The sequence below is a fragment of the Xiphophorus maculatus genome, chromosome 10 (assembly GCF_002775205.1).
Source record: "Xiphophorus maculatus strain JP 163 A chromosome 10, X_maculatus-5.0-male, whole genome shotgun sequence".
NCBI lineage: Eukaryota > Metazoa > Chordata > Actinopteri > Cyprinodontiformes > Poeciliidae > Xiphophorus > Xiphophorus maculatus.
In genome coordinates, this window is record NC_036452.1 from 16,572,383 (window position 1) to 16,792,449 (window position 220,067).

The window sequence follows — 220,067 nt, forward strand, 5'->3', positions numbered from 1 at the left end:
GACTAGGGCAGACTGGGGTGTCCAAAAAAGTTTTCAAAATGGCAGCTACAAGTCCTGTTGGGACCCGTTTTGGAACCTGCTAACCCCACCATGACTGCACATGAAACAGGATTCAAGGAACAATTCATTGTAGCAAATGAGTCAGAGTATTAAGTCTGCTTCCATATGCATCAAAGACATTTAATTATGTGCATATAAGTAGTGTATATTGCTGTATATTAATAGGGGGATTTAGATGTAGTCAGCACAGCTGTCATATCTTATATCTCAGGACAAAGCAGCAGATCACATTGTTTATAGTTGGCAAGCATGCACAATAATTCAGGTTCTGGAGCCATGTTATTGTCCACAATGGCTCATGGACTTTCAAAGTCATGTGCTGGCTCACACAAATGTGGATGAACATCTTGTAGGAGGAATGTCTTTCTCTGTTGGAAGGCCATTCAGAATCCACGTCGCAATCTATCCAAAGTTGTTCAGCTACGAAAGCAAAATAGTAACCCTAAGCCAGGGGTGGGCAACTCCAGGCCTCGAGGGCCGGCCTCCTGCAACTTTTAGATGTATCTCTACTTCAACACACCTGGGTCAAATAATGAGGTCACTAGCAGGACTCTGGAGAACTTGACTGCACTGAGGAGGTGATTCAGCTGTTGGATTCAATGTGTTGGACCAGGGAGACATCTAAGAGTTGCAGGACACCGGCCCTCGAGGACCAGGATTGCCCACCCCTGCCCTAAGCCTAGCTTAGCTCAGTTTTGTTGTTTAGCCATCAAATGTCGGCCCTTACAACCCCCTATGGCACCAGGTCACTTAGAAGAGCACACATCCAAGTAAATTATTGAAATCTTGTGGGAAATTTATTTGCATTCTTGTTTTCTGTTTCTTAAATAAGCTTTGTCAAGCCTTTGAAAAGAAGGTGGACATCTAGCCAGTTACTTTTAAAGAGGCCTACAGAGAGCCACTCAGTTAATTCCCCATAAATCATTTGTTTATTGGTTTTATGACGCATGTTTGGCCCTTCTTTACTTTGTGGTCAGAACAACTGACACCAGAGTTAAATCAATGTACCTGGGAGAAAACCAGAAATAAAGTGTATGTTATATTAACATAGACACTGCTTGAGCAGGAACGCTATCATATGAAGTGTAAAGGCATGTGTTGGTCCAAACTTTTCTGTTGGAGGAATTCTTCACCACAGACAGGGCAACCAAAAGGTTGCCCCCCCATATGTACGTTGATGTGTGAATCTAGATGAGTTTTTCTGGAGAAACTTTTCCCACAGAAGTCACAGCTATAAGGCTTCTCGCCTGTATGGACCACCATGTGTGTATCAAGATATGTTTTACGGTTAAATCTTTTGCCGCAAACTTCACAGCCAAAAGGCCTTTCCTCACTGTGTGTGGTCATGTGACCCCTAAGGTGTGTTCTACGTTTGTAACTTTTACCACAGATCTCACAGCTATGTGGTTTCTCTCCGGTGTGGACCACTTTGTGTGCCTTAAGATTTGTCTGCCGGTTGAACTTTTTACCACAAATATCACAACTAAACGGCTGTTCTCCTCCGTGAACTATCATATGCGTTCGCAAGTTATTCTGATGCCTTGCCGTTTTACCGCAGATAGTACAAACATAGGGCTTCTCCCCTGTGTGGATTCTCATGTGCGTCTTCAGATTGTGCTGATGCTTGAATCCTTTACCACAAACTTCACAAACAAATGGCTGCTCCTCAGAGTGGACTCTCATATGTTTCTTCACGTCGTGCTGGTGCTTAAATCTTTTTCCACAAACATCACAAACAAACGGCTGCTCTCCTGTGTGGACTCTGATGTGAGATTTAAGACTAAACTGATCTCTGAATGTTTTGCCACATTCATCACAGCTGAAGTTTTTCTTTCCTGTGTGGACTTTGGTCTGTGAATTTGGATTAGGCATTGTTTCAGAACCTTTGATATTAGTTCCGCAGGCTCCCTTCCAACCACTTTCTTTCTCTGTCAAAGGTTGCTGCCAGTAGTCATAACCATCATCTTCGCTGACATCAGTCTCAGAGGATTCTGCAGCCTTTCTTTCTGAACCTAATTTGAAATTATTTGGACCAGGCTTCCAGACAAGTTCCAGTTGTCCACAATCTCCGTCAGTTTCGGTTTTGATCCATTTGACGGAGCTGGTGGTCGGACGCTCTGCCTCTCTGGGGTCTAAAGTTTGACTTTCATGAAGCTGTGAGTATTCTGATTCCTCTTCATTATCATCTTCACTCTTCACAACAATATTAAGCGGGAAGTTGATGTACTCAGTCTCTAGCTGCTCTTCTTCCTGACTTATCCAACTTTCCTCAAGTTCTTCCTTTATGAAGGGCCCGTCTGGGTTCTGCTCGTCCAAACTGGGGCTCCAAGGAACCTCTTCTTTATTCAGTGGATGATGGTTGACATCTGAAGATAGCAAACACCAAAACATAAGAATGTTATGAAATTTCAGCATTTAAATTGTACCTGTAGTGCTTTAAGGCAACTCACTAGAAAAGCTTTGAACAGAATGAGAAAATAAAGACAAGAAATGATCATGGTGATTAGTGTTTCAGAGGTGAATTACACAACCAAAACAAGATCTTTATGAACATTTAAAGCAACAAATGCTTAAGATTATTCATGCTATCTATTGCCGGAACTATTGTAAGAGTCTAAATGTTTGTCATGATCAGAAATCCCCTCAGCATTTACAAGTAGTCCAGAATCCTGCAGCTCCTCTTTTAACTGGTACAAGGAATTATGAACACATAAAGCCAGGTTCACTATCTCTCCATTGCTTTCGTGTCCATTTAAAAATTGATTTTAAAATTTTATTCCTCCAAGCCACATCCGATCTATGGCATCTCTATAACATCCACACACCATTAAAAGGACTCGAGGTTAACCAGCCTGTTTTTCCTAAACTAGACATCTGCAACTTGCATCTCCACAGCCACTTGTGGCTCTTTGGCCTCTCCTCTGTGGCTCTAACAAACCAAAAAGGAAATGTTTTTGATGACGGACAATGTAGAAAATTGTCTTTTTATGAGATTTCTCATAAAATCTGCACATAACACCTACAACATAAAAAGCTAGTTACTTTTAAAAGTAACTAGCTTCAAACTATGCTCTTTTTTTCCATTATCCATATTTACAGAAATAGCTCACATTCTAATTTTTTTGTAGTAGAGGATTCATTTTGTTCTAAAATATAAATACATCTTAGTTAAACTTTATTAGTTGTCATAAACATTTTAGGTAGTACATATTAATAAACAAATTTTTTGCTGCGCTCATTTGTAGTGGCAGGGCCAAAAAGGCTCTTTGTGTGAAAAAGATAGTTAACCCCTGTAGTAGAAGTATTGAGAATCAATCGTAAAATGTAGGGATGATCGAGCATTTGTTGTGGCTGATTAGAGAACAGCTTAATGTCCACATATCAGCACTGCTCATTTACAATTGAGTCATTAAAATTCAGTTAAACTTCCACCATTACCAACTCAGCGACTTTCTTGCTATATATAGCGACATTTCATACAATGAAAATGGTATCGGCCAAAATCGGGATCAGCAGGTCAGGCTTTGTAAAAATTGGTAATCAGCGATAGGCCAGAAAACTGCAATCGGTGCACCCCTAATGTGAAGCTAATGCTTGCTGCTGCTAGCTTAAATGCTAAATACGGTAGAAGCTAAGACCCATATAAACATTTACATCAACTCAAATATTACAAACTACTTCCTACAATACAATTTGGTGTATATTGTAGACTATATGCTTCTAAACATAAAATAACTTACCTAACTAACCAAAAGGCTGAAGACAATGCATACAAGGGCATTGCTATACACGTGCTAACACCGTAACTTCCGGTTTCCAAAAAGAAGCTAAAATATACATTGTTCTTTTATGTTGTGGACGCTAGACAGCTACATAACCCATGGTGAAGCATGAACAGTTGTCATTACTGAATTTTATTCAATACACAATTAGTTAAGAGTAAAACTACAAAAGAAAAACACAGCATATCAGGATACTTAAACAACATGTGAAGCTAATGCATGTTACCGCTAGCCTAAATGTTAAGTCTTCTAATACCTCAGATGCATATAAACAATTTAAGTTGCTATGAACTACAACGTCTTGCAGTACAGTTAGTGTACTGTTACACATTAAATAAACAATGTTACTAATTTACAAGCTGTAGTCCGCCAAACGAAAACGTTGCAAATCCATAAAAGCACATCAATATACAGGAAGTGTTAATGCCGTCACTTCCGGCTTCCAAAATTAAACGGGCCATACAACGTTATTGCTTGATAGATAACCCTTCCCAATGATGAATAGCTTCCATTACTGAACTTTATTCAATGCACCATTGGCCAGAGTAAAACTACAAAAGAAAAATACAGCACATCAGGATGCTGAAATGAAGCTGTTCATGTTGCCGCTAGCCTAAATGTTAATTCTGCTCATTTGAGCTACATTTCCATCAGCTCAAATGACCCTAAACAACTTCTTAGAATATAGTTAGGTGTATATTGTAACTACATGCTTCTACATGTTAAACATTTTACAAACTTACAGGCAGCTCTCCGTCGACAGACAAAGGTGGAGACGATCCACAGAACGTCCTTTGCTAAAATGGAAGTGATAACGCCTTGACTTCCGGTTTTCAAAATAAAACCGAACATACAACTTCAACTACATAAAATATTGTATTAATTAAATCATAATGGTTCTTTAGTAGCCAGAACATATGGCATATATTTCTTTTATCCCGTTTATTCCGTTTATTGTTTTATTCTACATTTGCTTGGTGAAAACGTGACTCAATTCAATCAATTTGTTTTTGAATCTGTAATATAAATACATTTGATACTTCAATATTATAGAGACGCGTTCTGAGTTTGTAGATTAACAAGTTTTAGTGCAAAATTTGTGAATCAAGCCGGACACCAACTTCCCAACTGGAAGGTGGAAGGAGGTGGTGGCGTCATGTGGTGAGTGGGTTTTGCAGTAATAGGGACTCGTCCACTTCATCACACAGATTACATCGTTAGAAAAGAGGATGATGTTACATCCTTTTTTGTGGAAATATTGAACAAACATCTCAAGATATTAGTCAGTAACTTAAAGCTTGGACAGCATTGGATCTATCAAATGGACAATAACCTTAACCATACTGAAAATGTAGTTACAAAGAGGCTCAAGGACAACAAAGTCAACGTTTTAAAGTGGGCTCACAACATCCTGATCTCAGTCCTGTAGAAAATCATTAGGTGGAGCTGAGAAGCTAAGAGAGAGAAAGGTTGCCTCCAAAACGTTCAAGAGGAAGGGACTGACATTTCAGCAAACTGTTCTTCACAAGCTTCTCGCAATAAACAAAATATGTGTCTAATTTAATGTCAGTGTGGGGGAGTGTTCCAGGGTTGGGTTATATGTTGTTTTTTTAAACTTTGTATAAAAATACCTGGTTTCATATGGATCCAACTTATGCTCCAGTATGAGATCCTGACAGTCTGCCTAAAATATGTAAACATACCATTAACACAAAGTCTTAATTTCACTCAGAAAAGCAACAATGATTCACAGGAACCTTTCATTTCATTCAAAGCTTAATTATGTTATTTTAACCGTAAAGTCTCCATGAATAGAAAAGTGCACAATGCATGAATGATTACTCAAGAACTGTTATTTTTCCACTTACACACGATACTGAGATCATTTGAAAGCTATTTAATTAGGGGTTTGTTTTTTTTTGTTTGTTTGTTGTTGTTTTTTTGTTAAATGCTGGAAGAAGAAAAATCCAGAACATCGTCCAGAAATGATGCATAGACAAATAATTATCTAGGATAGTGCTGAGTAAAAAATGAATGGCTGATTTGCAGACGGTCTAAAATACATGTTGGATAGTTAAGCTTTATCCCAAACCAGATCACCACAGAGCTTCGCCAAGCTAACAGTAAACTAAAACATTTGACATTCATCCAAGACATGGCGATAATCCAGTTACACTGAAATAACAGCTGAGATCATGCATGATAACAAAAGGAATGACGCGGTTATTGACGCGACAACATAAATTGTTTGCATCTCTATTCCAGTTTGACAGCCTTAAAGCTACTGTAAGCTAACAGCAGAAAGCTCCTGATGAAACAGCTGCGTCTTACCTGCGGATTCGTTTCTGCAAACATCCTGCGGCTGGTGATCTCCCAGCTGTTTCATCCGCACTTTGTTCTCTAACGCCAGACTTTCAATGCTGCTCTTATTAACATAATCCACTTCCTTCATGCTGTCTTTTTTTCCTTACAAAAGGCTCGGCGATTCGGGCCTCCACCGAACCCAGCACCGACGCGATCCAGATACAACATCCGCTCACATTGTTTCGGTCAGACTGAACCTCTGGAAGTTGTGCAGGAGACCGATTTAAACACCAACAGACACGGTTCCATCAAACGTTGTTTTTAATATATGATGGATAATTGTTTAATTGTTCTGTTTTTTTGAACAGGCACCCATCCAGGCAACTTTTTTCTCGTGTCACCATGGCAATCACATTCTTCTCCGTCTCCCAGTCACCGCATTGGCTTATTGCAAACGACACGTCTGCGCCTCCACCATATTATGAGTGGCAAGATACACAACCAATTCAGCGCAAGTTTGATTTGCTCATATCAGCCACTTTAGGTATCTGTCAGTGGTCGTTTCAGGGTTTTTTCCTCCTATAATAATTCTTTCAAAATGGACCTAATACGTTCGTGTATTACGGTCACTGTAAACAGAAAAAAATAATAATAAAAGAGTGCATTCCTGGCAGAAAATGAGGAAATTCTGATATTAATCTCAGAAAATTTCTAGAAAAATCTTGGATATTCCTGAGTTTCAAAAGTAAAAATTTTTTACACTTTTCAAACTCAGAAATGTCCTTATTTTTTCTAGAAAATTTCTGAGATTATTTTCACAATTTGAGTTGTTTTGGCAGAAACGTACTCCTTTTTTGTATCCACAGTGGCCTTAATATGCCGTTATACTCTCTTCTCTTCTCTTTCTCTTCTATACACAGTGCTTATAAAAATATTGACTCCCCCCGGATGCTTCACACATTTTTTGGATCATCAATTACGATCCAAAAAATCTGCCTGACCAACATTTGGTGATCAAAGCGGAAGCCGATTTCTACGAAATAACAACAAAACTCAGTATATAAGTAGCTTTGTATCCAATGCTTCTTTATTCCCAAAAAAAGAAGTATGTAGGAATAAATACTTCTTTATTTATCACATGTTGTGCTAAGGCGGACATTATAAAATGTATTGCTCTTCATTGGAAACCACACGGATCACATACAGAGGGTGAGCTTACAGTCTAATTCCATTATGTTTTGCTGCAAAATCTGGAAAGGATTGTGGATTTTGCCACAAAACTAGTTCATTTTCTTCCCAAAAGTGTCACTTTGTTTCAGTTCACATTGGAAGTACATTTATTATAAGGGAATTTGTAATCACCAACAATTCATAGCCTTTGGCCATAACCACAAACCTTTAATAATAAAGTTTTAGAACCCCTGGTCTAAAATAAAATGACAACTAATGATCTTCCCATGATTCGTGTTGCAGTTTGTCTTACTTTTTCACAAAGACGAGTTAAATATTACTTCTTACCTATTGCACAGAGACTGCGTCCTAATATCACTGTCAAAGTAACTAATATCTGTGTCAAAAATAGAGGAGCACATCCTAATTCCAGAGTCTAATTTCTGTTGAAGACAATGAGTTGACAAATACAAATGTATATTGCAGAAAGTATTTATTTATTTAGTTTTTAACCACTCTGTTATTGTCATGCAACACAAATTGCTTACATGATTAACCAAAGCAGTAATTAGTCAACAGATCCCAAGGCTTAGAGCTGAAGAACATCTCTTCAAACTCAAGCTGACAGTTGAAAATCAAATTCTCCCAAAATATATACAGAAACACATATTCCCCCCAAATTAGTTAGAATTCGAGAAACAACTAATTCATATCAACTCACTTATAGGTGTTTGTAGTGATGCCACTGGTCATTCATCTGTAAAATCCCCATACTACTATACCGGCTAAACATAAAATCCAAACTAATCAACATAACACTTCACTTCTTAAGAGTCTATTAGATACCTTTTCAGTTAATTTTCAATAAACCTTTTGGATTTATTGATCTTAAGATGATGTATATTTGGCCTAATTTCCATTTGGAGCTCAGAATATATAATACCAGAGAAGTCTTACAGACACAGTTACCTAGCTTACAAGTCTACATATTGAATTCACACAAACTCTCGTTAGCCTAGGTGTAATGTCATATGCCGGTCTAAACTTCCCTGTTGGGTGAATTCCTGCCCACAGACGGCACAGCCAAACGGTTTTTCTCCTGTATGAACTATAATGTGTGAATCCAAATGCGTTTTTCTGGTAAATCTTTTACCACAGAAATCGCAGCTATAAGGTTTCTCGCCTGTGTGGACTGCCATGTGCGTTTCAAGGTATGTCTTACGGTTAAATCTTTTGCCACAAACTTCACAGCCAAAAGGCCTTTCCTCAGTGTGGGATGTCATGTGAGTCCTGAGGTGTGTTTTCCGTTTGTAACTTTTACCACAGATCTCGCAGCTGTGCGGTTTTTCTCCGGTGTGGACCGACTCATGCGCCTTAAGGCTTTTCTTACAAGTGAACTTTTTCCCGCAAAGATCACAGTCAAACAGACGCTCTCCTGTGTGAATTATCATGTGCGTCTTTAGGTTGTGCTGAAACCTTGATCTTTTCCCACAAATATCACAAACATAGGGCTTCTCCCCTGTGTGGATTCTCATATGTGTCTTCAGGTTATGCTGGTGCTTGAACCTTTTTCCACAGACTTCGCAGCAAAAAGGCATCTCTCCTGTGTGGACTCTCATGTGTTTCTTCACGTCATGCTGGTGCTTAAATCTTTTACCGCATACGTCACAACCAAACGGCTGCTCTCCTGTGTGCACTCTGATGTGAGATGTAAGGCTGAAATGATCTCGGAAAGTTTTGCCACATATCTCGCAGCTGAAGTTTTTCTTGCCTGTGTGGACTTTGGCCTGTGAATCTGCATTTTTCTTCACTGCGGAGCATTTCTGAATAACTGAACAGTCTGAAGAATTTTTTTCTGTGTTGCGTCTCATGTGTCTCCTTAGAGACTGCTCGTCCAGAAACTGTTTACCGCACTCAGAGCAGCTGAAGGCCTTTTTGGAAGCATTACAGCCTGCATCGCTGTTCATGCCTGCCTCAGCTAACTGGCTTCCCTTCCATCGATTTTCAGTCCCTGCTATAGGTCGATGCCAGTTATTATAACAGTGATTATCCTCATTTTCGCTGGCTTCATTCTCTAGGGAGTCTGCAGCCCTTCTGTGTTTATTTATTTTGAAATTATTTGGATCGGTCTTTGAGATAAGTTCCAGTCGGCCCCAGTCCTCTCCATCAGTTTCTGTTTTAATCCATTTAAATGAGCTGCCGGTTGAAGGTTCTGTCTCTCTGGTGTTGGTTTGGCTCTGATAAAGCTGTGAAGACTCGGGTTCCTCTTCGTCATCTTCATTCTTCACTATTACATTGATTGGGAATTTTGCGTATTCAGCTTCATCTCCTCCAAGCAGCTCGTCTCCTTCCTGACTGATCCAAAGTTCCTCCTCTTCCTCCTTTATGTAGAAAGGGATTGCATCATGTTGTCCCAGGCTGACTTTCCAAGAAATCTCGTTTTTCTTCCCCCAAAGATGCTGATTTTCTGAAAACACAAACCAATCATTACATAACTGTGACTTTACATACTGTATGTTACAGCTGAATATAGTACACAATTTAGATGTAGGGATGCAAACAATGTTTAATGGTTTGTTAGATTAAAATGAGTTCCAATCGATTAACTAGTAACATCCGCTTAGACCAGGGGTGGGCACTCCTGGTCCTCGAGGGCCGGTGTCTTGCAACTTTTAGATGCATCTCTACTTCAACACACCTGAGTCAAATAATGAGGTCGTTAACAGGACTCTGGAGAACTTGACTGCACTTAGGAGGAGATTCAGCTGTTGGATTCAGGTGTGTTGGACCAGGGAGACATCTAAGAGTTGCAGGACACCGGCCCTCGAGGACCAGGAGTGCCCACTCCTGGCTTAGACCTTCTTTTAGTGTTGTGGTTTGGCCCCCGTCCAGAAGATGGCGACGCTAGTCATCCATAAACAGAGCCAGTTGTAAGAGAAACAAATATGACTGAAGCCACATGACTGAACAGGAAAGTGAAACAGTCCAGATGCTGGTGCGGGATTCAAAATGCACTTTATGCACTTCTGTTTAGCAGCATACTTATATTGCAATATAGCAATATAATATAAGTTCAAGCAGTTTCTTCCACTTCGTTGACACTGAGGTCAACGAAGTAAAGTCTGCCATCCTGAATGAAGTGTTCCACATATATTATTCTTTTCATCTTTTGTATTTCTATACAGCAACCACAGAGGTTCCTATGTTGTTACATTTAAATATGTCTATGATTAATAATGTGAGAAAACTAAACATTTTCTTATGAAAAATGAGCCCTGTTATGGAAAGAAAGCCAACCTTGTTGACAGAAGAGAAAACGTAGTTTAAAAAAAACAAAAACATTGCCACTTATCATTTAAATTAATTAGTTAATAATATAAAGTTATTCATTAATTCATCATCCCTAATTTGCATTCCTGTTAAGGCATTTAATGTTTCAATGATGAACTGAATTAAAATATTGGACAAAATGAGAAAATAACAGCTCACACTAATAATGACTATAGGAGTTCATATCATATATAGGAGTTCATATCATATATAGGAGTTCATATCATATATAGGAGTTCATATCATCCTTACATTGCCAATCTCACCTGTTTTGTAATTCATTTCAGAAAGAAGAAAAGAATAATACTGATGTTTTGGTATTAGTTTCAAATTAGGAAAAACAAAACCTGTCAGAGCTAAAGGTTTTATTTCAAGGGCAAAGCATGAATTACTATTATTAAATTCCATCCATCCATCCATCCATCCATCCATCCATCCATCCATTTTCTGTTCACCCTTTGTCCCTAATGGGGTCGGGAGGGTTGCTGGTGCCTATCTCCAGCTACGTTCCAGGCGGGAGGCGGGGTTCACCCTGGACAGGTCGCCAGTCTGTCGCAGGGCATTAAATTAATAATTATTAAATTATTATTATTAATTATTATTATTATTATTATATGCTAAAGAAAATAATACCTAGCTATCAGGGCAAATGTAAGTTTTGGAAAATAAAAGCACCCCTTAAACAAAGAAACTCAGACACTTTTCATCTATAGTCCCTGGATATTTTGAGCAATTTGTCTAAAATAAATTTCATCGACGCCATGGCTCCACTGATTTTAATAAAGAAAAGTCTAGATTTGCTTCAGAACTCAGACAGGCCTTGCAGTTAAAGTGTTTAAAGACTGGACATTCTTTAAACACTTAAAGACGATTTTAAGTATTTCAAGCTGGGTTGCAATTAACAGGTCCTTTCTATGTCCTGCATAAAAAGGACATAGCTTATGCAAGGTTTCATAGCTTATTAATAAGCCCAGTGATTGAGTATTTGTAAAAAAAAAAATTTTAATAATCTGCTAAAACTCACCTTGTGAAGTTAGAGACATTTAACATTCCAGTGGCAAAATATTTAAATAAAGTTTTGTTTAACATTCTGGAGCCACATTTGATTAACACTGCAGCTACAAGCTAATTTGAAAACTTTACCTAGATGACCAGATAAATTTCAAATAAAAAAATAAAGACTAAAGAAGCAAAACAAATGGGCCATGTTGAACACAAACTGCTTCAAGATGATAGTGCGAGGTGAAGACACTCGCTCCTATTACACAATCAGTTTCCTGCTGGAGCAGATGTTGCCTGTTGCAGTGTGCCTGTCTGACCCAGAGGTTACCCAGCTCACAGCATTCCTTGACCTCAAAGCTGAACAAGGGGATCTCCAGCAAGCTCTTAAACTATTTCAATATGTTGCTGGGGAAAAGGGCGTCATGTTTGAGCCTCTTTTCTCTACCGCCATTCATTAAAGGATTGAGGAGGTCCAGAGAAACTCCTGCCATTGACCAATGTTCTGCAGCTTCTCACAAAGGTGGGAGGTTGAGAAAACCTACAAAATGATCCTGCAAACAAAACTTCATTGTAGCTTATTTGGACTCTAGGTTTCACAAACTTGTGTTTTCATCTTTGGATAAAGGCTGAAAACCCAAAGAAGTGGCTCTCAGAGAAAATACGAAGAGAAGCCGTGTCCAATAAAATAAAGGAATAACGATCAAAAAAGTAAAACAGTCGATATACAGTCAAGGTAAAAAGAAAGTAAACCCTCTTTAAATCAACAAGTTTCTGTCTTTAGTTTATATTTTCTCTCAGTCCTACTTCATCCTTGTTTAACAAAACATGATTTGATATAAACTGGTATGGGTTATACCAGGGGCACCGTATAGGGGGGGAAAGTTATGACAATTCTAAGGGCCCCTGATCGACAAGGGGCCCTCCAGGATTTATTTATTTATTTTTTGTTCATAGAAATAAATAAAAGAAATTGGGGCCCTGTCAATTACAAAATTAATCATATTGTGTTTTTTGAAGATTGTTTTTAGCAGTAAAAAAAAATTTATGTTCCCACTCCCAGACCAAAAAACACACATCCATATTTTCCCAGAACCCCCCTGGATCTGCAAGAAATGGTTCGTTCCTGCTTGGAGCTCTTGATGGTGACGTGTTCAGCAGCAGTCAGTGGAAGACAAGAAAGACTGTGGCTGTTACTATGCTGCTAAGAAAAATAATAAAATCAGATTTTCAAAAAAAAAAAAAAAATAGAGAGAGAGCGAGAGAGAGAAAAAGGCAAGAGTGTCAATTTATAACCCAGTTTTTCTCCGAGATAAGTGGGTAGACTGTGTGAGATTATCAACCATTCAGCATAGTTAGCTTAGCTACAGAATACTGTTTGCCTAAATTTCACTAGCATTTAATGAATTAAGGAAAGAAATCACCAACATATTCATATATTGAACATGTCCCTAAACCTTTTACCACTTAACAACAGGTGAGTCAGTCAGCAGCAGCTCTAACCCACGTCCCTCCTGACCCTCCTCTCCTAAAGCTGCAGTATGTAACTTTTATTTTAAAAAATAAATTTCACATATTTGTTAAAACTGTCATTATGTTGTGACAGTATGGTATGAGAGATAATCTGTGAAAAATCTATTTCCTCTGCCTTCTCCCAGTGCTAGAAACAGCTAATGAGAGACAGGAGAGTTTTAGTGCTGTCAATCACAATCTCATGTGGCTGCTCATCCCTATGCTGCAGCTAGCATAGCCTGTTGTGAATGCTCAGTCTAGTTAGCATAGCTACCAATGACAGCAGATAAACAATTTTCCTGTAATTATAAGTTGTTTCTCCACCATTAGCACATTTAGCAGTGAGTGAATGAAGTTGATTGACAGCACTAAGACCCTCCTACTGGTTCTGATGGGTTGTTTTGGCAGGAATGTTGCATTACTTTAGCCAGCAATAGTAGCTCAGGGAGCAGGTGGAGGAGATTGATTGTTTTCACAGATTATCTGTCTCATAAGACATGGTGATAGCTTTAACAAATATGGAGAAAACATTTTTTTTATTAAAGTTCTAGACTGCAGCTTGAAGATGTCTGGATTGCTTCATGTACATTTTGCCTATTACTGTTGCTCGTGGGGAGAGACATTTTAGTAAGCTAAAACTAAACAAAAAAATGTAAGCAACCTACTTGCATACTGTATGTGGACTGTTGCATGTAAAATTCATGAGGAGTAAACATTGTGCTAGTTATCAGCATTGGACCAAAGAAAGCAAGGCAGTTGCAAGCCTTTAAAATTGTGACGCTTTTGATGGGTCAGAAAGACAAAAATTTTAACAGCAGCTGCGCTGTTGCGGGAGGGGCGGAGGGAGGAGGAGGGTCCAATCAAATTTTTTGTCAGGGGTCCCAAGGTTCCTGGCGGCACCCCTGGGTTATACACCAACCTAAACACACTGTGTGTAACAATATTGTCTGGAAATTCTAACGTTAATTTAGATATTCTCATTAGCTCCCCCTGTTGGATTGAATTGTTTATACAGTTGTAGAGCTCTTAGGGCAAAGTAGATTTGAAACATTTGTATTCATATTGAGAGAACTGTAAAGTTCAGCTGATATTTTGTGTTTTTGTAAAGTTTAACTTTAACTTGAGCAATTTAACTTTTTGTAAAGTTAAATTTGAATCACTTTAGAACCTAGAACAGATAATATTTATCTTTCATAATCATATTTCAGAAACTTTTAGGTGGGCCAATTATCAAAACCTTGTTTAATATTCTGCTGTTTTCCCCCCATTCTGAATTCAATCCTTTTCCCAAGAGATGGTGTTATAAACACAGATTGTGGTTGCAAAAATTTTACAATCTGCTACAATTAAACTTTAGTCAATGTGTTTTTAACTGAAATCGGGTCATGTTAAAAGGATGAATCAGTTTGCTATTTAATAATTTGTGCTGAGAGCATGAAACCATTCATTTTATGTTATTTTAGAAATAACATCCCGAAAGTAATTCTTCCCTTATACAGCTTGTCTGCTCTTGGGTGAGTTGATTATCTATTCTATGCAGATGATCAACTTGAGTTTTGGGCATCATGTTTGTGAAATCATATTTCATATTTTAACATTGGTATTTTGTTTTATAAGTCATGCATCATTACATCTGGACATCCAGGACAGCAACTGAAACTGTTTTCCAATAAATAAATAAATAAATAAAATAAAAAAAATGCAATGCCATGACAGTTGATACTGCCAAAACCAAGTCTTGAGTTGATAGCCTAGCACTTTTAAATGCTTCATAATTTAATGGAAAAAGACAAGCAGGCGTTACTTCTAATCAGATAGAAGACTCTGGAGCTCATAAAGTGATTTTCATTAATATTTATTTTATGCTTTCTTTAAAGGTATTTGATTAATTGGCAAATGTTCATTTAAACTCATACAGTTTTGCATTCTTGTTTTACCAGTGCTTTGATCAGTATGAGTATGCTAGTGACTGAAGACTACTTTAACAATACAATTAATAGCTTAGAACTGTGCACTTTTAGTCCTTCAATAGGCAGTTGAAGCCTTAAAGATGTTATTAACCACGTTCATCTATTTTCACGTCAGTTTCGGCTACAATTTACAAACGTTAGATTGCGGCAAAATATCTTATGTCTTCGTAGTTATAATAAATGCAAATCGATTAGGCTGCAAAAACCATTTGGAAGGAAAGAAAATGACTCGATTTCAAATGTACAAAAACACAGATTGGGCTTTTATCTGCTCCAGCACAGGAGGGGAGAGCTACAGCTAGCTAACAGCACTAAATCAGAGCTTCTTCTTACCAGCCGTTTGATTTCTACCAACATCCTGCTGCTGATGGACGCCGTGGTATTTCTTCTGCACTTGGTCCTCTAAAGGCAGACTTTCAGATCTGTTCTGATGAGCACATTCCACTTCCTTCATTGTGTTTTTTTTTGTTCTAACTGGCGTTGAGCTTGTCGAACTGGGCCTCCTCCGAACACAGAACCGAATCGATGCCAACAATACCCGCTCACCATTCAGTCAGATGAAAGCGTCAGATTTACTTTATGGGCCTAATATACATGGTAGCGTTCCTTCAGTCCCTTTAAATAACTTTTTGATAAATATTTCTTAACGGTTCATTTGTTTTAAACAGGCACCTGCACAGACGCCTTTATTCTCCGTCACTATAGTAACCATATTCTTCATGGTTTTCACATACACCGTGAGTTTCCCTTTTCTCAAAATGTTGCCTTATTATGTTAATGCGTAAATGATATACTTATAATCAATGAGTTTCGAAACAAAACGCGCGACCCCTCAATCCTTTCATCTCACTGCAATGACACGTCGTCGTGTCAGCCATATTGGGAGGGGAAACGGTGCCCTGTTTATGCATTGAAACGTAGCACAGAGCGGCATTTAAACAGGGTTAAAAGATTTTTATATATTTAAAACGCATATCTTTAAATATATGAATTTAAAGATAGTGACTCAATTGACTATTAAACAATACTTGTGGATGCATGTTGAGGCAACACCTCAAACACATTCCTTATTTTATGTCACGTAAATATCAAATCAGTCAAAATGGCAGGAAGAGAACTATGGCCTTTAAAAGTCTGGAGGTGCCATATGAATGGTTTCGAATTAAACATAAGCTGTTCAGGAAGGTCAATTTTGGGTCCCAGAGATTAGCCGGTGTCACTGTGAAGCTGGTTAGACGCTGTCATTATCCACAGTGAAATTATTTCATTTCTTCTTATATAGGCTCAGAGACCAAAGCAAGAGGCCATTACTCTAAAAGCAACATTAAAAGCCAGGCTGGAGTTCACTCACCAAATTCAGGGACAAAAGACTTCATGGAAGTGTTTGGTCATAATGACCATTATTACATTTGGATAAAGAAGGCAGAAGCTCATAAATCTGAGAGCACAATTTCAACTGTGAAGTAAGGGGGTGGCAACATCATGTGCGGGTGTTTTGCTGCAGGAGGCTCTGGTACACTTAAAAAGCCTGCATCATGAGGAAATAACATTATGGAGCAAGAAAGTAGATGATATGGAAATATAAAAGCAACATCACAAGAGGCAGTAAGTTACAGCTTGGATACAAATGGCTCTTCCAATAGACAGTGCCCCTAATAACACCACCAAATTAGTTAGAAAGTGGATCAAGGACAACATAGTCAATGTTTTGGAGTGGTCATCACAAAGCACTAATCTCAGCCCATAGAAAGATGAGAGTTGAAAAGGTTCATGTATACAACAAGCCTGATCCCGTTACACTGGTTCTGTCTGGAAAAAACAAGGCAAAATTAAAAGAACTCATTGTGAATTTGAAAACTTCCCATCTTCTTTCCAGCAGAACCTCCCAGCTTGAACGTCTTGATAAACCAGTAAACTGCTCTTTCAGCTGCAATATTACAACAGCAGTTACCTTCATGTGGGCCTGTTTTGATGCAAAACACCTTTTTTCATTGGAGGCAACTATTACTAACATTAAACGACAATCTGAGTGAAACCTGATTATTAGATTAGTTATGATTTCATCTGGGCTATTTTATATCTTCACCTGATGCTGATAATAGAATTGACGGAAATGTTAACTGCTTGTGGTGCGCAAAATTTTTTTTTTTTTTACAGTAAACCTTTACAAATAAAGTAGACTTAATCTGCATCTGATCACTCTGCACAATAAGCTCAAAGCAATATGAATTGTTAGCACAAAATCTGAAACTGCAAAGCTAATAAAATGTTTCACAGTTAAAAACTTTACCCATGATTGTACCAAAGTTACATCTATTCTACCATTATACAGAAAGCACAATTATTTCATTCAAAGAGTATATTAAAAAAAAACTTTTTAAGAAAAACAAAGTTTATTTAAATCAAATACAACTTATTTATATGCTTTAGACATCCATATACTGACATTTTTTCATAAACACCCTTGGTCATATTCTGCTTCTCTGTTTTATATTTAAAAGGTATGTGAAAATAATAACTCATGAATACAAATGCATACAAGTGACTGTTAGGCACAGTCATTTTTACAACTGGATAATCAGTTGGTCATGATCTGCTGAACTATACTAGTGCATAAACTTATTAGTCAGAAACTTAAATCCACCAAAACTTAAAAAAATATGTCTCCTTACTCCAACTTATTTTCAGTCTTACAGTCTTAGAGTCTTTAAATGCTAAATGCATGTTCTTTAACCAAAAATGTTGGTTTTAATTTCTAATTTGATTTATCAAGTAGGCGTGCTGGTGGTCATTTAGCAAAGTATTGCTTCATTGACACGATTAAAGAGCTTTCAGAACCAAATACCTCAAAGTGTTCATTTCATATTGATAGCTGACAATTATTTTTATACTCCAACTCATTCACGCTACCAAAGATGAGTTACAAAATAGTACAAAAATAAAATAAAATAAAAAAAATTGCCTGAAACAGGAGCAAGATTAACAATGAGCATGATTTACTTAGTGTTTCTGAACAGCACCAACCAAGGGTAAATGTAAAGAAAAAAATGCATCCTAGCTCAATTGCTCCATCCTCTTGCACAGTTAGAGTTATAACGCTCATACTTGTAGTAATTAAAGTCAAAATCTCCAAAAAAAAAAAAAAAAAAGGCATACAATAAGATAAGCCACCTCTGTCATGAAGGTGAAGAAATTGGCTTTAGGTTTTACCTCCAGGTTTTTTCTCTAAATGTGCTTTTATCCCAAGTGTAATGTCATGTGTCTGTTTAAACTTCCCTGCTGGGAGAATTCCTGCCCACACACAGCACAGCCAAAAGGTTTTTCTCCTGTGTGAACCGTAATGTGGGAATCTAGGTGCGTTTTCCGGGTGAACCTTTTACCGCAGAAGTCACAGCTGTAAGGCTTCTCGCCGGTGTGGACCGCCATGTGCGTCCCGAGATGCGTTTTACGATTGAATCGCTTACCGCAGACGTCGCAGCCAAAAGGCTTTTCTTCGTTGTGGACGGTCATGTGAGTCCGAAGGTGCGTTTTGCGCTTGTAGCTTTTACCGCAGATATCGCAAGCAAACGGTTTTTCGCCCGTGTGAACCGTCATGTGCGCCCTAAGACTTGTTTTACGGTTGAACTTTTTACCGCAGAGATCACAACCGAAGGGCCGTTCCCCTCTGTGGACTATCATGTGCGTCTTCAGGTTGTTCTGGTGTCTCGCTCTTTTACCACAGATGTCGCACACAAAAGGCTTCTCCCCGGTGTGGATTCTCATGTGTGTCTTCAGATTGTGCTGATGCTTAAATCTTTTACCGCAAACTTCGCAGCTGAACGGCATCTCTCCGGTGTGGATTCTCATATGTATCTTTAGGTTGTGCTCATGCTTGAAGCACTTGGCACAAATTTCGCAGCCAAAGGGCTTTTCCTCAGAGTGGACTCTCATGTGAGATTTCAGGCTGAAATGGTCTCTGAAAGTTTTTCCGCACATATCGCAGCTGAAGTTTTTCTTCCCCGTGTGGACTTTGGTCTTTGAATCTGCATTTTGCTTCACTTCGGAACATTTCAGATTAACCGAACAGTTGGAGCTTTTTTCTATGTTGCGTCTCATGTGTCTCTTCAGAGACTGCCTGTACAGAAACTGTTTACCACACTCTGGGCAGCTGAACGGCTTTTTAACAGTGCTGCATCCATTACCGCTGCCTATTCCTGACTCTGTTTCTCTGCTTCCCTTACAGCCGGAGTCAGTCTCTGACAGAGGTTCCTGCCAATCGTCTTCTTCACTGAATTCAGTCTCAGGGGTGTCTAAACCCTCCGCGCCACTCTTTGGTCTTGGAGCACGTGGTTTCTTAACCAGTTCCAGCCGTCCCCAGTCCTCTCCATCAGTTTCCTTTTTGATCCATTTAAAGCTGCTGGTTGGACGCTCCACCTCTCTGGAGTCAGTTTGGCTTTGATGAAGCTGTGAAGTCTGAGGTTCCTCTTCCTCATCTTCAGTCTTCACAATAACAGTTAATGGGAGTCGGCTGTATTCGTTTTCGTCCAACCCATAATCATACCCCCCCTCTTTACTGATCCAGAGTTCTTCCTCTTCCTCTTTTACGTGAACGGGTTCTGGATTCTGCTGATCCGTACTGGGGCTCCAGGGAACCTTCTCTTTCATCACCTCCAAGGGCCGAACATCTGCTGTAAACACAGAGAAATGCAGTTTAATAAATACACTTGCAGAAATGTGAGTCAAAAGTGCTACGGCTCAGTGACATTGCTCAGCTAATGAAAGAAGTTTTTACTCCAGGGATCGCTTTCAAAGGATTGTTCAGGAACACAGCACAAAAATTAAAAGCTTGGACAAAGCTATGTGCCGGCCTTGACATTAAATTAAAAGAAAATAATAAAATTGAGGCCGTCTTTCCTTCTCTTCATGTACAAAGATAAACCTCTTCATAAATTATTGCTTAAACAGTGAATGTAAAAGAAGTAAAGCTCAACACGTTGTAAAATTAAATGTCAAATTAAAGTCGCCTCTGTGGCACACACAGAACATTCTGGGGATTGTAGCATTAATATTAAAAAGCCTTAGTAATAAATAAGTCATTTAGTAACATTAAAAGCTACTGCAGCGCCACACACAGGAGTGGATGTTCTGCATCTTTTCTTTTCCCTTTGACTAATTTATATTTTTATTTTATAGCTAAAGGTACCATTCTATAATGTTCTGTTCTGTATGCCTCTTCTCTCCACAACAAAATGTCCACATGACTTACATTTGCAAAGTTGGACCTGGATAAACCACAGGACTTCCTAAACAATATCCTCTGCAAAAAGATGTTTAGAGAAAACCACACACAGCTTATCGGCAAAAAAAGCCTCATGTCAAAGTCAACCACAGTCAGACAGTTGAAGTTGTGGAGAAATACTGGGTACTACGACAACAGACTCTTTTGACATGTTAACATTGGAGGCAAGAAAACCCACAAACGTATGCATTTTTATGCAATATAAACATGCCCCCCTTTTGGAAGTCAGTCCATCTTGCACGAGATGAAAAGCTGCGTGTTACAAGCTCTCTGTTTCTTTGGACAACTCTGCAACAATTTAACTTCAACTGCAAGCCTCCTAAACCTTACAGTTTGCTTAAACACTAGTTAACACACTATCTGCTTCTTATTTTTCCTTTAAACTGTTCTACATTTTGTCCTAGAGTTCCCAAACTGAAAACCAAACTCCACAGTTTAGTCCACAGAATCTCATCTTGAGGTCTTTATGAGTTGAATTTGCTAGTTAATGGTGAGACCTGTTTTTTTTTTGTTTTTGTTTTTTTCGGTCTGGGGGATAGAACCCAAAACCATTACACAGCCTCCATCAAAAGTTTCCATGTGTGCAGCCCACATGCTCACCTCTGCTTAACCCACAAATGTTTTTTTTTTCTTGTAAATGTGGCACCATGTCAGGAGAAAAATGTGGGGTTTTGTTGTTTGTTTTTCTACGGTCAGATGCTTTTAAGCAGAAGCCTTGATTTTCTTTCACTGCTTAAATTCCTCAGATGCAAAAGAATTTACATCTAAATTCACAAGTGTGCATACCAGTAATAGTTTTGGTCAACTCCGGGTTTCTATTGGACTTTCTCTGTCTCTCACGTCGTTGAGGAGGAATTTGACCTAATTCTCCTTTAGTTTATTGAGGTTTGCAGACATTGGTTTCTGCACAGCTCACTTTGGTCCCACCATGGCATTTCAATCAGGCTGAGGTCTGAGTGGGCTATTGCACCACACTCAGTTTTGTTTTTATTTTCAGCCATTCTGTTGGAGCTTTGCCTTGACCCAGTTTCATGCGAGATGGATTCACATTTTGACTTCGTAGCCATTGTGCTGCAGATTTTCAGCTGTGTTTGGGATCACTGTCCTCTTGGACTACCCGATTTGGGCCAAGCTTCAGCAAACAATTAGGACCTACTGCTTTACACTGCAGAATGATAGAAACCTAAACCATTTCCAGATTACAAAACAGCAACAACAGCATTTCTACAAAGAGATCCAAACAAAGCCTGTTTTGTTTGGACCTGTGTTTTTATGGTGGTATAAGGAGACTGCAAACAAGTAAAAAAAACTGAGTTAAGAACTGTCCAACACATTACTAAAAACTGTAAGGACAGTGGGGAACATCGTCTTCAAGTAAGAAATGTGGTCTGAAATATATTCTGAATGATTGCGATCACCGAAACGTTTGGTGAGACCAAATAAAAAATAAATAAAAACTCAGGGCTATGTGTAGTAATGAAAATAAGAGTATTTCCACACGCACAATGTGAAGGCAACTCAAGGGTTTGGAACTGAACAGCTGTGTAGTCATAAGAAAACCACAAATCATTGAGGCTGGCTTAAGAAAATGGCTGAAGGAAGAATAAAGATTGGACTCTGGAGCAATGGAAAAAGGCCATGTGGTCTCATTAATTCAGATTTACCCTCTTCCTGGGTGATTGGTGCATCAGGCTAAGAAGACAGGCAGATGAAGCATGCTCCCATCATGCCCAGTGTCCTACTGTACAAGCCTGCGGGGTCAGTGCGATGATTTGCGGTTGCTGGGTGGCACCACCATATTCCAAGATTACAAAGAGAGAATGTATTGCACTAAAGTTGCGAAAGAATAGTTCAGAGAGCATGAGACGATATTTTCACACATGGATCGGCCCCCACACAGTCTGAACCTTAACCCCATTGAAAATCTTTGGGATGTGCTGGAGAAGGATTTGCACAGTGGTCACTCTCTACAAGATCTCTGAATAATTGATGCAGCACTGGATGGAAGTAAATCTTGTGACAGCTTGCAGAAGCGTATGGAAACAATGCCACAGCATTTGCTGTAACCAAAGCTAAAGCCAGTCCAACAAAATATTAGTTTAAGATTTTGAAATCAAGCCTCAATTTATAATGCTAGTCCACAACAAGTTTAAATGTAAACAAATTGCCACATAATTTCAGTTTTAAGATCTGGTTTCATTTTTAATCAGATATTCAGATGACTCAAGTGGAATTGACAGTCTAAAAACATCACTACACACCTCCTGATAATCAGTTAATCAATGCATTTGATTAGCATCACCTGGCTGCTACTTGTGATCAGTGTCCGATCAGTTAGGATAGATTTTGATTTGTCATTTTATTTCTACATTTTGCTTCAAGTGTTTCTAATTAAATGGCACTGTTAGACGACGCGTTCGGTCAACTCTAGATGTATTGTCATTTGTTGAATGTTTATGACGTAACTAGTTAACATTTTAAAACCTCGTTAACCTGGTCAATATAACAGACGAGTTTAGTTTCAAACCGCTGTGTATGCCTTCATGCCTTCATGGCTCCATTTGTTCATTTCAGTCAACACCAGCAGAGCCGAGTGGTTCTCATGAAAATGCTCGGAGCTCCACTTTAACGCATTCATACTCAACAACAGCAAGCTAGCGGCAGAACCTCCTGGTGAAATCAGAGCTGCTTCTTACCAGCTGTTTGGGGTCTACCAACATCCTGCGGCTGGTGGACACCGAGCTGTTTCATCTGCACTTTCTCCTCCAAAGACAGACTTTCAGTGTTCTGATAGACACTATCCACTTCCTTCATGGTGTCCGTTTTCTGCAAAACGAACCGGAGGCTCGTTTCACACGAACCGGGCCGAACACTAACATTTTTGCCCGGCTGGATCCATGGCGCTGTTACAGGAGCTGGAAACATTCTCCGACAGGGCCTCGGATTCTTTCTTTGTGTTGGCGTTTTGTGCCCTCCTCATCCCCCCCAGAGGTTTTAGAGCAGGCATCTCCACAGCCGCCTCATTCTGTGTAACCCTAGTAACCAAAGAGCTCCCCCAGCCGGAGCACAGGTTTGCTTAAAAACAACACGGCAGTGCGTTTGCCATATTGTGAGTGGCATATTTATCCCCTTGAACCAATATAACTCGGCTTAAATCTGGATTTTCCATATAGGAGGACAGAATTTAATGTTAAAGCACACTGTTATGTCTTGCCGCTCTGCAGGAGTCCATTTTAAAAAGCCAGTAAAGGTGATGCAGATTGCGTTTTTTCTGCTCTGCTGCATGTTTCACAAATTGTGCGAGCAAAAGATGTCTGTGTGGGACAGATTCAACCCCCAAATGCCGGGAATTTATGCTATTGAACCAAAACAAAAAACACCATGATTAAACTTAAACACAGTGCTACGTTGCTTAGAAAACTCTCGTGTCATTTATGGTCATGTGACCATAAATGACACGAAGCTGGCTTGTTCTCCAGATCTGCAACTTTCCATCGTAATTTTGGTCCACACACGCCCCTAATGTTCTGGCTTTAATGGAAAATAGGGTTACACTGTGAATCGAGAAGCTCACACTCCGGTAGATTTAAATAGTTATGGACCTTAGATGGATTTTGGTCAGGCATCTGCCCAACCACACACTACCATGTGTCTCACTGCTGCCATCTGCTGAAGTCAGTTGGTTAATAGAATAGAATAGAATTCAACTTTATTGTCATTGCACTGTCACGAGTACAAGCAACGAGATGTAGTTTGCATCTATCCAGAAGTGCTCTACGAGATATAATATTTATTTACAGATGTACAAGACTATGTATGTATGGACTATAAGGGGTTATAGCAAGAGATATAGATATTGTGTATAAATATAAATATGGGAGCTATATGCACAACATTCAGATGTTTTTAAAGTGGAAGCTGAATACGTTATAGTCAGTTATTTCAGGAAGGGTAACTCATTTACACCTTGACACAAGTATAAGTGAGTCAAGTGTAAATTAAGTGTAAATTCCTTACACTTTAAATTCCTTACACAGAGTGAAATATTTAGACCATTTATTTCTTGTAATTGTGATGAGTTTACAGATCATGAAAATCCAAAATTCAGTGTCTCAGAAAATTGCAAAGTAGTTCAATTTTAAAGGTTCATGGTGTCTCACATGAATTACTGAATTAACTCCAAATACCCACTAAGGTTTTCTGATCCAGACTGTGGATTCACCAATCCACAGTGTGGATTAGTGAACTGCACATTCACGGGGAAGACTGCACACTGGACTGGCGTTCAGAAAACAGACACTGAAACCGTCCACAAGGAGGATAAACCTCAAAACGTCATTGCTGAAGAAGCTGGTTATTCACAGAGTGCTATGTCCAAGCATAGAAATAATTAAGCTTTATGGAAAATGGCCTCCATTTAGCGCAAGAAAAATAAACAAGACAAAATATGTTTGACATAAAATAAACTTTAAAAATTGGGGAGTTTATTTAATTCTATTACATATTTTTGTTACATTTTGTCCTTCGGACACTTTACAGAAACAATAAATTGATCACTTTTTTAATGGTAAGTTTTATAGTAAGTGTTTCCAAACTTATTTTCAGTGTGAAATCTCTATTTAAAGTGAATTCTTTTATTATGCATCTTTACACCTTCCGCTCGTGCAAACTTCTTTGAACAAAGATTGCAGCTAAATGGTTTCTCTCCGATGTGAATAACCATGTGTCGTTTTAGTTGATAATTTTCAAGAAATCTTTTTCCACATTCCTTACAAGAAAAGTTTTTGATTGTTTTTTTTGAAACCGGTCTCTTCTTTCCCGCATGGACCAGCATATGTCTTTGAAGGTGAGACTTCCGAGCAAACTTTTTATCACATTTATCACACGACAGGAGTTTCTCTCCAGTGTGAAGTCTATCATGCCAAACCAGACTTTGTTTCCGAGTAAAACTGGCACCACAGTACCCACAGACAAATGGTTTTACGTCAAAGTGGGTTATCATGTGGCCTTTTAGATCACTCTTAAGTCTGAAACATCTGCCACAGTCGCTGCATGCAAATGGTTTTTCTCCAACATGGATTGTCATGTGGTTCTTCAGACCTCCATTTGAGGTAAACTTTCTATGACATAGCTCACACTGAAATGGTTTCGCTCCTGTATGACTTGTCATGTGAATTTTAAGGGTATGCTTATGGCTAAATGTTTTGCCACATTTATCACAGGCAAAGGGTCTTTCTCCTGTGTGGAGTCTCCGGTGAGATTTAAAATGATCTTGAGAGGTAAAGCTTTTACCACAATCTTTACAAACAACTAAGTTTTCACCACTATGGATTCTCATATGACTTTTAAGACTATACGGTTTCTGAAATGTTTTACCACAATCATCACAGGAAAAGGATTCCCTTCCTGGTTCGAGTCCCATCTGTGCATCACCGTTTTGCTTCCCTCTAGAGCGTTTCTTCTCAACCGAACAGCTGGAAGACTTTTCTCCTGAATGACCTGCCATATGTTTCTGGAACATCTGCTTCCTCACAAACTGTTTACCACAGTCAGGGCAGCTGAAGGTTTTCTTGGCAGCTTTACGTCCCACTTTGCTGTTTACACCAGACTGACGTGTTCTGGGTTCCCTCCAATCTTCATCACTGTCTTCATTTTCAGATCCAGAACCTGATATACTGTCATCTTCACCTTCATCACTGACTTCAGTTTCAGAAGAGGCTGAATGCCTGTCTTCAATATTTGGCTGTAAATTAGTATTTGGATCCGGCTCTCTGTCGGGTTCTGTTCCTCCACTGATCTCTCCATCAGATTCTGTTTTCATCTGTTCAGCTGAGCTGCTAGTTGAAGTTTCTGTCTCTCTGCTGTCTTCACTTTTGAAGAGATGAACTTCTGGCAACTGAGGTTTCTCTTCTTCTTCTTTCTTCACCGTAAGCTGCTCTACCTCCTGACTGATCCACTGTTCCTCCTCTTCCTTCCTCACCTGGGAACATGTGAAGTTCTGCTGGTCCAAACTGGAACTGCTCACATCAGGAACTTCTTCTTTAACCACCCAAGATTGCTCCTCTTCTGCAGGACACACATAGACATGTTGGTTAAATCTTACACCAAAGTCTGTTTATTGTGAATAGAACTGTCTAATAGACACTTATTTGAAATGTATTGTGTACTCATAATTGCTGTATTAATAGATGCCAAAATATAAAAGGAAGTATAAGTGCCACTAAAATGATCTATGACTTGGGGAAAAAAAACAATATTTGTCTCCAACAGTTAAGATATTGTGGTTCTAATTTGCTTGGTTCACATTTTGACTTTTGTATAAAATGCTTTTTTAAAATTTTGTCACAAAGGACTATTTTTTGTTGTACCGTTAGCACAAAATTTGCGTTTACTAGGGATACACTACGGTACATGGTAGGGAACATAGAAACGATGGCCTTCAATAGAGCTTTGTAGCCTATCGCCTAAACGCCGTGAGGTTTGTTGATGATATAATGGCTGACATCAAAACAGAGCAAGGAGAAGCTGTGAGTACAAGGAAAGAGATCTTTAAAAATGCAGGTTCAAAAATGACCTAAAATAAAAGTTTTAACACATACAAATATATACATTCCACTCTATTAATAGGTGATTATTTTCATTTCTATTGTGAGCTTTAAATCATAAACTTATATTGTTACGGCCACCCATCAGAATAGATATTGAGATTGAATGTTATGCCATATAGCACATTATAGCACAAACAATAAGGATGTAAACAGTGACATGCATGAATCACCAGAAAAGAACAACTTCAGCACAGAAATGAAAGATTGGGTTTATTCCCAGCATTAAATAAACACCAAAGGATGTAACAGAGGTGGGTAGAGTAGCCAAGTAACAGTAGCACTAGTTCAATATACTTTTACTCAAGCAAAAGTAAAAAGTAGCATTTCAAGAAATAATTCAAGAATGAAACTTTTTAGAAAAGGTTTTGGTGAAAAGGCTACTCAAGTACTGAATAAATGATCAGAAAATCTGGTTTTATGTCTTACTGCTGTTTGCAGAAAGGCATGTTTTTATCAAAAAGAAATGTACTGTGTCAAATCTCCCGAGTCTCTCTGACGTGGAAAATCAGGAAGGAATTCAGAGAGATGTGGCGATAACTTGAAATGTTCCAGCTGGACAATTCCTGGAAACTCCCCTAAACGCAAGCCAAAAGATCTGCGTCAACCAAACAACGGACTGGACTATTTGAGAACTATACATAGGCATGGTTGAGTATGAATACGCCGCGCCCTCTGAGATTTATTTGAATGTTTAAGTGTAAAACGGGAACATGTGAGGCTATGAACCCTCCAAAGTTGGCCAGAATAAAGCAGACAGAAATGGATTTCCGGTGTTATTATTTGTTTTTGTTATTAGCCACTTTTCACTCCACAACACGCTTTTCTTGTGCCAAATCTCAGCTACAAAGTGGGAAAGATATAGTTTGTTCAAACCATCCCGTTTCCAAGAAATAATAATCGTTCGGATAAGTACATTGACTCAGGTTTACGGCTTACTGGTTGTCTCAAATCAAATACCGAGTATGAACAAACTCATCATTAGTTTTTCCTCAGTTTTCACTAACCCGCTTTCTGAAACGAGGCTCTGATAACATCTAGGCGTTTATGTCTATAGTTGGAACTCGGTGCATATTAGGAGCAACTTGATGCTTCCACTGGTTCTAATGATAAGAATTATTTCATAATGACAAGATGAAGTGATTTACCTTCGCTCTTTTTCTTCACAGAGTCATCGAAGCTGGATTGTTCTCCAGATCTGCAGCTTTCCATCGTAATTTTGGTCCACACACGCCCCCGATGTTCTGACTTTAATGGAAAATAGGGTTCCGCTGTGAATCGAGAAGCTCACACTCCGGTAGATTTAGATAGTTATGGACCCTAGATGGATTTAGGTCAGGCGTCTGGACAACCACAAGCTGCCATGTGTCTCACTGCTGCCATCTGCTGGAGTCAGTTGGTTAATGCAACATTCAGACGAGGCTGGATTGAACACGGATGTACAGGAACATCTAAAAAAGCGGAATTTCTTTAAAAAGTTCAATGTTTTAGTCAGTTATTTCAGTAAGAGAAACTCACTTATATAGAGTCCTTACAGAGAGACAAATATTTCAACCATTTGTTTCTTGTAATTGTGATGAGCTTACAGATCACGAAAACCCCACATTTAGTGCTTCAGAAAATTTGAAAATTGCAAAGTAAGTCAATATTAAAATTTCTGGTGTCCCACATGAATTAACTCCAAATAAAACCCACTAAGGTTTTTTGAGCCTCTAAGTGGTCTCTCAGTCTGGATTAGTGAACTACACATTCACGGGGAAGACTGCACACTGGACCGGCGTTCAGAAAACAGACACTGAAACCGTCCACAAGGAGGATAAACCTCAAAACGTCATTGCTGAAGAAGCTGGTTATTCACAGACTGCTATGTCCAAGCATAGAAATAATTAAGCTTTATGGAAAATGGCCTCCATTTAGCGCAAGAAAAATAAACAAGACAAAATATGTTTGACATAAAATAAACTTTAAAAATTGGGGAGTTTATTTAATTCTAATGCACATTTTTGTCACATTTTGTCCTTCAGACACTTTATAGAAACAATAAATTGATCACTTTCTGCATTTATTAAAAAATAGCAAGAATACACACAAGACCAAATTAAACTTAAAGTCTACTACTGTCTGTTTTGGGCAGAAATATGGACCCCTACCGTGAGCCTCTGAAATAATTTTGTTCATCCTCTGGCCTTCCACTCGTGCAAACTTCTTCAGACAAAGGTCACATATAAATGTTTTCTCTCCCGTGTGAATAACCTTTGAATTTTTTTGGATACCGCCTTCTTCACCATTCTTTACAAGCAAAGTTCCCCTTTCCAGTCACCACTTTCTCCTCTTTCGCATGAACCCGCATATGTCTTAGAAGATAATAGTTCCGGGCAAACTTTTTATCACATTTATCACATGACAGAAGATTCTCCCCAGTGTGGAATCTAACATGCCGCAGCATACTTCTTTTGTGAGTAAATTTGGCGCCACAATAAGCACAGCTAAATGGTTTCTCTCCTGTGTGAATCACCACGTGGCTTTTTACATGTGCCTCCTGGAGAAACCTCTTCCCACATTCCTCACAAGAAAAGTTCCCCCTTCCAGTCACCGGTTTTTCCTGTTTCAGATGAACTCGCATATGTCTTTGAAGGTAATACTTCCCGACAAACTTTTTATCACATTTATCACATGACAATAGGTCCTTCCCAGTGTGGAGTCTAACATGCTGGAGAAGGCTTCTTTTGTGAGAAAAACTAGCGCCACAATAACCACAGCCGAACGATTTTACGTCTAAGTGGGTTGTCATGTGGCCTTTTAGATCACTCTTAAGTCTGAAGCATCTGCCACAGTCGCTGCACGCAAATGGTTTTACTCCTTTATGGATGGTCATGTGGGTCTTCAGACCTCCATTTGAGACTAACTTTTTATCACACAATTCACACTGAAATGGTTTCCCTCCTGTGTGGCACATCATGTGATTTTTAAGGGTATACTTATGGCAAAATTTTTTGCCACATTTATCACAGGCAAAGGGTTTTTCTCCAGTGTGCAGTCTCCGGTGAGATTTAAAATTATCCCGGGAGTGAAAGATTTTACCACAATCTTTGCAAACAACTGATTTTGCACCACAATGAGTTCTGATATGACATTTAAGAGCAGCTAGTTTTTTAAAGGTTTTACCACAATTGTCACAAGAAAAGGATTTCCTTCCTGGTTTGAGTCTTGTCTGTGAATCCCCATTCCGCTTCCTTTTAGAATGTTTCTTCTCAACCGAACAGCTGGAAGACTTTTCTCCTGAATGACCTGCCATATGTTTCTGGAACATCTGCTTCCTCACAAACTGTTTACCACAGTCAGGGCAGCTGAAGGCCTTCTTGGCAGCTTTACATCCCACTTTGCTGTTTACACCAGACTGACATGTTCTGGGTTCCCTCCAATCTTCATCACTGTCTTCATTTTCAGATCCAGAACCTGATATATTGTCATCTTCACCCTCATCACTGACTTCAGTCTCAGAAGAAGCTGAATACTTTTCTTCAATGTTTGGCTGTAAATTAGTACTTGGGTCCGGCTCTCTGTCGGGTTCTGTTCCTCCACTGATCTCTCCATCAGATTCTGTTTTCATCTGTTCAGCTGAACTGCTGGTTGGAGTTTCTGTCTGTCTGCTGTCTTCACTTTTGATGAGATGAACTTCTGGCAACTGAGGTTCCTCTTCTTCTTTCTTCACAGTAACCTGCTCTACCTCCTGACTGATCCACTGTTCCTCTTCCTCGTTCTTCACTTGAGAACATGTGAGGTTCTGCTGGTCCAAACTGGAGCTGCTCACATCAGGAACCTCTTCTTTAACCACCCACAGTTGCTGATTTCCTGCAGGAAACACGTGAAATAAATGCATCCTGTATTATACATGCATGAAGGATATAATGAAAACAGCACTGTCAGAGATGCAATAAATGTGTGAACGATCTAATGATCTGACTGTTGATAGCAGCAATCCACACTGTTAGCAGAAACAGAGGGCCCCAAAACCAGCCCCAGAGGCTTGGGTTGGCCCTATATATTGTCACAACCTATTGACAGTTTCAACAAATATGTAAAAGAATATATATGTAAAGTCCATACTGCAGTTTTATATGTCAGGTTTTACTGACATATAACTGCATAGTATATATACATATACTATGCAGTCTAATGGAATAACAAGCTTACACTGTGATCTTTTCAGGAAGCCTAATTCTTTGCGTCCAGTGAGCTTCCATCATTTTATGGTAGCAATTAAAACTCCTGAAGAAGCACAAGTGGGAAAACAGTGCATGGTGGCTGGCTGATATCTGTCAACCTATTAGTGAGCATGGCACATTAAGTTTAAAAAAACATGGATTTTCTCTGCGAATTAAAAAACACAAAACTGTGTAAGAAAAAAAATCCGCACAGAATCAGCTTTTTTTTTTTTTGGTTTGACCAGGAGCAGTAGATTAAAATTAAAGTAAGCCTTGACGTGACTACACAGACAAATCGATCAGAGGTGGAGCGAAGACTGCTCGATACCTGCCTCTCTGGCTGCAGTGCGCGCACCTCACACAGGGCAACGAGACCTGTTCTGCCCCAGTTGACATCTATGCGTTTATGTCTACAGTAGGAACTCAGCTGTCTACAGTTCTTTCCCTTTCTCTTCATTTTTCCACAGGTTCTCATGATAACTATTTCAAAAATTATCAGATTAAGTGTTTTACCTTCACTTTCTTCCTTCGCAGAATCAACAAAGCTGGATTGTTCTCCAAATCTGCAGCTTTCCATCGTAACCGTGGTCCTCTTGCGCTCCTAATGTTCTGGCTTTAAAGGAAAATAAGGTTACACTGTAAATCGAAAAGCTCACACATACGAAATCCGGCAGATTCAAATTGTTATGGACCTCGGATGGATTTTGGTCAGGCATCTGTACAGCCACACACGCAGCCATCTGTCTCACTGCTGCCATCTGCTGGAGCCAGTTGGCTCCTACAACATTCAAATGTTCAAAAAAGAAATAAATCAAACTGAAAATGGAGGGATGGAGGGGTTAATAGGTATCGAATAAAAATAATATATGTTGAAGTTAAATATATTAATCAGTTATTTCAGAAATAACTTTCCACACAAAATGAAATATATCACCCCTTTATTTTTGTATTTGTGATGATTACTTCTTACAGATCAGGAAAACCTCAAATTCAGTGTCAGTCGTAAATGGAAATATATTGTACACTCAAGAAATAAGAAGGTTACAGAGAATTGTGTTGGACCTCTTTAACCAAACAGTAACCAGCACCCGATGCCGTCATTGTTTTCTGGAGGATAATAATGATGTGCTCTGGAAAAACTAAGACAAGTCTTAATGTTCTTTTTTGTTCAGCAGTGGCTTTCAATTTGGTATGGTAATTTCTGCCTGCGACAGACTGGCGACCTGTTCAGGGTGACCCCGCCTCTCGCCTGGAACGTTAGCTGGAGATAGACACCAGCAGCCTTCCCAACCCCACTAGGGACAAGAGTGTTAGAAAATGGATGGATGGATGGTAATTTCTGCCAGTCGCTTTCTGTTGCTGGAGGCATGACCTGTGACTTTAACTGAGTCAAGTGAAGCCTGCAGGTCTTTAGATGTTATTATGGGGTCTTTTGTGACCTCTTGGATGAGTTGTTGTTGCACTCGGGGTAATTTTGGTCAGGCGTCCTGGGAAGGTTCCCCACTGTCCCATGTTTTCACAATTTGTGGATAAAAGCAATCCCTGTGGTTTGATCGAGGTCCCAAAGCTTTAGAATTAGAAAACACTGAAGTGTGACATAAAAGCAAATCAGGAAGGGGGCAGTCAAAACCAAAATATTAACATTAATCCTAATTAAAAGGAAACAAAATCAGGGTTTCCCCCAGAAAACTTGCTAAGCTTGGTGGTCGGGGCAGTCCACCGGTGGTCCATCATGTTTTTGTATTAAAAGATGTTAAGTAGACAGGAAATGTAAAAGTATTTCTGGGTAATTATATGTTACTGGAAAACATTGCCAGTGAAACGCTGTTCAAACCCACAACTAGTCTTAAAAACAACAAATCAAAACATACAATTAAAATGAATGCCAAATTAAGTCAGCAGCTCCATAAGGTTCCCCAGCGCTTCAGGGGCCCCATACATGCTAATATTTTAACACAGACCAGAGATATATAAATGCAACATTTGTTAATGGTTTCAGTATATATAAATTAAAATATTTTAAATTGTTTAACACTTATATGTAAGATTTTAAGGAGTTGGCAAGTTTACTTTGTAAAAGTTCAAAGAACAATATTCATAGTTAAATTGTTTTGTTACCATAGCAACAATCTAATGCTGTGAACTTAATCTTTGAGTTTGTGCTCTGTTTGTTCACAAATCCAAATTAGTAAACTGCGATGATAACTTGATGCTTTTTAGGTTGGCCAATTAAACTACTCCCCCTCTCCCAGATTTCAGTAAATCTAACACAGAAGCTGTTAGAGGTGCTCCTATTTTTAGCAGCAAGAGGGCCGCTATATACCCCCCCCCCCCCCCCCAGTGGAGCTAGTAAAGCATGGCGGGCCGCCAGGCCTATAGTACACTGGGGGAAACCTGAAAATGTAAGCTGCGGTGGCATTGTCGTAGAAAATCTTCCCAAATGAACTGAAATCTCTATTCACTGTGTTTTCTCCGTTTGTGATTCTTCAGATTCTCAGCTCTAGTAAACGTCTTCAAACAAATATTGCATCTAAATTGATCCTTTCCCATGTGAATAACCATATGTCTTTCAACATGACGCTTCTGGACAAACATTCTTCCACATTCTTCACAAGCAAAGCAACCTTTTCCAGACCACACATTCTCCACTTTTGCATGAAATTGCATATGTTTCAGAAGGTCAGACTTTCGAGCAAACTTTTTATCACATTTATCACATGGCAGCAGATTCTCCCCAGTGTGGTGTCTAACATGCAGGCGCAGACTTGCTTTGCGAGTAAATCTGCCACCACAATACCCACAAATGAATGGTTTTAGATCCAAGTGGGTTACTATGTGGCTTTTTAGTTCACCTGCAACTCTGTAGCATTTGCCGCAGTCGCTGCATGCAAATGGTTTTTCTCCCTTATGGATGGTCATGTGAATTTTAAGGGATGTCTTCCGGCTAAACCTTTTATCACACTGATCACAGGCAAATGGTTTTTCTTCACTGTGGCATACCATGTGACTTTGAAGAGCAAACTTCTGTCTAAATGTTTTGCCACATTTATCACAGGCAAATGGTTTTTCTTCACTGTGGCATACCATGTGACTTTTAAGGATATGCTTATGGCTAAACCTATTGCCACATTTATCACAGGCAAAAGGTTTTTCTCCAGTGTGGAGTCTCCAGTGATTTTTTAATTCATCCTGAGAGCGAAAGCTTTTACCACAATCTTTACAAACAACTAATTTTTTACCATGATGGATTCTCATGTGAGATTTAAGAGCAGCTTGCCTCTGAAATATTTTACCACAATCGTCACAAGAGAAGGATTTCCTTTCTGGTTCAAGTCTCGTCTGTGAATCCCCATTCCGCTTCCTTCTAGAGTGATTCTTCTCAACCGAACAGCTGGAAGACTTTTCTCCTGAATGACCTGCCATATGTTTCTGGAACATCTGCTTCCTCACAAACTCTTTACCACAGTCAGGGCAGCTGAAGGTTTTCTTGGCAGCTATATGTCCCACTTTGTTGTTTACACCAGACTGACGTGTTCTGGGTTCCTTCCAATCTTCATCACTGTCTTCATTTTCAGATCCAGAACCTGATATATTTTTATCTTCACTCTCTTCACTGACTTCAGTCTCAGAAGAGGCTGAATGCCTTTCTTCAATATTTGGCTGTAAATTAGTATTTGGACCCGGCTCTCTGTTAGGTTCTGTTCCTCCACTGATCTCTCCATCAGATTCTGTTTTCATCTGTTCAGCTGAGCTGCTGGTTGAAGCTTCTGTCTCTCTGCTGTCTTCACTTTTGAAGAGATGAACTTCTGACAATTGAGGTTTTTCTTCGTCTTCATTCTTCACAGTAAGCTGCTCTTCCTCCTGACTGATCCACTGTTCCTCTTCTTCCTTCTTCACCTGGGAACATGTGAGGTTCTGCTGGTCCAAACTGGAACCGCTCACATCAGGAACCTCTTCTTTAACCACCACCAGCAGCTGCTGCTCTTCTGTAGGAAACACATGAACTGTCACAATAACAAATTTTTGTTATTAAATTGTCCCAGAAGTTATTGCGATAAATGATAATGTTGTTTGAGATCCTTTTCAGGTGACATAATGGTAATGGCATAATAACACAAGACCACATTAATAAACTTTAAATTATCTTGAATATTTAACACTGGAACTGGATGACATGTAAAATACTCAAACAACAAATAGAATGGATTATAAAGTTTTAATTTATCATGTGATTATTTATTGCAACAGGCCTACATGGACATCTTGGCTAAATTTTACACCAAAGACTTTCTATTGTGACTCTGCTTCCCAGATCCACATGATTTGTTGTTCATGAAGAGAGGAATAAACACAACTAAGAAGTTGGTAAAAAAAAAAATAATAATTAGCTCCCATATTATGGAGAAGGAGCAGATTATTTGAGAGTGCTGAAATAGTTGGTTCTCTCCGGGTAACTTTGGCAAATAAGTAGCAAATGTTTACAAATTGTGAGTGATGGTTGTGTGTGATAGTATGATTGATCCACCTATGTCTGAAGATGATGGAGTAACAAACGTTACAAGGTGTGAGCTTCAGGGTGAAATACTGTGTTCCTCTTCGATGTTTCTGCAAGCCTTTAATTTAATTCTTGTAGAAGAGAGAAACTATGTTCAAACATCTCCGAATAATAGAGTAATATTTAAGACATTTAACGCAAATGCTAGGACTTATTATTTTAGACCAATAAACGATATTAATAATGAAAAAAAGGAAGTAGAAATATCTTTCATCCAGTAAACTGTTACAATAGAAAGGGATTTTCCAGGCAGCCTATAATCTTATGTTTTCAGGAAGTCTAATTTTTCTTGTCCTAATATCAGCCAGCTTCCATCCTCTTATATGGGCAATTAAAAATTCTAAACACACACAATGTGTTGGAAAACAGAGGTTGGTGACTGACTTTTATTTGTCAGGCTGAAGTGGTCACTCTGCAGGCAGGGCATGCGTTTCTCGGCGTAACACCACCCGCCTCTCTGGTTGCAGTGCGCGCTCCCGACACAGGGTCAGCAAATTATCACAGGGGAACAGAATTTCACACAAGACCTCTTTCTGTGGTTTTACCATCTCCTGTTCATTTTTAGGCAAGGTTTAAGACTTTTGGCGATGTCTGAGTGTTTGTATCTATAGTTTTAGCTCTCAATATACATCTTTGGCGCAGGATTACCCTAATAAACGTGTTCCTCTTTACCTCGTGCTTCGATCGATTCTAATGATCACAATCATTTCATGATCATCAAATGAAGTGATTTACCTTCACTCTCTTCCTTCACGGAGTCAACGATGCTGCGTTGTTCTCCAGATGAGCAACTTTCCGTCGTAATCTTCATGCTAATGCTCTGGCTTTACTGGAGAACACACCGTGAATCGAAAAGCTTACAATCCGGTAGATTCAAATTGTTCTTCATGTGGATGGCAAGAATACTTAAATTGGGCCTTACCGCCACCCACTGGTGTGGAGTGTGGTTCTTCATGGTAAAATGTACACATAAAAACAAAAAGTTATATGTAATCAAATTCCAATAGTCGATGTTGGTTTCTTTAACAAGCAAATTATGAAAAAGACACGTTCTTCTTTAGTATTACTATTACACTAAAAGTTTTATTTTTTCAAACTCTGTCTTTATAAATCTTTATGACAGTCTAATATAACATGTTCTATGGTTTCTTCCATTCCACATATATTTCATTCCCTGTGTTATGCGTTTATATTTTAAAAATATAGTATTAAATCCTGTATATTCAAGTATTAATCTTATTAACCTTTTATCCTTTGTATTTCTTCTCACAGTTCTCATTTCACCTACTGCCTTTTGGATTTTATAAAATCTTTTTGTTTTCATCCCACCTTATTTCCAATTATTTCATTGGATTTTGTGACACGTTTTCCCTCTGATTTCCTTGTTTTTACTCTGAAGCTGCAGATGGTATTTTGACTTTCCTTCTTTGTGTCTTATCTGCACTTTCATTTCATTTTACTCAAATGTGCTTGTAAACACACACGTGCTCTAAATACATTAATGTTAGATCATTAGTATTTATCTCCTTTCAAAATCTATGATTAATCTATTACTAATAATCTTTCCATAAATTTGGATATACTTGATGTTAGAGCAATTAGTATGTAGTTTTCCGGTTTTGTGTTGTGATTCACGTTATGGACCATAGAAGGATTTTGATCAGGCATCTTCACAGCCACACGCTGCCTTGTGTCTCACTGCTGCCATCTGATGGACATAATAGGATCCTACAACATTCTGATATTAAACGGGACTGGACTGAAAACGGAGATATACATATGTACAGCTAAATCTAAAAAATAAAATAAAAAAATACCTTGACAAAGTTGAATTTTTTTCCTGTCTTTTCAAAAAGTGAAACTTTTATTATCTAGATTCCTAGATTCAGTGAACTACACAATCAAGACTTCTGACTGAACAGATGTTCAGAAAAGCAAACACTGAAACCATCCATAAGAAGGGTAAACCACAAAAAGAGACTGCTAACGAAGCTGTGATTTCTCATGTGTATGACCTCAGTTCTTTTTTTCAATAAATGAGCCTAGAGGCCTAAGATGCTCTACTGTTACTATCAGTGAAAATATCAACTCCTCTGGTATCCACTATCATATCATGGCAGCCAGACGCTTTACTGACCATGGCCTCCATTTAGTACAAGAAATAGAGGTCTTGACACTTTTTTATATGTCAAAAGAAGTTTGACATAAAATAAATGTAAAAAATAAGGCAGTTCATTTACATTTTTTAAAATATTTTGTGCTTCATACACCTTACTGAAAGAATTAATTCATTATTTCTGTACTTGTTAAAAATAGTAGTAGTACATAATATAAATAAAGAAAATAAACTTAAAATCCACATCATGACTCACCTTCAGTGAGTTGCTGAAATAATTTTATCACGGGGCAGAGGCTCCCCATTATTTGCTAATACCAGACACTGCTCTACTTACGATGAAGCAAAGACATCATGTCAAACTCAAAATGTTCAAGCTAATCCTGATCAAAGGGAAGCAAAATAATTTGTACTGCTGTGGCATTTGTACAGAAAGTCTTTCCAAATGAATTCTCTGTATGAAATCTCTGTCTACCGTGAATCCTCAGTTTGTGATTCCTCAGATTTTCCGCCCGTGTAAACAACTTCAAACACAGATCGCAACTAAACGGTTTCTCTCCTGTGTGCATAAGCATGTGACTTTTTAAATACCGCTTCTGGACAAACCTTCTTCCACATTCCTCACAAGCAAAGTTTCCCTTCCCGGTCACCACTTTCTCCTCTTTCTGATGAATCTGCATATGTTTTAAAAGACAACTCTTAAGGACAAACTTTTTATCACATGACAACTGATTCTCCCCAATATGGATTTTAACATGCAGGAGCAAACTTTGTTTCCAAGTAAAACTAGAGCCGCAATCCCCACAGACAAACGGTTTTACATTTGAGTGGGTTATCATGTGGCTTTTTAGAACATCCTTAAGTCTGAAACATCTGCCACAGTCGCTGCATGCAAATGGTTTTTCTTCTTTTATTCGCTATACCGTATATTGAATAAAAAATAGAATATCTTGAAGTTAAATATATTAGTCATTTATTTCAGGAAGGAAACTCAAATATTACAGACATTCGCATATTACATAAAGATGAAAAACACCACACCTTCTTTTTTTGTATTTGTGATGATTATGGCATACAGCTCAGGAAAACCTCAAATTCAGTGTCAGTCGCCAATTAAAATATATTGTACAGTCACATAATAAGAAGGTTACAGAGAATTGTGTTGCACTTCTTTAACCAAATAGTAACCCGTATCAAATGCTCTGGGCGAGAGGCAGGGTTCAGGTCGCCTGGACAGGTCGCCAGTCTGTCACAGGGCAATACAGAGACAGACAGGACCAACAACCACGCACACACACACTCACACCTAGGGAGAATTTAGAGAGACCAATTAACCTGACAGTCATGCTTTTGGACTGTGGGAGGAAGCCGGAGTACCCGGAGAGAACCCACCATGCACAGGGATAACATGCAAACTCCGTGCAGAAAGACCCCGGGAGGGAATCCAACCCAGGACCTTCTTGCTGCAAGGCAACAGTGGTACAATATGTAACTTTTATAAGCTATATATACAGTCCAGATCAAAAGTTTGGACACACCTCCTAATTCAATAGGGTTTTCTTTGTTTTCATGACTATTTATAAGGCAGGAAATCCCACTTATTAACCTGACAGGGCAGGTTGACCTATGAAGTGAAAACCATTTCAGGTGACGACCTCTTGAAGCTCATCAAGAAAATGCAGAGTGTGTGCAAAGCAGTAATCACAGCAAAAGGTTGCTACTTTGAAGAAACTAGAATATTAGGAGTATTTTCAGTTGTTTTACACTTTTTTGTTTAGTGCATATTTCCACATGTGTTATTCGTAGTTTTGATGCCTTCAGTGTGAATCTACAATGTCAATAGTCATGAAAATAAAGGAAACTCATTGAATTAAAAGGTGTGTCCAAACTTTTGGTCTGTACTGTATATATATTTATATATTACATAGTTGTTAGTAAAAGGAAACAAAATGTAAGCTGCTGTGGTATTTTCACAGAACATCTTTTCAAACGAACTGAAATCTCTAATCATTGTGAATTTTCAGTTTGTGTTTCTTCAGATTCTCAGATCTAGTAAACGTCTTCAAACAAATATTGCATCTAAATCGTTTCTTTCCGGTGTGAATAACCATATGTCTTTCAACATGACGCTTCCGGACAAACCGTCTTCCACATTCTTCACAAGCAAAGTTCCCCTTTCCAGACACCACATTTTTCTCTTTTGCATGAAATTGCATATGTTTCAGAAGGTGAAACTTTCGAGCAAACTTTTTATCACATTTATCACATGGCAGCAGATTTTCCCCAGTGTGGTGTCTAACATGCAGGCACAGACTTGCTTTACGAGTAAATCTGACACCACAATACCCACAAATGAATGGTTTTACATCTAAGTGGGTTGTCATGTGGACTTTTAGATCACTCTTAAGTCTGAAGCATCTGCCACAGTCAATACATGCAAATGGTTTTTCTCCCTTATGGATGGTCATGTGAATTTTAAGGTACATCTTCCGGCTAAACTTTAGATCACATTTATCACAGGCAAATGGTTTTTCTTTACTGTGGCAAACCATGTGATTTTGAAGGAGAAGCTTATAGCTAAACCTTTTGCCACATTTATCACAGGCAAAAGGTCTTTCTCCTGTGTGGAGTGTCAGGTGATTTTTAAGTTGAAACTGAGAGCGAAAGCTTTTACCACACTCTTTACAAACAACTAATTTTTTACTACGATGGATTTTCATATGAGATTTAAGAGCAGTTAGTTTCTGAAAGATTTTACCACAATCGTCACAAGAAAAGGATTTCCTTCCCATCTGTGCGTCACTGTTTTGCTTCCCTCTAGAGTGATTCTTCTCAACTGAACAGCTGGAAGACTTTTCTCCTGAATGACCTGCCATATGTTTCTGGAACATCTGCTTCCTCACAAACTGTTTACCACAGTCAGGGCAGCTGAAGGCCTTCTTGGCAGCTTTACGTCCCACTTTGCTGTTTACACCAGACTGACGTGTTCTGGGTTCCCTCCAATCTTCATTTTCAGATCCAGAACCTGATATATTGTCATCTTCACTCTCTTCACTGTCTTCATTTTCAGATCCAGAACCTGATATATTGTCATCTTCACTCTCATCACTGTCTTCATTTTCAGATCCAGAACCTGATATATTGTCATCTTCACTCTCATCACTGTCTTCATTTTCAGATCCAGAACCTGATAGATTTTCCTCTTCCTTCTCATCACTGACTTCAGTCTCAGAAGATGCTGAATGTCTTTCTTCAATATTTGTGAGTAAATTAGGATTTGGATTCGGTTCTCTGTTAGGTTCTGTTCCTCCACTTATCTCTCCATTAGATTCTGTTTTCATCTGTTCAGCTGAGCTGCTAGTCAGAGTTTCTGTCTGTCTGCTGTCTTCACTTTTGATGTGATGAACTTCTGCCAACTGAGGTTTCTCGTCAACTTCATTTTTCTCAGAATGACTGATCCACTGTTCCTCCTCTTCCTTCTTCACCTGGGAACATGTAAGGTTCTGCTGGTCCAAACTGGAACTGCTCATTTCAGGAACCTCTTCTTTAACCACCAGCTGCTGCTCTTCTGTAGGAAACACATGAACATAGGCCTGTCAGGATGACAAATTTTGCTTGACGATAAATTGTCCCGGTAGTTATTGTGATCAATCATAATATTGATGTTTGAGACCATTTTCAGGTGATATAATGGTAATGGCATAATAATGCAAGACCACATTAGTAAACGTTAAACTGGAACTGGACAACATGTTAAATACTCAAACAACAAATAAAATGAATTATGAAGTTTTAATTTATCATGTGATTAATTATTTATTATGGCAACATGTCTACATGGACATATTGGCTATATTTTACACTAAGGACCGTTTATTGTGAGGATTATAAGTGAAGTGTTGTTGAAGAGTGAGCTGTTTCCCATCAGTTTAGCAGCCAAATCCCTTCTCCTGCACACTTTCCCTTTAGAAGGCCTAATGATATCTTTACATACCTTGGAATTCAAATTACACATAAAATTGAAGGTCTTTTTAAGGCAAACTTTTCTGAGCATTGGTCCTTGCTTGGCTTGTCTTTGGTAGCCGGCTTTAACTGCATCATAAATAATGCTCTTCCAGTTTTTTTATATTTATTTCAATGTGTTCCAATCTTCCTTACTAATTCCTTTTTTACCCCTCCAGGGGGTCTTTTGTGGGCTCTAGTGTCCCTTATATGAAAGTAGGCTGACAGGAAAGGGGGGAAGACATGCGGCAAATATAGTCAGGTCCGGGAGTTGAACCCGAGACAGCCGCGTCGAGGACTCAGGGCCTCCAAACATGGGTCACGCTATCCCCTACGCCACGTCCCTAATGCCTTCTTTAAGCAGTTAGATGGTCTTATTTCTAGTGATGGGTCCGGCAACACTGATACGTCGGCGCATGCGTCAAGCCCATAGACCACAGGTGTCAAACTCCAGTCCTCGAGGGCCGCTGTCCTGCGGTTTTTAGATGTGCCACAAGTACAAAACACTGGAATGAAATTGTTTAATTACCTCCTCCTTGTGTAGATCAGTTCTCCAGAGCCTTAATGACCTAATTATTCTATTCAGGTGTGGTGCAGCAGAGGCACATCTAAAAGTTGCAGGACACCGGCCCTTGAGGACTGGAGTTCGACACCCCTGCCATAGACAAAACCCCATGTCGGTGCACGTATTGCTTTCAGCAAATCACGTGACCGATACAGGAACTGTTTCGGTTCCTGTACCGGAACCGAAACAGCGTGCCAAACTGTTTTTATAAGGGAGCAAATCTGTCAATGGGATGCATTTGCCAAAAGAATTCTTGATCTTTTACGGTACAGCGTCAACTATGGAGCAGCCTCAAGGCAAAGGAATTTCAGGAACTACTACTGGGCTTCCAATATTAGAGTGTGTTGTTGCCCAGTAGACAGGCCCACCCCTTCCTCCTACACTGGGCTGACCAATGACCAGCTCTCCATCTAATGGGTCTGGAGAACCCCTAAACTCCTTGAGTCTTACTTTATGTTAGGATTTGATGGGATAATCAGATAAAAGTGCCACACCCTTTTTCAGTTAGTGAAGCATCAGCTGAGTATCCCTGCAGCTGCCTAACTCCAAAAACCGCACCTGTTGACGGCAACTGTCTCTCTAGTTAACAACGAGCACTTGTTCTAGACTAGAATATTTTTAGTAGCTCAACATAAGCTCCAAGAGTATTGTTTGTAACCAACTAAGGAAACTTTTGAAACCTCCAATTTTCTAGAACCACGTAACACAAACATTTACAACCATCAGAAGAACTCTACTCAGAAAATGACTCGGTGAATTTAATTGTCCACAACTCATCTTAGAATTTTAATGCATCTTTATTAAGCAAGCTTTCGGGCAGGTAACAGGTAACAACATTAAGTAACATATCAAATTTAATAATGAATGATTTCAGATTCAAAATAAAACTTAAAATCAAATGTACTCCATCTACTACCTTTTCCTATTCTGAGTTGCTCACCACTGAACGAGGCTTTGGAGAGCAATTCAACTCATGGCCAAAGAGCATGTAGCCTTTCTAAATTGATCAACACCTCAGTGACTCACTTCTCCTTTTCTGTTATAGTTTTCACAACAAGTTTCTAAAGCCTGGTTTAATTGTGGAGCCTGCCTTCCTCATGGATGGTTAGTTACGGAGACAAATTTTGTAAAACGTGTGTCTCTTATGACCCTACTATATTCACCAAATTCAATCTTCCATCATTGCACATACAAAAAATAAAATAGTTAGAACTTCTCTTAAGAACCGAATACAATTCTATCATCATTTTGCCCTACAGGCTTTGTGTCCTCATGCCCCTATTGCAGCAAATCATATTTTTATGCTCCCTTGTGGACAAAACCTTTACAACTTGGTTTAATCTTGGCATACATACCTTTAAGGACTTATTCATTGATAATGTCACTGCCACTTTTGCACATGTTCGTTACTCTAGCAATAGTCAGCCCCGCCCACTCCTCACAACTCCTCTGAGCTGACTACTGACCAGTTCTCTGTCTAACAGGTCCGGAATATCTCTAAGACCTGGGTCTTACCCTACAGGAGGTCTATGAGAGACAATCTGTTTAAACTGGTGGCGAGAGAGGCTCGTCTAGCTCTAACTACCTTCGATCCAGAAGTTACGACCCTCTACAGTTAAGGAACAGTCAACTGAGTAGCCCTCACAGCTGCGTAGTCCCAATAACCACTTCTGTTAACGGTAGCCCTCTCTCTTAAATAACCTGAACTTGGAAACGGCTAGATTAGATTTAGTGAAGTAGATTCAAGTCCCAGGGTCGTTATTTTTACTCTCACTAAAGGAAAGTCCGAAGCCACCACATTACTGGAATCATGTTCACTGGTTTTACTTTATTTGGAGAAACTAAAATAATCAATGACTCAATTAATTTCAATGTCCACCAACCTCTATAAAGTTTTATAAAGATATATTTATTAAGCAAGCTTTAGCAGGGGTAAGTAACATACAGATTAATTATTAAAGATTACCATACTAAATCAAAATAATAAAATCAACATAACCCAAACATATTATCCTAACTTCCTTCCCTGACCTGTGTCGCAGGTTCTGAGATAGATTTTTAGGGAGCAGATTCAACTCACACCCAGTTGGAGATGGATTTTTGGCAACCGAAATGTCTCGAACCTTGGTCAGAGTCTTTGTCCTTTAATGGAAAAATCCCCCTTAGAATAGATGCAAAGCAGAGCGGGTCCAAATCCTTCGAAAACCCAGCTCTTTTATCCCTCCGGGACCTTTGTCTTTTCTCCAAGTCTGTTGCATAGTTAGCGATCGGTGGGTGGGGGCAGGGTCGACGGTCATATCAGGAATCTGGGGCTGTGGCAATCGGGTCTTGTCCTTTCTTGGCGGTGCTGAGTCTTGACTCCCCCGTGGTTCCGAGCTGCGGACCTCTGCTGTCTCTGCTCCTCTGTGTTGTCTCTCTTTCGACGCCGCGGAGCAAGAACCGTTGCTTCCTTATTTCAGCCCTCTTTTATACTTTTCTCCACTGTGAGTGTGTGTGTGTGTGTGCTTGGTCTGCATGACTTCCTGAACATCTGCTGCTTCTCCGGTGGAAAGTACCGGCCCCCATCCTGTTTACTGAGTCCAGCAACAAGTTCCCCAACTTGCGACATTTCCTGTCAGCCGGGCCTCACCCATCCTGCTGACTGTATTGTTCCAACTTCCTTCTTTTCTATAACTCCCCTCTTTATCCGTTAACACTTTCCTACCACATTCAACTTAGTATTAAAATCATTTATATCTACTGTAAATCATTCACATCATCTCAGCTCTGATATACATTAAAAACTAATCACTTCTCTTTCAGATTATAAGTCAGATTATAAGTCATCAATCCATAATTATTTGTTAACATTATTATGGTCATTATTCAGAAATACATTTCAGAATTATTTAGTGGTTACTTATTACACATACACATATTAGAGATTGTACTCAGACATGTTCAACTTAATCATTATAAATCAAAACACAAGATTGCTTTATTTCTTTCAGGCCTTCATGTACCTTTTTCTGCGTGTACCTGGATAGATCTCAAACCCCATACCAGTTTTCTTGACACAACTCATAGATTACTTATTTCCCTCAGGCCTTTATGCTCTGTTTTCTGCGTGTACCTGGAAAGATCTCACAACCCCATGCCAGTTTTCACGACACACAACTATTAGATAGATTTTCTCTTCCATCCCATAATTTTTTTTTTAGATATCTACAAATTTGCAGCTTCTCTCGCAGTAATTTCCCCACGTTTCCCCGTCTTAATTCTTCAAACATACCTCTTCTAATAATCATTTGAGTTTCACTCTATTCACCATTTATTCATCATGTTATTCATTTCTTGATCCGCTTTTCATTATGTCAACTCTTTGTATAATCATCAATAAATCAAAATACAAGAATGCTTATTTTATAATCATTAATAAATCAAAATACAAGAATGCTTATTTTATAATCATTAATAAATCAAAATGCAAGAATACTTATTTTATAATCATTAATAAATCAAAATACAAGAATAATTATTTTATAATCATTAATAAATCAAAATGCAAGATTACTTATGTCTCTCAGGCTTTTATGATCTGTTTTCTGCGTTTACCTGGAAAAATCTCACCCATGAATACCGGTTTTCACAACACAACCCTGATCAGGACATATATCCTAATTTATTGAATAAGACTGTATGGCATTCACATTTAAGTTTTAGCTTTATTTTTAGCACTAAAAAAAACAAAAGGCCTTCTAGTAACTGTGGAAGCGCCCCGCCCGTCTTTCCCCCCGTTCCTCTTCGTCTCCACCAACTTGCAACACAAAGTTACACCCTTGTCTTTGGCGCACGATCACCCTAATAAACTCTTTCCTGTTTGCCTCGTGCTTCGATCGATTCTAAAGATCATATCTATTTCATAGTGATCAAATGAAGTGTTTTACCTTCACTCTCTTCCTTCACAGAGTCAACGAAGCTGCGTTGTTCTCCAGATCTGCAACTTTCCATCGTAATCTTGGTCCTAATGTTGTGGCTGTAATGGAAATATGGGGTTAGAATAGTGATGTGCTGCTCCGACACAGTTTCGAGCCAAATGAAGCAGAAGTATCGTGCAGTGTTTTGATCGCCGTGTCAAAAATGACGTGTCCCTTCCTAAACGAGGGCTCTCTCGTTCTGGTGTATGGAGCTGCTTTTGACGTCATGCACTGCTTCGCAGGAATCCGCCAAAGGGCGGGTCTTTAAAAAAAAAGGGGCGGGTCTTGCAATTATTCTCAAGATTTTAAAATGATACTGAATATACACGCAAACTGTGAGTTTTTGGAAAGGTGGACGTGTTTTTGTATAAATTAGAAATAGCGAGCTACAGTTAGTTAGAGAGAGTCTGAACTTCAGATCCTGAAGTTGAGTGGTTGTGTGCATGGATTCAAGTCCGAGAGAGTACTTGAGATAGTTTAGACAGTTAGGTTGAGTGATTGTGTGTGATTTTGAGTGTATTTGAAAAATTATGTGAGATTCTGAGTTTAGAGTGGTTCTGGATGCTCTACCATTTAAAGCGGGTCTTCTCTAAAGCTGGAGAAGTAGTGAGCCAGAAGAGGAGCAGACTGAAGCCAACAAACAGTGGAAATTCTTCTTGCTTTCTTTATAAATTTTTTAAAATGTTTCTCATAGCCTCTTCTTACATGAATCACTATCATGACATCATAGGATAAAGTTACAAGTTCTCAAATAGTACTAAAATGAAAAGAATACTTCATGGAATAATAATGATATTTACAGTTGAACAAAGCCTCTCCTTTCTAAAACCACGATTAATCAATTATTAATAATTTTTCTATTAAATTACACATACTTGATGTTAAAGCAATTAGCATGTAGTTTTCCGGTTTTGTGTTGTGATTCACAACACATCCATAGAAGATCCATAGGAAGATGTCGTCCATTTCTATGAACCACAGAAAGATTTTGATCAGGCATTTTCACGGGCACAGGCTGTCTTGTGTCTCACTGCTGCCATCTGATGGACTTACTAAGAACCTACAACATTCTGATTTTCTTAACCTTCCTATTATGTTGCGTGTCAAATTGACCCGTTTTAAAGTAAAAAATATATATATTTTCTGTTCTCCACCCACACTGAGTGGACACTCAGCAGAAGTGGGGGAAACATAAATACTCTCTGCATGACTCATTTGTCTTGATTTTAATCAGCGGGTCAATTTGATCCAAAACAATGTATACGTGTCTCAAGTTCATTATAAACATCACCCCTTGAAAAAGAAATTAAAAATGTAATATAAACAAAATCTACAAAAAGTCAATTTCAAGGATATTTATTGTTTTTTGTGTGTAGGTTTTTTCAGTGGACATAAAATTTTTTAATTACATTTATCATCCAAATTAGTAAATTGTCATCATTAATCCTTTATTTGTGAGAAATAAATAAACATCATTGCACAAATATTGATTGAAATGGTTAGTATCGGAGTAAATTATCAGTTACAAAAATGTTTTGGAGGATGTTTTTGGTTTCTGACACAATTGCATGATTAAACACTCCACGGGTCAAACTGACCCCGGAACGTTATTGCTGTACCTCAGAAATGAACATAACAGGAGTTAAAGGGGACTGGACTAAAAATTGAGACACATATATATATATACAGTATATGCACAGCATCTACAAAAAACTTGAAATACCTTGAAGAGGTAGAATATTTTTTGACTGTCATTTCAGAGAGAAACTTTTATTATCTAGATTTCAAGCCTTTATTTCTTGTAACTGTTACATTTATGGCTTACAGATCATGAAAACACAAAACTCGGTGTCTTCGAAAAGTAGAACAACATGTCTATATTGAAAATTTGCTGTGTTACACTCTAATAACTGAATTAACTTGATAACCATCCACAAAGGTTTCCTGGGCATCTAAATGGATTCTCAGTCTGGGTCAGTGAACTACACAATCACAGGGAGGACTGCTGACTGAACAGATGTTCAGAAAAACAAACATTGAAACCATCCACAGGGAGGGCCAACCACAAAAAGTCACTGCTAAAGAAGCTGTTTGTTCAGAGTGCCGTATCCAAGCATATTCACATACAATTGATTGTAAAGAAAATCTGGTTTGAAAATATGCACTGGTAATAGAGATAACTGTAGCCTTGGGAGAATTGTACATAAAATCCATTCAATAACTAATTTGTAAGCCTTGAGTCAGCACATCAAGATCCACTATGGACAAATTCATTGACAGCTTTTCACAGAAGATTGTGTATGAAACAGAATTTGTATCATTGTTACTGTGATTTCTCATGTGTGTATGACCTCAGTTCTTCTTTTCCATAAATGAACCCAGAGGCCTAAGATGCTCAACTGTTACCATCAACAAAAAATATAAACTCTTCTGGCATCCGTCCTTACATCAAGTCGGCCTGACACTTTACTGACCATGACCTCTATTTAGAGCAAAAAAATAAAAAAAAGACAAAAAGACATAAAATAAATGTAAAAATAAGGCAATTTTTTTACATTTTGTGTTGCATACACTTTACTGAAACAATAAATTCATTATTTATGCACTTGTTAAAGATAGAAATAATACACAACATAAATGAACACAATAAAATAAAAATTCACTATATGCTTGGGCAGAAATATCCAGACCCACAGTGAGCTGCCAAAATCATTTTATCACAGGGCAGAGGCCGTTTTCCCCATTATTTGCTAATACCAGACGCTGCTCTACTTACGATGAAGCAAAGACATCATGTCAAACTCAAAATGTTCAAGCTAATCCTGATCAAAGGGAAGCAAAATAATTTGTACTGCTGTGGCATTTGTACAGAAAGTCTTTCCAAATGAATTCTCTGTATGAAATCTCTGTTTACCGTGAATCCTCAGTTTGTGATTCCTCAGATTTTCCGCCCGTGTAAACAACTTCAAACACAGATCGCAACTAAACGGTTTCTCTCCTGTGTGCATAAGCATGTGACTTTTTAAATACCGCTTCTGGACAAACCTTCTTCCACATTCCTCACAAGCAAAGTTTCCCTTCCCGGTCACCACTTTCTCCTCTTTCTGATGAATCTGCATGTGTTTTAGAAGGCGACTCTTAAGGACAAACTTTTTATCACATTGATCACATGACAACTGATTCTCCCCAGTGTGGAGTCTAACATGCAGGAGCAAACTTTGTTTCCGCGTAAAAGTGGCACCACAATACCCACAGACAAAAGGTTTTACATTTGAGTGGGTTATCATGTGGCTTTTTAGAACATCCTTAAGTCTGAAGCATCTGCCACAATCGCTGCACCTAAATGGTTTTTCCCCTTTATGGATTGTCATGTGTGCCGTCAGAGATCCATTTGAGGTAAACTTCTTATCACATACCTCACACTGAAATGGTTTCTCTCCTGTGTGACAAGTCATGTGAACTTGAAGGCCCGGCTTCCGGCTAAACCTTTTACCACATTTATCACAGACAAAGGGTCTTTCACCTGAGTGGGGTCTATGGTGAGTTTTCAAATGACATCGACTGTGAAAGATTTTACCACAATCTTCACAAACAATTGATTTTTCACAGCGATAGATTCTCACATGACATTTAAGAGCACCTAGTTTCTGAAATGTTTTACCACAATCATCACAAGAAAAGGATTTCCTTCCTGGTTCGAGTCCCATCTGTGATTCAACCTTTTTCTTCCCTCTAGAACCTTTCTTCTCAACCGAACAGCTGGAAGACTTTTCTCCTGAATGACCTGCCATATGTTTCTGGAACATCTGCTTCCTCACAAACTGTTTAAAGTGGTCGGTGCAGCTGAAGGTTTTCTTGGCAGCTTTACGTCCCACTTTACTGTTTACACCAGACTGACGTGTTCTGGGTTCCCTCCAATCTTCATCACTGTCTTCATTTTCAGATCCAGAATCTGTTAGATTGTCATCTTTACTTTCATCACTGACTTTAATCTCAAAAGAGGCCGAATGCCTGTCTTCAATATTTGGCAGTAAATTAGGATTTGGACCCAGTTCTCTGTCGGGTTCTGATCCTCCACTGATCTCTCCATCAGATTCTGTTTTCATCTGTTCAGCCGAGCTGCTGGTTGAAGCTTCTGTCTCTCTGCTGTCTTCACTTTTGATGCGATGAACTTCTGACAACTGAGGTTTCTCTTCGTCTTCATTCTTCACAGTAAGCTGCTCTACCTCCTGACTGATCCACTGTTCCTCTTCTTCCTTCTTCACCTGGGAACATGTGAAGTTCTGCTGGTCCAAACTGGAAATGCTGAGATCAGGAACCTCTTCTTTAACCACCCACAGTTGCTGATTTCCTACAGCAAACACATCGACCTCTTGGTTAGATTTCCAACCAGTCTGTTTATTGTGAAAAAACAAAACTATGTTTTATGGTAGAATTGTTGTGTGGGCCTATAGAACATGCAAAAGCATAAAAATATGCTGACAATTTCCTAACCTGGAACCTCCACAAACTATTGGACCAATGAGTAGAAAGATGGACAATTTAACATAGTCAGCTGGCTCATATTTGCAACAACTTGTAATTTAAAACCAGAATAACTTTACTGTGTCCACACAGACACACACAGCATAAGACAAACAACCTTTTCTCCCAGACTGAAGTTTGTTTAAAACCAGTAAAGGGGGTATGAGGTTCTGCTGGTCCAAACTGGAACTGCTCAGATCAGGAACCTCTTCTTTAATCACCAACGGCTGCTGCTCTTCTGCAGGAAACACACAAACATATTGGTTACATGTCACTCCAAGATCTGTGCATTGTGGGGTATTAGAAGTAATGTGTTCAGAGCTTGAAAGTACTTTTTCCAATTTTGATGGAAATTCAGATTGGAATCTGTGACCTCAGGTCTTATATTGTGCAGCTCTAACTTTTTGTCTCTCTCTACCTTCCTAGTTGTCATTTTAGCTGCTCTCTCTTGTCTCTTTACCCATTTGGTTTCCTCTGCTTCATCTCTTCCACCTGATAACCCAGGGCTAACAGGAAAAACATATTTGTATGCATGGAAAGCTATTCAGAAAGAAATTGAGATTAACTACAGATCTGTTCCTTTTAATCTTCTTTTCTATCTGTCATCACAGCTCCATCTCTGGCTCTTGTGTTTTTTTGGTTCCATGGGCTAATCTTTTGTTGTTCTCATCCTTCTCAGTTGCATCTCCCTCCATTGTAACACATTTGTTGAAAAAGGAAGAAAAAAAGTGGTTAAATTACTCACATGACATCTGTCTTTGCTGAGCCAGCATCAGAGATAATTTAAGCTAATTCCATTTCTCCATTTTCTTGCCTTTCTCATTATCAGTGGGTTGCATCATTAATCCTAATGGCGCCTCATTCTCGTCTCTTGCCTCAGTCTCTTTTTTCCCCTTCTCTGCTTAATCTCTTTCCTGAATAATTGTTTAGAATTACATTAGCTAGTTTTTAGAAGATAATTTAAGGAATAGAGGATTGATCCTATCAAAAATTGGCAAAAAAAAACAACCCTAATTGGTTAAGTAATTAATATTAACCCCTCCAACAAAGAACCTCCCAATTTAATGTTTCAGTAGCCTGATTTTTTTAATAGGTAAATGTACATGATGTTCAAACTGTGCCTGTAAAAATCATCACACTGCTAAAGGCAGCTTGAAGCCAAGCACCCACGATATGTCCAAATTTATGCTGCATTCCAGTTACCTGGGAAGTGGGACCTCGGAGCTGGCTTTTACGTCAGACACCAGGTAACCGCAATCTTGTTAAGAAGTCGGAATTTCAACATGGCGACGCCCATAAACGTGTGTTTGCAATAGCTGTTACAAACCCTATTTTAAATTGGTTCCGCTTACAGCTGCAGGCGGTACGTGTAACATTGATTTTAGACGCACTTCTACACGCGTGTCTCGTCAAAATACGCATGTTTCCGCCACAGCTTGCTGTTGTTGATGCGAGGACCGGCCATGTTGAAACGAGAAATCCACCTTACAAATAGTAACTCGGGAGTAGTGGGAGTCGCTCCCAGTTTCTCAGTGCAAAATCCCACCTCGGAGGGCGACTGGGAAGTCAGACTTTCCCAGTTCCGAGTACAACTGGAACGCAGCATCACCCCCGAAGTTTCCTGAAGTGTTCACTAATTCCGCTTCCTGAAACGGAACATCTATGGCCGTTCATGTCTATCGTTGTAGGTCTCAGTAGACATGTTTGGCGCAAGAGCAGCCCAATAGACAGCTACTTCCTGTTTACTTCGCGCTCCCATCGATTGTAATGATCAAAAATGTTTCATAATGATCAGATTTAGTGATTTACCTTCTCTCTCTTCCTTCACAGAGTCAACGTAGCTACGTTGTCTTCCAGACCTGCAGCTTTCCATCGTAATCTTTGTCCTCTCACGCCTCTAATCTTTTTTTGCTGTAATGGAAAATTGTATTAGACTCGAAAGGCTCACACATCCGACATCGACATCCGGTGCGTTCAAAGTGCTCTTCTGCTTTTTTGCTTTTTTTTTTTTTTTCCGGCGGTTGGCAAGAAAACCGAAGGTGTGTATTATCGCCACCTAGTGGTATGAAGTGTGATTAACTATGGTATAATTCTACAAAAAATATATATATATTTCCAAAAGTAATGAGTTGTATTTGTTTACAGTTAAATTTGAGTGTAGCTGAAATTTTACTTATTTTTTTCAGACTATGCTTTTGTAATTTAAGAAGTCCTGCATGTCCAGGTCTTTCTCTAGTCATGAAATTTCTCTTCTTTCTATTTCTTCTCCGTTTTTTTCATCTATTCTTTGGATCCTATAAAACCATCTTCCTTTTCTTTCTCCCTGCCACCTGTTTTTTGACATTCTTTCATACGGTTTTGTTTAATGACACTCTCTCCCTTGGATTTCCTCGTTTTTACTATAAAGGTGGTGAATTGTTTGTATTTCCTTCTTTGCCGTGTTATCCGCCAACACCCACACAAATGTTATCATTAAACCTGATATTTTGTAATCCAAGTAATATATGAAGTATTTCTAATAAAAATATCATGCCTATACAAATGATTGTGTTTCAAACTCAATACAGAACTTGAATCCAAATAAATTGTTTTTAATGATTTTATGTCTTCCACCCACTGCACAGCTAACAAGACTGACAAAATGTCTCCTGTACAGCAGAAACCAGTACCATAAATGTTATTACTGAAACAATAAATTGATCGCTTTCTGCACTTATTCAAAAATTGGAAGAATACGTAATAAAATATAAACTTAAATTCCCTGCATGTTTTGGGTAGAAATATGCAGCAGCAATGTGAAATCACTTTAAGTCACAGGACAAATGAGATCTGCTCCAATATTTTCTGCTAATGCACATGCCCCAAACTACGAAGCAAAGTGATCTTATTACATAGGTAATTATTTTCCACAATAGTTTTACCAGTCGTTTCTTGCTATATGTTAACATGATGCACATTTCATTAACAGAACAGACTGGACTCTGTCACCGTCTGAGTATCTGATTGTCCTACTTATAGTCGTCACATGAGCAAATGCGCATTAAAACGTGCCCTTTATCTTCCAGTGTCCCTCATTTAGCTGGAAGCGTCTTGCTGCATACTCCGACAAGTCAAGGCGAGAAAAATGAGAAATCAAACCCTCTCCAGCGCTTTACCTGTTCCTTTGCAGATGCTTCATAGTAGTGCACTGCAATTGCACTACTTACGTGTCCACATCACAAGGGTGGCCATCTTCAAACCTATGCAAAACATTGCAAGACTTCATCTTCAGTCGTATTGATTATTGCAACAGCGTCTTCACAGGTCTGTCCAACAAATCAATCAAACAGCTGCAGTTGATCCAGAATGCTGCTGCTCGCGTTCTCACTAAAACCAGGAAGATAGAGCACATAACACCAGTTTTAAAGTCCCTCCACTGGCTCCCTGTAGCTCAAAGAATAGACTTTAAAATACTGTTGTTAGTTTATAAATCACTGAACGGCTTAGCACCACAATACATTAAAGATCTGCTGTTGTTGTATCAACCTTCCAGACCTCTCAGGTCGTCCGGTTCTGGTTCTGGTCTGCTCTGCATCCCCAGAACCAGAACCAAACGAGGAGAAGCAGCTTTCAGCATCTATGCACCACAAATTTGGAACAAACTTCCAGAAAACTGTAAAACAGCTGAAACACTGACTTCTTTTAAATCTTGACTAAAAACCCACCTGTTTAGAATTGTATTTGAAACGTAATCAATTACAAATTTATTGATGGAACTTGACTTAATGCTGTGTTTTGATTGTTGATTCTATCTTGAATTGTGTTTCTGTGTTTGTAATGATGTAAAGCACTTTGAAATGCCTTGCAGCTGAAATGTGCTATACAAATAAAATTTGATGGTTGATTGATTGCAAGCTGCATTTGCATGCAATTCCCTCTGCTTTCAATTTCATGCAGCAGAAACTATCTACCAAAAGTCATGGCCATGGAGAAGGGGCTGTAGTCATCAGCCATCTGCAGGCAGCTTCTCTTATTTAGTTCACTATTCAATATATAAGCACAACCCCATCAATTGTATCAAAGTCTTACTTTATTGTTGGTTCTAGAGGTTTCTTTCTATTCTATTAACTTTAAAGATTGACTTCTAAAAGGAAAATCAGAGACTGGTTCTGCAAATTATTATCTTTTAATTATCCTTTGCTTTTCAAGAGAGTCCTTGCCAACAAATACAACTCAAAGTTACACAGTTAAAAGAAAATGACAATGAAAAACAGACATGTTATTGAATGAGTCTTTAGAACTTGAGTTTTAATGATTGTTGAAAAACAATTACCCAATCAAAACCGCTCATGATTCCTCTGAAAAGAACGATCAGCACAAGCCGTACTGATTATCTAATATGAAGAGAAGGTATGTACTGGTTGGACAGAAATGATTAATAGAAGCATGTTTTAGACAATAAGTGAGATTATGGTTTGATATCACCTTAATTCAGCAAGGTAGGAACACTCAAAGAAATAAATCCAATCAATTTCAAAGTTTTCTGTAGCAACATAATGCTCTACTTACTAAGAAGCAAAATAATCTTGTCCAATTCAAAATGAATCCAGATAAAATGGAAACAAAACAATTCAAACTGCTGTGGTGTTCTTGCAGTAAAGCTTTCCAAGCAAATTCTCTGTGTACAATCTCTATTTACTGTGAATTTTCAGATTGTGCATCTTCAGGGATTCCGCTCGCGTAAACAAATTCAAACAAAGATCGCATCCAAATCGTTTCTGTCCTGTGTGTCTGACCATGTGTCTTTTTACATGCGACTTCTGGACAAACCGTCTTCCACATTCTTCACAAGCAAAGTTCCCCCTTCCAGACGCCACATTCTCCTCTTTTGCATGAAATCGCATATGTTTCAGAAGGACACACTTTCGAGCAAACTTTTTATCACATTTATCACACGACAGCAGGTTCTCACCAGTGTGGTGTCTAACATGCAGGAGCAGACTTCCTTTATAAGTAAATCTGACACCACAGTATCCACAGCCAAATGGTTTTACATCCAAGTGGGTTGCCATGTGGCCTTTTAGATCACCCTTAAGTCTGAAGCATCTGCCACATTCAATACATACAAACGGTTTTTCTCCCTTATGGATGGTCATGTGGGTCTTCAGACCTCCATTTGTTGTAAACATTTTATCACATAGCTCACACTGAAATGGTTTCTCTCTCAAGTGGCTTATCATGTGACTATTGAAACTATGCTTCCATTTAAACCTTTTACCACATTTATCACAGGCAAAGGGTTTTTCTTCAGTGTGGCATATCATGTGAATTTTAAGGGTATGTCTTAGTCTAAATGTTTTGCCACATTTATCACAGGCGAAAGGTCTTTCTCCTGTGTGGAGTGTCAGGTGATTTTTAAGTTGAAACTGACAGTGGAAGCTTTTACCACAGTCTTTACAAACAACAGATTTTTTACTACGATGGATTCTCATATGACATTTAAGAGCAGCTTGGTTCTGAAAGATTTTACCACAATCGTCACAAGAAAAGGATTTCCTTTCCATCTGTGCATCACTGTTTTGCTTCCCTCTAGAGTGATTCTTCTCAATCGAACAGCTGGAAGACTTTTCTCCTGAATGACCTGCCATATGTTTCTGGAACATCTGCTTCCTCACAAACTGTTTACCACAGTCAGGGCAGCTGAAGGTTTTCTTGGCAGCTTTACGTCCCACTTTGCTGTTTACACCAGACTGACGTGTTCTGGGTTCCCTCCAATCTTCAGCACTGTCTTCATTTTCAGATGCAGAACCTGATATTCTGTCATCTTCACCTTCATCACTGACTTCAGTCTCAGAAGAGGCTGAATGCCTGTCTTCAATATTTGGCTGTAAATTAGTATTTGGATCCGGCTCTCTGTCTGGTTCTGTTCCTCCACTTATCTCTCCATTAGATTCTGTTTTCATCTGTTCAGCTGAGCTGCTAGTCAGAGTTTCTGTCTGTCTGCTGTCTTCACTTTTGATGTGATGAACTTCTGCCAACTGAGGTTTCTCGTCAACTTCATTTTTCTCAGAATGACTGATCCACTGTTCCTCCTCTTCCTTCTTCACCTGGGAACATGTAAGGTTCTGCTGGTCCAAACTGGAACTGCTCATTTCAGGAACCTCTTCTTTAACCACCAGCTGCTGCTCTTCTGTAGGAAACACATGAACATATGCCTGTCATTTTGCTTGACGATAAATTGTCCCAGTAGTTATTGTGATCAATCATAATATTGATGTTTGAGACCATTTTCAGGTGATATAGTGGTAATGGCATAATAATGCAAGACCACATTAGTAAACTTTAAATTCTATTGAATATTTAACACTGGAACTGGACAACATGTTAAATATTCAAAACAAACAAAACAAACAAATAAGCAAAACAACAGAAACAACAAATAAATGAATTATTGAGTCTCTGTAAACAAAAACGTTTTTGGAAAAAAGGGTCTGGGTGAGACCAGTGCACCAGACTGAAGACTTTTGTCACCCAATTTTTGGTAGAGAGAGAAAAGAGAAAAATGATAAATCATGCAAATGGAAATTACTGATCTTGTTTTAATTTATCATGCGAATAATTTATTTATTGCTTTTTGCAAAAGGCCTACAATATCGTTTAATTAATGGTTACATTTTACACCAAAGACTGCTTATGATGTGGATAAAAAAACTCTTAGCTTGGGATGAAAGTGTTATGAGCTTGACCGGCGGTTGCATATTGTCTTACACTCAACTGTAATTAGTTTTTTCTCTCTACCTTCCTAGTTGTCATTTTAGCTGCTCTCTCTTGTCTCTTTACCCACTTGGTTTCCTCTGCTTCATCACTTCCACCTGACAACCTAGGGCTTACAGGAACAACATATTTGTTAGCATGAGGAGCTATTCAGGAAGAAACTGTACTGTTCTGAGACTAAAGTTAAAGTTGTCACATTTAGTTAAAGACAGTTATTACAGCTCCTTTTAATCTTCTTTTCTATTTGTCATCACAGATCCATCTCTGGCTCTCTTGTCTTTTGGTTCCATGGGTTCATCTTTTGTTGTTCTCACCCTTCTCAGCTGTATTTCTCTCCATGGTAACGAGTTTGTTGAAAAACAAAACAAACAAAAAAAATCTTGAATGGTTAAAGTTACTCACATGACTTCTGTCTTTGCTGAGGTAGAAACAGAGACAATCTAAACTAATTTCATTGGGTTCATTATTTAGACATTTGCATTACTTAAAATCCCAAATTATTTTTTTTCCAGGATATTTAGGTAACGTGCAATGTATTCTACATATCAGCAATATTGTTTAATTGATATATTATCTATGAGTTTTTAGGCAGTAGGTTATCAGTAGAGCTTATCTACTGGCAAATTGTGCAATTTGATTATATAAACCTCGGACTGTTTCTTATTTGTAACCGTCGTTTAAGCACTAGTTAAAAACTTTACACAATGCTTCAACTACTATGGTGTTGATGGAAAAAGCGGGGAAATGCAAACCACGGAACAGAGAACATATTCATCAGACACTGATTGTAAAACATTCGACTAAAACGGGTCTCGATACAGGTGTCAAAACCGTATTAATTTAAATTAACCTGTAAAAGAAAACCCACATTATAAGGGCTGTCGTGGATGAGAAACATGATAAATGTCGGTCATACATCCAGAGCGATGCGCGTTCCTGCGACAGGGAGCGCAATTCTCAGCGTAACACTAGAAAGCCCTACTTTCTCAATGCCGCGTTCAGGTGCCTTCAGTTCCCCTTTTTGTGGATTCACAATGTCCAGTTCATTTTAAAAACTTTTCAAGACTCTTGGCGACCTTTAGGTGTTTGTGTGTATAGTTGTAACTCAGTATACATATTTGCCGCCGTATTACCCCCAACAGCTCTTTCCTGTTTGCCTCGTGCTTTGATCGATTCTAATGCTCATAATTATGTCACAGTGGTCAAATGAAGTCATGTACCTTCACTTTCTTCCTTCACGGAATCAACGAAGCTCCATTGTTCAACTGGTCCGGAGGTTTCCATCTTGGTCCTCTCACGCGCTTAATGTTCTGGCTTTAATAGGAAACAGGGTTGGCCAGTGACCAATACTTTCACTTCCGCCCTTTCGTCCTTGTTGGATTTACTGGCGGTTGGCAACAAACTTTTAGTAGCATTACCGCCACTTACTGGTATGGAGTGTGGTTAGTGATCTATTCTACAAAAAATAAATCAATCAATCCTACCTATACATATAAAAGCCACTATACACACACACACAAATATACATACTGTACTTACACAGTTTGTGCTCCAATTTCCCAAATTTATGCCTTGTACCATATTCCTAATCTTCAGGTAGGCTTTGAACCAACCTGCACCTTGCAGTTTCTCTGGATGTTCTGCACAGACAGGAAACAGGTACAAACTAAAATTTCAGCTGGAATTTTACCTGACTTATAACAATGGCTGAAATCAGGCCACAATTTTCTTAGCCTGACCATTTAGAAACCTCATCTCAGGTTTCTACGTCTATGTTTAACTCAACTCCTAGTTCTTTGAGTTTAATGAGATGCCATGCACACACAAACAAAAAAAAACAAAAAAAAAGTTGGTCGCAACCAAGAACTTCATCAATTCAAGTCTTTATATCTGTGCTTAAATTTCACAGAACAGAGCAAGAGAAATACAGAGGCGATATCAAATTTTATTTTCAAAGTCATCTTTCAGAGTCAATTCTGTAGCTTCTTGCAGGAAACAAGTTAGCATCACAGTAGGATGTCCAGTACTCCACTGCAGCGAGTCTGTACCTCAGATCTTCTGGTGCTCTTTAGACCCACTCCCTGGGTGCTGTGGGGTTCCAGGTACAGGGATGTGGTCAAATGTATCCTGGGTGTATTTGGAGTTAGAGCAGAAGTCTCTTGCTCGCTGGTAGCCACGGTGGACGTTGAGGGATGAAGGGTACACAGGGTGGGTTGCAACCAGTCTCAGAAAGGAACAAACCTTTATTTACCGATCAGAGGTGCTTATAAAAATGTCTACTTTCTCCAATTATGACATAAACAGCTTGAAACCACGGAAAGGCTTTTTACATTAAACACTAAGTCTAACATTAAAAGCGAGTTCATGTACATTGCATAGCTTTTGTGTACTTGTGCAGTTCATTTTTCTAATAAGGCAGAGAGAAAAAAATTATTTCCACTTGCAGATACCCTTTTTTGCAAACAAAAACCTCCATGTTCTGCTAATATATAATTTATTAATTAAAGTCCAACCATCATTCATTCCAGTGACTGAAGGGGTTTTCTAGACGTCTTCCTTTCCACTGATGTTTTTCTATTTATTCTGCTAGATCCAGACAAGGCTTCCACATCATTTAAAGTCTCTAGGACTTTTAGTAGGAAAACACCTATTTGCTTTACTTCTCAATGTTCGCCCTTTAGTGTCATCCTTTAACTATAATGTTGAGTCAAACAAATATTTGTGTATGCAGTCAAAATCATATGTACACCGAATAAAAAGACAGATACATTTTTTTTCCAGTGTCTGAAGTTAAGTCAGGCTGAAATTGAAACTGACCTTTTATTCAGCTCCTTTTCCGCTTTCCAAGAGGAAAGACAAAGGGAACATTAAAAACCCACAGAAAAAAACATGGGAGTCCTACTGATCTGAATGTGAAGAAACTGCTTGGTAATCCATAGATTAAATACACACTAAAGGTCAGGAGTAATTCAGTCAAGATGTAAATTTAATTTAACTCCACTGGAGTCTACAATGAAACAAGTCCAACGGATCCAGACTCAACAGTAAGTCAGTTCAAAGATAAGGTGCACCACAGCAATGGTTCTGATGCTTTCTTGCTAGAAATGTTCAAGAAAAATATTTATAGAATTGTTGAATTTAGGGAGTTTTAGGGCAGCATTACGAAAGCATGAAGAAGAGCAAGGGATTAAAAGAAATATTGTTCCTGTGATCAAGACAAGAGGAATGCTGCAGAAGACGTTTTGGTAGAACAAATCTGCAAGGTACCTACAAATTCACAAATGCAATCACAAATACAGAAGAACCCAGAAAGCTTTGAAGGATCTGTCATTGTTTCTTTGGAAAGCATTTTTATTAGTTGAGTGTTTCATTAATATAACACTGGAAATAAACAATATTGCATTTGGGTGTAAATTTAATTAAGTTTGCTGTTTCACATTTAACAGAAAACCTAAAGCTTAGAGTATTTGTACTGGAAAATAGAGGAAAATCTAATGATCGTTCATCGACTTCAGTTGTGACGTTCATAGAAACCTCACAAAGAAAGGCATCAATGTGTGTTGCAAAAATCACTCTAACATAAATAATTAGAAGTTTGTAAGCAGAAACCTCCTAGCCCATCCCCACCTGTTATTAATCTAACATGTTTGGATGTGAACTCCGTTGGGTAGAGTGAACTGATTATTGACCTGTCTGCGAAAACAAGTGTTCAACTTATACAACACATGGTCAAGTCAAATGAGTAAAATCTATATGCGTCAACACGTATTTCTTGTTGGTTAATAGTCACAGGCCTTTGAGTTGAGATGGTTAAATATTTCTGATCGCAACTGTAGATACATTTTCTTAGAAAATTTAAGATTAAAGGTCTAACTGCTCTCTGTGCAGCAAATTCAGCGCATACAGTCCAGCATTTTTATGACATTAAAAGTTTCCAAGTATATTTTTTGCATACCTATTGAAACACTCTTGGTTAAAATTTAAATCCAGAGTACTGTCAGTTTTAATAAAAGGAAAGGTAAAGAGCCCTGGGCGGTTTTGTTCATCTATTTCAATGCAGAACTCCATCTCACTTGAAATAAATTGATAATGTGATTTTTTTGTTATTAGGTCATATGGCTCAGAATGAGAAACATGACAACGTTCTAATAAAAGCCCAACAACTCACTCTAAACATGCTGGTCAGGAACGTGATGATTTCTCTAATTGGATGCACGTGTGTTTCTTCATGTTTGAGATTCGAACAAATTTTTTGCCACAATTATTGCAGCTATAGGGTTTTTCTCCTTCGTGGGAACTCATGTGTGCTCTAAGATCTGCTGTTGTACCAAATCTTTGACCACAAGCATCACAGCCAAACTGCTTTTCCCCCGGGTGGACACTCATGTGTCGACTGAGAGTTGAGTTCTGGGTAAACCTTTTACCACAAACACTGCAGCCAAACAGCTTCTCTCCTGTGTGGACATTCATATGCCTCCTCAGAGTTGAATTCTGGGTAAATTTTTTACCACAAATATCGCAAGCAAACGGTTTCTCTCCAGTATGGGTGCTCATGTGTGCCAGAAGATTTGCAGATTTAGTAAAGATTTTACCACAAACTTCACAGTCAGTTGGTTTGATGTGAGATTTCATATGCTCCTCAAGATTTTCAGTCGTAGTAAATCTTTGACCACACACTTCACAGTTGTATGGTCTTTCTCCTGTGTGGACATCCATGTGTCTCCTAAGAATAGAGCTTTGAGTAAATTTTTTATCACAAATATGACAGCTAAATGGTTTCTTTCCTGTGTGTAGTGTTCTATGTGCCCGGAGATTTGCTCTTTTGTTAAATCTTTTTCCGCACACATCACAGCTGAATGGTTTATCTCCGGTATGGACACTCACATGTGCTCTAAGATTTGAGGTTGTTGCGAGTCTTTTACCACAAACATAGCAGCTAAGTCGCTTCTCTCCTGTGTGGACAGTCATGTGTGTTTTGAGTGCTGAACTCTGACTAAATTTTTTACCACAAATATCACAGACAAATGGCTTCTCGCCTGTGTGCACTAGCCTGTGCCTCAGGAGATTTGCATTCTGGGTAAATCGTTTCCCACAGTCGTCACAGCCGTATGGTTTCTCCCCTGTATGCACTCGTAAATGTGTTTTGAGATTGAACTTTGAATCAAACTGCTTATTGCACACAGAACAGCTGAAGGTGATTTTCACAGAGTTCCCTCCTGCACCATATTTTCCCCCTGACACTGGTGCACATGGATTATAGTCTCCATCTTCAGTTTCAAGTTCAGAATCAGAAGATTTCTGCCAATACTCATCATCACTGGCTTCAGTTTTAGTAGAGTTGGATGAGTCTAAAGCCTTTTCATCCGTCTTTGGCTGCACATGACCAGGTTGATCTGGATCTGTTGAGGGTTCTGATCCTCCACGGTCCTCTTCATCACGTTCTGGTTTTATCTGTTCGGTTGACCTTCTGGTCGGAAGTTCTGGTTCTCTGCTCTCTTCAGTTTTGACCAAAAGAAGCTCTGAGAACTGAGCTTTTTCTTCTTCATCTTCACTTTTCACAGTAACCACCATAAGAGGGAATTCATTCATATCTGTCTCCAGTTCCTCATTAAGCTGCTTTCCCCCCTGACTGATCCTGAGTTCCTCCGTTTCCTCTTTTATCTGAGCCGGCTCTGAACTGCATTGGTCCAAATTAGTGTTCCAGGAAACCTCTTCTTTGATTACAATTTGCTGCTGATTATCTTCATGTAACACTAAAACAGACAAATAGCAGAGGAAAAAAGATTAGCTGACATCAAACTACCTTAACATTTAACTTTACTATATTTGAACTATTACTGCCAACAGCCTTATTCCAGATTGTGTAAGTCTCCTCCCACAAAATTGTACACACCTTTTCAAAACAGTCATTGGATTGTGTTGGCCTCAGAGCGTTGGGGGGTGGGGGGGCATCATTTCATAGACATAGAGTGTCTTTATTAAAGCACAGATCTAAACTTTTCTTATGTCAGATAATACACACTAGCAAATATTATCTGCAAGTGTGTCTTGCAGAAATTTGCAAGACAAACATCAAGACAATAGAACTGCTGATTTCTGAGGTCATTATATATGAAAATGTATGCGGTATGTCCAGTGGCAAAGGCAAAAGTAGACACAGTAACCATAATAAAATGTTCATTATTCATTATATCACTAAATTTCAAAAGATAAGTATTCCATATATCAAGATCTTTTCTTGTGTTTGTATGGGCGTAGCTACTTTAGCATTGTTGTATGGTTAGTATGGTGTGTGTGTCTGAGTATAACCTGGTATACTCGACTCCTCAATAAGGAGCTGTCACATGGGTTCTTAGATTCGTGAGGCCAATGACTGCTATAACGTTATAATAGTCAAAAAAATCTTAAGTATTTATAGAAAAGATTGTTGTCTGCTTATGAAGTGCTTAATAGATTGTGTTGCAGTTATCAGACCAGGCAATATATAAAGATACATGATGAGGATTAATAAAATTCTGAGCTAAAGAGTAATAAATATATTGTGATGTCGGCAAGGATATGTAGCGTCATTAAAACTACTTAATTCTGTCACTTACTGAGATCTTTGTTGTCTTGTGTTTCCTCCTCCAGTTCTGATGTGGATGCTGCAGGTATGGGAGGCTCCAAGCTGAGCCCTCCAGTTTCATTTGCTTCAACCTTCATCATTTCAGACATCCTTGCTCCACTTGGGATTCTTCTTCTGTTGCTTATAAAAGATATTTCAGAAATTTAGACTTTAGAACATCCAGCATGGATCCACTTCAGCTGCTTTAGGAAGGATGCCTGGAACTGTAAAAACACAATTTACGTTCATGTTGGTTCTTTCCACTCCCAATATGGCCGACGCTTTGACGTACTGGACCAGCGTACAGCTCGCCCAAGCGAGAGTTTAGCTACTTTCATGTTACGTTTTACTTACAAGATCAACTGACTTACATTGAACTAAACTTTTTAATTAAAGTTTTAGTAAAAATGTATCTTAAGTAGAAAGAGGACCATACCGCTAACGGCTAATTAATTTTAGACGTAATTTTGATCAGGCATCGCTTTTTACACACCTTACATGCTTTTCTTGTTCCTCTAAATTCACAAATAGAAAAGTCCCAACGATTGGAAAAACCACTCAGCTCCATCTATTTCCATCAGGCAGCTATGATAATCTGCATCTGTGTGCATTCTTCAGGAAAGAAGGTCACACCGTACTTACCTGCGCTTTCTCGCTTATTCTCTCCGTTCAATCCATCAAATGAAGATTATGGGTTCTTTCGGATTTATTTAGCCTTCATAGTCCTCTGTTAATCAGCTTGTGACCAGGGATCTCCCTGCCATGCCATTAGTTTTATCTTAAACTTCTTATACCGCTCAATAGAAGCAATTCTGTAAAAACATCCAAACCGCCTCCTACGAAAGCACCAGCTTCGTCAGTACTACCATTATTTTGTTCCTCCTTTCTTCTCAACAAAGCACCCGACTAAACGTTCCTACCCCTGAAATTGTATTTCTCAAAACACGCGGAACTAAGAGTGTCCTTCAATATTATTCATAACCCGTCTCTTATTTTGTCATGTTGCAACCTTAAATGTTAATGTGTGTTATTGAGGTTGATTAACAAAGTAGTGCAAGGAAAATCTCATTAGGTATTTCACAAGATCAACTAATTCTATGTTGTAAATAAATGAGGGGAAAATATAAGAAAATCTAAATTTGTGTGTTCTCTATAAGACACATTGTTAGAAAGCATAAAGAATAAAAGATGAGTCCACAATGTCTTTCACACAACTTCCACACAATAAAATAAATAATAATGTGACAAATTGATGTCCATGAAAATCACACAAAAGCTTTACTGGTCAAGACTGAGTGCACAAAGGAGAAATTTAACATATGTGTACAAGGGCTCACAGTACATAGACATAAAGTTTAAATAGATCAAATGTAGGGTAAAAAAAAAGGGTAAAAGAACAATATTTACTTATATATGCAACAATTTTTTTCTTGTTCAGTCTCATCTATCATTCTGAATACTTAAGACTTTGTATTTGTAAAATAAATAAACAATAAGTACTTCATATGTAAAAAAAGACGATACTGAACTTAATATGTATTCTGTGTTTATATTCGATTTTTGGGAGGCGGGGATGGAGTGTAAAATGGATAAATTAACAAATAAAACATTTTTGACAGAAAAATAATAGTTTATGTACCTTAAGTTGTTGCTGTTTTGAATTATGTCTGATTATTTTTGCTTCGCGGTTACTCGTTTTATTTATTTATTTTTATTTTAATGTGTTACGGTTACTCTTGTACAACCTATCGTTGTTGCTTAACATTAGATGTGTCGGTAAGCAGTTTATTAAAACAGCTTAGACCTGGGATTGTTCTGATATCAGCGAGACTCTCAGATAAACATTAACATCGTCTAACAGCAGCAAAATCCTACAGGTGACACTAAGGTTGTTCTCTTGTGAATACATTTTTTTTATTATTCCTTAGTTTTTTGCATTTTGCGATTATTTTAACAACAGATGGTTTGAGGTCCGGATCTACGGAGCCCTCTAGGGGACATGGGGATTTTTTTTTCTTTTGCGTTACCTCGCAAAACTTTTGCGTTACCTCGCAATACTTTTGCGTTACCTCGCAAAACTTTTGCGTTCCCTCGCAAAACTTTTGCGTTCCCTCGCAAAACCTTTTGCGTCACCTCGCAATACGTTTGCGTTCCCTCGCAAAACTTTTGCGTTACCTCGCAATACTGTACTGGTCAGTTATGCAGCATAATTGAATACTGCAAGCCTTTCCTACGGTGGGCGCCGTACTTTATGCTTTAATATAAGGTTATGTGAGGTATTTCCATGAATGTTAGAATCTTTTTGTGAAATATCTGAAGTTTTATATCTTTCTTTAGGATAGAAAGGCACCACAAACCTACGATATAAACAGAAACCTTCCGTAAGTAGGAAAGAAATAAAAATACATCCTAATTTGGACTATTTCTGAGTTATTATCGCGGTTAATAAATCATCTGACAGTTTTGATTGTGTCTCTGTTGTGTTCGTAACCTGAATGGTTTAAAGAGCTGCTTTCAGTGCCGCTCCATCTTAACCTTAACAGACATAAACATGCAGTAAAAAATAAATCGATTTTCAATCAGTGTTTTGCACCAAACAGTTTTTACTGTTAACAAGTTTTTATTATTAAACACACGACAAACTAATGATGGTAAAGGGCCGCACTGGGTTATCTCGGGGAATCTCATCTGTCCGTGTATCAATCAGCTCCAAACCATTTCTTTGTTCTGTCACAATTATCGATTTATTCCATTTTGATGATCAGGTTCCAAACTTTGCAAGGACTGACCGCCCCACTCACCGCTTCCTAATACACACAAAGCCAGTATCCTTCCCATTCATACCTGGTGACGTCACTCCCACGTCGACACACCTAAGTGTCAAAGCCGCTGCTCCTGTCATATCAATAATTACTTATTTCATTCATATGGCTCTTACAGAGCCTCAGTGAAAACGTGTTTATTATTATTAACTGTTTGGTGCAAAACACTGATTGAAAATCGATTTATTTTTTACTGCATGTTTATGTCTGTTAAGGTTAAGATGGAGCGGCACTGAAAGCAGCTCTTTAAACCATTCAGGTTACGAACACAACAGAGACACAATCAAAACTGTCAGATTATTTATTAACCGCGATAATAACTCAGAAATAGTCCAAATTAGGATGTATTTTTATTTCTTTCCTACTTACGGAAGGTTTCTGTTTATATCGTAGGTTTGTGGTGCCTTTCTATCCTAAAGAAAGATATAAAACTTCAGATATTTCACAAAAAGATACTAACATTCATGGAAATACCTCACATAACCTTATATTAAAGCATAAAGTACGGCGCCCACCGTAGGAAAGGCTTGCGGTATTCAATTATGCTGCATAACTGACCAGTACAGTATTGCGAGGTAACGCAAAAGTTTTGCGAGGGAACGCAAACGTTTTGCGAGGTAACGCAAAAGGTTTTGCGAGGGAACGCAAACGTTTTGCGAGGTAACGCAAAAGTATTGCGAGGTAACGCAAAAGTTTTGCGAGGTAACGCAAAAGGTTTTGCGAGGGAACGCAAACGTTTTGCGAGGTAACGCAAAAGTTTTGCGAGGTAACGCAAAAGTATTGCGAGGTAACGCAAAAGAAAAAAAAATCCCCATGTCCCCTAGAGGGCTCCGTACGGATCAATCAGGTAAATGCAAAAAAAACAAACAAACAAAAAAACAACAACAGAAAAACACCGCCTAGCGGTGAAAACGTGTTTCCAGCAGTAGATGTCACGTGTTTCCGGTAGAGCTTTTTCCAGCTGCACGCTCCAGGGTGAAACTCGGAAGATTTTGTTGTCTCTTCTCTGCAGTTGCCGCTGCTTGAAGTCTTTAATGAGCCATAACTGTGTCAAATGGAGGAAGAGGTTAGATGAAGAAACCCAGACGGAGCGTTAACCTTCGTTGGAGCTGCGAAGAGAGACAGAGAGAAAGGTAAACACAATGCGGCCTTCTTTCCCTGCTGCATTCATTGATGAAGCACAAATTGTTTTGTCTGACAGATAATTTAACCCGCTGATGAAATCGCCAGGAGCTTTAAGTGGACACGCAGAGTCACTGACACGAACATGCTTCTCTTCGCGTCGGTATAATTATTAGCAGGATCGTTAATCTACATTGCTACTGCAAAAAACCGAATTTATCTTCGATTTCCAGCGTCACAGACCTGAGAGATGTTCCACCAAACGCCTTTAATAACAACAAGCTGCATCCACGTTCATGTGTGCGCATCTTTGGAAAAGTGGTCAGCAAAATACGCATGCGTACAGTGAAGTAACTCAAGGTCTCTGTCATTGTAGGTGAACCCGTTTGGCACCAAAAGATCAAAAACTGTCACAGAAAGAAAATGTAAATTCTCGCTGATAGGAAATGTTAAAAATAAAATCAAAGAGATGGAGCCAGAACAGTAGTTTCTGCATGAATGTGCGCAAAATTCCACATGAATTCATGCAGTTTTAGAAAATATTTGAATGATGATTTGCCGTCGGTAGCCATGCTAACTAGCCTGAGCATTCATGACAGGCTCTGTTGTGATGAACCAACTGTAGTGTAGCAGAGAGAAAGAGGGAGGATATGAGCAGCACATACACCAGGAGGATTGACAGTGCTGAGAGTCTCCTCCTGGTTCTGATTGATGGCTTCTGACAAAGTAGTATATTTGTTTAGATGATAGTTACACAATAGGGAAAAGGCAGAGGAGCTTGATTTTGTTCACAGATTATCTATCTTATACTGTCATGACATAATGATGATTTTAATAAATGTGTAAAAAAAGATATATTTTTTATAGAAGTTACACAACCCAGCTTTAAAGTCCCGGCTCTAATCGCCATATATCCAAACGTTTTGTAGATCAGTGATTTGAATGATCTTGATATTCATTTCTGTTTTTATTCCAGGTTCTAAAATGTTTTTTGTGAAAAACTAATGCACTGCCTGGTGTTTGTGTGGCTGTAGTTTCACATGGCGCCGCTGAGAAATCAGCAGGAAATACTTCTTGAAACTTAAAGCTACAGTTCATCTCTGAGCTGCAAACAGGCAGGAAGAGGGTTAAAAGAAGCAGCGCACAGGATGTCTGGAAAGACAAAAACATCAAGGAGACGATCCAAGGACGGTTCTTAAGGCTGCAGCGTCCACATCGGAGCCTCAGCAACACAAACCAACAGAGATCTTGGTAAGAGAAGTATTATTGTTTTATCAACTGAATGTCCTTTCCATCTGTTTTATCTGACTAAAGCAAAGTGTTTTGAAGCAGTTCTGAGACGTTAACTTTCTAAGATGGACTGAACTCACCCCGGTAAACGAGGGGAGAGTTTTGGCTTCAGTGGATGTTCTCAGAACCTAAATCTGACGATTGTCTTGAATCATCTGTAAAAGGTTTAATCCTTCAGTAGCCTGTGCTCAGGAAAATTTTATTAAACAGTCTCACACACAGCAGCACTATAACAGCTTATTGTAATATTGTGTACAGTAAAATTGTTACTTTAATTTGGAAAGCATAGTCATAGGAGCAGCCTGTGATCAACTCGCATGAAACGCAGTCCTGCTTGACACCACCTAAAGATGAAAATGCATCAGAGAAGGTACCTTACACCGCAAATTAAACTTGACCAAATTTATATCGGTTTCACACTGATCCAAGAGCAATTACATGCAGTCTGTTGGATAAAGTATTTTGTAATTTTAGCATTTTACAGTCGCATTTAGGTCTTTAAATCTGTCCTAATTTAGCAACAAGCCATTAACATTTTCTTTGTTTAGAAACTGAAGGAAGGTTTGATATTTGAATGTTATCCCTGATTATACATGTATTTCAGGTCTGGTTGGACAAGAAGAGGTTCTGCTGAGCTTCAGCAAGCAGAAACAAGAGACTATGGAACTGAAAGATGAAGAAAAGGAAGTCAAGATCAACCCCACTGCTGAAACTGTGAAAACTGAAGATGACGAAAAGAAACTTGAGTCTTCACTGCTCAATCAAGTCAAAATTGAAGAAGATGTGAAGGCAGAACCTTCAACCAACAGCTCTGCTCAGCAGATAAAAACAGAAACAGGAGATCACAGTGGAGGACTGGATCCAGACAATAACCCTGATCCAAATAATAACTTAAAACTAAATTCAAATGAAAATGATTCACCATCTTCAGAGACTGATGCAAGCAGCAACGATTACTGGCAAAAATCTGCCGGTTCTGGATCCGAAACAGAAAGCAGTGCTTGGAAGCAGACCATTATGCTTGAGCCAGGTGGTAAGAAAAATGTAGCCTGTAAAACTGCTGCAATATCCTTCAGCTGCTCCGAGTGCGGTAAACAGTATCGCCACAAGTGGTCCCTGAAGAAGCACCTGGGGGTCCACTCCGGGGAAAGGCGTTTTCTCTGTAAAAATTGCAGTGAAACTTTTAGCGAATATGTGCAACTGAGGACACATATGAAAATACATGCAGATGAGAAACCTTTCCTCTGTGATATTTGTGGTAAAGGTTTTCGCAGAATGGGCGACCACAAAGCACATCTCAGAGTTCATGCTGAAGAAAAGCCACTTACCTGTAGCACATGTGGAAAAGGATTTTATTATCAGATGAACCTTAACAAACACATGAAGGTCCACAGAGACAAACCTTTCAGCTGTGATCTGTGTGGTAAAACGTTTAATGTTAAATCACGTCTTAGGATGCACATGCAAAACCACACTAAAGACAAACCATTTAGCTGTGGGGATTGTGGGAAAAGTTTTAATTTTAAGTCACTCCTAAAGACTCATATGATCACCCATTCTGTAGAGAAACCTTTTAGTTGTGATGTTTGTGGTAAAAGCTTTCGTGCAGAAGAGCATCGTGAGACACACATGAGAATCCACACTGGAGAGAAACTTTTTGACTGCAGTTCTTGTGGTAAAAAATTTCTCCGCAGCGCAAATCTTAAGACGCACATAAGAATCCACACAGGAGAGAAACCGTTTATTTGTGATTTCTGTGGCAAGAGTTTTAGTTCTCAAGGGAGTCTTGTGAATCATATGGTGGTCCATGCAGCTGAAAAACCTTTTGCTTGTGATGTTTGTGGGAAAACATTTCGCAGACCAGTAGAGCTTAAAATACACACAAGAGTGCATACGGGCGAGAAGCCGTTTGGATGCGATATCTGTGGAAAACAGTTCAGTCAAAGCTCACATGCTAAGATACACATAAGAATGCACACCGGAGAGAAATCATGTGCTTGTCACGTTTGTGGTAAAGCTTTTTGCGAGCGAGGGTCTCTTTCACAGCACATGAGAGTCCACACAGGAGAAAAACGATTTACCTGTAATGTCTGTGACATGCATTTTAACCGTAAGTATAAGCTAACAACTCACATGAAAACACATGTAGAAATTCAGTCTGATGCAGGAAAACTTAACCAAAGTGGCTAGTGATGACAAACTTCAGTTTGTGTCATTTTGTAGCTGCCTGAATGTGGATTTTTTTGTTTTTTAATTTGGCTTCCATTATGTTAAGTTTAAAATTTTAGTAAATTATCATGCCTTCAGGGTATTTTCAATAAATACATTTTTCAGATGGACAAAAACCTACTTCACTTAGTAAGTTTTGCTTCAATGCCTCAAGGCATTGCCTCAATGCTGTTCTCAAATATTGGACACCACATTGGAAAATGTACATCACCTGTACATTTAAAACTAGAACAGCCAAGACTTCCAATAATATTTAATTCTATAGTCTTCTGCATGCTGTTTGAGTAGGAATAATGTTTTTTGGATGCTTTCAACAGTGAAATCAAAGGTGTGTAAGATTAGACCTTTTATGATGTTCAGGTCGGAGACTGAGGCATTTACAGACAGACTGGCAGATGTTCATATTTTCATTGGGAGGAAGTTGGAATTTGAAAATCAGTGGGGAAAATTAGGATTGAGTGCTTTGGAGATAAAGTTGGCAGTGAAAGGCCAAGATGTCTTGGACATGTGAAGAGGTGGGACAGTGGATATATTGCATAAATGATGTGAAAGATGAAAACAGCGAGTATGTAAAGGGTTTCATAAATTATCTTGAAGTCTGAAAAAGTATGAATTTACCCATCATTTTCCAGATCAGGATAAATATGAAAGGAACTGGAGAATGGAAAAATGTTTGAGTTTCCAGGCTTCAACTCTTGTTCGGTTATATTTCATTTCTAAAGTGTGACACTGGGTGATTTAAAATGAATTTGTATCCGTTTTGTTGAAATTGAAATTTAATCTCAGCACTAATCTAACAGTTCACATGAGAATCCACTCTGGAGAGAAACCATTTGTTTGTGAGGAGTGTGGGAAAAGTTTTAGTGCACAAGGAAGTCTGAGTCACCACATGATAGTTCACACTGTGCTTCCTAAAAAACCTTTTAGTTGTGATGTTTGCAGAAAAACATTTCGTAGAACAGCAGAGCTCAATACACAAGAGAGTCCACACAGGGGAAAGGCCATTTGGGTGTGACGTTTGTGGAAAACGGTTTCGCCAAAACTCGACACTTAACATGCACAGGAAAATCCATAAAGGAGAGACATCTTGCATTTGTCATGTTTGTGGTAAAGCGTGTCGGGAGCGAGGTTCTCTTTCAAGACATCTTAGAGTCCATACAGGAGAAAAACCCTTCAGCTGCAGCATGTGCAACAAAAGTTTTAAAGAAAAAGGTAAACTAACGACTCACATGAAAATTCAAGCAGGAAAGCAACCTGACCAGAGAGAAACTATCTAGATTGCTCTGTAACAACAAGGTTTAGATGTTTTGGTTATTAAATTGCCTTGTCAAGCTTGACCATAAAAGATACCAAAAATTGGAGCACTGGATTGCAAGCCCGATAGTGTACATTCTTACTTTTAAGACTAAAAGAGCTCTGTTTCAATCAGAAATTTAAATGTGAAAAACCAGAAAAAAAACATTTTTCCTCAATACAAAAAAATTATTGTAAAAATTTGTGAATGAAAAAAAAACTGGTTTAGAACATGAAAGTCTTTTGAAATAAAGCTGTGTTGTTTTTGCTGGGGGAACTGAAAAAAAAAGTAATCTTGCTCAAAAACTGGTGTCAGCAGAAGATGATAATTTTTTGAGTAAGACAACTTATGTGGACCATACTGTTCCTTAAGCGTGTACTTAAAATAAAAAGCAAATGGATTACAAATTGCTCTAGAAAATTTTTGCGATTCAGTTTCAGCAACATGTGAAATACACTCATTGTGCAGCATTCCCAGTTTATTAACAAAATGTGCAGTTGGGAATCTCACTATTCGGCAACACCTATAAGGTGTCGAATTGGGCTGCATGTTATTTGTTTTAGATTTAAATTGGATTGTTGATTATTCTGAATAAATGAACAGGAATAAACTGAATGCATTTAAAATGCATTTTGTTTCTGAAAACAAGCAACAGCTTTCTGTGAATTTAAAGAGAAATAACTAAAATCAGAGGATCTGCGGCACTTGTTTAAAATAATGCCCAATAAACATGTAGCAGCAAAGCGCAGTTGGTAGCACCCAGAACCATCTTGCAGCAAGATGGTTCTGGGTTTGAATCCCGAGCCGGGGTCTTTCTGCATGGAGTTTGCATGTTCCCCTTGTGCATGTGTGGGTTCTCGCTGGGTACTCCGGCTTCCCCCCACAGTACAAAATTCTACAATTATAATTGGGGACTTAAATCGGTTTTCTTTACCAAGGTCCCATGTCTCCTGTGTGATAAGAAAAGTGCTGGATCACTGTTATGGTTTCATTAAAGGAGTCTGAAAATGTTGCTTATTGGTTCCTCTTGGATTTTCTCATTAAACTTGATGCAAATCTGTTGTATTAAGTATGACATGTAGGTATTACTCAGTACTTTTGCTTTTCACTTAAATTAAATGTCCAATCCAACAACTCTAAAATACTCACGTAGACAAGTTGTGACTAATATCCCACAGTAACAAGGTGATATTTGATAAATGCCAGATGCAAAAGGCAGCTTTTTCATTTCAAGACAGCATAAAGTTTAGTTGAATTTAGCAAAAATAATGGGTGGTGCTTCCCTACACACACTACCATGTTCAATGCATTGCCTTCTCTGGATAACACTGTCTGCAAGCACATTTTGCATGTGGGGCAACCTTCCTAATGATTCTGCAAGAAAAGAGCTTTGTTTTAATTAACGGGGGGGAAAAATGCTACCATTAAATACACGTTTTAATTGAATAAACATTTATTCTTAAAAAGGTTAAATAGAGACCACAAAATTCATCACTGAAGAGTTTTCCCTCCGACACAGAGACGACACGAGAGCAAACACAACACAGACAAACCGTAACTTTTTAAATAAGAATCTCAGTCCACAGAGAATTTACAAAGATTGCATATTTTAAACCAAAAAATTATAAAAATCTCCCAGAAACAGTGCAAATATACCAACACCTGAAAACGAAAAATAAAATAAACCTTCTCTCTTTCCCACAGAACAGAAAACATTTAGGTTTTCCTGTGGTGTCGCTGCCGGTCTGAGAGCAGCAGGAGTAGTATCACGAAGACGGATGCTTTCTGGATGGCTACATTTTGAACGTAAATCTCTAAGCAAGAAAAAGGAGTGAAAACATCACATATCACAAGTTAAAGTGAAGGCAGTGTCAGTGTTTGACTGAGCTCCATGTGAGCAACATTTAAATGTGAATAAGGTCTGCTGATCGAAAACAAAAATCTCATCTTCACTTTTGTTCCTGACTGGTCAAATAATACAATAGGTTAAAAAATAAAATAAAATCTGCTTGAGATAAGAAACAAAACCATTTATTATTCCTGACACTGAAAAACAGGAACAAATCATTGCTGGATGGTTTCACCTGACAAGAATCTGACGTTTCGCACCATTTAGAAAAGGAATCTCCCTTTATCTCACCCTTCTATCCCCTGAAATTGGTAAAACAAATTACAATTTCTTGGTAGGTATTGCGCCAACGATGCACCTGCTTGTATGAATGCAAGTTTCTGCAGGAACATCTGCAGTGACACAGAACCAGTATTTACAGCATCACCAACACAGACAAGAGCAAAGCTGAAGAAATCAAACATCTGGGTGAAGAGAAGTGGCACCAGAGTGAAGAACCAGGACGTGAGGAACTCCTCAGAGTTAGCGACGTTCTTCTCAGGCACATTCACAACAAAATCCCCCTCCGCTCCCCCAAAAAACAGAAAGTCAACTGCAGTGCTCCACGGTTGAGGGTAGAGGGCGCTGTGCTACATGTACTAGTGTGGATACTCGACAACATTCCCTCTCAGAGCTTTCTGAGAAGTCAGGAGCTGCAGCGCCCCCCTCTGGATGAGATTTTAGAGATGTGCTGCTTTGGTGATGTGATTAATTTTTGTTTTCAAAAACACAACAAATAATAAAACTCGTAAAGGTACGACCCAACGGGCCGCCATGACCAGAGATCGAAAACATCCAAAACTATCCTCAGAAACCGAATCCCTGTGAAGAACGGAGACAAACAGGACGAAAGGGGAGGAGGCGTAGCTTCGGCGGGCCGAGGAACGTGCTAGTTCGGTGCGGTTCAGAGAACACGGAGCACCAGCGGACGAAGGTTTAAAACGCATGCACACCTCCGAGCTGAGCAGCCAGGCCCAACCGGCCAGCCTCCGAGGCCTTTTACTGGAGCTTGTGGCGAGCGCTCGACGTCGGGCGAGTTCAGAGCTGGCGCACGACGCTGTCCACGTGGTTGGCGGAGACGGCGGCGTCCTGCTGCAGCCGCTGCCACTGGAAGGTCGTGCTCAGGGGACCCACCTCGTCCTCGTCGTTTTCCTGCTCCTTGGCAAACTCCAGGAACACCTGAGGAACAGGAAGACCAGGAGGGGACACATTGTAAAGGGAGAAAACAGTCATGCTGTGGGATTATTCCACCATTATTGGAACTGGCTCATTGTAATATCAACAGTTAAGTGGTTGAAATTTGGTGTTCCAGAAGAGACAGACCAAGCAGCCTAACATCAAGCTACTGGAATGAATTTCCCAGAGCTCCAACCTGAGCTTTTAAAGTTCTACATGAACTTGGCAGGATTTCTTCTAGGAGTTTATAAAACTTTAAATACACTGGAGGAAAATGTAATCAGAAATGAGTCTCAATGGAAACATGATTCAATATTAAGCTATGAAGCTTAATATTGAATCATGGGTTTTGAATATTGCTGTTCAAAACATGTCTGAGACATTAAGCACGAAGGTCAAACCGTGTTAATTCACTACATCACTGTGTGCCAAATGCATTGTATGTAAACATTAAAGGCTGTTTTCCAAACCTTGAACAAAAAATGCATTTAACTAAACCTTCCTTTGGTGGATTAAGTTGAATTTCTCTCCTTCTACTTCAAACTACAGACTCTAGTCTGTAGTTTGGCTTGACTCCTGAGAGCAGCATAGTGCACAGTAGTCAGCTTCAATTTCATTTGATCCAATTCTTTCAAGAACGGTCAAAAATCAGCCAGAATGATTCCAGCAGCTTGATGAAGGCTACGGAAAACATGTGGAAAGGTAGAACTAGGTAAGAGGTAAATTTCGGTTAGTTTGGATATAATTGAGCCTGTAAGCATCAAGAAAATCAGCATAAAATTCAAACTTGTGATGAATTAATACAACTTGCTCCGTTTCTCCACCTACCTGCTCCAGTGTTGACTGAGAGAAGTTATACTCCTCAAAGTTAAAGGTTTGTTTGGCTGAAAACAAAGAAATGAGAATAAATGGTTTAGTAGTTATGTTCCACATGTTAAAGCATTTTTAATTTTTTTTTTTTTACAAACTCACCGTTCTCTAACTTGGAGAAAGAGTGAGCCAACGACTTGACGTCCTCCATGGGGATCTTATAAACCATCAGAGTGGTGAAGCTGCACAGAGCAACAACATACAGCATATTTATGGAGCTTGCTAAAAGAAAGCAAAAATTCTGAAATCACAAATAAAGTTGGATCAGATATTCTCCGTCTTCACCCAGCAGGAACCTTAAATTGCTTTTTAATTCGGTTGGTTACTAAGAGCTGAATCCTAAAGCACAATGAGGGAGAAAAGACAAAAGCGGTAAAGAGAGCCATTTATCTTTCTAGATTCAGCTGCTAATCCTTTGAGCGCACCTCTCCTGTCGGACGGCGTGAGGAAAGATTCGGAGGATCTCCTTGTGCAGCAGCGCCACCTGCTGGAGTCCCGTCAGCTCCTCTCTCAGTTTCACCTCCAGACTGTAGCCTTGTCCGTATTTTGCCTTCAGGTGCTGGATGGAGCCGATGCATCTGATGGGAGAGAGACGGTTAAAATGCAGGAACTGGCAATCCCATAAAGATCAGATTTGTTTAAAAGAATAAAAAGAAGAAGGAAAAAAAAGATTTCCAAGGAAGGAAGAACCTCAGCTGGCCAGAAACCATGATGGCGACGCGGTCGCACACAGCCTCTGCCTCCTCCATGTAGTGTGTGGTGAGGATGGCTCCTCGCTGATGGTTCCTGAACGCAGCACGCATGGCCCTCCTGCAGAAAGACAAACTGTGAGTTTCACCAGGTTTCCAGAGTCGGTAGCTCTTCCCCGTTACGCCGAGTCTCACCACATCCGCTGCTTCGACTTGGGATCCATTCCTGACGACGGCTCATCCAGCAGGACGATCTGAGGATTCCCGATCATACTCAGAGCAAAGCAAAGCTGGAACCACATATAAACACTCTCAGTGCAAGCAAACAGAAAAGACATTAACCGCATATCTGGGTGTCTGACCATTTAAAGCTGCTCTCACCTTCCGTTTGAGTCCTGCGGAGAGATTCTTGGCCTGTTTGTTTAAATGTTCTTTCAGCTCCAAAGCGTTCGACACTCTGCAGCGGTTATAAAATAGCATTTAATATTAGATTAGTGTGTTTAAAACAACTTCCAAGCTTGAAAATAAAATAAAAATTAAAAAGTTTTTTGTTTTTCTCTGGATTTTGAAAGCTTTGAGAGTTTACGCTGTAAAAACACAAAATCTTACCAAGTATTTTTGGTCTACTATATAATTTGAATATCTTAGTACTCTTGAAATAAGACAAAACTGTCTTATACAAGTAACTTTTCTGCAAGATGTAGGAGCTTGTTTTAAGTCAATAAGTACTGGTTATAGGTGACATAATCCAGCAGTGGAACAAGACATTTTAACTTACAATATGGCAAAAATGTCTTCTTCCACTGGCAAATCTTTAAACTTACAACTAGAGTCGATATTTAAGCTAATGTTAAGAAAGTATTGACTTAAAACAAACAAATACTGCTTCCTGAAAAGTTACTTGTAAGCTAGTTTTGTCCTATTTCAAGTACATTAAGATATTTGCACTATAAACTAGACCAAAATACTTAGTAAGATTCTGTTTTTTTGCAGTGTATCATGCAGCTGAAGACTCACCGCTTTATGATGCCCGGGACTTCTTGGCCCTTTAGACCCTTGATGGCAGCGTAGACCTCCAGGTGTTCCTGCAGGGTGATCCGGGGCCACAGAGGGTTCACCTGGGGACAGTAGCCGACGTGCTCCAGAGGATTTTCCACCGGACGAAACTCGGTGCTGTAGTCTCCCATCAGGATCTGGACCCAAACGGAACACGAATCTACTTAAGACTGGAAACTGCAATTTCATTACTTCCTTGAAATGTTTCACATGGATTCTGTTTTTAAACTCCACATTTAACCAGGTTTGCACAATATTGGGGATTTTTCAGTTGATGTGTTTATAGTGGAGCTCCCTGCTGTTCTCAGTGGACATATTTTTTTTTTATCTCACTGTTTTTATTGCTTTCACAAACAGAAACAGGTTTAAAATGTTAAAACGAAGGCTTGTTGTGTACCTGACCAGCCGTGGGGTCAGTGTCGCCTGACAGCATGTGCATGACAGTGCTCTTTCCTGATCCGTTGGGGCCCAACAGGCCAAGAACTTCCCCTGAAGAAAACAGCAAGTTATTTCTCCTGGAAACGCAGCCCGCAGATGACCTTCGTCCCTGTTTTCCACACAACTTGTTCTTCTAAGTGTGGCAGAAAGCGTGGCGGCACAGAAGACGACAAAAAGACCTGTACCTTTGCGAACGCAGAACGAGATGTTCTTTGTGGCTACTTTGGTCTTCTGGGTGAAGGAGAACCCTTCCTTCCTGCCTTTGTACTGCTTTCTTAGGTTATTAACAACCACAACTGGTTTCTGGAAAAAGAAGATTTGTGGTCATGTTGAACGTTTAACCGACAAGAGGGAGATGATGAAAGACGAACATACAACAAACTCGAGCTTTAACGTCAGCAGTTTTTAAATTTATTTGGTCTCCTAAAACGGTTTTTATTTTGAAATTTCGTCACCTCCTCACAAGCCTGACAAGTGAGTGCCTCCTTCACTCTGGCCTTCTCCATCTGAACGTCCTCATCCTCGTTCTGCCCTTCCTCCGGGATCCGCTCCGGTTTGGCCTTCGACTTGGACGAGATCCTGTCACAGTTCAGCATCTTTAACGTCACGGCTTATCGTTTCTATGGACCATTATAGCCCCGTATTAAATTATCGTGCAGCGATCGTCCTTGTAATGTGATCATCACCTGCAGAGCTGATCGCTCTTCATCGCCCTTCCTCCGAATCGGACCTCCAACCACCGGAGCAAGAAAAGCAGAAGGATGCACTGCATGTAAGGCTGAAAACAAAAACGCAAACAGATGGTTTAAAGTAAATAAAATCTTCCTCTGGATGTTTGTAAATGTCTGAGATGATAAAAAAAACCCCCCAAAAAACGTACGGCTACAACAGAAATGAGCAGACTTTTCCACAAGAAGTTCTCCTCGTACAGAACAGGAAGGAATGTTGCCTGGGAAAAGAAACGCAGCAGCAGTGATTCCCCAATCTCTAATGAAAACCTAGAATTAGCAGGAATTAGCAGAAATGAAACTAAAGTCAAAATATATATATTATTTTGGTTTAAAAGGATTTCTAATTCCTAAATCTAAATACTCTTTTGTCGTATTACGAGTTTAAAATTTTCAAGGAAGAAGTTAAAATAAAAAACTGCACCGAGATTATGTATTAAACGGCCCTTAAATATAACCTTGAAAGTTATGAATGTAATGTTTCATTATTGTAGATCTCGATTCATTTGCCATTTTTAAAGTATTTGTATTTATCAAAATCCCCTTGAATACAGAAATGTTAACAACCAAGCATAAATTTTAGCGATATTTACACAATTCCTAAAATACACAGAGCTTAAAAAGACTTTAAATAGGTTTTAGCAAAGCAGAAGTAGTAGAATTTTTTCTTTATGTGCACATAAATATAAAATACATGCAGTAACAATGAGATGAAGACTTCTGTGTGTTTATAGGACTATTTTGAAACGTACTACCATGCATATTTAAATGAATGCTCCAGGAAATATTGATCTAGATAACTTTTTAATCAGAGATCAGTGTAGTTTTCCCACTCCCACCTTGGTGATGCAGTTGAGGCAACCCATCAGAGGATACAGGGGGTTGAAAAGACATAAGATGTTGTGGAGAGTTCTGGTCAGTTCGGGGTTGTCGTTCACAAACGACAGCTGCACGACGGAGGCCGACACCACACACACCTGAGGCAGAAAAAAAATTATTTACAGAAAACAACCAGCAAACACGTTAAACCGCAACAAAAAGAAGCTGTATTGAACCCAGAGATTCCTTTTAGATTAATGTCCGTATCGTCTCACCATCATGCAGATGAAAGAGAAGAAGTCTCTGTTGCTCTGCACTCGCGTGAATCCGAAAGAAACGACATACGTGAAGAGGATCATGGCTGGGCCGAAGCCGACGGTGCAGAGGACCTAAGAGAAGACGTGAAGGAACGGTGAATAATCCTCGCGCGTCGGAGAGGATCTGTTTGTGTTGGAAAGAGCAGCACGGACCACAGCGGTGAGGTTGCTGCTTGTCGACAGGTTTCCAGAGTGGAAGCAGAAGAGGATGAAGTTCATCGAGGACAGGATGAGGTAGTAGAGGGGGATGTCCACCGCCGCCTGGCCGCACCAGTAGGCTGACGGTAGCAGGCCAGAGATCCTCAGCGTGGAGCGACACTTTATCTGAAAGAGGAAAAAAAAAAAGAAGTTAAGTATAAATTCATCAACAGTTAATTAAGCTAACTGTAGAGCCATTCACATGCGTCATCACTGATGAAAAATGCTGACATAAAGCTGTGGTTCGGTCCACCTCTCTATCGCCATTGCCACTGTAACGGAATGAGAAACCCGAGGTTCCCCGACAGCCGACTTTAGTAGCAGCTAGCAGTGGTGTCATTGTAGCATGTACTGTGTGTATGCAGATATAAAGCTCCAGGAAACACAAACTCTTTGGTATTGAAAGATAAGGCTTCTTACTGGTGATTAAAACCACAGATAAAAACAGAAGATAAGTAAAAAAGGCTTTTAGCACAGAGTTTGAGTTGAAACACAAATTCACAGTTCACGTTGAGAAGAAGCACCAAGCACCCTGTGTCACCACAACATGCGAACACGGCTTTTTCTAAAACATTTCATCCTGTACGTTTAATTTTTCCTGATGGTCAGGGACAGATTTAGAGGAAAGCCTCAGTTTTGGTGCCCTATCTAAAAAAACAACAAAACCCCCCCAAAACATTTTACTCATGCAAGTTATATAACATTAAAAGGTAGGTCTATGCATCAGCAGATGGTTTGAAAAAAAAAAAATCTAATGGCTCCATGTTGGTCCCAAAAATATGGGACCATATTTTTTTAAATAGCTTAGTATTGTATACATTAACAAAAATGTAAAACTACTAAAACTCCACAGTTCAAACTCCACATGGGTATATAAAAAGGTACATTGTTTGTAAAACATTTATTACAAAAGCAACCTGAATCTATGGGATGTTTTGCAAAAATCTTTGGGACCTTTTGGACAGATTTTAGCCCTTTCTAAAATCTGATCCAGTTATAACGTCTGTTTTTCCTAATGCCATCCGTCAGTCCATCTTACGGCAAATAAAGTGGTGTACTGTGTTACTTTGTGGTTGTATCATCCTTTAAATCATGATAACTGCAGAATGCGAGAGGTTACCTCACGATCTCGAGTGTGATCCATTGCAAAATACGCTGGCATTCCGACAGCCAGCATTCCCAGCATGATGGCCTCTATGTAGACCAGGGCGTAAGACGTCGCATCTGGGATTTGCTGCAGAATCAAGCAGTGCAAACAGTCATCTACTTAAACCCCAAATTGGTAAGTGCCGTCTCGACTCTGTGGGAGGCTCACATAGTCGAACGGTTTGGTCCAGGTTCGGATCCGCCCCGTTCCATTCAGACCTCTGAGGAGCGCGTTGCTCAGAATATTGACGGCCATGGGTAAGGAATGAATTGTGGTGCTGTTGAAAGCGATGGTATACCTAAAACCCTGACAGAAATGGCAAACAGCATTGTTACAGCTCTCAAAGAGAGCAGGGCTGAAATAAGTGGCCCTTCAAATAATCAGTCAAAAGCCCTGCTACCTCTTTGGACCCTGTGACGTTTATGGCAGCGCTGTGCGGAGCCGCCTCCATGTAGTCTTTCTGTTTCATCAGTTCCACTTTGATATCCTGTGATTCCAGGTTGCGGATCAAGTCGGAAATATCCGAGTCTGTTGGTGAAAGAAAAAACAACAACAACCTTATCCAACAGTCGGAATATTTAATTTAATTTCATGCTGCCGTTTTACTCACTGGTTGAGTTTTTAACGAGGAGGCTTGTGGCGTATCTGTGAGGCGCTTCGTTCTTTGTCAAAAGGTACGTGGGGAGGAACTGTCGCTCCTGTGAGTGAATCTGGATGTTTCCCGTTACCAGCGACACAATGAGAACCGAAGAAAGGAAGAGCAGGAACAGCACCAGACTGAAACGCAAGAGAAGACAACCGTCACATTCTGTCCGCTTTTAAAAGGAGAAAAGCTGCGTGTTGTTGACATGTTGTCGTCGGCAAAAGTTCACTTTTAGTTATCCGGCAAAGATTTTTATTCAAAATTCAAGTTCTGACCTCAGTCCTGTCTAGATCATTTTTGAAGTTTAAACACGAATGTCTACAATGCATTTATGGCAGCTTCCACTGCAATCAGGCTTAAAACTATGATGGACAGCTGATTCTTAAATATATGGAATATGACATAAATTTAGGAAAAACAAATATTTATCAACGACACTTTGGGAAACCTTAAGGGACATTACAGAAATCTAACCCCGTCCTTTAGAAAACTACACCTAAAATTAGCCTGTATCAGATCTTTTTATATTGAGCTTACTCCTTTTTCCTCCAACCAACTGAGATTGTGACCCTCCATCTTTTCCTGAGGTAAAATTATCCATGCTGAGCCATTTTTTAAACGTTTCTCCTCCCTCATAGCAGTGCTACTGCAGGTTTTACCAACTTTAAGATTTATTAAGACCATTATGGATGGAATTTATTACCTATATTTCCAAAGAAATGTATAAACTTTGTCCAACCAGCTGGCGAAATATTTGCATTTACCCACAATAGATGCAAAAAAAAGCTAGCTAGCTAGCTAGCAAAGGTATATTAGCATGCGTCACAGAACTTAAAACTTTTGCCTGACAGAAATTCCCATAAAAACAAAAAAATACATACAACATACGAGATTAAATAGTCCTGCCAAGACAAAATTTAAGAACTACTATTAAAGTATTTATGGCCAACTTACTTTTTAAACTGAATTTAAGACATTTTAAGGCCTTCATTTTAGATACATGAAAGTAAGACTTTTAAAGGATGTGCGGACACTGTGTTCGTGAGGGACTCACGTGTAAACGAAGGCTTTCCACTCCCTGCGCATGTTGAGCATGTGCAGCCAGGCCACGGTGCTGAACTGCTGCCGCCACAGAGTGTGACCGGACACCGAATCGGACTTGCTGTCTGAGAAAGTGATGAGCCGCTGGTCTGTGTCATCCAGAGACGCGTTGTCGCATTCGTCCTCCGCCTGCTCACGGTTAAACACGCTGTAGTCTGAGGGAATTAAAAATCATAAAACAAATCAGGTTTTACCAAATCCAATTTTGAGGACTGAAATTTCTTTTAACACACTCACCAGCTTGATCCACCTCAGCTTCTGACTCCAAACGCAGAAAAACATCTTCCAGCGTAGTCATGGAGACACCGTAGTTAATTATCCCCAACTGCGGCTGGCAGTCGAGCTCCGAGAACAAGCCTGAGAAGATCGGATCAGTCTTGCTTACAAAAGAGCCGAGCAGAGGTAGGAACAGAAACCACAAATCCGATCCCACCTGAAAATGTGCTCATGCTCTCAAAGGGCAGAGTGAAAGTCAGCTCTGTGTCGTGCTGCCGGGACAACTTCGCTTTGGGAACGTGCTGCTTCATCAGTGAAGCAACCTTCTCTGTGTCACATCCCTCACTGATCGACATTCTGCAGAGGAAGAAAACAACGTGTACGGGTTATAATAAGACGAATGCACAGGGAGAACCTGCAACTGAATCCAAACCCAGGACTTTCTTGCTGTAAGGCCACGGTTTATAGCTTCACCACCATGTATTTTGCCAGTCTCTTTTTTTTTTTAAAAAAGGGCAGAGTGCGGTCTAACTTACCGGAGATGATATCCGACGCCACACTTGATCTTCAGATACAGAGACGAGCCGACGCACTTGAGCTGCCCCTGAGAGATCACAGCTTTACGATCTAGAATAAAACATGACAATAAGAACTTAAAATAACATATTTTAAGGAGTTCCATGAACTTATAGTGTATTAAAGTTCTGGAGAGAACACAAATTTTTTTTTGAAACATCTTCGACCATCAGCTGAAATTTGATGCCAATATAGTCAAGACCTCTTTTAATTAGAAGAGAAATGTCTTTTTATTGATCTTTTAGGAAGGTAAGTCTAGAATTTTTAAAACATACACATTTTGTGTAGGGGTCCTTTTAACACTGATGTAGAACTTTGAAATTATGGCTAAAGTTTCCAATGGAAACCACACACTTTAACTTTAAAACAAGCTAGCAGTGACAGTGGTTACAGATGTCAATAAAAACCTGTCGTCTGCACCAACATCCTCATGAACAAATATGACTTAAAATACAGATTGACTAAACTATGATGAAATTGACTGAATGTTTTTGAGTCTATACTGCAGTTAATGATAAATCAATTACTGATAATTACTTCAATGATCAATTAATCATGATTAGTCTTTTCAGCCCTAGCTACAACTGTATTGCTCCACAACCTTTAATCTAACAGATTGTAGATTTAAGATAAGACTCGACAGCACAGCGCCAAACAGCTTTGTGTAATTTATTTTTTCTGCCGCTGCTAACTGCATCACTTATATTGACAGGGGCTCTTAATACAGAGTCGAAAAAGGAGAGTTCTCACCAGCGAGGATGTCCGCCTCGTCCATGTAGTGTGTGCTGAGCACAATGACCCTGCCGGCCCGCCGGCTCTTCAGCAGAGACCAGACCTGGTGTCTGGAGCAGGGGTCCATTCCCGCTGTGGGTTCATCCAGGAGAAGAATCTGAAAGAAGAAAGCAAGTGGAAACTATTAAAAGAAAGTGAATGACCCACGTTGAGAATTTTGGAAGAGACATTAAGAGTTATCTGATGTGACAGATGGGCTGGTTGATTGTTTTTTTAATTATTATTTAAGTGAACATGAGATTTTTAAACAAATAATAGCAGAAGACTATTTTCTTACTGCAAATTTCATTTGAATGTTTTAAAGGTAAGTTGGAGATTTTTCAAGTGAACAGCTAATCTTTTTGAGGTCGTCGTAAAAAAAGGCTTATGTCCATTTGGGTCTAACATGATAAATTAAGCTCAAATCATCCTGATACCTTAGGATCTCCGAGGATGGCGATGCCCACAGAGAGTTTTCTCTTTTGGCCTCCACTCAGATTCTTTGCCTGAGCCGTCATGATTTTCTCCAGGTCCAGATCCTTCAGCACTCTGGTGACCTGTCACAGAAACATAATCAGGGAAAAGGATTCAAATTTAGACTTTCTACTGTTCAGTGCACCTGAAAATGGTCCTTTTAAAAAGTTTTTATAACAGTTTAATGGTTGCAACATAGGTTTTTAAAATCAGGAGTTCAATGAAATACATTGCTTTTGATCTCAATTAATCAAGAAACAGACACTTAAGTATTTTTTCGTAAATAAAAAAGAATAAAAGGGCCGTCCAAAATGTCCGAAATAAAATATAGGACTGACACTTTCAACCACATGGTAGAAAGCAGCATTTTGATCATCCCGGTACCTCAGCATCAATATCTGCAGGTGGGATCCCTTTGATGGCAGCGAATATCCTGAGGTGCTCCTCCACAGTCAGCACATCAAAGATGATGTTGAACTGAGGGCAGATTCCCACCAGCTGCTTCATCTCCGAGCCTTCTGCGATCTCCGCCACGGGAGAGCCGTAGATGGTGGCCGAGCCGTTGGTGGGCGGGCAGATGCCGCACAGGATGTTCATCAGCGTGGACTTTCCGGCGCCGCTGTGTCCCAGCAGAGCTGTGATCTGACCCTCGTAGATGTCAAACGTGAACCCTGAGGGCCAGTTGGGAGTAAAGGAGCAGAGCGTCAGTAAAACCAGTAACGGATCAAACTGTTCTGAGGCAAAAATCTTCATGCTCACCTCTCAGAGCCTCCACTGTGGTGTCCTTGTCTTTGTACACTTTACAGATGTTGCTGATGCTGAGGGGGAAAAAAAGAGAAGCAGAATCAGAAGAAAGCTTTTTAATGAGCGTTTTCCCTACAGCAGTGAAAAGGGTTTTATGCAAACTTCATGTCGTCACATTTTGTTGCCCTCTTTGTAATACAAGAATGTGCTAATTTTTATGAGATCTTCAGGCTTTTGGAAAGTTATTCAAATTGTTTCAAAAACAGCTGGAATTTTATTTTAAACTAGAATTTTTTTATTATTATTTAAAAAACGTCTGTTGAATTTACTGAGTTTAAGAGCCTCTTATGGCCAAATGATTAATTGGTCAGGGGTCAGTGAATTTGCCAAACATTCCTCTGAACGTTTTCTTAAAGTGCACTAACTTTTTTTTTTAAAAATTAACCCAAAACGACAAAAACCAGCAGCAAGCACTTCTATGATTGCTGCAAATGTATTCGTTCTTTTTCATTGTGTTCCTACATGCACGTGGGCTTGATTAAATGAAAACTGTCCAGTTTTTAAAAGCTGCTGCTAACAAACTTGATTCTGTAGAAGCAGCAAGAATGCACTCCATTAAATATCACAAATGACAAAAAAATAGCAAAAAATTAAGAATGTGATTGAACAAGCAGAAACCGTTTAATTTTTTAATATCCAGAATTTTCTAATCTGCTTCCACGTTTTTGTTTTAGCTCAATTTGCTACCAAGGAGACCTGTTTGAGATAATTCACCCTTCTTCTCATGTTTTTTTCCCTCTACTTAGAAACCACGCAAGAGGAAAAAAACCCCCAAAAAATTCTGAAGCAGGAATGGAAATTTACCGGATTGCTTCTTTCCCTCTGAACTCGGGGGAAACGGGCTCAACACATTCATCTCCACCAGGAGCGCCGTTCGCCTCGGCATCGTACACTGAGCTCACTTCAACGTAGCGCTTTCTGTGTTTGGACCAATAAGACGGCTTCAGGAAGTACAGCATGGATCGCTTGATTCCAAAGTCACCTGCATATTAGACAAATATCTATTATTTGACTACCCACTCATAATCTCATAATGGAAGAGACACGCTGCACCAACATCATCCATGCGGTACAGCTAAATAAATAACAATGGTCCCAATATTGATCCTTGTAGATCTCTCACAGTTCATACATGATAAAAAAAGACAATCATACTATTTCTCTAAATACATTAAAGCACAATTGAACCTTTTATAAATAGTGTAAAAAAAGAATAAACACAAAAATTGTGTTTTTTTTTTTGGTTTTTTTTTTTGCTTTACTCACCAGGCAGCACCTGGTCTAAGTAGAGAGCCAGCAGAAGGTAAAGAATACAGTCCAGAGCCAGCATGACCAGAGGAACATAGAGTGGATGAGGCCCATTGGTCAAGGAGGAAAACACAGCACCATCTCCCTGTGCTTCCAGGTAAACTACCTAGGGGATTAAAAAAAAAACTAATTTAAAGTTCAGCCTAAATAAATGCAATACGTTTTTCAGAGAAACTGTGAATTACAATGATGGAGGCAATGGACTCGCCAAGAGGTGGCAGAAATAATTAATCTTTTATACACATGGAAAAACTGTGTGATGTTAAGTGGGTTTGTGATGAAACATGTGTAGCTAACCTGTGCAATACCAATTGAGAATGCACTGGGAGAGAGCAGGCAGAGAAGCCAAACCAGCGGCTGTGGGAAGTCTCTCATCAACACGGTGAACAGCGACATGCAGCCGAACACCACCGTCAGCATGGAGCCCACGGTGCTGGCAAACTTGGGCTTTTTAAACAACGGAGTCAACATGAAGGAGAAGAAAATCTGAGAAGGTAAAAAATAATAATTGTCAAAATTTTACCTTGGATTATAGTGTCATACATGGGTGTCTAACCCGAATGCAACAGGGTATGTTGGATGAAGGACACCTCTAAAAGTTTCAGAACAGCGACCGATAAATTGGGACTGGGCAACTTGGCTAAAAAATAAAATCGAAGTTTTTATTTTATTTAACACAAATTCCAATTTACAAATGACAGAATACATATATATATCTATCTACTGTATATATAAAACTGGATATGTTTTCAATCATTCTTTCAGTGAGTTGACCTGAAATCACAGTCAAAATAACTAGAAGTGATAAACAAGACGGTAGGTCTTGAAAGGTCTGAAAACCCAAGGACTGTATTGGTGGGAAAAAAACAAACCCAGATTGTCCAAAAATTAAATCTTAAAAAACTGAAAATTCAACAAAATCGATTTATCGCCCCGTCCTATGATAAACATTGCAGGCTCAAGTTTATTACTGTTAAACTGCTGACGGGGAAAAATCCCACTTTTTTTCTGAGTCTATGCAGATGACTCACAGATGATATTCCATAGAGGAAGATGAGTGAAAAGATGACAAAAAAGTCGCTGTTGGGGAACAGTGCCGTGTACGTGGCGATGATGGCCATGAGGATGGACATGGCAGTCACCAGAGCAGCATACAGAAGACCCCATGACAACCTGTTGGAGAGAGCAAGAACTCATAACACTTAACATATATGAGAACGGATTATTTTATATCAGCAACATACAAACAAATGCCTCACCAGAAGGCCGTGTCGTACAGCCCCATCATGGTCATGGTGTCTTTCAGCCGATGCTCCTTCTCAGCTGCAACGTTGACGATGAGGAAAGTGACGAAGGGTGTGAAGGCCAACACCAGGTAGATGGAGATGAGGGCATGGGGAAACTTGTGCACCTCCACGGAGCCCGGCTGGCCCATCATCACCACCTTTATATCCAGCTCCTTCCGCACTGGCCGTTTGGACTGCATCTACGCACAAATTAATGACCACAAGCAGTATGATGAGTAAAAAAACAAAACAAAAAGGTATGTCTGAAAATTAAACATGTTTTTAGAGTTAATTAGAAATGTGAACATGAAATATAACAAAGTACACCCTTTATAGAAATGCTCTAATGTAAATGTAGCGTGTTGTGTTTTTTTTTGTTTTTTTAAACCAAGAGAAAAAGATGCTTCGCTTGACCTCTGGAGGACAATGACGTCCACTACGTCTCACCTCAATGATAGCTGCATCAATCATAGACTGGAGGCGGGTGAAACCAGAGTACCAATAATTTGCAGCTCTGCATTTCAACATGCTGCTGTAACAGCTGGCTAGAGGGAGAACAACAAAAGAACAAACTTCAGACAAGAAGAATAATCTAAACTACTTATGGGTGACACTTAAAAAAATTGCTTTTCACAATGCCGTACACATTTTCCTTTACCCTCAGATGAACTCAAATAGTAGTTCATCGGTTATTTACCAATAGACTCTGTGTAATCACTCGGCAGGGGCAGCTTGTTGTGTGGAAAGCGCAGTGTGTAAGACGTGGCAGAGCTGTCCAAGAACACCACGCCGATGTAGCTGGACGATTCATACAAGCTGGCGTTCTCCAGTTCCTCCTCGCTGGAAAACATCTCCAGGCGGTCCTGCACACCTGCAAAGACAAACAGTAAGAACCATTTGGTTCGGTTTGATGATGCCGCTTTATCTTCTGGCCTCCTCCGAATCGCAGATGAAACACATGGAAGGCAACGACTTACTTATGAAATGGGCCACTTCATCCATGATGTGACTGGTGATGTTGGTGATGGGTGTGAAGGCCAGGCCTTTGAGGTTCTGGAAGAAATCGTCATTCGGCAGCTCGGCCGTGTTGATGGCGCCATAATAAACATGAGGGTTCAGGGTGCTGATGAGAATAAGGAGACCCAGGAGCAGCAGAGGGAGGATCAGCTCCTGAACACACACACACAGACACACACACACCAACACGGAACCTCCTGTTAATCTATTTAATGAATGAAGCATAAAATTCAAAATTTTTCCACAAAATGTACTTTGCTTAAAGACTCTTCCGATGAGAAAAATCTCTTAAATTTAAAGGTTTGTACCAGCTACTTCTACAATAAATACATTAAATATTAGAACTGACAAAAAATAATCAAGCTACAAACTGGTTGTGTTTGCAGCGTCCTCTATCAGAGCTATCAGAGCAGGAAGTTGTACTTTGTGTAGAGGATTTGAGAGAGGACTGTGCATGAATGAGGAGAGGGAGCACCAAAATCATGTGACGGGAGCAGTATTTTTTTCTCCTCATCATTTCAAGGCAACAAGCCACATACAAGCCAGTTGGGACTTTAGTTAGGCCATAGGGTTACCACACCATCCAGACAGCCCATATCCAACTACACTTTGAAGTACAGCCTGGGAGAACAGCAAGAGCTCCCACCTGATTGGCATCTTTTCAGCATTTAACTGCTGGTTGGGAGCAGGACCGCAGAGGCAAACTGCACTAGTAGAAAGATGACCAGCAAGCTGCAATTTAGAGCCAGTGTTGGGGTTATACCTATCGCATGCTGTCAAGTGTACTATGTAGTAAAAAACATGCAACATTGTAGTTCCTACACAGGAGGAACCACATGTTTCTGGAACACCATGTTAGAAGGGTGTGTGTTACTTCTGAATTCACAACGTTCTTCTGCGTCACAACCAGGTATGTTACTTTTGTCAAGTCGCCAACCGACTGTCTGGAAATAACGCGTCAATGCTGTGAGAGTGCAGAATTATGCAGAAAGAAGGACAAACAGTCGGTTTCATGTCACGTTACAATCGACCGGTAAGCTACAAGACTGAAATTTGTTTTGTGCAGACAAGAGCACACAATGGGAGAAAATTATTATTAGATCACTGATGGTGTGGTTGAGTCAGAGTTGCATCTATTCTGGTCCAGTGACACACGTTTGGTATACGTGGGGTACATGAGGTACAGAGCTCATGCAGCAGGATCTCCAAATGTCCAGATAATTTGCTTCTGGTGAGCAAATTGTATATGACACACAGTCAATATATAATATATAATAATATACAATGCCATATCTGTATCTTTCTATGGAATTGTCTTCCTACCCGACTAAAATGAAACTCGTATGTAATGACTTGATGAGAGATTGATATATTCCATTAACTCTACTTGTTTGAGTGTTTTATAAGCACTTTATTTTTTTTCAATTGGACTGACAGTTCTGTGGGAAAGATGAATTATGGGTATGAGAAAGATGATTTAGCTCACTTGAGATTAGCAGACTACAGAAAACAGTATTATTTCACACAACTAGGTTGATTTTAAATCAATGGACAAGTTCCAGATAACAGCAACAATAATGATTGCCATTCCTGGTAAGAAGTTAAGAGTTTATCTGAGGCAAAGTGTGCAAGTTCAAAGCTGCTATGCTGAGCCATTAAAAATGCATCAATGCAACTTAAAGCCAGATTAAAGATGCATGCCCTAACAAAGAGGGAATGGAAACAACAAACAACTTTTCATTCTACCTAATGTAGAGTTGGTATTTTGAAGAAAGCAATGTCGCATCTTCCGTTAGCTGTAGAGTATTGAGAAAACTCGATGCAAAAGCAAAGAAAAAAGAAAAAGACTGAAGTCAGCAGAAGAGAACGTGAATACCTGGAGGCTCTGCTGCTTGGTCCTCCATTTGATGAGCAGGTTCTTGTAGAGAAGACTTCTTGTTTGTGGCCAAACTCCTGCATCTCTTCTAAAAACCGGCTGCATGCTGCCAGCATTCCTCATCTGGATGACGTACGGACGGGATGTGTCACTAAGGCTGGCCTCAGCTGCCGCAGCAACAAAAGCGAATAGATTATTAAAACATCAGCACTGAAACACTACCATCAGTAGCTTCTTTGGACTTGTGAGAAGGAAGCAGTAAATGGAGATGCAGAAGAGGGGAGGTCTCACTTGTTTATTTGTTCTCCAAGGCAGGAAGTACAGAGAAAGAAATCACGGTTTACACGAACAAGCTCAAATGACCTTGTTTCCATGTTTCTCAGAATAATGGTGCCAAATATCGGGAAAGAAACCGACACTGTAACACAGGCCGCAAAAATGCAATTTAGAAACTCATCCTGTTTTCTAGTTATTTCTCTCAATCTAGGACAAAATAAAAACACAGTCCGAGCAGCAATTTGTTCAATCGTTCAAGCTGCATTTCAGTTGTTGACAGTTCTTTGTTTTTTTTAAATCAAACGGATGCCAGTTTTTTTTTTTTAATTATCATTACTGAAAATGCACTTTCAGACCACAAAATAAAATCATCATCGAAAACCGCTGAAGTGCGGGCAGAGGAAGCCGCCTCAGCAGCTCAACAACAAGCTTTCAGTGTATTAAAACTTGGCATCACCATCCCAACCTGAAGAGCAAATACGATTCTAACAAACTTCCTGCACTTTACAAGGTCAACACTGTGTGTTCTGACCCTAAATATTTGAGGAAACTGGACATGATGAAGACAAAAGAAGAGACAGGAAAAAGATCTCGTAAAACCCGGACACATGATCTGAAGACCTTCCGCTACTGCGTTGCAAGTTTTCAGTTGAAAGGCTCAGTGGTTAGAGGTGAACTAGTATTGGTTAATATGTATTTAAAATGACATCTTTTACCTGCAGATGATATTGTCACATGCAAAAGGATGATAAAGTCAGTCTTGTTTTAGCTCCTGGGAACCATCTGAAAATATAAAAGGTTTTCCCACTTAATGCTGGTTAACAGAGGGTTCTACTACAAACCACTTTGGATTTATTTAAAGTCAATGTTTAAATTTTTCAAAACAGAGCTACGTTTCCTTCTGCGCTGATGAATTTCCAGGTATCTCAGATCTTTTTTAAGGTTAATCTTTTACTCTAAAGATTAAAAGATTAATCTTTTAATCTTTAGCAATGTCAATTTGCTGACATTGTGCATGTCAGCAAATTGCAATGCTCCTAAAACTTTAATTAATTCAACTCAAAAGGTGAAACACGTACTCAGTTCACAAAGAGCAATATACCTAAAGAGTACATTTAGATATTTTCACTAATATAGTGAAAATCCACTCAAAAGAGCCAGGGCCTGTTTCGTATCCAGCTTTTTACAGTCAACAACCAAGACTAATTTTATTACAGCGTTTTACAAAATTTCAATTCGATCGTACCTGCCAAATATCAGCAATTTTGGTGATTCTAACTGGCATAAAACAAGAGACGTTTAGACTGATTTAACTTTAGGTAGTGAGGGGAAAAAATTATTTTTACTAGGTGAATGAAAAATTATGGTTTCAACTGTAAATAACGTATTCCAAATTTAGGCTTTTAGTTAAACGTTGGATTGCACTTCATTACAAAACCGCAGTTTCAATATCAAACACTTTCAATGACTTCATAAAGAAATCAAGCACTTTCCAAACCTTGAAAACACCTAATTGAAATTCAAGCATTTTAAGCACCGTATGAACCCCGTTCCTCTGAACCGTTCCTCTGAACAAACCGCGTCTCTCGTTCTGTTCATAAACAGAGCTAGCTGTTGCTAGCTTCCTGATAGCCTGCTTTTTCTGTCACTGAGCCTGACAGACATTTTAATGAGACAAATTAGAATTTGCTTTATTTAAATATTTGCCACAAATTAGTCCAAATGCAACAACCTGAACAGAATGCTTTGTAAATTAGCAGTCACATGTTAAAAGGTTGATCTCTGGAAGCTGAGTAGCAACAAGAGCGAAGCTAGCGAGCTTCACTGCTTGTCACTTATCTAAGAAAAAACAAAAATTTCGTTTGAAAAAGACCATAACTTCATATACTCACGTATGAAATACATTAAGGCATATCCTTCTTCAGCTTTTGACAGAACCACCTTACATTAAAAATTGCATTTTATGTCAAGAAAACGCCGCAAAATGCGCCTGTACCGACCGTTTCTAGTTCCTGCTGCCAACTACAATTCCCAAGAAACCTTGGTGCTCATCCAATCAGATCTGCCCGAGTAAACGCTAACTGAAAACGCTAAGAGATTTTGGCTCTTTGGGAATTACCTTTTATTTATGCATCTGTCTATTTTTATAAATCATAATTGAACAGAAATAATGTAATTTTTTTTTCGACTTCAAATATAAAATAAAAATAACTGAATGCAATTAACTTGTACAACAATATCTGCTTGACATCTTTAAAAACTGAAGAAAAATCTAATAAAAATATAAACAAGCGCACATAAACCACAACTTGTGACAGAACTACTGTAGCTGCTAAACAAGAACTAACATGATCAAAATGTATTATTTCAACTACAAAATAAAATACTAATTGAGATGCTAATGTCTTATTACGATATTAAATCTGCCCTAGAAGCTACATACCAACCAAGTTATTTATCTTAAAGGTTTCACTAAATGCAACAGTTTTCAGAATTTATTTATTCATTAACTTTTTTCTTAATACTTTTGATATTTTTTCAACATTCATTCTCCATATTTCGTTTGAAAAATCAGAAATATATAGGAAAAAGTCTCACAATTCCATAGGCAAAAATATTACTGAAAATAGAATTTTTTATTTTCTTCACCACTTTTAACAGCCGAAAACCCTGAATTTTAGTAAACCAGTAACAACATAGGGAGTCATTTGGAATGTTTTCATGAGACGGAACGGTGTAAATACATCTTGGATGTGAGGGCTTGGACAAGAATCTCTGTGGGTCCCATTAAGAGTGGTATTTCCATGCGAAAGATGGATCTTAACACCTTTAACCAGCATGAGTGACAAAATGACAAGCACTAAAACAGATTTACACAACATGTCTGTGTTCGTGTGTGCTGCGGTATCTTTCGATGCGATTTATAACAGGTGATGGTGGGGGTCGCGTGCTGGACAGTTCTTGGATGTCCCTAAATTTCAGAAAATCGTGAAGTGGAGTGGGAACGGCTAGCTGCTGGACTACATTGGTCCTCATCAGCTGATCTGGCCCCAGCACTTCGCGAACCTTCAGTCGGCAGAGGTGGGAAAGACAGGGAACTGAATCTAAAATGTGGAGAGAAAGGATCCAGCAACTATTAATGTAATGCTACTAAAGTAAAATACCAACTCAAGTACAAATTTTGTACCAAAGTAAGTGTGTGGCTCCCAGGTCTTCTCTGCTCGCCTCTGGTCCAAAATAATCTTCAGAGAAGGAGAAAGAGTCGACCAGTTTACAAACTCAAGCAGATAGTTGAGCACATCACTGTCTGCCTTCTCCAGCCTGCACAGAATTAAAGATATGGAACATCTCTTTTAAACCAAGCTTTCAACAAAGGGAAGTGTAAAACAGTAATAGAGCGTTTACATGTGGGGGTGCAGCAACAGAGATGGTTCAAGTCCTTTGTTCAGAAGTATGGAAAGATAACTGGAAGCAAAGTCCACTTGACTCAGTGCTACACAGACCAGTTCCCTCAGCTCCTTTAGCTTTAATATTATCTTCCCATGATGATGCGGTACCAAAAAGCCCTTTGAAAACGCCTCTGGCCGAGGGATCCACCTGTGGTCCAGAATCAGCTCCAGCGGGTCCGTTCTGTCAGTGGCTAGGGCGCAAGTCCATTCCTCTGCATTCAAAGTTGCTCCTGCGTTGAGCAGCAGCTTTATGGACTCACTGAAAAACAAAATGTTGGATCAGGGACACTTTAATTTTGTTATCTTGATTTGTTCTTCTGCTTTACTGAAAAATTAAGGACTAACGTCATGAAGGAGAACATAGAACTGATTTCTTTTCTAAAGCTTTTATGTTTCAGGACATAAAGTTTTTGTTTATAGTAGGCAAAAAAAAAAACTGTAAAGGTGCAAATACGAGCCCACATTCTGCACAACACAGGACTATTATTATTTTACAAAATTTCAATGCTAAAAAAACCAGAATAAATGAAGTAGAATAAAGTTCATTTCCTGGTCTAAAAGCTCTGACTAGATTAATGTTTGGCATCGTTATGGAGATAATGATTAGTCTGAACTTTAAATGGACTCTTGCAACACCTTGATTATTTTCTTTTTCAGCCATTCTGTTGAACATCTTCTGTTGTTTTTGGAATCGTTGTCGTGTTTTATGTTTTTACTTTTTCTATACGATTGTATTTGATACATCTATGCTCACCTAATCAAGTATTGCTCAAATTCATTATATATTTTTTCTCTACTATTTGGATGGAGGCTTTCTATAAGACAGTTGGACCTTTTATCGCATTTTTCTTTTTAAACATCCTATACTTGTTCAGTCTCTTTGTGATGGTTCTGAACTTTAACCCCAAACACGCCAACTCCGGCCTGTAGAGTCTGAGTTGTCTATGCTAATTAGATTAGATTAGATAATCTATTGTCTATTCTATAACTATTGTCACTGCTCAGCATTCTTAGCAGTTAAATGGGGAATTAACTATTTGCCAACTGTTAAATTACGTAATACACCTTGTTTTACTGTCTTTTCTTTCCTTTGCTTTTATTCTCAGCAGTCACTAGAGAGAAAAGGTAAATCTAATAACTTTTGGTGACATTAAGAATAAAATTAAATAAAAGAAACAGAGAACACCAAAGCTATGAAAAAACAATTCACAATGAATTGAAATAAAATATAAGTAAAACGTTGCTTAACAACATAAAGACTTAAAATCAAATAATAACATAATCTAATTTGCTACGGTTCATCTTCTATCAAATTTTGCGGCCTTCAAGGAAAAGAAGAAAAATGCAAATACGGTGTGTAAATGATCAGATAAATGTGCTTTTAAAGATAAAAACCAGCCAACACACCTGCAGGGTTTGGTGGATGTATGATATAATGCCAGCGAGAGCGGAGAAGGGAAACCCAGAATGTCTGCATAGTCCTGAGCGTCTGGGCTGTAACCTTCCTTTAACAGCAGCTGGATGCTGCTGGTCTGGTCGCTGTGGATGGCCACATACAGCGGACTGACCATGCGTTCTCCCCGGTCACACGTCCTGTCGGTGACCTCTATCAGCCTTTGCAGAATACTGGGTTTACAGATTTTGCAAAGGTTAATATCAAGAAGGAGACAGAAATGCAGCCAGAATCTGATGATTTAGGTTTAAACACAGCAATAAAACGACAAAAAGGAATCAAGGTTCAAATTGCATATGATTCAAGAGCAAAGTATTCATTCTTAAAAGCTTAGAAAGGCCCTGATTATCGACTCTTCATGAAGGCGAGTTGCTAAAGGTACCTGATATGGCCAAACTCAGCAGCAGCATGAATAGGAAACTGAGGCCAGTCTTTGCTGCAGGCCATGTTCGGATCGGCGCCGTGATCCAGCAGGAGATCCACGCAAGCCCGGTGGCCTTCCTGGGAGGCAATCAGCAGCGGCGTCGCCAGATCAGCTGCCTGCGTGTTCACAGTGGCACCTGAAGAGGAAGTTGAATATATATCATTTTGTTAAATATTGCTGCCAATATTTTACTTAAATGTGTTAACTTTGACTTTCCTCAAACAACAGTTTCCCTTTCAATGTGGATATCTGCTGTATTTTTCATGAGCTCTCGCCTTTGCGTTCTGTGTAATGTTCAGTGATACTGAACCACTCAGCTGCATGATTGTTACCTGTAAGCATAGATCAAGTTGGATAAAACGTTTATGGGCATCTGAGACTCTATTTAAAGTTGGGGAAGCACGACTATCCTAGAAGAGTTTATCAAATGCCGCACTTTCTACATTAACGGATATTCATTTATACACGTTCGTTAAAAACAACTTTCAATAAAAAAAATATATTATAGGAAATAAATGTTCTTTGTTCAGCTGTTGCCTTGAGATGATTTCAGTCAGCTCAGTGCCAGTCAGTGAGCTGAAAACAACGTCAGCTTGAGCACATCCGCAATCAGATATAAACAAACCACACGCATTAATGCTCACCAGCATTAATAAGGAGCTCCAGGGACTCCTTCTGTCCATACTGTGCTGCCACGAACAGCGGCGAAATCTTGTGGTCATCGTGCGCTTCGAGGTTGCAAACGTCAACAAGAATACGAACGATGTCGCTGTGACCCTGAGGACGGAGGAAAATTCTTCATCAAAAACCCTGGATAGGGTGTGACAAGAGATCAGTTCTCTGTGAATCTGATGAATTACCTTGTAAACAGCTTGATGTAGACAGGTCCACCAGGACGCTGTGTGTATCCTGTTGACCTGTGCTCCTTTCCTGACCAGCAGCTTCACAACCTCCGTGTGCCCGTTGTCCACGGCTGGTGGCCAACAGATGATCCACATAGGAGAGATGTTTGAATGCTCATGTGGCTCACAGACATATTCAGGCTAAGCTGTGTGTTTAACTGTCTTACCTGCATATAAAGGACAGGACAGGTCATTAGTCAGCTGGTTGAGGTCAGCGTGCGCTTTCAGGAGGAGTCGGACCACCGCCAGGTGTCCTCGCTGCGCTGCCAGGTAACATGCTGATTCCCCCTCGTGAGTCAGCGTGTTCACATAATCACGATGACATCTGGAGGAGCTTTCTGCATGAAGGTTAGAAGTGAAGATTAAAAGGACATCCTGACAATATCAGGAACAAGTTCTTTGCCATTTGTCAGAGTCTTCAAAAACCCTGAAGCTGAGCTTTAATGGTTTTTTTAGGTTTAGGTTTAAATATCGAGATATTTAAAAGAACAACATGATATTGACTTGAGCTAATCAACGTTTTTGAGCTTCTTCTTCTTCTTTGGAAAAAAGATAACCTAAACTGTTTTAGACATTTTTTGCATTTAGGTAACTTTTCTTACCACTTACTGCAGACAATATTTCCTCCACACAGTCTTTACTGCCAGCTGCTGCCGCCTCATGCAGAGGGTTCCAGCCGCGGTTATCCCGGCTGTCCACGCTGCATCCTCTGTGGATCAGCCTCCTCAGCCGCCTCCTGCAGCCAGAGCGGGCTGCTGCAGCAACACTGGACACTGTGTCTTCATAGCACTCTGTGAAGTCCATCCCCTGGCTTTGAGAACGGCAGGTGTCAGGAAGAGAATATAACAGATACAAGAAAAAAAAAAAAGACAATATCATTTTAATTACCTTTACTACACTAATGTGTTGAATATGCTTGTGTCTTATTTTGTTGCTTTAAATAAGGTACATTTACATCTGCACGGTGAAATAACAGTATATTTAGATTTTTAAAAATTCAAATCAAATCAATGATGAGGACCTTTCCGTTTTAGCTCTGTTTTGTATGTTTATGGTCGTTGTCCCATTGGAAAATGAACATCCGCCCTCCAGTTTCAAGTCTTTTACAGGCTCTAAACGGTTTTCATTTATGATTTTCCTGTAATTGACTTACTTCAATTAACTCTGGTCAACTTCCTGATCCCTGCAGATAACATTACCACGGCATTATAATGCCATTAGCCATTAACACAATTTACCCTGGAAATGGTGATAAGTAGTGTTAATGGCCCTTCACATCTATATACGCCTTGTCCAATGTTCCAATGGAATTGATTTAAGAGTAACAAGTTAAAGGCGGCTAAATACAAATTGTTGTTACAGAGCTTCTTACAGCTTTGCCTCTGTAACCACGACGATAAATGGAGGGAAGACTCCACTGTAATCTCGCATTGCGACTTGTTTTACTGTTAAAAAAACCCCAAATGACTGGTATTAAAACATCTCTAATTATCATAAAACACTACAAAATACGACCCCAGTCGTTCGCTATTATTCTGACAGCAAACGCGTCTCCAGAAAAATGAACCCACTCCCTGTAAAAACAAATAACAACCGACAGAATACGAGTTTAATCAAGCTTAAAGCTGATTTCTTTTTCTCACCAAAACAAAATACGTCTAGGAGCCAGTCGACGTTTGATGGCGTCACACGTAAGCTGTCCGTCGCACGGCGCTACGTCACCAAAGCGTTCGAAAAAGCAGGTCTGATTATTTTTTTATTTTTGTTTTATTTCATCGTCGCTTCAGTTTGAGCTGGCAGTCCGGTCACGTTTGTTAAATGTGTGTGAAGACGCGAGGAGAATGAAGCAGTAAGAAGAACAGAGGATCGGTGACCAGCGGCCGTTTTTACGGTAAAATGTTGTTGATGTTGATGTTAGCAGCTACATGTAGGATGTTTACTTTGTCTAGAAAAAAAATCTGATTTAGAGCTGGTTAAAATCTATAGACCTGTGTAAAATTCCAATTACTTAGAAGCCGTCTTCTATGACTAGAAAATATTTTATTTCCATTTTTTTTGTTGTTGACATTTTGACATTTTTTCTTGATTAAAACACATTTATTAGGAACTCCGCTGGCGTTTCCTGAAGCAACGGATTCATTGTCTTTTTTTCTGGCTGATATTTAGATAATGGGCTGATTTTTCAATCGGCCAATGACAGACATACCCATAGAGAATAATATATTTGATCTGATTACAGACCATGGTTGATTTTATTTAAAGGGTTAAACGTCTAAGAGCTTGAAGTTAACATTTCTAAATGTTAGAAAAAACTTTCAATAATCCCAACACTGTCCTCTGCGGAGCCTGACTAGGTTAAAGTTCCTCCACGGTTCTAAATATTTGATCTCCTAAAAACACACATCCTGAAATACATTCATGCACTTAGTCCATGAATGTATTAAGTGCATGAAGATTTGGACTTTGGGTGTTGCATGGTCGGCACCTTGGAAGAACCATATCAGAACACCCCCAGCCTTGGTTATCTTGGTAATAATTAATGTCTCCATTAATAGAAATCAGATTTAGGCTTTTAAAAACACAGAAGCACTAACCTACCACCCTGATTTGTTTGTTTTTGTCTTATTGCCTTGAAGGTAACAACTCCAGCTGCAGCACCATGGTGGACATCGGCGTGAAAAGTGGAGCTGCTTGGGTCTGTCAGACTGAGGGACATCAGCTGGCTGACATCTTGCACCTTGTTCATTTGAGCAGCAGAGAAGATGATGATGAAGAAGAAGATCTCAGTCATTCTGACAAAGAAACTGACGAGTGAGATTTTTTTTTTTCCTGTCTTAACTTTTAACTTCTATAATTTACTGAGCATTGATTAGTGAGTAATCAATGCTGTGTGCTCTGCAGTGTTGCTCCGGTGCTGTTGGAGCAGGTGGAGGAAGGCTCGCCTTGCGTCCTGACTCTCAGCTGCCGCACAGCCTCCTCTGTTGCCATCAGCAGCCTGACGGTGGTCAGCGAAGCTCGAACCATGGAGGTTTACAACCAACTGGAGGAGTACTGTGGGACGGTGCGGGGTTTGAAGGACGAGAGCATTCAGTCAGAGAGGTACCAAACTTACTGTGGACTTACAGCAGGCAGAATGAGCAGCTTTTTAAAGTATGCAGATTTTTGTAGGAGGATTTCAGAATTTACTCTTCTGTCTACACATGTCTCTGTATTGTTGTATCGTTTGTTTGTGAAAGTTTGTGTTTGTAATTCTTTCGTATAGCCACACTGTAAAATCTGTGTGCGTATTTGGCAGGCAATAAAATGTACACTGAAAGAGTAAATTTGTTAAGTGTGAGATTAGGTGCTTTTGTTTGTTTGTCACAGTCCAGAAAGAGGTCCTTTCTACAGGAAACAACTCGTGTTTGACTATCCATCCTCAGCCTGTGAAGTGAAGGTGAGACATAAACCAAAAAAAAAAAAGCCTCATACATTTATATTTACATTCAGCGTGATTTGGTACAATTCGGTTCTGTTTCCTCTCAGTTGCTCTCTTTGGCGGGCAGAAGCAGCGTTCTGATTCGTCGCGTCGTGCTGCGCCTGCAGGAGCTGCAGCCCACAATGCCCCGCGGCCCCGGGATAGACCTGCAGCAGGTGCAGAATCTGGTGGAAGAAATGGGAACTAGCTTGTCTCCTGGTGCGCAGAACCTCCTGGACATGGTGCAGTTCCAGCAGAAGGTGGGAAGAAAACATTTTAAAATACCTACATGACAGCTTTGCAGGCGCTGATACATTCTCTATTTCTAATTGAGATTCTGTCTTGTTTTTTTTTTCTAGAATCAGACAGGCTCTCTGGGTGGCTTCCTGCCTCTCCTGATGGGTGGTGGAGCTTTCTCTGCGTTGGCCGGAGGAGTTGGAATGTCTGCAGCAACTGCCAGGAGTCCGCCTCATCCTGCTGATGCCACGGTATCACAATGATCTGACCCACAGAGACTCTGAGGGGATACTGTGGCTGTAACTGGGGCTAAATCAGAACAGCAGTCAATGTGTTACTGATATTAAAACAGTCACATTTATATTACACTGGCTAGTCCAGTGGACTCAGTTTGATTGGGGATGAAAGTTGCAACACTTGTTACATTTTCCCCTGGTGTGGTTCGCTTTCATACTGAACTGTGTCAAACAATCCAGACTAATTGAAAAACCTGTACACCTCCTCACCTGTGGTGGCGCTGCACCAATAACTACTGAAGGAAATGACACAGAAACCTCAGAAGGAGACATGAGTGCAACTTCTATCTTCACAAAATGTATTCAAAAATAGTGATGTCAGTTTTTAGCAGTTGTAGGATTTCTTTTTTGTCTTTAATGAAAAACCACAAGCCGTTTCTCCTGCTAGCGCTGGATTTGTGCATTTGTTTTGGTTGTATTTACCCAAAATGCCCTGCGCTATAGTCCCCTTCTTGCTTTTGAAGCGGTTTCCAGTCCGCTTGGCATTCGTATACGCATTCAAACCGCAGTAGAATTCTCTTTAATTGAACCAAGACCTAGGATTTTAGGTGGACCTGAGCTCTCAGTTTCCGTCCTCATCAGTGTTTGATTATGCTTTCACACCTCCTCAACCGAGCCGGACTTCCTGCTCCGAGTTCAGTTAAAGTTTAGTAAACAGGGCTGTTGTGAATGCAGCCTTTATGAGGTTAACAAAGTTAAGAAAAAACTCACAGACCAGTTGATGATGTTTTTTGCTCTTTCCTCAGTTTGTTTTTAGTTATTTAAACTGAGCTAAGCTGAATTTTAAGTTTGTTTTTTTTTAGGAGAAAATGTAATAAACTGTGTTGTTGTGTCAGGAGAAAGTACCTGAGCTCTGTTTTCAGCTAGATTTTCATGAAATGTTTAAATTCTTTGAATAATAACTTTTAAATCTGTTTTTTAATCTGTTTCAAGCCTCCAGAGTCCATCAGGTCTGCAGACCTGACTCCGTCTCACAACGGAGGGATGTCAGAGGGCTCGACTTCCCCAGATCTTTCACTCTCTGACACCAGCTCCAACAATACCAGTAAGTACCACTTGTCTTTCTGGCTTATTTCAAATTATCAGTAAATGATTGGAACACAACTGCAGAATGTATTACTATGCACCTGTGACAGACTGGCGACCTGTCCAGGGTGAACCATGCCTCTCGCCTGGAACATTAGCTGGAGATAGGCACCAGCACCTCCAGACCCCATTAGGGACAAGGGTGTTAGAAAATGGATGGATGCATGGATGGATGGATGCATGGATGGATGGATGCATGGATGGATGGATGCATGGATTACTATGCACACACAACGTACGAGGTCCTATCCCCGCCATCTGCCTCTGTCACTGCAACCTTCTGCATATTCAGCTTCACTCCGTCTTGAACCTTCTCCTTTTCAGTTGCTACCTCATCTCCATTGGAAACATAATTAAATGAACAAAAATCATAGAAAACTGATTACCAAGAAACTGGGCTATTGTCCAAAGAGTCAGGACAAAGGATATGAATAAACTCATGATGATAGACAATCATGATGCAAAAAACTGGAAAATGTTGTGTGGTGTTGTTTTTTTTTTTTACTGTTAAAGCAGTTGTTATGAATTTAAGTCATGGTTTCTGTAACTTGTCTTGTTTCTGTCCTCTAGTGACGCCTTGTGGCCAAAGGGTTTCATCACCCAGGCCATTTATTTCCAACACGGTTGTGGATAAAATCTGTCTTTTCATCTGCAGCAAGCAGCGGGGAGCCAGTGAACCACACTCAGCTGGAGGAAATGATGTCACACTTCCTGAAAGGGCGGAGCCACGTGCAGGCGCTGAGCCCCGAGCTTCTGCCCATGCTCCAGAGTGTCTGTGGACAGGTCACACAGCTTCGCCTGGATAACACCGAGGCAGCGCTTGAGAGGGAGAAGAAGATGAGGAATGGCACCTGGTAGGTGGAGTTTAGCGAGTTCCCTCGCGTTTGCAGGTCTCCATCTTGCAGACGGGAAGATCATCTTCATCTCTAGTAACATCATCTTCAGGTGATAGAAGGCTGACTTTGTAATTGTGTTTTTGTGTCTCTGAAGGTTCAGGTCTGAGTCCTTCGCTACACCCACATTTCGGGCTTGGCCACTAGTTTCTAGCTGCAATAACTGAAGTTGATTTCTAGATAGGTCCTCCTTATTTTCAAAGATAAAAGCTCTAGTTTTGTTTCTGTTCATCTGGAGAACACCCTCCTAATTTATTATTTTATCCACTTTGTGCAACGTATAAGTACCACTGGCAGCCAAGCTCTACAGCATGATGCTACCACCAACATGCTTTATGATCGGTACAGTGTACTTATAAGGCCTCATCTCGACTCCTCCAAACATATCTTTTGTCACCTTGACCAAACAGCTCAATCTTTGTCTCGTTTGAACATCAAACTTGAACATCGGCTGTACTTTGCCAGTATGTTCCACTTTAAGTCTAGAGTGAGCTAAAATTATTCTTAGGTTGTTCCCAAATGTCCTAACCAATTCCCTTTAATCTGTGGTGAGCTGTTGGACCTAAAATTATGGACTTGAAGTTTTCAAATGACCTCACAACCCCTCAAAAGAATCATTGCTTCTCAATGTCATAGCTAATGTCCTTCTACCTTGACGTGTGTTTGCAATTAAATCTACTGAATGATTTTTTAATTTCCGTATTTAAGTGCCATGTGTGACTCTGTTTGGGAAAGTTTAATATTTTCTCTCTGTTTTACCCAAACCTACTTTTCTGTGATGAAACGGGGAAAATTTGTCACAATTTAGTAGATTCTGTGGGAGATGAAGCAGCACGTTTTCTGACCCCTTCATACTTTCAGATTAAACAGGACGTGCTGTAGGAACACAAAGCACTCGGGTTTCGCAGCCACTCATGCTCCAAGACGAAACGGAAGCTAGTTTCTTTCACAAGCCAACAGTTTGGTCTTACTTTGGTTCTCTCTGCAGTCTGCTACCTGCTTAGACCTGAAACTGAATATGTATTTCACCAGGAAACTACATGAAAGTCAGAAGAATTCGGGTTTGGTCAGAAGTGGCTGGTTTGCGGGAAACCAGCACACAACAGGGAAGATTTATGAGCTTTGTTGGACATGTGAATCATAAATATCTTGCAAAACAGCACTAAACTGATTCAGAGCAGTTAGCGCACCAGACATCCGCCTCACACTCGTTGGATTTGAAACATAAGAATCGTTCTGTCTGATGCAGCGTCAAAAACTGCAGCTGAATAAATGAGGCTCTTTGTCCAAGCGAAGCGGGCTGGGAGAGAAGGTCAGCTGGTCTGACTCCATGTTGAGGAGAGAAACGCAGCTCAACGGTACGTCTTCCCTCGTCAGGCTAACAAACTAAAACTGTTCAATAATTTAAGCGCTTGAGTTCAGATGTTTAGATTAGCATTCATTTACTGCAGGCGTTTTATATGTCGATGGCAATAGTACCGTTTCTATAAACTGCTGTTAGACATAAAGCTGCTGTTTTTGCAGGAGCTGCTCCTGTGTTTTGAGGAGAGTCTTGTTTTTCATTTGGACACAGACGCTGAGGGCTATGTGTGCCGAAAACTCGGCCCAGTCATTAAGTTTTATTGCATACCAAGAGCCGCTTCTCATCCACACACAATGGGAATAAATGGCTTGTTAATTTAGGGCTTTTTAAATTTATTTGAAATGGTCCATTACCAGGGTCAAGTAATTAAACAATTACAATGATCTTTAAAAACACGTTAATTTTTTTTCTGAGTTTTATAAAGTCTCAAAATTATCCACAGTGACTTAACCGTATGCAGTGCATCTCCACTGATGTTTCCTGGAATGGCTCTCAGCAAGTTGCACCTTCTTACCATCAGAAAGCTTCAGGTATAATTCTTTGCCTGCTTTTTTAGGCAGGATTGATAGAGCTGGTTCAAACTTGATTATTTCCTGGCCAATACCAGGAAACCTTCAAATTTATAATTGTGTTTAGATCGGGCCTTTTGAAAGAGTACTCCCACACCTTAATGTTAGCCAGTTTTATTCACTAAAATCAGCTTGTGTTTTGGATGGGTTGCTCTGTTGGAACACCCAGTTGCGTCCAAATTTCAACCATGTAGCTTTTGATGTTGGGTGAAGATGAAGGTTTTCATCCTGGGTGTCGGGTGTTAAGCTTCACTGTGGACAGTGACACTGGTGCTCAAGCAGTTTCCAGTTCATGGCCGGGTCGATCCGTAGCTGTTCCCAAACATCCTAGCGAATTTCCTTTCAGCATATGGGAAGAGTTTGAATCCTCCTCCAGGATTCATTAAAGTGGTATGTCTGAATACCTTGTACCTCTGTAAAATAGTTTGATCTGATGATCTTGCACTCAATCATAGCTACTAACAAGCCTCGTTAAGTTAAAGATGCTGTCTGGAAATGTCAACACCACTTATTAAGATATTTTGTTGAATATTTATATATATTTCAACTTGTAGGTCTAATTTAGATTGGATCAGTTCTATTCATTAGTGGAAAGCGTATGTGACCGCCTCCACCAAACTTTTATTTCTCCCCGTCCACTTTTAGCGACAAGCAACATGCTCTCTGATCCAAAATATTAAAAACAGAACAAACCTGAGTGAGCTGTGTCCTCTCTGCAGTGAGTTGGACTCGGTCATGGAGCGCCGCCTGGAGGAGATGGAGCGGAGGCTGAAGGAGCACATGGACCGCCGGCTGGACGCTCTGGAGCAGAAGCTGGAAAAGGCCCTGCTGATGGCGGCCCTGAACCACGGAGCTGTGAGCGGGCCGCCGGGAGGAACTGCTCCGATTGGGCCTTCGGATTACATCCACCCAACTCCAGCTGCTGACTGAGCTCAGACCAGCTAGCGCACTCACTCATTATGTAACTGGAGGCCTTACAGCGCTTGTATTAAACCATACAATGGTGTCAAGAGTTAACAGGGATGGTGACGGAGAGAACAAAAACACCTTTAACACATAAAACTGTAACCAATTTCACCTGAACTGTCAAAACTAGACACTAAACGGTAAAGTGTTTGCTCTCCAGTCGAATATGGAGTTTCTGCTTTTCTGTCATGCTGCCGGTTTAAAGGGAAGTCAGTGAGACACTATGTTATGGTTGACTATCCTGAGTGCAACATAGGGCCAGAAAGGGTCTGAAAACAATGCAATAACACTCATTACACCTCAGTGTTTATGACTAAAATCAATCCAAAACAAACTGTAATAAAGAATGAACTCAGATGTTGTAACAGACCGCAGAGAAATCTGCAATAGATTGTGATGTAATGCAAGTTTTCCAGCACAGCTGATTGAGGCGTAACACCAGCAGAGGGGTTGTCTGTCCACTTAAAGCATCTCTTTTCACTTTGAAGCTCGCAGAGTCGTCATCTTGCTCAGTCGAGGAACCGATTCATCCGTAAGTGAGACGAACAGCCGAGACGACTAAACTTCCTGAAGTATGAATTGAAAACTCATTTTGTAGGTCTGACCTGTTTGAGCTGGCGTGTTCCCCCGATCTTACAGGAGTGGAAGCCGATGATGTAACTTATTTTAATGATCACATTTTAAATGTTTTGAATACTGCACATGTCTGTAAGCTATTAAGCAAATGTATAAATTGTGGAGTTAAACTGTACTGATGTGAGCCACAAATAAAATGTCTTTAATACTAATGGAGAAGGGTTGGCGTTGTGCAGAAAACTTTCAGAGGTAAAGTTGAGATGGTGGTAGCAAGGAAAGAAATGAATGATTCAAAAATAACAGTACTTGATCATAATTAGAGCGGTTTCGGTAAAACGGCCAGTGGTTGAGGAGCAAAGATGCTCTCATAATATCTGGTGTTGCAGGGATTTTTCTCTTTAGTTTAAGAATTTCTTTAATCTGTTTTAGGAAATTGTTTCTTCAGCATTAGAAAGTAGTAAAAACTAATCTATTTTCAATGTTTTCAAATGGTTTGCAGTCAGAAATACAGAAATGTATACAGTTTTTGCTTTTTTGTTGTCACTTGTCTATGTTCTGGATCATGGCATTTTAATGTCAGGCAAAGATAAGTTAATGCAAAAAGTAGTTAATTGTATATTCATTCAAGGAATAAAAAGTAATCCAAACCAACATTGTTTAATTAAGAAGTAACTGCCTCCCTTGTTTAATCGTGATTACATTTATGGAAAACTGAGTTCAGTTTCATTGGCCACACTCGGGCCTGATTACATCTGGACCTATAAAATTAAAAAAACACTTAAACTTAACCTGTCTGACAACAGGAAAATATGAAAAAAACAATACATCATCAATCTAAAGAAATTCAAGAACAGATTACATTTTCTATTAATCTGGAAAAAGCAGTTTTGGGACTTTGTGGAGCAAAAATAAGAGCTGCTATTGAGAGATTGATAAAATATAGAGCAGTGAAAGAAAGAGAACAGGGAAAATGGCATCACTAGAGTTCCAGGGCCAAAACTGCTGCTGATCAAACAGAAAATCCATCCATCCATTTTCTGTACACCCTGGACAGGTCGCCAGTCAGAGACAGGGCAACACAGAGACAGACAGGACAAACAACCAGACACACACACTCACACCTAGGGAGAATTTTAGAGAGACCAATTAACCTAACAGTCATGTTTTTGGACTGTGAAGCCAGAGTGCCCGGAGAGAACCCACGCATGCACAGGGAGAACATGCAAACTCCATGCAGAAATACCCCGGGCCGGGAATCGAACCCAGGACCTTCTTGCTGCAAGGCAACAGTGCTACCAACTCTTTGGGGCACTGTCCAGCCCCAAATGGAAAAAATCATTTAGCCAAATAATAAAAAAGAAATCAATAATTTACAAGGCCTTTGAGGACATATTCTGTGGCTTGATTCTGTGGCTTAATTTGGAAATTTGAGGCAAATTTCCAAATTAGATGTCACAGAATAAGAATGCAAATTATTCGCCTACATTTTGTAACATCTCTCTTACTAAATGTTCAGCGATTGTGAAAACCAGCTATCTGCTAGGAACCAGCTAAATCTATACTCTGCATTTTTACACACCTTTACCAGCAAATTGCTGAAATCAGAATGCTGCGAGAACTTTTTTTTCTCTCAAAAATAATTTTATTCTCCTTTTTGACAACATTGTCATCAAACACAAAGAGAAAACACTTTAACAAAATATTCCCTCGTGAACATGAATATGCAGTACATGGTGAACTACGATGATCTGCAGTAACCTCTCTGTACAACAGGTGTTAGGCTATAGAAGATGAGAGACGACGGAAGGTAAATGGAGATTAGTAAAAGGGCTAACATGACATTGTGAAGCTTCAGTCTGAGGAGTAATGAGCCTCTCAGAGTGGGAGAAGGGATTTAGAGAAAAAAGGGAAGTTCTACAGCCGCAGCCTCACACACACCCTCCAATGGATGCTCGTTTCATTCAAAGTGTTCATGATTGGCCGAGAAGCTCTGAGAGCCAGCTCACGATTGGTTGACTGCTTCAGCTCTCATGCTGATTGGCTGCTCTGCTAACTGAGAGGTCAAGGGTCAATCTCCTCGGGGATGATGGTTAGGATGACGTCCTCGTTTCCCCGCCTCACCACCGTCCGCAGCTTGTCGTCCCGCTTTATGGCGTTGCTGACATCGGTGGCCGAGGTGACGGGATCCCCGTTGATGCTGATGATGACGTCCGTCTCCTTCAGGCCAGCTCTGCCTCAGAGAAATCACATGTTGCAATGAAACAGACGATCTTCTTTGCCTCAACCTGATTGGTTCAAACCAAATATGCACACTATACACAAAGGCAGAGGAAGCTAGATGAGAAGGATTCAATTCAATTCTCATTTACACTGTACAACAATCCAGAAAAATGGATTTAGATTTGAGTCAGCAGTCAGAGACCCCCAAGTCTGTTGATGTTTTAAATCCAATCATAGCACATAAACTGAACTAAAACAAGATTTCAGCAGAATATAGATCAAAAATAAATCTTCAGTACTGGTATTAAGAGAGCTAAATGTTGCTTTTGATACTCTTAACCTCACTATTCTACTAGATGTGCTCAGACAAATTGGAATTTCTAAAACTGTCCTAAAAGGCTCTACTCATGTCTTAGTCAGAGAGAATCCTGTCTCTGCATGAGAAATATGTACATTTACTGCTTTCACTGCTATCTCAAAAAACCTTTATTTGACATTTCAACTCAACAGGATTATTTACAAGAAAAACTCAAGTATGAAATGATGAAAGTTTCAGCAGGACTACAAAATAAACACTGAATGACCAGAAATCAAACATCCTTGGCTGTCGTCTTAGTTGGAAGACTGCAGCTTGGTTTCATCTGGTTGCTCAGATATTTCTCTGAACACCAAATATTTTTCCCACCCACTTTTTATAATGTCTGGCAGCAACCGAGGGGAGAACTGCGCAACTTGGTCTTAGAACCCGACGAAAACATCTTTAAAGTTTCTCCTGAGAAAATGGAGCACTCACGCCTCAGCTGGAGTTCGGCTGATGACTTCGATGACGTACGCCCCTGAAGTGACGTCGGGGAAGTCCGAATGCCTCTCCTTCAGCTCCTTTGCCAGCCTGAGTGCAAAAAAAAAAAAAAAATGGTGAAAACCTTCAAAACACGTCAACCAAGGGGATTTCATGATACTCAATTGGGTGATGTCTGATTCTAAAACATTAAGTAGCAGTAAGAGGTTTAAAACTCTGCAAAACATTAAATAAAATTTTTTTATTATTGTGGCATTTCCTTCGTCAATAACTGTGAATTTGAATGCCTTCAACATGTCACGATTGTGTTGCTACTTCTGTTGAAGAAGTGAATCTGTAATTAACCTGACTTTTCCAGTTTTTGTTTGTTAATAAAGGCTTTCCAGCACTCTGCTCTGTGTTGTGAATGAAGTACATTGAAGGTTTTGGCTCAAATATGACAAAAGGGGAAGAATGTGATACAAATGCTTTTCAAGGCCATACCAATTATGTGAAACAGGCAGTTAAGCTTCAATTCATCTTTTGGGATCTTTACATTTAAATATCCATCACAAACTGAGGCAGATTCTGGCTGTTTCTCTGATCTGGAGCAGGTCTTCCTCCTCCTCACTGGCTGCTCTCCTGTCCCTCTATCCCTGCCTGTTTACAGCTCAGAATTGGCAGCAGGTAGCTAACGCTGAACTAAAACATTTTCAGTCTGCTAATCCTTGTTAGCTGGAAAACCCTGGACTGCCCTCGGCTCACCATGTCAAGCATTAGAGGCAACAGAAATCCGGGTACGTGTTTGTAACTGTGGAAACCAATGCTTAGCAATCAAGACGTTTCTTTTATTGATCCATGTATCGGAATGAAATGTGATGCAGTCTGGAACAGAAACTTACGACGGAGTGAGACTCATCATTCTGACACCGATGTATTTCTTCTTTGGTAATGTTTTCCCTGTGGAAAACAACAACAAAAAAAGTCGCTGTAAGGAGATGTTTTTAAAAACCTCTATTGGAAGTCTGCAAGCGTTAAATATACTGTTAAAGTTTTAGAGGATCATGCTAAACACAAGTTACACAAAATGACTTAATACAAAGAGCTTTAATGCTTGGAATAAATACATTTCACTGAAAATGATGACTTTTATTGCTGCAGCCAACTGGTCCCAATCACAACTGGCTATACACACAGCTGGGTCAACTCTTTTTAACCTCCTATCATGACAGAGTTTTGGACTATTTGCTTTTATTTACGTCATAGCTGCTTGGCTTGTAGAGGGTCCTGCACTGTTCTGTGTTAACGTCAGGACAAAGGCAACCCGATCCAGTGAAAGTTGCGTTGCTATGTGGGATGCGCTTGGTCTGATTTATTATTTGAGTTCTCCTGAAGAACAAAGAAAAGTGCTGATTATGAACTGCAGAAAGGTGAAATTCAGTTTTGTTTTGTTTTTTAATTCCAGGCCTGTCTAATAGAGTGATATACAAAGAGAGAATACAAAGTGGTATTTTTTTAAAGACATCCTGTTTTAGAAGGTCAAAGGTGACTCACAGCTTACTAAAATCCACCCAGCAAGACGGAACCACATGCCAAGAGTCCTGAGTCAGTCTTATTGAGAAGTAAATGCAGTAGCAGCAGAGAAACGTCTCCATGTTTGTTCTGTATCTACAATAAAACCCAGTGAGTAGATTTCTTTTCATTTAGTCAAGTGTTTGTAGCATTACGTTTTAAAATTAATTGTTAAATGTAGCTGAAACAAAACAAGTTAGTTTCTGTAGGTGGTGTTAAAGCTACAAAAGAGATTTTTTTCAGCTAAAGGAGGAAGAATAATATGTTATCTGAGAATTTAAAATGGCAACCCTACGAGTGGACATCATGGGTTTTTTTTCGACGTCTTGTTATTTGACTCTACATTTTCTTTAATCATTCCATAAAATTGTTTTCTTTGTGATAGAGTGACTTTTTCACCAACAATCCAGCGCATGATTCAATACAAATTCAAATAAAATCAAGACCTTGGGTCACTTAGGTTCATTATTGGCAACACCTTTTGGGAATAAAACAAAATTGTTTCTCTTCCGTGGTTACAGCTGAACAAGCTGCATATTTCAGGGAAACAGTAATCTGCGACTCATAAAGTAAAACCGAAAACTCCAGAAAAACTGTTGCGATTTATAACTGTGTGATTAAATTATCAGCACAGGATCCATTTGTTGCGGGTCGTCCGCGCGAGCAGACGGCAGACAGAGTGGCGAACCTTTGGCCTGCCGGTCGTGTGACTCTGCCAGGAACTGTCTGATCTTGTCTGATGGGATGGCGAAGGAGATCCCGGCAGTGACCTTCAGAGTGTTGATGCCAATCACCTCCCCGTCCTGCAGGGAGAAACAACAGGCTCGCATCAGTTCACAAGCATTTCAAGTAACATGGCTGAAAATCAGAGTCAGCTGTGGGCTTGACGTCGCCTGCCAAGCGTTACCTAAACCGATTATTTTCCTTCGACTAATGAGAACTTAGCGATGCTCGATGTTTGTTTGCACGACGTGGCGTCTGACATCTGTTAAGTAATATCTTGGATGAGGTCAAGTCGTATAAAAAGTTCTGTTTTTGTTTTACAGATTTCATAAGGCCGATCAGAAAGAAAACAAAAAAGGCTTTATGGGACCGGTCCATGTTTATTAGAGGAGTGGAATCCATTGTGTTAAAATATTAAAGTCCGCACAGCCGAAGTGGAAAAGTCATTAAAATCAAAGCTTGAATGTATGATACGTGAATCAGAATCCAGTGCAAACAATTTCCCGCTCCATATGTGCGACGCTGGGAGAAACAAAATTCCTAACCCATGCATCAACATTCAGTCGTTTGTTGGTAAATCCTGCAAAAATCACACAAAAACACGATGAAGTCTGTGGTTGTGACCTGGCAAAATGTGAGGTATTCAGGCGATACAGGCGTTTTCCTAAACACCGCTGTTGTGTCTGCTAAGGAGGAAAGAAACCGTGTTGTTGAGTGAGATGTGAGTCATTTAAGTTGGAACAATAGCAACAAACATGTTGATTGGCGTCTCCACATATTTTCTCCACAAGCAGACTGAGAATATGTCTCGGATAATGGGACCAACATACATGTTCAACATTTACATATTGAACAAAATGCACACAAGAAATTTCGAACTTACCAGATTGACCAATGGCCCTCCTGAGTTTCCGTACTGCAAGAAAACAAACAAGATGAAACTTTCATTCCCTGAGTTCACATTCATTATAACAGCAGCTGCTGCTTATAGGCGACAAAAAGCGGAATAAGAGGATTAAGCAGATCAAACTTGCAAACAGCTTAGAGAGTTTTCACTTATTTTAAGCCTCACTCTCCTGTGCGACCACTCACGTTGATAATGGCGTCCGTCTGGATGTAATCCATGTCTGAATTGCGGAGGCCCAGCTCCTTGCCCCCTCTCTGGGTGGTGCTGACGATCCCGGTGGTGACGGTGTTCTGCAGGGAGAACGGGCTGCCAATGGCGACCACAAACTCTCCGGGGCGGAGGTCCGCAGAGCGACCAAGGAGCAGCACGGGCAGCTTCGTCTGCACAGGATGGACAAGGCGGAGAAAATGGTGAAAAACAAACAAGATCAAAGCTTTCTCTTATCGGCCAGGCTCAAAAGTGAGACACGTTGGCGGATTTTGTTTTATCTGGTTGACCTTTTGAAATTGTCTTTAAGTCATTGTAGATTCTGGTTAGCTTCATGTTCGTACATCACAAACAGCATTGTTAGCTCAAAACGGTTTATTTTATAAGGGCGACACATTTTCTCAGTATTTCAATGCATTTTTTGCAGAACTTCTCAAACTTCACCTCTGGAAGCTGCTGCTGCTGAGAATACGTCAGTTTTCTAAACGATCAAGAAAGCCAAGCTGAGAGTGTAGCAAGCTCCAGAATCACCTTCTCCTCAGACTGAATAACAAATCCCCCCCCCCCAGTATAGCAGAGAAAAGTGTAAAAAAAAAAAAAAAAAGTAAAAAAACAATGCAGCCCTCACCACAAACTTCCCTTTTTTTGGCAGTAAAGTCCAGAACTGGCCTGAATATGCTTGTAAGAATTAAAGACAATTACTCAACCAACAGCTTTAGAGCCAAAACTCATGTTTAGAACACTAATTGTTCTACACGAAGCATGGAATACTGTAGCAAAGGACAGCACAGACAGAGATCCCCTCTAGTGGTCACTGCACACAAAGCAGCACACCAACCACACAAGCCATGCCTTATTTTTCTTACTGCCATGTGAGAGACAGATGTAGCAAGTCAGCTCGCCCGCTGGTCGAGCCTCTAAATCACCACAACCGATGACATGCACGGGGAGGGGAAAACGGGAGGAGCTGGGTCAGATTCTCGGAATGATCCAAACGTCCTGGAATCCAAGAAGTACAACCCAGCAGAGAAGATACGAATCTCCAGAGAAACTCGCCTGTAACTCTGCAGGACATAATGATCTAGGATACAGCAGTTCAAGCTTTACAGAGTCTGGGAACAACGATGATGATCATAATGATGATGATGATGCGCTGCTCTGACATCAACTGCTCTCTGTTTTGCCCTGGAGCGATCAACGAAAAAGAAAGAGCTGCAAAGTGGAAGTTCACCAACATGTCTTCTATAAAAATCTAAAAAAAAGGGCTTTAAATTTTTCAGCAAAAATGCAAACTGGCCACCGACTAACTTTACCGGCTAGCTGTGGCGAAGATGTGGGGTGTTCAAGAGTTCATGACTGTAAAGACAAGAGACTGCCAAGAACGACAAGCCAAAACAAGCCTCGTCAGAGGGTGGGTGTCATGGTGTGGGATGGAGAGAGGAGCTCCGTCATCAGGGAGGGGTTCTCCACTTCACCGACGGCTGGTCACAGGCCCGACCCAGTTAAAGTTGGGTGGTAAAGCTGGCTCATCGTTGGCTTAAAAAGGCTTCCAGTAAAACAGAAGGAAGTTCAACTTATTTTTACCGATTTCCTGTAACATCTGGATGTCCGAAAGTGGAACACCGAGAATACAGGAACAACTGATGAGCATAAACGATGCGCCGGATACGGGGAAAAAAAAAATGCAACATGCAGTGTATTTAGAGACATGCAGGTGAAACTTGTGGGGTTTTTCCTCATCAGGTCTAACCAAACGTTTGGGAATTAGGATGTTTTCCCAGGAATGTTGACCTAGTTTTCCCCACTAAATCAGCCATTTCCTTCTTTTTGAACAGTAAATTGTGGTGTTTTATGAGATTCGTTATGGTTTTGTTGCTCTGTCGGCCTTAACAGAAAAGAAAAGAAAAAAAGAAGCTTTGCCAAAAAGAGAAGTTATTCCCTCCAGTGCAGCCATTACAACATAAGGGAGAGACTTTCAGGTAATTGGGACAAATTGCTTAAATGAGAGGTCAAACCGGGGTTCGGCAGGAGATCCTCTTTTATTATTTAGATGTTTGTCTGGCTGTGGCTTTGTCTGCATTTCTGACTAATTTCCTCACTGACATTAGCATTTCCATTCGTCTGTGCGCTCTTGTTACATTAAACCTGAATGCTTCTGCTCTCACTTAAAATTACCACAAAACATCAGCAGCCCCGGCAACGTTCTCCTGTTAAAAGAGACTTTGGTGCCAGTTTTGCCTCAAAGTGAGCAGTGACACTACTGGTGTCATTTCCCCTCCTCCATTTTAGATCCAACACATCATTTTTAAAATAATTCTAAAAAGCATGAATGCAGTTTTTATTTAACCTTTGATGTTTTTGATCAAATTGTGTAATTATTCCGATGAGCTGAGTTGGAACCGTCAGTGACCTGCTGAGGATTTGATATGCACGTGTTGGGGAGGTTTTTGATTGGTCTAGGGCAGGGGTGTCAAACTCATTTTCATTTTGGGCCGTATCAAAAACCTGCATGTTCTTAAAGGGCCAGAATGTATAAAACCCACTAAGCTGTTAAAATATCAATGAATGGCTGTTTGTGTCAGTTTCTTAAAATTAAATATTGAACATCTTTTCACACTGACCAGTCCATCCAGGATTTTGTGAATGTTTGTGGTTTATTTTTTTGCTAATATATGATGCTAAATGTAACTTTTATTACTCACCATATCGGTCATGGACTATAGCTCGACATCAAGTCAGGTTGAGGCATCAGTCACTGAAACCCAATGTTTTCAGACAATGTTAAGAATGTTCTGTAAAAATCAGGAAAAGAAATGTGGGGAGCTGTTGATTTTGTATGAATTTAGGCAGATTTGTGAAAAACTGGAGGGACTACTTGACACCTGAAAAGGGCCACATAAAAAGCTATGGTGGGCCGGATTTGGCCCCCGGGCCTTGAGTTTGACACATGTGGTCTAGGATGTAAATATTATTGGTTCACTCTTTCAGTAAGTCTTTGAAATTTGAGAGAAAGGGTGCACTGTAAAAAAACAAAAACAAAAATGTCTCTAATTTACGTTACAATTCTGGCAGCCACAGCTGCTGCTGTTTTACCATAAATTAGAGACTTTTTTTTTTTTTACAGTGTGGTCTTGTACTGTAGATAAAAGATGCCTAACTCATTCATTCTGGTCAGTTACTTGCATGATAGCAAAAATAAAATAAAATCTCCAATTTGATCAAACTCTGCTCTGTCATGTTTGCTCCTGCTTTCCCTTTCGAGTTTTTTCGTCTGCTTCGTCTTTTCTCTGAGACCATTTAGATGTTTTCACTGCTAGTTTTTGAATAGTTTTCATTAAGCTGAGGTCGATATTTCTCAGACATCCGGCTCAAAGGAAATTTCACCACCTTAGCTGCATATGTGGCTATTTTACTAAATCAAACTAAACCAGGTAAGATTACACTTAGATTGTTCATTTCTGCAAAATGTACTGAGTTTCATAGCGACAGCAGCCGGCTGGACGGACTTTCTACATCAGAATTCCAACTTCATTTCTTCTGATTTTTCCAGCGTGAAACAAAAAAAGTCTGTCCTTCCAGTCCAAATGGGTTACAGTTATCATTTTGTACGACCAAAATTAATTTCTGTGATTGCCAGCATGCCATGGCTTATTATTACAGTTTGATTTATGATATTTTTCCTGTGATTCCAACTACATCAACTAGTAATTGTTGGTTTTTAGTGTCCCAGTTGTGCTGTAATTTACCAGTCTTCCACCTCTTCTTCAGTGCTGAAATTGGCCACTAGAACTACAGATTTCCACGCTTCCCGGCTCATTTTGTCCACCTGTCACCTCAGGTGACACTTGCACTTTGCCTGCAGCTGCAGAGCTCTGGAGGTCGGCCAGGCCTTCGTGACACCTGTGCTGTCCCACTGACCTATTGCAGGCGCAGACGGGATGCGAGGCAGAAAAACAGAGACAGATGTCGGAGCCCGACTTTCATCAGCTCCACTCTTCCCCAAGCATAACAACCGTCTGTTTGTCTCCATTTGGTTTGGCTGCTGCACACCCATGCGCCGCCCGTTTCCTCTGTTAAATAACAAGCCTTCAGGCGAGTTACTCAACACACACCTCTGACCTATTTTCTTGTGTTTAGTAAGAAGGGTCGAGGTGTGGATGAGGGCATCGAGAGGAGATCGTCCTCCACTCTGGTCTTGTCTCATAAAAGTCAGTCTGCTAAGTTTAAATCTCGGTGCAAGACAGGATAACAGAAAAAGTGACAACATAGGCCTTCAGCCGCAAAGGGAGACAGAGAGAGCGACTTAGGTGGAGTTAAGTGGAGTGGACTGCTATGAGGGAAACAGATGCACGCTGATGTGACAGACGTAAACATGTTTTCCATCTGAGGGCTTCTGGGTAGTGATGAAGATGTTTCCAGAGAACCGTAGACTGACACGCAGGAGAAGGAAAAGTATGTCTGAATCCACAGGTATGCTCAAAGCACAGGCCGTCGCCCGTCACTGCAGATTGCGCGTATCGATGTGTGGTGGGAGAAAGTTTGCGTCCTGAGGTCCCGATGAGTTACGACACGCGAAAAAGCAAATTAAACCGCGGAGCCTGAAGCAGAAAAGGTGTGCAGCTGCTGTTCTCTAGACCAGAAAAGTGACAGGAAATTATGCATATTTTTAAGTTTTCTTGGAAAAACTCTGAAGTATTTTTTTTTTTTTGTTATGTTTGCTTTTTGTGGATGTTTTCAAGGTAAATTAGCTTAATCGCTATAAGCTTCAACAGCACTTTATATATGAAAAAAGCATCGTGTTCTCCTGTTTCTACTCAGGCGTCTATCCACCAGGAATTCATTTTTACAAAAGACATTTTCGTTTTATAACAAACATTTAAATATACAGTATATACATATATATATATATATATATATATATATATATATATATATATATATATATATATATTCATGCCACACATTTTAGAAACATCCATGCTGACTGATTCAGTTCCCTGTGCTAAAAACAGATGTAAACATTTGTAAAAGATCAAGGATTAATTTGTTCAGACCTCATTTAGCAGGGAATTGCAGCTAGTTTAAGAGTTTGAGTGCACTGAAGAATCAGATTCTGATGTGACTTCTCGTAAACAGCAGAGTAAGCTCCAGCTAAAACATTGTTAAAGTCAGAAGTTACTGCTGGGTAAATTTAACCAAATAAGCAGCTTTTTAAGAGTAATTCTGGAAGACAACATTTGCGGGTGGAAACTACTGAGCGAATTCCTTTTTGAAACTCTGAGCTATAAAAAGAGAAAGTCTTTATTTGGCCCATTTGACGTAAATATGACAGATAATGACTCCTTGTCAAACCAACATATTCCTAAGCAAGCGGTTGCTGAAAGGTAACATTAAGCAGATAAAAGGAAATGGGAGCTTCAGCCTGCATTTCTTCAGGAAGAAATGCAGCTAATGCTAAATGTTGAGATAAACATGTCATCCCCTCTAAACCTGCATTTTCCCGTTCCAAAAAAAAAAGATTAATAATCAAAATATTACTTTCATGCAGGCATGAATGCATGGCATTGTTAGCACTAGATCTTTTAAGTCCTTTAAGCGCGTCACTGGATCAGACTTGTTTCTTGAGCACATTGTGCAAAAGGATTGATTGGACTGGGATCTGGGAATTTTAGAAATGTGGTCAACACTTGTTGGACTTGTTAAAACGTTTCGGAGTTAATGCCCTCTGAGCTTTGTGTCAGAGGGCATTAACGTCATTAACGTGCTAATAGAGGTCACAGCTAACAGGAGATACCGTTTCCTTTCAAGGGTAATCACCGTCTGTATCGATGCTAAGCTAGGCGGCTCATGATGAAGTAAAATCCACATGAATGACAGGACACAAAGTCTCACAGCAGAACATTGCTCAACCCATCAAACTGCAACACCGACTAAAACTAACCATCCAAGTAACAAAAGAAAACATGATTTTTAAGCCACTTCTGTTGCTCCTTTGTCCCATTCTGAGGCTAATTTGCTAATTTGTGAAGAAAATTTGCATGATTACTCCAAAGGGAAAACCAATTACATTCTGTCTCCAATTAAACCCCTCCCCCCCACAAACTACGACCTACATCTCTTCAAAGCATAAACACAGTGAGTTCTGGTTCTGGATGGGTTCAGAAGATGATTTGCTTCATTATCTGAAATGAGAAGCTGCTCTCCAGGCCCAGACTGATCCATAAACACAACGCAGACCTTCTAACGTTCTCATGCCACCCTGCAGACGTCCACCCACCAGGAAAATGGGTTTCTACTCGGAAATTATAAAGGAGCTGCTGAGTAATCACTTCCAGACACCAACAGAGCAGCGTGGCATGAAGAGACCAAATGCAAAACGCTAAGAATAGGTCAAACATAATTTGTTTTACTTTTCTGCTTGCCTCTATATTCGCTGCTGAGTGACACTTATTTAGTAGAAATGTTAAGAAACTGTTTTTGTGGATTTTCGTGCTCGTTGTTGATCAAAATCGTTCATGAAAGTAATAGAGCTGATCGAATCACAAACAAATAAATCAGAATCCTTATGTTAGTATATATACATTTAATTTTGGATTAACATCAGAGCAATCGATCTATAGTTGTTTTTTTTTATAAAACTCAAAGCACCAGACGCTTTTTATGAGCCCTTAATTTTTGCATAAAGCCTTCCATGAAGTTTTCAGGCTTTAAGGTTTTAACTCAGATTTGACAAAAGCTGCTCTTTTCATTTGAGATCACGCAAGTCTTCAACAGAGCTCAGTTTCTCTGATTCCTTAGAGTCAGAGAAACTGAGCTCTGATTTTTACTTTGTTTTTTTATTTTTTTTATTTTCAGTTTTTAAATTTCAATTTTAAAGAAAAAAAAAATAATTATAATAAAAAAAGACATAAATTAATATTGGGAAATTATTTTTTTCTCTTGCGACATCAAGACAAAAAACTCTTGCTTTACGTTTATTGACCTGATTCCAAAGTAAAAGATTTAGATTTCAGCAAAAACACTATACATAATAATAACAATAAGATCTTAGGTGGCTGCTGAGTGCAGCACCTCATCCTGAAATGTGGCAAAGGACAATTTCCCATTTTCCAGAAGGAAAAGCAAAGTCACAGCAGTGGCTGGACTTCCTGTCTAGTTACTGGTAATGCGCACGCTGCCTCTCACAGCTCAGCCTGCGGCCTCGCTGCTGCTTACGTTGCTTTCAACCATTTTGTGCCTCCAGGTGGTGCGTTGTAAAGAGCAGAGCGATTTCCAACAACGCTGTAAAACCCCAGCAGCGCCCGAGAGAGACGCGGCGCACAGATTCTGTTTCAGGGGCTTTTTGACTGTAACACAGAAAACCCTGAACGGTCTGTCAGTGCTCCACGGCTGACTCGTTTAAATCACGGAGGGCTCATCAGAACCCACAGGGATGAAAAACTGTCTTCTTTCCTGTAGAAGGGAGGATGACCTGACGCAGAAAGCAGTGCTGATTGTTTCCTCCCATGCCTGCTCTTTGCACTAATGCGTTTTGCAGCATCTGTTTTCATCGTGGATGCGGGAACTTAAGAGCGAAAGAGTCATTCTGTCCCCAGAGTGCAGTGTAGATACCAACAGTTTATTAGAAGCTTTCTTCCTCTGTTTCCACTTTTTCCTCTCCTAGAAGAAGTGTGGCGTTCCACAGACTTTATTTACAGTCATAACATTGTTTTGTTCTCCTAAACTTATCAATAACTCTTGAATTCCTCTCATGGAATTTTTATTTTTATTTTTCATAATCATTTGGTTTCACAAACATAGTAGAGATTTACCTCTCTGACAGGATCGGTTTCTGAACCGAAACACAAGTCGACGGACGGTCTGGCTGTTTTTTTTTTCTCTCTCCCTCGCATCTCTTCATCGTTAATCGCAGAGATCAGGTGCCGCTGATGCTCAGACGTCTAGGCCTGCCGGAGCCGAACCGATGAGAAATTTCCACACGTTGTCACGGAACACGATCGCGGCTCGATCGAGGCGGAATACCGCCGCGAGGCCCCTCTAAAGATCGAGATTAAAAAACACGCCCAAGAGGAGCTCCTGTCTGTACAGGCTCCAGGGGGAAAAGACGCCTCAGATGCTGCAGCTGGAGACTTAAACACACCACTGTCACGATTTAAATTTCCTTTTTGTTTCTCTCCACTGAACTAAATTTCTTTGCATGCCTCCGACGCTATCTGCAGCCAAGCACAGTTCTATGCAAGAAGAAGAAGTTTGTGTCAAGACCACCTATGATGCGCTAAAAAAGTCAAATGTGTTCCTCTCTAAGCATAACTTAGCTTACAGATGAGCTCACGAGTTATGTGAGCTGGATCCATAGCCATGGATTCCAGCCACCCGGGCCACAGACTGTTTGTGCCGCTGCCATCAGGCAAGCGGTACAGGAATATATGGACTACAACAAATAGACTGAGAAACAGTTTCTTCCCCACAGCCGTCAGAGCCATTACTCCCTGCCGTCCCCCCCTCCCACACATATCATAACCTCGCAGTCACACATACATATCCCCCACCCCCACACAGCCATATTGTTCTGCACTTTGCACTGTCACATTATCTGTACTTTGCCATAATTGGACCTGCTGCTACTTCTCTGGTGTGGTTGAGTGCCTTTAGTTAATTTAGTTGTATATATTGTTATTATTATTATTGTGTGTTTGCTTATTTATACTGTATATATTTGACCTTTTACACGGGAGCTGCAATGGAAATTTCGTTGAATTCTGTTCAATGACAATAAATGCTATCTATCTATCTATCTATCTATCTATCTATAAAATATATCTTCCCAGAGCAGCAGAACAAGTTTGTTATTAGGAAAGGAGAAGCTGGAGCAGATGAGCGACAGAGAGAATTAAACTTCTTTCTATCAGCGTAAAGCCCAGGCTTTTCTGTCCTGAACCTGCAGCCACACGCCTGACAGCGTCACCTGCACTCGGCTCCTCGCAGCTGCAGTTGCGCTCTGGAGCCTCCTGCACGCCAAGCTGCAGAATGTCCACACTTTTCAGAGAGGCCGTCTCAAAGGAACAGAAGGATTAAAGAGAACTTCGCCACTAACAAGCCATGCACCGCAACACCGCCACAACCCGCTCTTTCCCTGTGATCATAACTTGATGCATATTGTCGAAAGCGGCGGATAAACCCAAACTTTCTGAGGTCGGACCGAAAAACGGTGCACAATAGACTAACCGTGCAGCAAGCAGCAAAAGAATAAAACTAAGATGAGACGTTTGAGAGTTTTAGTTTAGTTTCAGTTCTTTGGTTTTGAAGCAATTAGCAACAAGGCCTTGTGACTAAGATCATTTGTACCCAGTTTCAAATGTTGGATCGAGTCTTCAGCAGACAACACGTTCAGTTAAATCAAGCACTAAAACGTTTAAGTGTGCTCCAATGTATGCTTAAAATCTACTTGTTTTAGTTCTACGGGGCTGGAAAACTTCTTCTTCCAGTGCATATCAAGACTTTTTATACAGAAATAAAACTCCTACTTCACGTTTCAACATTTTAATCCACTAAGATAATTAACCTAGTAAATCCTAACAAAAAAAAGTTCATTCGTATTTATATAAGAAGTTCTGTGCAAACACTAAGAAAAAAAGATGTTTAGGCAAAGCAAATGTTTTTAATTTGAAAAGGCAGCAGGAGAAACCTTTAGAGATTTAACCTATAAAGATAAATCTCACTGTCATCTGTATGAGGATGAGTGGAAGCAGGGAGAACGATAGTGGGCCGAGTATAGAACCCTGTGGGATCTTTAAGGTGAAAAGTGGTAAGGAGAACACAGCCACAGGTGAAGAGAGAAAAATGATATTAACCAATACAGACCAGTCACTGTGCAGGAGCAGCACTCATATTGAGAAACAAGCACATTGTGGGCAAGTGTTTAAATATGACTTCATAATTAAAAAGCCAAATAGAGAAATAACGCCAAGAGAAATGGCGCAAAGTTTTTCAGGCGTTGCCTCAGTTTACAAACGTAATAATCCACTGATTCTGAACTATTTCTAGACAGATGGACGCCAAACATATAAATAAAAAAATCTACTTTTCTCTGCGTGAAAGGTTTTATACACAAGTAACTCTTATCTAACCATCTAGCATGTTTCCTACTATAGATGTTCTGTAAAATGAAAAATACGCAGAAGTTGGAGTTCCTTTCCTTCGTTTGCTTTCTATACATCCTCCTACGTCATGCGATATCACAAATTTAAAAAATAATTATGTAGTTAGAGTTTTGAAGTAAAGAATGGGACAGTAATAAATGGGAAGATCTATGTGCATTCTTAGTGTTTCAGGCAACCATGTACCATATTGCAATGACAGATTAAACGGCTGTAAATAGACAAAAATGCTGATGTATATGACGTATATGAACAGCACAAGTTCTGCATCATTTAAAATCGGCAGAGAGAATTGGTGCCACTCCCTTCGAAGAGCCCTCCCTTCGTAGCAACCATAGCAACATATGTATTAATTTAAGAATATGAAGTGTTTAAAGTTAAATAATGTGTATTTCTACTGCAAAGCAAGAGTAGAGAGAAGTCACAGGCTCTGCTTCGTCTACAATTACACTTATATTGAAGAAATGCAGAGTAAGACGTTTTCTCTTATCTGCAGTTGGGTGATTTGTTGCCAAAGAGACAAAAAGAGACAAAATTGTGTCCAATTTCTGGTGTCACATTGGTTCTTGTATTATTTTTCTCTTTTGAATAAACAGATGTTTATCTGACCTACATATTGCAGAGTGCAAACTGTGGACCTGAGTAAAGGCCAAAGTAGCACTAACAGCCCAGCTTGTAAAGTTCCTAACAGCCTGCGCAGCACGCTGACTCCCTGAGAAGATGCCCTCCCCTCACTGAACTCGAGGCTGAGTTTCTAAGGAGCAAAAAATAAAGTGAATAAATTTCCGTTTTGTGAAATGATTGCATTTGTGACGCATCTCAGTCATTCCTCAAATGTCCTGTTTGACATAATCTACTCCAGTCACATATTTAAATGTCACAAACGGTTAAATTTTTTCCCCCTCAGACCTGCAGAGTTCAGACTTAACTCTGATGTTACAAATTTACCCTTCAGTTGTCTTTAAACGGTCATGAAATTTGACTTTTTTTTTTGAAAACACACCAATTCAGAGTTGCATAATACGCTCGGTCTGCTTTCATAAGCGCAGCTGGACTTCATTTCCTCTAATTTACTGCCTGTTTGCTCCCCTGAAAGGACTAGAGAAGAAGTGAAAAACATGGATTGAACTGTCTGAACTGAAGTCCAATAGTGGATATAAAAACGTCACAAATCAAGAAATACTTTTGATTTATGAAAACTGGCCAATAAACCAAAGAGGAGCTTAAAGAGCACAAACAGGAAGCAGAAACTCTCGAGTGCCCAGAAATGTAACAAAAGTTGATTTTGTTTTTTTTTAACCGTATAAATGCTGTGTTGAGGCAAAAACAATGTGCTGTGAAAAACGAAAGCCAAATTTAAAACACATAAACACCGTTCTCGGTCCCTGCTGACCTACTCCATCTGTTGACACTTTAGTGAGTCATGACATTTTTTTCCCTGAGACGCCTCGCCTCAAAAAAAAAAAAGAAATCCCACCGGGTTAAAATTAAAACCAGACTTCGCTCTCAGGAAATCTTAATGAAAACCACACAAATACTGTAAACACCCGAGGAAGAATGGATTGTTTTGTAAAACAGAAACAGAACAAGAAGATGGAAGAAGTAGGAAGTTAGAACATAAGAGGCTGGCTCATATTTAAATAAGATATAAATTTAAATATAAAATAACAAAGCTTTAGGGATATGTAGTAACTGCCAGACAAATTAATCAAAATCTTTCAGCTAAATTGTCTTGGTTTATTAGTTAAGGAAATAAATTGTTCAGGAAACTGTATCTTTTTCTTAGGCACCATCAGACAGATAATAAAACCGAAGATTGAATTTAAGAAAAAAAAAAACCCAACTCATTATGATAAAATCAACTGGATACCCTGGTTCCTACACAGAAATGTTATTCCCAAAACAGAAAAGTTGAAATGTCATTTTAGAAGACCTACACAAGCTTTTTTTTTTTTTGGAGCAAGTTCCAGAGTGAAAATGTTGACCTTGTGTATTCATGTGGACAGAGAAAACACCTCTTTTGTGCAAACGCTGACATCTTATCTCAGGTTTTCAATCTGACCTATAATCCCAAACGCATCACATGCGCCATATGTTGCAGCTAAAATGGCGGATTGCACATTCGTCTTATAATTTGCTTCATAATGCTGAAATGACACGGATGAAGGATCTTGATTTCGCCGCCACTCAACACAAAAGACGCCACTTGATCTTCGCCACGCTTGTCTTCTTGTTGGGTTCACTACTAACCTCGTGTGGACGCTGTAGGCACATGTCCAATACGCCATGCTTAGCGCCACTTACAGGCCTGGAGGAGTAAAATAAAAAAAATAAAAAAAACAACGTTTTGGGCGAAAACATTTCTGGTATTTTTGAAACCAGGAATCCATTTTTTTTGGAGAAAACGCTCTAATGTGTAAGCTGTGCCACAAAAAGATGTTATAGAAATTAAAGTTGACCTGCTCTAATTTCATAATCATTTGTAGAGGGAGTCACAGCTTATAGACGAGGTTGTTGGGAGGAGTTGATTTAACCCTCTATGGCATGGCGTTGCCCTCAGGCAACAAACCACATAGCTGTACCTCACATTGCTCCTTTATTTTATTTTTTGGGGGGCATGAATTTTGACATATTTTTGTCCAAAAAATAGTTCTTTTATGAATATAGTTTTTGTTTGATTTGTATTTCATTTCTCATAATCAGTGTAGACAATCTTGGTGTTCTAGACCAATGTTACCCTGAGGCAACAAACCCAAATCTGGTTCCAGGAGGTGTCAGAGTCCGATTTTATGATTGACATGTAATTAGGGACCACCAAGCTCCCAAAGAATGCAGGAAAATATTTCTTCCCCACAAAAATAAAAAGTCATGCCATAGAGGGTTAAATGAAATGAAACCAAAACGGATCAACTCAGTTGTGAGATCGTAAACGTGAAGACAAACAGAAGACACTCAGTCCATTTGTTTCCTCTCTAGCCCTCTGTTGCTCACCGGTACGTCGATCTTGATGAGGGCGATGTCGGCCTTCTCGTCGATGTCTTTGATCTTAGCGTCATAGGTGGCGCCGCTCTTCAGCTCCACCTGCAGGGCATGGAGAAAAGTTCGCCTGACCCTCACCAAAATAAAAAGATTTAAGCAGTCACAAAACAACTTGAAGAAATAAAAACTACAGCACAAGAAAATCTAACATTTTACAGAAAACAAATAGCAGAATATTCACTGTTCTGTAGTGGGACTGGATGGATGGGACAACTTCTTTGAAATGTACAAGTCATGAGTAAAGTCAAAGTGTTTCATAAATGCTAAAGACGTAATTCATATATTGAAAAGTTCAAATGTATCCCGGGAGCTTTACACACCTTTACTCTGTGCTTATTGGCGACCACGTGGGCGTTGGTGACGATCAGCCCGTCTTCAGAAACAACGAAACCAGAGCCGCTGGCGACTGCCACCTCCCTCTTAGAAAATATCATCCTAACGGGGAAATCATTCAAAACGACATTTCACACCTACAGGTAAACCCGGTTAATACTAGGACTTTCAAGAGAATTCATAACTTTAAAAGATGATTTATTTTTTTAAAAAACAGATTTTGTCATTAATGAATTACAAAGAGCTGCGAAAATATCTTCACCCGAAGCCGCTGAGGACTTACGTGGCAACATTTGGAAATGTAATGTAGCTGCGGGAACATTTTGTTGTTCTTACTTGCGGAAGAGTTCAATATGAACGACAGCGGGAGCGATTTTCTCCACCACGTCGGCGATGAAGTTGTATTTGTACCTCAGACTGTCGAGGTTCAGCTGACCTGAAAAGGGGAGAGATAAACAGTATCAGTGCGTGGCATCATGGCCAATCAGAAGGATCTCTGTGTTTGAGATGAGAGGCGATAACTCTGCTTTTGGGTTGCCAGGTTGGACGTGTGAACACGCGTTAACCTGGGGGTTTGGATCGCGGCGAACAAATGTAAACGGCAGACAAAGAGTTTGTATCTGATGTAGATGTGGACGCGAATCCCAGAGAGCTTTTCCTCCCGATCCTTATAAAACAAAGGAAGAAATTCAGAGCATCAAAAGACATGGAGAGATTGCAGACAAAGAAGAACTGCTGCTGCTGTGTCACGCATTGTTGTTCCTGTTTGACCCCAGAAGTAGATTTGTAAGAGATCCGCTTCTCAGATCGATGCTGCGGGAAGGTTTCCCCTTCCCAGTTGGATCCCACGTTACGAGCAATTAAACACATCCTCCTTTCTGTGTCGTAAACATCGAACTTAGAAACAGTAATTGCAAGCAGCCTGAACGCATTTCACAAATAATAAGCAAACAAAACTTTACGAAACAGCTTTTACCATCGTTTCTGCTGCGCACTCGTTTTTTATTTGTTCGGGTTGTTTTTTGTTTTTTTCATTACAAAAAACAGGAAGGTTTATTGCAAAATTGCTCAATTGTGACTTTAAATGTAATCCGATTTCACTTCAACAAAGAGTGTACTCCTAAACTCTCTCTATGTTAAGTGTTGGACATGTGCAAATACCTAAAACATAATCCCTGAGTTTACCAATGAAGTAATGTCAAATTCTTGAGGGCGTCAGTGCTTGAGAAGCACTGGAAACATTTTTTTTTTAAATCAGTGGCTGAAATGAGATAATGTTAAATTTAAAAAAAATGAACTGCTGTCGTGTCCATAGGCTGCCCACTGAAGGGAAAAATGGTTGACCCAGTCCTTGGACCTTCCTACCATTTCAGGCTGCTTTTAATATAAGTAACAGAAATGTTTTTAAAGTGAGGATGATTTTATTCTTTCCATGTCAGTCATCCGTTATCATAGTGGCTGGTGAGACATTTAAGATGCTCCGATTATCTAGATGTGATGCCTTCGTGGCATCGATTGTTCGTCAAATGAACGGATCAAGAATTATTTTGATGGCAGAAAATCTAACGATCTAAAAATTGGACAAGCTGAGAAAACCTGATCAGTGCCATCAGATATGAGGTCCATCAAGCTGAACTCATGGGGACGGTTAAATGTTTCAAGCGATTTGTTCTTAATAGACGAATGTTTTTATCAACCCTCTGATGCCACACAATAAATGTGACCTTAACTGGACAAGACAAGACAAAAGTCCTCAGCGAGGACATTGTCTCTGCTCTTTCCCTCACGGTCGTAAGTCGGCAGGATCTCGCCGAGGGACAAGTTGGCCAATGCCCTGCAAATATTTCGTCTGTTTTCAGATCTTATCACAGGAAAAGCTCTCGGCTCCGTCGTCTTGGCGACCGCTTGGTTTCATTTCAAAGGCCATGAGCCTTGGGCAGCATCGTTGCTCCGTGCGACTCTTTCTTTCCTGTTTCCCGGATCTGAGAAAATGCAAGTTTGCAGGGATGCGCTTGTTTTAAAGCTCTGCGTTGTTAGAAAGAGTTGAATCTCAACTCTCGGCGTGGCTCTGATTTGCTGAACCGTTTCCCCAAAACATTCAGAAACGTTGGCGAAACGAGAAGAAAGATGATTGAAGTCAGGAACGCAGAGGGCAGGAGATGAGGCGTGACGCTTGGGATTTTGGTCAAAAGGGTGAAATCTTTGTAAGGTACGTTTTAACCAGAGGCTGCAGTGAGTCCAGATTTAATGTGAGCACCTGGAGCTGACAGCTCGCAAACAAATACAAACTGAAGAGTCGACCTCCAGAACCGCGGTCCGCGGCGTTCTCTCCAGCCGAGCGTCTGGAAGAAACCTGCCAGTGTTATAGGCCGGACGCTCGCTCGCAGGATTAATGCTTTGCCAGCTGATGCAGCTTTGAAAGTTGAAGTGAAATCAAAGGAGTCATTTGGACAAAAACAGCCAGCTAGGCTGTTGGTGTTGGTAACAGCTCAGCGCGCTGGGAGGTCAGGAAAAGCCTCTGACCGAGCAAATAAAAGTGCCTCAGATGGCAAGATCAGGTGTCCCTGAATGCAGCACAGGGGGAGGCTTAAAGCGTCACATTCCGCAACGTCAAACAATGAACTATTTTCACCGAACAATGCTCTGTTTTCCAGTGGATCACTTTGGAAAAGAATCCCCGTGGCTCCTGAACGAGCTGAGTCGCCGCGCAAACGTTTGTTTCTCGAGTCCAAACAGCCGACAGGTCTGCACACGGAGATGAGGCGGGAGGGAGTACAAAGCCAACGTTTTGATCTCCAGATCTGGGTGAAACCAATGTCTGACCTAAATCTGTCTCTGTTTAAGGAGTTACACAACCCAGTGAAGAGGTGAATCACCGGCGTCTCACCGACACCGTCCAGATTTCCGTCCCGAGCCGTAAATCAGAAACGACTGCTTTGGATTAGGAACGGAGTCAAGGAATGGCGATTAAATGTGGTTTGTGGATGAACGGATTACTGACTGCCAGAGCAGGACGGGGAGGAGAGGATGCACCACGAGGCTTTGGATTCTCGGGAGGAGAGGGAGAAAGTGGAGCCCGACTTTGACCTTGTTTGACTCTAAGAATCTCTCTGCCTCAGCAGATTTGGTGTGTTCACAGCTGCGGCGTCTCTGGGACGTGTGCGTCCTTCATGACTCGGAGCTCTGTGCGCGTTCAGCCGCACAGGGGCAGGCACTCGGGGCGTCCTGGATTTATTTCAACACATTATGACCCTGTTAAGATAACATAGAGGGGTGTGTTTGAGAGGGAGTTAACTGGAAAACAGCCCCTTTTTAGAGTTTGCTGCAGTTTTACGGCTCTGCTCAGGAGATGGAGGACGGCCAAAGACACGGGGAGAGGAAGAAAGTGTAACGCCGGTGAAACGCAGAACCATCTCACTAAAACTCAGCAGTAGAGAGGCGAAACTGCCTCAAGGTTATTCATGAAATTGCAGGTGAATAAACCAGAAATCTCCAACATGTTGTGTTGCAGGAGTATTCATTAGACGTGTTTCCACTGAGCATATAATGGCGCAAGCTGGAAATGAAGCCTAGGCGCAAATTCAAACTGGAAGATTCTTTAACCCCACCTGCATCATCCAATCGGCGCGTCCCGCTCATCGCCGCCGACCTATCAACGCTGGACCAAGCCACGTCACGTCCAATCACCAACCAAGGCCCAGTTGATGAGGACTGGGCCTCCATCCATGGCATCTTCCGCTTTCCAGCTGCGCTCAACCCTCCTCCACCCCTTCTCCACCTCCACTCTTTAAGCTGGCATCCTTCACCGACCTCCACCACCAGTGTCGGGTCCCGGGGCCCGAGCGCCAAAGAACTTTAAATTCATGCATGTCAATAAACCTTTTTAATCGCTGTGTTTTCGGTCTGAGTCTCTCCAGATTAAATGGACGAAAAACAAACTTGCTTAATGGAAACAGGCCAGCTTCAAAGAAACTACACGGTTTTCCATAAAAAGTCGCTGCGCCAGGATGAGCGGGAAGTCACATGAGTCACAAGACCAACAACCGATTGTTACTACTGTCGGAAAAGACAAAGAAAACAACAGGAAGTGGTAGGCGGAGCGTGTTTTTTAAATGCCCTATCACGTCAAAAAAAAAAAAAAAAACTATTCCCGTTTGCCTTTAATCGTAACGCCACGAAATAATTTCCCTGCTGGGATGAATAAAATTATATTCTATTAGCAGAAGATTTATAATGTTTTGCGCACATTTATGACCTCCTACTTTATTTTTAAATCATGGCAGTAGCTGGGATTGATTGTGACAGACTAACACAAAGTAGTGGGTATAAAAAAAAGGAGAAAAAGAAAAACTCCACGTCATTTTAATTGTTTTAAACAGATGAATTTGTTACATCTCCCTTTGCTGCGATTGAAAGCCGTAAATCCTGCAACTGAGGTCTGACGCATAAAAACATTTCATTGTCAGCCACTGACTCCCCTGCAGCTCTGGCTGTGTGTTCGGGGCTGTCATCCTGCTGCTGTCGTTGTTGCGCAGCTTTCCTGCTCAAGAATAGCGTCCCCACAGCACGATGCTGCCACCGCCAGAGGGTTAATGAATGCAACGTTTCATTTGGGTCAGATGTGAGCAGAGCACATTCTTCCACGCGCTGGCTGTGGAAGAATGTGCTCAGCCAGCAGAAATTGTGGTCAATTGTGGACACAACAAAAATTGGCCACAAAGTTGCCAAACGCAGAAAAACGGACTATGTTACTGCTTTCTTTTCTTCTGGTCTTCTTCATCTAAAGGTCAGATATGTGGAGAACACAATCTACGGCTGTGCTGCCAACAGATTGTTTAAGCCGAGCTGTGTTTCTGCTGAAATGCATAAGTCGTGAGTCACACATTTCTGCAGCTTCCAGCTGGTTCACACTCCAAGGTCGGGATTTGGTTTCATAACTTCAAACGTCTCCACAACTTTTATTCCCCCTCCTAACCTGTCTGCTCTGGTTTTTGCCCCACCTGGTCGTTCACTAGAGTCGGAAAGCAGAACATTTGCATGAGGTTGGCTTACACTCAGACGGACTGCTAATACATTGGGTGACTTCTGAAGGCAGGCTGGCAGCTTTTTCTTTTCTTTTTTTTTATCTCGAGCGTTAGAGTAAAGGGGGGTTAAAACGAAAGCATGCAACGCATTACTGATTTGCGACAGTGTATTGAAACCCGCGCATCGCTTCATTCCACGTCTTGGTGATAAGATGCACTTGACACTTGTGGCCAAATGTGAAAAGGAGTGTGTAAACTTTTGTAGCAGCAGTTACAGAAAATTAACTTCACTTTCTGTTAACAAGTAGCTTTTCTGTTGAGTTACCCCCGTTTCTCCTTTCCACCTCTAGATGGCACAATAAAACATGTGCAGACGCGCCAATCGATCAGTTTATATAATTAAGGTCCCATACGGACATATTTCATCTATTATCTAAATGATTACATGGATATGACCTTCTTGCATAAGCATAATGAAAGCATGAGGACACAGGAGGGAATGATGCTCAGGGAGGTGTTTGAGTTCTGGACTAGTTGGTAGAAGAACAGAAAATCAATGTTCTGCAGCAAACTGTGCCAGAAAGGGGGGGAAAAAAAGAGTCAGGAATAATTTTTAAAAATAAGGGGGAATTGAGAAGGGAGGTTGAAATGTTGGCAGTGAAAATGTCCTGTTGAAGACCAAAAAGACAACAATAATTAACTATGAACTGGCCAAACATTTAGCTTTAACTGTTAATATCCTTTTAAATTTGAAAACCTGAGTTTCTGTGTCACTTGGTTGTTTTCTTTAATAGAATAGAGGGTGAAAACACGAGAGCGCTCACTGAAACTTAAAAAAAAATCTAATTAAATTATAACATACCATCCTGTTGTACCCCTGAAGCTACAATGACCTGGAGTTTAATTTAAATCAGATTAATGAATTAGGACACTAGATTTATGAAAACAGACTTCAGCAGCGAACACTTTCACTCGGCGGTTCTCTTCCCTTTAAGCTTACTTTCCTCTTGGTTGATCCTTTTCTGTCCCTTTTCTTTTTGCTTTCTAGCACAACTGGTGAACCAACAACTAATGAACAAGGATTATCTGACAGAATGTGGCTGACATGACAAGTTCAGATTGTGGATTGGGTTAAAGCCCTCGTGTAATGTACCGTATATTATTTGTCCAGTAATTGACAAAAACCCTTCTGGTCCCCAACAAAAAAAGGAAGAAAAAGAAAAAAAAAACGGGGGTTTAAAATGATCTAATATCACTTGCTTTACTTTTTGGTCTTCAAGTAAACAATGAATTAAATTTGTTTCAAAGAAAAAAGGTGGTTATTCACTGAACATAGTTCATTTGTGCCTACAGGTTCAAGCAGAAGTAATAATAAAATGTGTTTTAAATGAGGATTGTTTATGTTATTTACCATTACTTACTCACATAAGCTTTAATATGTGAATGCAAGTGTGTACAACTTGTGTAAATATCACATGTTCTCTTTGAGCTCTTTACAGTTGCAAAGTTTGCTCTTACTTCTGGACCCTAATTGTCATCCATTTCCCTTAGATGTAATCTGACCGTGCACGCGCGCGCACACGCACGCATACATGCGCTCACCCTTCCCGCAGGCTCCTCTCTGGATGAAAATGACCGGCGGCTGCTGCAGCTTCGTGGCCCGGTTGCTGACGCGCTTCAGCTCGCAGATGTTCCGGTAGGACACGCCGTCGCTGCCGCACACCGGCTCGGCGCTGCTGCACACGCACACGCCGGACTTGCCCCTCCGCCTCACGGTGGCGGACACCTCCACGCCGTCGGTCACCGTGCACTCCATGCCCTCTGCGCAGTCCTGGTCGCCGGGGCCGCCGCACTGCTCGCCTTCGCCGGACGCGCACACCGGGCAGCAGTTGCAGCTGTCCAGCACGTCGCCGGCCAGGCAGTCCGCGGGGATCTGCGGGCACTGGGACTTGTCGCATCTCTCCGGACAGTCGATGGCGAAGCGCTTGGCGACGCGCGCCTCGGACAGCAGGCAGGAGGAGGCGAGCACCGCCGTTACGCACGAAAGAAACAGAAGCTGCATGACCGGGACTGTCGGAACAGGAACCAAGAGACTCAGAGAAGAAGGCTGCAGTCAGTGCCTAATAAGTTTTATGTGACTGAGCTGAACGGAGCTCACTGCACCTTCACCTGCAGGACAAACAGACGCAGTGGGAAACTTTCACCGGCTGCTCCTGTATATACAAGCGGCGGGATAAAACCTGGAGGTGATTGGTGGAGATAACGTGACGTCATTCTTAAGGAGGGACGGGTAGGGCTGCACGTTAGCGGAATAAACGTCAAGCAGACTGAACTCAAGTTTGATAAACTGGAACTACTTTAAAAGGCGACTTCTTGTCGCAAAGCGTTTGCAGTATCACTGCCGGGTTTTAACATTAAAAAATATATATATATCATTTTTGCCATTTCTGCTTTTTCCCCCCCCTCACTTCTAAGTCACTGCTGGGCAACAGGATCCCCACAGCATGATGCTGACACCACCGTGTCTCGATGCCGTATTTATCTCTTTCATGCATTAATCATGATGCTTCATGTCAAGAGTTTTTTTTTTTTTTTTTTTTTTTTTTCTCCAAATACAAAATTGCTATTTGGACAACACATCAGTGGTGACAAATTTTCCTTCCATTATTGTCCTCAATTCTGCTCTGTGCACTTTGCCATCGACTCCAACCTGCTTCCCTGTTTAATCAGACATTTCCACAGGATCGGTGTATTTTGAGCAGAGTTAATTTCCCTCCTTCTTTCACATGTTTTCTATGTTATCTGAAGGATTATTGCTACATTATTATTATTTTTGCCACTCTGAGGTATTGGTTTACAACCTGTCCCGATTGTTTGCTAATCTTCTCAGCGGGGTTCTTCTTGTTTTCCCAAACGCCGGATGTATAATCTTTTTGTAAACAGTTAACAGCCGGACGGAATGGATCTGCTTCTTGTTCCAAAACGGCTGCTGACGCCGCAGGGTTTTCACAGCCGCCGTACTCCGGCCGTATCCTGCCCTCGGATTGACCCGAGCCCCCCCCCCCCCCCCCCTCGCGAAGCTGAAGAGCAATCGTCACATTGATTTTTCCAGCACAGAAGACCGGAAAGTTCCGCTGTTGCCTCTGCGAGGCCGCGCAGAACGTTCCGCGTTTTTTGCCAGGCAATATTTGAAGGAAATCAGCAGCTCGCCCCATTTACTCTCTGCTGTTCATCTTTGTCTTCTTGTCGAGTCAATTTGTTGCTTTCATGATTTTGTTTTGCAGCTGTGACGAAATGTCAGTGTCACGTTGACGCTCAGCATCAGACTCTGTACCAAGTTTAACTCCTGTTGTCAAATTAAAGGACATATAATTCATAAAGATTTGTTGAACCTCAATATAAATAAAGATTTTATGTTTCTTGCTCCAGTTTTATGTCATCAAATAGTTAATCAGTTGTTGTTGTGTTTTTTTTTTTTTTTTTTTTTACAAGAAATTAAATGCACATACAGTAGTTACCACAAACTTAAAATAACAACTAAAAAGAGTAAGACTCATCACTCATTATAACTGAATGAAGTTTAATAAATTTCAGATTTGAGGCCACAAACTGAAGAAAAAAAGCGTTTTATTCTGTCTTCTTCATGAAGAAGTGTCCTTGTGTACAATCCGATTAACAAAGCCGCTAAAAATGTGAAATATTCTGCAGCAGGCGACAGCTTCCGGCATGTCTGAGCAGAATGAGCCCCCCACCCCCCACCCCCACACACACACACGCACACGCACGCGCACACGCACGCACAGCTGAAGCCTTGTTTTGGAAACTATTGATTGTTTTGTACCCCGAACAATCCGTGACAGTATCTATGACATCGCATGCGGCTTCGTGTGATTATTATGTCATTGTTGGACATTTCTGGACCAAACAGATTTCCCGATGACCAGCTGGCAGCCGGCGATCCGTCTCCCAGCTGTGGAAAAGTTTGTTCAGGGGGAGTTTAGTGCTCGTTTTCTCCTCTCTCTCTTTACACATCTGCAATGTTAATTCGCCATGTTACATGTAAGCAGGACAAAATCGCAGATTCATGAGCTCATGCACCCTGTAGACGTGATGACGTGCGCTTTGAGAGCGTCGATGGGGGAGGTTTGGTGAAGGTGAGGCAATGTGTTATCGCGGATTTTAAGATGGCGGACTGATGTATGTGAAAGGTGGCGAGGTGTACGGACTGGGGAAGTGAGAAATCGGTGCAGCGATGATGTTTTCCAGGGACACGGAGACCCGCAGAGGCGGCAGAGTGGAGAAAGAGAAATAGCTGGACAGTGAGACAGTGGTGAGGAGTGAGTTGGGAGGGGTTCAATCCCCAATGCGGGATTAGATCAGAGATGCTATTTTTTTTTTTTTTTTGCTTGCAGCGGGGATAATCACAGATAATATTATTTAAAAAAATGATATCCGTCATGAAAATCAGCCAAAATGTCTGCTGACGCAAAGACGCAAAGGTCAAGTCAAAACACCAGACAGAGGGCAAAAGATAGAGAGGAGAAAGAGAGTTTTGAGCAAGGTGAAATAATAAAGATGGTTGTCATGGGTGATCCTTTACAGGTTGGTGACTGTGAGTCTGAAAGTGAAGGTTTCCAGGAGGTAAATAAATAGAGGGAGTTGGTCTCGGAGTGATGCAGTAGAAGGCGTGTGTATTTTTATTTTTTAAAAATTTTTTTAACGAGCTTCCTGCTGGCAGAAGCCGGTATTTTCAGGATCAACTTGTATATGTGGGGTTTTTTGCATTAAATTAAACATTCAATATGCAAACAAATCATTTTGTGGCTGTAAAAAAAAAAAAAGTCAGAGGCTTGGATTTGATCAGTGAGACTTGCGCAAGTTCCCCATACGAATTTTATTGGTTGACACATGGGATTATTTCAAACATTTTAATGGTCGTAAATGACTCTTTTTTTTTTTTTTTTTTTTTTTTTTGATAAATAATAATTTAAAAAACAACCTTATATTGTTCTTTGGAGTTAATAAGTCATTCGGGGTTCATTAGCGACATGAGGAACCGTTTACCATCTGCGGGTTCTGCCAGCAGTTCAGCCTCCTCCAGTGCTTTTAGGTTAGCTGAGCATAACATGCTCCTTTTGGCTCACAGTTTGTTGGATGCTTTGTTGGCTTACACACTTTTCTGCTGTAACAGAGAACATTGTGGACAGGGTTTGGACAAAGAAGAGAAAATATTCTATTTGAATTAAATTAGTAGCTTTTCGTGGAAAATAAAAGAACAAAGTTTAATTCTTAATGTCCAGTTTTTGATTTTATTTGTGTGTGTGTGTGTGGGTGGGTGTGTGTGTGGGTGTGTGTGTGTGTGTGTGCTAGATCCAACTATTTGACAGCTTATTATACAAATCCATAATTTTGTTAGAACTCTGACAAGAAACAGCGTATCGTTGCCATGGAGCTGGAGAAAAGCTCCGAACCTTGAAAACTTGACTTTAAATCATCATCAACGTGAGTCGCTGAAGTAAAACACGAGTCACGACAAACCCCGACAGGATTAAACAGAAGAAATGAACTAAGGTCTCGGTGGAAATGTCCTCAGCCTGTTGAACTCTCGCTTGGACCAGGAACCGTCTCTGTGTGTGACGCGAAGACCACCGGAGGCTGATCAGCTGCTCTGTTCTGCACTTTCCCAGAAGCACCGTCCCATCTGAGTGTGACGGCTCCATCTAAGTCCACTCACGCGCAGTCAGAACTAATATTTGAACTTGTATGTGCATCCAAGACACACACACAGAGAGAGAAAAAAGACAAAAAGAGCTGGATCATTGAAGACGGACTTGGCGTTGGTCTTATGGACATCTGTCAGGCTTGTGGTTCGGGAAAGCGCAGGAGTGTGTTTTGTCGCTGGGATGACTCAGATCTCCAAACAGTCTGCTGAGGGCCACGGATCTGAGCGGCGCTGCGGTGTTGTGTTTGTCCCTGTGCGTCATGTTCCCAATTCCACAAAAAAAAAAAAAAAAAAAATCAGCAGTTTTTGTTCTGATTTATGAAAACTGAGACAAATGGCGACGGATCTGATGTTTCATCTTTTTCTGGTTAAAGTTACAGTGCAGCAAACCCGCATGCATTCCGGGTATGCTGTGTTTTAAACACCCCTTCTACAACAGGTCAGGATATAATAATCTGTCCCTCAGCAACTGAGTTAAGCTATTAAATTATTTCATCATAACTTCGCCTTCCTAAATCAATAACCTGTCATTCTTTTGCCAAATTTGATTTTTGAAAAAATAATATAAAAAAAATCACCAGTTCTTTTTTTTCAAAAGATGTTTTAGGCAAAAAATAAAAATCGCTTTTGGTAAAAAAGTGACTTATGTCATTTCTTTTAGGAAGGTGACGATAATTCAAGAGTTGTGAGAAAACTATAGTCCAAATATGCTTTTAAAAGAATTAAGAAAGAAAGAGATAAGGGGATCTTCATCAACAAGAGCATAAAATAAAAGTAGGATTTCACAAATGGGGAAACGTTACGGCCAAATTCATCCCACGTGTCAGGGACTGCAATGCTCAGGAAAATCGCTAAAAACCTGAGAACAACATGTTTGACTCCTCAGGCCTGTTAGCGTGATCAGCGTTAAAGTTAGCTTATTTTCCATTCAGAGGGCCGAGTCACCAGGCTGCACACTGGCGCAGTAGGTAGCACTGTTGCCTTGCAGCAAGAAGGTCCTGGGTTCTCTCCGGGTACTCCGGCTTCCTCCCACAAGTCTCTGTGTGTGTGTGCATGGTTATTTGTCCTGTCTGTCTCTGTGTTGCCCTGTGACAGACTGGCACCAGCACCCCTCCCGACCCCGCTAGGCACAACAGTGTTAGAAAATGGATGAGCCCAAACACAGAAGTAGATGTACGACAGAATGGATTTAAAAAAATTAAAAAAAAAAAAAAACACTTTCATTGCTTCTTAATATGTTTTAATAAATAGAAAAATGGTCGTAGAGTCTCACCCACATACACACAAACGGATCAAATAGCTCACGGTGTTTTGAAAATCTGCTCTTTAGAAAGATAGACGCAGGCACTTTAACCCAACTTATGTATCAAAGGGAACAACACATTTGGAGGAGTGAAGGGGTGCACAGTCATGCACGTGAGTTCATAAAAATTCAGTAAACATATATGTGTAGTTTATTTTTTTCCCTCATTAAAGTTAATAATATCAATACTAGAAAAAAAACAACAAAACAAAACACCCACAACCAGAGAGCCGAGAGGAGAAACGACCTGCGGGACGGCTCGAGTCCCAAAAGATTTCCACGCAAACCGACAGTCGTCCTGAACGCCGACGTGACGGCAGGTAAAGGAACAGGAAGTTAAGGTGAGGTGAGGGGAGCTGGTGAGCAAGAAGGAAATGTTTCCAGAGTTCTTGAGTTCGTGATGCTGAAGCATTTCCGTGTTTCGCATCACTTCCACACTCGGGGCGGAGGCTGACACTTAGCAAAGTCACAAACGGTTTCCGCCGAGCCGAACGGCACACACAAAAAAAGTCCAGTTTCTGTAACAGAGGTTGATTAACATAGCAGTGAGAGAGGTGCAAAAAGAGAAATTCACTTAAATAATTCAGGTTATATTCTGACATACGCCATATCAACACGAGAAACTGAGGATCAAACTTAATTTAAGAACATAGTTTAAACTTTTTTTTTTTTCTTTTAGGTTGTCTGAATGTGTTTCTGCTTAGTTTGAAGTCAAATATATTTATTTTCACATTAATTGTGTCTCTGTATGTGTTCACATGCATGATTTCTGCAAATGTCGCAAAGCATTTCTTTGCATCATGTGCTGTGAAAATATATTATTTCTTTGTAACCTTATCCCTATTCCTTTTATATTTTTTCCTGTGTCTAATTTGTTTGATCTTATTAGTTTAGGATCAAACAAAAAATTAAATAAATATATAGCCACCTTTTTGAACACTTATTAGAATATGCAGATAAAGCAAACGCAAGTAAAAAAAAACAACATAATTGACCTAATAGTTGTACACACAAGGTGGCAGCAGAGTTTCTGGATCACTGGAGTCTTACAGAGCTTTCTTAAAAACATTCATAACCCTTGGCTGTTAAAATATGTATTTTATATAGATTTTACATTATATATCAACATCAACTGCATCATTTGAACTGGAATAAAAAGAGCACAGTGCAGATGTTGATACCCTTAGTCAAAATTCAGTTGTAATAATTGCTTTCAAAAGTCACCAAATTAATAAATAAAGTATACAGTTAACTTTCAGCAGAAAGGCGGCTGATGAGACTAACTCTTTTTGACCCGCTGAACTGTTTGACCTGCTGCGAAAAGCTATGCAAGTAAAGACCGCACATTACTCTAAGTGCACTGTTCCCACGGTAACAGATGTCGATGAAGCTATTTTACATTTAACCCTCCCACCCCCCATTAAAACCATACATTTTTCTTCCACTACGCTGCACTATTTTGTGTTGGACTAGGACATAAAACATAACTGAGCTCGTCTTGGTAACTTTATTTGACGTGGTGTGAATGAGACCGACATGACGCTGTCAGAAATATAAAGGAGTCTTCACGAACGTTGCCATGAAGTGTCATTCGGTAAATAATGACACTTTTAATGCAAATTTGCATTGAAACTTGCATTAAAAGTCCATTAAAATTGTCAACTTTGTATTAACATGGCAACATTTACGAAAACCCATTCATGTTCATAACAGGTGTTATGACAGTGTCATGTCAATCTTATGCACACCCCTTCAACTAAAGTATTATCAACAAGGGAAAGTTTTGCAAGACTCCACATGTCTCCTTATCTGTGCCATGAAAAAACTCAGCTACAAAAAAAGAAAAAGAAAAAACAGTTTGATAAGGAAACAACACAATTCATATCAAATCTCAACCTCCTAGATAACGCACACAGGACTGATGTGTTTCAACACATCTCTCTGCGACCCTTTAAACTTTGGTTGTTTCAGAAGTGAATCTCTTCGCCTTCCTGTCGCCGAACTCCTGCTGAGAGCTTAAATAGACTGTGTAATCTGTGTCGCTGGTCTGCTGCAACGTACTGTGAGACATATTCAGGAAGACGAGGTGAAGGGGAACCGCAGAGGAAGACCTTGTAGGCGGAGCCACACGTGGGGGAAAAAAGAAAAAAAAAAACCCAGTCCCAGGAAGTTTAGCAGGAGAATATTCAAAGATCAGTTGCTGTCACATCAGAGTTATCTGCGAGTCTGGCTCCTCCGTGTTTGGGTCGCCCTCGCCGCCGGCGCAGAGCTGCTCGGCCTCCATCACTTTGAGGACTGCACCGTCTCCTGCAGAGAAAGGCGCGAGCGCGCCGAAGGCAAAGGCATCATCACGGGCTGGATTCCACTGAGGCGCCACGGCAGGAGGCCCAAGAAGTTGTCCTGGTGGCGAGTGTCCAGCGTCAGGCTGAGCACCCGCTGAGGGTTCTGGGTACTGCGGTTCCGTGTTGAGGGAGTAGTAGAAGGTGGAGGCGGAGGTGGGAGAGGGAGGGTCACTGTGCTCCTGGGGAGACAAAGGAGAGCGGGACAGGAAGTGAGAGGGTGAAGAGGAGGCTGGGAATGATGGATGTGCTGATTAATGGGTTAGACCGATGGATGGTTCTGTGGATGGATGGATGAATGAATGGATGGATGGATGAGCTTGTGATGGAAAAGAAGAAAAGCACAAGATAACGGGAGTAGAGAGGTTTTTTTTTTTTAATAAACTCAGAGATAAGAATCTCATTCAAATCTGAGCCAAAAATCAGGTAAGCTTTGTCGTATTTCAATTGTCCTCAGATATGTTCACTTAAATCTAGACAAAAAAAATAAATACTGGGTAAGATTCTGTGTTTTTGGATTTTTCTAAGCTTTTCAGTGTGAGATTATGCTACTGCAAGAATGAATTTATCAGTTGTTTTTTGTTTGCTTGTTTTTTTTTACCTGTCTGCACAAAGACGTGCCTTCAGATTTGTCCTCATCTTTAACTATTTTGCTTTGCAACTCAAGTCACTACAACATTTAACTTCCCTCTGGGAATTATTGTCAAATTTAACTTATAAAAATACTCTGAGATGGTCTCATGGAACATGACAGGCTCTGAGATGTAACTTTCATGCAGTTCCACATACGAACGAGCGATGCTGCTGTTGCCGGGGAAGAGGAAAGGATGATGCAGCGGTTGCTAAGGAAGCTGAGAGGCAGCGGGGCTTGGTGATAAAGACGATGAGCAGCAGTGGGAGGGAACAGGAAGCAGGCGGCGGGGCTCATTTGGGGAAAGTTATTGTGTCACTGTCACACCTCACTCTCTAGAAAACACACACACACATGTACACGCACACACACACACACACAACAGGAAGGAGAAACAGAAAGACAACATGGCAGAGGGTTAGCAGAAAGAAAGTAACTGCGTGGTTTTAGGAGGTCATCTGCGAGTCAGGAAGTCTGGAAACGTTACTCAGAGAGACGAGGAAACAGTTCAGAAAGAGATCACAGGTCCAAATGTACAAAATATTATAAGAAAAGAAAGAAAAAGAAAAAAAGAACATGACCGTGTTATTAACCTTTCATAAGCTGTAGTTGGTGAAATACAGATATGTTTGACCACAATCCACATTTTCATTTTGTAATGGTCCATCTCAGATACCTCTGGGCCCAGAGAAGTCGGCCTTATGTTGAGTTCTTACAAGAAATGCTTTTCTAGTAAGAACTGAATAAATTCCAGTGTGTTAAATTCTTATTCCTTGCATCATTTTACTTTATTACACACAACTCAATTTACAGACTAATGAGTTGATTTTCTTATATGTGCTGGTTAGTGGGACTGTTCCTGGCATTTCATGTCAACAGCCTAAGTAGAAACATATTTACTGAGACAAATGTTGACATGTTTCATTTAAGTTAAAAACCTAACTTGATCTAAATTCTAACTGTGAGGTTAAAGGTCAACTCCAGTTCATCCGGCTGCAGCGTCTTGTTTTCATTCCGCACATTTAAAGTGAGAACTGATTTCAAGCTGGACCCGTCTGGAGGAGCGTGGGGCTAAATGCCCGTTAGCGGAGAAGCAGCGATGGATGGTGGGGGCGGTGGGAGGTTAGGGTTTGAGGTCGGGGGACACATACGTGCGGGATTCCCCACTGTAGAACGGAGTATACCTCTGTATACACGGGCTGGAGAGCCGTCGCGCCTGACGGATCTGAAAACAACAGTTTACAGCTGGGCTCAGTAACAGAGAGGCAGAGAGCTCCTTTCCAACACAACCCACCGCAAACCGCCTCGCTGTGATCATATTCTGATCTGTGGATCCTAAATCACATTATACTGCACTTAAAAAACAAGGCAATGTGGCCTTATGTACAGAAATGCACAAGTAGTATAGAAACCCCCCGCCCCCACATTGTATCAACCACATTTGTAGAACCAAGTTGAGGCATTTCCTAAATTTAAAACCACAGAGGTCAGTTTGTGGTGGATCATTGTTGGAGTTAGGAAAGAAACTCCATAGAGACAGAAAAAGAAGAATCTTCACAAGCTGTGAACATGTGCGTGTGTTTTGTAAATATGGCCTACTGATCGTTTCACACTCAGTGTTTGAACTAATAAATCAGAGTTGAAGCGTTCCTTTCTCTGATGCACTTACTTGTAACCGCCACATGGTGGCACCACTTCGCTGGCTCATAAAAGTCAGAAATGATGCACATTAGTATAGACTGCTGCAACCATTGTCTGTTTGCACTGCACCGACATTTAAGGAGGTTCCTGCATAGCTTCAACTGACGAGATACGCACCGTGTTGGCTGAGCGCCCGGGCCCGCGCTGAGCAACAATCGCCCCGGAGACGGCCTTGATCCAGTTGTGCATGTCCTCTGGACTGTCAGCCTGAAAGACACAGATCCACAGTTATTTCAGTTTATTCCAATGATATCATGAACTCGTATTGTAGTGATTTAAATAAATCTGTCAGGCAGTTCTGAGGATAGTTGCTGAAGTAAGTCTCATCCATAAGACCCAGATGAATTCGGCCAGTGTCACCTGTATGAAGAAGGTTCTGGAGTTGGTGACCATCTCGAAGAGGTTGTCTCGCATCATCAGCTCGCTGCAAAACACAGAACAGAGCAGCTTTTGAACACCGTGGCCTGAGCAAAGCTCTGATGGCTCCAGGTGCTAACTGACCTCTGTTTGCATTCCTGGACTTTCTGAATCTCCTTCAGCGGGATAACTCTCAGTGCCTCCCGGTCCTGACAAAGAAGAAAATATGTCCCATAAACAGGGTTTCAAATTTAAGACTTTTTCAGACCTTAAAAAAAAAAAAATACCACCTTGAATGAAACTTAAGAGCAAAAACACTATAAATGTAGGAGATGGTTGGAGGATTCTGCTGTATTAAAATAAAGTATAGCAAAAACTGTGAGACTTTTGGGGTCTGTTGGTAGCTATTGGCAGCAGCTTAGTGCTTTTCACACTGCATTAGGCTCTCCATAACCTCCACAGTGCCAAATCTAAAAGTTCTTCTTCACAGAAGCACATAGCCTTTTTTTTAACAGCAGTGCTGATTTTATCAATCAGATCACCTGATCTCAGCTTCATCTACAAATGAACACACAGCCTGAGGGCACACACCCTGGGTGTGTCTACATGTGCTCCGACAGGTCCTGGTTGGGTTGTCATTCGCTTAATTTGTCCACACACGGATCTTATGGGGAGGAATTTAGAGCGCGTGCTGCTGCGTGTAAAGACAAACATCCCACAATTCAAAGCAAAATGAGCCTTGAATTTAGCTAGCTAAGGTGTTTTGGCTAATGTTAGCTGGCTAAAACACCTAGCTAAGTCCAGAAAAGGTTCTCAAGATACAACAAATATACAAAGATACACGGTTTCTGTTTGATACGAAGGCAAAGAGCTGCCAAACCTTCTGCTGAAGGAAAGTGCTATAAATTTCTTAATTTAAGATCAACATTTTCTCCGGTCTGCAGCTGAATAACAGCCATCTGGTTCCAGCTTGATGTCAAACACATACCACCTCATCCCATTTTCTCACCAGGTCGGATTTGTAGTAGCTGAGGGCATTTTCATCCAAGATGAAGTACCTCCTCTTCCAGTTCCTCATCTGAAAAAGATAAAATAAAATATAGAACATCAACACTAGTTTATCATCTGTGTCATCACGGAAGCCACAGAAGGTGTCTGTCTGTCTATCTGCTCTCACCACAGCTCCCTGTTTGACGCAATATCCCGCCTTTATGAAAGACTGGTCCTGCGCTCCTCTGGACAGGAAGTACGGCAGCTGGTTCTGAGCCCGCTTCCCTCGGTCCGACCCGTTCTGGCCTTCGCTCTGCTCCTACAACAAACACCCACATATTAAGGACTCATCTCAACCTGGCTTAACGTTAAGGTTCTGTTTAAGACAGAAGGTAAAAACAGAAAACATTTATTTAGTAGTAATGCGCAACTTAATGTACAGTTGTTTTGCCTGACGTTTTTATTCAACCAGAATCAAATAAATGTCCTGATCTCAGAATGCATCGTGGGAGATGGAGTTAACAATTACCGTGTAGTACCTGTACAGGTGTTCTGTAGTGCATCAACGAACAGTTTACATTGTAAAATGCCCAGATATTGTCAGATCTGATTGAATCCATTGAAGAAAATGGAGGCCTGGATGATAGAATCCATCTAGCCGTCCCTGCAGCATCACAGAGCTGCTCCAGTGCCTCACTGTGGCCAGGCGGTTCTTTTCAATGTGTGATTCATTCGTCCTTCTCCAAAATGTGCGTAGGTCCAAAAAGTTCACGTTTCGACTCACAGAGCTCCACAGAACAGAATCCTAAAACTTATTTGGCCTATTTAGAAGTGAGGAAACTGGAGCGGACATTACAGGTTCTGTTGGGTCGCTAGTGGTATGACATCTTGCAGTTCAGGCATTCATTACACCATGAAACTGGAATCAGAAGCTAGGGTTCCTTTAACTTTAAACCTGCAAACTTATATGTCTGTTCAGGACATTTGCTAACATTTGCTAGCAAACAAGTCCAGGTATTTCAGGTGTTTTATTTGCCATTGCTTAGCTGCATTCAGTGCACCTGAGAGCTTTTGCATTTAAAAAATGTGTGGTGTTATGATGAATTTTATTATCAATTCATTTAAATTTGAGACTGCAGTATTCAGTTAGAGTAGGATTTCGTGTTAAATTCTGAGAAAATCCTTGTCATAATTCTATTATTGAACTAGTTAATATGGTCTTTTGCAAGCTCCTTGTTGTAATGAGCATAATTTGTAGAACCGCGTTGACCAAAATGTATGAGAGTTGTATTTTTGAAATATGAAAAATTGCTTTAAATTAAGTTGAAAATTATCTAGGGAACAGCTGGCATTGTGATTTACTATCAAGCACAGTAAAGAAAATCAGGCTGCAGAGGAAGTGAGATAAAAATAGGTTGAATTAATGCAATGATAACCAATTGTAATTAGTGTTAGCTCCTTTTGAAAATACTTTATTTTTTTGTAATGTCCTGGAACTTACAGGTGTTATTACAAATTGCAAAAATGGAAATACATGATCCTACCCTTAGTAAAGCAACTGTAGTTGCCCATCAATGTGGGAAAGTTTATAGGGGTAAAGTAAGGCCAGATTCTTTTTATGAATTATTGTATAATATTTTTCTATGTACACCGAAAATATGTATATTTTTCTATGTAAATGAATTATTTACATCTATGAAATAATTCATAAGTAATTTTATGAATTATCTTATAATATTTTTCCATATACATTACCAAAAATCCAAAATAACATAATGAATGAAAAAGAAAAAGACAAAACAGAAATCACAAATGTATGCATGCAAGAAGAAAAACGTCAACAGAACAATAATCATTTGGGTGGGTCTTCTGTTAAATTAACTCATTGTGTTTAAGACCCTGCTAGTAAAATAAAATTAAAACCAATCTACTCTTACGTGTTTTATATGCTCAATTCATAGCTCCCATCTTAAAAAAAACAATAAAAAAAAACCTAAACATCCTGTTGCATTCTAATACAAAAAGCGATCTTCTCCATTTTGAATACGCCACAAACGATTTTGAATCAGTCCTCTATTGTCGGTGTTTGGAGTTTACTGGTATTGGCCTTTTTTTTTAAGTAGGTCCAGTTTTGATAAGTAAAATCAAATTTGCAAAAGAACAGCTCTGCGTTTACTCTCAGGTCATTTTTCCCCAGCAGTTGTGCTTGAGTAGCCGCGTAAGTTTTTATGAGACACAAACAGTCGCAGCAGCCGTCAGCAGAGCTGTTGTGTTCTGGGTGAAACGCACAGCCGCATACCTGCAGAGACAAGACTAAACCTGCTGCTGATGAACACCAGCTCTGACTGGGGGAAGCGTTACCTGCGTGGCTGTGATGATTGGAACTCCACCTATGATCTCCGTTTTGTAAGAGACCTGCTTCGTAGCGCCGAGGGCTTCCTGTGGGGTCTCCACATAGGCAGCCTGGCTCTCTCCAGACTTTGGCACCTGAAACGCAACGAGACAGTAACACCTCAGACCTGACTCAGGGGATCAGAACCAACCGGTGGAGCCGAGCTAGGTTTTATTAGTCTTCCAGACATTTATATCTGTGCTCTAGAAAGAAAAGAAAAAAAAAAAAAAAAAGAAGAGCAGTAAAATTACAACAGGGTGAGGTTTGTTGAGTCACGCATTCATCATCCTTCAGTCTGCGTGGAGCAGCAGTTTCTAACAAAGCTGAAATATTGATAATAATATGTTTTATTATTACACTTGACCAACTATCTGTTATAAACATGCACTCATATGCGAAATGTGTTTCAATGAGGCTTTTTTCGTCAGATTAGAAGTATCTTTTCAAAACTACATCAGAAAATAAAAGATTAAAAATATTCTTTTTTAATTTGATGTGATATTCTAGTCCTAGAATGACCTGTGTCCATCAGCTGGAAGTGGAAAATCATCACAATTAACAGATACGAAGGCTTGAAAACGTAATTTAAATGTAGGGGGAGCTTTAATTCTGGATGATGTTAATGACTTTCCTTCTTTAAATGTGTTTTGAGGAGGGAAAACAACTTGAGATTCAGAATTTTGTACAAAATGTGGGCCAAAGTTACTAATTGCTTAGAAAAGTCACCATTAAATTACATTTTACTTTGTAGATTTAGAATCATGCAATTCTAAAAAAAAAAACAACTACCAATTATATTAGAGATGCAAAGACCCGACGTTAATATCTGCATAGGTGCCCGATCCACAAGGGCAGATCTATTCAGTCTAATTCTATGCTCCGTGCTCTAAACTTATTTTACATTATACTTAGAATTCCTAATTGCGTTTTCTGAACCATTTGAAAGGTTTGTTTCAGTCTATTTTCTACATGTTTCACCCAGGCAGTCAACCTGTTGTTTTTAATCAGTTTCAGTTTCCCTATTATTTAATTTACATTGACTGTTATCCTCCTAACTGAATTGATTGAACAAATTAAAGTTGTTCTTACATGTTTGACTAAGGTTGTGAAGCTATTGGTGTATTTAAGTGTGCTGTACTCCATCATACACATTTGTATTTCAGTATATTGGAGTCTGTTTAAAAACAGAAGCGTTTTAAGTCAACTCAGCACAGTTTTTTTCTGTCAGCCGATACTAAATCTCAGTTATCGGTATCGGAAAGTGAAGAAAATGGATCGGTGCATCCCTGATTTAAATATTCTTGTTCTAGAAATAGTGTAGTTTTGGAGTCAACCTATCCCAGATTTCTGGAGTTAATTTACCTCAAAGGAAGTTTGGAATCGCCTCCTTCCCCACTTTCTCTTTCTTTTATTTACCGGTTTAGGATATCATTTGTCTCAAGGTTTTGTCTCTCGCCTTCCAGACGATTTTTGCAGACATTCTAGAATCCCTACAATTAAAAGGTAGTTTTGAAGCAGAAGCTTTTCTAATTAACCCTGCGGCTTCGAAGCTGAAGGATGATTTGGAACGCGCATCGGCCTGTGAAGGCCCACAACTTTCCGATGAAGCTCTGAGGAGAACGCAATCGAGCTTCATCGGTCCGGTGTGATGGCTAATTTTCCATCTGCTGTGGCCCGAGGCCGAGTACAGAGTGTGGGATGGCGGCAACGTGAAACAGGGTCAACTATGGATCCATCTGTGTCCAACCCCATTTGTGTGTGTATTTGTGTGCGCGAGTCTCACTGTGATCTTGGTGGCGTTGTTCAGAACGCTGATCCATTCCACCAAATCCTGCTGGTCGTTGGCCTGCAGGTAGAACTTCCTCATGCCCGCGTTTATAACTGCGGAGAGATAAAAAAAAAAAGGACAACATGTAAATGCTCCTGCTTATCACCAGATCCGATAGAAACGGAGACAAATCCACTCCGCCGTCTGAAAATCTAAAAATATCCACTTGTTTCTGGTTTCTCAGAGCCGAGAGGATGTACGTCTCCGCATTAACATCCCATCTAGATGCAAACACATGTGCACATGTCCGCACACAGCGGTTCGGTCATTGTCATTGTACGGTTTCCTCCTATTGAGTGACAAAGAGCTGCTGCTCCACGCGGCAGGAAAAACAAGTAGCGCGGGACAAAAGGGAGGAAGTAAACTCAAGAGATGAGGAAAAGGGGGGAGGAAGGGAGGGAAGAGAAGAAGGAGGGCGGAAGAAGTGGAGAGATGAGGAAGAAGGGAAGGAAGGAAACAAGGGACTGGAAGGGGAGTGGAGGCAAGCTTCGGCCAAAGACAGAGCGAGTTCAGGGAGATAAACGGAGGAAGAAAATAACGAACTCACCAAAGCAGAACTCTGCCTTCGGCCTGAGCTTGGTAGCATCACTGACCTGAAGACAAGAGGACAATAAACGACACAGGGGACACCAGAAATCCTAAAAATCAGTGGAACACAATTAACTCCAAAGTTACTGAGAAATTACCTCGATCATAAAAGACTGATGCGATCTGTCTGAGCCTTGCTGCGCACTGCTAATAGTGACCTTCAGGCTAGCTCAGGCTAACAGAAAAAGTCACTCACGCAAATGTTGGTTCGCAAATTCTGATCTTATAGAGGATGTAGTAGAGCTCTGCAGGATTGATGTAATTCTTGATGAAACTAACTTTACTAACCGTAACCATGGATTAGTGACAGAAAATACAAATTTATTACCGTTTTTTTTTTTTTTTGTTCTTTTACTTTCAGCCCTTTCTCCCGCCAATCTATGATTGGTTCCCAAACAAAAGCAGAGAAAGGGAACCCGTAATCTGTTCTGGAGCCCGAGGCTTTGCCTGAAACATCTCTTCCTAAAAACAGTTTGGTATAATAGCGGACTGCTTGCAAAATTTGACATTTCTGTAACTTCTGGTTGTAGTCTGGCCAAAAAGATTGAAATTCTTGTTCTGGAAATGCACGTGATTTCTAAAAGACTTCCTTGTTTTCAATAAAAAATAAAGACACAATGCAAAATGTGTCGCCGTTTGAGTGAGGACTGACCTTGGAGATGTACGTGAGTTTGAGAAAGCCCACATTATCCGCACCTTTAGGCAGATTCTGAAAGAAAAACGAAACATTCAGAATATGATTAAACTGATTCTGCTGAGTCGTAACAAGGTTCCGGTTAGAAGGGATGACATCAATAAAGAACAATTCAAGATTCCTGCCGTGCCTCGATATTTCTTCCTCTTTGTGTTTTAGTGTAAACACAGAGGAAAAAAACGCAGAAAAACATCTACCTTTCCGATAACCACTGAAGAAATTATTCAGATTTATTATTTTAAGCCAATCGTCTGAAAATTCTTTGAGTTTATTCTCGTGTATTTTCTGGTTAAATTATATTTTCTCCTCCCTGTTGGAGGAAAACGCTTTAATCCCACGAGTCCGTGGTTTCCGTTAAAGAATTCCCTGTTAGCAGGAGTTCAACATCAACCTCCTGGCGCTGAGCTTTTCATCATCCTGTGAGCGCCTTGGAACGCACAAAACGCTGCTAAAAAACGCCACTCAGACGAGCGTCGTGCTTGGCGTCGTTTTGTCCCGTTGGCACAGAACTTCCCCTTGGCCTTCATTCTAACCTGTTTGCAGAAATGCTTTTATTTGTTTTAGGAATTACATTTTGCAGAGATTTTTTTGAAGTGCGCTTCGTTTTGGCTAATTTTTCCTCCTTCTCTGCTGCATAAAATGGGGCTACAAACAGTTTTAACATCTTCCTCCTGCTCCTTACTCGGTGATGTAGGTCCTCAGTGAGCGCTTACTTCCTCTTAAACAGGTAGTGCTTGCTAAATTTGACTACGCCTCGCTTTGAAAACGTAAAGTACGTGAGAGCTTCACATTTTTAGAAAGAAGCAGCCTGAAGGTTGAGCAGCACGGACAGAGCAGACGATAAAAATAAACCACTAAAACGGTATTTGCTAGGAGAAAGAAAGACCTGATTATACAAAGGCAGATATGTGTTTTTTTAAAAAGTGTGTAACATGAAATATATTAAATGGTTTTAGCTCCCTTGTCTCTACTGCTCCAATAAATGCTTTTTTTTTAGCAAGAAAAGACAACATTTAAGACAACCCTGGGAGAAAAAAACCCCGTCAGAGGCTGCAAAACTACGACTGGTTGGAGGTTCAGCTACCAGCAAACCTACACATCCAGCCAGTGGTTTGGCTCGAAGAGTATGCATGAGCTTAAATGGTCCAGTCAAAGCCCAGACCTAAATCTCGCTGAGAATCTGGAGCGAGGTCGATGTTGTAAAACTCTCAATCCAAAGAAAATAAAAAGAACTGGCAAAAGTTGCTCTGCCTTCTGCCCCAAAAATGCTGAAGAAACCTGCAGGTGGCTCCACAAGGAGTGTTCATTTTTATTTAGTTTTAGTATTTTGACTAAAATATCATTCAGTTTTTGTCATAATTTAGTCACCAGAACCATCTTAGTTTTAGTCAACTAATTATATTTAAAACAATTTTGTCAACTAAGGTATCTAAATATTTTTCCCATCAATTTGCTTGAATTATCAACACAAAATGTATCATGTTTCAACCAGTTATGGCATGAAGTTATTGTTTGAATATGCAATATGTAAAAAAGCAGATTAGACTTCTTTCAAACATGTTTATTTTTCTGACCAGTTAGTCTGCTCCGCGTTGCCCATAACAAATCGTATGCTGCATTCTTCATTAACAAAACGGAAATCAAAAATGAACAAAAACATGTAACAGTTAACTTATTAAAAATAAAATTTGGTTAATACCACTGCCTTAATGATCCTTTAAACGCAACATCCAAAACGATCAAGCCACAATGTTCTACAAACAGCACAACAGAAAACTGAATCAATCGCAACATAATGTTCCACCATATTGTTTGCTTCCTGATCCGTTCTGGTGATCTCAACCAGTCCACCCTACGCAACCTAAAGCAATCGCCGACACATTGCTTTGTAGACTCCAAATTACGCTCAGGAGCAGACTCGCTCGGCTTCACCCACCTGAGGGTTGTCCATGTACCACAGCAGGTTGCCCTGCTCCGTGTCCAGGATGAAGTACCGGCGCAGGAACCTGCCGCTGTTCTCGATCTCCTCGATGTCCAGGAAGCCGCAGATGCGATTCTGTCGGTCCACGTACGGCATCGCGACCCCGGCCAGCTCGGCCCGCCCTGGGGCATCACAGGCACTCTGGGGGAGAGGCGGAGGAACAGGTTGGGAGTTCAGACGCAGGTGTGACGGCAGGCTGAGGTCATCCTGCTCAGAATGTCAGACCAGGTTGGGCGGAACATTCCCCCGTCCTTCCTTACAGCTCACTGCCGCAGGTGATTCTCCTCTCGCTGGTTAGGTTTCTATTTTACTTTGACTGTAACTGTCACTCTAGATTGATGACCTTAAACTGTGACTTTGCTGCTTCACTACGTTCATGCTCAACTTGACATAAAAAAAACTGACAAGTTGCAGAAAACTTGGGCTAATCGGACTAATCTTGATGAATCAGTTATTGAAATAATCAGCAACTAATATATTAATCTTTAACTGTATAGCACACAGACTCAATAAAAGGTCATTTGCTGAAAGAACAGCGTGCTCAGAGCATTAGTTAAGCCAAGGCTTCACTAAACATATACATTTTGCATTAATATTTAAAAAAAATCTTTGTCTGTAAATATGTTCTCTTCCCAAAACTCTCTAAATATCAAAGTTTTCGCTTCACTTTTACAATCCAATTATTAACTGACACAATAATCAACAGCTCAGACCTACCCTGGTTTGATGCAGCAATGAGGTTGAGCTTCTCTCGTGTTCAGAAGAAGTTTTATTTCAGCTGCAGGTGTATATTTTGCTACAAATGATAAAGCAGCATTCACTAAACAAATGATGATGTAGTTTTTAATTTCTTATATATATATATTTTTTTTTAATTATTTGTTCATTTGTATCTTTTTATGCATTTCTAAAACTGTCTAAAAAAAAAAAAAGCTTACGTGGTTAAACGAAAAATCTGCAGAACGTGACAATTCCTTTTATCCAATTAATCGACCAATTGTCTGAATAATTACTAAACTAAAATAATCGTTAGTTGCAGCCCAACTGAAAACATCCATGAAAGTGGACCCCTTTCATGGTCCACTTTCACCTGGCTTGGATTGGTCACATTTACAGTTACTCTACAAGTTGTTCCCAGTTACAGTAGATTTCTGATTCCAGCAGATGAGCTACGATGCTCCTGTTGTCATGGTAACGCAGTGACGGAGTCTGGGGGGGGGGTCCACCCCTTATCCAAAGCTTATTGATCATGTCTGTAAGTTGGGTCAACACAACACCGCCTTACTGAGATTTGCATATGCCAGCATAGATAAGCCTAGCTACTGAAGGAAAGCATCATAGTCAGACGAGATGACGATCGCGTTGTCTGGGCAACATGACAAAAAGCACGGTGGTGGTAGCATCATGCTGAGGGCCTCTTGCATTGCTCAAGTTGGAAGGAGGACTACCTAAACAAATAAACAGCTGAATGGTTGAAACGTGGCCACAAGCCTGGGCGATCCACATAAACAATTATCCCAAACACACACCCAATCTGGTTTGGTATAGTTAAAGCAAGCTAACTGGAAAACAGACCACAGCTACGAGGAGATTCATGTCAATCGGGTGGACACTTATCTAAACCGTGCTGATAGCTACATCGAAGTTTGATATTGTGAAGAAGTTCATTTCAGAGAGCTAAACTGATATATTATACATGTTTATCACAGAGGGAAATGTTTCAAGCTCTTTTATTTCTTGTTGTTTTGATGATTATGAATGAATGACAGGAAGTGAAAAGTCCAAATTGACCATCTCAGAAAATGAATGCAGCAGCATCTCCGTATCTGCAGGCCAGAGTTGTATTCAAATTAAAAGCTGTGGAGATTTATCCCCTTTAAATCCTTTACTTCCTTCTCAGAGTTTCCCTTTTGTCTTTTGTGGGAGTTTTTTTTTTTTTGAACAGGTGAGCGGCTGAACTTAACACGAGTGAATACTTCACAAGAATTCCATCAGTTTCTGTTTTCCATCCGTTTCTGTCAGCGTTCACTTTGCATAAGTCTCTGTTTCCACATTTTGAAAACACCAGAGCGTATTTTGGGTCAAAAATGCCGGCAAATAATTAACATTATGCTTTTTTTGTCCATCTTCCATCCCCCCCCCTTTTTTTTTTAAAAGATCCGTGTCATCAGCAGCTGCAGAGACGGGCACTTAAACAATCAAACTTCCTGAAAGATTAAACACTTGTTTTACTATTACAGGTACTGTTGAGTCAGCTAGATTTCTGATTCCAGCAGATGAGCCAGACTTTAAAAATGGGAACACATGCACAGAATTTCTGCTGATTAGAGGACGTTATTTTGCGAGAAACATTTAAATCAACCAAAAAAATATAATGCTTTATTCCTAACAAGTAATAGCAAGGACACATGTTGCTTTTACACTGGAGATCCTCCAGTATCTTGTCCAGTTCTTGATCAATCGGACTTGTGGTACTTGGGGCAGATCCTAATCTGTAAAAATGAAGTCCTTCAAGCTTCCTGTACATATCAGCTGCTGTCATTTGGGTTTCAGTCCAGTTTTTATCCCTGACCACTCTCTGAGGAATGTTTGTTTGCTAAGTCATTTTTCCCTGAAAACAATTCAGCCATAAAAAAAAGGCTCCTAAACTCAAGAGATGAACAATCCTGTACACAATGGAATGGCATTGGGTCTGGGCTTTGACTGGGCCACTCTAAAGCATGGATATACTTTGATCTAAGCCATTATTCTGTAGCTCTGGCTGTTTGTTTAGAGTCATTCTTTTCATCTCCCAATCAGCTCTGACCAGTTTCCCCACAGCATGCTGATGCCACCACTATGTTTCAGAGTGGGGATGCTATGCAACGTATTTGATTACCTCTAAACAGATCGAGGGCAAAAAGTTGAATGTTGGTCTCATTTGACACCATCTTCCATATTCTTGCCATGTCCCCTATTGTTTGTCTTTCTTCTTGCCCGATTTTCTTAGCTTTCCTGTCAGCAAAATTCCCCCCACCACAGTTGGGGATTTCTGCAGCTCCTCCAGAGTCACCATGTTCCAACTTCTCTATTAAACTGAATAAAAAAAACCCCAAGAGACACCCATTTTGACAGATTGCTGGAGATCTGTGAATCTATCATATCTTTGGGTTTTTCCACACATTTGAAATGTAAAGAAATCAGGCCTGGCCCTAAATTTAAATCTAACCAACACATTGGACCTCGTACTCCACATCTGCTTTAAGGTTTCAGAGCCCACAGAGCATCTGAAAGAATAAAAATAATCATATTTAGCAGTTTTTCCTTCATGAGCGCACAGTAAAAAAAAAATCCTCCACTCTTGCTTCCCTCCTCTGTAGAGATCCCAGCAGCTCCCATCCTGCTGTAATCACACAGTAAAAAAAAAGACTCAGTTCTGGTGGATATAAATTGGGATCAGCTGATGCGGCTCTATGTCTGCCATCACTGCGGTACAAATCAGTTTAATCATCACAAACAACAATCTACCCAAATCCCTCCCTGTGGATCAAGCTGCTGTCAGTCAGAGAGGCCTGACACATCGGGCCGTTTCCCCCCCACCACCACCAGTAAACCGACTCTCCTACGCCCCCGAAACCCGTCCGAATATTCATCCCGGCGGGTTCTGGTTCTGCGCAGAACCGCCGTGAGGCCAGCGGGACCAGTTGGGAGCGAGGTTTACTTACATAGTTCGGCTCAGTCCGAGTCCAGTGTGGAAGCTGTCCGGGTAAAAAAAAAAACCGTCAAGCTACGTGTAGAAGAAACACCAACGACTTCCGGTTTAAACGGCTAAAATAAATCCTTTCCACAACGCCGCCACTTCCGGATAGGCTTCATCGTAAAATGCCTGAACTGAATATATATATATATATATATATATACCTGCAACCTGCATGTGTGTATATATATATACCTGCATGTGTGAAGGTGCTAACACAAAATTAAAATTCTGAAAAAGTTCTGATCTTTGCTGACAGTAAAAATCGTCAGCAAAAATCACAGCTACTGCTTTACAGGTTTTCTCAACCTGGAAAGCTTCTCCTTTCTGTCACACATCACTCCCGACAATCTCCGTCCACCTCTACTTGCTTGTGCTCTTTTTCGCGCCTTTTATGCTCTGCAAGTTCTACAAATGGACTCATATGCCTACAGTCCCTCTAATCTTTCAAGCTTTACTGATCTCAATGTCTCTGTTTGCTTCTCACTCATTGACTCTGTCTGACTTCAGCTAATTTCTCCTCTCTCCACATTTCTCAGAATAGACAACAGACTGCTGTAAAGGATTCTATCCCAGATGTGACCACCACCCCGTTCCATCTGGAACTCCTCTTTCCCTTTCACAGCACACCTTACCACTGTCTCACTGTTCTGAAATGTTCTACACCGCTCCCCACTTCCTCATACGATGCCACTGTTTCGCCATCCTATCTTGTCTTCCTCCTTCTGCAAATATCACCTTGCTCTGAGACGTCTCCAAGACCTCATTTGTGTACCAGACCATCACCAATGGAGACGATCAGTGGCTGAAAGCAGATTTCTGGTCAAATTTACAAAACTTACCTCACGCATCCCTGCTGTCTTGTTGTCCCAGCTCCTGCTGTGTTCTATCCTCACATACTTCCTCAAATAGTACGACAGTTCCTCTCCTGGCACTGTGTCACTCGCTTTCTCTTTATCCAGTTTTTCAGCAACTCTCTCTGACCTTTTCTAAACTTCTCCATCTACGCTGTCAAAGCAAAGATTCTATCTGTACTGGTCTTTCAGCGCTTTTGACTGCCGCTAAATGATTTTTGAAATCAACAACTCTTTCCCATATGCTCATAAAGTTTATTCCTCTTTAGTCACCACAGCCTCAGCTGTGACAATAACCCAAGCAGCATGCATCTAGTAGAGATCACTGCTACCACACACCTCAACAACGTCTTTCTGCCTTTGTAAATTACAAAAATGCAACTAGATTTAAAAAGAAAAGTGAAAACATCATTTTACAAAATCAAAGAGAATAATGTGAAAGAAATCTGCAGCTTTTATTTTGAAGGAAGAATATTTGCAGCAGCTTCCTGACGACGTGAGCTTGACACTGCGCTCGAGCTGCAATGACCTGTGGGAAATGCAGTCTTTCGGGAAACCGAATAACTATCCGTTCTTTCACTTTAACCGAGCCTCATCCATAGTCAACCCTGAGCAGACCTCCAACTGAATATGTATGACTGATTTATTTTGAGTCGCTGCACCCCCCACCTCCCCGACACAAACACACTCACCCACACACACACACACACACTGAAACAAACACGCGCATCGTCACGTTTCACCGGTTGGAACTGAAACAGACTGTGAGAAGGAAACAGCATCTGGTTTTACGCTTCAAACAAAACTAGGGGACTTCCCGCAGGTCCGTGTGGCCTGATGTGTGTGTGGATGCCTGCTGTTGCAGAATGCTGGCCCGCTGGAATTTCCTTGTGTGTATGAGCCCTTACATATTTTATTACAGTGAGGAGGAGGAGGAACTAAAGGAAAAACAAAAACAGGACAGAGCAGGGTAAACAGATAGACTGGTTGAGAATCTCTCCATCACTTCCTGCTCACTCTCCCAAGTTTGTGTTCTGACCTCTGATTGGATTAAAAATAAAAACTGGTAGTGTGCCCCCTGCTCTCATGAACATCCCGACATCTAGTGGCGAAAAACAAAAATTACAATCTTTCATTTTGCTCTTTGTCATGGTCAAAAAACTACTGAATTTAACAGTTGTAGATTTTTTATTTCCGAACAGAAAACTAATTTGAAAAGTTCTAACCTTTTAGTTGTTTTTATCTGCAAAAAGATTAACTTTGAACTGAAAGCCAACATGTCCAGTGTTGGGAAAACTTTTAAAAAACGAGCTCATAAAAACAAGATTCAAGGCAGATATAAAAAGAAGTAGGGACCTACTGGAGATATGTGGGTGCAGAAGTCCTCCGACAAAACCTGGTGCTGGACGTGAAGAGCTTTCCAAGTCAGAACAAGAATAAAACGCACTCTGAAATAAACTGAGAGCTTTTACAGTTTCATCAGAGGTGATATCACCTGTGAGAACTTGCATGATTTTGTCAGAAACCTGCCAGCAGCACATTTTCCACACGGAGCTTTTGATAAGACATGGGTAGAGTGTTCTGCCATAATCCACACGTGACAAAACAAAAGCATGACTCATTTTCAGCTTAGCACAAGTTATCCCAAGGTTCCTGATAGAAGAATATTTTTTGCTGAGGAACTATGAGATCTAGGGGTTTCCATAGGCCTTTCAGGGAAACGATAGGTAGTTTTTCTTCTTTTAATTTAACTGACTGTTTGTCTGAATTCAAGCAAGAATTCAGACAAACAATTCTTGCTTGAATTGTTTGATGGAAGAAATTATTTTTCCCATTTTCTTCCATTCTCTCTGACAAGCAAATATCAACTTCTGAACCAAAACCTGACGCATTCCTGTCTCTTCGGTCACTGGAGTTGATCTGAGGGTGTTGACTCTTTTACTTGTCCATCTACTGTTTAAAAGTGTCGACCATTTCTCCAACCAACATTTCAACGTTCAGATACTTTGCAGCCAACCAACCAACCAACCAGCCGACCAACATTTTGATTGTTGGAGAAAATTCCTCTTGATTGACTTTTTCAATTCACTCTTGATCCAAGACAGACTTCTGAGATATTCTGTAGATTTCAGGATATTTTACTTTACTCGCACCACAAAGATCTCATGTTTGTTTTAATTGTTTATTTCTCAGTAGTCCCAAACAATCAGAAGATGTATTTGTCAGAGAAAATACGCAGTCTTTTATTGTCCGTCGTAGATTTTCAGTCTTTCCTGGATGGTTTTCTTAGACAGATGTGACTTCTTGACTGACATGTCCAAAAAATTTCACCTCAACATATGTGCAAATGTATTTACAGCTGCTGAACCCTTTTTGGATAAACTACTTTTGAGGAATTTTTATTTTTTTATTGCGAAGCTCATGAACTATGATTTATGAATCATTCAAACGGAAAACGAGGTAGAAAAAAGTTTTTCTTGATATTAAAATCAGTGAGAGATAGGTTTATATGCAGATGATGCTGTTTTGTTCTTACGTCCCGAGGTCAGAAGCACACTCAACCAGAAGCCTGTGTCCTCTCTGAACCATCTTCTCTGCAGAGTTGCTTGTTTTGAAAAGTCATGTGGCTTCTCTTCTCTTTGTCTCTGCCAGATATCATCTGCTGAATGTCAAAGACCTAATTGTTTTTACAGAAGGCTCTGCCATTGCTGACAGCAGCCACTGCGTTGGCTCATTCTTTTAAGCTGTGTGATGCCGAGGCACTCCAGGTGTTACCACAAAGCTTTGCCAGGATCCCAACAAACAGGCCCCTGCTCAGGGAGCTTTTGGCAATGCGGTGAAAAACTCAGATCTGTTTCTTATTGTGAGGATGATGAACCCCCTCATGGTACAGTAACATTGGTCTGATGGCTGGCAGGATGGCTGATGCTGGCACAAAGGTGGGGTGCCGCATGCCAGCCTGAGTCCTCTGCCAGGCTTATCCCTTAGCAGATCGCGGTTGCATATGATTTTAAGGTTGAAACATCAAAGTTTGTTGCCAGGATGACCCGACTGCCCCAAAGAAACAGACGGCCATGGAAGGGTGCATGTCAACACTTGGATGGATGTAGGACCCAAGGTAGGGTGACAAAGATCAGACATAGGGCGTGCCGTGGTGGCGTAGGGGATAGCGCGACCCATGTTTGGAGGCCTTTAGTCCTTGACTTGGCCGTCGCGGGTTCGACTCCCGGACCCGGCGACATTTGCCACATGTCTCCCCCCTTTCCTGTCAGCCTACTTTCAAAAAATAAGGGACAATAGAGCCCACAAAAAGACCCCCTGGAGGGTACAATATATATATATATATATATATATATATAAAGATCAGACATGAACAGATATGTTGATTTAAAACATGGATGGACACTAACAGTGATAGAATGGACCATGGCAGAAGAATTAGAAAAAGATTGCAAAAGTATGTTATGTTTGGAAATCTTCAGAGAGAAAGCCTCTGTACTCTAAAGGAGCTGTGGCAGCATGACTTATATTTATCAAATCTATTAATAATCAAAATAAATCACAGAATTGCTTGAACTATGTTCTTCGGACAGATCTGACCAAATTAGGGATGCTGGGACATGAGGCAAAGCAACACACATCCATTCATCCTCTACACCTGTTTGATTGCAGCGTCACAGAGAGAGAGAATCTGTTTTCACTATTAAGTTGGTGAATGAGGGGGTGAAAGGGCTTCTTGTGATATCTTAACCTTGTGATATGTCAACCTTGAAACTTGGCAAAAAAAAAACAAGAAAAAGAAAATGAAAACACCTAATGACTGCAGTATTTATAAGCAAAACTAGGGACAGACTTCCCGCATTGGCCTTTAAATGTTGTAGTGGTGGGCATTTATGTGTTAACTGTCAACATCCAGTAAATTAAGTGCGCAGTTTGCCTTTGTTAAATGAAACGACATTGTGGACAAACACATATTTTCCTTAAGATTAATTTATCTTTCATTTCGACTCTTTAATATTCTAGTAGGCGTTTGTATTTCTAAATAATTTCACTCTTTTTCTGTTAAATTATTTTTACTCGTTCTTTACTCGTGAAATTAAAATGTACATTTTCCGAGTTTAGGGAAAGTACTGGAACGCCGCATCCCTGCCATAAATGAGAACAAGGTCAGAAGCAGTAACAAAACACTGCTTCTGACTTTCCGGTTAAGTTTAAAAAATAAAATATAATTGTCACTATAATGTAAATGGACAGCATTTAACTGACGAGTTTTTTAACCACTATATAGATTTAAAAAACAAGACTAAACACAAACTGTTAAAAGTAATTTTAATTCCGAATGTGCCAATGTAAACTAATAGTGGGTACTTTATTTGTACGAAGTTGTATATTCACAGCTTGAAGGGTTCTATTTCCGGTTACGTGCTGTTGTTTCAGTTCAATCTTGACGCGGTGGGGGGAGTCCAATGGAAGCCTTCGTCGTAAGCTGAAGAAGACAATCGAGTCTGAATTTAGGTTGATAAACTGAGAGGAATTTATTAAATGCGCTTATAAATCCACTTTTTCCGCCTCGGCCTGGACCTGCCGACGTGTCCTGGCCGTCTTGGAGCCTCTGATCCGCCGGTAACTGCCTCTGTTCGGCCTTGTTTATACTGAACAGCTCGACTCAGGGAAGCAGAAGGCCCGGCGGCTCTTCTGCTGTCTGTCTGTGAGGCTAACGGCCCTGTGGGCTCATCTCTGTGTCTGATGACGATCGGCTCTTTAACTCACCGGGTAAGTGAAGGAACCGGCAACGGGTTAAGACTTTAAACTGATCTGCGTGGAACTCTAGAGCGGTGGAATGTCGGTTTATAGTTATTGTTAGCCGTTAGCTTGGAATTAGCTCCGGCTAATCCGCTGAATTTATGCTAAAGCTAACAGCTAACCTGTAGTTAACGGTTGAAGATAACTTCAGACAGTCACGGCAAAAAGAAGCTCTAGTCTTCTTTAACCCAAGAGTATCGAGGCATATTAAACACACCAGGCTGTTTATAATGTTCTAAAACGATTCAAATCTAACATTATAATACACAAGACACACGACTGTGTTTAGGTTATTAATATTTATTAAACAAAGATGAATAAAAAAAAACTAACCCTACATTTGCTGATTTCTGGATGATCTAGAATTTGAAGTTGCAGCTGTTGCTCAAATGCCATTGATTAATCGATTATTACCAGTCAGAGTATCTCTGTAAAAGTAGTAGTTGTGCCAGTTTGCTGTTCTGGATGGATATACAGATGTCTAAAACAATACCAAGACGGTATCAGCAATGACATTAGAGAAGCAATTGCTGATCCCCATCACTTTGTGGAGGGTTGTATGGGCCATTTACACTGTTTGAATCTATTCATTGTACAAAAACGAAGATCATTTACAAACGTTCTTCCCTAAAGTGGAGGCCAAGGTCAGATCCTTTCATGCTCAATAAAATGATAAAAACAATGGACATAGAAAGCAGAGATATTTGTGGAGAGAAAACATGCCTGCTAGTAATTCCTCCATTATGAGAGAGTATATATCCTAACTAACTTTGTTTATGAAAACCTGTTATATTATTAGAATATGTACATGTTCTGATATTGTCTAGATCTGATAAGCTAGCTTCAGGTTTGCTGGCTTTTTAAATCAGAAGGTTTTCAGGTATAATTGTCATTGAACTCTTGTGTAGAGTGCAAAAAATTTAAGTTGGGTTATCCAATATCACAGGAGCGGTCGGACACAAAGACTTCCAACTAAAATGGCCTTTTCTGAATATGGCAAATAAAAGCCTATACAAGGAGAACGCTTTGGACACCGTCCCTCATTGTAAAACTCTGAGTGACACATTTTTAAATAAATCTGCATTATACTACACATTCACCTCCGCAGAGTTGTTGGTATAAGTCCATTGAATGGCTCCGAAACTACATTAAAAAAAAATCACATTAATTTTCACTGTTTTTATTTGTAGTGAACATGAACCAGATGCAACAATGACATCCAGATTTGGGAAAACCTACAGCCGCAAGGGAGGAGAGGGCACATCCAAGTTCGACGAGGTCCTGTCCACCAAAAGAGGCACCCTCAGTACCAAATGGGGCGACACTACCTACAAGGCCAAGGTGGGCTCCAAGCGAGCGGGAGCCCCCAAGAATGACTCGGTCCTGGAGGTCTACAAGAAGCCCCGTCTCTCGGAGGACGGCCTGGACGATCCGTTCGGCTTCGACAGCGACGAGGAGTCCAAACCGGTGACGTCCCGGGCGGGCAGCAAGTCGTCGCCCTCCAAGCCGGCGTCGGCCGAGCCGCCGCAGGCAGAGCGGCCGGGCTTTTCGTTGGATGTGGGCAGCCGGTCCAGCTTCCAGAGGGGATCGTCCCACGCCGCTGTGCTGTCTGCTGCGGAGAGCCCGTGGTTTAGCGGCGACGGGAGTCAGCCGGAGATGATGGAGGACACCGCCCGGTTCTTCAACAGCACCACTTTAAACGCAGGTAAACAAACACCCAGACTGTCTGAGTGCAGTCATTGTGTAGCATCATAAAAATCCATAGCAATCTTTAAAATACAGAAGATTGGCTTTGAAATGGGTATCACAAATCTTTAGCTTCTTGCTGTCAATAAACAAGATGGAGTCAACATTGAAACGGGATCTAATGTTGTTAAGTGACAGGTGGTCAGCGCTGATGTTGTGGCTTTCAGTGTTGTGTAACTCCAGCTGAGCGCCTGCGATATTTTGTAGTACTATTGTGATAAAGATAGTGATTTAAGAAAAAAAAGATGACTTATCTTTTAATGTCTTTTTTTATGTTTAAATGTCAAAATATAACATTTCCGATCATACTGTCTATTAATATATTTTTTTAAATTTACCATCAATAACTGAAATTTATCATGACAACAATAAATGAAACTTTTTATCACGATAATAAATTCTCACAGGATATGATAAAAGTCTCTGGTTGAGTAATGACTGCAGTTTCAGTCCAGGTCTTGGATAAATCTGCGTGCAATGACTCTTGAAGCTTGGGCTACAGACTGTAGCCCATCCATGCAAACTCTTGTATGGGTTTTGCTTGACGGTAGTTATGCTTTTTCCACCACACTTTTTCCTTCCTGCCAACTTTTTGTAAATGTGCTTGGATGCCACTCCCCAGGAACAGCTAGCTGCTTTAGCAATAGCCTTTTGTGGTTTTACCCTTCTTGTGAAACATTGTCAATCATTGTCTACTGGACAACTGTAAAGTCAGCAGTCCTTTTTTGGGGGGGGGGATTATGTAATCCATAAAACGGCAAAACTTAAGCTTTCTGCATCAGTTTATATTTTGCTAAATACGTTTTTAGAAGCCTGCCTTAGTTTTGTGCCTGATCAGAAACAAAGTATATAACTCTGTGTGTAATGGATCAGTCCTCTATCTAACGTCTGCTTCTGTTTGAAGGTTGCCATCTGATTGCACCTAGATGCCATTTATAATGTGCAGCTTTTGGCACTCTTTTTCTTTCACACCCACACGAGTTGGGATCCACGCATCATGACTCATACACCCCCCCTCCCCCTCCATCTGGCTTCAGAAGCAGCAGGTCTTCATATTTATTTTTCATTTACCTGTGGAAAGAAAGAGAGAGGAACATGGAACTCGTAAAGCGCCCTGTAGTTCACGGTTTAATGAGTGAACGATGAGATTTGCTGCGGTCATATTGAGTGTGTGATTGCAAACAGCCTGCTCATTTATGTGGCTGACAGATGAGTCGGTGCGGAGAAGGAGGAAGAGGAGGAAGAGGAGGAGCAGCAGCAGAGTCTGAATTCCTCTTCAGGCTTCATAGTGTTGGGACTCATGTCATCTGTTTGTGTGGGAGGGTCTGTCTTGCAGTCTGGGTGGGTTTCAAGTGTTTGTTGGTGTTTCTTTTTTGTTTGGATTAGACTTGCGGGGAAACGAAGCTCATGAAATGAACTGATAAATCATTGCAATCATCATTGACATCTCGACTGAACTTGGACTTCCTTCCTGCCGTTCACTGCTTACAATCTTTCGCTGCATGTCTAACTCAAGCGACTTAATCGGCTGGACTTAAAAACGTGCAGTTGGTCACAAGGTAACAAAAAAAAAAATCATACAATGTCTCATTTAAAAAATTAAAAAATGGCAGTAGAATTATGATGACAAAGCAAAGAGGTTTGAGCTAAACTAAATTTGAATACCTTCTGCCATCTTGTTTCAAGTCCAGCTGATGTACTTAAGATATGAAACACCCATCAGTTTTATCTTACCTTAAAGTTTAACCGTCAAATCAGATGCACTCTTGCAGCACAAGGATGCAACAGTATATGTTGTATGATCGCTATGTGCCTGTTGATCACTGCTAAACTGCAAAGAGCAATAATTTCATCTCTTTCTCACCAGCTCACACTGAATGTTTACGCTCTGCCTGAACACACCGTGCACTCAGCTTTCACACTTCTGACAGTATCCTCTCACTAGTACTATGTTTCAATGAGCTTCAGGAGATACTCTGGTTGAAATTCAGCGAATTTTATATGTGCTGAAGTCTCTTTTTGGTGAAGGTTTTAAGGAAGTTGTCCCGGTTCAACTGCCAGTGCTTCAAAAGAAACTCTTATCAAACAGCTTGAGGCAAAAATTTGCGTTTTATCATTTCAGCCGTGTATCTGGCTAAATTCTAACTGATTTTATCAGCTTGATACTGAGGACTGGTTGTTTCGTTTCCTTCGGCACAGACTAAGGACACGAACATCAACCACAGTTATGATTTTTAAAATAAAGCCACGTTTAACACTTGGTGCTCCTATACAAACTAAATACAAAATAAACGTTTCAACTCATTTACATTACAGGTTGTTGATGCATAGAATGGAAAAGCATAGACTGTGCTCTATAGACCAATACAACAATCTCTGTGCTTTGGCAGATTATGTACATGTTCTAATCCTTCATTATTTAGAATCATCCTCTCACCCGATCCTAAACTGAAGGTTATTACAGACCTAGAGGGCACAGATTAGGGCTGTAGCGATACACTAATTTCATGATACAATACGATATGCGATACTCTGCTCACAATATGATATATATCACAATATTCAGCAAACGACCCGATTATATATTTTTTCTGGGCTAAAAAAATGGTTAAATAAGAGACAAAGTTGCTAAGTTGGCAGAGGCGGGTGACGGTGGGCGGGGCCTGTCTGACAGTCCTCTCTCACGGCAGAGCAAAACATGACATCTGCAGATTTGTCAGAAATCTGCAGAGGTAGATAAGATCGGTTTCTCATGTACCGATCGGCCGATCTCCCAAAATTAAAAAAATCCACTCCGATTTATCGGCGCACCCGTAAATAGAATGCAGTCATGTAGTCATATTCAATTACCTCCCAATTAGAAACAAGGTGGATAGAGATGGTGGGTTTGGTTTCAGAATTTGAGAACAAAACATCCAGGTATGTAGACCGACAATCAGTCCTTTACGTCGACTGTTCCTTTATGGCGGCGGCTGTTTTAACCGTATCCATTAGCAGCTCAGTTAATGTGCTGTACTTCGGCCATTACGAGGAACTAAAGGGGATTGCGGAAGCTTTTCTGGCGGCTCTGTTTATCTTTTAACTTTTAATTTATAGCATGCCTCATCTAAGATCCGGATAGATCTGAGATGACCCAGTTTTAAGGTCAAACCTGGGGCTTCTGTTCAGAGCAGAGACATTTAGGGTTCGGTGTTTTCATGTAAAACGGTTTCCTGTTTTTGTTATGCAGAGCGACTGCGACTTTTCCAGCTTAAAGTTATTGCGGTAGTTACAAATGCCTCCGATCTGCCAGGTTATGATTTTGCTCAATAAGAGCTGGAGCACATCCAAGCTCAAGCGTTTGATTCTAGAGTTAAATCTAGCAAACATTTAAAAGAACAAAATGTCCTGCATGATGGAGGTTGTAGTAAACAATTTTTTTATCACTTTCTTTGTCAAGGAATCCGACCCTAACCTTTACTGTATTTTTAAAAAATTAAATTCTAAAAAAAAGTGAATGAGAGACTAAGATGTTTATTGCGTATACTCCTAACGGACGTTATTTAAAAAAAAAAATTAATGTAGCAGCTTTCAGACGAGTGTTGGTTTGGCCTGGATGCCGGCTGCTGTTTGTTTCTGATGTGGCTGTATGACCCGCTTGCAGAGGTGCTCATAGAAGCGGTGAAGCTTTAGCACCTGGGGACGCCTAAGACGATAAGATGCGAGTTTCTGCACATCTAACACAAGCCGACACACTTTAGAGTTCCTGTTCTTTCGGAAGATCGCTTGAGCGATGCGATTCTGTTCGGTACACGGCGTTGATTTAAAAACTATCATCAAGCTAGCGCCTAGCGAGAGGATCCCAGCAAGGCATCTGACTTATTTTATTTAAAGCACACTTTCAGGCCCTCCTTGAAAGCAGTCAGGGATTTACTTTAAAGAGAAATGTCTTCAGTAGCAAATAGCCCCAGTCAGAATTTTGTGACTGAGTTCTGGTTTTTGGCCTGCTAATAAATTGTAGCTGATTTTTTTTAAATTCATAAATTAACATACAAGAACAGGATTCAAAACATTTCCCTCCAGTCTTCCTTTATTTAGTTCAATTTGAGTATTTATAACAGCAGCAGAGGTGATGTCACACTGTGTGTGAGAGGGTTTTAGTGTAAATCTAGATTTTACTGATATTTTAAAACAAAATGGGGATTATTGCCACCCTAAATTAGGTCTGGGGGATATAGCTTAAAGTCAATAGTATAATATAATTAGCAGTAAACCTCGATAACGATTTTTTATTTTATTGCCACCTACCTATGCACCAACAAAAAAAGACAAAAACAAATTTTATTTATATAAAAAAACCACGGAAAATAACAACATAGACAAAACGACGTCATTTGTTGCCATAAATTTTGTCGTCAATTTTCAGTTTATTGCCCAGACTTGCCCTATTTGTTGATGTATATATTTTTTGGTCTTAGGATCGTCATGGCAGAACCCGGCGTCGTCACAGAACCAGCACAGCTACTCCTGGTACCTAAATGCTTCGGACAGCGACAAAAAGCCCCTGGCCCAGACCACCACCCTGAAGACGGACTACCAGGCCGAATCTACGTACGACTCCTGGGATGCCATCATGGGTCTCCGTCCACCATCGCCCCTCCAGGAACCCCGAAACCCGGCCCCCACGCTCTCCTGGGGCTCGCCGGGAATGGCGGCGGCTGGCCTTCACTCGGCGCACAGGAAGCCCCCCTCTCCTCCGCGGCCGCAGAACCCCAGCGAGAGAAACAGTCTAATCGGCGAGTCCGACCTCGCCGAGTTGTCCAAATTCTCCCAGACGTCCGCCTCGTTATCACTCGAAAGAAACTCAAACTGTCGGACGTACAAGAGGCCCAACAAGCAAGACTCGGGCAGGGCTTCGGACTCCAGCAGCTTCGACGACGACGCCTTCGGCTCCGATCTCCCCAAATCCTCCACCGACGCCAACCATACCAAAACAGCAGGCGGGGGGCGGGGCCGGGGCAGGACGAGGGACTACACGGTGCTGCAGCCCTCGTCCGTGTCGGCGAGCAACGTCACCAACCAGGACCGTGGCAGGGACGAGTTTATTAGTGATGCGGCGCCTGCCAGCGGTGCCGGTGGCGCCTCTTCAGGCAGTACGACGGAAGCACAAGAGCTGGGGTGGCAGCGGAAAAAGGCCGAAGCACAACAGCCGAGGTAGGACACAAACAAATTGACTTTTTAAAAAATAATCACTTTTGTAAACATGACCTAATGCAGGAGAAAGGCTCATTATATCATATCCTGTGTGTTCTAGTGCCGAGTTTTATTCATTTGGATTAAGTTGGATGAACCCAATCTTCCCTGCATGATAGATTTATTTATTTAGTGACTAAGATACTAAATCTCCGAGACAGAGGGAAACGACATAGAATGGTGAAGATAGACAAGGGTCTGGAAATTATGAGTTAATCGTGTTTGACAAGTAACAGTTATTGTAGTAATCGATTATCTTGATGATTAATCGGATACAAAAGATCTTTGCATTCTGCAGCTTTTTAATTTAACCACTTCAGATACATAAATAGATACAAATAGTTACAGTTGTTGTTTTAAAGAATATAAACATTTTATTGGATAAAATCCAACAAAATATCTTTTCTTTAGAGAATATTTGACCATTTGTAATCAAAATAATGCTTTTAACAGCATATGAAATACTAAGCGCTTCTCATTGGCTTAGCATCAGTACAGAATCGGGCTAAACTGTTTTTTTTGTTTTGTTTTTTTTTTTAAAGTAATTTTATAGCAGCAAGTGCTTAATAGGATATTTTTTCTTTTTTCAGAATTTGAAACTGTAAAGCTAAAACTTATCACTTGAGATACTATTTACAAAAAAGTTTTTTGTGTTTTTTTAATCTTCAATGCAAAATGTATATATTATTTTTACCTTTTGGGCTTAATTTCTGCAGTGAGCACATTGTTTCAGCAAAATTGCCTTTTTTTTTTTTTTTTTTTTTTGAGTCAGTTAGCAATTAATTGATTTCTAAAAATGTTGTCGTTTGTTCGCAAAGAATTTGATTGATCGTTTCAGCCCCAGTTGCAATTTCCAGCGATAGCTTTGAAATGAAGTCTCATTCACGTTGAAAGAACAGTGGCAGACGGAATAAAAACCTCTCCCCGTTCCATACGCGACGCGTTCTCTTGCGCAGGCCCAGGCCGACCCAGACCAAGTCAAAGAAGGAGGACCTGTTCGGCTTCGACGACACCGACTTCAACCTGGAAGAGAACAGCGCCGACAGCGGCGACGGCAAGTCCAGCTACAAAATCCAGTACTTCGGCTTCGACGACATGAGTGACAGCGACGGCGCGGACGACGACGGCGAATCCAAACCGAGGAGGAAGGTCGCGCAGGCTGCGGCATCCAAGGCGACCCCGGCGGTCACCGTCAAGGAGACGACGGCGGCAACGACGGTTGATGACGACGACGTTCCGGATCCGTTCGAGAGGCTGGAGAACCGAGAAAGTCAGCAGATCTGGGAAAAGCCGCCGGTGAAGGAGAGCAAGAGGAACTCTGAGAGGAAGACTCAAAGAGGTACACGCACATTCCAAAGAAAATGCATGACTCGACATTAACTTTGCACCGATCAGAGTGGGGGGGGAGAAACTGTAGTAAAGCTGTCAGTAATCCCAAATGGATGAACACAAACGACACCAGAGTCTCAGCAATGTAAATACGACTGAGCACGCTGGCTGTAAGCGAGATTCGAAGTATCCACATTCTGTTCCTTTGGCTTGATGACCAGAAGTGCAGAGTGATTCACCGAGCTATAATTAACCCAACAGAAACAGAAATCACTTCTGTTTAATGTAACACAGACATTTCTATTACAAGGCTGCATTTTTGCTTCCAGAAAAGAGGCAAGTGAGCTGTGTGATTATATCTTACACGGTACAAATTTAAAATTGAGTCTATGTTCATGTTCTCAGAAAAATTGTTGTTTTTTAATTTATTTGGATGTAATTTTGTTGATTAAAAAGTATGAAAAATGGCTTCATTTGTGGGTAGAAATTGGGAACCTGTCCAGCTCTCAGACAGAGATAATTCTTCTTTGAATGTGTGTGTGTGTGTGTGTACATGTAAACACGACACAGAGCCCACATTGTGCTCAGGATCTTTCTTTTCTTCCCAACAGCGATAACCTTGTTGCCGTTTGTTTTCGTCTAAACAATAACTCTAGTTTCCACCTCTAAAGCGGTGAATGAGCCGTTTCCAGGCTGTCTTGTTAAAATCTTAAATTTATCTAATATTAAAGCCTTTGAGTATCTTAAATTCATTTTTTTTTAAAGTATGTTGACGTTAATGGATTAATTATGAGTCTTAAATATTGTCTTGGCAGGACTATTTAATCTCATATATTCAATATTTTGGGTTTTTTCACTTTAATTTTCTATCAGACAAAAGTTTAAGTTGCACTGAGACTTCTTCGCGACTTTGTGACTCGAGATCGCTGTGGCTACCGTTTATCTTACTGCTAATATGCCCTTGTCAGCTAGCTAGCTAGCTACCTTTTTTGTGTCCAGCATCAGTAAGTGCAAATTTCTCACCAGCTAGCAAGGACGAAATTGTACTTTTCTGTGGCGAAATAGGTCTTAAATTCAATTCATAATGGTCTTAAGAACGTCTTAAAAAGTTGGTGAAACCTGGAGAAACCATTTTAAACAAGAGATCAAACTAAATATTTTCAGGGAAATCTGTTATAAACATCGAACACTTTCACTCTCAATAAGTCGGAAGTGTTGGTCTCGTTATTAACGTACTGCTCAGGTGGAACTTGGAATTGGGGGATAATCGGTAATGTTTTTTTTTTTTGTTTGTTTTTTTTCCAGATACTCTGGACTTCTCTGAGGACGGCCTTCGAGTGCTGGCCAGCGGCCCCAGACGGGCGGCTCAAAGCAAAGTGATCGAGAAGAATCCCGACACGTTCCGGAGGATCTTCAGCGCACATAAGAAGGTCAGACACAACGTCACTAAGGCACATAAGGGTGTGACGCGCCTCACGAGTGTCAACCGTGACGCTGTTTAAACTACAACACAAAGTCATTTAAAGTCTTTGTGGACTAAGTGGATCTAACAATAAGAAGTAATGGCAGAAATGTTATGTTTTATAGTCTTAATGCTGCTGAAGAAGATGATAAAACTACAGTGTTCAGCAGAGCTAGTCTTGGAAGGTTCCTAAATAGCTTTCAAATAAAAATATATTGAATGCTATACTTAATAGCTGGGTCCGTGCTATGAAACCTACCAGTTTAAATGCGCTGCACCGTTTCTGATAAGACAAGTGGTCAAATATTGACCCAGGACTACAGCTCATTGTTGGCTCTGAAAGCTGTGTGGTGCCTTGGCAAGCAGGAAAAATGTAGTCAAAAGTCAGTGGGGTGGCATATGTATAATTTTGACCTTGTGTGGATTTGACTAATTCAAACTTGCGCATTTGATTCTTATTTTTAAAGAAATATTGAGGTTGTTTTGTTATCGCCACAGCCTGCAAAAGGCATTAAATGTTCCCAAATTAACTCCGGTTTTCGTTGTAGATTTTTCCACGAACTTGTCCATTCGCTTTGAATTTAGGTTTGGAAATGTTAATTGTATCCAAAACTCAGCTGCGTGCTCGTGTTTCGGTCTCTTAACAAATCTGGTCTTTTCATCTTGTTAGATCCTGTTAAAGCCGCGAGTGTTGTGCGGAGTTAAAGAGGTGTGCATGGATGTACCTGTGGGGACGAGGGGTTTTCTGCCTCCGCCTGCTCTGACTAACTCCTCGGTGCGTTGGTTTGTGGCGATGTGTGTCGGCAGAGCTGAGGAGTGGCGGACGATCAGCCCTTATTCTTTTTTTCTTAGGCTCCCGAGCTGCCCGTCTTTGCTGTGTCTGCGTGCTAATGGCCTGTCGCCGCACGCCTCACGGGCCGGCCTCAGATCAGAGTTATCGATCGGCCTCTTTTAGAGCTGACGCAGCTCAGTGGCACTCAAGCAGAGCGGAGAGTCTGTGTACTTTGTGTTAGATGGAGGAAGCAGGTTCATGAAGAGGAGGGCTGTGGGGTGTAGCCTCTTTATACATCTGCTCTTGAAGCTTTTATCAAGTAAACAGCCTGAACCGGAGTGATAATTATGTTCGGTCTTGTTGTACAGCAGGAGTGTTTTTAAGAAGTCTCTGACCCTTGTTAGATAATATGTCAGGTTTGTCTTAATGAGCTCCGCTGACCTCATTGGGTTCTGTTCAGTTCACAGCTATTTCAACTTTGGCGCGTCCTTAAAAAGTCTGAGATTCATGTGTTTAAAAGTAAGGCCTTAAAATGTCTTAAATCCTCTTAAAAAAATGTAAGTTGGGCTTAAATATGTTAATCGCAGGTATTAAATTTCGTCATGGCAAGACAATTATTTTTATCGCAGGACTTTTCTCTCAGGCTAAAGTTTCCTCCGTGCTCAGATGTCTTCATTCCATTCTGTGACTTCAGGCTGTTAAGGCTACCGCTAACTAGCTCCTTATGTACCCTTGCTTGCTAGCTACCTAGGTTTTCTGCGTCTGTCATGGGCAACTTCAAATTTATGGTCTGTTTGCTGGACGATGTTAGTTTTCACCACTGGCGCACATCTGTTGCCAAACCTGTAAGCTACTAGGTGCATTAAAATATTCAACTAAAGTAAGAATCTTACTTGCGTTGATTCTTAAGTCACTTAAGAATCTTACTCATGTTTTCTGGGAAACATGAGCCGGGCCGTTTGGGGTTCTGGTCAGCGGTAGTTTTGGCCCTGGAACATTTTTTTCCCCCTCCGTTTCTTTCCTATCATGAACACCGACCTTAACTAAGGCATAAACGAAGGTCAATGGGGAAATGTTTTCATAGTGACGCAGGGATTCGTCAGTATTTGGGCCTAATGGGTGAATTGGAAGGATTTCTTTTCTTTTCTTTTTTTTATTGACGGTGTGAGCTGGAGAGCGTTTGACGCTTCCCTGCAGTACGGTGGCCGGGCTCCTGCAACATCAGCGCCGTTTATCTGATGCGAACGTTTCTGAGCCGTGACCTCGGCTCGTCAGGAATCCTCTGGCAGCCGAGTGCCGTTCTGCGGCTGAAGCGTGCCCCCGGCAACGTGTGAACCGTGTGTTTGTTTTCTTCCACTGGGGGGAAGTGGGGGGGTTTGCCCACCTTCCTGCCTCGCTTTTTTATCTGCGCCATGCTGCTCAGCAGCAGGTGGGTGGGATGGGCGGGGGGGCTCCTTGTCTGCCTGTGTCATTCAGATTACTGTAGCAGGCTTTAATTTGCTGTGTTGACGTTCCAGCTCTACGCAGCACATCCCTGAACTCCCCTTCTGTCTCTTGCTTATTAACCCTGCGGAGAAACTTTTTCCTGCCAACTCGGCCCGCTCTCTTTTCTTCCCTCTGTCCGTCTTTTGTTTTTCGTCCTGAATGCCCTGGCAGCCACCAACCGCAGGTTTGGCACCGAGGACGGTGTGTGTGTTAGTTTTTAAGTGCGCCGTGCTGTTTGATCATCGCTGGCCGACTCTCGCCAACTTCTTCCGCATCTATTTGCTCCTCAGTTCACTTGCTCATCCACTCTGTAACTTCAGCTCTCGACTTCTCTCCGTCTGATCGAGTCCAGCTTGTCAACATTTTTGCTTTTCGGCTAATTTTGTGCACGCACCGAAGAGAAATAGAACCCTTTAAAACTACTAGCTTCAGGGTATTTTATTTGGAGCTTATGCAATATATTAGTAAAAAGTAGTTCATGATTGGTAAGTGAAAGGAAAATGTCTTATGTCTCTACCAGAAATTACATTTTTCTCCTGTTGTCTCTGTTTGGATGGAGAACATCTGTGAACGGCACTTTGCAGCTCCTGACGCAGATTTTCAGTTAGCGTTGCGTCTGGACTTTGATTAGGCCAGTCTAACTCATAGATATGCTTTAATCTATTCCATTACAGCGCCAGCTGAATGCTTAGGGTGGTTGACCTCTAGGAAGATGAAGCTTCACCTCTCTTCAGAGTTGCCTTAGGCCTTTTGCCTACTTCTCAGAACAAAGGGGCCAACCAAACATGTGTCAGTGGTGTATTTTTGTGTCCTTTTTGTTGTTAAATATGTGCTGTTTTGTATGATCTGTCACCTAAATTCCCAATGAATACTTTTTGCAAATACCTGCTGAAATAACCAGCAGAGTTCAAATGCACCACTCGACGCTCGCGATGGAATTAAACATTTAATAGCGAATTTAATCGGGTCTTTAGTTTTATGTTTCATAAAGTTTTACCACAAGCTATTCCAGTAAGAGCTTCCCTTAATCAGATCACACAAAGGCCTTGTGTGACTTTTTAAAATCATCCTAATAAAATGTAAGCAAATAATTCAATCAGATTAGACCCATTAGGAGTCCAATGTTTTCCCTTGCTGTCCTGTTGACTCAGCGTCCTTGTATCTGTTTGTATCTGTTGGCTGTGAATATAAAAAAAAAAGGAAAATGAGGTAACTGAAGGAAAAGCAAAAACTGCTGACGGAGTGCTTCTGTCTGCACAAGATCATGTGTCAGCTTGAAGTTTTGCCTCAAACTGCAGGTGGGCCGATGGCTCCACCGTGTTCTCAGCCAACTTTCTTCGCTGAAGTTCTGTTTCCTGTTTGCGCTGCGTTTCAGTCTCCCACCAAAGCTGTGTACAACGCCAGACACTGGACCGTGGAGAGCGAGGAGGAACCACCGCCGCCTTTCTTCTCCCGATCGCACGCGACTTCTGTAAGAACACAGACGGCACCGACGCGGCGTCTGACTGGACGTTAGGTTTGTGGTTGGACTGCGGAAAGACATGCAGCCGCCTCACCAAGCTTTCCTCCATTCCCTCGCGCAGGCGTCTGTCCCGACCGGGAGCTCCAGCAAGGAGCCGGCCGACTCCCAGAAGGACGACGGGGTCTTCAAGGCGCCGCCTCCACCTCCAAAGGTTACAAAGTGCGTCACCGTTCCCACAGATCCGTACCAGGACACGGTCACGGCACTCAAGTGTCGTAAAGAACACAAAGAGGTACTCTTCCGTTTGTTTCCCTGAATCACATTAAGAAACTCTACCTGAAAATCAGGAAACGTTTTCAACTTCTCTTCCCCACTTTCTCGCGTCTGCAGCTCTACACGGTGGTCCAGCATGTGAAGCACTTCAACGACGTGGTGGAGTTTGGGGAAAACCAGGAGTTCACGGATGACTTTGAGTACCTCGCCACCGGCCTGAAGAGCGGCCAGCCGCTCAACACTCGCTGCCTTAGGTACGAAAACGAACACCTGAGTCTGACGATTATTTTATTAATTCTTAATCGATTATTCTTTTAACAAAATTGCCACAGTTAGTATATTTTTCCTCTAACTACTGAAATTCAGTTACTTTTTTGAACTTTTTTGCCAAAGATGCAAAAAAGTTAACCTTTGACTTTGATCACTTGATTGTTTCTAGCAAAGGCTGCATCTTCATCTTAAAAAAAATATTGTCTGCTAATCTGTGGATATTTTTTGAATTAATAAATGAACAGGAAAAGGAGCTTAATAGATTTTTTTTTTCTTTTTTAACAGAATTTCAGCCCTAAATTAGAGTGTTTTCATGTATCGTGGAGGGTTTCGTGAACGTCATTGTTGTTTGGTTTCTCCAGTGTGATCAGCCTGGCGACCCGCTGCGCCATGCCGAGCTTCAGGATGCACCTCAGAGCCAGAGGGAAGGTGGCTCAGGTCTTCAAAACGCTGAACGACGCCCCGCAGCTCCCGGTAGCGATCGCACTTGAAGAACGATGCGGCTTTCCGGAACTGAGCCGAGTGCTTTGACCCAGATTGTGTTAATCTGCTGGTTATCATGCTCTCTCTCCTCTCTCCTCCCCTCTCTCCCTTCAGAACCTGGCTCTGTGCACAGCAGCTCTGATGTACATCCTGAGCCGCGACCGGCTGAACATGGACCTGGACCGGTCCTGTTTGGACCTGATGATCCGGCTGCTCGAGCTGGACCAGGACCACGGAGCCGCGGCGGAGCCGGACTCCAGCGTCCAGTTTAGTGCCAAAGAGCTGGCCAAGATAAAGGAGAAGATCAGGAAGCTGTGCGACACCGTGCACAACAAGCACCTGGACCTGCAGAACATTACGGTGCCGTGAAGCTGAGAGCTTTTCATTCTTCAATTTTCATGCTTTTTTTTGTTTGTTTTCGAGCTTTGAAAAGAAGCTGCTTCTAAAACAGCTTCTTCACACCTACAGATTTCAGGCTGCTTCTAGCGGCTCGATTGGAGCTGAACTAAAACGCTGCATATTCTCTCCCCCTCACTCCCTTACAGACGGGTCATTTAGCCATGGAGACGCTGCTATCTCTGACCTCGAAGCGAGCGGGAGACTGGTTCAAAGAGGAGCTGCGGCTGCTGGGAGGACTGGATCACATCGTGGATAAAGGTCTTTTATCTCAAAGGGACAGAAAACGCTCGGCGTGTCCGAGTGCTGAATGTGACCGTGGCTGTCCCGATCTCCACAGTGAAGGAGTGTGTCGACAACCTGGACCAGGAGGACCAGGAGGAGAAGCTGGTTTCTTCGCTGTGGGGAGCGGAGAGGTGTCTGCGGGTGCTGGAGAGCGTAAGTGTTTCAGGGGAGGAAACTGAAGCCGCACTGCAAAAACAAAAAGTATTTTTTCTTCCACAGTTCATCTAAGTACATTTGAAATAAGACAAAACTAACTTCAAAGCAACTTTCCAGGTAGATATAACTTGTTTTAAGTCAATAATATTAATTAGAAAATATTACTAGTTCCACTGGGAGATTATTTCACATATAATAGCAAGTTAGTGGAACTAGTACTTTTTAAAATCAATATTATAGAATAATTAACCTAAACCAAGCTAATATCTTGCTGAAAGTTACTTTTAAGTTAGTTTTGTGTTATTTCAAGTGTATTAAGATATTTGTACTGGAAAGTAGACTTGCTAAGACTGGGTTATCTTGAAGTGTTGAAAGGTTCTGCTTTAAGAAGCTTTCCCCTTTGTGATCACTGAAAGTGTCAGCATATAATTCACAAAAAAAAACAAAAAAACTCTGAATGAAACGGAAATAAGTGACCATCTGGGTTCATGCAGGTGTCTGTCCACAACCCAGAGAACCAGGGCTACTTGATCGCCTACAAGGACTCGTCGCTCATCGTCTCCTCCGCAAAGTGAGTAAGCTTGTGAGGTTTAGCTGATTTTCTGTCCTTTTAGGATCCGACTGCAAAGACCCTAAGGCGTTGCTGGGTCAAGCCGCATATATTTTATCTACTGAAACTTCTTCCTCGTTGTGTGACGATCAGACCGAAGCCACATAAATCCAGATATATTGACTTCCCTGTCAGAAGCTTGAAGCGTGTGTCGCCTCCCCAGCCACCGCGTCTTTGTGTTCCGTGTGCGTCACTCGCCATTCAGTGGATTATTATCGGGGTTTTGTTGTTCCATTTCCTTGTCGTGACCTCCTGTCACTCTCAGCAGCGACCTTTTACCTCTGACCTCAGCTGGAGGAGAGGGTGACGTCACTCTTTCACTTGTTTCTTCGGGGGTTTTGTTCTCAGGTGTTGCAGCCTGAAGGCAGTTTTCTAACCTTCCTGTGCTTCAGTTTGGTCTCATAAAAGATGAAAACTGTGTTTTGCTGGGTTTTTAAAAAATTTTTTTAGACTCCGAGCCATTAAACTAAAGCAGCCATTTATTATGCCAAAGTATTCAAACCTCTGGACGAAAACTTGTAGGAATCGGATTGATCTCTATCCAATCTGACCGAGCTTGAGTTGGTTTGTGAAGATAAAAGAGCGAAAACTTCCTGAAGGTGGCATTTATCGTCTCACTGGTGTACTTACTAAATACGTATCATAGAAAAAAATGCTTCTCCAACAACAGCGCACAAATTTGTGTTCATCTATCCATTCCAATAAGCTTACGTATGTGGACAAAATCTAAAAAAGGTGATAAACACAGGCATTTCAGACATCAATCCTCTTAAATAAACAGCTTTAATGCTGACTAGTGGAAAAAAATTCAACAAGAACACTGAAACAAATGGAAAAAAAAATCAAAAGTTATCTACCAGAAATAATGTAGAGCTTAATATTTTTTTATGAACAGTAAGTGTAATGCTCTTGAGCAAATTAATTTTCTGTTTTTTCTTCTTACTGAGAATTACTTGACTTTTTTTTTTAAATTAGGAATTCGTTTTATGTAAGCACCAGAACAGTTAAAGAAAATACGGAGGCATTTACAACAGAGTGAACTAACACTCTGTTGTAAAAACGGAGGTTATTTATTTAGTCATATATCACCAACCAGCTGTCATTTCCACAGCTAACACTACCACAAGGTGGCAGTAATGCACAAAGTTGTTGAGTTCGATAAACCTTCCAAAAGAGAGAAACTCCTCCATCCCAGTTTCATTCGGACGAATTACAGAACCCAGTCATGAGCGTGTTAAAGAAAATCGCTACTGATGTCTGGGACGTTGTTAGAACCACCGTTATTTAAAGGAAGATGAAGAATCAGTTTGACCAGCTGATTTTCCTCCTGGCTCCTCCTGCTTTCCTGCCCTTTGGGTGACCGGGCAAGGAGCGACAAAGAGCCGCTGTTTGGGAGTGCGACACAGGCTTCGGTCTGAGCCCTCAGCTGTCCGCTGGTTAACTCGATTAACCCCAAAATCTACGGGGTGAGGCCCCGGGAGTGACCGAGGTCTGCTACCGAAACAACCAGACTGCATGGGCTCTCCGTTCTCTTCATCCGTCTCACTCGTTTTTTCTTTGGTCTCTCCGTCATTCCCTCGCTCTTTATGTCTTCCTATGTTCCGGTTTCCTGCTTTTCTTCTCTCTGAGTTGTCTCCTTCTGCTTCCTTCCATCGTTGAACTTGCTGCAGAAACTCCTCCGTCTGCATCCGACGGCTTCAGCTGTCTGCAGGCCTAATCTGATAAACCCCAAACGGCCCTGTTAGGAACACAGCAGGTCCTTCTGCCGTTTGATGAGCCTCGTTTTGTCTGGCCACGAACTTCATTAGAGATGGTTCTCTGAAAAGGAACCATCGCAGACAATGTTTCTTTCTATGGAAGACGCTGCTTTGCCCAGATGAGACCAAAGTTCAATTTTCACAACCTATATCTAACACACACTTCACGTATCAGTCTGAACACACCTCCCCCATGTTAAAAGACAGTGGTGGCTGCATCGTGTTTTCTGCAGAACACTGAAACACTGAAAGTCCATTAAAAGTGCCTACTTTCCATTATTTTGTAAATAATGACACTTTCATGCAAAGTTGGCACTTTGAATTGACTTTCAATGCAACTTTTAGAGCAACTTTGCATCAAAATTTCATTATTTACCAAATGACACTTCACACAGGTGTAAACATTCATAATCACTTATTCATGTTCATGAAATTTGTTATGTCTTGTTTATGACCGTGTCATGTCTGTCTTATGCACACCCCGTCAAATAAAGTGTTACCGGATTCAAAGGTAACCAACTAGCAAAGGGACTTAAAATAGCTAACAGCAACATTAGCATTTCTGTTAATATTAATATGATATACTGACATAGCTTACATTATCTGCATGCAGCAGAATTACTCAAGTTACACGGTTTGTTGGGAAAAAAACGGCAACGCTTTTTGTCTTTTGGCTCTGACTTGCTGCCAAATACGACGAAGACCACTCCCATGATTGCATAATGTAAGCAAATACTATTAGCTCATCTCAAAAAATGGCAAATGCTACCGTTTAGCATCACACATGCTCTTATCTTGCTGAGGATTCAGCCAATTTACAGTGATTGGTTTGAAAAGAAGGAAATACAGAAAACGTCGATTGGTCAGATTAGCGGAAAAGTTGCGATGACTGGTGAAAATTGCAAGTCGGTGCGAAATTTACGAATGACAAGGGACTCTGCATCAATAGTTACCATCGCGACTTCTGTGGAGGGCCGGCGCAGTATCCCGGAGTGATGTACTAGGCCATCTGCCCAACAACTGAAACTTGGGCCAAACTGGGTCATCAACGGCCAATGATCCCAAGAACATTTACAAAAGACTGGCTTAAAAAATAAAGAATCAAAACCTTCATTTAAGCGAGGATGAGCTTCCTCTGCATCGTGACTGTAGATTCCCCCTCGTTCCCCTCTGAGAGCTCCGAAGTTAATTTCATCCAGATGTTCCTTTTATGTCTTTCCTTCTGTCTTTCTTTGCGTCCAGACTCTGGTTTCTGCTCTGTTCATTCACCGCTGACATTTGATCTAATTTGGTTATTTACATCGGGCTGCTGACCCACTTCACCCTCCCAGCTGCCACAGCCGGACTTTGCGCGCGCACACACACAGAGCGGTTTCTCTGAATGTGGCTCTGTTTTATTACGTCGTTGAAGAGTTCAAGTCCTGTTCAGAATCTGGATGTGAACCAAGTTGGTCACCTGACAGGCTAGAGCTTTCAACTCTTTGCCTGATAGGAAGTTCTTCAGTACTCATCTTAGAGTTAAAACCACATTGCTCTTCACAGGGTCCGGACGGGTATTAGAAATCCTTGAAAATGCTTGGATTTCAATTGGGAGTGGTCAAGGTTTGGAAAGTGCCTGATTTCTGTTTAAAGCCGTTCAAAGTGTTTTGATATTGAAACTGGCGTTTTGTAATAAAGTGCAATCTAAAGTCTGATTAAAACCCTAAACTTGAAAACCGTAATTTATAGTTGAAAACTCATATTTTCAGACACCTAATGAAAAGACACGTTTTTCTCTCACTGTCTGAAGTTAAATCAGACAAAACTTTTCTTGTTTTAGGTCAATTAGAATGATCAAAATTATTTCTATTTGCTAAACGTAGTCAGAAAATATTTAATTTGAGCTGGGATGTCATTTACCTTAACACGACTTGTTTGTATTGTGAATATTTATTATTCCTAAAAGGTCAACGACTTATTGATCGGTGCAATTGATATAAAGGTTGGCTTATGTTTTATACTTTAAACAACGTTACTGAAATTGTTTTATTTTATTTTTTTTTTAGTTCATTTGTATATTTCGTTTTTTTATCTCTGAAGTGTGGCGCTGGAAAAGTTTGACAGCTTTCCTTGAAAATGCTGCAAAAGGAAACGTGGCCCGAACCCTGTGTTTAGATTGCGTACCACCAGTTCCCGTGGTGATAATATTTTGCGATTAAGCGTTAAACCTTCTGTCTCAGGGCTCTGAGGAGGTGCGAGCAGATGATCCAGCGGTACAGCAGGGAGGTGAAGTCAGACGGCGGCACGGTGGGGAAAGCAGTGGAGAACTGCATGAGGGCCATCATTGGAGTCCTGCTCAACCTGACGCACGACAACGGTGAGGCTCCGAAAGCGCTCGACGAAGGTGTTTAAACCGCAAAATAAGCAGTTGGAGACCAGTGCTCTCATGTTTTTTGTTTTTTTTGTGTGTGTGTGGGTGTGTGTGTGTGTGTGTGTGTGTACGCAGAGTGGGGCAGCACAAAAACGGGCGAGCAGGAGGATTTGATAGCGACCGCTCTGAACTGCGTTCTCAAAGTCCCTCAATATCTTCCTCAGGAGCAGAGATTTGATGTCAGAGTGCTGGTGCGCATCGCACGACACCCGAGCCGACAGGAAAAACCCAGAGAAATAAGACGCCCGGTTGAACAAGATCTGGAGTAACGATCGACCTTTGCGTTTCCGGTGCGTTTCAGGGTCTGGGGCTGCTGATCAACCTGGTGGAGTACAGTGCCAGGAATAGATACTTCCTGATGGAGATGGAGATGGATGGGGGTGAGGGGCCGTGCGACTCCACCGTCCTGCTCAGCGAGCAGCATCAGGACCTGGGCAGTGGTGGCAACGGCAGCGGGCCTCTGAGCGCCATCGCGGCCCTCGTACAGGTAAGGGTGGGCGATACTGGCTCAGAATTTTATCATGATATTTCATGATGCTATTGTGATAACAATAAAAACCATGATAAACTATTTATTGCTTCCCTTTTTTGGTAACTGTGTGACTGCATGGCGCAGCATTTTGCAGCGCCACAAACGCACATCTTGACAAACGTAACCATTTGACTCAGGCGTCATCAGGACGCCACTTACTTATGTTCTATATCATGAGTATGTTTTTAATAATAGTTTTGAATTTGCTGATATTTAGAAACTGGTGAAAATATTTCTGATAATACTGTCAGTTTTTTTTTTTTTACGTCTTTAATTTAAAATTTTTGAGACGCGGATAAATCAGGATTCTTATTGTGATAAGAAACTTTCACGATAAATGATACGATAAAATTTGATTTAATGTTGGGAAAGCCAAATTTTGCTTTGAACTGGTCATTTCAAATTATCATGGGCTTAATGTAATCCAGATTGAACTCGTTTCCCCTCAGCTGTTCCTGCAGCGCGAGCGAGCCGCCATGCTGGCCGAGGCGCAGACCGATGACCTCATCAAAGAGGCTCCGAAGCCGGCACTCGACCAGAGCGGCGAGTGGCAGGAGACCGGAGGCGAGATCCAGTGGGTCGCCAACGACAACGCCTCAGACAAACAGGAGGAGGCCAAGAAGAAGAATAACGACGAGGAGGACGAGGAGTTGGACCTTAACAAAGGTAGAGCGGAGCTCTGGTTTACTCTCTGGAGAGAACTCTGTCGAACTGTGCGAATAAAACGTCCCGATTTCTTCCCTGTAGCTCTGCAGCACGCAGGGAAGCACATGGAGGACAGCATCGTAGCCTCGTACACAGCACAGCTCCTGGGCTGCCTGTGTCAGGGGAGCCCGGTGAGTCTCACTGCGTTGCCCCACACATCCCGCTCACAGAGGTATAGTTTCTATGATTAATTACCGCCGTGTTTGTTTCCACCAGATGAATGTGACTACTGTGAGAGAAAACCTGCCAAAAGGAGATTTCTCCATCATGACAGAAATGCTGAAGAAGTTCCTCAACTTCATGAACCTCACAGTGAGTCACAGCTTTCGGAACATTTCTGTACCTGAGGATGAATAGCATAGCCATTGTTTGTGTCGATTTAATGATGATGATCTAGGAAGTCGTCTGTAGGAGTGCACCAACAATCAGCTAACAAGAAAGATGTTTTTTTTTTTTAAGGCATAAAAATTGGTATCAGGAAAAGTCAGAATTGGGAGATCAGGCTTTTTAAAAATTGGTGTGCCCCTGGTGTTCATTTTTAACACTTATTGATTGTACATATTTGAAACACAGGAGGAGCCTTTGTAAAATTATATTTACTCTTATTTCAAAGGCAGCAGCACTAAGGAGTTGAGATTATAAGCTAGTTTAAGCAGTGCCTGTTAGCAACTAGCATGCCAAGCAGTACAGCGATCGTTGTGTAAGCATTTTTAACAGCTGATGCTAGCTTAGCTCTGAGATTTCTAAAATCCTGTCACCATTTCCAAATCAATGAGTGACATGTTGAAAGCTCAAAACGATGACACATTGACTGTGCTGTACGCGTCAGCCTTCCTGTTATCTGCATGAAGTGTGGCTCTCTCTCGCTCTCCTGCAGCCTGGAAGAACCTCGGACACGTCTCAACATGTTGTAGATAGACAGCCGTAAATAGCTTCTCACATCTGGCTCCGTTATTAGACACATCACCAATACAAAAGGTTTTCTTCAATTTCTAGGGTGAAACAATGCAAGGCACTACAACTGTAATGATTCTGATACGAGCTGAAATTTATTGTGGATTTTCCGCAGCTTTTAGCTAAGAAGAGATTGAAATGATTTATGTATTGGGTCAGCGCTGACGATTTTTCGAAGGTTTTTTCCTATAACCGCTGAAACTCTGCTCTCTGTCTGCAGTGCGACGTGGGCACCGCAGGACAGAAGTCCATCTCCCGGATTATTGACTACCTGGAGCATTGCTAGAGAAGCCTGACACACACACATGCATACAGACTCTATGCCTCACACACCAACACCTACACTGTCCTCTGCCACTGGGAGACGCCTCCTCCTCCAGTCAAAGGCAGCCCTTCTCCTCCCCCATGGTTCGTTGTTGTCATTAGTGGATGATTTGGTTCCTTCACCCGTTCTGAAGTGTCACCCTAAAGCAGTGTTTTGGCTTTTAGTTGTTTTCGTTTTTATTTAAAGTTCCTCGAGATGTTGTTTTATTTCCAGTCCGACTTCCCCTTTTTGCTTTTCTGAATTTCTTTTTGAAAATTCCTCACAGCTCATCTTCCCTCCGATTGCAAATGTTTTTTTTCCTGTGCCGACTCCCTCCTGTCCTCGAAGCTTCAAAACATCGCAAGATGATTTAAAAAAAAAAAAAAAACAACAACCCAGAGAAGTCCAAATTGATTTCTTTGCTTTGAAAGTGACATCCCTCTCTACTCCTCATCTTGCTTCTCTCCCTTTCCCCCCCACCTCTTGACTGTGTGGAAAAGACGCTCAGGAATCAAAGCTATTGATCTTTTGTGGGTCAGAAGCACAGAATCTAGTCCGGACCACCTGGAAATGTCACTGTGGGCCATGTTCCTTTCCGTTTATTAGTACAGACAAGCTTTTTTCTCTTGTTTGCATTGTCAAAATTCAAGTTTTCTGATCATTTTCTATATGCAACACCCGTTTATCCCTAACAAATGGCCGTAGATGGACGCAAACACGAAGGAAGTTGAACAGAGATCAAACACGGCTGAGAAAGGAGGAGTGGAACTGAAAGTGACACCAAGATGTTCCGAAGTCCCTGAAAGCTCGAGGTGGAAATTTCCTTTTGGGTTTCTCAGACTTCAAATGGTGTGTTTGCGACGCACTGGAACCCAGAAGCTGATTGGCTCATTCGATTCTGAGGATATCAGGTTGGGGATAAATCTAATCCTAAAAAAAAGTTCTTAGGATGAAAGCTATTACCGAAGCAAGGATCATTTTTGGCATTTCATAAAAAAAACCCAACAACTTCTCAATCAATAAACGTTTCACAGGAACCAGCACCTCTGAGTCTTGTGTAAAACCCAATGGTGTTGGGAATTCCTAGTTGTACTCCTTTTAACTCTGCAACGTGTGCTCCCACCTCAAATGTGTGTTCTATGTTTTCCAGTTTAGCGTTCTACTGGATCCGATGTTGTTGTTTAGATACCAAATTCAGGTTCTTCAAAGGTTTCTTAATTTGTTCGAGGCACGTGTCATCACACACACACACACACATTCAATCCTCACACTCCTTTAAACAAGTTTACAGAGCTTTATTCCCGGACGTTTGCAGGATGAATGGAAGAGCTTTCTGTACATAGTCCCTGTACATAGATTGATTTCCTCGTATAGGAGGAAAGTTATTTGAGGGTTTGAGGGGTTAAAATGGGTGGGTCTGGGGTTGTAAAGGGTGGGGTTGTGGGGAAATTGAGGGGGGGGGGTAAATTTAATTTTAGATGCTAGACTTTTCTGAATCGGACTCTATTTTTCATTTTCTGAAGCTTTTTTTTTTTTTCTTTTTTCGCCCAGTTGTGTTGTTTTGGACGGATGGACAGAGAGTTTCTGCAGGAAAACTTGATCTTTGTACCAATTTGCAGACTTGTGTCTTTGGTTACATGTATATAATTTTAAAATAATAAAAATTGCTACTTTCAGTAACTGCCGGACTGCTTTTTCCCCCCCCCTCAATGTCCTGAATTATCACTTGGCACTAATTCTTTTTTTTTTTTTTTTTTGAGGATATTGTGTCAAAAGAGGGAGAAAAAAAATCTGAAATCTCTTAAATGACGTGAATATAAAAACATAGAAACATTATTGCAGGATTTATTTACAATCAGTAGAAAACAGTAAAAAAAAAAAAGTTTGAGTCTTTTAATGTCCCTCAGTTTCTGTCACGCGTTCCGGTTATCTGCTCCTCTCCGCATTCCGAACCTCACCCTCGGGTCCAGCTCTGTTCGGTTCCGAAGGCCCGCAGGTCCCGGTCCCGTCCTGCAGCAGCTCAGTCAGGGTGCTGATGTAAATCTGGGCCATCTGCAGAGTCTCCGATTTGGACAGCTTCTTCTCGCTCTCCAGGTTCGGGATGACGCTCCGCAGCCGGTCGAACGCCACGTTCAGTCCGAGCATCCTTCTCCTCTCCCGGGCGTTGGCGGCCAGGCGCCGCCGCCTCTGCGCCCGCTCCAGGGCGCACCTGTCCGGCTGCAAGTAGTGCAGGGCGGGGCCCAGCCGGAGCTCCACGATGGCGCACGGGGACGCCTCGCAGAACTCACGGCTGTCTCTGGAGAGCGCCGCCTCGGCTTGCTCCTGCGCTCGGGTCCGCTGCAGCAGGGCGTGCATGTCCCCTCTGAGATCCACGGGGGCCGCGGGGCCGACCCCGCCCTCCGGCGTTGCGGTGATGAAGGGCGCAAACAGGCTTTTACGCGGCGGCATGTCTCCACTTGTTCCTCTGAAGCAGAACCAGACCCAGACGGCGCCGGGGACGGAAGCGCAAGTTCAAACTTCCCCAACTCTGGGACGGGAATTTATGGACCCGAGAGACACGGGGGGGACGTGGCTTGCGTGAATCCGGGGGCGTGGAGAAGGTCGTGTGCTGCCTAATGAACAGAGCCAAAGCCACCGCAGGAGGTCCATTAACCAAGTTCATCAAAAAGGGATTAGAAGCGAGTCAGTGAGCGTTGTGGACCGAGGAGGGTGCAGGAGAGGAAACATCCCGTCTTATTGGACCATGCAAGCGGCTTTTGGAGGGCCTTTCGCTGCCTGCATTTAAATCATAAACAGACTAAAATAAAATGTGCTGCAGTTTCTCTAGTTATTCCAGAAAAGCGATATTTCCTTTTCCTGAATATTTCAGCCCTTGAATCTGTTTTGAGTAAATATTAAACTGCCTTTAAATCAGGGTGATAGAACTTGTGCAGCCCGGTCGTTGAAATTTTTTTGGTATGTATAAGTTTCTTTTGCCTGACCGTTCACAACAGTTGCTACAAATTTATTTAATATTTTTGTCACATTTGGATATTTCTTATATAGTTTATCAACAACTCCTCTCGTTGCTTGTACTTGTGACAGTGCAATGACAATAAAGTTGAATTCTATAATATAAAAAAAAACAACAACATAAAAATGGCATCGAAATTTGGAAAATAAGTTAACGAATTAAATGCGTATTGAATTGACAATAAAGTTACTGAATAAACAATTATGAAGTAATTCAGAAACGGGATAAATAAAAACAATATCTGAAAATGGAGAATAAAAAAAGAAAATCCTAGAATTAAATATAAAAGGAAAGAAAAATAGAAATGACTAGTTAAAGTAAACCAAAGGAGTGATTCATGTTTCTCTCTTTTAAAATGGAGCATATTTTATGATAGTAAAGCAGGAGAGATTAGTATTTTATACTTGCAACATTTCCAAAGTTATTCCAGTTTTGTCATTTTAAATCACGTTTAATGTGGATGCTTGTAGTGCAGATGTTAATATTGATTTTTTTTCAGTAAATTTATGAAAGTGGAACCACTTTTTTCCCCCCCTTCCCCCCCCACACAGTCTCAGTGACATTAAATCAGACTAAACTTTCCTGTTTAACATTGGTTAGGATAGCAAAAATGATTTCTATATGCTAAAACGAGAGTTGATATTTCAGATTTCTTTCGAATTTAGAAGTCTTTAACAATGTGGCTCTTTTGAATTTTGCATGTTCTTCCATCGGTTTCTTTAAATAGTTTGCTAAAAGTTTTTGCTCGTTGCTCCTGATAGTACTTCTTGAACTGAGTTAGAGCTGTCTTGCTCACACACAACTTTTCAGCTCTGCCTGTACTTTGCCGTGGCGCCGAGACTGGCGGCTTTGTGTTGGCATTGTTTTTGTTTTGAAGTCGCGTAGCTGTATACTCAATATCATTGTTCATTTCTAGGACCCATTTGTTCCACGAGCTTTAATGTTTTAGTTGAAGTCTTGAAATGGTACTAAAATATTTCCATTTAATGATTTCTCCTCTCCTCCTCCCCAATGGTGCTGCTACCCCATTACTTCACAGTTGGGGAAAGTGTCGTCAAGCCGTTTGCCTTTTTCTCCCAAATGTAAAGAAATGTGTTGTTTAGCTCCTACGCTCCGCATGGGCCAAAAGTCAAGTCAGGTTTACTTGCATAGCAGATTTAAGCAACAGGCCAGTTCAAAGTGCTTCACAAAATAATAACATGATACAGTCAGCAGAAAACGAGCCATAAACATTGCATTTTGTAAAATGTCATTGTCAAAATCATCAAGCAAATGTGCATCAAATATGTTGATCAATATTCTGCTTGCTACACACCTCTAAACAAGTGTTTTTTTGGGGGTTTTTTTAGCCTCGTTTTAAAGGAACTCGGCGTCTTTGCAGTTTTGTGGAAGTTTGTTCCAGATTTGAGTTGAGATTTAGTTGCATAAATTACAGGACGCAGCTCAAAGGAATGTAACTCCTGTAACTCCTATGGATGTTTGTCCCTGGGTGCATTTGAGCAATCCGACCTTTGATGTAACAGCTTCTTCCTCTTTGATTGGCCTTTCAGCCCATGTTGATATGAGCCTTTTTTTTATTTTTTTTATTGTGGATAATGACAGTCTCACCTTGTTTGGCTTCTCCTTACAAAATGTTACATCTTAGCTTCGGGTATGGCTGTTTATACTTGTATATACAGGCGGACGTGACAATTTCATGCATCTGAAAATTTTACAAGACTTTCAGGAGGCCCTCAGTTCTCTTCCTCATACCTTGGCTGACTTCTTTGTTTTTTTTTTTTGTTGGTTTTTTTTACGATGTCACACAAAGACGTCGTGAGACGTTGATTTGAGGCCTTAAAATAAGAGAGCAATTCTGTCATCTTGGATTTAGCAAATTCAAATCGTTTTATTAATCCCAACAGGATTTCCAAAACGACAGATTTATTCTCAGAAATTGAGAGAGGAAAAGTTTGCTTTCTTTTTCTTCAGTGTTTGTGATTATCTGGTTATCTTAGTGAAACTAACTTTATTGTCTGATTTTTACAGATTTAAATGATCAAAATATTTAAAGAAATAAATATCTGTTACAGTGAACTAAATAATTCATTGGGTTCAGGAGTACCACTTCATCATCCATCCCTTCCCCAAGAGTTTGGACTGAAAGGTGAAGTTTGGTTCACGAGCGTATTAACCGATGAAGTTGGGAGCTTGTCGTGCTTTTATTTTATTTTTTTTAAACCTCTGCAGGTTGCAGCCTCGTTGTTGTGACACATTAAAAAGCTCATCAGTCTGGAAGTGTGCATCTTGTTTTTAGAGTTAATTAAAAGTGCTGCGGCTTCCTGCGGGGAGGGCCTCATGATGACTGACAGTAACTGGCTCTCTCTGGACAGAGTCTTAATGGGATTTAGCGGCGTGTCCCGAGCACCGTGTGCCAGAGCTCTGCCGGTTCCGAGCCGGGCCTTTACAGACACCGCAGCGTGGGGCCGGGCCGGGGACACACAGGGAGCATAATGGACTCCTTATGGCCGTGCGGACCCTCGCTGTCCGAGGTCCAGCGGCGGGGGTTCGCCTGTTTTTGTTCTGCTGCTCTGGAGCACGTGGGGAGGTTTGGCTTCGCGGCTCGGATGACAGTTGCTGGCACGCTCTGCTTTGTTGAACCCAATGAAACGGCTCGTTGCAGCCAGCGGGCGGACACAGGCCGCAGATCAAAACCTCCCACCGTCCATACCGGCCCGACCAGATGGACCCCCACATGGCAACTTTAAAGCTTTGGTAAAGAAGAAGAAGAAGAAAAAAAAGAACGCAGATTAATAGTCATCGCGTTTCCAATTCAGTGACTTTTGAATAATTTCAGGATTTTTGTCGCGTTACAACATCAAGACCTCGTTGTGTGTTCTGGGGCTCTTAATTTATGTGATGGTTTTTAAAGCAGGGCAGGGAAACATCTCACAGAGCCCTGTTCAGTTAATCATCTGAAAATGGAGGAGAAATCCGTGGCAACTGTCAGGTCAGACAGGGAGGTTCACCATCCAGCAGGAGGACGACCCTTAACCTTCAGCTATGGTGTTTGTTGACGGCCATGTTTAGGTTGGATTCTGCACAGTTTGAGGTTTTTCGGCTGGTTGTTTGCACAGTGTTTCAGGTTTGAAGTAGAGCTGGACAATATGGCTGGAAAAACGTATCACGATCCAAGGGTTTTGAATCAGTCCATTGATAATTATTGATTAGTTATTTGTTGCAAATATTTGAAATAACTGCCATTCTGGTGGCATGGGCTCTTCTGCTTTATCCTCAGCTTTCACTCCACATTGTTGTTTTTCTTTTTCTTATTATTTTTGAGCAGTTATGAGGCATGGTGGTGAAGCCTCAAGTTGTTGCTAGGTAACCAGAGTGAGGGAACCAAAGAGTGAGTGAGGTAGTTGATGGCACCAACTTTTCTTAGCTAGCCTTTCCTCTGCCTACATTCCCCAGAATGCTGTGAGGCTCTGGATTGGAGTTCAGTGAATTTATTGAATATTTGATCAGACGTGTCATCTGTTGATATTGATCATGCGTCTGTCATGACATGTATTATTGATTTATTGTCCAGTCCTCGTTTGAAGTGTCAAATAAATTAAAATATCCTCTAAAACAAAAAAAAAAGACTATGATCATGCACATCTCCTTAAGAAATCTTTTTTTTTTTTTTTTACCTCCTGGTCTCTGTGACGTTTCTAAAATTGAATAAATCAAGATTTTCAGGACATTTTTTTTTTTTTTTTTTTTGCAGTGTCTACAAAAAAATAGGAGAAAACTTTGAACCTTTTCTCCAGTGTTTTCTTTGTGAGCCCTGTGATACGGTTTGTTTCTGCTCGGAGTCACCGGGCCCTTTGCTTTACTCTGCTTTGGAAGTGAAAGAGACACGTTGGTTGGTTGGGGGCCGCGGGGGGAGGTTTGTGTTCAGCTGTTAACACGCTTCGCTTTGTTAAACCCAATGAAACGGCTCGTTGCAGCCTGCCGACTGACACGGGCTGCGGATCAAACTGATCTCCTGCGAGACGACGAGGAAACATCACCAGCCACGTCGCCGCTTCAACACGTTTCAGCTGCTTCCGTCCCAATCCTGAACCCGTTTCCGCTCCTGGTGTCGGCTAAGCACACGAACACTGGAAAACTGAGTTGAACTTATTCTTGTGGTTTTCTGCTCGTGGAAAAAAAAAAAAACGCTAAGTGACCTCCGAATGAAAGGACGTGAAATGTAAACTTTTCAGATGAGATTCAATGTACTATTTTTTTTTCCTTAGTTAAATGTAGGATAAGTAGAAAAATGTTACCAAGGAGCCAGTTTTGGCACAGCAATTGATAGTTTTTGCTGTGACCTTCACTCATAATTTCGCTGCACTTTTCTTTTTTGTTTTTTTCCTCATCCTAATCTGAATTGGTTTCGATGTTAAACAGATTCATGAGGGTGGCGACGAGCCCTAAAACGAGAGCGGTTACGCCATGTTACTCAGGTGAGCCGTCGCTTTCTCCAGCTGCAGAGATTTTGGAGTTGTTTTTTTTTTTTTTTTCTTTTAACCCCTGCTTCATTTCAGCACCTTGCATCATGACACGGACGAGTTGCTAAAAGATTAAGTGTTTCTTTTCTCTTTCTTTTCTGAATGAAATCGTCTGCAGCCGGGAAGCTTAAACATCAATTTGATGCAGAAAAACAAACAAACAAACAAAAAAGCCAACAGATAAACAAAATAATTTGTATGCGTTTTAAACTACTTCTATGAGCATCGATGGGACAAGCAGCCAGAATAACGAATATTTTTAAATGAATTTAAATACAAACACTGCTGTGAAAAAGTGTTTGCCCTGGTAGATTTCTTCAATTTTTTTTTAACTTTATCGTCTTGCTTCTATGTTCCAGATTATCACAGATTTTAATATTGGATAAAGAATATGATGAGGAAATGAAAGGGTTATTCTAACCAAACTGGCCTAAGCAATTATCCCTCTTGTTAAATCTTGATTTTACTTTGAATTAAATCAATTATTATATTTTTTTGGTTAACATTTTGTGGACTGATTAGACAAAAGTGCATATTTTTTTTCTATTTTATTTTTTTAGGAAGCATGTGACCTGTTGTTACACCTTGAGTAAAACAAACACATTTCAGGAAAAAAATCGTATCCAAAGTGGAGGACATGGTAGTGAGAGTATGATGATCTGGGGCTACTTACTAAAACTTACTAGTAATTCTCAAAATTGTTCACAAAGCCAGGTTGTGGGAGGGTGAAAAAACTGGATGATAAAAACCATTTAAGAAAAAAGTCTGTAAGGCTTCCTCTGTCTGTCTTTTTGAATGTTCAAAAGCAAAGTTCCTCTATTATAAATACTAATAAACTGCTTGTCTTGTTGGAAAATTCAGTAACAAAAAAAAAAAAAAGTTCTTTTCACAGAGGATTTAAAAAAAAGAAAAAAAAAAGGTACTCTGGGAACATTTTCAACAAAACCATAAAATTCCCCCAAAACTTCTCCTCTTTTAGAGTGAAAGTAGGGGAAAGACGAAGAAGAGTCAAGTTAAAAGGTAATCAGCCAATCAGGGCGCTCACAGGGAGAGCTCTAGGTGACGGTCGTCGCAGCAGCTCTTTGATGTCGCTGCTGCTATTGATCAGAGAACATAGATCACACTATCGGTCCAATCAATAAGCCAGCAGCCACACAAACAGAACAATGACCAGACACACCACTGAACACACACATTTATCTCTGGCCACACCAGCGATCCTCATTGTCTCTCTGTTCACACACACACACACACACACACACTGCTTGGCTTCACAACACATCCTGCAGCTCCAATCACCAATTATTGATCGGGCTGGCTGTGTCTGTGCGAGTGTGAGGCCGCCAGGAGCGTGTCAGCCATGTTATCCCTCCAATAGAAAACCTCGGCTTCTTCCGTCGGCCCTGCAACGTTTAAATATTTACGACTTTCTGACGTGCTTTATTTATTTCCCTTCCAATTTGTCTTTTTCTGAGATTCTTGTTTTAGTCATCAACTCGGCCATATTCTTTCCATCCACCCACAAGGATTGACAAAATATAACTAACCTGTCAGCCACATCTTGAGCAAGTTTTCCGTTGCATTTATGATGAGAAGCTGCTTGGATCCCATGATTCCTGTCCAGAGTACGCTTTATGTTTTAATTTTATGTCAGATTTGAGGGTGCGATGACTGCCTCTGCATCCAGATTGAGAAGCAGCAGAAAACTGTCGGTGCCATGCGACCACTGCCTTGCTTCATTCATCCATCTTCATTGCCCTCCTCCCTTGCTCCCTCCGCTCTGAATTTTTCTGCCCCCTCCCTAAGCCGGCTGCGTCTGTGACTGACGATCCGGTCGACCTTGTTTTTCTCACCTTGATGAGTTGACCTCCGACCTGCAACACCGCCGAGGTGTGATTAATTACAGGCCCGAGAGGCAGAGGAGGTGCCAGAACCATCAGGTTAGATTATGGAGACTGTCTGGAGGGGAGAGAGGGAGGAGGGCAAAGAAGGTAAATTATAAATGGAGAGGCATCTCGTCTTCTGCTGTTTGTGTTGGTGCTGTGTTTCTGCTTCAGTGGGGATTTGTTTTCTGAACCAAAAAACTTGTCAAAAGTATTTTTAAAAAGTTGCTTTAGAAAGCCTGGAGTGGCTGCTGTAAAAATTTAATAAACGTAAAAGAAAAACAGATTCTAATCTGTTTTACTCTGATTAGTTCCTGAAGCGAAACAACACTGGAGTGGATTTTGCTCTGCAGTGGCTACTTTACATAAACAGCAGCTACTTTATATAAACAGTAGCTAATGCTAATGCTACTGTTTAGCACCAGCTACTGCTACCCAAAACGTCTCCGACTTCTTCTTATGTGTAAAGCTACGTTCAGGGAGTCCATCGTTTTTAGTTTCTGCGTTGTTTTCACCCTGTATTCCCATTTGTTTTTATCACCCGCCTCAAATTCCCCTCTCCAGTGACCATCTTCGTCTCTGGCCTGTACCACCTGGTTGCTTAGCAACAGGCTTAGGGCCAGATCCGCAGTGTGTCGATAGTCTTAACATTAAATAAATAATAATAATAATAATAATAATAAAAATGCCCTTTAAAATATTCAGTGGTTCAGCAAGGCGGGAGTCTATGTGTGCTGAGGGAAAGTTTACAGTCTGCCTGGAAGTGTTCAGTCTGCATTCTGAATAAACCCCAGGAAAACAAACCACTTCTGTTTCTGTCTGGAAACATGGCAGGAGCCTCCGTCTCTCAGCTCTCTGAACCTCTTCCCTTTGAATCAAGGCAAATCTGTCAAAGTGGCCTTAAAGTGGCAGCTTCTGATTTTAAGACGGGGAGGGAAAAGAAAGTGATCTGAGATCAGCGGGGCGTCAGAGGAGGACAGTGAAGGCATCACATCGCGCTTGGATGCGGATCAGTTCTTTGTCAACAGGGGTCGCTGTTTCCTCACACGTAGCCTGCCGGCTGTCGTTCGCAGTGAGCGGATCAGTTCCACTGATGTTTCTGTTTTCTCCCGTGACCGTGAGCGCCGTGCGAACTGGCTGACAGCTGGAACAGTTTTGTGGATTCAAATTAAACTTTTAGGATGTGTGTTTCTGGGTCTCTGTGTGACAAGCGGAGAATAAAAAGCTGAGAAGATCACTTGAAGAATGGAAAATCAGCGTCTTCTCGGAATGAAATATTACAAAAAATTCGAAGAGAATTTATGCCACAACTCCTTCATATAATGTAACGTCCCAACAGCAAACTGCAAGGTGTTTTATTGAGATTGTATGTGATAGACCGACACAGTGCAACCTGAATGTGTTCGTACCCCCTAGTTTTCTCTGATTTTGTTACTTCATATAGTGAGAAAGTGAATATTGTTTTGGCATTTTTGTAAATTTATTAAATATGTACAAACTCAAAGTAATGACTGCATCATTACTCGCAGTCATAAACCTTTTGGTCTACCTGCAAACGTCACAGATGTGGAGAAAACTAACTGCACATCACCCTGATTATTACACGGTACTTAACGTGCAATCAATGCTAAATAAAGGACATGTTGAAACTGATGAGAAGATGAATGGAAGTAAATTTAAGAACCGCTGGGACTGAAAAATCACTGAAGTATGACACAAACGATTGATTTTTAAAAGTTTCAGGTTGATGTAAAGCGTCTGGAAGTTATTTTAGGAAGGGACTTACTTTAAATAGGAAATTGATTTATATATATATGAAATTGTTAAGGAAGGTCACCCCCTTTTTTTTTTTAAAAAAAAAAAAAAAAAGCTGTCCAGTGCTTTAAAGATATCGATTGAAATCTTTGAATCAGTTCTGCAGCAAAGTGGCAGCGAGGTAACAGACCGGAAGGGGAGCAGTGTCGTCTGACTTCTCGCTCAGAAGTCAAACAACAACAGTTTGTCCAACTCGGATAGTTAACTCAGTAAAGCAGAAAGCTGGAGAAATGTTAAGAAGGAAGTCTGGCTGATTTAAAAAAAAAAAAAAAAATTGAATCCGTTCCACACCAGCTGCAGGTCTTGGGAATGTTCTGACCCACTTGTAAAGGCATCACTGTTCAGCAGTCATAATGTTGTTCCTGACCGACAGCAGGTCGGTGCTTCCTCCCTTCCGTCATCTTCTCAAATGAATCACTCCAAATCATTTTCGTTTTTCCTTTTTCGGAGCTACAGATGTCTGTTTCTTCAAATTGCCACCCAGGCGCTCGTATCGCCCCTCGGCTTTTGCGCATCGTAAAAAATAACAAAGGCAACACTGCGCCTGTTGAGGGATTTCTGAACGTCGCCATGGAGGAGGTGGCGCATCTCGATTTTTTCATTTTTTATTTTCCCCGTCTCGTACGCTACAAATGACTTGCGTTACCGCTGCCGCGTCTGCAGGTATCGCACCCTCCGGATTCATTCCTGCACTCGTGCGTCTGCTGCTGGTTTTAAACATGCTTTGATTCCAGAGCTGCTTGTTTCCAGTTGCAGCTGAGATGCGAGCTCGTCGGATCCCCGCTGAAGGTCAGGTGAAGCCAGCAGGGGGGCTGATGAGCCTGCAGCTTCGTGTTTGTGTGCTTGTGCTACCTGCTGCCAAACTCCGGCTGGGGGAGAGAGATCCCTGATTGCGCGACGAGCTCGGAGCGCGGGTGGAAAGGTTCAGCTGAGACGACGGATTCGGTTTTAAGAAGAAAATCTGGCAGGAGCGGAGCGTATGGTTTCTGGAAGAACATTTCAGTTTCAGACTGAGGCGTTTGTTTCACTTTGCCGCATAACAACCAAACAAAAGGATCAACACAAATTACTGCAAGTGAAATAAATAAATAAATAAATAAATACAAGTTTTTTTAACGCTTTAAAAAAAAAAAAAGATGAAAGTATCATATGCTCATAATCAAGTCCTACTTAGTGCTGTACTTTGACTAGGGCATTCTAACAGCTAAATATGCTGCGATCTAAACCATTTTCTTGTAGAACTGACTTTGTGTTTATGTTTGTTGTGCAGCTGGAAGGTGAAACTCTGCCCCCTTCAGGTCTTTTACATGCTCTTAACACAGGAGATGCTAAATAATATCAATACCAGGTTGGTATCGGTATCGGATCATAACTATTTAAAAAAAAGATTTTGTTGTCAAATTGTGTTTTTGCACTTCATTGATGAAAAATTGACAAAAATGACGTTAATATGTTGCTAACGTATTTTGTAGGCGCCCTTGAACTTTGTCCAGATTCTGTCCTGAGTTTTGAACCAAATAATTCAAAAGAAAAATCACAAAAACACCCAAAATAAACTAAAAAGTATCAGCGTTGGAGTCGACGATAGGGACCCAGTGTTTACTTGGTATCGGCTCAGTACCAAAATACAATGGGTTTTCTCGCAGGATTTAATTTACTCTGTGATGTGACGGCAAAGGTCCAGGAAATTGAGGAGATCTGCAGAAGCTGAGGTTGACATGGTGACTGTAGCAGCGTGGAGAGAAGATGGACAGGAAGTTGGGTAAATGATCTGAGATCCGGGTTAAGTGGATCTCAGTTGGAACGGTTGGAGAAGCGTTGAGGAGACTCACCAAAGGGATCCTTAGGAGGGATTTTGAGCAGATGAAGCCAACAAAGAAGGATCCCACCGGGAACCAGGAGCGGATCATCCACTTGGGAGTTTAACTGATGAAGGAGGAGAAGAGGTGGAGTTTAATGGAAGCACAAGAACTTGAACTAGCAATGAACACAAATGCTGAGAGCCCGAATAACTCTGAGCAAGAAAACAACCTGGAGTCGTCCTCAGATAGTCTGCCTCTTCTCGATCAGCCTCGATGAACTTCAGCTGGAGACGTTGTTCTGTCGCACACAAAATACCCCGAGGTTTGTAGTTCTGCCACCGTGGTCGTGTGTTCAGTTAGCAATTATGTTGCTAAGCTTGCAGATGATCAAAATGAACAAATGGAAAACATTTTAGTATGACTATAGAAGTCATATTAAAAAGATGGAACGGTACGACCTCAAGCGCTATGGAGACCCTCGGTTTGATGTTTTTGCAAAATGATCAGAAACAAAACAACTTTTTCATCTTGAAGAAAAAAATCGACCACCTTTACAGAGTCACTCTGTCCTTCCAGCACCCTCACACATTTTAGCAGGATCTTTTAAACATTGGTTTAAATCTCCACCTGCGTTCTGTCTTTAACGCAGAGGTTTTATCCTTTTATAGCTGAACCTTCCTGTAATTTCTGTGGGCGTGTGTGTGTGTGCGAGTGAGTCCCTGCTGACTGCTGGAAGTGGAACAGCAGCTGGCTTCTGCTGCTCTCAGTCTGTCAGCCTGGTTATTAGACATCACTGGCTCACTAACACTTTGTTGTGCGGCCACAGGGGAACGGACGGCAACAACAGACACAAACATTTGAGGAGAGCATCGGCGCAGGGCTGCAGCAAACTCAGACCTACGAGCAAACGGACGACACGGGAACTCATGAGCGATTAGAGTTGAGCCGATGATGGTGGTGGTAGCGGTTGAACACGGCCTTTTCTGTTGTTGCACGGCCTTCATCCGTTTCACTGATGTGATATTTGTGACACTTTTACAGCAGTAGTAGTGTTAGAACACTTACCCAGAAATATCTGGGTATCTATTTAACAATTCAGTTGTACCTGCAATCAGGATAAAAGCAAGTAGGCTGCAAACAATCGGTTCATATGTGCCATCTGCAGAAATACACTACTAGGTCATAAAACCACCAATCAGAGCCAGGAGGAGGGTCTTAGCGCTGTCAATCACACCTTGCCCCTTGCTCTCTGCTACGCTACAGCGAGTTCCTCCCAACAGAGCCTGCCATTAATTCTCAGGCTGGTTAGAATGGTCACCGATGACGATTCCTGTCACGATAAGTGTGTTTTTCCACCATTAGTACAGCTGCAGCTCGTACGCAAGCATGATTGAAGGCGCATTCGCCCTCCTCCCAGCTCTGATTGGGATTGTTGTATTTCTGCAGATGGCAATAGAACTACAGGAAGGAGGCAGAGGTTATCTGTGTTATGTCAATCTACCACATCATGGTGACAGTTTTAAGAAATTTGTGAGAAAAAAAAAAACAGCTTTAAGAATCCTCACTTTTTCCGTGGCCTCATGCTGGGAGGAACACAAACTCCTCATGCTCAGCTGGAAGTTACTCCAGTGTGCACTGGAGATCGTGGATTGAAGATGCCAACAAAACCTGCAAAAAAAAAACAACAACAACAAAAAAAAGCAAACCTGAGATTCTCTCAACCAAAGAATAAATTTAACACAAACCCTGAGCTCGGGCTACGGAATACGCAGCCTAATAACTGCAGAAAGTCATCCGGAGCGTTCCCGCCTTTTCAACTCGTTGCGCGTCGCAGTTAATTTGGCTCGTCTCATCCCTCCAGACTGAGGCGAATCGGCGTCCCGGTTTAATGGGACGCTGACGGCTCCTCGCGTTTCCCTCCTCACTGTTGCGCGCAGCAGACGGCAACAGCTCCTCTCGGATTTTCAAAGAAACATCTCGCACAGGATTCCCTGTTGGGATAATGGAGAGGCTCAGTGAGGATCTGAATGCTGATCTGTGGGAAGAAGGCGGCAACACAGACGGAGATGTTTAGGGTTGTTAAAGAAGATGCGTCCAATTATAGATTTGTGAGTTTTAAATGTAGAAAAACAATCGTTGCGTTTATATGTCGTTCACATTAAAGGATCCAGCAACGAAACTGATTCCAGATTTTAGCTTTGACGGCATAAAGTATGTCGCCATCACTTGCAAAATCTGAAAATGTTGGATTTTAAACTCTAAAATCCTTACTTAAAATACTTATAGATGATCAGATGGTCTCGATGCCGCCATCATAAAATGTAGTCTTTAATCTCACTTCACTACTTCTCCTCTAAAGTCAAAATGCTCCGTGCTTTCAGACGCCCGAAGCAAACCACGCCAAACAATCCGGCAAAATGCAACAAACTCTGCAGGATCCGAGGTAGATATGACAGCAGCTGCAGCAGAAAGTGCTGCAGGGATTCTTTGGTTCATGAATAATAGAGGCTTTAACAGAAAGTCAAAACATACAATTTTGATTTCAACAAAAGTTTCTCTTCAACTCGCCGCACAAGCCCAGCTCTGCCTTCTTCATTGCCACCCCGAAAGCTGGAGACCAAGCCAAGGGCAGAGAAGCTCCTGTCAGTCAAGAAAAAAAAAAGCATCTTCTGGGTGTGGAATCATGGCAAGACGTGTTACCTACAGCATACACAGCAGGAAAACATGATTTTAATGTTCCTTTTTTTTTTTTTTTTAGACGGTGTTGAATAAAACGCCCAAACAAGGCTGGAGTGTTCCGATTGTAAGACGTTCGATGAAAGTAAAAACACAAGCATGTTATTCCTTTTCTTAAAAACTCCAAACTGTAATGTATCACAACGGTGCGTCATGTCAGCAACCAGCAAAGAGTAGTGCAAAAATTGTGAAGTGGAAGGAACATGACACATGTTACCTTTTTGTTTTGTTTTTGTTTGTTTGTTCCTCAACTAAACTATAAAGTGTTGGTTTTCATTTGTACTCGGCTCCCTCAAATCTGACACCCTGAGGTAACCTCCGGTGCAAGCAGTTGCCTTTTTGTGATCTGAAATTTCCATTTTTATCATCTTCCTGAAATAATGGCCTAAACCTTTTTTTTTTTTTTTGCAAAAGTGATTTTGGTAAACTAAAGACAAATTACCATTTTTTTCTTTCCAGAACACGTTTTAGGCCAAAAAAGAAACAAACAAACAAACAAAAAAATCACATTTGGCAGAAAATAAGCTGTTACTTTAGCAAGCTGATGTTTTTGCATTAAAGTTAGGGTAATGACAAAATCTGAGTAGAGGGTGTGAGGAATACTTTTGCGTGGCAGTGTAACAGTGACTGGGTAAAGAAGCATTTCTTTTTATGAGCAAAGACAGATGGAGATTTAGGAGTTTTCTGCCGGACTTGGACATCCTGTTTCTGCTGTACAGTGAGGATTCTCACATCTTCTCATCCTCCTCAGGCCTGGCTGGAGGAACATTCCCTTTCTGTTGAATCCGTCCTAACAAGCACCACATATGTAAATACCAACTCACCCACTACTGGGATAGACATTTTAGAGCTGTGCAGAACTTTTTCTTCCTTCCTTCCTTTTTCTTTTTTTTTTTTTTTTGGAGCTAGAGGTGTTTTTTTTTTATTTTTAAATGTAATTCTTTTTTAACTGACTTAAAAATATATTTTAGATTTGAATGTTTAGGCTAGAAGTTAAATGTAAAATTAACAGAAATGTCCCAAAAAGTCACAACTCAGGTGGGAAAACTTTTTTTTTTTTTTACATCGGTCCCAGCTGAAAATGTCAATATGGCTACCCTACACAATAAACTTAGCATTAAAAATATGTTGTTTTATTCTTTTCACTTGCTACAGTGCATGGAAGCACAACGTACGGAGAAATGTTAGATTGTATTACTAAGTAGCAGTTAGCTTTGTCAATTAACAAACGACTACCAGATTTGAGTTTTTTTTTTGTTTCTTTTATGTGAAGTTAAACTGGATTTAGTGTCAATTCAAGATCACAGTTCTGACTTTCAGAAGTTGCTTCTAGCTTAAATGCTTTCCACTTTATTTTACTGTAGGATTTCCCAACATTTTGAACCCCTTCACATCACTCAGTAGAAGTCACTGATACAAACCGTAGGAATCCTGTGATGGAAACCTTCAGGAGCCAATGCTGGTAAGCGGCCAGTTCGCTGAATTCAATATCTTCCTGTTGGGAAGCTCTCGGTGCGATTGATGGGAGTACCGATGTGACTTCTCCAGTACCTCCAGGCTCCATGTAGGAGAGCTGAATGTGTTTAATGAACTGAGAGAACAGCCTGCAAGCCGGTATGGATTGAAGAACTGCAGAGCCTTATTTGTGGGCAGCTTGACGCTGGATACATTCCAGGATGTCTGATTACTGCTTGTATTGAACTCGTTCCTCCTGCATGCTTCAGAGCTTTTAAAAAATGCAAAGATCACAGCTAAAGGCTGATCAGTTTGTATTCCACAAGGCTTTTTGGAGGACAAGAAGGAAGGAGGTTCTGTTAGAAGGAAAGAAGAGAATACCAACAAAGCCCGTTTTGTGATACTCTATTGGCTTTTACCACTATTGTTGCCACTGATTTAAGTTTTTTTGAATCTAAAGTATCTCTGAGAGCCTTAAGAACCACAGTGACCAAGAGTTACCAACACCTTGAATTAATACTTTAAACAGTAACAGATCAAAAATAATCATGTGCATTATTTGAATCAAGTACACACCAATATCGCCAAACTTAGTCTCTCGACTGCCTGTTAGAGTAGAACCCCTGACTTCCGTGATTTGGAGGGATGATCCATCATTTCACAACATAATGTATGTGTAGGTGGACAGTACAGCATGTGCTCAACCATGGCCTACACTGAAGAATGCATACCTAATATCTGAAGCTCAACAAAACGCGAATCCAAGAAGTTTTTTATGTGAGATGGGGAAAGAGTCCAGGAGCACAACATCCAAACAGGTTTTCAGAGAGTAAAACGACGTTGGAGACAGTTTCTAAAGAAAGGATTCAGATATAAAAGGGCATCAGGCAGGACTGGGAAAAATGTTTCATTGGAACAGAGGAAACTCTACACTGCTCAGTTTCTAACATGCAGCCTGGCTGACATGTAAAGAAAAAGCTTCACTTGCGTCCAAGTAACCTCATCTTTTTCCTTTATTATTATTGATTACGATTGCAAATGTTCTCTAATTTAAACTCAACTGATTTACTGTATATTTCTTGGCAAGCTATTTTCAATTGAACTTGACAACATTTACTTTTATTCGTTTTACCAATTTCAGTAACTTTTCTTTCCATATATAGTAACAATTTGTTTCATTTTAGTCAATTTCACGTGTTCTGCTGACATTTGTATTGGGAACTCTTGCCGTTGTCATCTTCATTTACGGCCAAAATGTTCTTTTAAACTCAAAAAATGAACAAAAAATGGTGCACTAGTTTCAGTTTTGCCATTCAGACTTGAGCTTACAGCTAATCACGTGTAGCGAACCTGATAGTGAAATGAAGTTATGCTGCGCCTGCGGGATTTATCTGACATTGGGAGGATTTTCTAATAGCTACTGCTTTAGTCAGCACATCACTTGTTTACACCATCCATCTGGATAAGGAGTAGGGTTGTAAGATCTTTCAGAAAAAACATCCAAGTTTGGCTAAAATCTTTCGAGACTTTTTAACAAAATGTGTAATGATCTGATGATGCCAACTTTTGGGGTCCAGTTTTCCAGTGCTGAAACACACAGAACATCAGTACAAGAACATCGTGCTCACAGTGAGACATGACGGCGGTGGCGTCAGGATATGGGGCTGTATTCCTTCGATTCATTTTAGCCATCTCCAAAAACCAGCTTTAGCCTCCAGCACGCCCCGTCGACCAGCGAAACGAAAACGTATTTCATTTTTCTCCCCAGCATCGCAGTCAGTTGAACTCCAGAGTCAAACCTGACAGAAACTCTCTGAGGTCGTCTAGAGGTGACCGTCATCAAAAATGTGTCCTTACAAAATCAAAACCTCTGTTTGTGAACTGAAGGCCGTGTGAGGGCAGCACCTGCAAGCTTCAAGCCGAACAAACACCCCGTCGACGCTGTCGGCTTGCAAGGAGATCTGAATTACTGAGCGGCTCAACTGCTTATTCAATATAAAGCACAAGGACACACACGTATATTCCTGACAGAAACACACAGAGCAGAGAGAGAGAGAGATATTGTTCAGCTTTGACAAACTGAACTGTGAAATTGTATCTTGATTCAGTAAGATAGCTGAACTATGTGTGAGCGAAACTGTGTCTACATATAACCACCTGCTTCTGTTTGTTCATTGGGTGGAGCTCGGATAGAAAAGCTAGTCCAAAATACGTGTAAAGAGATGAAATATGTTGAATGTGAAGCCTCTTGAATATGGAGTCATGAATTACATGTTTACTTATTAGAAATGTATCCGCAGTATGCTAAATGTTGCAGGTTGAGAATAATCTTTTGTCCGTAAACGATAATCTAGTTTTTCCGTTGCTGAAGAGAACAAAAAAAAAAAGGTAGTACTGCAACCTATTTTCTTTGTTGTTGTTGGTTTTTTTTTTTATATCCAGCATTTAAATGCTTAAAATCAGCCCCGATCCTTGGAGAAAATAACATTTGAACAGAGACTGCAGACCTGACACAAAACAAGAAAGCTTCGAATTTGCTCGGCGTGAACAAAAAGAAATCACCAGTAAATAAGAAATAATGGACAACAGAAGAGAAAGCTCAGCCTCAGCTCAGGTGTCACATTTATATTCCTGCATTTTTATTTATTAATGTCTTTTTATGAAAACATGTTGACTGCATATTTAAACATTTATCGCTTTGGTAAAATGACCCACAGCAGCTCGGCTGGACAATAAACTCTGATAGGGCCGGATGAAGACCTTCTGTTCTGGCTCCAGTAAAATACTTATGAGCGGAGCTGGAATCATAAAGAAGTGCAACAACCAAGAAACGTCTAAAAAGGATTTGATTTACTAAAACTTCAACAAGTTGTTTCTTTCTGGAGGCCAAGATTAGGACTCATCCTGCCTTCATCCTACTTCTTCTCCTCATTTCCGTATTTTCACAGGGATATCAAGTAATTAGATGTTTAAAGTTTGTCTTCTCTAAGCCCAAATGTAATGTGGTATATGGGTTTATATGTGTGTGTGTGTGTGTGTGTGTGTGTGTGTGCTTGTTGTTGTCTTGCAGAGCCCGGCAGTCTGGTGTCGACAGTGACTCTGCGGTGTGTTCAGATGAACAAGGAGTCCTTGGAGATTTGGGTTTTCTCTCCAAGTCCCTCAACTTAAAGCCTCAGGAGGGGAAGGAAGAAGAGAAGAGGCAGGGGACGCTTCATCAATAATTTAAAGTGCAACACGGAAATCTGTCCCCAGTGGAGTTGTGGATGTTGGGGGGAAGTAGGCTCCTGCCTGTCCACGGTTTTAAAAAGCAGGAGCCGGGATCGACAGACGGTTAAGGGAAAGGAGGCTGAGGCGGGGGGAATTCGAGTTTCTGCAAGACGCCTGAGCAGCTGCTGCTGCAGCAGAGCGGGAAGGAGAAGAAAGACAGAGGAGAAGCAAAGCGACTGAACAGCGAAGAGAAGTCGGGCGAAACAGTGTGAATATTTTTTGGCTGAATGAGTGAAATTGGAGGAGTAAAATACACTTCAGCAGCAGAGTATGTCAATATATATATATATTTAAATATTACCAGACTTTTATTCTTCAAATCAGAGTTAAGGAATCTGGTTCCATTAAGTTCCATAAGATTCACATTCAGTTCACCCCGAAACTAGGGGCTGTACAGTCAGCTTCCCCACAACTGGGAATAACGATCAAAAGATTGTCTGCACTGGAGAACAACACTGCCAGGAAAGATCCTAATCTAAATGCGGTACAGTCACTGGCTGTTTAACAAAACCGCTCCACTTAAACAAACGGGTTGCTGAATTTTCTCTGCAGTTGTGAACAGCAGCGACGGTGTTTGAACCAGTCAACAAATGACACAGTTTAGACAGAAAACTTGTACTTGTCATCATGTCTGCTTCGTTTTCTTCTAGAGGCCCAACTGATGGGGTCAATAGGTCGGCCACATCCACAGAAACATGCCACTGAAACGTGGAGCCCTCTGAACCGGAGACCCCCTACACACACACCTGCTTTCAGGTATGCAGTCCACTCTTTGCAATGGACTTGCATTTTTTTCTCACGCACTGTTGTTTCTCTGTGGTATTGATTAAGATCTGTGATTTTTATCTGATTCTGTTGTGATCGTTCTGGGTTTTGTTGGTCTTTTGCTCTGTGCCGGTTTCAGTTAGATTGTGTCTCTCCTTAATTAACTTAATTAACCAGTCACACCACATTCATTTTCTACCAATGTTTTCCTACCATGGTTGTCTTTATTTTCTATTATTTTGTCTGGCTTACTTAGCCACGGTATTTTACCTCACGCCAGTTTCTTGTCCCAAATGTCGGACATCCTCTTCGGATTTTATTGTATATTAATGCTTTCAGGTAGTTTTTCTGATCCTGTCATTTTAATTCAACTCAAAACTGTAATTTATTTTAGGCAGATGTGTACGACTTGCTGCAATAAAAAGGTCTAGAAAAGGTGGGAAATTAGAAATGGGGACAAACTACACCTCATGTCAAACTAGTGGATCTTCCGGATGTAACTAGATGACCAAAGTGGTCATTTAGTTACATTTGTGTGTTGTAAGCCACTGTTCCAACAAAAGTCTTCCATTTTCTTCCTGAATTACCGTTAAATACTTTATTATTCACCTCCCACTGACAGTGAAACCCTGTTAATTGATAGTTGTTCGGCAACTTCTTATTGTTTCACCTTTAAGTGTGAAATAAACTTTGGCTTAATGTCTCTAAACCCCAACCAGCTGATTGTTAAAGACATTAGACCCTAACATCTGACGACCATCTGAAGACTTACCTAACCAAAGTAAGTGATTAAAGCTCTGAGTCAGTGGAGAGATTAGCTAAGGTTTGGCTTTAGATCAAACTCTTTTTTTTCTTGTCTTTTTCTTATGTCTTTTTGAGAAAATTCTCAAAACTACACGGCATACCTCTACAGATAAAGTAAGCCTGTATTTTCTACTGAGAAGAGTAGCAGAAAATTATTACCCAGGCCACAAATCAATGCAACATTGTCTCATAATAAAATGTTTGAAACCAGACCACTGGAGTCCTTTTTTAGTGGCAGAGAAGGTCTCCGTTCTGCAGAGAGACGCGGCATGGGTTTGATCTGTTCCCGTAAAGATCATCAATAATAAGAGGTTATTTCCCGCCGTACATCACGTCCACTCAAAGCTGCTTCTGAGGCATGCTGGCACAGAAAAGCTCCATTAACGAAAAAACCGCCGCTTTGCCACCTGAGTGTGCCCTTTGTACAAGAATATCAGCTCGAAGATATGAGCTCACGGGAAGCTTGAAATCTCCCGGTCATCCTTTCTCCCTCAGCTGGGAGCGAGATGAAGGAGCTCGCTGACACGAGCGGGCAGATAACTTCGCCGCGTGGTCGTCTTTGGCATCCGGGAGGAGTTCAGATTAGACTCACTGCTTTTCTGTTTACATGCATCAGTGCTTGATCTGGACACCTCACTGGAAGAGGGGATTATTAGATTGCTATGGGACAGAAGCACTAAAGGCTGCATGAACTGAACACCTTAGGGAGCCAATAATCCCTCCTCCCCACTAAAGAATATAGCTGAATCTAGTTCCTCAACAGCCTGATGAGCAGAAGGGAAAAAAATTGTTTAATAGGAGATAAGCGCTGGCTAGTATGTGTAAAAGCTGATGAATTTTGTATAAGTAAAAATAGCTAATAATATAAGTAAAATCGAAATCTGAATATGTTTCAACAGCAATGACAAAAAAAAGAGGTAGTGAATCTCTGCAGATAAACGTGAAAAATTGTCCGATCCCACAGCAACAAACCTTATGAACCTTTTTGTTAATGTTGGTTTACATGAAGTTAAAAATATCAATAATTCAGCCAAACAACTTAAAAAGCCGCTGTCCCTATAATGAGTCATTCAATATTAAAGCTTTCAATATTCTGTATCTCCACTGTGGCCGTGAAACCTTTTGGCTTCATAAATTATTCTAAATTAAGCTTGCTGCGTGAGCCGGAGATAGAATAGTTTGCCTTACTATTCCTGAAGTTTTCAGCTCTCCAACGTTCCGATTTTTTATTTTCTTCTTGCTTGCGTTGCCTGGCTGGCAGTATACACCGTATGTATGAAATGAATTATGGATCGCATACAAACTCCACATTTCAAAAAAGAAAAAAAAGTTCACTGTCTGCATCCGCAGACGGCTTCAGCCATCGCCATCCTTCACATCGACGCCACAGGAGAGAGAAGTAGGAAAAAATAACAAAGCTCACACCAGCCACAAAAAGGTATCTGGTTTGATTGATATCTTATTTTTGATTATTTAATTATTGACTGAAACGGCACACACTTCCACCAATCTGTACATCACTTTTTGAGGCAATAATGGCAGATATTGCTATTTTGTTTCCATCCATCCAAGTGTATGGCTGGAAATCAACAGGTTTGTTACAAGATCAAGTTCTTCTTATGAGTAATATCTTCCTCATGGTTTGCATCATATGTGCTGGGTGTAACAGTAGCCATTGTGGCATCAGGATGGTCGAAGTATAGCTCTGACTCAAGCAAGTAAAACTGAACTGATATAAATGTAATCTTTTTTTTAGCAATGTTCTTCATGCCCCTCTCAAACATATATGTTTGTGTCATTCACTGACATTCTGAGCACATTTTAATTGATCTATTTCATACAGTTTTTGCCCTGTTTTTATTGTCTGTTTACACACTTTAGCTTGGTTTGTTTTAGCCTATGTATTGTTAGCTAATGTCGTTTACAATATGCTATGTTAGCTTACATTAGCTAATCTTATTTTGACTTATTTTAGGTTGGCTAATATTAGCATACTTTAGTGTGTCTTATCTAAGTTTATTTTAGCGTGCTTTAGCTTAGCTTATTTGACTAAAACAGAGAGTTTATTCTATGTTATTTTACTCTAGTCTAGCTTATTTTATGTAAGCCTATTTTTGGTTAATCTTACATTAGTTTATCTTATTCTACCTTACTTTAGGTTATTTTACTATAGTCTATCTGCATCTCTTTTATGACATTAGCCTACCATGGCTAATCTTTTTTGGCTTAATTTAACGTATCATTCCCAAGCTTGTTTTAGCTAATTTTATTTTAGCCTATATTAGCTTGTCTCATTGTGCTTATGTTTGATTATCCTATCTGGGTTTATTTCAGCATAATTCACCTTATTTTATTTTTGCTTTTACTTACTTTTCTATTCTTTTGGATTCAGCTGATTTTACCCCTATTTTGGCTTGTCTTAGCTCACTTAGTCCTAATGTTTATCTTGTCTGAAATTATTTTTCAAATCATAGGTTAGCTAATTTTATTCTACTCTTACTTTTTGCATACTTTAATTGATCTCAGATTAGTTCACCCTGCTTAATTAATTAAGTCCTTAATTAATTATTAATTAGTCCTTATTTTACATCTTGACCTATTCCAGCTTCTATGACTGAAAAGCTTCTTGTTCGAGTCTAGAGGAGCAGTAGATGTCTGTCTATTTTGCAAAAAGCTAAACACAAAACACTTCAGACAGTGATTTCTTTTTCTTTAATGAAACCAATACTGCTACCATCTTAACCATTGCAAAGCACCATATGTCAGACTTTGGCTTTGTTCATTCCCTAAAAAATCCAGCAAAATAAAGGTCTTTGAAAGTCTTCCAACAAACCTTGATCTAATGCCTCCATGATGCATGGAGGAGTCCACAGTGTCTCGGATATATAGACACATTTTTACGCCCACGCGCGTATCTGCGTGATGAAGCCCAGAAGTGTTTTCTCTCTCTCTCACATACGTTAGCTGTAATGAAGAAGAGACATGATGAAGCCAAGAGCTCACACACACACACGCACCCCCCCACACACAAGCACATACTCAGTCCTCCTGTGGGATTAGTGTACAGATAAATTAATCATTAAAAGACAAACTTGCTTTAGGCATGGCCTGCTGCCTTGAAATGAATATTTTACAAGCGAGTACATCTCTGTCTTCATCCTTCCCATCTTTCTCTCTGCCAGAGTCTCTCGATAAATACATTTATTCTTTAACTCCTCAGGTATTCACCGCCTGAAGCAACACAGCACCCACCAAAAACACACTCTCACCTTCATCTGCCACACAAAGGGGACTCTTGTCACACAGACTAGAAGTTTTTCCTCAGCATGTTGCTGTGGCACGAGCAGACACTACAGGGTAGTGGCAGAGAGTCGGAGTTCAAGGCCAGAGACTTAATCATGTCATCAAGTAGGGATACCTGATTGGGTGATGAAGAAGAAAAGAGCAAATGATGCAATGGTATGTTTGGTATTCTGCCTCCGCCTCATTCGTTGTCTGCTATTGATGGTCGGGCTGCATTCTGCTCGGCCAGCCAGGCGGAGATGGAAACTGACTGCAGAACGGGACGATTCGCAAGCAGAATGAAGGTCTTCTCCCCAATGCTCGTGCCTAAATTCAACTTTCCAATGGTTGTATTCATAAATTTTCACCTGCCACGACTCACTTGTTATAGGCCTCATTGTTATATCACCAACAATGATAGCAGAAGGAACAAATAAAGGAGTTCCTCTTTATATAGAAAGGACAATTTATTTTAATATTCTTGATGTAAATCTTCATTTTTTCCCCACCCCCTTCTGATCATTCCTGGCTGTTTCAGCACAATTGCTCTTTCCCCAATCTGAATAACCCCAGCTGAAAAGCAACATTATATCCCGCAGAGCCTTTTTTTTCTTCTTTATCTCCTTTGGTTCTCCTTAACTGGCCCCTTTGGCTTGATCTCCAGCAGGGCAGCTGTTTACAGATGATAAACCCTGTACTACGGGCTCCACAATGACCACAGAAGGATGCAGTTAAAACTACTCATAAACAGCTTAAAGACTTTTAAGTTTTCTCCCCCAGTTTGACACTTGGCTAAGTTCTTCCTAAGCTGAGGGATGATTTTAGGAGCATCGTACAAAATCACTACCTTGGGCTTAGATTATTTAAAGCATTTAAGAGATTTACTATTTTGTCGCTTTTTCAGCCCTTGGCTGTGCTGTGCTCATTTTAATAAAACATTTAAGAACTCGTTCAATAATTAATGATTTGTCAGATTTAATAGCAAACGGTGAAAGATGCCCGATTGAGTACTTCTGGGATTTTCTACTGAGGTTTTTGATTAATTCGATGAAAAGTTGTGATCAGCGGTTTACATGCACTTGGGCTTGAATGAATAGCTAATTTATCAATCAGTTTAACAAAGGTTTCATCTGATCATAAAGCGTTTCTTAAAATGGGATCAAGCTTGCCCATATGGCCAACGTCAGATTTCAAACACGGTGATTTCTGTTTTTTTTCTGGCCTCATGTTTCCTTTTATCTCAAGAGAAATTGTAGGGTTTTCTTCCAGACCAATTCAAAGCAGTGACATATCTGACTACGATAACTTAAACCTCTGCAGTCATTCAGAGATGGCAGCTAAAACTATTTTTTTTAAAGTTGTTTAAATCTATAGTAGTTCAATCTTCATTTAGTTTGTCTGTACTCATCTTTGTTGATTGAAGGGGGGGGGGGAATGAAAATCCAAATTGTTCACTCAATTTTTGATTTCAAAATTCAACTTAGTTCTGTGTTGACTAATTAATCCACCCAGCAAAAAGGAAATATTCAAATTAATAGATACCATTAGCAACTCAGTCATTAAATTCTGTTGAACGATTTCACCAGCAGGCATCAGGAAATGAACACAGCTTCTGCATGGAGTTTCTTTGTGCCGGTAATTTTCGATCAAAGATCAGAAATGAAACTGGAAAGACTGCTCAGGGACACCACCTGTTGTGTGAAGCAGGTGTTTTAAAATGAAGCTAGCAATATCCATAGACATTTTTGCTTAAATAAGTCAAAACCTGAGATGTGTTTGGATAAACTAGCTCCCTGTGGTTTTATCCATTTCAAACCATTTCAGAGCACATCTTCTTTAGAAACGCTGAGATGATCCAACATTTACTGGGAGTTGTGATGTTTTCTGATGCTATCTGAGCTAGCCATCTGGCTGGGGATAACTGAACAGCTTCTTATAACCAGCCTTGTCTTAACTCTGGAAAGACCTTCTGAATGATCATGTATTTTTTTGCCTACTACGACCACGGCACTATAACGTCCAAAAAGGCTGGTACTAAAACGGGACTTGCTCTCATATAGTAATCCGTTGTAAAGAAAATCTTTGACTGTTTCTTTGCTGTAAAACTATATCTGATTGGTCAGTTCATCATAATTATGCATCTTCAATTCAGCTTCTAGAGGTTCCTTTCATTTAGATGCTTTAGAAAACTACTAATTTTCCCCAATTATTCAAATCTGAATGCCGTTTTTTATCTGTGTGACTGCATCCTTTATGACTTCCACATTCTGACACAGAACCACACAATGCCTTTGCGCAGCAGGAGACCTAGAAAGGGCTTGATTGTGCTATGTTAATTGAAACAGTCAAAACTTGTTTTCCGCCTTGTCAGTCTCACTGAGAGACTGTGACAAAGGGTTGCTTTTGACGATTGCCAGCATGTCCTTCAACTGTGTTTGGACTATGCTGCGAAATCGCAGCGTGTTTGGTCGGAACATGCGGATGAAAAGACGGTGCAAATCAAAGTTCTTAAACGATGAATGTGTCTCTTCCCTGGTCCTTTCAACAATTTTGAAAAAAAAGTAGATGCTAGCTCAATTTTATAGATTTATTTTGGAGGTTATAAGGGACTTTATCCGTTTTTCCTGACAGCTGAAACCTGAGTAGGAGTTTATAATGTTTGTTATAAAAAATTCACCATCAAGCATTGTCCATTTAACGGTTGATAGAGTATTAAAAAAAACCTCCCATTTGTCATGATTCATGGGTGCTTTGTGTTGGAGTTTTATTTTGTGCTGAGTTCCTGATATTTCTGGGTTTATTATTACCAGTAAGTTTTAACAACATTCAGTTTATTTCTCTGTGTTGTCCATCGTTGTTTGTATTGTCCTACCATAACAGTTAGATCCTTTGTGTTTAGTTTCTTTTTTTTTTTTCTTCTGTAAATTCTGGACTATCCTCTTATGTTATTTTTAGGCTTCTGAATCTGATATGTAAGAAGTGATTTTTGATAGCTGAAAAGAAAGCCTATTTTTATGATCTCCTGAATATGTTCCCCAGTCTCACCATGTTTGGTGTATTTGCTCAGGAACATGATGTGCTCAAGAATTGGCACATGTAGCTTCTCATCATAATACCATAATGTGTGATATTCATATAGCAAATTACATTTTGGAATGTTTACTTGATGGTTAGTATATTCCACGTGATTAAGAAAAATCATGCATCCATGTGACAGGATGCAGCACCACTGAAAATGCTGTAGCAGGTATGCCAGGCCAGTCGGTGGCGCTGTAACTGCTACAGATCGGCCTGGCAACACACTATGTTACGGCACTATGTTAGTTACTTGGGAGAGTGAGGCGGGGTTAGAGAGAGGGAGATGGAGCTATTATGGCTTCTACCTACACACGGAAACATGAAACCAGTGTTTTGAAACGTATCCTGTCTGGTACCCAGTGTCAAAAATGATTGTTTCCTGTCTCCCAGGATGCCAGATCCATGTGTATGGACAGCTTCTGCTGTGTTCACCTTTGTGGATACACTGAAAATCATCTCATTCTCAGAGCTTAGGATTCACACTCTGCTGGCCAATAAGATGTTCAGTCTGTTGGATTGTCTCACTGCAGAAGAGACACTCCAACTCCCGAACTGACATTTAGGGAGTTGGACACAAGTCATACCAAAGAGAAGGGAGAAATATGGAAAATGTGGGTCCTTGCAAATATTTACAGAGACCATTACTGGAGGAAGTACAAATATCAAGGAAAACATATAACATCAAAAGAAGTCAATCAGAGATATTTGCATTGTTTTATTTCTCCCTTTAGTTACATCACCAGATAAAAACTCTACCTCAGTTAATAATTATCTGAGATGTGTTAGCAAATGGAGAGATTGGAGTTATATTCCTCTGAGGACACACAAGTGTTGGTAAAATTTTTTAAAGATTAGAATTTTCACACACTATGTGTCCATCCATCCATTTTCTAACACCCTCGTCCCTAATGGGGTCGGGAGGGTTGCTGGTGTCTATCTCCAGCTAACGTTCCGGGCGAGAGGCGGGGTTCACCCTGGACAGGTCGCCAGTCTGTCGCAGGGCAACACAGAGACATACAGGACCAACAACCATGCACACACACACTCACACCTAGGGAGAAATTAGAGAGACCAATTAACCTGACAGTCATGTTTTTGGACTGTGGGAGGAAGCCAGAAAACCCGGAAAGAACCCACGCATACACAGGGAGAACATGCAAACTCCATGCAGAAAGACCCCAGTACCTTCTTGCTGCAAGGCAACAGTGCTACCAACTGCGCCACTGTGCAGCCCTACTACATGTGTGTTTGCAATTTATGTTATCAAGTTGAGTGAAATAGCTGTGCTTCTAAAATAAGTCCATGTTCAATGGTTTGTAACATTATTGTGATGTAAGCCATGCACAGACATTGCTAAGCATTGTAATGTGTGTGTGTGTGTGTGTGTGTGTATTAGCGCTCTGAGTCTTACTTTGTTTATGTAATGTGTGTGTTTTCGCCCTAAAGCTACCCCCACCTGTCAGTGTGTGATTGTCACATTAGCTCCTTGCTGCCCGCTCTCATCCTTCTCATTGCCGTCACCATTTCAAACTTTGTTGACCAACACTTAACTTCCACACAAGTTACTTTCACAGAGCCTTACTTTGAACCTAAGGCTTTGGGTCATTTGCCCAGCAGAATCACGTTGAAAACTGATTGGTGTTGCAGTTGTTGGCAATGTTGTTTTTAGAAGCAGTTGAGTCCCAAATGGAAGCAAAAAAACTGTTCAAATTGTGAGTTTGACTTAATAGATCCCCTTTAAAACAGATAGATGGGCGAACTTTTATAATCAGATAAGAAAACTTTTTCTTTCTCTTTTGAAAAAGATGCTCTGACCTCTAATGGGTTATTGGAAAATTGCAATAATAAATCCACAGAGCAAGTGCAGTGTCCCTGTGAATGAACACAACACCAGTGGTGTGTCAAAGAAAAGTAAATTTCCAGCTTTGTTGTCTCTGATCCTGTTTGCGGTGCTCTTGGACAGGATTTCACGGTGGTGTTTCTGAGAGTAAGATCTCTGGTTGAGAGTCGGCACCCCCATGGCTGAACTCCCAACTCAGGACTGAGACTCAGCCTCAAGTGGAGGATTACAACTATCTTGGCATTTAAGTCACGAGTCCAGGGAGGCATGGAGCAGGAGGGGTAATTGGTGGATTGCAGTTTGGTTTTACTGGTCTCGCCATGTTCCAAGCTTCACCTATGCTCTGGAGATCTAGATTAAGATTAAAAGCATGAGATCCAGAATACAGGGAACCTTAGAGATAGGGGGAGTAGCTCCATGATCAAGGAGCTCAGAATATTTTATTTCTTCTCCGCATCTAAAACAATAATCTGGTACGGTGCAGGCCTCTAATAAGGATAGATCCTAGAACTCAATGGTGAAACTATGGATTTGTTTTGGCCTTGGTTTGCCTCGGGGCCATCCAGGAGGAGCTGCAGAGAGAGAAATGTCTGAATGTCTGTCTGACGTTTTTGTACAATCAAGAAAAGGAACTTTCTACAGGTTTACTTTGTGAGTTTCATTCTAAGATGAAATTCACAGCTGTAAATATTTTTCTCTTCCAAATCAACCAATGAAGACGTGAAAACAAAAACCTCTCCGCGAGGCACACTGAATGGTGGAGAATCTGTAAACTTTGGAAAGTACGGGGTTGTGTCGATTCTTCAGAATCAATAATTCATTTTCGGGATTTGTTCTGCTCTGCTCTTTTCTGTTTTGCTGTGTCTGAATGGGGTTTCAGCTGTTTACAAGTTTTCATTAGACCGCGACAATGCTTTGGGTTCAAAAGCAGAACTCAAAATGTAGAAACCAGTAAAACAAAACAAAAATTCTGTCTCTACAAAACGACTAATTCAAGACAAGAAAAGATGTAGTTAAATTAAGCATCGAAAACCATAGGGTAAAAACATTAACTTAAGTTAAAAACCAGCTTTCTCTGTGCACTTATTATTTACTGTGTTTGTGGTTTCGCACAGTGGCGAACCTGATTTCAAAGTGTGAGATGAAAAGACGACGCAGCTTCTGAAGGGAGGCCGTGGAAACAGCACATGCGCCGATTTGTCTGTGGAAAAATTACGTTTAGTCTGACGGGATTTAAAAATGAAAGCACATTTTGTGCTCTTGTGGTATTTTATTCAAATTTTCTGAGAACAATGCAGAGTTTTTGGCAATACATACAACCTCCTTGATTTTGGATTTATGTAATTGAGTTCTAATTTACTGAGAAGTCAGGATGTCTTATGCACTCATTGGCATAAATGTCATATTAACCAGGTAAATATATATCTGAAATATTCTCTGGACAGTGTGGAGGATTACGAAGCATAAAACAATGGACTTGGTGCACTAGTTTGAATTTGGTGTAAAACTGATAACACATGCGTACCGAAATTAAAGCAATTCATTACATATATGTATATACACTGTTTAAAAAATACAGACAATCCGTTTCTGTCACCAGATACTGATCTCATGGCCTGGGAAGCGTCCTTTGTACAGCAGCCTGTAGGGCTCAGTACTACAGCGGATCTGAAGAAGCCTCTGAGCGAAGACGCTCTGTTGTGTTACAGTCGTATGTAGAAGATGATCAGCATTGTCTGTAATATTCTTTATTTTACAAAGAATCCTTCCTTGCACCATCCTGTCTGGAGGTTCAGCAGTAGTCCCTGGATCAGAACCATTCTTCTTTTTCTAGTTGCCTTGTTGAATCACCGTCTCTGATGCTGCAAACTCATGAGACAACAGAACAGTTTACATTTTCCACAACAGATTTAGGAGATCCAGTCCTGTTGAGAAAATAATATATTTAAGTATATTTTAAACATGCTGTATTTTTCCAAATTATTTTTTTTATTGTGTTATCAAGTGGATATGGTTGAGATTATATTAAAAATGTAAAACAAATACATTTTTAAAACCATGCTTCTAATACTCTTTTACAAAATGTATTTTGGTACACTTTCTAAAAGCATGTCTTTCTAAAGGATACTTTAAATTCTAATTTAATATATCTAAAATTATACTTTGGATAATTACAAAAAAATACACTTTGCTTTTTACACTTGTAAAACGGTATACCTTAAATGTACAGTTTAAAATATGTCACGAATATTATATATAATATTACATACTATATATTATATATAAGACTGTACTTTTCTGAAGTTGTACTTTTGCTAATATTTTTAAGTAAGTTCTGTGTATATTTTAGTTAGCCTTACTAAATCTCAAAATAAATACATTTCAATAATATTTGTAAGCACTCCAAGTATATTTCAGTGAAACACTTTCAGTGTTCACGTGCATGGTACTTTATGCTAATAACGTATGCCTTATTAGGTGCCTTAATAATCTTTTATTATTTTGTTTAAATTATTATTATTATTTTTACATTGCAGCTGGCTACACTTTCAACAACAAAAACTGGTGTGTTTCCAACATTAAGTGCTTAATAAACATATTTTGATTTAAAAACAATTGGACAGAATTTATTAAAATTGTTAACCTGCCTTTAATCTTTCATACATTGGTTTCATTGTTAGCTTTCAGGGCCCTGTGATGGACTAGTGACCTGTCCAAGGTGAACCTCGCCTCTCATTCCTTAACATTTGCATATTGCTAATGTTAAGATAACATTATCTCATCATCAGAGATAAATCTATCTAGAGAGACAGAATTATCATCAGAGATAATTCTAGATAGAATCTGATGATAATTCTATCTAGAATTTCTCATTATAAGGAGATATAATTACCTCATTATGATATCTCATTAACATAATGAGATAACATTATGCTAATTAGATAGTATCTCATTATAATGAGACAATTACCACATTATGCTATTGAGATAGCATTTCATTTTAATGAGATAGCATTATGCTAATGATGCTTTCTCAAACTTTGCATATTGCTAATGATGAGGTAGCATTATCTCATCATTTATGAGATAATGCCAGCCTCTCATTATAATGAGCTAGCATGATCTCGTCTCATTATCTGTTTGTCTAATAAATAAAGGTTGGAAATATAAAACAAAATGTTCTATCGATACCAGAGTACAGTGGCTGCAGAAGTTGTATATTTGAAGTATTCAGGCAACATATATAGCTACGTTGTGGTAAATAATTTGTGAAAAGGAGATCATAATTCATCATTTCTCTAAGAGTTGCATCATTTCTTTAAAAACAGATTTCTATTTCTTATGTGAAGATCTCAGCGGCACTCCAGAGATGAAGCTACACCAGTTGTTGTTCAAAGACGTCACCCTGCGGAGGTATTATTATTATTATTATTATTATTATTATTATTATTATTCTGAAGCTTTATTCTTACAATGGCGCTCCATATATATTTTTTAACACCATACACAGAAAAAGATTCTTCACCTGAAAAAGAAACGGGTCATTCTTATTGTATGAGCACTATTTCTTGACCTGCATATTCTTTTATAGTTTAAAGCTACAGTTGCCAAAAATCCAGCCTTGTTCCAAACAGCCCTTGCTGTCCCCACCTGCGCCAGGGGCTCAACGTACAGACTCCAACTCCAGCTAATAAAAAGTGAATGCTGTTGTCAGGCCCAATCAGACGGAGCAGCACGGAGACGACCGAGGAGAACGGGGACTGGAGGTAGGCAGGGGAGTTTGGATCAGATGATCACGGTAGGGGAGGAGTAGTGCGGTTCTCATCGATTTACTTCTCCACAAGTTCGTATAAACAGAATTGTTCTAATTGGGGAGCAACTACTGTAAGTAGGCCAGTGTTTCCAGTAGAAC

General features: G+C 40.5%; 15 protein-coding genes and 1 pseudogene across 30 annotated transcripts; 3 read left to right on the forward strand and 13 right to left on the reverse strand.

Moving 5' to 3' along the window:
* Nucleotides 1-655: 655 nt before the first annotated feature.
* LOC102228377 (zinc finger protein 595-like) lies at nt 656-15,784 on the reverse strand. The gene is made up of 5 exons (XM_023341225.1): nt 15,461-15,784; nt 8,330-9,783; nt 6,399-6,405; nt 6,174-6,308; nt 656-2,426 (listed from the first exon to the last, which is right to left on the reverse strand). The coding sequence occupies exons 1-5, from the start codon at nt 15,579-15,581 to the stop codon at nt 1,135-1,137; spliced, it is 3,009 nt and encodes a 1,002-aa protein (XP_023196993.1). The 5' UTR covers nt 15,582-15,784; the 3' UTR covers nt 656-1,134.
* Nucleotides 15,785-17,289: 1,505 nt separating this feature from the next.
* Nucleotides 17,290-28,242, reverse strand: LOC102227867 (zinc finger protein 501-like). Of its 5 annotated transcripts, none has more exons than XM_023341084.1 (3): nt 28,159-28,172; nt 26,386-26,471; nt 17,290-19,791 (listed from the first exon to the last, which is right to left on the reverse strand). In XM_023341084.1, the coding sequence occupies exons 2-3, from the start codon at nt 26,393-26,395 to the stop codon at nt 18,365-18,367; spliced, it is 1,437 nt and encodes a 478-aa protein (XP_023196852.1). In that variant the 5' UTR covers nt 26,396-26,471; nt 28,159-28,172; the 3' UTR covers nt 17,290-18,364. The 5 variants fall into 5 exon arrangements, with proteins under 5 accessions (XP_023196852.1, XP_023196851.1, XP_023196849.1 ...); XM_023341083.1 differs by having other exon boundaries at nt 17,290-19,794; XM_023341081.1 differs by lacking the exons at nt 26,386-26,471; nt 28,159-28,172 and adding an exon at nt 23,102-23,372.
* Nucleotides 28,243-29,269: 1,027 nt separating this feature from the next.
* On the reverse strand, nt 29,270-32,039 carry LOC102227348 (gastrula zinc finger protein XlCGF57.1-like). 2 transcript variants are annotated; one of them, XM_023341086.1, is made up of 3 exons: nt 31,908-32,039; nt 31,729-31,828; nt 29,270-30,862 (listed from the first exon to the last, which is right to left on the reverse strand). In XM_023341086.1, exons 2-3 carry the CDS (start codon nt 31,790-31,792, stop codon nt 29,292-29,294), a joined length of 1,635 nt encoding a protein of 544 aa, XP_023196854.1. In that variant the 5' UTR covers nt 31,793-31,828; nt 31,908-32,039; the 3' UTR covers nt 29,270-29,291. The 2 variants fall into 2 exon arrangements, with proteins under 2 accessions (XP_023196854.1, XP_014326649.1); XM_014471163.2 differs by lacking the exon at nt 31,908-32,039 and having other exon boundaries at nt 31,729-31,888.
* A 1,525-nt stretch (nt 32,040-33,564) lies between these two features.
* On the reverse strand, nt 33,565-39,224 carry LOC102227092 (gastrula zinc finger protein XlCGF46.1-like). Of its 2 annotated transcripts, none has more exons than XM_023341091.1 (2): nt 36,506-39,224; nt 33,565-35,201 (listed from the first exon to the last, which is right to left on the reverse strand). In XM_023341091.1, the coding sequence occupies exons 1-2, from the start codon at nt 36,579-36,581 to the stop codon at nt 33,670-33,672; spliced, it is 1,608 nt and encodes a 535-aa protein (XP_023196859.1). In that variant the 5' UTR covers nt 36,582-39,224; the 3' UTR covers nt 33,565-33,669. The 2 variants fall into 2 exon arrangements, with proteins under 2 accessions (XP_023196859.1, XP_023196858.1); XM_023341090.1 differs by having other exon boundaries at nt 33,565-35,219.
* A 539-nt stretch (nt 39,225-39,763) lies between these two features.
* Nucleotides 39,764-46,613, reverse strand: LOC102235281 (gastrula zinc finger protein XlCGF46.1-like). Of its 3 annotated transcripts, none has more exons than XM_023341087.1 (2): nt 46,380-46,613; nt 39,764-41,454 (listed from the first exon to the last, which is right to left on the reverse strand). In XM_023341087.1, the coding sequence occupies exons 1-2, from the start codon at nt 46,441-46,443 to the stop codon at nt 39,890-39,892; spliced, it is 1,629 nt and encodes a 542-aa protein (XP_023196855.1). In that variant the 5' UTR covers nt 46,444-46,613; the 3' UTR covers nt 39,764-39,889. The 3 variants fall into 3 exon arrangements, with proteins under 3 accessions (XP_023196855.1, XP_023196857.1, XP_023196856.1); XM_023341089.1 differs by having other exon boundaries at nt 44,577-46,613; XM_023341088.1 differs by having other exon boundaries at nt 44,534-46,613.
* A 1,301-nt stretch (nt 46,614-47,914) lies between these two features.
* Nucleotides 47,915-52,603, reverse strand: LOC106699591 (gastrula zinc finger protein XlCGF57.1-like; the record flags this gene model as incomplete). Its single annotated transcript, XM_023341226.1, has 3 exons — nt 47,915-50,760; nt 51,052-51,171; nt 52,480-52,603. Coding segments are annotated over 3 exons (1,779 nt in total), but the record flags the coding sequence as incomplete, so codon positions are not given.
* A 2,490-nt stretch (nt 52,604-55,093) lies between these two features.
* LOC106699806 (gastrula zinc finger protein XlCGF57.1-like) lies at nt 55,094-59,032 on the reverse strand. The gene is made up of 2 exons (XM_023341098.1): nt 58,907-59,032; nt 55,094-57,102 (listed from the first exon to the last, which is right to left on the reverse strand). The coding sequence occupies exons 1-2, from the start codon at nt 58,968-58,970 to the stop codon at nt 55,604-55,606; spliced, it is 1,563 nt and encodes a 520-aa protein (XP_023196866.1). The 5' UTR covers nt 58,971-59,032; the 3' UTR covers nt 55,094-55,603.
* A 1,087-nt stretch (nt 59,033-60,119) lies between these two features.
* Nucleotides 60,120-65,142, reverse strand: LOC102226835 (gastrula zinc finger protein XlCGF57.1-like). Of its 2 annotated transcripts, none has more exons than XM_014471162.2 (3): nt 64,933-65,142; nt 64,283-64,425; nt 60,120-63,439 (listed from the first exon to the last, which is right to left on the reverse strand). In XM_014471162.2, the coding sequence occupies exons 2-3, from the start codon at nt 64,398-64,400 to the stop codon at nt 61,869-61,871; spliced, it is 1,689 nt and encodes a 562-aa protein (XP_014326648.1). In that variant the 5' UTR covers nt 64,401-64,425; nt 64,933-65,142; the 3' UTR covers nt 60,120-61,868. The 2 variants fall into 2 exon arrangements, with proteins under 2 accessions (XP_014326648.1, XP_023196847.1); XM_023341079.1 differs by having other exon boundaries at nt 64,283-64,431.
* LOC111609919 lies at nt 64,562-73,226 on the forward strand (annotated as a pseudogene).
* A 1,250-nt stretch (nt 73,227-74,476) lies between these two features.
* On the reverse strand, nt 74,477-94,759 carry LOC102220090 (ATP-binding cassette sub-family A member 5-like). Of its 2 annotated transcripts, XM_023341049.1 has the most exons (39): nt 94,614-94,759; nt 93,438-93,504; nt 92,446-92,612; nt 90,530-90,722; nt 90,250-90,423; nt 90,000-90,097; nt 89,526-89,752; nt 89,298-89,439; nt 88,564-88,752; nt 88,225-88,372; nt 87,763-87,940; nt 86,914-86,972; nt 86,539-86,825; nt 86,118-86,237; nt 85,660-85,798; nt 84,870-84,960; nt 84,551-84,690; nt 84,355-84,474; nt 84,071-84,272; nt 82,984-83,150; nt 82,774-82,901; nt 82,542-82,679; nt 82,347-82,460; nt 81,182-81,352; nt 80,987-81,100; nt 80,732-80,869; nt 80,045-80,113; nt 79,851-79,942; nt 79,620-79,743; nt 79,350-79,467; nt 79,124-79,215; nt 78,688-78,863; nt 78,052-78,127; nt 77,866-77,960; nt 77,672-77,791; nt 77,407-77,559; nt 77,084-77,163; nt 76,940-76,995; nt 74,477-76,114 (listed from the first exon to the last, which is right to left on the reverse strand). In XM_023341049.1, the coding sequence occupies exons 3-39, from the start codon at nt 92,566-92,568 to the stop codon at nt 75,974-75,976; spliced, it is 4,992 nt and encodes a 1,663-aa protein (XP_023196817.1). In that variant the 5' UTR covers nt 92,569-92,612; nt 93,438-93,504; nt 94,614-94,759; the 3' UTR covers nt 74,477-75,973. The 2 variants fall into 2 exon arrangements, with proteins under 2 accessions (XP_023196817.1, XP_005805417.1); XM_005805360.2 differs by lacking the exon at nt 93,438-93,504.
* A 567-nt stretch (nt 94,760-95,326) lies between these two features.
* Nucleotides 95,327-100,630, reverse strand: LOC102226321 (ankyrin repeat and SOCS box protein 3-like). Of its 3 annotated transcripts, none has more exons than XM_023341237.1 (10): nt 100,593-100,630; nt 99,552-99,760; nt 99,117-99,287; nt 98,908-99,020; nt 98,692-98,824; nt 98,006-98,183; nt 97,578-97,796; nt 96,127-96,429; nt 95,909-96,042; nt 95,327-95,825 (listed from the first exon to the last, which is right to left on the reverse strand). In XM_023341237.1, the coding sequence occupies exons 2-10, from the start codon at nt 99,751-99,753 to the stop codon at nt 95,593-95,595; spliced, it is 1,686 nt and encodes a 561-aa protein (XP_023197005.1). In that variant the 5' UTR covers nt 99,754-99,760; nt 100,593-100,630; the 3' UTR covers nt 95,327-95,592. The 3 variants fall into 3 exon arrangements, with proteins under 3 accessions (XP_023197005.1, XP_023197007.1, XP_023197006.1); XM_023341239.1 differs by lacking the exon at nt 100,593-100,630 and adding an exon at nt 100,103-100,580; XM_023341238.1 differs by lacking the exon at nt 100,593-100,630 and adding an exon at nt 99,838-100,095.
* Nucleotides 100,631-100,640: 10 nt separating this feature from the next.
* Nucleotides 100,641-108,604, forward strand: c10h10orf88 (chromosome 10 C10orf88 homolog). The gene is made up of 9 exons (XM_005805359.3): nt 100,641-100,840; nt 101,586-101,760; nt 101,851-102,048; nt 102,316-102,385; nt 102,475-102,666; nt 102,766-102,894; nt 103,873-103,984; nt 104,681-104,879; nt 107,570-108,604. The coding sequence occupies exons 2-9, from the start codon at nt 101,609-101,611 to the stop codon at nt 107,778-107,780; spliced, it is 1,263 nt and encodes a 420-aa protein (XP_005805416.1). The 5' UTR covers nt 100,641-100,840; nt 101,586-101,608; the 3' UTR covers nt 107,781-108,604.
* Nucleotides 108,605-110,011: 1,407 nt separating this feature from the next.
* On the reverse strand, nt 110,012-135,565 carry htra1 (HtrA serine peptidase 1). The gene is made up of 10 exons (XM_005805358.3): nt 134,955-135,565; nt 128,665-128,764; nt 128,316-128,430; nt 127,948-128,037; nt 114,778-114,972; nt 114,569-114,601; nt 113,651-113,765; nt 112,293-112,350; nt 111,406-111,501; nt 110,012-110,622 (listed from the first exon to the last, which is right to left on the reverse strand). Exons 1-10 carry the CDS (start codon nt 135,412-135,414, stop codon nt 110,454-110,456), a joined length of 1,431 nt encoding a protein of 476 aa, XP_005805415.1. The 5' UTR covers nt 135,415-135,565; the 3' UTR covers nt 110,012-110,453.
* A 4,773-nt stretch (nt 135,566-140,338) lies between these two features.
* On the reverse strand, nt 140,339-159,917 carry LOC102219146 (pleckstrin homology domain-containing family A member 1). Of its 4 annotated transcripts, none has more exons than XM_005805356.3 (13): nt 157,583-157,667; nt 153,834-154,019; nt 151,856-151,912; nt 151,163-151,208; nt 150,571-150,668; nt 148,757-148,882; nt 146,583-146,714; nt 146,415-146,483; nt 145,550-145,614; nt 145,409-145,472; nt 145,166-145,255; nt 144,499-144,572; nt 142,573-142,898 (listed from the first exon to the last, which is right to left on the reverse strand). In XM_005805356.3, the coding sequence occupies exons 2-13, from the start codon at nt 153,972-153,974 to the stop codon at nt 142,661-142,663; spliced, it is 1,200 nt and encodes a 399-aa protein (XP_005805413.1). In that variant the 5' UTR covers nt 153,975-154,019; nt 157,583-157,667; the 3' UTR covers nt 142,573-142,660. The 4 variants fall into 4 exon arrangements, 3 of the variants coding, with proteins under 3 accessions (XP_023196753.1, XP_023196752.1, XP_005805413.1); XR_001351220.2 differs by lacking the exon at nt 144,499-144,572 and adding an exon at nt 143,506-143,682 and having other exon boundaries at nt 142,809-142,898; XM_023340985.1 differs by lacking the exons at nt 144,499-144,572; nt 157,583-157,667 and adding an exon at nt 159,829-159,917 and having other exon boundaries at nt 140,339-142,898.
* Nucleotides 159,918-162,919: 3,002 nt separating this feature from the next.
* On the forward strand, nt 162,920-186,931 carry LOC102226068 (wings apart-like protein homolog). The gene is made up of 20 exons (XM_005805383.2): nt 162,920-163,241; nt 164,462-164,976; nt 169,475-170,210; nt 171,206-171,588; nt 172,884-173,008; nt 176,673-176,768; nt 176,881-177,051; nt 177,150-177,286; nt 177,665-177,776; nt 177,900-178,145; nt 178,331-178,442; nt 178,522-178,619; nt 179,117-179,193; nt 183,209-183,345; nt 183,475-183,590; nt 183,701-183,886; nt 184,381-184,597; nt 184,679-184,767; nt 184,853-184,948; nt 185,811-186,931. Exons 2-20 carry the CDS (start codon nt 164,484-164,486, stop codon nt 185,874-185,876), a joined length of 3,693 nt encoding a protein of 1,230 aa, XP_005805440.1. The 5' UTR covers nt 162,920-163,241; nt 164,462-164,483; the 3' UTR covers nt 185,877-186,931.
* Nucleotides 186,932-187,711: 780 nt separating this feature from the next.
* Nucleotides 187,712-188,902, reverse strand: LOC102225806 (protein atonal homolog 1-like). Its single transcript, XM_005805382.2, has one exon. It carries the CDS (start codon nt 188,340-188,342, stop codon nt 187,821-187,823), a length of 522 nt encoding a protein of 173 aa, XP_005805439.1. The 5' UTR covers nt 188,343-188,902; the 3' UTR covers nt 187,712-187,820.
* Nucleotides 188,903-220,067: the final 31,165 nt, after the last annotated feature.

Excerpts from the sequence above, each read along its gene's own strand:
- LOC106699806 (XM_023341098.1), bottom strand. The coding sequence starts at position 58,970 with ATGGAAACCTCCGGACCAGTTGAACAATGGAGCTTCGTTGATTCCGTG. Across the intron at positions 57,103-58,906 it reads CGTGAAGGAAGAAAGTGAAG|AAGAGCAGCAGCTGGTGGTT; the intron begins GTACATGACTTC and ends TGTTTCCTACAG.
- LOC102226068 (XM_005805383.2), top strand. The coding sequence starts at position 164,484 with ATGACATCCAGATTTGGGAAAACCTACAGCCGCAAGGGAGGAGAGGGC. Across the intron at positions 177,777-177,899 it reads ACGACGCCCCGCAGCTCCCG|AACCTGGCTCTGTGCACAGC; the intron begins GTAGCGATCGCA and ends CTCTCCCTTCAG. Across the intron at positions 184,949-185,810 it reads TCAACTTCATGAACCTCACA|TGCGACGTGGGCACCGCAGG; the intron begins GTGAGTCACAGC and ends CTCTGTCTGCAG.
- htra1 (XM_005805358.3), bottom strand. The coding sequence starts at position 135,414 with ATGCAGCTTCTGTTTCTTTCGTGCGTAACGGCGGTGCTCGCCTCCTCC. Across the intron at positions 128,038-128,315 it reads CCAATAAGCACAGAGTAAAG|GTGGAGCTGAAGAGCGGCGC; the intron begins GTGTGTAAAGCT and ends CATGCCCTGCAG. Across the intron at positions 114,602-114,777 it reads AGACGGACGCCATTATCAAC|TACGGAAACTCAGGAGGGCC; the intron begins GTGAGTGGTCGC and ends GTTTTCTTGCAG.
- LOC102219146 (XM_023340985.1), bottom strand. The coding sequence starts at position 153,974 with ATGCCGTACGTGGACCGACAGAATCGCATCTGCGGCTTCCTGGACATC. Across the intron at positions 151,913-153,833 it reads GGTACATGGACAACCCTCAG|AATCTGCCTAAAGGTGCGGA; the intron begins GTGGGTGAAGCC and ends TTTTTCTTTCAG. Across the intron at positions 145,615-146,414 it reads GCTACTACAAATCCGACCTG|GACCGGGAGGCACTGAGAGT; the intron begins GTGAGAAAATGG and ends CTTCTTTGTCAG.
- LOC102228377 (XM_023341225.1), bottom strand. The coding sequence starts at position 15,581 with ATGAAGGAAGTGGAATGTGCTCATCAGAACAGATCTGAAAGTCTGCCT. Across the intron at positions 9,784-15,460 it reads TGGTAGAAATCAAACGGCTG|AAAATCAGCATCTTTGGGGG; the intron begins GTAAGAAGAAGC and ends TTGTGTTTTCAG. Across the intron at positions 2,427-6,173 it reads TTGCAGAAACGAATCCGCAG|ATGTCAACCATCATCCACTG; the intron begins GTAAGACGCAGC and ends TGCTATCTTCAG.
- LOC102227348 (XM_023341086.1), bottom strand. The coding sequence starts at position 31,792 with ATGGAAAGCTGCAGATTTGGAGAACAATCCAGCTTTGTTGATTCTGCG. Across the intron at positions 30,863-31,728 it reads TGCGAAGGAAGAAAGTGAAG|GAAATCAGCAACTGTGGGTG; the intron begins GTAAAACACTTA and ends TGTTTCCTGCAG.
- LOC102225806 (XM_005805382.2), bottom strand. The coding sequence starts at position 188,342 with ATGCCGCCGCGTAAAAGCCTGTTTGCGCCCTTCATCACCGCAACGCCG.
- LOC102226321 (XM_023341237.1), bottom strand. The coding sequence starts at position 99,753 with ATGGACTTCACAGAGTGCTATGAAGACACAGTGTCCAGTGTTGCTGCA. Across the intron at positions 98,825-98,907 it reads TACATCAAGCTGTTTACAAG|GGTCACAGCGACATCGTTCG; the intron begins GTAATTCATCAG and ends CTCCGTCCTCAG. Across the intron at positions 96,043-96,126 it reads CTGTTGCTGCACCCCCACAT|GCTGGAGAAGGCAGACAGTG; the intron begins GTAAACGCTCTA and ends AATTCTGTGCAG.
- LOC102235281 (XM_023341087.1), bottom strand. The coding sequence starts at position 46,443 with ATGGAAAGTTGCAGATCTGGAGAACAACGCAGCTTCGTTGACTCTGTG. Across the intron at positions 41,455-46,379 it reads TGTGAAGGAAGAGAGTGAAG|AAGAGCAGCAGCTGGTGGTT; the intron begins GTAAAACACTTC and ends TGTTTCCTACAG.
- LOC102220090 (XM_005805360.2), bottom strand. Across the intron at positions 89,753-89,999 it reads TTGATGCAGCTATCATTGAG|ATGCAGTCCAAACGGCCAGT; the intron begins GTGAGACGTAGT and ends ATTTGTGCGTAG. Across the intron at positions 77,792-77,865 it reads AAGTCGAAGCAGCGGATGTG|GAGGGCCATGCGTGCTGCGT; the intron begins GTGAGACTCGGC and ends GTCTTTCTGCAG.
- c10h10orf88 (XM_005805359.3), top strand. The coding sequence starts at position 101,609 with ATGGTGGACATCGGCGTGAAAAGTGGAGCTGCTTGGGTCTGTCAGACT. Across the intron at positions 101,761-101,850 it reads TCTGACAAAGAAACTGACGA|TGTTGCTCCGGTGCTGTTGG; the intron begins GTGAGATTTTTT and ends TGTGCTCTGCAG. Across the intron at positions 102,667-102,765 it reads TGGTGCAGTTCCAGCAGAAG|AATCAGACAGGCTCTCTGGG; the intron begins GTGGGAAGAAAA and ends TTTTTTTTCTAG.
- LOC102227867 (XM_005805390.3), bottom strand. The coding sequence starts at position 23,330 with ATGTTTCCAGCTCCTGTAACAGCGCCATGGATCCAGCCGGGCAAAAAT. Across the intron at positions 19,795-23,101 it reads TGGTAGACCCCAAACAGCTG|CAGATGTTCGGCCCTTGGAG; the intron begins GTAAGAAGCAGC and ends CTGTGTTTACAG.
- LOC102226835 (XM_014471162.2), bottom strand. The coding sequence starts at position 64,400 with ATGTCTGAAATGATGAAGGTTGAAGCAAATGAAACTGGAGGGCTCAGC. Across the intron at positions 63,440-64,282 it reads ACAAGACAACAAAGATCTCA|TGTTACATGAAGATAATCAG; the intron begins GTAAGTGACAGA and ends TGTCTGTTTTAG.
- LOC102227092 (XM_023341090.1), bottom strand. The coding sequence starts at position 36,581 with ATGAAGATTACGACGGAAAGTTGCTCATCTGGAGAACAACGCAGCATC. Across the intron at positions 35,220-36,505 it reads CGTGAAGGAAGAGAGTGAAG|TTCATGTGTTTCCTACAGAA; the intron begins GTAAATCACTTC and ends TTATTGTGACAG.